Here is a 288,358-nt window from a genome sequence, read left to right as displayed (position 1 = left end):
ACTCGACTGCATACTGGTTTGAAGACTTGTGAGCCACAGCTGGGAAGATCCACACTCCCGCAGTAACACCACATTGCAAAACATAAGGAAAGCACAGACAAAAAAAACATACACAACTATATTGTTGTAGACTGCATTTCTTATTTTTCTTTCGACCTCATGTAAAAAGAGCAACGTGCAGCAGTGGATAGTTTAACGGGTCTTACAATAACAAATCTTATTTCTCGGTCAGTAATTTAAAAAGGAGCTCAGATTTAAGTTAAATCCATAACTGCTGGTATATTCTGGGTGAGAGTAGCTTTATAAAGTCACTATTCATTGTGTAATAATACACACTGCAGTTGAAAAGAAAGAAGGAGTAAGATGAGGTAGAGGGATCCGATAAGGATGATTTTCTACGTTCGAAAGGATTCCAGAGCAGGATTTTTGGCTGACGTGATTCACAGTATTTCACAGTTTTAATTCTCTCTTACCCCCATCATCAGCACCTGATCATAACAGAAGTGGGACTTTATGTTGCATCACATAACAGCACGATGTTACATCATTTATACATCATAAGTCCTTTGGTTGTGTCTGCTTTGGCTGAGCTCAAGCAAGTGCTGAAAAATAAATCAAGTGGGGGTTTTGGGTTTGGTGTTTGCTCATGCTGATGTTTCCAAGATGTGTTTTTTCCACTAAGTTAAATTTAAAAAATCCATACATTGATGTTTTTAAGTTTTTATTTTTTGATAATTTTCTGCTTACACTCGACGAAAAAAAATGTTAGTGAAGATTGGAATATTACAATGGAAACATTCTCACCACAGAAGTGTGTGTTTAAAGAGAATAATGTTTAAAACCCCCATAAAGGTTATTATTTTTGAAATGAACTTTTATTCTGACATATGAGCCTTATCAGAACATATATTCTAATTGATTGAATATGACTGTAGACACTGACTAATCAGTGCCTGGTGATCTTCAACTATTGGTTTATTGATGGTAAAATGCTCCAACAGTTGACTGACATCACTCCACTCCACTCATAGTGCCACCTCTGCAATCTGCTCTATTTTTTTCAAACCCCGAGCTGGTCATGATAGATGGCAGGTTCTGGTTCTGCTGGAGGTTTCTTAATATTAGTGGGAGCTTTTCCTCTCCACTGTCGCTACATGCATACTCTGTATGAAAGATCGCTGTAAAGTCAATGATTCAATGCAGCCAATTGTTACATTCTTGTCCAGTAGAAGTAAGTGATGCAAGTCAATGATTCAATATGCTGGGTTTCCTTACAGAAAACTATTATTCAAAACTACTTTGAATAATTAATTTAATATAATTTACTATTTGAGAACTTGGATTTATTGAGATATATTTATGATTGAATTAAACTGATTTTTCTACGAAGTGCCTCTAGACAACATTTATTGTGAATTGGTATTATAAAAATAAACTGAACTGAATTCATTGAATTGAATTGAATTGAACTGTTTAGCTGGGCCAAAAGCAATAATGGTTCTTAGAGTTGTAAAGGTTGTTGACCCTTGCTCTAGCATAATACGATGCAATGTCACTGATGCAGCAGCAGGTGGCAGCATTGCTTGAGTAAAGTGTTAAGTACTGTCTGAGTCAAATGGCTATAGAAAAACATCTGCTGAGAAACTTCACTTGGAGTCTGAAGGTAATGTTTAGCATTTTGTAAAAGTAACCAAGGTCTTCTAAGTAAAGTTAAATTTTCCTCTAGCGCTTGTCTTCCCCAGTTCTTGTGTAATAACAATAATAGAGGCCCACCGTAATGTTCTCTTTTTGTTTTTAGCCTCTATTTTCTCAGAATGGCTTAGATACAGGCATAAGCTTTATAATGTATACATACGCTATCTGCATGTTAGCATGCAAAAAGACAGCTGTGTTAATGTATTTGAATATTTAGTGTAAAACCAGAAAAAAATGTTTTTTGTGTTACACATGTCGTCTGCTGTCCCTGTTCACTAATTTCAGATTAGAACTATGAGCTGAGGATGTTAAAGTAGCTTACTACTTTACTAAAACCCTCCCTGTAACAATAGACATGGAAAAAAAATGACTATAAACAGTGAAAACTCAACATGTGTGCTAAATCTAACTGCAACCAACAAGTCTGAAAAAGGACAAAGAGAAACTCAACAAAATATCATACCAAAGTAAAAAACAAGTTTTAAATCAATCACAAAGCTTTAAAAATGAAGATAAGAATTTAAGAGGCAAACGGGGCAGATATACATCCGTCAATCACCACTGTCAATCAGTGATCACAAGGGCCGACATCAAAGCCATCTTCAAGCCTTTGAATCTTGGCAGGAGAGCAAATATTCTCCAAATAAACTCCCTCTGACTTAGTCAAGGGTCCAAGTTAAGCAATCAGGACCATCATGACTGTATGAAAAAAAAAACATCTTTCAGAATCAGGATGGTGCTTCCTTTCTGCTGGACTCCAGTAATAACTGATTCAAGAAAAAAATTGGTCAAAGCTCTATGACTTCTAGATAAGCAGTGAGATCAAAGCCATGACAATGCTTAGAATAGTTGGTTTTGATGAGTTTGATTTGGTCGAATTTCTTGGAGTGCAGTTAGCCATTTGGGTAACCTAAGCACAATACTTTGTGACCTTTCCCCCACTAGAAATTAACAATAATTTGGCATTTGTCACTACGTTTCTTCATTTTTTAGTGGTTTAAAATCAAGCCTCACAAAGACAACAGATTTGAAATGGGATTAAAAACAGAAAACAAACATCAGTATTCACAAAAGGTAACTCCAAGTTATTTGGGGAAAATTCACCTTTTTGCAGGTTTTCCGCTAAGCTTAATATCTAAAATATTTGAAAGAAAATGAAGCTTGGGGAGCTGAAATACCTGTGTGCAATGCTACTTAACACACTATTGGCTGATTGGCTAGACAGTCAGTCTAGGGTTGCTAATCATTTCCGTTGGCTTTGATTGGCTGTGTCCAAGACATCCATTGGTTGGGTTTATCTATGTGGTTTAAAATCCAATAGCAAATAACTTTTGTTTTGTAACTCCAAAAATATAATACATTTAGAGTACAGAAAACACCAAAGAAAAAATATCTGCCTGGATTGTCATGATGACATGTTTATGCTAGTATTGGATCTAATTACACCATTTAATCACAGCATACCTTCAATGTGATGAAATTGGTTTCTGTCCATTAACTAGATTTATAGCAGCTCTCTCTGTTGGAAATGTAACTCTGGTTGTGAGTCATATAATAACATAAGATTACACAATTGACCACTTACTGACCCCAGTTCTACATCCAGCTGTCTGTGAGTTCTGACTCTCACCATCTGCATTCCAGACAAAAAACTTGAAAGGAAGAAAAATGGACTTAATTAATTGGTTGACATATTTTCTAGACTATTTCCTGGACAATTTGGTGGGGGATGTCAATCAGACGGATTAGGCTTGTTTTTCTGTTAGTCCTCTGCTGACAGTAGAAAATGATTAAAAGGCTTATGTGACAGTAAATCCATGTTGATATTATTAAGCTTTCATCATGGGCAGGATTTAAAGATCTAAATTGCTTATTAACTTAGTTTTTATGGCTGTTCACCTATCAACACTTCAAATAAGTCAGATATCAGAGGCATATCCCCCCAGCCCACTGATTTAGATACCCTGATTCTGCTGGGGGAACATCCTTTCTACGATGGAGAAAAAGGCATCGACACAGACAGGATTACTGAGGAATGTGTCCAGGTCAAGGTAGACTCTCCCGTAATATGAACTTGGAATGTCCTTAAAAAGGACTTACAGGATTGTTAAAAGGACGCAGAGCCTAAAGTTTGCTGAGGGCTGGCTAAAGCTTCAGTTAGCAGACTAAAAACCTTTCGGGGTTTTTTTCCACAACTGTTCCTCACAACATCAATAAGGAGTTTCTGATTCTTATACTTGTTCTACCTGAATAGTGGACCATGTAATACTTAGAGAAGAAACAAAACAATCGAATTTTGTATGAACCAAATAACAAAATAAAAGACTTCTAGAACATTGTTTTTTAGATTTTTTTAGATCAAAGTGAAAATGTTTGGCTAAAATGTGCAGCAGGTTGTTAAAGACAACCAAACAATGTCCAAAGACTTCAAAACACCAGATAAAGGACAGATGTGGAATGTGGATGATTTGGTCTTACCTAATGGCCAAGACCTTGAGAAGTCTACCATAATGTCCTCCTTGTCCATCATCCATGATCACATTGGCGATGTTTGGATTTTGTATGAGGGTTAAGCTGAGGTTTGCTATGCAGGTTACTCTTCATTGCTTCATGGTTGCAACATACGCTTTCTAAAGGTCATTGTGTCTTTTAGTTTCTAACAGATTCACCTTTCTTTTAGCATTATGCTATAACTGTTTGGGGCATTTGTTAGTTATGTACTCTAAAATCCAATTAAAATCACTATTAGTCATTTCTTTACGGTCAAAACTGTCACATTTATGTCTGTTAACTGTACAGAAATATTTTTTTAGGAATGATTCTGTTCTTGTTAACATTGGGACTGATAAAAGCTTGCCCAGTGAGCACTTCATTCAAATCTCATCCATGAATGGTATTATACTGGTACAATGGATTGATGGATAGTTTGTTTTATTGCTCAGATACATGTGTAGTTTAAACTGATTTATTGCCTGCCTGTCATTGACATACTCATTTACTATTTCTGAATTACGTTGCAGAGTATATGAGTATATATCTTAGTAAATGATTAATTCATTAATTAATTTAGCTGCTGTGGCTCAGAGCTATTAAAATCCCAAGATTAGGGTGTCTGTCATCTAATCCACAGTCCCATGTCTGAGTTCATGCTGCAGTCGATGGGTTGCTGGTTCGATTCTCACTCTGTCCGCCCATGTTGTTGTGTTCTTGGGCAAAACAATTCATTGCTGGTTCGATGTCCACCTCTTGTCATTGCCTTGCCTCACATCTACATGTTAAGATTATTAAAGTAAATCAAGCATAAGTGACCTCCTTTCCTTTAAGATTTAGCATGTTATATTGCCAATTTGACAACTAAAACCAAAGGTAGTCATTGTCAGTGAGCAGCTTTTTGCCCTCCAGCAGGGAGATGTTGCTTCTGTGATGTCACACTGCAGGGGGTCGGTACAGTATTCCCCTTCTCTTAAAAGTCAATTCACTACACCATAAGCAACTAAATGTCAATTAACTGTCCATGTAAAATAAAAACAATGCCACAATCTACTAAAAGCTAAAGGTGATCAAACAATAATTAGTGCATCATTTCTTATTGGACAGGCAGTGGACATTCAACTGATTTATATAAATAAACCTTTTCAATAATAATCCAATTCATTGAGATGCAGACACTTGTTGAAATCCAGAGCATTCCTCCAATAAAAATTTGTGCCATCTATCAGAATTTTAATGGACATCTACATGTATAGAGCACTTCAAAAGATCCTACACTGGATTGTTAACCTGAACACACCATTACCTAAAAATAAAAACACGCCAACATAGTCATGCATGTATGTCTTTTGTCTCAACATATAAATTCTTCATGTAAAGTTCTTCGATCACATCATCTGCTGTGAGGAATGACAGCAGAGCTGGGACAAAGCTCCCATTTCTGCTAAGTTTGATGGCAGTTCAGTAATGTATGGATACAATGAAAAACCCCACTAAACTCTTCTCAACACATGCATGTGTGCCTTATGTCAGTGATCTTCAGATGAAAAGTGAGCAAGACTTTCCTGCGACAGACCTGCTGAAGGCACAAAATCTGCCAAACGTACCCAGTCTCATTTACATTCATGGATGGCATAGTATTAGCATAGTAATAGAAAAAAGTGCTAAGAACTAACAGGAGATATTTGGCAGCTGATACTCAGGGCCCAATTACAAGCGTTCGCCAGCATTCTCCTTTACTCAGGGGCTTTCTCATCTCACAGCCCTGTACTCTGCTCGGCGCTGCACAGTGGGCCAATCTTCAAACTGTCAGCCTGCTTATAGCTCCAAAATGCTCTGCGTGTGTGTGTGTGTGTGCATGCGCATTTAAAAACAGACCAGCTTTGCACTAATGAGGACAGGGACAGGGACAGAGACAGCTAGAATTGTGTGTGCTGCTTCTCCTCTGCCGCGCTGCTTGCAGGATGGAGAACGTAAATAAGCTCTCCATATTCTGACAAGGCAGTGGGCTGGAGGCTGCAGAGGAGCTGCAACGCAAACCTGACCTGGGATCAAAACCTGAAGTTACCCCGGGTCTTCTATTTAAACTGTTTCACAAACCGTATTCCTCACTGACCTGGAAGATGTTTGGAACACCAGTGCAGTGTGTTAATGGAAGAATGGCAGACCAATTAAAATACAATGATATGCAATGATAGATGCAAGAAGGAGCTGGGTTTAATCTGTAACATACAGTTTCCATGCATGTGTCGGATACTGTGGAGAAAGATGTATGTGAACCAGGTTTTTACATCCTTGTGGGGACAAATTTTTGCCTACAATATGGGGTTGTGGGGCCCAATCCTGGGCCCCATGAAGGGAAATTCTGTTTGTGGGATAAGGGTTAGGCTGTAGAAATGAATGGAAGTCAATGTAACGTCCCCACAAGATCCGAAAACACGGCTGTGTGTGTGTGCATGTGTGTGTGTGTGTGTGTGTATGTCATTTCTGTCTCTGTGATGGCCCTATAATGAACTGACACCAGTTAGGCTATTCCCTCCTGCTGCCCTATGGAAGCCTCCCCCATGTGAGCTTGGTGTAGAAAGTAGCTGGCTCAATGGTTTGCAACCATTTAAAGTGTGATAGTCTGAAAATAATATACTTTAAGCATTGAACTGTTTATTAGATGCTTATATAGGCGTTGTGCACTGTCTATGTATTAAATATTTAAAATGGGTCCACATCTAAACATAATTCAATCTATACACACATTTTCTTGCCAGACGTTTTGGGTCACCTCTCCAAATCTTTTAGTTCTGTTGTTCATCCGGTTTCACATTAGTCTGGTAAAAACTAGAGATGCACCTATATTATTAATATCTGTAGCAGCCCAGATCCTGAAAAAAATTCTAGATCAGATACTGGTGATGATGTGCCCGATCCATAAGGACAGATCTATTCAGTCAAATTCTATGTGCTCATGCTTTATACTTTATTTTACTTTGTATTTAGCATTTGTAATTGTATTTTCTGAACTAATGGAAAGAAGGTTTGTTGCCGTTTATTTCTACATGTTTGACCAAGGTAGTTAACCTATTTTTTTTGTCAGATTCAGTTCTTTTATTATTTATTTTGCACTGGCTGTTATACTCCTAATAGCACTGACTGAACAAATTGCCAGTTTTGTGTTGTTTTTACACGTTTGACCAAGCTTGTGAAGTTAAGTGAACTGCACTGGCACTGGGGCGGTTATCGAATAAATTTGTAATTCAGTACATTTATGTCTGTAAAAACAAATAAACAAATAAAAAAAAAGCAAACTTTTTTTTTTTATTCAATTCTTATCAGTCAAAGCTAAACCTCAGATATCGGTATTGGCATGAGAGTTTGGACCCTCTGCTATTGGCAAGCAATTATGTGGAGAGAAACAAACCAGAATTGTACCTCTAATGAAACAAACATCATGGATTTTTCAACACAAGTGTTTCCTGTACCAACCCAGCGCAGATGCATTAGCCAATTTGTTCTATAAATGAACTGATTTGGATTTCTACAAACAGAGTCTGTAGAAATCACAGTAAATGTTTGATGAGCCCACTGTTGTTCTCTGGATTTCTTTAGATGATTGAACTGAAGCGTATAACTTCTGCATAACTTCAAGAATCCCATCATCTATGGCCTGAAGACTGGGTCATCATAAGAATATTGCCAAGTATGAAAGCTCTGCCAGATAACAAGCCCTTACTGCACCAAAGGCAGCCTGCTTAAGAACTACTTTTGATATGAGACTGAAGCGCCCCAATTAGTAAGTTGAGAATTCCTCCTCCATTCATTGGTACCTGGCTTTAGATGGGGCTGTTGCTACATGAAGAAGTCAAAGGAGTGTGATGTCTTTTAACATATCACCTTGCTGTGGGGTAAGGTCCTCAGGGTAAGATCTTCTTCTTCTCCATCCCAATTTGGACAGCAAAAGGGGCCCTGCAGTCCTACTGAGGAGTGGGATGATAAGGTTCCCTGGGATAAAGGGAAAGAACAAAGAAAGAAACATCAATGGGCTGTAGGTTAATATCAGAACAGAGAACCAGTTGTTTTTACACACCATCACCTCAGGCTTTGGAACAAAAGATTGGTGAAATAAAGAAACAAAAAACTGCTTAAGCAACATTTAAAGATACATTCATGAAATGAAACTACCACTAAGGAGAAAAGTTTAGAATCCATTCAACTTCCACAGATTTTGATTGCCTTTAGCTCAAGTGTATCTCTGGATTAGGGTTCATCACTGGATCCACTTCACTCTGAAGGGATTGGTAGAGTTTCCTATGGCAAACTGAAAATGGAGTGATTGAGTGACTGGAACATTGCCCGAATTAACAATGTGACAACATCTTGGAGCCTCCTGAGTAGTAATTGTGAGCGTTTTAACTTTGACTTTCTTATTGGATGTTGTAAAGTGAGACCTCTAGGGGTTACTACCTTTACAAAATTTTATTGTTAGCCTAACAGCGCAAGCTAATCCAAATATAACAACATCCTTCATTTTAGTCTGAACACTAAACACTTCATACCCACATATTGTTGTATGAAGTAGGCCACACATTTTCCAACGTTCCTTCTTTGCTATGTCCAACAAGACAAAAAAAAACATTTGGTCTTCCCCTAGTCAGTAGAGATTGCTGGGGTGATTAGGAACAGATCATATTTTATGTAGCACCGGGCCTGAACCACGCATATGTTTATAATTAGCCGGGAGACGAAGGTCCGGCTGCGGTCAGCTTGTGGGGAAGGAAATCATGAGTTCATGATCTTTAAGGGATTAAAGCTATTCCTCCAGAGCAGTGTGTAAGTATGTGAGCTGGAGAGAGGGAGAGAAGGGACATCCCATCTGTTTTATGATCACAGGGCTGTCTGCTTTTCGAGAGGTTTTCCAGGCGATGTTGCACCTCATCACAGCAGGTATTCATTTATAATGTGGGCTACAACTGCAGATCTACTTTCTACTGCCGGGCTATTGTACTGATGACAAGAAGTTCTGATGATGTTTTGCCTTGTAAAAAATTACTGAAGTCCTACAAACTTTTAAATAGCACATGTGGAGACCTTTTTAATAATTTGGGGTCTTTGGTGTAGTCATTCATAGCTTTTTTTTTGCACTCTTTGCTTTCTCTAAATATCTCAGCTTGACAAGGCAATCATTTGAATGAAAAATGTTTTTTTGTTTTTTTTAACCAGTCTTCAACGTAGTGGTGTAGCCCGTAATTGCTTTTCTGGAAGGCTTTTCAAATGTTTTAATGTTTATTTGTGACTTTCACTGTTGCAAAAATTGGTGTACTTATATCAGAAACTGACAGAAGCAGCTCTGCCTGGTGAAAAACAGCCAATTGCTCCACACTTTGCTTCATCCAGAGGGTCTGGAACTTCAGGATTGTTTAATGGAGCTCCGGTCTGTTGAGGTAGTTCTGGTTAAGCAGTCTGACTGGGTTTGATTTTAACTGAAGCACTGGTTGAAAACAAACTAGTTATGTTCTCATTTAAAATGTCTTCCACTGTTTATAGAGAAGGGTCTTGTATGTTGTTTCTATATTGTTTCTGTCTGTTGGTTAATTATTTCTTGTATAAATGTTTTCTTTTTTTGATGTTATTTTTGATGCAGTCCAACATTTCCTCATCCAGTTTATCGTGAAGAAATGTGTGATACACAAGTTTTTGGAATATTTAAATCTCATTTGATTTTTTTTTTTTTTTTTGGCTGTGTTCTGTTAACATATCTTACCTGAACTGCACAGTTCATTCAGTAGAGTTTGCCGTGTTTTATTTACAGCATCTCTGTGTTATTTTAGTGCATCAGATGAACAGCGTAATTTATGGAAAATCCAGAGAGTAAAAATAGGTTTGCTGGAAGCTGGCTGAAACCGGGTAACCTAGAAATGCTGAGAGTAATATAAAACCCTAATTAATGCCAACTCTTAATGATGAGCCAAAATCACAGCTGCCTTTATATACCATGTTTTTTTGTGTGGATGTGACAAAAGCCTGGCCAAAGGCTTTCTTCTTTTACAGAATTTAAAGTCTTCCCAAATCCATCAAAGTTGAGATTAACTCAGATGATTAATTAATCCAATTACACTGAAAAATGGAATTCCTTTCGCGAGCACAGCACACACATGAAGGCACAAACATGGCTGCACTGCGCACAGCTCAGCTTACTGCTGGCTCTGAGGCTGCTGGTGGATTGGAGCCCCAATCCACCAGTTGTTTCCATTTTTCTTCCAGTACCCATGATGCATGTTGCAATTTCCACTTCAAACTGACCCAGTGGGTTGATTAATGGCAGCAAATGCGAACCAAACACGTAATAAAAACCATGCGTGTACAAATGATCCTTGCTCAGATTGCATTTTCTGCTGCTAAGGTCTGTGAGAACACTGCTGGACAAATAGATAATTGAATATCTTTGTTTTTCAGATTTAAAAACATGCAGTAACTATTTGGGGGGGGGAGGAGTCTCAAATTTCACTGAAACGAGTGCTGCCTGTGTTTGTGACATGGAGCTGCTTCGGCTGTGCACTGTTGAGCTAAAGCAGATGGAGAACAACACAGAGGCCCCAATGGCAAGCAAGGTCAGTTTGTGTTGCAGCCCTAAAGGTCTGAAAATACACAAAGCCTGAACTGAGAGAGACTCAGAATACAGAGATACACCCAGAGGAGAGGGGGAGGGGGGGGCAGACGATCATATTCCCATTTTCATATGTTTTCCTTTTTCCTGTTTCCAAAGGAGAGCTGCTTTAACTGGATGTGTTAGGCTTCCTGAGTCATATCTGTTTCACTGAAGTGAAAAGAGGATAAATTATCCTCTGAGAAAAAAGCCTCCAGTTCTGTTAATTATTGCTTTAGATTGATGCAAAACTGCTTAAGAAGGGCGACAATCTTGAGTGCGGGGGGTGAAAATAGGTCAGTTGATGTTGATTTTTACAAAAGTGAATATATTTGATTAATTCATGTTTTCAGTGAGTACAGTGCCTAAAAAAGTATTCATCCCAGAAGTTTCACCATTATTTTGCCTATACAAATCAAGATGATAAAATTTGGCTTTAAAAAACAAACTCATGTAATGTCAATGTGAAAACAGTTGCTTCAAAACAATCACAAATTATAAATTTTTTTTTACATAAAACACTAATGCATCTAAAAAAAATTTTTTTTTTAAATATTGCATGAAAATGCAATGTTTCTTGCCGGTCATTTCAGAAAGTGAAGCTCATGTAAATAGTGTAATACATTCCAAGCCTTGGTTTTTTGTAATGTTGATGAACATGATTTACAGATAATGAAAACCCCAAACATTCAGGGTGTCAGAAAATCAGAATACTGCGAAAAATGTAATTTAATTTTAAACAACTGCAAAGGTTTCCTGAGTCTTTAAACGCCTCTTACTCTGGGTCAGTCGGCTACACTATCATGAGGAAGACTGCTGACTGGACAGATGTCCAGGAGACAGTCTTGGCACCCTTCACCAGGAGGATAAGCCACAAAAGGCCACAGCTGAAGAAGCTGCTTATCCATAGAGTTCTGTAGAGATAATATGCTTTCCTGAAAGCATATTAACAGAAAAGTAAGTGGAAGGAAGAAGTGTGGTAGGAAAAGGTGCACCAGCAACAGAGAGAACCACTGGTCTCTTCTGAACAAGAGACAACACCAGAGGCATCTGACCCAGGCCAAGGAGAAAAAGAACTGGTCTGTTGCTCGGTGGTCCAGAGTCTTGTTTTCAGATGAAAATAAATTCTGCATTTCATTTGGTTCCAGGATCTGGAGCGAGAGGAAAGAGGATCAGAATTCACCTGGCTTGAAGTTTTGTTGTGTGAAGTTTCCACACAGTGATTATTTGGGTTGCCATGTGAAGTGCTGGTTTTAGTCCACTGGGTTTTCTGAAGCCTACAGTCAATGCAGCCATTCAGCAGGACGTTTTAGAACTCTTCATCCTTCTGGAGATGCCGGTTTTATTTTCTAGTAGATCCCGGTACTGGCCCACACTGGAAAAGGTACCAACAGCTGGCTCAGTGGCCATGGTAATCCTATTCTTGATTGGCCAGCAGACTACCTTGACCTTCAACCCCAAAAAGACAATCTGTGGGCTGTTGTCAAGGAAGATGAGAGACTCTAGACCCAACAAAGCAGATGACCTGAAGTGACCTGGGCTTCCATTGCAGCTACGCAGCACCACAGGCTGATGGCCTCTATGCCACACTGACTGAAACAGAACTCTGTGAACAAGCATCTTCTTCAGCTGTGGCCTTTTGTGGCTTATCCTCCTAGTGAAGAGTGTCCATGACTGTCTGCTGGACATTCATGGAATTCAGTTTTATGTTGTAAACTAGACTCCAGTGTAGCTCCTCAGTAATTACCAGGCAAGCACAGCGATGGTGGTGCTGCAGGATTAATGTGCCAAGTGCCTTGTGTGCAAAGCTCCCCACATCGTTGTCTTGTTTCTGCCTCTGTCTGAATGCAGTGTAGCACTCTGATGATTGCTGCTGTGTTCTGCAGTATGTGTGTGTGTGTGTGTGTGTGTGTGTGTGTGTGTGTGGGAGGGGGGGGGGGTTGCGTGTGTGTGCGTGCTTGAAAGAGACTGGGAGATATTCCAATGGTGAGAAAAAGGCAGAGCTCAGACTTCAAAGGTGTGTCAGGGCATGCAGCGCTCAGCCAGCCCGGTGTAGATGCCAGCTCCGTATGACCATGTAAATTACATGACAAGTATCCGAGTGCTGTGTTATCCACCTCTAATCTCTTTGCTTACACATTCACATTTTTCACTCCCGCACGTCTTTGGTCTTTCAGGTTTTTTCAAACAAAAACAGCCGCTCTAACTCATTAAAGTGCATTTTATTCCCTTCCCACGTCTCTTCCCCTCCGTGGCCGTCCCATTGGTGTATTGTGTTTCTCCCAGCTTGCCAGCTGTCAAATCCAAGCCAAAGCCTCACCCCACCTCTTACTTTACCCCTCCTCTCCAGCTCTTTCTCCTCATTGGCCGTCTGTCTTCCACACCTTTGTGGCGCTCGCCTCCTCAGCTCTCTGAAGCCAGATCCTCTCTCTGGGGCTGAGCTGTCAAGGTGAACTGAGCCCTGTAGCTGCTCTTCTTTCTGCCTCAGAAACATAGAAGTTCTCTTTACAACTGTAAAGTTCAGGAATTTGATTACTGAAATGGTATAATAGCTTTGCATTCAATGAGGAGGTCAGCTTAATGATTTTTTGTTGTTTTTTTTACATAATTTTATCTACTTACAAACTTTGACAAACTCATTGTGACTGTTACGTCTCGTATAAACAGTACATGACCAGATCAGGTCAAATGTATTCCCTGTCATCGTTTTTATCATGGTACATAATTTTTTGAAAGCTTTTAATCCTAAATGACTTTTAGCATGTTTTCACATCTGATAGTCCAGTGGACCCGGTCCAATTGAGTTGAGACATACCTGTCAAGATGTGGACTTGAGAATACGCAAAATATTTATCTGTCCGCTGTTGCTGTCGGAATGAGGGATGAGTGTTTTCAGTAAAGTTAAGCTGACTGTACAGGAATGGCTCAAGGGATTTAATATTTGCCACAGTTTCTACAGCCATTGAGTGAAACTACTTACAGGTCTTGATTAGGTCATTTAATTAGCTCTACATCCTTAAAAAATGAAAAAAGTATGGTGTTTTATTAGAGAATTTAGCTTTTTAAGTGCCAATAATGTCGGAATTAATTATAAATAATAAAGACTTTGTAGCATTCCGATTTAGTGATGTATTTAGTTGCAAAATTTCAACATAAATGCTTTACAGTTATTAGAAAAAGCAAACTACGATCCAAAAGAATGTGTATTTGTGCATTAAAAAGACAATGGACTATAAAAATAAAATCATAGCAAAAACTGTGGAACAGCATCAATGTGCAGATACCATCAGAAATGGTACTTAAAATGAACAAAGACTGTGCTAATACCAGCACCAGCGTAAACAAGTAGAGTTTCTTGCGAGCACCGATGGCTCTGAGTCTAACAGCTGCTGGGAGGAAGGATCTGCTGTAAAGCTCGTTTGTGCTCTGAGGATGCAGCAGTGTGTTGCTGGAGGAGCTCTGCAGTTCAGAAGCAGCTTCATGCATGGAGTGGCAGACATTGTCCATCAGTGATGTTGTTTTAGCCAGAGTCCTTCTGTCTCCCAAAAACTGTGGATCTGTAATGTTGAAACCTGTTAGTCACGACCCGGTGAACTCAGTACTGAGCCTCATTCCATCTTGTGATCTTGACGTCAGCGTCGGCCCTACATAGAGCTGGAGCTGGGTTTTACTTTGTCTTTATGTGTACAGAAACTCAGTGGTTTTTGCTGCGTGTGTTTGGAGCGCTGGGAAGCATCGATGATTTATATGGTTATAATACTTTTGGTTATGCTTTTACATTCCACATTCATCCTTGCTTCATATAGAGCATACAAACTGAAGGGAGACGGGAGCCGTGTGCCCAGTTATTATATCCGTGCTCTTGTGGTCTACATCTGCAGGGTGGTCTGGACAACAGTGCCCCAAAAGCTAAAGAAAGCATTGAAGAGAGAATTTCACTTCTACAGAGTGAATTAACAGAAAGATTTGTACTCTGATCAGGGATCATTTTGCTACAACTAACAGGTTGTGTAAAATTGTTTGAAGTTTAAGCAAAATGTATGCAGTGGAAAAAAAAATTCTGACAATCACATCAATTTTAAAATCAATGTTTCAGGAGACCAATATCAGTCAGTCCGTTCCTTACTCATTTATCAATGGAGATTATTTTTGACTATAAGGTTATCGTCTCCATATGTTTGACTATTGAGGATCCTCACTGTTGACCTGATTTAAAACAGCTGTTCTTGTTTTTCTGTCCTTCCCCCCTGGCAAATTCAAATATAAGTTTTCTACTTTGCTCAAAACTTTTGAATGACTCAATTTACTTGTGAACATATATTCAGTCAACTGTTTGTCCTGTCTGCCTCTGTGGTGCCCTGCGACACACTGGAGACCTGTCCAGGGTGTACGCTGCCTCTCACCCAAAACTTAGCTGGAGATAGGCACCAGCACCCTTCCTGACCCCACTAGGGACAAGGGTGTACAGAAAGTGGATGGATGGAAGTTTTCCATCGTAGCAAAAAGGGGAGGTCAAGTACTGTAGGTCAACTGTCCAAAGACCAAAGGAGCTCAGCATTCGATTTCAAACTTTTCAAAACTGACCTGATCAAATTTAACTTCAACTAGTTAAAGACAGAAACATGTGTTAGTGTTAGCGCCATCAGTTGAGTATCTTCCATCGTCTGTTGCACCACTGCGCCCGAGCTCAGGGTTTTTCACTGGAACGTAAAGAAATTAGTGTTTCTTCATCTATAAGACAAAAGATGCACATGGAATTTCTGTAATAAAAGAAAACAATTCTAAGGAATAAGGCATGTTACACATTAACCTAAATATTAACATCAGTCCCAAGCTGCTGAACAAAATGAAAGACTCAGAAGAGTAATGGAAGCTCACCTGGGGATTTGGCCAGCACAAGACTGCATAGACTTCAGAAAAACCCGTTGTTTTAGTAGCTGCCATATATTGAACCACTTTTGCTCAACTACTGCATCAGAATTACATCTAGCACATCCAACAGTGTTGAAATGACATACCCATAACTCTTGGAGGTATCAAGATATGTTTGAAGATGACTAACTCTGCACTCTGTTTTACTGCAGAAAGATCGTCCTCTCTGAATCATCGTTATCAATTTTTTAAACTGTTTTGTAAATAGCTTTTGCCAATTCACAGTATGGAGTTGAGCCAATGTACCAGTTAAATGCATCCTGTAGTTTATCAGTTTTTTCAATACGTGCCCACCTCTTTTACCACCACCAGTGAGAATCATTGCTTGAGACATGTGCTCCCCCCAGCACATCCCCTATTAAACCCCTATCTCACTCCTATCCATCAACCTCCACGTTTAGCCCCGGGGCTGGATATCTATAATTCATCTTTTATCTGGCGCTCACAGTCCTGCTCGCTGTTCCACACAGCCATTGCCCACTTCACAGGGAAAGGCCGCCTGCTGCCGCTCGCTTGAACGCAAATCTCATAGGGCACCCATATATTGATTGTAATCCAAAGTAAACAGCCTGGTTTGCATAATCAAGCATTTCACAGGCATGTACCGAGGCAAGTGAGGCAGCAGAGCTCAGGCTTTGGTTTCTTGGGGATATGGCACGCCAAACTGGCAGCAACAGAGCAACTTTACAGCGTACTAAAAGCAACAGGGGTCCTGACCACGAGAGATATCAAAGGAGTAAATGTTTGCGTAACAAAGTTAAAGGGGGAGCAGGTAGAAATCACAAAAAAATGACTTTCATGTGTTGAGCACTTACAGTAAAATCTTTTTCTAGCCAGAACCCATGAATATATCCATCAGAACTCTGGACTACCACAGGGCAACAGGTGGAGTACAACCTGGACAAGTTTCAAAACCAAAATATGGAAATATGAGTTATTTGGATAAATTAATCAATTTATTTAAAATGGGACAATATTGAACACACATAAATCACTGAATGAGAGATGTACTGTACCAGATACAAATTCAAATTTCCTAAACATATAGTAATATTCAAATTTAATATACAAAAAAAATAATGTACAAAACTTCAGGACATTTTAAAGCAATCACACCATTATAAGAGCAATATAAAGTCAAATAAAAGAGTCACATCTAAACACACAAGGACTGCAGGCTATATATTGACAGTTATTTTGAGCAAATATCATATGAACAAACTTGAATAGAAAGTCTGTGCATAGCAATACATTGGTGGGCAAAGTTCCAAAGCTGTAATGTCACACAACAAAATGCTGACTTCTTAAAGGAAGTTCTATGCTTAAAAACGTTACTCTCACCTAGGGGCAGATCGAGTGACCTGAGATGTTTTAGTAGAAATGAACGACATATTTGTTTTTCCAACAGAGGGGCAGTGGAACCATGAACAATCTTATAGGGCACACATAAATTTGTATACCGGATTAAATAAGCAAAAGTAAGAAAATTGTATTTTATGAAAATAATACAGTGATGGAACAGACTTGTTTTCTTATCAAGGATCTTAAGAGCTCGTGCATGTTAGAACTCCAAACTCCTACACCCGTGAGACCAGATTGTCTCACAGTAGAGAAATGTTGAAATATCATTCTGCCCTGGATTTTTATCAGTTGGCCAGGAAAAGGAAGCCATAATGGAAGAAATCTTCTGTGTTCACTTGTGGACATCCTGAGACAAACATTGTAATAGCATACTCTGGAAGGAACAAATGCATGGCAGAAGTCTTCATTATTACTGTATTATTAACTATTTTAGCCATGAGGATTTAAAAGAACCTACAAACTGGAATTAAAAGACACATTCTGGTTAGTGACACCACAAAGAGTTTCTACATTAGTACTGGAGGACATCTGGCTCAATTCAAAGGGTTAGGCTTAGGACTGGAATGGGTGTACAAGCTGGAAAATGGTTAAAAAGAGTCCCCAATTGTATCAAGTCCAAAAGTCTTAGATCTGGAGAGCCAGAGTTAAAGATCTGGACTATTTCAGCTATGTGTACTATATAACCTATAATGTTACATAAAATATTCAGTCTGTTCATTTGATATTTGAAAGAAAGCTGAAGTAGAGTTTCATGAAACAAGCAATCAAAAAAGTTCTGGAACTGTCTTTGTTCCAGCTGTCCACCAGCAGTGACCTTGGGTGAGTTTAATTGGTTTCCGCTGGTCTGCTTTGTAGCAGAGGCCGAGTCTCTCTGAACCGCAGCCAGATCTGTTTGGCACCCCAAACCCTTCACTGACTTCTGTTGCCTTGCAAAGGTCAGATGGATTAACACATACCTTTCAACTCCACAGCAGTGCAAGTCATGGCCTCTGTGCTATTTCCAGTGTCATACATTGCTCCCATTGTCACAAGGAGCCCTTTGAGCACACGCTGAGAACCTAACACCATAAATAACTGAGAACTTCATGTGTTTCTGTGTGAGAGGTGCATCACACGTAGACCGGTCCTGGATTTGCTTTATAAAATGTTTTCTTCAGCTCAAGTTCAGTAGTAAATTTCATAAATGAATATGGGCACACTGACCGGAGACATAAAGCATGCCCTACATAAACTGATGAGACACTTGTTTTTTTTTTTTGCTTAATTTGCATTGTTTAAGTCAAAGTTTTCTAATCATAACACAGTTTATATGTAGATTAAGTTTGATGAAGGAAGAACTGAAAAATGTGATATAAAAATGAGATGAACTATACTGGAAATCAAATTTTAGATATTATTTCTTACAAGTGGATTCACATCTGACAAGGATGCTTCACACAGCATGAAGACGAGGTTCTTTTGGGTGTATTGCTTTAAACATCCACAACACCTCCTCCACAGTAAGGATGCAGTGGTCTACTGTCCTGGTGGCTAACATCTGTTAGCGTTTCGCATAGAATGTTAGCAGCATCCTGGCAGATTGTCCACGGCACAGGCTCTTGGGAAACACCTTAGCTTCCTTTTTATGAATTTCAAAGACAGGACAGACGCACCACTTCATGCTGGTGTGACCTGATCTCCCTGCACTTGTATCTACATCTCAAATGGTCCAAGAAAGAATGCATGTGGGTTTTCCAGATGGTGCTGCTAGCATGTAGCGTAGACTGAGTGTGCAGGAAATGTACCTTGTAAATTACCAGGAAGAATCCATGTTGGCAAGAAAGACAACTAACATTCTTAAGACTAGAGTCACATAGAAAAAAATTTCCTTCTGAGCCCTTTAATAAATCCTGTAGGGAAATGGCTAAAGGGCGATTCCAATTTTCACTACATTGAGCATCTTTAATATGTTCTACTTTAAAAGTTAACATACTTAAAACCTGGACTAGATAATTAATCTCTGATACAATCAGAAGCTAACATCAGCTTCGTTCCAGACGGTCAGTTAGGAACTCTGCCACATCTAGAGGATCAGACTGCCGTTTCATTCTGTGCAGTCCCATTCTGCCTGGGATCCTGCTCAGAGTGTGGATACTCCTAATGAGTTCATTCACAGTGCCAAGCAGCATCAGTATCAGTATTTGACCTGCAGATAACAATTTTAGATTTATTCCAACTTCTGTTTCAGAACGATAATATAAGAATATATAAGTTCATCTGCCTTTTATACCACAGACCCTCTATACTGTTTTTGCCACAAAAGTCACACAAAATGTACAATCTCAACAGGATAAAACAAAGCACCTTTGCTGTTTAGGCTACCTGCTGAAAGTCTGGCTGTATCTTGATCTCTTGTGGCCTGATTGATCCTAGAAAATACAATTTCCATTAATATAGCTGTTGCTTGGAGTTTGCATTCATGTGTTTACAGATACACTGTGTTTATGGCTGCAGCCGCCACCAAATACATCTTGTGTTAATTAGTTACTGCATACTCTTCAGGGATGTTGTTGTACAATCATATAATATTTGTCTCTTTGGATTCTCAGTTCTGTTTTCTTTTCTGTCTTTTTGCAGGTTTAGAAGCAGATTTGTTGTTTTCTTGTATTTTCTCTACCTTTCGTTCTCTCCCTCTTCACCCTTTACATTTTTGCCACATTTCTTTCCTTTTATTGTTTTTTGTCTTGCTTTTCTGTCTCTGAATTTGAAATAAACCCAAAGCAATTTCAATAAAGTTTTTATGTACTGTATATATCAAATGGAGCATTGCAGTAAATTTGTTGAGCTTCTTCTTGCCACTCAAACAGATGTGAGTGTCCTGAGTGTTTTACATCTCTTGACAATGTGCTGAATTATTATACATTAGATTGAAAGACTTGTGCCTGCCTTTAAATACTGAGGCTCAGGGAATCTCTTCTATTGTTGCATCACAAGACCACAAAACTTTATTCAGCAACATGAGTCAATGTATTAATATCCTCTAACTTCTGTAATTCATATAAATCAGAAAGGATTGAAGACAAGAACTGATTTGTATCTCTTTTTTTAAACTTTTATTTTCTAAAGTTGGTCAAATAAATCCATATGATTCTGAGCTGCACAACACAGCACTTATTTTGCAATGTGTTTCTTTAACTATTCACCAGCATTATGTTAGTCTTTAAAATTGCATGCAGTCTGTGCTACAAAACACCAAATGAATCAATTCTTGAAAAGATTTTTTTTTGTAAGAGATGTTTATTTCTTCCAGTAGTTTCAGTACTGTCAGATAAAAAGCACTCTTGTACCTTAAATAAAATCTCTAATATTGAGGTGATTTTTGTTTCGTCTCTTGGTTTTTTTCCAGCCGCCCTTGTAGATATACTCACAGAGAATGGGAAAGGCGCAAAGGTGGAGAGGAAAACCAGCATGTACTGTAATCTATCCAAGTGAAGCAAGCAGCTGACTAATAGATCTGCTGCCAGATAGACAGGAAGACTGGATAAGTCATTCAGCAGCTAGGGGTGGGAAGAATGGTCTGGAACTCATGTATAAGAATAAATACTTCCTTTTGTATGTTTGTTTAAAGACAGCCTTTCATAAAAATCTGTACACACTCTACTTTGAGAGGTAAACAGTGATGGAGATCAAAGAACATTTAATTGATTAAAATTTGAGCTACTAATGAGCCTTGATTTAGCATTTTAACCTTTCAATAAGTTTGGGAATGGAATGTTAAAAGATACACTTCAGGAAATCCCACTTTTCCTTTTAGTTACAGTTAAAGTAGTTTGAGTTCCAGCAAATGCATCAGTAATTTCCAGATCAACAGAATATCTCTTCTGTTGCAATCTTAATGACAACAGTGTGGCATTAGCTGAAATCAATTAAATACAACAACTACACCTACACTGCACCTTCACTTCGAGTGACCTTTTAGTTTTTAGTTTTTAGGCAGGAGAAAGCGTGATTAAGATGTAATCTAACTTCAAAATAGGTAACCTCTTCAGGAGGGCTCGTGTGGTAACAATTCTCATTTATTTAGTACAAACTGTCACAACCTGTGTCTAATCTTGTTTTCATATAATTCAGTTGAATGTCAATGTTCAGTATTTCATATTTACATTTAGTTAGAGCTTTCAGTAACTCAGGACCCAGAGGTTTTGGGGCATCAAAGTACTTGGTTTTTGAATTTAAATAATGGATACTTTGTTTTGTGGATCCATTGAACACTTACAGCCCTGGCTACTGAAGTACTTTGTGGGGTTGCTGTTATTTTCCTGGGGTTAGCTTTAAGGACTATTCTTAAAGCTATCTACTTTGAGGATGCTCAGGTTCACTGGAACACTGTCAGATCCAACTCCTGTAAGTGTGACCATGCATCTTAACTGGAAAAAGATGGATTGCTTCTTCTAGATTTGGGGTTACTCTTTGCCTCAATGGAGGAGTTCAAGTCCTTGGTGTTTTGTTCACAAGTGACAGCACAATGTAAAAGCAGACAGATGTACAGTATATGCAATCTAAATGTCACTGCAATCTGTTGTTGTGAAGAAAGAACTAAGCTAACAAGCAAAGCCATAGTTGCAACAATGGTAAGAGTTTGTCCTGTAATTGGTGGGTTGCTGGTTTGAGATCCTGCTCCATCTGTCTATTGTTCTGCTCTTGGGCAAGACATTTCACCCACCTAACCTGCTGGTAGTGTTCAGAGAGCCTGTTGGTGCTGGTGCATGGCAGCCTCACTTCTGTCAAACTGCATCTACAATGTAGCTTGCCACCATCAGTGGGTGAACGTGTGTGTGAATGTAGCTCTTCATTCAGCTCTGGTCTTGATAAAGCACAACACAAGTACAAGTACAGGCCAAACTCTTGATCTACCATTTGGGTTACATTTCAACCGTCACCTATGGCAACAAGACATGGAAAGGATGAGCTTCTTCCACAGGGTGGTGGGACTGATCAGCCTTAGAGATGGGATGACAAGCTCAGTCAGTCTGTCCAGTGGAAACTTACAGAGGAGTTGCTACTGCTAAGCAATAAAAAAGTGAGTTGAAGTGGTTCCAACAATTCATTCTAGACTTTACTTGTGTGGACCCATCAGGACAAGCCTGCAGTTTTCACTGCAGGTTGTGCAAGCTATCCTTTGTTTCATCCACTTGTTTGCCCTATCCACCTCCATCCTGATCCTGCTGAAACTTTTGTAGTGAAAGTTGATACGTCTAACAGAGGTACTGGTACCATACTTCACCAACAAGAGCAGGATGGAAAGCTCCACTCAAGGAAGTTTTGTCTCACTCAGCAGGAATATTTTGAGGGGGACTGGGAATAGATGGTGTTCACAATCTGATGGAGCAGCGACAGTAGGCCATTGGAACAAAAGAAGCCTCCCTGTTCTGGACTGACCACAGGAACTGGATATACAGTATATTCAAACTGTAAAACAACTACATTCCAAGTAGGCTTGTTGAGCTCTTTTATTGAGTCTTACAACGTTCATCTAATGAATGCTAAAACAGATGCTCTCTCCAGACAGTTTTTCCATCACTCTGGACCCTAAGCCAATCCCTGGCTAGCAGCTCCTCTTTCTTGGCCTCTAAAGTTGTCCATCTGCGCTGCCCTGCCTGCCAGTATCTCATGAGACTCCTGCTCGTCATCTTTACATTCCTTCCCAGTGTGGTCTAAAGGTTTTGATCTGGGTCTTCTGGTCTGGTCAGGACCCACAAACTCCTCCAAAGGGCACTCTGATGATCCTCTATGGGTCAGGGCATCATTCAGGTTGTTTCTGTGCTTCCCATGTGAAGCTCAATTCACTTCCGCTGTATAAGTTCTCTCTCTTTCTCTTCTCTTTGCCATTCCCACTTCATGTCCAGTCCGTATGTAACACTAATTACTTTCTGACTCTGCCCAGGGTGTTATTTGAGCAAAGTGCTTTTTTTCTCCCTACCCACCGCCAGCTCGTTTGGGTCTAACCAACTTGGCACATCTTTCTCAGTAATCCATGAGTCTCACCACACACTGTCTGCCATATTCACAATGAAGTCATGAGACACTGCAAATAAGATGATCCAGCTGCAGAACCGAACCCAAGAAAAACTCAAAATAAAGAAGCTATAAATCTCTGCAGAACCATCTACCACAGTGTAAAGTAGTGTGGTCAAGGATCCGCAAGGTGAACAAATAACACCATTAGCAACCAGTTCCAGATTCTTCTGATGACTTTTATTTGTTTCTTTTGACTCTGACAACCATCTTTTCTTCCCCAAGTGTGCAAGAACTCACTGTTTTTATAGCACTTGAGTGGACCAAGCCACAAATAAACAGGTATAAAACAAAAAAAAAGTCTAAACAGAAACAAAAATAAAATTATTAATCTAATTTACAAACTCATCTACATAATGAAATCGTCTGCAAAATAAACCTTGTAACAGAAGATAACTCAAAAAGTTACTTTAAAGAAAAACAAACAGATCAATACTCAAAAGAAAATCCTCTAATTGGTAGAACCCAGCAAGGTAATCAGTGACATCATCCAGCCATTTAAGCAGGAAATACTGGGCCGGCCCCTCTTAGACTCCAGCCCTGCTGCAAATCTACAAGGGACAAACAATGGTGAGTAAAAAGGAACACAAATACCATAAATATACATTGAAACAAAATAAACAAGTTCAACCAGTAGTCCAGAGCTAGCAGCTTTAACCTAAACATATAAATAGTTGGAAATTGCAACATAATGCTAACACAAACCAACCCGGGATAGTAAGTGAAGCAAAGTTGCAAACTAATGTTTATAGTTAAGCATTTTGACCAGCTACAGAAAATAAATGAATCAGAAATAAGAATAAGGGACAAGTGGTGAACAGAAACTGAACCACTTTGTCACACACAGCACTGAGTCATGATCAAGCTCACCAATTAATGAATTCATACATTGATTAATTTAGGGCATTGCATGAATATAATCACTATGTGTTTGCTATAAGCTGTTAAAAATCTTACTTTTGATCATGTGAAAAGCAATTAATGAGAGCAGACAGTGCCTTTCAGTCCAGAGAATTGTTGGTTCGCAAAGACAAGCACAGCTTTCCAAGCCTCTGATCTGTTGACTGATCTGTTAGACTGGGAAATGTGTGCTGCCACAGCAACACGCACATGCTAGCTAAAAGAAAATCTGCACGTCAAAATGTTGAGGATTAGGCTATAAATTATAGATCAGAAGCACACTGCTCCAAAAGTGATTGATTTTTTTTTCTGCCATCATTATTCGGAGCCATGAGAATAAACTTGTGCACATAGTTACACATTTACACCACATCCATCCATGTTCAACAGTTTTGTGTGTACAAAGTAACACATGTACTGACTTTTCTCTGAGAGTGATTGTCGAGATTCCTGTTGTAATGCCCAAACTTCCAGTTCCAGTCGTAACACTCTTCAGCCATTAGAAGAGCAGAGAATCCCTTTGCATAGAATGAGGCCCCATGTGGCTCGACCCCAACATGATGGAGTCAGTTTTTAATTAGAAAAAACAACAAGATCCCAAATGTACAAGAGGAGCTGCTAACCAGAGTCAGGTAGTAACTAGTTGCATTTATTCAATTACGTTTACTTGAGTACACTTTTTGAACAAATGCACTTCTAGGAGTATGTTTACTCTGTACTTTTTACTTTTACTTGAGTAATTTTATTGTGCAGTATCTCTACTCTTACCTGAGTAAAATGTCTGGATTTTCTACCCACTAAATAAATGAAAAGCAAACATGTTTTAACCAAACATTTACCAGACAAAGACATACACCCTCAGTTTGTGCTAAAATGTCATATATTTTATATTGAAATAAACAGATTTTGAAAAATTTTATTTTTGCCTTATTCTGTTAATTTCTTGTTACTTATATGAATTATTGTAATTTTGGTCCTTAAAATATGAAAATTTCTACTTAATTTTAGATTTTGATGATAATTTTTTAATTTTAATTGATTGATAATTTCATGAGTTACTCAGTACTTGGGCAGTCTTTTTTTTTTTTATCAAAAAATGTTTAACTCTTTTTTGAGTAACTTCTTGGATGGCTACTTTTTGAAGTACTGCTACTGTTCATTGAGTACAATTTGTGGATACTCTACCAACCTCTGCCCATAACCAACTTTGTCAGAAAAGTAAAGAAATATTTTATTTCAGTATAAAATTGGACCTGCAATGTGAAAATACCACCCTGATATGACAATGTAAATCTTTGGTTTATAGATAATTGCTTTTTAGAAATGTTTTTCTTTAATAGTTACTTTCTTAGTTTTCTGCATGCTGCTTTCTAATGGTCTGTGAGAGGCTCTTATTAGGTTTATAGAGAATTATATTATGCCCAAAGATGACTCTGTCATAATGAAGCTGTCATTTGATATTCCACATTTGAAAGACTCAACCAAACCACCTTTATCGTACTTCTGCAGCTCTACACAGTTTTGTTTTTGTTTTCACAGCTCTAGTTTTTACTGCCAGCAGAAGCCATTGCTCACTTTAAACCAACCACCCACATATACACAAGGGCGACCTGTAATCACAGAAGACAGTGAAATGGCAGGGTTGCATTCTTCTTGCCCCGCTGAGCAGAGCAGCAGGAAGAAAAATGTCTTAGATCACTGTTCACTGACATGTTTAGCTGATCTGATAGGAATCCACTGATAAGAGAGAAAAAAATGCAGCTTGCAAACAGGCCCGGCTAACAGTGTGAAAAACAACAACAACAAAAACAAACAATCCAGGCAGGTTTATCATAAACAACAGAAGCAGGTCATGCCAGTCCTTTAATGGCTCTGCGTTTCTGGATGTTCTGATCTCACGTTCTGCGCTGTTCGCAACAGGAGAAACTTCCAACCTGTGTGAGATAAAGCCAAATGGCAGTCAGGGGATGGTGAATGATTGAGTGTGAGTATATGTAGGTACATGCAGAGTGTGTGTGTGTTGGTGAGGAGGTGGAGAGCAGGGCAGGGCTGGGAGTGGTGATGGGATCTGTCAGCGCAGTGAGACACAGACGGGGAGTCAGAAAGCTGCCAAATGAGACGTGGCTCCGCTCCGTCTCCACCGTCCAAATTCCAGCTAGCTTAGATTGTTATCAGATCTGTCACCATGATCCAGAAAGACGGACCAAAACTCACACAGAATGATGTAGTTTAACATTAAGATCACCTAAAACACCACAACTTGTAATGAAGTACTTATTAATTTGAAGAAAAAAAATATAGACATTATTCACATCATTGTTCTTCACCATATCAGACAATTTATTGCACCAGTGAATTACTGGTGCAATAATCTTCACCAGTGATTCACAATTTATACAAACTGTAGTGTTTTGGTGATGTTTATGTTACTAGGGTGTAGGGCTGTTGTAAACGAATATTTTAGTAATTGAGTAATCTATCTATTATTCTTATGATTAATCGAGTAATCAGATAAAAAAATTTGGGTCTAAGCTCACCGATAAATCAGAATGTGAACTGGGCGTCCATTTTGGAAACATAAACTATTTAATTATAAAATATCAATATCAGTCCAGTTTTTCATTTTTGAGCATCTCTAACAGCTACTTTTTTGCAGTTTAGTAACAATAATAGCTCACTTTCTAAGTTAACCTGAAGAAAGGCTATACAAAGATCTGAAATTCTATTCAATTTAATAATAAAGAGGCAGGCTCACAAATGCGCGTATAAAAAATGTCTATGATCCAGCTTTTAATCAGTTTAAAAGATGAACTTTCACCTTGCCCCATACCTGTCAAGCTTTGGGTTTGAGAATACGAAAGACGTCGCCTGGAGTGGGGGGGCTTGAGGTGGTGGGGGCGAACGAACGAACGAACGAAAGATGGTGGTGGAGAAGAGGAAATAGACCAGGGGACAGCCGAACTTAAGTCCAGGGACCGGTAGACCAGGGGACGAAAGTAAGAAAACAGGAGCAATATGAAATATTTACAGCACCTTTGTCCGTCACACTAAGACACTCATCTCCCAGCCATGTACCACCACGATGCACTCAGCCACCCGTTTGTTCAGACCGGGATGATATGAAATTTATTGTGTGGTTCTTCCGTAAAGCTATACTTACACTGTAACCATCAACTACTCAGCCGCCCAGTGTGTTCAGTCTAGCCGCTTACCTGTATAAATACTCCTGCAGCGCTCTTCCCGCCATTCGCTCTCGGAGGAGAAAGGCCGCCGTACTCAGGCATCGCGCCAGACATTTTAAGGATGTCTATTGGTCCCCCAAAGACGATGAAAACCCGGGCATTATCATCAATCAATAAAATCCCCACGGACCGAACTTGAAAATTGGACGTTATGCTGCTAATATTTGCATTCGTCAACGAACTCAGAGGGAAGTGAGAAATCCGCGCAACGCAAATAATGTTCCGGCTGGAACACGGTGCGCTAAATAATAAACATAAATTAACAAAGCTTCGAGGCAGGTAAATTTTCCTCGAGGAATTTTAATAATCGAGGTATTCGAATCATTCGAGGAATGTTTCAGCCCTGCTAGGGTGATTCACCAGGAAGGTTACCATGGTAACTTACTCTAACCTGCACTGAAACAGGTTATTTTCTAGATAAGTGATAAACACAGGTGAAAAATTCCACGCTTGTGATAAAGTAAACACATTTATTTAATGTCTACTTTTTGCCTTTCAATGCCAGGCATCCTAATGAATAATTTTATTGCTGTCTTGTATTTTTTATGTTTGTGTTGTTTGGTGTGGGTTTATTTCAAAGAGCATTTCTGATAACCAGGGGTGAATCTGAATGAAGGATGGCTTTCACAAACTGTGCAAGAAGAATACTAAATCACAGAAATGAAATCATAGCAAGAAACTTCTGGGTCAAAACCCACCCAGGGTCTGTCTGTGGGGCAGAGGTCATGACCCTTGGGGGTCAACTGACAGTACCTCTTGGTTGGAACATTAGGGCTGCCATGTTTACTCAAGTTTTAAGAACAGCCTGCTTTTGACCCCAAAAACATTAGTGACCAACCCCTCAACATGCAACCCTTCTGATAGATTAGCAGTTCAATTTTCATTGTACTGTCCAAAGTAATTAAATATACTGTAGAAAAGTAAATGTGTCTGAGTTGTGAAGCTCTGGTAAAGTGTGGTGGTGGTGGTATAGTGGTAAGGGAACATTTGACTCAAGTTGCAAGAAATTTGAGTATTAAAAAAATCCTTGAAGCAAAATGGGCCTGCATGTTTCACAGGGACAGTTATTGCAGCTGCACAGCATCCTGTTCAGTGAACACCATGTATCAGATTGTCTTCTCTTCTACTCGCTGTCAGACTAAACCAAAAACCTTTAACATGATGCAACTACAGCAAAGGTCAGAAAATCAGCCACTGTCCTATTTTCTGTGGGGTGAGAGAGAGGACTGATCGACCCGCCCGCCGGGTCACGGCTTGTGGTTAACAATAACTACCCCACTATTGCCAATTTAGACTTTATTGCTATATTTAGCAACTTTTCAAAAGAAAAAATTGTCATAGAGCAAAACTGGAATCGGGCAGAAAACTGCAACCGGTTCACTTCTAGTTATTAATGTAGATTTAAATAAAAGGCCTCAAGGATGCATGTCCATCTGTTTATTCCATAGAATATGTACTGATGTATAACAGAGGAGGAGGAGTTGTCATTGGTTATCTTGGATAAATGCTTTTGTTAAACTGCAGAAATCTAAAAGAAATATTTAATTAAAATCTGCTTTGATGATGTCCCATGGCTTCAACAGACTCTGGACCCAGACACTAATTCACCTCAAACCAAAATCCAACCAGAATGAACCAGAATGAACCATCTATTCTCCCGTATGTCAGGAAAAATGATGCCCACCTTTGGTAAAGGTCAGAGTTTCAGAGTTTTCTGTCCTTGTGTTTCAGATCTCCATTCACCCACCAATCAATCTTCATTTTTAAAGCACTTTTTTTTTCTTTAACAAAAGCTTTTCTGAAACCAAAGAAAATACAAGGTTCAAAACAAAAACACCTCATTCACCATCTGATCACCTTCATACATAAAAATAGACTTTGAAAGAGAATGTATGAACTGGTAGCTAGCAACCAAGAAAGCACTTAATTATAACTCATATGGACACACTTAAGAGAAAAGCAAAGCTCTTAGGAAAGGAACAATGAAAGTAAAAAAAAGAAAAAAGTAAAAGGTCATCTAAATGTATGAAATGTATGAAAGCAAGGGCAATGGATAACTAACCAATTTAAGGAGTTACAACTTTGCTGAAGAGATGTGTGTTTGGTCTGCCAGTTCATCCTCCATGTTTAATCTGAACCCTTTGAAACATTTAAAACACATTCTAATCTAATGTTTAGGTTATTATTTGACTCGCTTTTCATTTTCACTGAGGTGAAAAAGCTTTGCAGACCAATCTGATCTTTTACTCTTCACAGGGCACAGTGCAGCGCTTTAACAAAGTTCAACTCCTCTTCCTTTTCCCCTGCGACTCATTTAGTCCAACTAATTAAAGGACTGTGTTTGCAGCACAAGGTTAAGTAAAACACTCTAATTCTGGTCAGGCTTAATTTCCCCCTCTCTCACATCACATTTGCCACACACAAAGCAGCATTTAACCACTAGTGTGTGGACGGCCGCTACCCATACACATTCTCTGTGGTTAAGCCACTGCACACTATAGCTTCAGTCTGGTCTGGCTCAGCATCCAATCAGAGCTTTAGCTGCCCAGAGTTCATTTTTCCCTGCTAACAGAAGAAGTGCACACTCAAATACACAACGTGTTTGATAGTTATTTACAGAAAACTGTGTTACACAGTGATACCACAGTGAAGCAGAGTCATGGTGATGGTCAGGCTGGTCCTGACCATCACCATGACTTGTTCGTTTAAAATGAACTGAACCATTGTTCATTCAGTTTAAATTGAAACTGAACTGAAAAACATTTTAAATATAGAAATTGTATAAATCAGTATAATACATGAAATGAATCAACGTCTCATTCTCAATACGAAGATAAGGAAAAGTAACATCTTGCATTCACTAAACTATATATATACAGTTTTCATATACTGTATATATATATATATATATATATATATATATATATATATATACATATATATATAGAGAGAGAGAGTGTTTTGTGAATGTACAAAGCAGTCAGCAAGTGGACTAGCAAATGATGACGCAAACATGCAAACTTAAGCCTCAAGATTCTGGATCATTAAAATTTTCTCTGAAAATGAATCAAGGATTCCGTTATATAAAATTCCTTTCATACAGTTTGAATTTTATAATAAATCATCAGCTGTAGCTGGAGGCTAATTTTGCAGTAAAACACACAAAATCATAAAATAAGCTGCAGATCCTCCCAGTGACGGCTCTTACAAGCTTCCTGAGGGGAAAGCATGAACGAATCATGCAGGTGTTGTCACTCTGTCATCACATTAACATTCTTCTGGAAGACTTGTGTCAACAGGCGGAAATTCTTCACCAAAGAAGAGAAAGTTCTATAAACACAGCTCAGCTCAAAAATAAAGAATTGTAATAGAAATAAAAATACATGGTGCTAAAATACACAGGACACACTCATACTTATTTTCTTTATATTATGGACAAGTAAAATGTCAGAGAAAAAAAAAAATATTAAGAAGGAAACAACATGATATAACGTAGTAATAATAATTAAACAAAACTTACATATCCAGTTCTCTGTTGGTGGAGCTGAGAAAAGGCCTGGAGATCCAGTCCATTTCACACCACAAGACCAGGACCAAAATAATGTGTTGAATTTCTGATTAGGCTGTTTTCTGTGGTGAGAAGTTAATGGACTGAAACCTTCAGTCAGGTTTGTTGGACTTCAAATTGTACATGAGAACCTAAGAAAAGGCACTCAGGAGTTCTGCAGTTAGTATTTTAAACATTCAGCTCCTTCAGATGTTTCACAAAGACAACATCTTTAATGAGACTGATAAGATTTCAACACAGTCTTGGTTGCCTACAGTTTCTTGAGACTGCTTAGTGCTGCAGTCATTAGCAGTGCTGCCTTGTGGCCTGATATTCTGAGTTTGAATCCTGGTCAGCTTCTTTTCAGAGGGAAATCTCAGGTAAAAGACATGAAACACTTCTACATCCAGCAAAATCGTTTGGTAACAGTGTTAGTTTTAATGAGCTATTTCGAAAAGAACAGTCATCAATTATTCATTAGCAAAGATGACTTTTAACTAGGTGTGTTAATAACAGGCTTAGGAGCTTACTATTTAAATAAAACAAAGCCAAGAACAAGTAATGGGGACATTTTTTAAACAGGCTTTTAAAACTTTTTTTTCTGTGAGGTATTGTAGTGAAAGTGTCATGGCAGCATCAGCAGGCGGTTCATGTATCTTCTTGGTGGATTTTATTTTAAGTTCTCACCTGCTGAAATGTTCATTCTAGTTTTATACAGAATTAACAGCTCAACCTTAGTAGCCTGTGCTATGAGAAAATAGGTTCAAACAGCAAAATCTAAACCAATAAGAAGGAATAATAATTAATCTAATTTAAAAAGGTGTACTCAAAGGAAAACATGGCAAGCTTAGGATAATCTATTTTTTAATGAAATTATTAGCAAGTCCTACTGGCCACAAGCTTTTCATTTGAAACCTACAACTTGTTAGTTAGATACACGGCAGGAGGCCTAAGTTAAATGTGTTCTGGCTGCCTAATGCTTGGATCTACAGCTATAGCCTATTTCTATTTAAATACGTACATCAGAATTTTCAATCAGTTTATGTTTCCAAAATGGACGCCCAGTTCACATTCTGATTTATCGGTGAGCTTAGACCCAGAGCTCTGGCCTGCAAATGTTCAAAACCTATAAATGATTCTTTGTTAGGGAAAAGTCACTGATACTGACATAAAGTTGTGTTGAATCATATTCATCCCAAACTGTTTTTATGACAACTAATCCTATTTCGTTTTGTTCACTGTTATCCTGAGCTTTTATTAGAATCTTCAATTGATTTTTTTTCCCCATCTGATTTCAACTTCTGACAGCTCAGAAACTTAATTTTACATTTCAGAAATGTGGCATAGCCTCAGTGACTCTGTGCTGCTGGAGACTTACTTTGTCTTACTCACACTAGTGAAGTTAAATTTCAATTAAAATACTTTAAACTAACTCTTACAGTAACATTTCCCCTACAGAGCACCGTCAACCTCAGATTGCTCTGCTGGCCCTGAACAGTTTATGTAAATTAAGATCATATCATTTTCTCTGTGTGAGTCCTTTAAACTAACAAAGTGGAAGCTAAAGAAAACCTAAAATTATCCTGGTTCTGGTAAAAAGAAAAAAACAAAAAACATGTGCAGACAGGCACACAGAAATGATAGATTTCAAAACAAAAACCTCATAAGAAGAAACATGAGACATGATGGTGGCTGCATTCCTTTCTGGGCTCAGCACATCAGATTCTGTTCATGCAGTCGACTGAAAGCTTTGGATGTTACGTTAATGCAGGCAGATAAAATATTATCATGTCGTGAGAACTTCTTTTATTATTCAAAGTCAAATAAATGTTTTTATTTGTTAATCTCCAACTTTTTTGTTATTTTGCATTAACTGCAGTACTACTGATTTTTGTATTACAAAGGACTAATCCCTAGTGAGATAAAAGAACCAGTGGAACGGCTGCTGTTGTACTTTGTTTTTAAGACTTGAGGTGTTGCAACAGTTAAATCCTCCTATGAAAACATGAAGACAAAAGCACAAAGCATCACGGCTGTCAATAGAAGCATTTCTGTTTGCTTCATTGCTATTTTCTCTCTTCATCACAGGTGTTGTACATCTATGTCACTAGTATGTTTCAGTTGATTTAGGAATTAATGTTCCTACACAAGTGGCTCAATATGTTGACGTAGCCATGTTGGGTCCGAGGGTCGACTGTGGGGCGTCTGAGCCTTATGAAACAACAGTCACTTGATTGTTGGTATATTTATTACAAAAATGTAATGTTTCAATTGTTGATTTTTGTGTTTTTATGATGTAAAGCACTTTGAACTGCCTTCTTGCTGAAATGTGTTGGGGTTTTAAAAAAACCCTCCAACTTATGTAGCGGTCATATAAATTGGGACACAACGGTAAATTAGTGACCACAGGCTGTTAAGATTACTGCTGGTTTCTAAGCTAAACAGTGTGTGTGTGTGTGTGTGTGGGGGGGGGTGCATGTCCATGGGCGTGTGCAGGCGTGCGGGGGTGTGTGTGTGTGTGTTAAACTTGCATTAAACAACATCATAGAACCACACTGTGGCCCTGCACCCATGGATGAACTATCCCTTTAAATAATTACAGTTCACTGCTAATGACTTCCTGTATGCTGTCCAGTGGTAAGTGATATGTGTTTATGTAATGTTTATGTTTACTTGGTGGTAGCTGTTAGTACTAAATAAAAGGTCAAGTGTGGTTGGTGTGTCAGTTTGCACACAGAGACACTTCAGCATATGCAGTTATTCTGGCATAGTTTGAACCTCATTGCAGCCTGTTGGGGTGTGTGTGTGGGGGTGTGTGGGTGTGTGTGTATGTGTGTGTGGCGTGTTGATGAGGGTTCGGTGTGGCTTTGGGTGTGTAGAATGGGCTGTTAGGGTAGAGAGGGCCCTGCTGTGATAAGCATGCTACGCTAAAAACAGAACAGAATTTTTGCTTCTGAACTTATGACCTTTCAAATATTTCTGATATTTTCAAGTGAAAATTCAAATTTAATCACAATTATCATCTTAATATGATTTAAAATCATGGAACATATAAAAGTGATGGAGTCTAGCTTTAATGTTGGGTATGTTAAAAAAAAACAACAACTAACTGAACCGTTTCAGTTTGCAAAATCAAGTTATAAATATTTGCTGTATTTTGTAGGGTTTGTTAAAACTTACAGCAAATATAAAAAGCATTCACCCTCTTTGATGTTTTAGCCTTTTCATTGCTTTTAGAAATCAATGATGAGCAACAAATTTAGGCTGTTTGACAAAACAAATACTAAGCTCCCATAAAGCCTGGACTGTCTTTGCTTTGCCCTTTGTTTTGTCTGATTGTTGCCATTTGCCCTAATGTGTGCTTTTCTCTTTTTTATTTTATTTAGTTAGAAACTAAATACTGTGGAGTACTCACTTTTAACCCAGGAAAGGAATTAGAACAAACTTAGAATCCAGAAAAAATTCTCCCAGAACAGGAACATTTAGTTTTTATTATTACTTAGAAACTGTGGAGTTCTCATTACTTTTACAAATTTACAGCACACTTACAAAGATCAGAGAACACTTATACTTATCAAGTATCCCAGACGTCCAGAGGACACTTACTTACTTAAACTTATTTAGCAACCCAGAACAGGGATTAGAACTCAGAATCCAGAAAAACTGCCTTAGCAACTACTTTTTAGACTCCTATTCTCCCAACTCAGAAAAGGAATTAGACCAGAGGTCACTTTGGATCAGCATTATTAGGTTTTTCTTCTTTTGCTCTTTCGTTTGGTTTGTTATTTTGTCTGTATTTTCTTTTAATTCCCATAAAGTACTTTGTATTGCCTTGTTGCTGAAAATGCGCTATATAAATAAAATTACCTTTACCTTTTATCATATAGTTTTGCCTGGTGACGACACCAAGCAGCAGCTGGATGCAGAGACTCTCCATCTCAGCCAGTGAAGCTTGTAGTTCAGTGTTGTCATGGTGACCTGGTGTCCTCTCTCACTAGTCTACTTCTGGTAGGGTCACTCAGGTTGTGAGCATGGCCTGATCTAGACAGATTTACATTTGGGCCATATCCTTTCCATTTCTTGATGATGGGTTCTACTGAACATCAGGGGAATCAGAGCCTTATGGATTTTTTTGTATCCATCCCCTGACATCTACCTAGGTCAGTCACTTTAAAGGGGAGCAAATATTTATGCAGTCACCTATTTTGTGTTTCATATGTCTTATTTTATTATCAATATTTTATAGAACTCAGTTTTCACTTTGACATTAAAGATTTGTTCTTTTTGTAATTTTTTTACAAAAAGCCACGGCATGGTGACAGTTCTAACAAATATGTAAAAAAAAAACATTTTTAATGAAAGTTGTGTACTATGTGTAATAATAAATTATTAAAGGGCAGCATGTGGAGAGTAGGACATGGGGACCAGCCGAGCGTAACACAAGAATCAAGGTGTGTTTTGTTTCTGACCCCCAGTAAAAACAGTTCTAGATATTCCATCTTGTGCTGGAAGTGAAACCAGTGTGAACTTTCCTCTTTACCTGATTTTTTTTTATTTTCTGTCTACCTGGAACTCTTTGTGCTTCGTTTTTCCCTTGTGAGAACGCAGAGAGAGCAAAGAAGCAGAACAAGCAAACAACTGAAAACTCTGAGGTGTTCCTCAGATTTACTTGAGTCTTTTTTTAAGTGTGCATGTAGGCTTCAGTTGAGGTTTGTTGTTATGCTCCTGAGACTTTAAGCTCTTCATATTCTCTGTATATTTATCTGTGTTGTAAAATAATCATTTATCCACAAGAGTGCAGCAGGTGAGGAATGTGATTCAAAAGTGTTTTGTCTAGCTTTGAGGGCTCACGGCATGACTAATTCAGTGTATCATTCAGGGTACATTCTGCATTTTATCTGATTCAAGACCCTCGACTTTATCGTGATGTGCTGTTCCTCTTCCAAGTGGATTGTGGGTTTTCTCCTTTTCGTGGCCATCCAGAGACATGATGAGGCATACTGAACATGAATGAGGAATCTGTGTGTTTGCAGAAAAGTATGCTGGAGTTTACTCTAAATTACCTGAAAAGGTTTTAGACACATAAAGCACCAGCAATGCTGCAGCATTAACGGATCGTTCACAAAGGATCCTGGTTATTTCATCTGATTCCTGCTTTTCCAATTCTAAATTTTTGTGCCCAACATTTTTGGACTAAAAAATATTGCCTATCCTGAGAGGCTTCTGACCGGTCATGTGTCACTTCTTACAGCCTGTAGTGAACTACTCTACTGTAAAACAAAATAAACCTAAGTATTTGCACTGATGCAATTTCCTCTCAAGTTTATATATTTATACTTCATATCTGTATGCTGTGAATGTGTGAAACCAAATCCAAAGTCAAATTCCTTGTTTCTGTACATGTTTGGCCAATAAAACTTATTCTAATTCTGAATTGAATTTTGCTAAGTTGCTGAAATTGCATGGATTCATAAAGAGGTGAAATTTATCTGCTACTTCTCCCTTTTCATCAAAACAAAAAAGCTGGTGCTGCAGGTCGCCACCAAACTCCCAGCAAAAGAAAATGATGCAAGGCTGACATCAAATCCTGTCACATCTGCTTGATATGAAAATCTGACACTTGTTTTCTTAAATGAATGTTAATGTAACTCCTCAAGTTTAGGTGAAGCTAAAATATTATTCCCAGAGTATTTTGGGTGCATGATGCTACACACACTCCAATTCAGACACAAGCTGCTCCTTTTCTACATGATTCGGCTCCTGAGGTCCGCAGTGAGTTTGGAGAGGGCATAAACAACATCAAGTGAAACTAAATCCTGGGCAGAATCTAGGACAAGCCTCTTCCACAGGAGGCTACATTGAATAATATCACTTGAAAGAGGGAAACCACCATCTGACTGTACATCACTTATTTTTCCAGCTGCATCTGTACTGTGTTCCTTACTCCACGAGTCCTTAATAGCTATTTTCATGAAGTAATACCAGCTCTGAAACATCAAAGCCTTTCGACTGGATTTGCTTCTCGTGTTTCTCGAAAAACAAATAAAACAAACCAGATCTTTGTAATCCCTGGTGGTATAATTCAGAAACTTCCCTTTACCATGCTGCTCTAACAACAACCCTGGCATACTGACATACATACACCATCATCCATGATGACTCTTTGAAGATATCTTTTCAACTGAATTTGACTTGAATAAGTTTGCATTTTGTAGAGATGTATGTCTTTACATACATCTCTACAAATGTATGTAGAGAGGTTTCAGGTGTTAGGACCCTAACACCTGATGCCAGGTGTTAGGGTCATAATATCAATTCAATTTTTTGATTCAAACAGTTCAGAGATTCTGTTTAAATTATAAGACTGACAGAACATTTATATAAAACATTTCTGTAAGGATCTTTACTTTGGTTTCGTTTAGACCTGGCTTTTTCTTGAAAAAAAATCTGAGAATGATTGAAAATACACAGAGCAGCCTTCTACTGTGTGCGTAATGTAATGTGCAGCACTTGCAAATATGTACATTTTATGTACAATGCATTTTATAATAAATTCTTGCTAATTTTGAATGGATTCAGAATTCCCAGGACTTGTGATTGCTATTCTTTACAGAATAGATTTTTTTTTTCCTTATGTCTTATTTTGGCCCTGTCTCCAGTTTGACAAGAAAATTTATTGTTGCGCTGTGACATGGAGAGCTGGGCCCTGAGGGCTAACACCATGACAGACGTGCTCAGACCTTCACCAGCAATGAAGGATCACAGATACCACAGGTGCTGCTGATCTGCTTCTGCAGACAGAAGAACCTCCCAGCTTCCGGCACTCACTCAGGTCAGCAGCAGAGCTCAGCATGTAAACACAAGGAGAGGACAGAAAGTAATTATACATGCTAACACAGACACGGTGTAATTAAAATGCAGTTACAGTAGTGGAAGTCGGCCGTGATCAGCCTAGAGCTACAAGCTCTTAAAACAACATCCTGCCTGTGGGAAGATGCAGTCATGATGGTGGTGGGTAACATTCCTGCCTTTCCACACACACCGGGCCACAGAAGCCATTCCCTCTGTGTGCTGAAACATCCACCCTCTGCTATGTGATAGGGATACGTGTCAGTGTAGCGGCAGGATGAAAGATTACCACATAGTATCCACAACTCCCGGCATTACAGCCAGAGGCCTGATCAGGAGAAGGAGAGGCGTGGGAAAATGGGCTGCCGAGCTCAGCTACTGTTGGAGACAGGCAGCAGCTGCAACCCCAACCTTAACCCCAACTTTAACCCTAACCCAAGCAGGTCATTCACCTTTCCTAGACACAACTGCAAGGATTTAACTCTAAGACCCAAAACACACTGGATCCATTTTAGTGTCCAATCCGACAGAAAATCGAATCATGTACAGTTAATGGAGCTTTGCAGACCACTAGTGATTCCCTGTGACTGTGTCTCCAGACAGAGGTAGACCTGAGGTGTGCTTCGTTCACTGCAATTTAAAGGGAATATCCTGAGTGAGACAGGAAGTGAAACATGGTGGCAAAGTAAATACAACTAAAGTATTTTACTCACAAAACAAGCCTACTTACCTGGGGTAAAATGTCAGAAGAATAAAAACAAATGAGAGAGCGAAATGTAAATCTTGTTGGAGCAGCTTTCTGATGCGCCACTGGATGGAATCGTTCACTACGTCAGAAGTTGTTCATAAAATGTGTTTCCGTCTTCTCTTTTGCACATTAACTCTATTTCAGAAAAGCCAAAAACCAACCTTAAGCAAACGTTAAAACTGTTTTGTGAAAAATTAACCTTTTCTAATACCAAGCTTGAAGAAAACCTTAATGGAAGTATGAATCAACCTCATAAGTTCTTCTGTTTGATTTAAAATCTTATTAAAAGTGCTTTAATTTAATTGCAAAGAGTTATCCTAAATAGTAACCCACTCATTGTTTGGATGACACCATGTGCAACCTTTTTTTTCTTTTTGGTTTTTGCTTTTTTCTAACTTTTTTCACACTATAATTGCACTGGAAAAGACATCCTTAATGGCTGAGTTACTCTGTAGAACCAATCAGATGAGATCAATTTGGAATCTAGGTTACTGAATCTGTCTGTATTGGACTGAACTGACTTTTCTTTCCTGTCTTGATGCAAAGTGCCAAAGACAAGCTGTTGGGAAATGACACTATATCAATAAATTAAATTAAATTGAATTGATATTTTTTACAGTTCTAACTTTATTAGGTTACCTACCATCATGGACTTCAGGATGAAAAGGCAGTAAATTCAAAATGTTGTCCTTGTATAATGGACGATTCAACACCATGGCAAATCAATGCATGTGTCATTTGTGCAAACTCTGAAACCTGATTTCTTTTTTAGACATGTAGTTGAGCAACAGGCTAATACAACATTTTTAGATGCTGGTTTTTATCTCCAAGACAGTCAAAAATCAAGGTGAAAATGGGCTGTAAAGGAGCATAAAGCAGTATTATTACCTGGCAGTGTGCTTTTAAAACAATATTAGCCTGAGAACTCACAGATCTTCAACTGCCTGATAAACCTATTTTCACATCGTGATCAGAGAAAGTTGCAGGTGGTCACATGATCTGTTTCTGGTGTAGAAAATGTCTCGGTGAGCAGCTCTGGTGTCTGATCTCATTTCCACCCACGGCCCCCATTGTTCCACTCGTCATCATGAGAAAACAGCAGTTCTAAATGCAGAAATGTAACCTGAGTCAAAGCAACTGCAGTGTGTGCTCCACTATGAAATGGAGGTGTGTTTTGTGCTTAAATCTGAGAGGGTAATCCTTTCTGCCTTACTGTGGGACACATTCTACCTAAGGTTGGATAAAAAAAACAAAAAAAAACAATGCTATTCATGGAAGCGTTCAGTATTTTATATGTGACAAACTGTCACATATAAAATGTGACAGTTATAAAATGTGACAACAAACAGTTGTTGGAACAATATGCAAACAAGCAGAAAGTTCTTGTTGTAAATAGTTTTATAGTACTCAGAGGTTGTTTGTAAATGTTATGCCCTATACTCAATATAATTCCCAAGTGACCCAAAAATCAACCAGTAATTAGCATTTTTAGTCAGAAGTATAGGAGAATAATTTACAATCTACAAAACTGTTCAGTCGTGTGATTTTGATGAACAGTTGATGACATGGCACGATTTCAGATGGATGGAGGGAAGTAAAGTGTCAGTGAAGGTTGCACTGACACTTATTGTAGTGTCAGTGCAATGTATTGTACAGTGCAATGTATTGTACATTAGATCAATACAATACAAAAATACAAGAAAAGAAATTAACTATTATTTTGGTGTGATCCAGTCTGAGATACAGGTCAGGACGGGGTCCCGAGCTACATCGGTACCAAACGGCTCCAGGTTTGGTATTCACCATAGTGAGTGTTATTTCTATTTTATAAGTGGAGATGCTAGGTGATAGCAGTTGTGGCTATAATGTCAACAAACAAGGAACTCTCCATAACGGTGACGTTAGCCTCTTTTTTTTTTTGGAAAGCAGGTCCTCAGCTCTCCATCTGTATCTGCACGCTCATAGGACAGCCATGTGATGTCACATGAAAGGGACCTATTTAAGACACAGTAACAACATGGAGCCACCTGCCAGAGAACGCTTTAAATCGACCATGCATCAGTTCGCTCCCTCTGATGTGTGGGTTTACCCAACTATCAATTTACTTTATTTTGAATGAGTGAAAGAAACATGTGTGGGCAGGGCATTAAACCTGGCTCTAACCCAGGGGGCAACATCCTCCTAAATCCTGTCCTGGCTACATGGTCTTATTTATGTTACTAAAATAAATCATTTTATCTGTAATTTCACTTATGGATACAAAATCATGGCCCCATTATCAGTTCAATAAGTTGAGCTAAATGTACCAAAAATATCTTCACTGCATATGGTTGTGTCTTAAATAGGTTCCTTTCAGTAGTTACATGAATTATGCAGGTTGATACTGCACATTGGAAGGGTCAATGGTCAGTGTGTATGTTTGGGCTGGGGGGGGGCATGGCTGCCTGGGGTGAGAGGTGGACGCTGGGAGTCAGAATATCACATGACAGGAGTTTCTCCAGCAGGAGATAACCTGTCTCACAAACCACTCGTCTTTGTTTAGGCCCCTGCTCTTCAGGCTGCATCGGTAAAGACTCTTTCTGCCACTGACTGATTCCAACACCTGTTCACTCAGAGCAAACAACGGCAGACAGACAGACAGCAGTAAGCATGCACACACAAGCTCTTACTGCTATCAGGCTGAACCTTGTGACATAGGGAGTAATGTATATATCACAGAGGCATTTACAACCTCACTCCCATGTGACGCGACGGTCTCCAACTTGAATGTGGCTTCAGAAGTAAAACATTTTTACGTGGTTTGTTCAGTAAGCTCTGTCAGTAGTAGAGCTACTAGATAGAACTGCTCTCTGTGACAGGCCTGACCTTCATGTCATTTGAAACGGTAGAAAATAAAATGAAAACTAAAAGTCTGTCAACATTCAGGTAGACCTGATTTCTGCTCTGGTCCTTACCATTGTTACTCTGACAAACAGTACTCCTACATCATCAAACAACTGTCAATAGAATCGTTAATATTACCAAGTCATGCATGAAACACAGAGGTAGTGAATGGAAGCAGTTGAAAATATGTACATAATCAGTCTGTCTTTTACTGGTGATGGTTCGCCTGAATTATAATTGTAATTATAATTATAATTATAACTGACATAATGTTACTCTGAAGATAACATATTTTCAGCTCTGCAAGCCTGTCTGCAGCAGGGTTCTAATAGTTTTGGATTAAATTTGGGTTTACTTTAGTTTAATTTCGTTGTGACGTTTTGTTCATTTTTAGAATGTGTTTGCTAATTTTTATTAGTTATTATTGGTTAAATAATAACTCAATTAAAATATGGTAGTTTTGGTTATTATTACTTGTAGTTTGACCCTTTTCATACTTTGGTTAATTTTTAGAAGCTGAATTATACATGTCAAAGTATTGCATTGTGAATATTTACACATTGATTGGGTGATGAATATTCAATAGAAGATACAACTTCCAATTCCAAATTTCATTACTGTTGAACAACCAACTGACTGGAGTTTTCTTCCAAATTTAGCTGTTGACATTTTGTGGATGAGCGTACTCCATGGGAGTATGGAGCGCCGTGATTTGCCGACAGCTGACATAAGCTGCTTGTGTGGTAGAACTTTTTTTTAAAATTTCACATCAGTTTGAAGGGCTGATAAATAGAATCATAAACATAAAAATGAAGGATATTATATATATAATTTCAGTACATTTTAATTTATAAATGGACAACGTAGTTCCAGTCCATTTTTGTTTATTTCAGTTAACGGAAATGTTTCTCAATTATAGTTTTCATTATTTAATTAGATTTAGTTAAATGTAGTAACCTTAGTATGATCAGAACTTGACAAACTGCCATACCCAGTGAAATGGCAGGATGGTCAGAAAGGCTGTTTTTATAAAGTGGTAATGATTCCAGACCTCCGTGACAGGAAGTGACCTCATAAATTTTTGTTTGTTCACCATCCTGCAGAGCTAACTACATATCCATTAACCTCTGGCAGAAATAAACACCGTTCTGTGCTTTGTTCCCTGTTGCTGATTCACAAAGCAAACATGAGCTGGATGATTCTCTGCAGGCTTCCTGACTGTCCTGCATAGACCAGTTGCCTTCAGGGACACTACGGTTCTGACATGTACCATCTGCTGGGACCCAGCCATGAAGGACTGAACTACATACAAGGAACAAAGAGACCATTATAACAACTGTTGGTCTCAGAATGTACTGCATTAAACCACTTCTGGTTCTAGAAGGAGGAAGAGGAGGAGTTTCAGAAAAGGAAACTCCATGTTCTCTTCATTGGTAGAGAACTGGCACCAAGTTCAGAGGCTGTAGTCCTCCATACCGCTGTCTTGGGTTTGATTTCTGGTCTCGGGCCAAATGCTGCATCCCTTCCCCTTCTCTCTCTTCCTTATTTCCCATGTATGAACTGTTCAATAAAGGCCATTAGACCTTGAAAACCTTAAAAGAAAGGAAACTCTATGACATCACAGGAAGTATATAGCTGCCAGAGGAAGGAGTCCTGCCTTTTCTGTCCATAGTCATAGGTCCAATTTGAACACTTACAATGTTTTTTTTGAAGGTAAGTACAAACCGTGGCCTTTAACCAGACTGGACTGTGATATAACTATATCTCATTCATGGGTTAGTTCATGTTTTATTCTTTTGCTGCTGCTGTAGGTAGATCACAACATATTTTGCTGTAAACTAATCTTGACTATTGTTAATTAATTTAGACTCATTTCCAAATTTCTTTTAAATAAACTTGCTATTCATCACAATAAGACTAAACAATATTTGGCAGTTATTTCCTGATAATGAGGCGGTGTCCTGACTTGGTGACTTTGATCTAAATGACTCATTTTGTTGCTAATTGCTTTCAGCACTCATTCATAGTTATTCATATTCAAGCCTACCTATTGTTGTACATTTAGATACTTTAAAAAACTTCAGATTGATAAAATTAAAAACTCCTCTCCTCTTCATTGCTTCAAAAGGCTGTTTTCAAACTTAACGGGTCAAATCCCTAAAGTGTTCATCTTTTCACAGATCGTTTTACAAACCACCTCAGAGTTGAAAACAGGCTGCTGTCTGGACTTTGGCAAAGTCTTGTAACTTTTCTTTCTTTGGTACTGACTCTTGCTGTGTTTGGGACTATTTGTGATCTGTTAATGAGCTTGTTTGAACCATTTATCCATGCATCGTCTGGACCAGGTTTATTAAAAATAAACATTTTGTAAATGTCTTCACTTATTTTCACTTTTGGACAATGGAAAATGTCCTTATGGGGGGAATTATCATGTGTTTTCATTTGATAACACAATCAAGTAACTCTATAACTTGTAGTTGTTAGAAGATATTTGACTTCGCATGACTATCGTATCTGACCCCATAAAATTGGCCTCTGCCTCTTTAAGAACCGCTCATCCTCTCCATCACAACAATGCTTCTTCATGCTGCCAACTGAAGCCTTTTACAACAATTGTTAGGAGTGCTATAGTCTTTCTGAGAAGCTCAGCAGATTGCAGTTCCACCAGGTGTTTGCTAATTGCTGCTGCCACTAGTCTGTGGGAGCTGTGTGCGGAAGAGGTACAAGGGAGGGGTGAATTTTGAGGCAGACGTTTGACTGGGGTGAATAGGCGGCATGTTGTATAGGCTGGGCTATGTAACTCTTATTAAATACAGTATGGTATGAGACAGACAATCAGGGAAAAAAAATGTATCTCCTCTTCCTTCTTCCAGCGTGACTTACAGAAATACACCACTCGGTCAGAATTAACCTATCAGAGACAGGAGGAGGGTCTTAGTGTTGTCAATCACGCTCATGGACGCTGCTGCTCTCAGCCTCCCCCTCTCTCTACTATGCTACAGCAGGTTCACCACAGCTGACACTGTCACGAATGTTACACCTGGTTACAGCACTGTTACAGTTTCCTTGTAACAGTGAAATGTTTCCCCACTATGAGCACATTCACATAGTTGATTGACAGTGCTAAGCCCCTCCTCCTGGCCCTGATTTGTTTTTCACTGGTTTGCATGTCTGGAGGGGGAAATAATAGCACTGGGTGGAGGTAGAGGAAATTTTCACAGATCATCTGTGCCATGTTACACTGTCACCATGGTGACAATTTTAACCATTATGATTTTTTCTTTTTTTAAATAAAAGCTACATACTGCAGCTTTAAGGCTTCCCAAACCGTTGCCATGGGAAACTAAAGTTTTTCCTATAAACATTCATAAATCAGTCAAAGAAACACTCTGGGTGAGTGTTTGATGAAGGAATAACTTAGCTTTATGTGTAGAGAGTTGGGATTCAAATTAAAGTCATAAATCATCTGCATAAACTGAAACACAAAGACCTCTGATTGTTCTGTTGGTTATAGGCACCAGCTCCCTCACAACCCTTCAAGGATAAGAATGTTAGATAATGGGTGGATGGATTTATTTATTTTGGAACAGCTTCACTGCCCATGGGCCCCTTGAAACCCCCTGGACTAGAGGAAGCTCTTGTTTTGTGCCTTGTTTAATATGATTCAAGAAAAGATAAATACAAGTACTTAAATCTTGATATTAACAAAACTGTTGAAGTTAAATGGGGTTAAATGTGATGGAGAACTCACCAGGATTTTAGAACTGAAGACGGTCTCCACCTCTTCCTAAACTCAGTGCTGAAATCTTGTGTGGTGCTCTTTGGGAGGAGAACACAAGTCTGATGAATAATAACTCTTCTAACAGCACAATAAGTCTTCGTAACAACTGGTAATCCACTTAAACATAACTCGCAGTATATTATGGTCTGTGCTGATATCCAAATTAAGCTCTGGGATTTCCTCCTTGGTTTGGGAAAACAGATACCTTTCAGGGGTGTTAACCTGCCCTGGAATGAAAGAATGGGCTTTCTTTGTTGGTAGAGGGAAAGTGTAGGCAGCCACAATGCAACTTGAACATCCATTGTTCCCTTTCTGAACAACAGTTACTATTTTTTTTCCCTTCAGAATGGAGCGTGACATGAATATATGGATCTGGGTTTAGTCTGAAAGCAGTGCAGGTTCTGCTCCTGTGTGTCGCAGTGGAGGAGTTCAAGAAACTGAACTGAAAAAATACAGCTGTTAATTTACAGGTACGTCTGATTTTCAACCCATGGAATTTAAATATGGATCATGAGCTTAAGAACGTGACCATATCCCGTTCGACCAAAAAACTTCACCTAGCTCCTAAACTCCACTGGAGAGCGTGGATAAAGAGACATTTCTTAGTTTTCCTGCTTAACCTGTGATTTTCAAAACCAATTTCTAGTTTATTTCTTGATTTGCTTCTGATATTGATTGATTTTTTGTCTTTTACATTATGGAGTTTTTAAAAAAAAATTAACAAGAGACACCAGAGCTACTTTTAGAGTAGAAAAAAGTGAAATATAAATCCTAAAAAGCCAAAAGGTGGTGAGGTGAGAAATGAAACAGAGTTGTGTTTAAAATGGCCAGTGACAGACAGGTCTATGGTAAACAAAGTCATGCAGTTCCTTTCCTTAAGCAGAGTGAGATTTATCTGGGCAGAGTGAGAAAGAGAAGAACCACATCAGACTCACCACAGATGAATGAAGGTTGGCTACTGTGGCATGTCTCTTTGTTATGGCACAAAAAGCTAAAAGAGAAGAAAAGATGTCTTACAATCCTGCATTGTCACCACCGTTTGCATCTATTCTGACTCCGCTTGTATGTGAATATCCATTTAGGTTATAAACACACATTTAATGAACAAATATCCAATATCTTTTCAGTATATAATATTAATTTAACCAAAGTAATATTAGCAGTTGCCGCTAATCAATGTGTGTGTCCAGGATTAAGAGGCTCAATACATCACACACACCACCCCAGCATGTCATTCTCTGTTTCATCTTCTACATTTCTTTTTAATACTGTTTTCCTCAAGGAAACATTCTTAAAAACTGTTGGACTTCAGCAATGCTTATTGATGTGGAGTGGACACCTGCCTATTTGTGGATTCACGTATTCATAGATTTTTGTGTGGGACATAACTGCAGATTATTCTTGTAATAGTAGCCTATTTTTAAAATTCTAATTTGAATTTAAAAATACTTTGCTGATCCAACAGGAAAATTAAATAAAATAGAGAATACCTAAAATATATATTTAAAAATGCAGATTAGAAAGCTGAAATTCCAAGGTAAAATGCTGCTTTACATGCATTTAGTTGGGATTTGCAAAGCAGCCAATCCAGGAGCAGTTTTCATTTTACTTTCCTCTGATAACAACAGAAGAAGTAAGGAAGACTGTAGATATTAGCTTCTGCTGTAGTGCCAAAAACAGGCTCCATTGTGTGTAATAATGATTATAACTGTTTGTTTGATGTTTGAACTATTAAAATAAGCAGCTAAAAGTGTCTTTAGAGTGAATCTCAAGCATTTTTGGATTTCAGTTTTGCAGGCCGTAATTCTAGTAATTACCAAAGGTCCACCTCACATCGACACCTTCCTAAAATAATAGTGATTTTTTTTTTCCAAAATTTCATATTCAAGTGTGCAACCTTTTTATAGGTAAACAGTGATAAAGCCGTGATAAAACTTATTCGGCACCAATATGCCAAGTAAGTTTTGATGTAACAAACCTTTCCTTGCACAGGTGTGTCTGTGCCTAGTCAAAGTCTGAACCTCCAGTTCAGAGGGGAAGATGTAGCGCCAGCAAATTATGCTGATAAAAATGTTGGTTGATTTGCTCCAAAAACAATAGATGGAAACACACTTAATTCCCTTTTTTTATTGTTTTCTTGCAACATTTTAAAAGTTTGCTCAAAATTTGCAAAAACATTGGATGGAACACATGGTTGAGTTGGATGGAGTAGGCTTTTGCACTGGCAACCCGGTGGCCAGAGGATGAATCCCCTTCCTCCTCATCCACTACTGCTAGAATCCAGTACAACCTTTTCAGAGGAAAAGTTAAACAGAAGAAAACAGCTGAAGAATCAATCTGGTCCACATTAGGTAACAATGCTCAGAGTGAGTGATTTTATTAGTTTACCTCTCAGACTTTAGTCCACCAAGACCACAACAGTGTACATTCCTCCTCTGATGTCTCTCATCTCAGCAAACAAGAACTGAGCAGTAAAGTGCCCTTCAAACAGTGACATCACACTGGAGCTATCCATGGAAACATCATGAGGATCAAAGACGGTAAATAAACATAAAAAAAAACATAACATTGTTGATGTTTTTCTCAATTTTCACCTTGAATGTTAAAAAAAGAAATTTCATATTCAAGTCTGCAACCTTTTTATAGGTAAACAGTGATAAAGCTGATTGTAACCAAACAACCTGCCAGCGACTCTACAGGCAGGTTGAGCCTCACAAGCAACACAAACACACATAGAAAATATCAGTTAGCTTTGGGGAACTTGTGAGGGATTATCAACATCAAAGTCAATAGAAATGTCAGCCTGGCTATCTTTGGAAATGCCAGCAACCCTTTGCATATCCGCATCACACCGCTGATACCTCATCCACACACACACACACACACACCCACCTGCCCCCAGCAGAGGAGGTGATTAAAGCTGCTCTGGCGAGTGTGCCTTTTGATCTCCAAACATGCTGGAAAGCACTTAGAGGCAAAGCCCAGTTAAGCAGCAGATGACATCACACCCAGTCAGGGTCCCCTGAAGCCCTCGGGGCCCCTCCCTCGAGAACTATTAAACAGATTAAACGGATTAAGCAAATACAGCCAGCTACAGTTGGTGTTGGGGCTGAATGTATTAGTGGTATCCAAAGGTTTTCAGGTCATTTGGATGAGGTACATGGAGTCAAGAGTGTGTGCGTGCGTGTGTGTGGGTGGGTGTGTGCGTGCGTGGGTGTGTGTCTGTGTGTCTCAGCACCAGCTAACCCCTTAGCTGAATTTATCTGCAAAAAATCATTCACATTGTTCTTCCTAATGAAAGACCCTGGTGATGAATCACCATGGTTACATTGACAGTGTCCACAGCACTGCTCCAGTTTATCAAGCTATGCAGGTATTAGCTTTTTGCACAGATCTCTGAAGCTTCTGCCACAGCATTGGAGTCAGATGGAGGTATGGACTTTAACTGGACCGTTCTCCAGAACACACCCACTCCCTGCAAGAGCACTAACAAACATACAAGGGTTATCTTGTCTGTTTATCTCGCCACATGAAATACATGAAAGGAAAAAAATCATATTGAAAAAAATGACTTGTTTCCACACAAATCTATGGCTAAAGGAAATGCAGCTAGTGATGGTCAGATGACCCGTATCCCCTCTTTAAGCACCTCTACAAAGAGTCCTTTAATGTGGAGCCGAGCTTAGTGAGGGAGACATCTAGAGAACCCGAAACTGAAAATGTCTTCACAACATTACCACATATCCTCTCCTCAAACCAGGAGTAGCAAAGAACAAAGGATTTCTGTCAGCCTGCAGCTTCCTTAATCAGGGAAATGGATCAATATGAAATGGGTAAGACTAGAAATTCCAACAACTGAGAAAGCTTTGAAGTGAAGGACTGGAACCCTGGATTCCTGACACTGTTCATAAAACTGAAGCTGAAGCATTTTTTCTCGCCACACAGGGAGTCGGTGATGCCCTGATGTCTGACCCGTGCTGCTGCGGCTCCTCGGTTGGTACGGAAGCCCACAAGGCCTTCAGGAGGACAAAATTAACCTGAAACAGATCTGCTAGATCTCATCCTCTTCCGCCTTGTTTAGGCTACGCTGAGAAAGAAGCTTTGCTGACCTCTGACCCCACTTCACTCATCTTCATTCACAAAGCAGTAACAGGACACTGCTGACCCGCTGGGTCTTTTTTAGGGACCTGTGTCACCCCAGGGGTTACCAAACCCAACACAGCTTGCCTCTGCCTCCTGACCTTTTGACCCCCCTGCTCCCACAGTGGACCCCTAAGGCCAAAGAGGAAACAGAATTGATGATTTTGCTTGAACTTCCTGCCTCTGCCTAAAACCAAAACCTTGCCCTGTCTGAGACATCTGAACCCCAGAACCCAAACAGACTCTGATACGAAACATGTTGAGCTCAATTCTAACATTCACATCCTCCTTCTCATAAATACCTTCTCATTTCCCTCCAGCATCCAGGTGTGTGATAACACAATGCAAATACTGAAAGACATCAGCAATGATTCTGGTGAGGCAACAATCAGTCTTGGAAAGGCTAACAGGTTATTTCCAGAGCAGTTTAGATCCATCATTCTGCAATAAGAAAGAAAACATTGTCAGGCTTCTGCCTGCCTCCCAGCAGACCCAGCTCAGAGACAGAATGTGATGCTTTGACCTCAGTAGAGGTCAAAGGTTCCGACAGGACCATCGGAATAAGACCCATCAATATGACTGGTGTGGTAATTAAAGGAACATGTTAGCTGTTATAATCTATGAGCTTTGGGATGTTTGATGTTAACATTTAATGAGCTTTTTAGTAAATTTTGATTTTAAACTAATGATATGGTAACTGATTGTTTCATCATCTCTCTTTGTCCTGACTTTATTTCACCCAGTGGCAGCTGCTCCTACTTTCAGTGAATCAGACTCACCTGTTCCTTGTCCCAATTTTCACTTCCGTAAAGCGTTGCGTTACACGTTACATCCAAGTCACATCGCGCTTTATTGATTTGTTTATTAGTTTGAAAGTAATCAAATATTGTGGTGCCATCTTTGCCTCCCTGAAAACATAAACTTCTAGCTTTCAAAAATTTACAGTTGAATCTAAAACACCATATCGAGATAAGTTAAAGTTGCTAAAAGCTATCTGACTTCTGAGTGTGAAATTGATTTAGGATGGTGAAGTTTTACATAATCTCGCCAAGTTTGTTGAAATCGACTGTAATAAGTAAATACAGTTCAATTGTTAGAAGCTGGTGTGAACTGGCCAGTAACATAGATTACTGCAGTTGGGGCGCATGGAGTGCAGCATCTCCTGCCATGAATGTCCCAGGTAACATTAAACTGGTTATTGAATTAATATTAGGGCCATGTGAATTATCTCCATCTCATATTAACATTTACATTCATATTCAATAAATTAGAATAATGGTTTCGATGAAACTCGTGTCAGATTTTGAAAACAACCTAGTCAGGTATTAAACATATTTTTCATTAGACCCACAGTTCTGCATTAAGTTGTTTTCATTAGCTGTAAACAACACATCATCATCATTAACAAATAAAAGCTTTAAAACCGTTTGTGGATAATTAATGTGTACGATGTGTTTAATTGTGAGTTGAGTTACTGAAATACATGAACTTTTCATAAATATCCTAATTTATTGAAAATGACTTTAGTTAAGGACTGCTAGAGTGACGCAGGCTGTCCCTGTGTTAGAAAAATTATCCTCCTGTTCATTTACTCATGAGTTTATTTTACAAGTTATGTTTTCATATTATTCTTTTTATATTATTACTCTCATATTCTTCTTCTTTTTATATGTACTTAACTTCTCTTTCTTTTGTAGTATATTATTAACTTTGTTTAGGATGGTTGCTTGGAAGCTAAAAACGTTAAACATTCATGTGTTATTAGTTCCATATGTAACTGATTAGTTGTGGTCAGTCACATGCCCTTGTAAGGGCATGTCCATAGGAGGTTCCAGAATGTGAAGACGGTTGGTCAATTCTCTGTGTGAAGAAGCCCAACCTCCTTTTTCTATACAATAAAGAGAAATGCAAAGAAAGATCTAGCAGAATTGATTTCAGACAGTGTTTGACAGCGATTCGTCGCGTCTGTTCTCAATTCTCCTATTCTGCAGAAAAGAAAAGAAAATAAACCTAATCTCTGTCTCTGGCTGATTCTTTGCAGGTTATGACAAAATAAACCTATCACCCTGAAATTCTGATGCATCACAAATCTAAATCTAAACTCTCACAGAGAATAAACACAATAAAAACATGGCTGTCTGTGGTTGGGAGATAGTGCCAATAATAGTTCAAATTGCAAAAATTAAGTGATTAATATGATTCATGATTCATAGTCATGAAGCTTCCTCGGCTGAGGAGCTGTGAATAGATGCAGTACTGGGGTGAGCTTTAGATGAACTGGTTTAACTGGTTAAATCCAATCCGTTGACACCGAGCTGGTCTGTATATAAAGGTGTCTGCTTCAAAGTGAAAAATAAGATTTAAACTGAAGCAGACTGTCCTCCCTGACCTGCTCTTCATTCACGGTTGTAGTGATCTCTATCGTATCGAAGTTCAAAACATTGTAACATGTTTCTCTGCAAAATCTCAGGCAACTCAGAGTTCATAATTAAATCCAGGAAAATGGAAACTCGTAAACTGCCAGTGTGGTTTACAGTTCAAGTGACTCTGCCATGGCAGCGCAGCGAGTGTTGGCCCAACTCTGCCTAATTAAAATGGACTATAAGGAAGAGTGGCTGTGGGGAGTTCAAGTGCAGCCAGAATGATTTGAAATCTGCATGTGTTTTTTATATTGGCAGAGTGGGGTTTTTTCAAAAGGTCTTACCGACACTGAACATAGCTTCAGCGGAAGGAGAAAGAATAGGGACTGGGATTGTAAATTGTGAAATACATGAGGCACCATATAAAAACAGATCTGGCTTAAATTCTTTTGAAAGGAAAAAAAGGTGTAATCAGTGTTAATGCACTCATCAGTGTGTTACGTTTAATGGAATTTGTTCAAATCATATAATCTGTTCATGCGGAATCACACAACGTAACGAATGGGTCCTCTGCTTTATAGTATATTTGTAAATGACAAAGCTTTTGTACTAGACACGGCATCCATAACTGTATATGCTGATGACAAAACTATTTACGTATGTGTCTTCTGATAGTGTTGAACACGTAAATACTGTAATACAACATGAGTCACAGGCTATTTGAGAGTGGGACAACAAGTTAAACCTGAATGCTTCTAAAACAAAGTGTATGGTCAAAGGTTTGATTTTTTTCTGTACAAAAACAATTAATACACTAACTTAAAGAAGTTAAGTTATTGGGTGTCGTAATAGATGAAATTCAATCATGGTCTAAACAAATTAATAAGATGGTGACTAAAATAAGCAGAAATATCACAATAATCTGACATAAGACAGATTTTATGTTTCTGGAAATAAGAACATTTGTAATACAACCTTTGGTCCTGTGTCAACTTGAATGCTGTTCTGCTTTTTGGTCAAGTGCTTTGAACAAACATCTGGATAAACTACAAGTTTATCACTTAGCACTTGGATGTCATTTTAAAACTAATGTTAATTTTATGCATCAACACCTGTCCTGGATGAAAGTCCATGACAGACTACCATGTCTTCTTTTCTCTGTGCATAAAATTTGAACCGTTTGGTTCTTCTGACAGTAGATATCCACCTACAACAGACATTGTTTTAATGCAAGATGAACCTCCACCACAGGGCCAGCCCAAGCCTCCATGGGGCCCTAATCGAAATGTGGTTTTGGGGCCCTCTATTTCTGCTAACAATGTGAACTGGCTGCAATCAGCAGTCTGATCATTAGATCATTCACACACCAGCTATAAACCTATTGCCTCTCTGGCAGTGCTGTTTACATTATATACATGTATAATATAGGATACATTTATTGGCCAACTGATTTATTGACCAGTTGATTTCTGGGCACCGATTTCCTTAATTTTGGAGGAACATGATCTGCTGATACTTACATGTGAAGTCCATCTTATCCCCTGATCTTATCTTCATCAGCAAATGTTTAAAAATCAGTCTCTGTCCTCTTCTGCTCTACAGTGAGAGGTTTGACTGACAGAACGACCCACCAGGTCAGGTCTGAATTATAACAATTAATATATTAACAATAGTTAACAATATTCACCCCACTGTTGCCAACTCAGTGACTTCCTTGCTATATTTAGCGATGTTTCAGACAAAAGAAATTATATCAGCCAAAATCAAAATTGGCAGGTCAGGATTTTTAAAGATCAGTCCCCAGGGATCGGCCAGAAAACTGCATAACATGTACTGAGGCAATCGGTGCCTTGGGGCCTAAGCCGCTGCTTAGTTTGCTTTGCCTTGGGCCGGCCCTGCTCTACTATCACTTCCACATGACCTCTGCCTCGAACCAACGCTCTGAAAAAAAAAACTGAGGTGTACAGAGCTGTTTCCTGTGGACTATGTTGCCTTCTAAAATGACATCGATGGTTGATTATGTAAATTAAAAAAAATTCTTAGAAAACCTATATTGGAGAATGATTTAATATTGACCTGATAGAATGTTTAAATTTATATTTGTAGTTTGTTATTGTTGTACTTATCTTTCAGTATATTTTAAGTTCTGGTATGGTTGAAAAGGTTTGTGTGGTGAGGTATTTTCTCATGTCTTTCTGTAATGTTTGTAAATTATTTAAGTAGTTGATTTGAATTTTATGTTTAATTTAACTTTGTTTGTGTCTTCAGAAATACCTTTGTCTTTTTAAAAATGTTTAGAACAGACTTTTATAGTAAAGCTGACATGAACCCGAGAAAGTCTCTATTACAGTACAGACTAATGGGGTTCCTTAAATAAACAAATAAATAAAAAAAAATACAGTGTACACCCACCTATTCATTCATTACTGGTGCTTTTTTTCTGAGAAATGTAACTCCAAACTATTTGTGAAAAATTTGCCTTTTGGATTTTTTTGGAAAGCATTCCTTCAATATTCAAAAGAAAATGTAGCTTATCAAGTTAAAACACTTGGAGACAAAGTTACTTAGTTTGCAAAGCAGCCAGTCCAGGGATGTATTGTAACAATTTACCGTAACAATTTTCTTGATACATCCAGGAAAATACTGAAGGGGTACAATGATGTCATGTGAACAGGCTTACCTTACAGTTGGATAATGACACGCCACTGTTTTCTGTAAATGGTCTGATGTAGATATATGGATCATTGCCTGGTTGAGTGAATGCAGAGATGCGCGGCTGAGATATGGTCCCACTGGCCCCTGCATGTCTCAGGTTTCTGTAGGGGGGAGATGAGCGGCCTTCGTTTCATTGTCAGATTGTAAAGCCGATGTTCCAAACAAGTGCTGGGCCAAGAATGTCTTCATACTGTGTAAATTAGCACATAAATGGGAATATGTTGATGGCCATTTCTCTTGACGAATGTGAGCCAAACTGAAAATAAGAAGGAAGGTATTAGAAAAGAAGTCCTTGTTGATGGTGCCAGTCTGGCTCCTTCTCTGTTTTCTCTTTTCTCTCTCCAGGCTGTGGCACGCTTCTCCTCAAAACAGCTAATGATGGCCTCATTTCTGGCCGAGATTTGGAAGAAAAGGGAAGCTGTAAGGGCCTCTGCAGAGAGCTGGTTATATTACTGGGACACCGCTAATAAACGCTGGTTCCGGCCTGGGATTCCACTTCTTGCTCCCCCTCTCTGTTCCCCACAGCATGGAGATGGGCTCCAGAACAGGGCTAGAAAGAAAAAAATGTTCTCCAACAGTGATGGCAGGAACTGTAAAAAATAAAAAATAAATAATATGCCGCTGTTTGCTGAAATTCACTTCTCCTTATGTGTTATGATTCTACTCCCCTTGACAGCTGTTCTGTATAAATCAGAACAGTCACACTGCAGATTGTTCACTTCCCAAGTCTGTGATGAAGCTGCCAGCCACACTCTGGCACCGTCTCCTGCTCAGGCCTCACACTGTGTTAATACCCAAACAATCCATCTCCCGCCATCCAGCGTCTTCCTGCTCGGCCAAAAGTCATATCTGAGAGAGACAGCTTTTTGAAAAAAGCATCCGCTTTTCATTTCAGCCCTCCGTGTGGATCACTTCTGAGCGTCCGCCAGCATCCAGACCTGCAACACAAACCTGTCAGACATGTGGGAGATTTTGTGCACTGCTCCATTTTTCATTTTGATTGAAAATTTTGTTTGAAAATTATATTATTTGATTTAGCACAGAGCACAAAGTTGTTGTTTTTCTTAAATATGTAAGTAAGATTAAGGTGGATAGAGTTTTTCCCCCTATTATTATTATTATTATCCATCCATCCATCCATCCATTTTCTGTTCACCCTTGTCCCTAATGGGGTCGGGAGGGTTGCTGGTGCCCAACTCCAGCTACGTTCCGGGCGAGAGGCGGGGTACACCCTGGACAGGTCGCCAGTCTGTCGCAGGGCAACACAGAGACATACAGGACAAACAACCATTCACACACACACTCACACCCAGGGAGAATTTAGAGAAACCAATTGACCTGACAGTCATGTTTTTGGACTGTGGGAGGAAGCCGGAGTACCCGGAGAGAACCCACGCATGCACAGGGAGAACATGCAAACTCCATGCAGAAAGACCCCGGCCGGGAATCGAACCCAGGACCTTCTTGCTGCAAGGCAACAGTGCTACCAACTGCGCCACTGTGCAGCCCCTGTTATGACAGTGTCAACCAATATTTTAAATTCATCTTTTTTTGATTACTCAATTAATCATCAGAATAACTGATAGATTACTCAATTACTAACATAATCACTGACAACAGTCTTAAAAGCAATGCCATATTCAGATTTTTCATGAAACCTTTGTATTAACAATATGTACATATTGACATTGTGTCAATATGTATATTTTTTATATTACCTGAGTCAGACACAAATTCAAGTTCAAAAATAGTTTATTAATCCCAAAGGGAAATTAAATAAGTCCATGCCTACCAGGAGTGTAACCATGCACAAGGATCATAAAACATAATGGGTTCACAAAAGGCTGCACAGTGGCGCAGTTGGTAGCACTGTTGCCTTGCAGCAAGAAGGTCCTGGGTTCGATTCCCGGCCGGGGTCTTTCTGCATGGAGTTTGCATGTTCTCCCTGTGCATGCGTGGGTTCTCTCCGGGTACTCCGGCTTCCTCCCACAGTCCAAAAACATGACTGTCAGGTCAATTGGTTTCTCTAAATTCTCCCTAGGTGTGAGTGTGTGTGTGCATGGTTGTTTGTCCTGTATGTCTCTGTGTTGCCCTGCGACAGACTGGCGACCTGTCCAGGGTGTACCCCGCCTCTCGCCCGGAACGTAGCTGGAGATGGGCACCAGCAACCCTCCCGACCCCATTAGGGACAAGGGTGAACAGAAAATGGATGGATGGATGGATGGGTTCACAAAAATGAAAAAAAAAAAAAACTTTTTCAGAGACCCAACAATCCCTTTGTAGTTGTTTTATCACAACTTACAAACTGCATTTTAAATAACTCATCTTTGGTGTACGTTAATTATTTTCAGGCCTATATTCAGTCCTTGTTTGGGTTTCTATGTTTGTCTCAAAACAAGGTGGTCCTCAATCTCTGAAAATGCTCTTTATGTCTTCAAAAGTATAATATATTTACATTTATTCACCTGCATGCATCACTTATTGGTGTAGGATGATCCAGTTTTGGCTCTCAAATCGAAGGTTCTTTGATTTTAAAGTAAAGAGAAATTATTTAATTTCCCCTTTAATTAGTTTGTTTAATTTGTTAATAAGAGTGCTGTGCAAACACAAATGCAATCTAAGCTGATTGCATTTGTCAGCTTAGCTGAATAAACTGAATTAGTGTTAGTAGTAGAGGGAGTGGTTGGTCACATGTTCTCAATAACAAGAGGAGACACAAAGTCATACAAAAGCAAATTCCTCTGAGCTGTTGGGCTAAAGAATGATGGAGTACACATCACCTGTGGATTATCTTCCATTTTCTTATTTACATAATGACATGATGGGTGGTGTCATGTTTCTGGGTCTACATTTGGTTGTTTTAGGTAAGACAATGTTTACCCAGAACCTTATGGGTGAAAGAATGTAGAAAATTTAAATTTTTGCTTAGAGTGGAAAGAACAGAACATATGTTTTATTGAATGTGCTTATAGCTTACAGTGTGAAGATGGCTGCATACCGACAGCCTCCCTAGCTGCATTATCATTAACCAATTGTGCAAGCTGAAATTATGAAAATAAATTTGCTTAATTGTAACGTTTTCAATAAAAAGTTGTTGCGCTGGGAGGATGTGATTTTTAAGGCATATCAAAATAAATGTACTTTGTCAAACTCAAATGGTAGCACTTTTTTCGCTCACAGTCATGTGATCAACAGTACGACTGTCAGAATCTGTGAAGAAGACGACAGGAAGCAGTAGGAAGATGATGGTTTGATTTTGGGTTGATCTTTTTGGATAACTTGCAGCTGGCTCCACCAGAGCTCTCACAGCATCACACACGTTGTCATTCCAACATGGTGAAGCCATGTTGGAATGACAACAAGGCTTGTTTATGTGGCGAGACGACTTGTAGTTCCAGCGCCTGAAGAAGACGGCGACCTCTCCTCTGATTGGCTGAATTATGAATATACTTCATGTAACGTTTTACATTCATCGCTGCCATGATTTTTAAGGACTTACTGTATGATCAATCTTAGTCATGTGTAATTTTAATTTAATTATTTAAAGGGCACACCACAATTGCAAAATTGTGTTTTCTTGATCTTAGCCCAATGTTGACAAAGATTTGTGCACATTCATAATGAAACGCAGCTACTGTGAGCAATCACATGCACCTGCTTCCATGATTAACCAGTGATGTTTTATCACCTTGAAAAACCTAAAGAAAGTCACATCTAGTCAGAGAAATTGGGTGCACTTTACAGTATTGAGATGATTATTAAAACATGGGTTTCCTCTCTGGTGCTGTAGAAGGCGTGTTGTTGATGTGGGAGCTGTCTCAGGCGATGGAGACCAGAACTGAACTTCCTTCCATCAGCTCCATGTGCAGGAGAACAGGCTGAGCAATCCTAATGGGAAACACAGGCCTGGGTATAAATATCCACTCTGCAGTGTTCCTGGTAGCGTGTGTGCAGTGCTGAACGGGAGAAGCGAGGCGGCGAGAGCGCCAGCAGTCTGAAGGCTATGGTGAGTGTAATGAGAACCATGTTAGCAGGGGTTTGGCCTGGTTATATGACTCATCCCATAACAATGCTGCATAACCCAAAAATGAAGTGTGGAGCCATGCATTTGATTAGTTCTAGGTCAAGCTTTGTGTTTAACCTTGTACATTATGAGCAAATCGTCATAAAAATATAACACAAGAATATTTTACATGGATTAGTGCAATAAAAAACTGGAAGTATTTATTATGACTGGACTGACTTATTTTCATTTTAATAATTGGATTTATGCCAGGGTGGCACAGTGGTGCAGTTGGTAGCCCTGTTGCCTTGCAGCAAGAAGGTCCTGGGTTTGATTCCCAGCCTGGGGTCTTTCTGCATGGAGTTTGCATGTTCTCCCTGTGCATGGTGGGTTCTCTCTGGGTACTCCGGCTTCCTCCCACAGTCCAAAAACTTGACTGTCAAGTTAATTATTCTCTCTAAATTCTCCTTAGGTGTGGGTGCATGGTTGTTTTTCCCATCTGTCTCTGTGCTGCTCTGTGATGGACTGGTGATCTGTCCAGGGTGACCCCGCCTCTTGTCCGTTGACCGCTGGAGAAAGGAGACGCCCACTAGGGATAAGGGTGTTGGATGATTGATAGATAGATTTATGTCAAGCCCCAATCATTACTGGTATATTCCGACCCCTAACGTCAACCGAAACTAAATTCACACAATATCTCTATCTCATGATCTTCAAACAGGAGGTCTGTCACATTAGAATCAGGCTTTTGTTCCCATAGGGCCTACTGAACTTCAGAAACTACTAAATATACCTGGAGAAGTCTTAAAGGGGCATCATTGTGTGCCTTCCAGGCGTATAGTGCCGTTTTATAGCACTATTAAGCAACTAAGTTGCCTTCAGTTGTTATAAAAATAAAATAAAACTTAAAAGAAATCTGACTTTGTAGTTTAATGTCTTGAATTTGGGCTTCTGTCTCATTTAGGTGCTTCTGACTTTTCTGAAAGAATAACATTGTAACATGATGTGAAGCTCAAGAAGGTTGACTTTACCTAATATTGCCCCTTTAATTAGATAATATAAATGAGCACCCACACACGAATGCACCACATGCACACACACAAACTATATATTTTTCTATCATCACAAGAACTTTGCATTGACTTCCATTCATTTTTTTAGTCATTTCTAGAGCCTAATCCTAACCCAGTGGTTCCCAAAGATTTTGGGAACCCCTATGGATTACAATAAAATTCCCCCCAAAAAAGGAGAAAAAATCAACTGGGTACACACATCGTTCAACCAGACATAAACCTATACAGATATTTTGTTTTCAAACTTCACTGAAGTTTATTTCACACTTCAGGTTGCAACAAAACACACTATAAACCATCTTTACAGTGAAACACTTTTGTGTAACTGTTTTTGTTTTCACCCATTCTGCTTGTTTGGGAACCACTGACCTAAAGTCAATACTCACCTTAGTCCTAAATCTAACCCCTAATCCAAAAACAGCACTGCTTCTTAAGGGGCTATAAAATTCAACTGACTTGAATCGAATTAAGTTTACCACATGGAAATCTTTCTGACAAACATGACATGAACATTTTCAGTAATCTACCTTTAGCAGCAAACTAAGCTAAATAAGTGATTTTCTTGCTGAAGACATTCTGGCAGATACTTATTGCTCAATCTTTCCATCGGAGACTGAAAAATGCATCTTAAATATCTGCATTTTCAAGTGCAATGTAAAAATCTGAGTCGGTTCGTTCATAGGGAGTTACTGGGTGTCTGGCCATGAACAGCTTTATATTTCTGTTTTAAATCAGGCTTGAGGAGATTTTCCAGGGTGTAGTTTCCCTCGGTTTCCTCCTCCCATCTGTTGTAAACTCAGCAAAAAGACATAAAAAACATAATAATACAGGCTTTGAATGACATTAAAACCACACAGCACACACGTTACTTTGACAGGACGGGGATTTTTTTCCAGGAGAGTGGCCCTTACGTCAACCAGTATGGAGCTGAGATTCCAGCAAAGACTAAATTGCTCAGGAAATTTAGAACAGACACAATTCACCATGAAAAAGTATTTATTCCATTTGCTTTTTTTGGTCATCTTTAATTGTTCTCGATCATCAAGCTGATGGAAACATCTATTCAACCAGACTATAATTTCGCCTTAACCCGTATAACCGCCATCAAACCCCTGTTTGACTGCCAATCAGTCTTTTATAATGCGGTGGCTGAGTTTGGGCTCATTCTTTTTTACTACTTCACAGCACAAAAAAGTGCCTGTCTTAAAGAAAGTTTGGGCCTTCTGGGAAGTTTGAAAACTGATGTCAAAGTGACTGCATAAAGGCCATGAGCGGAGAAAATGAATTAATTGCAAAATGCAATTCTATAATTTGAGAAGTGACTCATGGAGAGAAACTGAGGAAACCGTGTTCCTAAAATAGAGGCTGTTACTTAACAACACTTTATAGGATTATCCTCTGCAAAACATTTAGTCTCTGTCTCACTTCTACCACAGAGTCCATAAGAACAGCAGCTCAGATAAAGCAGAGACAGGGACAGCAGCCCTACTGTCCTCATGCTGAACTTAAAGGCCATCCCTCTACTCTTGGCTCTTATCTGTTGCTGCCTCTGAAACAGTCAAGGTTGAAAATGGCCACCTTTCATTACCAAATTTCACGCTTGCATAGCTGCTTTCAGCTGGAGCCGCAAGACGCAGAGAAAAGGGAGTGGAAAAAAAGGAACGTGGAGCTCTTCAGCTTTCTTTTGCCCTCGTACTTTAAGAAGCAGTGATGATGTAGCTGCACTCAGCCTCCACCAGGCTGGAAACAACCAGACTTTTTCAGGTCAGCTCTGCGGGAGGAAAACTTCAGACTGCATCTAATGTTTTTTAGAGTTCTGTTTGCCTCGGAAAAGACTAAAACCGATGGAGTTCCGCATCCATGCTTTCATCTGTATTTTAAAATCATAGTAAAAAGAATGTGGTGTGCTTCAGAAGCTGTGTTTCCATTACTAATGTGCAAAAAATGTTGTCTACATTTGGCTAATGTCGAAAAAATATGACATGAACATTTTCAGTCATCTACCTTCAGCAACAAGATAAATTGTTGCTGAAGGTAGAAACAATCTACAAGAAAGTCATAAATATAAGTCTTTCTTCCTGAAGACATTCTGACAGATACTTATTGCTCAATCTTTCCATTGGAAAACACAATTGCAGTGTTTCCATTAAATAACGCGATTGAAGACACATAAATAAGTTGGTTCACGTGATTAGACATTAATAAACATGCAGAACAATCATCCTCTACCTACTTCCTGTTGTCTTCTTTGTGGTTTGCGCAATGAGGCAAACCATTGCGCAAACCGACAATCACCAACGTCTGATTTTTGATAATGTGACTCGTGTGATAACTAAAAAGTGTTTCCATTGCAGTTTTGCTAAATAAACCAATTTTGATGTGACCAAAAAAAACCAACCTTATCTTACGTCAAACTTGTAATATTTTTTTTCCTTTTGAAATTGTCATGTTTCCATTAAGCAAATGTATGTCCGAAATGTCAAATTGTAAATTATATGGTCAGTGGAAATTTACTGCATCTGGCTTCATGTCTCCTGTCATGATGTAAAAGTCGGATAAATGCGATGTGACTGTTCAGACTGTAGACGCTTTGAAAACAATCAGAATCATATAATAATAATAGTATTTTTCAAACAAGTACTACAAAGTGCTTCAAACAAAAAAAAAACATTAATTAAAACAACACAATGAATGAAACAAGAAACACAAAAAAATGTACCAAATCAATTAAGATATATATGACAAAGTGAAATATTAAAAATACGAAAGAAATTCAAATATTAAAAGCCTTAACATACAAGTCAATTTTAACTAATGATTTCTAAAAAAGACAATGGAGAAGACAAAAGGCCTTTATAATATTTATTTCTAGGATCTGATTCAGTTGCACATAACAGAGTTTGACGCAGATCAAAGTTTTTGGCGAGTAAAAAGATATTAGGACTTGGGACTCACTTTTTCTGCTTTGTGAATGTAGCCTTCAGTTTATTTGACATGCTGAGCATTAAGAGCCTTGTTGATCATACGGTTCTAATAGTTTTATGTATGCTACATTTTCGTGACATTCTCATTTTTAATTGGATAATTCAACAACACTTGGAAGTGGCCCGTTTGGACCAGAATGATGTCAGTTTTTTTTCTCCCAACAAATAAATAAATAAGTAGGAGTGAGTCGGTTCTGAATACATGTGCAGTGCTTTAAAATGTGTTTTATGAATTATGGATTTGATTCAGTGGTTTGATAAATATGACCCCCATTACTGCGCTGACCCTGTAACTGATCCTGCATTGAGAGCTGCTCTCTCTTCTGAAACAGAAGCTTAACCAGCGCGCTCTTTAACAGTCCTCATTACGATGCGTGCTGCAGAATTTACAAGTTCTCCTGAGGGACAGCTACAGAGCGTTCCTCTGCTCCAGATGTGTTGGAATCTGCTGACATTGGCACAGACACAGGACCATGTATCGACCCCGACAATCACCTAGCCTCACCTAAAGTGTAATGCAAATGAAATGAGAGAAAAACAAGCGTTCACATGGAACTGACAGAAGGAAACAGATGAAACAGAGGAGCATGTGAACGCTGCGGATGTGACTCCTGCAGCAGGCGGTGACACTGGTGGGCGTTTGAGTGAAAGACGACATAAGAAGTGTATGAAACAGCACATCAGTCATCCACAGGTGGAGCTGCGCGGGTGGTGCCAGCTCATTTGATGGGATGCTGCTGCTACTGAGCAGAGGGGAACTGACCTTCAGGCACTTTGAGATCCAACAAGGAGAGGTAAAATGGAAACCTCTCTTTGGGAGGAGGTCCTTTCTTCATAGAACATTCCACCAAATTACAGGAAAATTTACTTTTCATGTAACAGAACAGACATAAAACAGGATGGGACAGATTAATACTGAAAAAAACAAACAAACTAGTGAAGGTTGACTTACTTTGTAATATAACCCGCATTTACTTTATTTAGCTATACATTCAAAGTTTCCATTCGATGCGTCAAAGCAAAACAAAGGAATGTGTTCCTCTTTAAATAGCACAGCTCACCCAGTGTGATTCAAAGTGCTTTCTAGAAAAACAAAAAACAAAAAAACACACACACTGCTCCGAAATGCAAATGAAGCCCCAGCAAAAGGAAACATACCTACAGAAACCAGCATGAATACGGACACTGGGTTTAGAACAGGGGTGTCAGACTCATGTTTTATTTTTGGCCATATGAGGATCACAAATATTTTCAAAGGCAGAACGTGTCAGCCCAGACCCTCTGGATGAAGCAAAGCGTGAAACAAAGGTTTTCACCAGATTAGTGACTCGCCCTTATGCATCACATAGAATACAAACCCACCTCTTGTGCTGTCGGCTACTACTTTGATAAACATGGGAGTCTGTGAGAACAGAATTAGCCTCATGGTAAATCTCTAGAGATGGAAATCTTTAGACAATCTCTGTCTGTTTCTATTTCATTAGATTTCAGAAGGCTAAAATAAAATCAGTTATTCACATAACAGATTTGTTCATCAGTTCAACATTATTCATATGTTTTGGAAGAAACACCTCAACATGGTGGCTGCAGCAGGCTGGAGGCTGTTTTTAACCCCGAGGCTCTACTGTGGCAACATATAAGGTCTTCTACGGAGCACGTCGCATTCCAGTTCAGAGGGGAGGAGGAAATCAATCTTTTCACAGATCACTTGCCTCATGTTGTTCTGTCACACAGTTTTAACAAATACATAAAAAAACATATTCTGTATCAGGGTTACATACTACAGCTTTAAATGGTTTAAGGTCAAGAAACCAACAAAGTGAACTCCTATGTCTCCTTAAGATTTACTATTTCAATGGAAATGGAAACAAACTTTATAAGCCAGTTACATTCAATAAATAAATAAAAAGCTACTTCTGCATGTGTGAGATTGTTGGCTCACAACGGAAGCAAGCCGACCTTGTCATACATGTAGAAACAGAGCGGGAATGTTTCTGTTTCAGTTCTGGCTGTACACAAGGTAATGACAGACATGGAAATCTGTGTACACAGGGGCAGGCTCAGACATGGCGCTCTTCTTTCAGATGACAGAAGCCTCTTTCCTTTTCTTTTAGACTTCTACTCCTCTACTGGTGGCAAGGTTAGTTCAGGTGAAAACAGAAATTCATGGAGAGAGTCGTACTCTGTGCTGTAATTTTGTTTAGGTTGCTAAACTAGTTTAGCTTAGGAACTTTAATAAAGTGTAGCCTGAGGCGATTCTCACTGAAACAGGAAGAATGACATACATGTTGGGGAAAAAAACACTCTACACATGCTTTCCACAAGAAAAGGTTTGTTGTTTTCTGTCTCTGAGCTGTTTGTGTCCTGAAGATTCCCTGAAAATCTGATTTTGTCTTAATGTGCAAACTCCTTCCCTGATGACATTTTTCTATTGCAGGGGTCATGTGAATTCTATCTGGGTTTATAATGAGATCCAGATAGACAATCCAATCACTCATTGGATTGTATTTTGCTGAAGAATGTCACTAACACCACTTCATGTTTGATGATCAAACTCTAAAGTCCCTAATAAGATTATGCTCTGTCATGTAAATCACTGTACAAATGTAAAAGTAGAAGAAACAGAAAAACAGTGGTTTTCAGGGGCAACAGTCAGTCTATCACCATGATGAATCTTAGAAACATTTATCCGCTTGACCTTATAAAATTTAGGGGATTTATCAGATTGTGAGGACTGTCTTGCAAAAATAGGTTTGGCAATTTATGAAAAAATGCTAAAAGGCAAGTATTAACTAAATTAATTTAGATTAAAATGACCAAATCGAGGCGCAGCTTGATTATCAGGAAATAGTCAAATAATTCTCAGTCTCAGTTATTGTTTATGAATACCTGCCTGAGGAGGATTAGGTATTAAATACAGTAGATGAAGGATTAAGTTCAGATCTGACATTCTTGAACAGCATAAATATATAAATTCTCTCCAAAAAATTAAAAGTTTACTAACAAACGTAATTCACCCTCTACTTGAAATACTTCACTTAACAAACTCACTATGATAGTAACACTCAACTGAGCTACTAAGTTAAAATGAAATAAATAATGAATATTAATAATCTACCAAAAAATAAAACAGTAGAAGTGAACAATTAGAATAAAACCAATAAATAAATGATGCATTGATGTCACAGTTCAGTGTGAACTGTTTGGTTTGGGAACTTCAGCATCCAATCTTTGCTCTTCACAGATGATGTGGTTCTGTTGACTTCTTCAATCTATGACCTTCAGCATGTGGTAGGAGTCCACAGCTAAGAGGAAAGTGTGGACTCTTAGCTTTCCTCTAAAGCTAAGAGCCTGTGGTTCCTGATTGAATAAAACATGGATTGCTCCATCTTGGTTGGGCGTCAATCCCTCAAGGTGAGGAGTTCAAGTGTCTTGGTATCTTCTTTATGAATGATTTTAGGGTAGAATGGGGGACAGGCAGATGGATTAGGAGTTCATCTCCAGTAACGCGGGCGCTGTACCACTCTGCTGTTGATGAGCCAAAAATCAAGCTCCTCATTTATTGTCCTCATTAAAATAACTAATGTCTCCTGACAGTCATGGTGAAGGCACTCTTAGAAATATTCTGCCATATTTACACTGAGTGACATGAGATGTGATGTGGTTTCAGCATTAGTGCTGAGCTGTTTGTGTCAGCTACCTCCCATGTTATGTTAGAGTAGAATAAAGGGGAATTCCCACCATCTCCATTAAGTCTGCTTTAATTCAACTCCAGTTTGTTTGTCTACAAAGGCATATTGGAGGAGTGAATGCACAATTGAGCCCTGATGCAGACCAAGAAAGTGAACTGTGGTTCACCTACCAGCTTAGCTGTAGGTTTGGTTGAAGTGGACTTAGGTGCAGTTAGAATGCACATGTGAACGCCAAGCAGACCGAAGACCGCTCCAAAAGCAGAAAGTGGACTGCAGCGCGGTCGATTCCCTAAATGGTTCTTAGTGCAGCGCCCCTACAGGTGAGGGGGAAACAGGTTTTTCAAAAGGTTTGGTTCATTTCACACAGAGCAGTGTGAAAGAGAACCACACCAGCTGAAAATGTAACTAATGTTTTTTCCATAATCGAACCGAGTCTACTGAGTTCCTCTAAATCTAGACTAAAAACCCACCTGCTGAGTTGCTTTTGAAACAATCAGTGAAACATTAATCAACATTCTGATGAGTAAAGATGGCACCTAATAAAATATAATGCTTCAATTGCTGATTGTGTGTTATATGATTTTATATTTTTATGATGTAAAACACTTTGATCTGATCCTTGTTGTTGAAAAGTGCTATACAAATAAACTTGATTGATTGATTGATTGAGTCAATCAATCAATCAATCAATCTGATAGTAGTTGTGTCTGATAGTCTGGTAGTCTACCAGACTATCAGACATGTTAGTCTGATAGTCTATAATACTACATCAAAATAAGGTTTAAGATAATTATTTTACCAATATTCCAATTTCACTTCTGTAATGGTAAATGAAATTGGGTGTAAAAAGAGTTTTAATATAAAAAAATCTGACATTTTATTTGATCTTGAATAAGTTCTTGAAAATAAGTTAAATCTCTCACTTTGTTTCGTCAGATTGTGAAGTTTTCTACACAGAAGACAGACATATTTTTTTCAGCTGCATATAAAGCAGGACGTTTGTAAAACAACAGAACATGTTGTGACCAAATTCTGATCAAAGAGCAGAACCAGATGTAAGGATTCTGCTGCGATGAGCACGGGATTGTTGATCTGCTTCAGGGTTCAACATTTAACAACTATACTGTGTCACAATCACAGAGAAACAGTCTGTTCCAGATGGCCACATGTTAGCCTCACATTTCTATTTACAAAGCAATCGACTCAGTCAGTGTTGTTGTGTGAAACATATGTTCCACGTCCCAGCCCCCAAGGTCAGTCTTCACAGTTGTCAGATGTCTATGTATGTGACAGTCCAAGTCAGGAGTTGTTGGGGCAGTGCTGATGTAAAAGCTGTGAAACAGTTGAAGAGAGCAGGAACAATGGCTGTGGCAGCTGACGCCTCAACATGGTGGCTGCAGCAGGCTGGAGGCTGTTTTTAACCCCGAGGCTCTACTGTGGCAACATATAAGGTCTTCTACGGAGCACGTCGCATTCCAGTTCAGAGGGGAGGAGGAAATCAATCTTTTCACAGATCACTTGCCTCATGTTGTTCTGTCACACAGTTTTAACAAATACATAAAAAAACATATTCTGTATCAGGGTTACATACTACAGCTTTAAATGGTTTAAGGTCAAGAAACCAACAAAGTGAACTCCTATGTCTCCTTAAGATTTACTATTTCAATGGAAATGGAAACAAACTTTATAAGCCAGTTACATTCAATTAGTAGCTGCCTCAGTGTTTAAGTGATGTGTGTTCAAGCTGCAGTATGTAACTTTTAGTAAAAAAAAAAAAGAAGCTTTTTTACATATTTATTAAAATTATTTTTATTAGACTGATTATCTATGAAAAAAATCAATCTCCTCTGCCTTCTTAGCCTGTTGGTGTTTGAAGCAGCAAATATTGTTGATAGGGGAGCTTATGCTGTCATACAGTCTGTTACACAGATTGTATGACAATGTAGACAGAACAATGTCTACACCGTCGTACAATCTGTGTAACTCTAAGCCAGGCTGTTTCACTGCATGAAATGGAGCGCATTATTCACTAGACTTCCTCTCAAACCAACTTCTGGAAACAAAAAGGAATTTGGGTTAAAAAGCAAGCCCCCCTTAAAAATAATAAATTCCAATCTTTACTGTCTGCATAGTTGAAAGTTCAGCAGCACATCTTTCATGAGAAGAATTTCCTTTTCCTCGCTGTTCCTCTGCCGCTGCTCAGCGAGAAAACACCCAGAACGCTCACTGAGCTCGACTCGGCCAAGCCACATATTAGCTTCATCTGAAGGAATCTTCAGAGCCGAGCGGCCATCTCCTGCCTGTCTCCCCTCCTACAGTTTTAAAGTGAGCATACACACCAGAAATTTCCAAAGATCATGTGTTATTCTTTTTTTTTTATGTATAAAAACATCAGACATATAAAGAATGCTGTACTTTTTTGACACAAGAAAAAGACATTAGACAAATAGCTCCAAAGTTGCATTGGTGAGTTTGTTTTTTTATTTATAAAGAAATCAATGTCGTGTGTGCTTATATAAGATTTTTTTCTATAAATATAAAATGTCCTCTTCATAGCAAAGGTAACGAAAATTACTTCAAAGCCGTGACAACTGTAGGTACGTCAAGACAAAGAAAGAGTTCTTAGGAATCGGAAGCACCGTGTGGAAGAGAATCCGACAAGGATACGCAGTCTCTGCGTGCAGGGGTGTGTGTGTGTGTGTGTGAGTGGCCACTCTGCATTTCAATACAACGCTTCCTTTCTGCAGTGGAAGACATGCAAGCTGCTGGCTGCGCTTCAGTCCTGCATTGCAGCCATGTTCTCCACAATCTGCACCTCACCGACAGGCCTTTGAACACCAACTCAAACATTCAGCTTCCAAGTAAAAAACAAGGTTACATATTCATGGATCTCCCCCATCCCTCATCCCGACCCTGATCCCTCCATCACAGCACCCTGTTCAGCCTCGGAGACCCACTATCCTGTGGACAACACACATCTCCATAAACTGTCAGAATATTATTTTCCATGCTGGATTAATAAAAGTCCTGGCGTTTATGTCCCTCTAATGCATCATCATGAGGCGCCCACAGCCTTTCACTTTGACCCAGAACGTTTTCAGAGCCTCGTTACCCACAAAATAACGCAGATTACATCCTGCAAGGCCAGCTGCATCAATAATTCTGCTTGGATTTACCTCCTTATGAATTAAAATTGCATCTAGCACATCTAACATTTTTCTATCATTTTTAGCTAATTTTGTTCTTATGTCAAGTACTGTAAAGACCCAGAAAGACTTCACTAAAAGATCCAAAATACAGAAAATGCATGGTTTACTTTTTTCCCCCTCTAAAAATAGTTATTATGAAACCACTCCATATTAATTTTCTTTAGATGTTCTGCTAATTATTTGTACAACTGTCAAAAATCTCCAGAGTTTGACAGATATCTGATCATTTCACACCTGTGAGTAAAACCTGCTGCTTTTTCTCTTTAAATGAGTTTTGCAGATAAATTTAAAGCATCTGCTGCTTTTTGATTTAATTTTGTCAAAACATATTAATGCTCTAATTTTGAGCTGTGGAGGAACAGATGATCTACATCTGTAAATGATCAGGTTTAATTATATTAAATTGTTAACTAATTTGAGTCATTTCACACCATCACCAGTTTGAACCCTTATTTTGGACCAACACAATCCCACTTTTGTCCATCCAAATTCAGCTTCACACTTAATGCCATTTTGTACTTGATAACTGTTTGCATCATTTATGGTGATACATGGTCAAAAAACTCTCAAATCACACATGTACCTTCGTTGAATCGTATATCCTCCTCTGAAATCTTTACTTTAGGCCTGCAGCTAGGGGCTATTTTAGTAATTGATTATTCTATCAATTATTCAGCCAAATAATGGATTAATCAGATAAAAACTGGCACATTCTGCAGATTTTATCTTTTTAATACAATACGAAATGCAAGTAAAATATTTCAATTAATTTTAGAAATAAGGAAATAAATACTTACTGCATAAAATGCAGTAATAGCATTCCTTTAGTGAATACTTGATCATTTAGGGCAAAGGATGAATCGGCAGCTAAAGAAAATCCTTCAAACATTGACATGAGGAAAGCTCAGGCCTTTCAGCTGGATTGAACATCCATACAGTGCAGGCCTGACCTGATGTTATTTATTAAGATTAATAACTGGATAGCAAGAGTTGGTTGGAAATGTTTTTTTTTCTTTTTTTTTTAACCTGAAACTGCCACTTGATTTTTATGTTAAACATATTCAGACAGAAATAGTTTTAATTTTAAATTAAAAATGGCTATTTACTGCTCTGAATATGTTATTCATTTAGGAAATGGTCTACGAGTCTGTACATTCCACTTGAACGATTAATTGATAACTTAATTAGTTGATCATTATTTCAATAGTCGATTTAACCTGATTAATCCTATTAATCGCTTCCAGCCCTATGTTTCTTTATTCTCATTTATTTTGGTGGTTAACCCCATTTGAGCCAGTTGACTCAATAAAATGGGTCACATAATGACTAAATAACTTTTTGCATATCTTTTTTAATTAGAACAGCTCCACCACATTTCCTTTGATGGCCCGATTTATCACCAGTTGAAAAAGTTCCACAACAAAGGTTGCAAAAGTTGAAGTTATTAAATGACCAGCAGCTTACTACATTGATCAGTTACTAGCCTCTCGCAGTAAGAAATAAATCAATTGACCACATGATCACTTAAAATCAGCTGAATAATTTCCATTCTGATAATTAATGTAATAAAACAGAGCAATTTTCCTCATAATCCATTTCATTCATGGTCTCGGTGGTGTGTGGTTTTTATTTCCGTTTTGTTTCTTGGTTTTGGTCGGAAGCTTTTGGGGGAGAATATTTCAAATATCTTCCAGTTCCAGTATTAAGTGTTCTTTACTAAATTAAAGTTTATTGATCTTTGAGAGGACAACCTTGCATTATTTTGCCATCATGATTCTATTACATGAAAATAGTCTCAAAACAACTATATTATTGTTTATCATAATAATTCCTAGAGCAATTTATCATCGGCCGAAATTCGCCTTTTATTCTTTAACATTTTTTATAAGTTCCTTGTAGTGACATCTAAAATCCCAAGGTGTCCAAAAAGCTCTTTATTAGGAAAAAAATATTTTAAATGATTCTATTTTTACCTTAAATCTCCTAATCCTAAATCCCCTTGTTTTATTTGACTGTGCTCTGAAGATTATTTTGCTCAGGTTTTCTGTATTATTGTATGGAGGAAGGCATTTGGCACTAAGGACTCCCATATATGCAAAAAAAGAAAAGAAAAGAAAGAGTGAAAACTGTCCTGGTTCAGAGCCAGAGCTCTGCAGCAGAAGCCTTATTTTCCATTTGCATGGCAATAAGAACTTATTTTTTTTACTTTAACAGAGGAATGTTACATCTGCAAGGGCCCATAAAATACACCGTCCATAACCATCTGTCTCACTGACTCACATCCATACCAACACGAGGCCTCAGAAAGCGTAAGCTCGCTTCCTCAGACACAAAGTCCAGCTGGTTAATCAGGATAAGAGGAGGCCACGAGGAAGCACTTGGGTTTCATGGGACTCTGCTTAGAATAGACCCTGCACTCGCTCACAAGTGCTCCACCAACCTACAGACACAAACACTCCGTGTGAAGTACTCCCATGGGTGTCCACAGTAAATCGGGTCATGAGACAGACACCAGGATTCGCAACGGTTAGCTGGCTTTTTGTGATGTTTCTCCAACATATCCAAAGATGAAAAAAGATGGACTATTTTTTTTCAGCCTTTAAATACAAATATATAATTTTTTAAAAATCTCACAAATGTGTATGTACAGTAAAACAGAGCGAAGGTCTCTGGTGGGTCCAAAAACCAGGAGTGAGTTTGAGAAAAGCCCGTCACACTGTGGTTTCGCCCTGTTTGCTGTTGGCCAGTCTCGTGTAAAACCTCCGCCATGAGTTCAGGGTCTTCCCAGACCAGATCCAGAAGCCGGAAGTGATTCCCACTATGAGCGTCATGAGGTACTTGATCATGAAGACAGTGAAGTCCGGGCTCATGTTGGGGTGGTTCTGGATGGGGCACGGCACGGCGTACGTCTTACACGACTGGCTGACCCACGTCCTCTCCCACTGCTCACGGAAGGCCTGCTCATAGAAGTAGCAGGCGATGACGATGGTGGCCGGCACAGTGTAGAGCACGCTGAAGATCCCGATCCGCACCATCAGCTTCTCCAGCTTCTCCGTCTTGGTGCCGTCGTGTTTCATGATGGTCCGAATGCGGAAGAGGGACACGAATCCGGCCAGGAGGAAGGAAGTTCCGATGAACAGATAGACGAAGAGAGGAGCCAGGACGAAGCCTCGCAGGGCGTCCACGCTGTTGATGCCCACAAAGCAGACCCCGCTCAGCACGTCTCCGTCCACCTGGCCCACTGCCAGGATGGTGATGGTCTTTATGGCGGGAACGGCCCAGGCTGCTAGGTGGAAGTACTGGGAGTTAGCCTCGATAGCTTCGTGGCCCCACTTCATCCCGGCTGCCAGGAACCAGGTGAGGGCCAGGATGACCCACCAGATGGAGCTGGCCATGCTGAAGAAGTAGAGCATCATGAAGAGGATGGTGCAGCCCTCCTTCTTGGTGCCCTGCACCACAGTCCTCATCTCTTTCTCAAAGCGATCATTGCAAACCACCTTGTCTTCCAGTAAGAATCCAGCAATGTAGGCGATGGACACCATGGTGTAGCAGCCAGAGAGGAAGACTATGGGCCGCTCTGGGTAGCTGAAGCGCTTCATATCCACCAGGTAGGTCAGAACCGTGAACAGAGTGGAGGCGCAGCACAGGATCGACCAGATTCCGATCCAAATTCGAGCAAATTTCAGCTCCTCCTCGTTGAAGTACATCATCCCGTGAGACTTCTTCAGCTCGCACGGGGCGCCGCAGTTCTCCTGCCCCAGGAAGCGGTAGTTCAGGTAGGGGGGGACGACGAGGGGCCCCGGGCACCTAAACTGACCGTGCGTGGGCTCGGGCGGGGAGCGCGCGGTGGGGTAGTGCCCGGGCCCCTCCGGCTCCGCGCGGTCCGACATGTTCTGGCCCACGCACAGCTCGCCCGCGCCGTGCACCGGGAACTTCTCGCACGCGAGGCTGTCGGGCCACTGGAAGCCGAACTTGTTCATGAGCGCCTCGCAGCCCTGCCGCGCGCGCTCACACAGAGAGCGGCACGGGGGCAGCGCCTGCTCCAGCACCGTGCACACGGGCGCATACATGGAGCAGAGGAAGAACTTTAAATCCGGGGAGCACTGCACCTTCACCAGGGGGTAGAACTGGTGGACCTCCAGTCCCGCGTCTTCCTGGTTCGTGTGGCCCAGCAGGTTCGGCATGATGGTCTCGTTGTAGGCGATGTCCGTGCACAGCGGGATGGAGATCGGCTGGCAGAATCCGTGCTCCGGGATAGACATTCCTCGGTCTCCGTACTGAGCGTTGACCCTGAAGGAGGCGGGCAGGATGAAGGGCAGCAGAGAAACCGCCGTGCGGAGCAGTCCGTGGAGCAGCATGGCGAGGAAGGATCCGCGGCACGACTTTCTGTTTGTTGGGAATAACTTGACGTTCCCTCAGCCTCAGCAGCTTCCCTGAGCGCTTCTTTGTTGCCGAGCTGAACGCAGCGTCTCCCCGCGGTGCTCCTGTCCCCGTCCCTCAGCTTCTCATCCCGCGGCGGGGGAGATAAACGGAACAAAGATCCGCGATCCCCAGCAGCAAACCCGAAGCCTTCATTTAAAATCCTCCTTGGAGCCGAATGAAGAGGTTTCCCTTCCAACGCAGGAGTCTCAGTATTCCGTCTGCACAAGACAGAGTCAGGGCGCCGATCAAACTCTCTCTCTCTCTGTCTGTCTCTCTACCTCCGTCTAGTTGAAGCCAAACGCACGTCAATGCATGTGCAACATCCACCGAGCCCCTTCAAAATAAAAGCTGTTTCACACCCAAGTCCTGCTAGATTTGATGGTTCTCTTACTTATTAAGGATGTTCTCATCAGGAAGCAGTAACAGAAGTACTTATTTGAGCTTCATTTTAAAATACAACATATATAATTGAAAAATATACAGTTTCAAAAAATATTTTTTTTAATGTGGTCAATAATGAGTAAGTAGAAAATAACATTTTTGTGCAATTTTCTTTCCAAAAAGCACACACACAAAATAATAATAATAAAAAAATAGCAAATGTAATTGCATTCCAAAAGAAGCAGCTGACGCTTTGACCATCATGGCTGTTGATGGCACTGTTTCTTCTGTACAGCTCAAAATATTTTTTTTCCACTGCAAACAAGCCTGATTGCTCGATTCTCATCTCAGTCGGTTCTTCTTCTGGGATTTCTCTCATTGAACTCAATTTGTCCCAACAGGAGGCAGAGTTGTGAACCATGACATTGATTTTCTGCACTGTTTTAGAACGAAGCCGTTCAGTCTGTGTTGACTATTCTTCCAAATACTAAGCAATTAAAGTCAGACAAAGGAATGCTTTAGACATTTTATTCCTTGTTAAATTTTCATGGCCCTATAATCCCCATGACTTTGTTTATGGCGCATGCAGTGTTTGGTCAGCTTCACTGAGCCGATGCATTACATAAGTGACTGTTACATGTTAGCAATACATAACAAGACATATACAACTTAACTTATACAAGATGAGCATGAATAAATAAAAGGAAACATTTGGAGAAATAAGTGAAAGTTCCTGAAGTTGGTCAAAGTTAATGTACAAGAACAAGAGTGTAACAGAGAGATCACATGGAATAATGCTAGACGATACTTTCTATCAGTGAGTTCCATAGTAAGAACAATGTTCTGTAGAAACAGGACTGATACAGTAAATCAATTCAAATGTTCCTAAAGCCAATATTGTTATTAGTTTGATGCAGCCAATAGTATCAGTCAACACATAAAATTTTTGAATTATTAAATTAATTTGATGTTTTTTAATTATCATCCCCCACCCCTTATTAGATGTGTGCACAAAACTACACTCGTTAAGAGTCTCTGGAAACAAAAGCCATTCTCTTCACATCTATTTCCTGTTTACTGGTGTCTTACTTTCTCCAGCTTTACAGCTTCCTCTCTGACTCCCTCTCTCTTTTTGTGTGTATATGTCTTTTTTTACCATCTCTCATTTTGTATATTAAATCCATCCATCCATGTTTTATCTGACTGTATCCAGGATCTCATTCCTTTAGTCATGATCTGTGTCTCATGACTACAGCTAAAGGTTGGAATGTAGACAGACTGGTAGAGTGAGCTTCACTTTTTGGTTTTTTTTACCAGAACATTACTGGAGTCCAGGCTTCAATTGCTCTTATCAGTCTCTCCTGCCATCACTTGGGAACCAGGCAAGTTCAGTTTATTCATACAGCAACATTCACACACCAAGCAATCCAAAGTGCATTACGGAAATTAAAAATAAAGCATAAAAACTTTACATTAAAGATGAAAATCGTTAATCGGATGTTTTCCATCCTGATTTAAAGGAAGCAACGATTTCTGGTCCTTTCAGGTTTTCCACAGGTGAGGAGAAAAGAAACGTAACCTGGTGTGGCTCTGGTCCAGGAACCAAGTAAGAAAGGGTTCTACAGAGACCAATTTCTCATATTTTTCTGGTAACTCAGAAGTGTGTTCTGGATCAAAACCAATAGTGCTTTATAGATCAATACAAAGCCCGTCCTTTAAGAGCCAGAGCAGATATTTAAGGACTTTTGTAATTTGATCCACTTTCCTGGTGTTGGTCAGAACTCTAGCAGCAGTGCTTTGTATGCCTGATTAATTCTATACACACACCAGTAAAAGGCAGCACTGCCTTTTACCAGTTTCTTATTTTCTGTCAAGCAATGGATCAAGTAATCATAAGAACATGCTGAGCTGGTCATGTCAGATCTTCATAACTCTACTGAACTTTTTTTTCTAGTAATTTTATGACTTCCTTCTGGTAATATATTTCTTTATCTAACTAACATTATAACTTTATTTTCATAATGAAAAAAAATTCTCTTAGTTTTGCCTCTGCCACCGTTTTCTCCTCACTGTTACAGACTTCTCCAGCTCCGCCAGCTGTCTACTGTTTACACCAGTGTATAGCAGGCTCCTTCTTCTACTGAGTTTCACAGGCAGCCTGTTGGTTATTTTGAGCACTGCTGCCACCTAGTGACTGGAGCCTTGTTTAGTAGTCAAGCATGAAAACACGATAAACTCCTCCTTTGTCTCACGCCTCCTCTGGGTTCCTTCCAGAACCTTCTCAGTGTTTGCTAGAGTTCTGTCCCATTCTTCCTGACAGAACTGGCTTACCTCAGTCAGGTTTCTGGGTCGCCTCGCTGCCACATGACTTTACAGATCTACCTGCCAATGCTCTGGAGGACTGAGGTCAGAGCTTGGTGGCCTCACCAAACCGAGGACTTTACTGTCATTAGGCCACTTTACAATCACTTGGACTGTATGCTGAAGACCAATCTGATCCTGAGCTTTAACTCCTTGACTGATGTCTTAGATGTTGCTTCAATATTTTCACATGATGTTCTTTCCTCATGATGCCATCTATTTTATGAAGTGCTCCTGTAGCAAAAAAAAGCCCCACAGGATGATGCTGCCACTCCCATAATTTGAAGTTAGGATGACACAAGCATTCCCTTTTCCTCCAAATGTAACGACGGCCATGATGGCCAAACAGTTAAATTCTAGTTTCATCTACTCACAGGACATGTCTCCAAAAATCAAGATCTTTGTCCGTGTGTAAGTCTGCAAATTGTAAGTTGGCTTTTCAGGTTTTTCTTTTTTTTTTGTTGCAGTAAGCCTTCTTCCTGGCTAAATGACCTTTCAGTCCATGTCAGTACATATCACATTTGGATAATGACACTGTTGTCTTCACATCATCTTCGCAAAGTCTTTGGTTTTTTGTTCTGGGGTCAATCTGCACATTTTGGACCGAAAGACATTCATCTTTTGGTCTCCTTCCTGATTATATGGTTTTTGGACAACCCCATCAAGTCCATCCTGGTTGAACAGAAGAACGCAGCAACTGGAAGCATCTGCAACCTGTTACCAGGATCAACCAGGCTAGAGCTGCTCCATGATTCTGATCCTGATATTTTGTCTTAATTTCTTTTGAAACACACATCTGAAATACACCAGAAAGCAGTGTGTTTCAGGTGTGGCCTTAAAAATGTTCTTGCTACGTTTTCTGGCACTTAGCAAATAAGGATGATTTGGTAATTCTAACTGACCTAAAAAAGAGAAGCTTGATCTGATTTAACTTCAGATGGCGAAAGAACAACATGTCTGTCTTTATTTTGTGTATATAAATATTTGGTTTCAACTGTACATACAAACAGTGTGCACATTTAGAATGAGTTTAGTTACAGCTTAGTAACAAGCTCTATCAGAAATTACATTGTGATTTAAAACAAATATTATTGTGTTATTTTCAGAATAACAGTTTACATGAGAGATGTTAAAGGAGGAGAAGTGTTATAGGTTGCTCATAAACTTAACAGGGCGTTTCAACAGGCACCACTTGCCCTGGTACGCTTTGAAATTTTCCAGTTGGGAATTTTCCACTGAAGCAAGGAAGGCGTGCAGGACGGCTGCACTGCTCACAGCTCAACCCAGTGTGAGAGCTCCTGTCTCCTGTCACTTTAAGATCATGATGCCATTTCATGTAATGAGCCTTTGCACCAGGATGCTCAGAACCACACAGCAAAGAAAAATCAGACAAAAGATGGAGAATACATGAGTCTATTCATGCACAGAGAAGAGACGAACCACACCTTCATCTGTCTGCCAGAGACAGAGGAGATCTACATGCTAACAGAGGAATGCTAGTTTTTACTTGGACTCCACATGTAGAGGAGATGCAGCTTAACCTGCGTCATTGACACCAGCTGGGCTCTGTCAGAGGGATCATAGCTACATGACATAGCCTACATGTAAGGAGTGATGTGCAGATTTCAGAGAAATATTTGTACCTTTACTAATGTCTATAATGTACCTGTTATCAAATGTTTTACTCTCTTTGTTTTTCTTTCCTATAGAAAGTACTCCTGGTACTGTATTTTTGTTTCCTTTGGTTGTTCTGAACCAACAGTAACACATGGCTGGTCATTACGAGCCTGGTTCTGATGGAAGTTTCTTTATCTTAAAAAATGGTGTTCCTTTCCATTGTTGTCCCATGCTTGCTCAGACTGAGGGATTACTGAAGTGAACAACACGACGCAGTCAGCTGGACTTCCTTAGACATCTGGCTTAAGTCGTGCATGTTGGAAACGTCTTCATCAAGACGTCTTTTAATGTCCAAATGATACTGAAAAGGGAAATGTGGGAAAATGTCTTATTAAAAATATAGAAGAGACATCTGTGTCATATTTCAATGTGCAAAAGACGTCAGCATGAAAGAGTCTGTTGGTGTCTAAAAGGAATGATCTCTGAAGATAAACAGAAAAGACTGATTTTCTAGCCACTTAACCTATAGCCAAACAGATCGCTGATGGTTTTATAAAATGTCTCTTTGTTCAGTTTGATGACTTCACTTATAAATAAACGTGCAAGAAATAAAAAAAATAAAAATGATGTGTTGGAAAATTATAAATGGAGAAGTTTAAACAAATGTACCGTTTAGATGATACCGTCTTCATCTCATCGATTTGAACTTTTCTTTTTTTATGAGTGCCCAACATTCAACTTCAATGAGAAATCAGAACAAATGCTGATTTGTGTTAGTTTGTATTTATCAGCTGGGTTACACTGGAACCACATGGGGTTAACATTAACTATAAGGGTCCAAATACATTCTTGCTTCACAGAGCCAGACCACATTGAAATCCCAGTGATAAGTGAAGCTAGCAGATGCTCCTTGCTAACATGAAGAGAGTTTGTTTGAAAACATTTTCTGGACTGTCCAACAGTCAGAACAGAGACATAGAGAGACAAAAATCAAAACTGTAGATCCACACAAATTGTAAAAGTTTGTTTTTTGGAGCACTACTAAACAGCTGCAGATTTGAAAATCCTCAACTATACATGAGGACAGCTTATTTAAATATGATTACACTCTGTCAAGGTTTCATAATGTATTAGATGATGACCTGAATTTGAATGAGGTTGGAGTGGAGAACTGGCTATAACTGTTTGTCCTGTAAAGTACATTGTGCTGATAGTGTGCTGTGAGTCAAAGCTGTATAAATAAGCTGAAGTGGACTGAATCATTAAATACAGGGTTACTGTTAGAAATGCTGACTCAAAACATAGTGAACATGCTGCTTTTAGATAGGAAACCTGTCATTGCAGTCAGGCCCATGACATTAGGTTAATGAGCAGTAAAACGGGTTCAGTTTGTGCTGAAAACAGACCTCCTGGAAGTAACCCCACCCAGATTAATAATATTGTGCACTGCCAATAAACAGTTTCTTCCTTCTCATGAAACAGAGCAACATGGCCCCATGTATGTGTCTTTCTACACATAAAAGCCCCTTCAGTCAAGTTTCACATTCATTGTGCTTTGTTTTTCATTGCTCACTTTAAATAAGAAAAGCTTAAAAAATCGAATCATTTATAGCCCTGGCAGACTTTGACTATAAAGTTTATCAGTGGTGTGAAACGAGATGGGCAAATAAATCACGTGAATGGAGCACCAATTTTGGTGAAATAAGTTTTATTACAACAATCAAACCTTCTTCTTCTTGCTGAGCAGCTTTTTACATTTTGCTCTGGTATTCATACATTTAGCTCCTCACCTTTAGTTCCCACCACAGATTATTTTCCATTTTTGGAATTCCAAAAGACCAATATTACTCCCAGTCAACAAAAAACATGTTGGTCAAGTTCAGATGACTTTAAAAATGTCTCATCTAATCTCTTTGTGTAGAAACTTTAAATCTTTTCAAAATAAAAGTCTGAATTCATAAGACCCTTGAAGAATTTTATTTCAGGTAAACAACATTAAACATTTACAGAAGGACATTACATCTTCCATAATAACATTACATAGAGGTTGTAACAAATAATGCAACAGCTATCCTAAAGTATACAATATTATTTCACCCCATAAAGTGATTGGCGACTCCAAACCACTTGTGAAAAGGATGTTTTTGTTCGGTTTTTCAGTGCAGCGTAGAAAAGAAAAGCAAACTGCAAGAGAAGCTTCACATTAAAATCTTGCAAACACAGATTTATTGATGAGCACAGCCAGGATGCATGTCAGAGCCAACCTACATGTTTATTATAGTCAAACCACTTATGTCCACATGATAAATGCCAAAAATAGAGGCCTTTCATATATATATATTTATAGAAATATGCGTTATCATACATGACTTTTCATTAGCGCTAAGGAGACTCTTCCAACCCTGTTTACCACCATACGCTAAGCTTCCACCTTTCACGTTTCCGGTGATATTTCATTTTGCAGTCACAGTGTTAAATATGCAATACCACCCCTTTCACTGGACCTTCTACAAAATGTATGAAGAACATTCCTGTTTGAACAGAGTTTCAACTCTGCCCACGTGGGACTTGAAAAGTTTTACAGCAAACTGCAGGCTGCAGAAGCTCCGGGAAACAGTTGGGGGGTGTTACGAAGCAACGCGAGGCACACGGAGAGCGTGCTCACACAGGGAGCAACATAGCAAAAATAATTATTCTTGGCTAATATTGCCTGCAATCCCTAAAGCCACTCGAGGCTGGGCAATCTTAGCGCAGCTCGATGGTATTAACCCTCTTCTGTCACGCTGCTTTAGTGGCATTACCCACCGCCTCTCCTCCCCTTTTTCCTGCTGCACAATCACAGCCTGCGGGTGACACTGAAAAGCTGGAAGATAACTTCAAGTAGAGCAGTTCTACCAGCTCCCCTCTGTCCATGTAAGGGTTCACATCCAGGGATGAGATTTACATTTGTGAGGAAGCCGGCATGCTCTGCATCCAGCCGAGCGAGAGGGCATGAATATTTATGCGTTTATCGTTTAGGGAAAGCCAGAGAGTAAAGTGACCATAAAGGCAATTTTTATTTAAAGTGCATTTTTTAAAATGCTGCTGGGTAAGTTAAGCCCATCATCTTTTTAAAAATCTTTTTTAAACCTCAGAGGTTTGACTCTGTGGTTGGAAAAGCTGGATTGGAACAGAGTCACAATAAAATGTCTAAGTGCCTCATAACTCCATAGCTTCCCTGTTATTGGTTGGATATTCTCACCTGTACGCAGCACTTGGATGTCATTTACAGGAGAAACAGCAGAATCAACCTTACAAGTAACAGCCTCAGTCCCACCATTTATTCCCAACGGCTCCAGTTCAGCGCTACAAATGTACAACTAAAAGGAAAACAGGTACATTTATTAAGTGGAAAATGGCTTGTTTGGGTTTTTATTTCTGGTGTGAAAAGGTGAAAAATTTTTGGTTTCCCCATTTATTCTCTGTTTACCAGCTTGTTACTGGATCAATATTGAGTGGGTCTGAAAAACCCTCAATATGCAACATTTTTTCAAATCTGTGATACATTTGACTTAACTTCTATTTCTAAAAATCCTCTAGTTGAAGTCAGAAACAAACATGTTGTTACTGTAAGTGTATCTGAACCATAGGTTAGGACGAACTTTTCTAAATGATTATTTTTTGGTTGTTGCTATTATGAATTGTATTATTGCCATACAAGGGTACAGACGCTAGTAGGGATGGGTCATATAGGTATATTTCTATGGTATTTATATTGAATGCTACGTACCAATTATCAAACAGACTATACTTCACTATACTGACACTACCACCTACTTACTGTTTCCTCTAAGGTAGAGCCAAAAGGGAGGGTTTGTCAGACATTTTAGTCTGAGACCTTGACCTGATTACAGCAGGTAGACCAAAAAATAAGGCTCTTCTGTATCATTATAGACTTTTGTTTAGTTTATCCATCTCATGCTGCACCTTCCCATCACTCAGGAAGGAAGGAGACTGTGACATTTGGTTTAATACCAAAGCATGTCATTAGCTAGCTTTGGGATATCATTCCTAAAAATACAATAGTGGTTTGGATGGAGAGAACTTTTTACTGCAACAGTTGCATTAAGTAACCTTTTGGAAAAAAAGAAAACACTGTTTTAGCTGAACAGTGGCATTGAAAGTAAACTATACTGTAGCTGGAGCTGCAGACTCTGCAGAGCAGTTTCTCCTGTTAGGTAATACAGCTGTATTACCTGGAATTGTGTATGTGTGTACTTGTTTAGCTATCATATTTAGGACCATTTCCAGCATATTTACTAACCTTTTGAAGACCGAAGGGCCCCAGTCCTAATACGGAGGACCCCATTGTTTAGGGTTAGGCGTTAGAGGTATGATAGGAATTAGGTTTTGGTTTGGGAAAATGTCTGGGTTAGGCTTATATGCAGTTACTTAAATGAATGTAAATCAATACAAAGTCCTAATATGGGTTGAAATGCAAACTTGAGTGAAGGCATGTTAGTGTGTGGGCGTGTGTTTGTGTGTGTTAGAGAGGAATAGGAATAATATCTACAGTATCCATTTGTCCGTGGCTTTAGATTTGCAGCCTCATGTTCTCGGCTGTTCAACAGTGCAGGGCCGTTATTATTGTCTCACTTGTTTTGAAACAGACTAATAAAAAGGAAGCCATTAGTTTGATAGTACCTCACAATTATCACCAAACAACTACTCTGTAATATTCAAATATCTTTACACAAAAAGAAAACAAAAAAAGAAATCTTAGCAATAGAAAAACTCATTTTAAACATTTTTGCAAATTATGTTACTTTATATAGCTGAGCTTTGTTCAGTAGAAAGTTCCAAAACATCCAGGAAAATATGCAAGGTTTGGGGAGAAGACATCTCAGGGAACAGCCTCAGGAGAGAGTATGTTGGTGGTTTAGGGACGAGTCAAAGTTATGCACAACCTTCACAGCACAGGCTGCACATAGACCCATCTTCACACATTTACTTTGTCAAAGAAAACTCTGGTGTAGTCACAACTCTTGACTCAGGAACAAACTGATATAGGTAACAACATGGATCAATCAAATTTTTTGGCATGTCAGAAAACTTGGAAGATGGATTTTTCAGAACTGGATCAAAACATACAGTGAGGCTTTTCAGCCTATTGCCTTGCTGCTTTGTCTTTATGTACATTAGCTCGTATTCTCAGATGGAAGCACTGACACTTATATTGCCCATGTTTGTTACGCTCAAACCTATGTTTCCACCAGAGCCGTTGTGGTCCATTGGAGTATTGCGTCTAAAAGCACTTTACGCTGTCCCTTCATCATCAATATGTTCAACACAGATTGTTCAGGAAAAGCTTTCAGGTTGCAACAACAATATCTGGTTCCATCATGGAGGTCCACTGACGCTACCCAACCCAACAAAACAATGATAGTGTCTCATTTAGAAATATTAGACTGCTGGAGCCTCATGTTCAAAGGGTGCAGATGATTGTCCATAAATTAAATAGAGAAGCATCGATATTTGAGCAGGACAGTGGAAACGTCATGGCTGCTGTGAGATTTTCTGCAGATGATAGACTTTTGGTGAGAAAGCATGCTGTAGGAAGTACCTTGAACTCGACTGACTTTACTGTTATTATTATTATTAATATTTTTTAATTTTTTAAGGCTATTGTATACATCACAGTGTGAATATAATGCTGGGATATTTAATATTTTTACTTTAATATTATGCTCATTAAGCCTCTGTGCACCAAACATTTTGTATTCATTGCATCATCAGCGATTTGACTAAGTGACTACTTCATTTTTTAACAGTTAAACTGTAACATCAGAATATCCTAAAAACTCACAAAAACTGACCTGAAACATTATTATATATGTACAGATGTAAAAACTACTATCAACTGTTTAAAAAACACCCTCAGGTGACATTAGATTGAACTAAATCATCTTTTAATTCCATAGGCTGTCCTCCTGACATTGTCAAAAAGCAATAACTTTTAAATTGTTAGCATTAAAAGCTGAAAACACTCAAATTTAAATGAATGTCAAAAGGACAACCTGTTTTTCTTCTAAGAGTAGTTCAATCCAGTTTTACTTAAATCTTGTAGAAAGATTTTGGAGTTGCTTGTAGATCTGAATTCCAGGAGAGGAAAGAACCAAACATCCAACAACATGCCTGCTATCTGCTCAGAGAGTGAGCCGCTGATTGTCTCTTCCGGTCGACAGAGACAAGGCCAACGGAACCACAGCCAAAACCACAGCTGGTTCTGAGAAACTTAACAGCATTTGACCCAAAATGGAGGTACCCTGTCTTTTCTCAAGATAAGACTGTTTTCTGGCTCCCCATCATCAGGCTGACCCCTTTGGAGCCCTGACATGGATTCTTCTGAGCGTCCCTCAGTCTGCAGATACATACTTAGAAATCTAAATTATGTCATGAGTTTAACCTATCAGAGAGACAGAGCAAGGTTAGAATGATGATTTTTAAAATATACATCATATTTAAGCTTTAGCAGAGACATTTATCCAACCTAATCCTTGTCTTATTTCACATCCCTACATCTCCGAGTGCCTCTTGTGTTTACAGTAGTTGCGTCAGCTTCAACCTTTCCCTCCGCACACTCCTGCCTTCATTTACAGTAACAGTGTGTGATCCTGTTACAGTAACAGGTATTCAATATTAACAGGTTTTGCAAATCAACCTGTTAATCATTACTACCATGACTTGTTAAATCTGTGCTTTTTTGTGCATCTACCTTATTAAGGAGAATCTCCAAATACCATTTTTTCAATAAAGAAATGTTTTTTGATAATTCAGAGAGAAGAATTCCCCCTGCAGGGTAAATATTTAACTACAATGGACTCCCAGCTATTTGAGCTTGTGTATTCGCTAAATTCTGGATTTTTCTTTGGAAGTATTCACATATTTTTTCATAGAGATTATATAAGAAAATAAAAAAAAATAAATAAAAAAAAAATTAGGAAGTTAAAATAACTTGGTTCAATGCTACCTGACACACTATTGGCTAGAATTTGTAAACCGGCCAATCCAGAAGCGCCATTTATTTTTCCGATTATCCCAAAGAGTAAAGATAAGTAAGATTGTTGTTGATAGCTTCTGCCTTAGAACTAAAATGGTTTCCACTCTGTGTATAAATGCACGTTAAGATATATTTGGTGTTTGAATGATAAAATAAGCAGCTGTCAGGCTTTTCAGAGAAAGACTCTCAATTATTTGTGGATTCCATCTATTTGTGAGCAGGTTTGGTCCCTAACCCCTTCAAATACTGGGTCCTGTGTTTTTGGTTCAGCAGGAAATCCGTGCCACTCTTTGTACATGAGACCACGTGTTTTTTATGTTATTTTATTTGGAAGAGTTGGGCAGCTTTATCAGCTTCCTTAAAGAAACTAGAAAGGTCTTTTTTCATTTGATATTGACATGCATAATTAGAGCAAAAAAACAACAACAAAAAAACAGCAAAGCTAAATATTTTAGGATAATTGCCTTTTTCTTATAGCTGCTACTGTCTCTCTAACTCCCAGCAACCATTAAAAAAGAGCTTTTCTTTCAAAAATATTAACCACAAAGTCAAAAGTGATTCATAACATCACCAGGAAATAAGTACATTTTACAGCGACTGGTCTCGATCTGAAATATGAAGAATGAAGGACCTCCAACATGGCTGCCAGGGGACAAGTTGCATCACTTTAAAGCTCTCCTCATCATCATCTTGTTTATTGTTTTTTTCCCCTCTAAAAGTCCACAAATCAGAGCTGAACTGGACAGAAATGAATCAGAATCCTAAGGACTTCCTGTGGTCTTCAGCATGATTGGACTGAGCCTCCTGAATGTGTGTGTCTACAGGGAGAGCTTCCCTGGTGAGAGTCGTTCAGTGGTAACAAGCAATAATAAAACTGTCCTTTATATAGTTTCTAGATGATTACGTCATACATACAAATATACATTCTTAAATAGGAGGCTAGTTACAAACACAAAACACAATATGTAGCGATAGTAAAGTTCTTTTGCTTCTACTGTGACAATGATATATGAGTTATTGGAACCTTATAAAAAGTAAACAAAACTTGCAAATAATAGTCTGAAATCTTAAGTACCATTCAAAATGCACACCTTTTCACTCACCTTCTGATGCATGCATACATCACACACACACGCACACGCCCACACTCACGCATACATTTAGTGAAGGTAATAAATAAAGAGAGAGCTGGAGGCCTTCTCGATGTCACCATCTTTATCTTCACCTTTTCTTTTTTCACAGCAGCCACCTGGAAACAGACAAAGATACAACACAGTGTGTCAGTAACTCACTCCAAACCACTGACAGTGTGGAGAAAACACACACCACACATGCTGTAGTTTGTTCTCATGCTACTAGGTGTTACACACATGAGCTAACAGTGAACTTCTGCATATCATGAACATATCAAGAACTGCAGTCTGAAGAAATGCTCCGCTCCTGACCAAAAACAACCAATCAGAGCCAGGAGGAGGGTGTTAGTGCTGTCAATCAATGCTGCTCAATGTCCTAATGGCAGAGAGACAACTTATTGTCCAAGGAAAGCCATTGATCCGCAGTAGGTACCCATCCTAACTAGCCTTAGCATTGGTGGCAGGCTATGTTGTGGTGAACCAGTAGAGAGCAAGAGGAGGGGATAAGCATGAGAGTGATTGACAGGGATAAGACCCTCCTCCTGGCTCTGATTGGTTGTTTCTAACTCTGTAGGGTATTTCTGCAGTTAGTACTGGGAGAAGGCAAAGAACCTGAGTTTCTTTCCCAGACTATGTCTTATATATTATACTGTCATGTTTAAAAAACATGTTTTTTTTATTATAAAAGTAACATACTGAAGCTTAACTGTTTATCCTTCTACTGCTCCATTCTGCCAACACTTATGAACTGAAAACACAAATAGCCCAGCTGTCTGGGGACAACAATTAAATCAGGGAAACGGTCAGAAAACATAACAGCCTCCTGATCATAATGCTAATGCTATTTATAACCTTGCTAACATTTGACTGTTTTAGCCATTAGTGAAAAAATGCTCTTGTATTACTTTACCAACTTTACTTTACATATCACCCTGCATTACTGGACACTGCCAAAAGATATATTCATCAGTCACAAAAACATGCTAATTTCTAAAATAATGCATTTGCTGTTTGTTTTTACTGGAAGAAAAGAAAAGAACAGAGCAGCAAACCAAGAGCAGAGTTGTAGTGTGGCAAAGAGGAGCAGGAAGCTGTCCAAGAGGGATCAGAGGATGAAGAACAGAAGCAGGGAGTGTAAGCAGGAGAAGGAGTTAAGAATGTCAAGCTGGTGAGAGTGACGGATTGGGGGGTGGAGAGGATGAAGAGGATGAGCCAGAGAGGAACAAGAGAAGGAGTGATCAGAGGAAAAGGAGGAGGAGTAAGAGGTTGACGTAAAGGAGGGATCTGCAGATTAATAAATAATACCTTGCCTCTATCTGGTCTGTTTCCTCATCTCCTCCCTCCTCCCATCACCCCCTCATAGGCAGAATCCAATGTCTGGGGATTGGATTCTGCCAGTCTTTGGTAGTCAGCTCTCAGTGAAGCAGTCCATTCCACATCAGGAATCCCAAACATCTGGATGAGTGCTTCTGTAGTTTACCCACTCCAAACATGAGTGTGTGTTACATAGGTGCATGTGACCATGAGAGAATATGCTGCTGGTGCCCAGAGAACGTAGAGAGCAAACAACAAGCGGAAGATTTTTCATTCGGAACAGGAAGAATGTGAGAATCCTGGAGTCTGTTAACGAGAATCTAGTTCAGTCCAACAGCTGACCAGTTTAGAAACTAGAACTAAACCAAGTCAATTCATTTAAATGTATTTAAATTTGTAATTAAGTAAAATATTTAAAATACAAATATATTCCATCAGAAGATGTTCCTTTTGAAGGAAGTTGAATCGACCTCTGACCTGATTTGGTTGGGAAGGTTTAAATATGCAGACCAACTCTGGCACTAAAACAAAGCAAAGCAGCTAACTGTGGTTCATCAAAAAACATGTCTCTGTTTAAACGAACCAAATGTAGGGAATGCACTACAACACAAAGCATTGTGGGTAAACAGAACCAAAACAAACCCAGATGTAATAGGATAGATGGGGGAAAAATGCTCCAAGTCAGCGTAAGGATGTGGTATAAGTTCTGATATAAATATGGCCAGATGAAAACATGGCACAGTCTCTGCTATGAACTCATGAAGTTTTCCAAATTATTAGCAGGAAAATGGAGGCTGTGGGATTGACCTGTACAGGAGAGCAGGGAAAACACTCTGCTGAAGTTCAGAGTTCAAGAGAAGTAAAGGACAAGTTTGCTAGGCATGAAGAACTTAAACTTCCCTGAAAAATGGAAGGAATACATGAGTTTGTTTGAAGAACTGCATTCTGAATGCAAACTCAGACTGTGGAAAACCCAATCTGTATATGCAAAACATGATGGGTTTACCCAAACTCTACTCTAAAGAACCATCCATCCCTCCCTCCCTGTGTCTCTCTCTCCCTCCCTCCATCCATCCATCCATCATTTCCTCTAAAGTTAATGTCTAAATGCCTGAACTTCAATCCCCACATGGATGATGGAGATGATCATCTGTTCTCTAAGGCACAGTCTAGAGCCTCTCTAACAGAAACATCTGCACTCTCACCAATTCTCCCACACCCCCACTCCAACAGCAGCAGCGGATGGATAAATATTTCCTGTATTATCAAGTCCAAAACTTAACAGGTATGGACCAAAGGTTAACAAGCTGCTGTCAAAACCCAGGCCTCTACAAGGGTGAGGAGATACAGAAAGTGTGTGTGAGTAAATGAATGTCATCAGCCCCCTCTCCAAAATGTCACACACCTTGTAAAGCAACAAGGAGATCCTCGTTTCAAAAGGATCTGTCGGACGAAGCATAGATGAAGGCTTCCGCTTTCTCTAGTCAAAAAGCATTTATCGGGAGAACGCATGGTGGAGGGGGAGGGGGAGTTATGTAGCATGGAGTCTCACGTTTGGAAGCAGATGGAGTTGATGGGTGGGTTTTGGGGTTTTACTGATGGCTGACCTATAATAGAGATGGAGTTCCTCTCATCCACTTTAAGAAAATCTTTAAAAATCTCAGTGTCAAAGCACAACGATACAACAAATCACACTAAAATGAAGCAATAATCTCCATTTTAGAAATGTCCTGCCCAGCTGACTAACTCTCAGACAACACAGGTCTGTAAATGTTTGTCTCAGGGTTTAGTTATGGGATGGATCATGAGACACCCAGCATTTAATTATCGCTCTACCCAATTATAACTCAGGCTTTCTTCAGAGCTATCAGTCACTGCAATCAGGTTCTTTTACTTCAGAATCACATAAAGGTTAACTTGTTTTCCTTGTGATAATCATTTATATTATATTGAACTGAAAGAAAGAAGGAGCAAAGCAGAGGTCATAAACACTTTACATTCTTTGGTTGACACAAGTTTAAATTTAGGTAGTCCATTTACTCGAACCACTCGATGTCTCGTGGATAAGAGTTTAAATATGGATGGAAAGATGGAGCATTCCAAGTTTAAATATATGAGGGAAAAAAATCATCATCCAGGATTTAGAGAACATCACAGTCTGCCAAAATTCAGAAGTAGATTGTTTCAGTGGCTCATAAAAGCACCATTAGCAAAAAAAAGTCTGAAGTAATCTCCCAACATTTTGGATGGATTTAGTTATAGTTTTCTTTATCTGTTTGAAGTTTGCAGATACTTTGCACTAGTTTAAACTGTTCAACAACAGCATCTTAAGAAGATCAAGGTCTAGACTCATTCAGTAGCATTTACAGACTGCTTGTGCATTGTGGTTCCTTTTTAACAGCTAATGTAGCAACTGTGGCTCTGATTGTTGTGCAATCTGAAAGCTGTGGGTTTAGTTCTAGCTGCTTCCTGACAAATGTTGATGTGTCTATAGGCAAGGCATCTTACACCATGCTGCCAGATGTTAAGTGATTTGTGTATTGGTGTATGATTGTGGCTCTAGTGATTGTGGTTAGTAAGAACAGCAAATGTTCTATTTAAATTCAGACCATTTAATGTTCCATTCCTCACCTTCACCTTCACTCCAAACCCTAAACCTTTGATCCCTGACCCCTGACCCTGCATTCTACCCACATCATGTCTGATCTTGTCTAAAGAGTTTGTGTGAGGTGTAGGCTGTCCCTACCTTACACAGAATACCAGGAACTGTGAAAGTGTGCTGATGATGCCTTATGATAACCCTGTGTGTGCTATGAGTGAAGCTGCACTGCCAGGTCTCAGGCCTGAATAAACATATCTTATTTAGAGTTTACCAACATTCCTTTTTGTTCAGCTTTGTTCTTGGACATCTGTCCTTGGACTTGACTTCAAAGCTATGTTTAAGAGCAATGCACTCTGCCACATCTCCAACAAACTCTGCACTGTCTCTGTGGTATGTGCGGATGATGAAGGAGAGTTGGCACAAAGACACAGGAAATGCTCCAGTTAACTGAACTCCTTACATTTGTTTCAGCTCAATTATCAGCATTAAATAAAGCCAGCAGTCGATCATATTTGAGGATTTTTGCAGGAATAGAAACTGAAGTGCTAAAGTCCATCCAAAGAGAAAGACACAAAGTCCCACTAAGGTTTGATCATCAGTAACTGAATTTAGAGTTTGAAACATTAAACAATGCTCTATTAACACCCTAACAGTGAGCTAGTTAGCCGGCTGACCGGATGCTTCCATTGGGTTGTTGGTTGGCTGACTGATTGTAAAACGATAAAAACTTCTTTATTCAGTGGTTGGTTGTTTGGCTGCTTAACGGGTTGAATGTGTTAAACTTGATGACTTGTTGGCTGGTTAATTTATTTAGTTTACTGATTGATTTGTTGGGTGGTTGGTCCATAGCGGGTTGGTTGTTAAGATAGTTGATTGACTTGTTGGCTGGTTGTTGGTAAGCTGATTGGCTTGACTGTCCAGAGCAGATGTAGCTACTGTACAGTAGCTTGTCACCATCAGCATGTGAATGTGTGTGAATGGGTGAACGACTGAATGTAGCGTGAAGCGCTTCGGAGTCCTCCACACTTGATATAGCATGATACAAGTACAGGCCTTGTACCATTTGCTTTTCTGGTTGACTCATTTTCAAGTTGAATGATTGCCTGAGTTGAGTAGCTGGATGGGAAAACCTAGTTTCAAACCAGTTTACTAAAAGTGTAGCAGCTCATGCGATTATTGAGTATTTTTGTATATCTACTAAGCAATGTTGCTGCAGAAAAAAGAAATCCACATCAATTTCGTTGTAAAAAGGAAAATAAGCACTTGGCTCCACAGCTTGTGTGCTCACCAGCTCTCTGTACTCAAACACAAACTCTTTCTGCCTCAGTTGCCTCGGTCTGAGCACGAGCCTTTAAAGCGAGCGTAGACTCGATCAGAAGCAGTCAACGCTGTGCTGCATGTTCATGTGTTTCCTATTACCCTGCATACTGCCAACGTACCCCTTTTGCTAAGCTTCTCCAGAATTAGTATTAATTGCTAAAATCACAAAATCCACTAAGTCTACACACACACATACACCCCGACAAACACCTCCCACATTCCCTTTACCATTCCACATACAAACACTAACTCAGCAGCATTTGCAACTGTAAATCTAACATTCAAACACATTCCTGCCAATGCTGTCTTACACATTGACCCACTGAGACTTGGCTCTTCAAGTGCAGGTGCAAATTATGATATACACATTCCTGCGTGTGTTGAGGCTTCCGTGGATACATGTCTGCTTGAGAGGCCCCTAAAATCTGAACACTGCAATCATCATGCATAGCTGAGCAAAACTTCAGAGCTATGGCTGGATGGAAAAACTGTGCTAGTTTGAGTTAAATATCTGTGGCATGCAGTAATATAATTTTGGTTCTGCAGAATATGTGTTTCTAATCTTGACGGTTCTCTCTCTCTTCTCAGGAGAGAAGTTTAATGAAGTGTTAAAAATGGCTTTAAAATTACAAGATTTTCATTAACAAATCAAAACAAGATGAAATTATTAGGGGGAAAACAACATTCAGTCCATCCATTGTCATACCTGCTTATTCATTCACAGTTGCAATGAACCTGGTGATTGAGTGAGAGGTGAGGTACACTGTGGACAGGTCACCAGCTCTGATCAAATACGGTAAGAGATACGGTGGATGTTCGGAGAAAGTAACCTTTTCTTTGCGAGCCAAATGTAAAGAATAAATAAAAGTTTAGTCAGAGTTAATATGATCTTATAGAAGGTGCTGCTGTGGAACACAGGATGCATAGGAAAGCCGGTCTCTGTTGGTGAGGTATTCTGAACAGAGTGTAACTCTGCACAATTCAAGGCTTAATGTGAGTTATGGGTGTATTTTTTCAGGCCTGAGTCCAAGGAAGAGGTTGTGTTCATGGTGTGCTATATGGAGCACTGTCAGATACTCCTTCAGCTGGTGCTACTTTATTTTACCAGATGAGGTTGATCCACAGTACAGCGTTAGTCTTTCCTCCACGGTTTGGTGGAAAGACTACCAAACCATGAGTCTCACTTTGTTTCCTTCTGCTACAGCTGTTTTGCATCTCCTCTGATTAGTTTATGTGGTTCCTTTGTCATTTTCCACCTTTGCCTAAGTATTTATGCCTGGGTTGTTAATTGTTTCTTGCTGGATTCTTCTGGTACTCTGCCTGTGTTCCATGACGTGCTCTTCTAGCGATTCCACACACACACACACACACACACACCAATGCACACACTCTAAAGTTCTCCTTATTTCACTCCTAAAGAACTCTGTTTTACCACAGTCAGTCTCCGCACGTGAGTCCTTATTGCTACGATAAGATTCTTCTATATGGAAAAATCAGGTGAATGTATAGTGATATGAAAAGTACATCTTAACTCTTCTAAGTCCAACTTTTAAAGTGTCATTAAAAGCGGCATGTAGATCTGTGAGATAAGATAACACACATCAGAAAGCAGTTAAGTCAGAAACCTGCAAAAACACTCTGACCTGCATGTGGTGCCTCTTTAATCACAAATCGTTACAGCAACATCCTGGACTAGAGAGCTCTCAGAGATCATTAGTGATCTCTGTTGATTCTCTGCTTTCCTCCAAACATGACGGTTAGGTTTATTGATCTTCCTAAATCACATGTTTGTGTGGATAGTATGGAGCTAGGACCTTAAATATGTTGATTTTGATTAAGTATTTACTTATATTTTAACATTTAAAATCTTAGCACAATTAAGTACCTCTTTTTTTAATATACAAAAGTTCTTAGCCAGAACCTTTGCATTGAGTTTCTGCTACGTTTCTCCGTCGCACCAGCGACATCCATAAACAACAGCGATGGACTATAAAAATACTTCTCTCGTTTCATTTTTAATTAAAAATCAATCTGAATGGACGCTGCAAAAGACTACTGTTGTATTCCAGTTATACAACAGTATTTATAAAAGCAGCTAGCCTATCAGTCAATTTATTCAAGCCTAACCAAGCTCCATTCTTAAAGGATGATCCTTGTGACAGTAAAGAAAAATAAGCACATTTGATCTTGTGTTTCTGTGATATTTACATATAAATATGACATTTTCATCTTGGTGTCTTTCGATCTGTTGCTATATTATTTTATTAAGGGTATGTTTATTGACCATAAACAGAACACAACAGACTGATTCTCTCCCCCCCAGATCTGATTAAGTAAAACTTATCACTCAGAAGTAGCCGCCTGTTGCGTTCATGGAGTCCACAGTCAGCATCAGCTGCATTATCACACTTCAGATTAAGTTCCTCCACTATCGTGGTGTGTGTGTGTGCGTGTGCATGGGGGGGGGGGATGTTTGTGTGAGTGCAGCTGACACACAAACGGTCCTGCATCACCTTGTTAGAAAGCTGTGGCTCATGCGAACATTCCCTCAGGAATTCAGTTAGCAACTTTTCTTTCAAACACCACATCCACTTTGCAGATGAAGAAATTTGCCAATTCTGAAGGAAGGAAAATAAACATCATAAAATATTCATACCCAGTTGAAGATTTTACAAATCCTAATTTACACCGATTAATATTTAATAAGGCTTGATGTATCTGAATGGAAGAGGTTTCTGAAGATTTGCAGGCACGACTACATTGGGGGATTTATTTAGTAAATAATGGAAAAGTATTATTCCCAAACTAACAATAAGAAATTATGATGACCATCTAGATGGGATCACAAAAGGGAAATATTTTCAAAATATTTAATGTAGAAGCAAATTAAACAAACTGCCTGGTTTAAAGACATTTCAATCATGGGTGGAAATCGGAATCGGAGAGGGTCCACCCCCCTCTCCCCTCCTAATCTTGGAAAAGTTTAGAATTGCCCCCCAAACAAATCATAAAAAATCTTTTTATTCAAAGGACAAAATAAATCCATCATTCATCTAAGAAAAAAGTAAGGATAGATTTTGAAGTCCTCCCCTGTCATTGTTAGAACAATGGTTTAGTTCAATATGTAGGAGGAGCAACAACAGGCTCAGTCAGAGAGCAGCTAACTGTGGCTGCAGCACAAACAAAAACCCTCCAGTAAGTAAATACTTAAAACATCAATGTTTGGATTCCTAATACCAATGAACAGGCTGCCCCTGAATTTGAATGTTAGAAATTATACTCCCCTATTACTATGTAGTCCAGTTAGCAAAACTACTAGCTGTAAAAGCTGGTTTTATATGTTATATTAACAATAGCAATAAGGATGTAATGTTATACTTGATTCAGTTTGGGGGACACTGACTGGTAGAGCAGGATAAAAAGAAACACATGATACATTTTTTTGTCTTCTTTAATTTCATGAAGAAAATAATCCTTAGAGAAACAGAACCTGACTGGGAACTGTACTGGGACCTGCCTGGACAAGCTGCTGATTGACATCACAAACCCGTCGTTTTTTTAGGAAGGCTTAATGGTATTAAAATGGATACAGTCCAACCCTACTGAGCATTCACCAGTACTGAGGCATGAGGCTGCTTGAACCCCAGGGAGCAAATCCCCTCACTGCACTAGAAAATCAGTGTGATGAATAGATTTGCCTTGCAGCCAAACTGTGACATGGTTCTATCTCCAGATGAAGGGCTGAGAGCCCAGTGGGCTGATCTAGGCAACTTGGGGACAAACAGACTGCTCATATTAAGGTTAGTTGAAAACCAGCTTGAGCTTCTTGGTTACATTCAAAGCTCATTTGGAAATCATGTGGGTCGCCATGATAGTGACGGGACTTATGGCTCCTTATGGCTTCCTTGAAGGGAACCAAATCTTCAGGGTCTGTTCACTTCAAAGAGCCGTTCAAATTTGAAAATGTAAATCTTTCTTAGAACAAGCTATTTTACCTGTCATAATTATATTTGACTTGTTTTTGTTGGTGAAGTTCACAAAAAAGTTTAATCACCTCTATTTAATAAATGTTCTTGCAGAAAAAAAGTATATATTTTCACAAAATATACATTTAAAAACATAAATGTCAAATAAACGCAATAAAAGTTTTGTGAGTATTAGAAATTAATCTGTTTGTTTTTCCAGGGGCTCTTGACAGGCATAATTTTTCTCCAGCATTGTTTCTATTCGGATTCCAGCTTCGGCCAAGCTTGAACTGAGTAAACAATCAACGTCAATGAAAGCAGCTACATTTCCATGATCACCATTCATCAGCCTGAGCCGCTATGCTTTTTGAAATGGGCCATCTAAGCATGTTAGCCTCCCTTCATATCAGAGTGTTGGGGCTGCTGTTGGTGGCTGTGAAAGCGGTTTTATTGAGGCCTAAATGGCTGCATTTAGTGAGGAAATCAGCTTGAACACACTATTCTATTTCTGTACGTTCTCCTCTCTCTTTCTAATGGGATTATAGGCAAATAGAGACAGAGGGGGCATGGCACATAGAGCCAATTTAGCTATTTAGAATGGGGGAGAGAACATGAGTGAGAATCTGCATTTTCTTGAATTCTTTCTGTCTGTTACAGTACCACACATTCACACACACACCCCCACACACATCTTTTAGGAGGGGGTCTGATACCTATGAATACTCTTATATGTGCAGTTTACAGAGGATGGGCATGTATGGAATATCAGCTGGGCCTCAGAGGTTTAGTTAATTACGACCAGCTGGGTCAGACCGGATCGGACTTCAGCAGATAGGATTATCTGCCTCATACACCAGCAGGCACAGAGAGAAGACTGCATATTGTTCTTTACAATATCAAGGTAAGGTATATTGATAGTTAAACGTGGAAGTGAATTACCTATTTAAAGCAAACCTGAAGTATGACACACTACTGATTATGCTATCTATCAGTAGCTACGTTTCCATTGACAATATACTGTACTTGTGCGATTTGACATATCAAAAATAAATTTGCCTAATGGAAACATGCAAATTTCAAACTGTCTCATTTTTTTATACGTTTTGGTGCTAGGATAAGTTGTTGTTTTTGACCAAACTGAATTTGGTTAATTTCACAAAACTGTAATAAAAGCACTTTTTACACATCGTGCAAGTCACATAATGAACTACCAGATGTTACCACTGGTGCAAACCATGAAGAAGATGACAGGAAGTAGTCGGGGGATCATGGGATGGCATGTTTTTTTAATGACTTATTGCGTGGACAAACATATTCCTGTGTGATTTTAAATTCTTATTCAATGGAAACACCACCATTGTGAAATTGTGTTTTTTGGACATTGGAATATAGACAATCTATTGACTGAAAACATATAGTTAAAGTAAGATTTATCCAAACCTATCTCATCCATCACTGGCAACCGTAGTGTTTGAAAATTAGTATGGTGATTTTTTTTGTCTTTTTTTTGTGTGTATTTGGAATATGTCTATAATAATCTTCTGAGCTGAATATCTTATTTTCTTTTTATGATAATAAAGGGCAGATATTGTAAATTTATATTCTTTCTGCTCCTTTTCATTCATGATTTATTTTGGTTGTTACATGAATTATTCATATTTATTATTAAGTAAATGAAATAAAAACAAAAATGAAATGAAATGAAATGAATTAAATAATATAACAGAACTTGTTCTCACTGGTATGAATATTTGCTTTTTATTGTGTGGTCTAACTAGTCCATCCAACTTCCTCTTTGAAAATATAAGCACCCCCCCGACTCCCTCTGCATGTGGGCAAACCTGACAAGGACTCTCCCTTGGTGTAAACAAGAGGGTAAACCCCCCCAACTATTATGAATTTATTAATTTAAATTATGAATTTATGAATTTTATGAATTTCATCCATTATTTTCCACCAAAAAAAAAAAAAGCAGAGATTTCCTCTTATGCTCTCCTCATTAAGGATAGAGCTGTGCAAAATGAGGCGGGGACGGTCATTATAAGTCTGTATGTAATTAGGCAGTCTGACCCCCTCCTCCCCACCAGCTGTACATTCCATAATCCATATTCAAAGGCAGCCCTGGCACAGAAGCACACGGCTTCACTCAGTTCAGCCTTCAGCTTACAGCTGTAGAAGCCGGTTTTTGGACTTGGAGGAACTTGGATGGCAGTGCTGCCGTGTCAGTGCTGCACCTGGTTGACTTCCTGCGAGATCCAGTGGCAGCTAGGAGCCGTCATGAGCTCCACCCCCACTCAGAGAGCGCTCAGCGTGCCGCTGCTGTGCGGCCTCAGGTTTCCAATTCTGTGTGATGAAGATTTAGTTCAGCATCACCCCCTATTGTCAAGAGTATTAATTAGCCTATTTTGTGTAAGTATAACGATCTGCATAGTTTAGTTAATTTACAGGGCATGCATAAGAATGACGGAGGAGGACTGCAGAGGAGGATATCTGCTTGGGAAATTTGTTTCATATTTACATAATTATTTAGAAGCTCCTGTTGATGCTGAAGATGATTTTTTTTTCCTTTGGATTTAATTTATTCCAAAAAGCATGTGTTTGCTCAGGGATCGTGCACAGGGACTCAGCTGGTTAATCAAGCATATGTATAATTCACTTTCCAAGCATGAGGTCTGGCACTGAGGGAGCTGTGATGAGTATTTCTAAATGGAATATTTTCACTTTCTTCCTGTGAGTTAGAAGACAGAGACTCTATATCAATAGAGCCTAACTAAAGCAACATGCTGCAGCATTCAGCCACACCCCTTATGTCTCCCACCTCCATCACCACACTCCAGCAGAGACAACCTAAACAAAGTCTGAGACAGCTTTTACAAACAATTAGACGACTTTGACTTCTAAAGACAGCAATGTTGCTTTCTGTCAGAGCAGGAGTCTGCAGCACCAGCATATACAAATATAAACACAATGAATAAGAAACAGAAACCTGAATGATGTCTGAGAACCTGTACAACCCCCCCCCCCAAAAAAACAAAAACCCAATTGCTGTGCAGTGCAGCACCATAACCTGGGCTTTTAGTGATAAAAGCTAGTTGAGGCGCTGCTACACCTGCAGTTCAGCATCAGCCTGAAATTAAAGGCGGGTTTAAATTTGCACATCAGAGCCAGGTATAATAATATACTATATTATTTTATTATTGTAGTATGTGACTTATAAAAAATATATATTTTGTAATTGTCATCATGTTGTGATAGTATGAAACAGATAATCTGTGAAAAAATGAGCTCCTCTGCCTTCTGCTAGTGCTAAATAGAAACAACCAACCAGAAATAGGAAACGGATCTTAGTGCTGCCAATCACAATCTTGTGTGGCGTGTGTTGTAAATGCTAAGGCTAGCTAGCATAACCACTGATTCGTTGTATCGCTGTGATGTAATCTGATTTTTTCAATATGAGTGAGATGAAGTCAAAGTAATCATAGATAAGAAATTATTCAAAGGAAATCTGGAATGTTTTAAGACATGTCTGACCTTTCAGTAAACACCAGACAGACTGAATAAATTACTGGGGCTCAGTTTTAACCTTATGAACCTTCAACTTCTGTTTGGAACATTCTGGATCTGAATATGGTAATCTAAGATTTCATTTATCTAATCAGAATTTCAGCAGGGCAGCTGCAGGGATGGAAGAGAATTTAAAGCATCCCAATTAAAAGCACTAACATTAGCACTGAATTGGCATGGGGGGACGTAATTGGAAACCAAAACCTACGGTACATAAAACTCGTTTGAATTCCAGACAACCATGTTACTCCTCCATGGGCTGCCACCTTATCGTGGTGGAGGGGTTTGAGTGTCCCAATGATCCTAGGAGCTATGCTGTCTGGGGCTTCATGCCCCTGGTAGGGTCACCCAAGGCAGACAGGTCCTAGGTGAGGGACCAGACAAAGAGCAGCCCGAAGACCCCAATGATGAAGGAAAACCTTGGACTTGGTGTTCCCTCGCCCGGACGCGGGTCACCGGGGCCCCACTCTGGAGCCAGGCCTGGAGGGGGGGCACGATGGCGAGCGTCTGGTGGCCGGGCTTTTACCCATGGAGCCCGGCCGGGCTCAGCCCGAAGAGGAAACATGGGCCCCCCCTCCCATGGGCCCACCACCCGTGGGAGGGGCCAAAGGGGTCGGGTGCAGTGTGGGATGGGTGGCAGCAGAGGGAGTGGACCTTGGCGGTCCGATCCTCGGTTGCAGAAACTGGCTCTTGGGACGTGGAATGTCACCTCTCTGGTGGGGAAGGAGCCGGAGCTAGTGCGTGAGGTCGAGAGGTTCCGGCTAGAAATAGTCGGTCTCACCTCGACGCACGGCTCTGGTTCTGGAACCAGTCTCCTTGAGAGGGGCTGGACATACTTCCACTCTGGAGTTGCCCAAGGTGAGAGGCGTCGGGCAGGAGTGGGCATACTTGTTGCTCCCCATCTCGGCGCCTGTACGTTGGGGTTTACCCCGGTGAACGAGAGGGTAGCATCCCTCCGCCTACGGGTGGGGGGACGGGTTCTGACTGTCGTTTGTGCTTACGGGCCGAACGACAGTTCAGATTACCCACCCTTTTTGGAGTCCTTAGAGGGGGTACTGGAGAGTGCTCCTCCTGGGGACTGCCTTGTTCTGCTGGGGGACTTCAACGCTCACGTGGGCAGCGACAGTGAGACCTGGAGGGGCGTGGTTGGGAGGAACGGCCCGCCCGACCTGAACTCGAGCGGTGTTCTGTTGCTGGACTTCTGTGCTCGCCATGGATTGTCCATAACGAACACCATGTTCAAGCATAAGGGTGTCCATATGTGCACTTGGCACCAGGACACCCTAGGCCGCAGTTCGATGATCGACTTTGTCATCGTTTCATCGGATCTGCGGCCGTATGTCTTGGACACTCGGGTGAAAAGAGGTGCGGAGCTGTCCACTGACCACTACCTGGTGGTGAGTTGGCTCCGGTGGTGGGGGCGAAAGCCGGTCAGACCTGGCAGGCCCAAACGTGTTGTGAGGGTCTGCTGGGAACGTCTGGCGGAATCCCCTGTGAGACGGAGCTTTAACTCCCATCTCCGGCAAAACTTCGAACACGTCCCGGGGGAGGTGGGGGACATGGAGTCTGAGTGGACCATGTTCCGTGCCTCCATTGTCGAGGCAGCCGATCGGAGCTGTGGCCGCAAGGTTGTCGGTGCCTGTCGCGGCGGCAACCCTCGAACCCGTTGGTGGACACCTTCGGTGAGGGATGCCGTCAGGCTGAAGAAGGAGTCCTATCGGGCCTTTTTGGCCTGTGGGACTCCGGAAGCAGCTGATGGGTACCGGCGGGCGAAGCGGCATGCGGCTCAGGCGGTTGCTGAGGCAAAAACTCGGGCGTGGGAGGAGTTTGGAGAGGCCATGAAGAAAGACTTCCGTACGGCTTCGAGGCAATTCTGGTCCACCACCCGGCGTCTCAGGGGGGGGAAGCGGTGCAGCACCAACACTGTTTATAGTGGGGATGGTGTGCTGCTGACCTCGACTCGGGACGTTGTGGGCCGGTGGGCAGAGTACTTCGAAGACCTCCTCAATCCCACCAACATGCCTTCCACTGAGGAAGCGGAGCCTGGGGACTCTGGGTTGGGCTCTCCAATCTCTGGGGACGAGGTCGCCGAGGTGGTTAAAAAGCTCCTCAGTGGCAAGGCCCCGGGGGTGGATGAGATCCGCCCGGAGTTCCTTAAGGCTCTGGATGTTGTAGGGTTGTGTTGGTTGACGCGACTCTGCAATATCGCATGGACATCGGGGGCAGTTCCCCTGGATTGGCAGACTGGGGTGGTGGTCCCCCTGTTCAAAAAGGGGGACCGGAGGGTGTGCTCCAATTATAGAGGGGTCACACTCTTAAGCCTCCCTGGCAAGGTCTATTCAGGGGTCCTGGAGAGGAGGGTCCGTCGGATAGTCGAACCTCGGATTCAGGAAGAGCAGTGTGGTTTCCGTCCTGGTCGTGGAACACTGGACCAGCTCTACACCCTCGGCAGGGTCCTGGAGGGTGCATGGGAGTTCGCCCAACCAGTCTACATGTGTTTTGTGGACTTGGAGAAGGCGTTCGACCGTGTCCCTCGGGGAGCCCTGTGGGGGGTTCTCCGGGAGTATGGGGTACCGGGCCCTTTGATACGGGCTGTCAGGTCCCTGTATGACCGCTGTCAGAGTCTGGTCCGCATTGCCGGCAGTAAGTCGGGCTCGTTTCCTGTGAGAGTTGGACTCCGCCAGGGCTGCCCTTTGTCACCGATTCTGTTCATCACTTTCATGGACAGAATTTCTAGGCGGCAAGGTGTTGAGGGGATCCGATTTGGTGGTCTTAGGATCTCATCTCTGCTTTTCGCAGACGATGTGGTCCTTTTGGCTTCATCAGATCGTGATCTGCAGCTCTCGCTGGAGCGGTTCGCAGCCGAGTGTGAAGCGGCCGGGATGGGGATCAGTGCCTCCAAATCCGAGGCCATGGTCTTGGGCCGGAAAAGGGTAGAGTGCCTTCTCCGGGTCAGTGGGGGTGTCCTGCCCCAAGTGGAGGAGTTTAAGTATCTCGGGATCTTGTTCACGAATGGGGGAAGAAGGGAGCGGGAGATCGACAGGCAGATTGGCGCAGCGTCTGCTGTCAAGCGGGCGCTGTACCGGTCCGTCGTGGTGAAGAGAGAGCTGAGCCAAAAAGCGAAGCTCTCGATTTACCGGTCGATCTACGTTCCCACCCTCATCTATGGTCATGAGCTTTGGGTCATGACCGAAAGAACGAGATCGCGGATACAAGCGGCCGAAATGGGTTTTCTCCGTAGGGTGGCTGGGCTCTCCCTTAGAGATAGGGTGAGAAGCTCAGCCATCCGGGAGGGACTCAGAGTAGAGCCGCTGCTCCTTCACATCGAGAGGAGCCAGTTGAGGTGGCTTGGGCATCTGGTCAGGATGCCTCCTGGACGCCTCCCTGGTGAGGTGTTCCGGGCACGTCCCACCGGGAGGAGGCCCCGAGGAAGACCCAGGACACGCTGGAGAGACTATGTCTCTCGGCTGGCCTGGGAACGCCTCGGGATTCCCCTGGAAGAGCTAGAAGAAGTGGCCGGGGAGAGGGAAGTCTGGGCCTCCCTTCTGAAGCTGCTACCCCCGCGACCCGACCTCGGATAAGCGGAAGAAGATGGATGGATGGATGGATGGATGGACAACCATGTTAAAGTTCTGAAGATGAAATGACGATCAGATTTAAACAAGCAGCTGTCCTGCCTACCCACACCAACATGCTGCATCCCTCAAACTGCTTCCTACCCATCAGGACAAAAGTAGGTCAGAGCTGACTGGATCATATGACACCACTATGAATATTACAGTCATGTTGCTGATATGTTGGTTTGGGTGTTAGAAGCTGGTATCAGGAACGTTTAGGGGTTATTTGTGTCTGATGGACCAGGCAGAGGGAAAGTGACGGTGAGTCGGGTTTGAATCCTTCCCAAGATGTTACGATTTACATAAAAGAAAAATGGAGAATGTTTTCTCCCTGGGTGAGGAAGACAATGAAGCAAAGAAACAGAGAAAGAAGCTATTGATACTATTAGACCTTCCTAGATGGAAATGGAATAAAAATGCAGGGCTTTTTGGGGATAAGGGGCTGCTGGGCTTTATTCTGAACAAGAGGAAGACGCTCCATCCTGCTGAGAACAGAGGCATGGCTCCGACTGGGTAAACAGCGTAAAGGGTTAATAAGCCTCCAAACAGCCCCTGGTTTCCAGGAGTCCAGGCTGAGCCAGGCTGCTCCACCCCCTCCAAACCCCCCAAACAGCACTCCTTTCTGCCTCAGAGTGCTGGGGTTTAAGTCTGTCTCCCAGGTAACACACACAGTTGTTGACAGACAGGCAGACACACACACATTCCTAATAACAGGCCCCGCGGTGCAGAGAGCGATTCAGGGCCTTGTTAGCCAACAACCAGCCGTGAAATCACTGCACCGTACTCCCACCACGATGAGTCAATCTATACCTCCTGTTTCCCCTTTGTTCAGGCCTTCAAGTGTGTGTGCACGTGGGGGCGTGTGTGTGTGTGCGTGTGCTGAAGATGAGTGTGTTTGCTGGTTTTCCTCCAGGCCACGCAGAGCTCCATCTTTGACTAGGCTGGCTGCCTTTGTTTCCACACCTCTACTGCTCTGTTCTGACACACCTCATGCTGTGCATCCAAAGGACAATAACAGAGGATTAAGTTCACTTGCCTGACTTTAAATGAGAAGATCTTCATTGTATACGTTTCCATAAACCTCTACCTCAGCTTGGCTCAGGTCGATCTAAAAACAGCTGTCGACATGTATGACAAAAAGCTAATCACGTTCAGTCAACAAGGAAACATCCTGACTTTGGTCAACATGAGTTTAGCTGAATGTATTTACTTTGATTTCTTCAATATCTAATTGCTTTGGCTAAAGTAACTTGGTGTTATTTATTGTGTGAACCAACCTTGACACAGATTCACCATGGGGATGGAGAACGCATCCAATCTCTACAGAACCAGACATGAACCTTCCATAACCCAACACAAGAATTCTGTGATTTGGAACTTTTACATGAAGACTTGTTTCTGATCTTCTTAGCAAAGGTGTGACCACACAAGGTGGTGTCATGGTTCTCGCTTCGATTTGCTATCATTTTGTGGATCCAAATGGAAAATCGAAAAATTTGGCTTTAGAAAACCTTTTTTTTCCCTTTGGTGAAAACATGCAGAACAGTTTATATTTAGGCTAGAAAACACAAATAGAATTAGTTTTACGTTGTTGGAAGTGTCAGTGCAAAACGGTATGTCATGTTCCGTGTTTTTCCTGTGTATTTATTTCGAGTTTCTGTGTTTCTGAGTTTCCATGTTGTCCTGTCTTCCCCTTGATTGTCCCCAGGTGTTTCTCGTCCCCATAATTACCTCCTGTGTATTTAGTGTCACCTGTGTGTCTGTGCCTTTGTCGGGTCCTCGTCTCGTTTGGCGTCTTGTCTAATGTGCGCTCAGTTCTTCGTGTGTCCATTTGTAAAACCTGTTGCTACCGGCGTTGAGCCCTGGCTTCCGCTCAGTTGTGCTGCCTGTGTTTTTGGACTAGTTTTGGACTGTGTTGACTTTATTTTTCATGAAAACCATCATTTCTCATGGCATCCTGGGTCTGCTGCGTCTGCCTCACCACCTCTCACACCGTTACATGATACGGTATTAAATACACTAAACATTTTCACCATGAAAATATGGTAATTCATGGAATTATACTGGTTGTGCTTTTTGTCTTGACTCTATTCAAAACATACAGAAAAAGTTTTTTTACTCTGAAATAGATTTTTGATAGAGTTCCATTTGTCCTGATGACATTAAGTATTTGTTCTATGTGGCAGCACTACTTATAAATAGAGCTTTTAATATAACATTGGCTACTCAGTTGTTATTCATGCAGTAAATTATAATACAATTTTCCATATTCCAAACAAATAACACAGCAATAAAAATAAAATCAGACCTACATGTTGTATAGTTTAAGTAAATAAATTGGATATAAAAAGATTATTGATGCAGTCAGACTCAAACTAAAGAGCTATGTCTTAATAGTCAAGGAATTAACCACTTCCCTCATTATCGCAATATATGACGGTTGTGGCCTAGTAAAAGTACCAACAACAAATGACAAGATTAAAAGCAGCTTCTCTGCAGCAAAACAATTAAGTTCAACTGATGTTTTATGGATGTTTCCACTGCCAAACTATGAAAAACTTGTTCTCCTCCTCACCTGTGATGGCACTGCACCAAGAACCACTGAAAGACACAACATGGAAACCTGTGAAGAAGACACTGAGTGTAACTTCCTTTGTCAGGAAATGTGGTAGCGTCAGATTTTAGCGGGTGGTAGGATTTGTTATTAAAAGACAATGAGCCATTTTTCCTGCTAGTGCCATACCCAAGTGTTTGCTTTGATTGTATTTACCCAGAATACCCGTCACTGCTGTTAACTTCTTGCTTTTGGAGCGGTTTCCGGTCCGCTTGGCGTTCACATATCCATTCAAACCGCACCAGAGTTCACTTCAGAAGAAGTTTGGGTTTGGGTTTTAGGCGGACCAGATTTAGCTTCTTAGGTCCGCGTCAGAATTTGAATACACATTCTCACCCAAATGAAATTGACTTTCTAGGCAAAGGAACTAGCGTTCAATTAAAGTGGACTAAGCAGGGCTGGTGTGAATGCATGCTTAAACTTTGACTGTGAAAGTAAAACATGTTTGCTCTAGACCGGCGTTTCCCAATTCCGGTCCTCAGGCCTCCCTGCCCTGCATGTTTTAGGTGTTTCCCTTCTGCTACACACCTGGATTGAATATATGGGTGATCAACAGGTTTCTGCAGCACTTGATGGTCATGCAATCATTTGAATCAGCTGCTCTGGAATAGAGGCACATCTAAAACATGCAGAGCAGAGAGGCCTGAGGAGCGGAATTGGGAATCGCTGCTCTAGACTATCACAGAAATTGTTAAACAGCTGATTATCAATCTACCTAATAGTTCCGTATCAGTTTAACTAGACTACACTCTTCACATCATCCTAAATACTGAAATGAATGAAAATAGATGGCAAATGGTTAATAACAAGCTTTTTAATGCAGCTAACTGCTAGTTTGATGGTAGAATTAGTGGTTAGGATGTTCCTAATCCTCCCCCATTATTCAGTTTCCTCTCAGGTCTAGAATATTTGGCTCTATGCTGGCACCAGGTCTTTGTTGGGCCACAAGGAAAAACGTCTTTTCATCAAATGTTGAGGGTGGGCTAGCTCCAATTTAACCTGTGAACAAAAGGCCAACAAAATTAAAAAACACTAACAGCCCAGACACATGGTGTAATGTTTTGTTTTGAGTTTTAATATCTCCTGTTATGAAGTGAATAATGGTGAACTGTGCTTCCAGTTAATTTCAGCTGAATACTCTTTTGTTAAACCCTGCCAAGTCTCATCTCTACTGATCAAAGATCAGAAATAGTGAGTATTGTTTATAGATAATCTTCACAAAGTGCTTTTTGAGTCAGATTTATAGATTGGGAAGTTGACATTAGGCTGAATGCAGGGCAGAACCGGCTCTAAAAGGCTCTGGGTTTAAATGCTAACAGGATTCCTCTTCTGAATGAATTTGCATGTCCTCCCTGTTAATGAGTGGGTTCTGTCAGCGGACTCAGCGGTTTCCTCCAACAGTTCAATAACTTTACACATACTGGTCTCCCTAAATTGCACGAAGATCTGAGTTTGTGTGGTATTGCAAACGAGAACAAAGGCAGAACAAAACAATATAAAGCTACATGGAACGCTGAGATAAATGTTTGGAATCAAGAGTCAGAGAGGAGATCTGATAAAATTCCTCCACTTTAAATGTTCTTTGACAGGTTTATTGAGGGAAGAAATACAAAGAAACTCTGAAGTTCACACACTCTCTTCCAGTGTGATAATGCTGTACAGACACACAGGAGCAACATAAACACCTTGTGGGATCTTTTATCTGTTGGAATTCTTTACAGAATCCCAGTGAGTTCCAGCATTGCCTCAGTGAAGCTCTGCCTCTCCCCGTAACGCCAAAGTTCTCAGCTCTGGAATTATGCTAACATATGCCAGTGAAAGAGGAGGGGCGAAGGCCCGGCTTTGATAAGTCGAGCATGGCGAACGTGAATGAGGCAGCGACAGGCGAGGCAAAACACACATTCATTCCCCTCACAATGCCGAGCAGCACTTTTAATTAAACCTTATCCAACACGATGAATAATGCAACAGCTTCCGCGCAATCCTCCGTCTCTTTTCTGTTGCTCACCACTCTGTGTTCAACCAGCCTAACCAGTCACATGCATACATTAAGGCAGAAGAATGGTGCAGAAGGAAGCCTCTGCTCTCTGTGCTGTAACATAATGCGTAACAAAATGTTTTATAGTTTTGCCAACTGGGAGAAAGTGATGTGCTTATTTGTGCTGCAGGTTTGGGTTTTGTGATGTCAGAAGTGAGTAGGAACCTGTTCTGCTGTTCTGAAGAGAGACGCAGGAAGAGCTCAGATCACTGAGACAAAGTCCAGCATAATGTGTTCCCCATGGGCCTCATCAGATCAGACAATAAACACCAACTAACTCCACCCCCAACCTCCATCCATCCATCTACCTTAGTCTATAGTCATGGACACACTCATGAAGGAACAGAGACGAGGAGGCTGGGAGGAAGGGTGAGGGGCAGGGGGGAGAAAAAGGCAGCAAAAGAGATACTCAGAGCATTGAAGAGTGAAAGGATTGCATGGGAGAGTGAACCCATTACAGGACAGACTGGCCAGGGCATGGGAAGACACAGAGAGGGCTGTGGGGAGGTGCTGGCTTGTATTTAGCCCTGAGGGGATCAGGCGGAGCACGGCTCTGCCAGGGAAACCTCTGGCCTCAGAGTCTTCTCTGTGACAGGCGAGCAGGAGGCCCATGCAGAACAAAGCTGCAGTGTGTCTGCAGAGCTGATTAGAATCACATAAGACCTGATGAGGCTCTCATTTTCACCATTAATCTGTTCGGTCTGATCAGTCCCTCCAGACATGTCCAAAATCCCCAGATACTCTGAAATATATATATATAATCCTTTATTTATACTGGAAAATCTCTTGAGTCTCTCTTTTACAAGAGAGACCTGTTACATACATCACAACATATAACATCAAAACAATAACATAATCTACTAAACACCTCTAAAAATTAAATCAGGGGAAAAAGAAGCTACAACTCCCTATAAAATATGAGTTGTTTTGTCCATACAGTTTTGAGCTGAACTAGTCCCATTTTACTCAATGCATCCCTGACATGTAATACCAGTTTCTGTGCACTAAGAGGGCTCAGGGATTGGCTTGGATTTGAACTGGCACTACAGCTGTTTTCTCCCCTGATAGTCCACTAGACCCGATTTGATTGGGGACCAAAATTGTAACAATTGTTACATTTTCAGCTACTTTGGTTCACTTCCACACTGTAGTGCATCAAATGAACAAATGAACACTGTGCGCAATTTCCTTCTTCTCAAAAGCCAGATTTTAGTGGCTGTAGAATTTCTCTTTTATCTTAGACAAAAGACCATAAACCATTTTTCAAACTAGCACTAAGACTCTCATTGAATTTGGCTGTATTTACCCACAATGCCCGGCACTGAAGTCTGCTTTCTTACTTTAGAGCAGTCTCCGGTCTGCTTGGCATTCACATATGCATTCTAACTACACCAGAGTGCACTTCAACTGAACTAAGTCCAGGGTTTGGAGGCGGACCAGAGTCTGAATGTAATCTTGCGTTAGAGCCAGCCAGTCAGAGCTGAGGTCTGATGAAGACTGTGCTGCAGAGTCATACCTGCATGGCCCCCCAACACCGCCTGCCATGTTGGTGCACTAGGTGAGATTACTGGTTGTTGGACTGGATTTCCTCTGTGGGTGAAGAGGAATGAAAGGCAATGCCAGGGAGAAAAATTAATGTGGAAAATGTGGAAAAATCTCATTTTTACTCCACATCAGGCTCATAAGTATTTTATAGTTTGGCAAACAAGTTGGTGCATTACCTCCACCAGCTGGTATGATTTTAACCTCATAAAATGAAGGTTTATTTGTGTCTATTCTTCATTCTTGGCTTTTGTTTATTTTCCTCATGTTTTTGCTCGTTTGGCTCAGTAAATTGATAAAATGTTGCCAGACTCAACTGTTTTCTCCTTTCACACCGTTCCCACCTCCACCTACTGCTTAACCTGCTAACCACAGCAGCAGGATCTTTCCTCAGCAGATCCTCCTTGTTGGGATGATGGCTGTTGCCAACACGAGGAGGTTTTTTTATGGTACCGAAAACATTGATCTTTGGTAAAGTGATGGGACATAAATCTCTTAAAGGAGAGATTATGTGTTTTCCAGGAACATAGTCCACTTGTATAGTACAATCTCATAAACGGTGGTTCTTCATTTGTTGTGAAAATGCTGTATATATTTAAAACAACTTGAATTAAATTTGATTTTGTACCATAGCTGATGCCTTGAAACTGGGGCTCTGTCTTTTTTAAAACTCCTGCTGTTACAGACACTCCACCTTCAGCACATCATCATAGCCCCTCACCACAATTGTTAGTAGCGTTCGACTGAGAAGTAGTTGTTAGCAGGTGTTTGCTAATTGCTGCTGCTGCTAGTCTGAAGGAACTGAGTGAGGAAGGCAGGAGGGGAGAATGAGATTATAACATGACATATATTATCCCCACCTTTCTTAAAGATCTTTTGATCTCTGAAAGTTCAATAAGACATCCAGTGCCCCAAGATGGCTGTTGGCGGCTTGTGTTCATTAGCAGCTCAACAACAAGTTGGGAAGAGAGAGAAGTCCCGATTCGGGGAAGGGAATCGAACTCAGGACCGCTGCATCAATGACAGTAGTTTTTGCATATGGTGCGCCTGCTCTAACACCGAGCCACATGATGGTCTGTTTGGTGTTTTTGTTTAGTCTCAGTGAAGAACTAAGGTGAGCTGTACTCTGTGCGAATAACATGACTTCTACTGATACTACTTCTGAATATAAACGCACATGAACAGCTCCCCTGTCTGTCATGTGTGGAACAAACCTAAAATGATCTAAAGCAGTGTTTCTCAGCTCTGGTCCTTGTGGCACACGGTCCTGCCTGTTTTAGATGTCTCCCTGCTTTGCTACGCCTGATTCATCTGATTGCAGTTCAGTAAACACCTGTCAAGTGAAATCACCTGGACGGAAGCAAGAAAACAGCTAAAACATGCAGGGCAGTGTGCCACAAGGACCAGGATAGGGGAACACTGATCTAAAGGTATAGGAGTACAAATTAATGCAAATAAATAAACAAAGCAACACAGGGAAGAAGTGTCGATGTTTCTCACATAACTGCTGAGCTTCATGGGCCACAGTGTCTTATTGAAAAAGCCTGTTTACAGATCCTGCTTTTAGTATTCACCAAGTTGTCAGAGGGTGAAGGCCAATCTTTCCTGCTGGCAGTGTAAGTACACTTATCTCACTGCAGGGGCAAGTCTACTGAATACAACTTCAAAAGTGTATTAATAATCATAATATTTCCCTTCAATCGCTCTAAACTCCAGCGCTCTCCTGTAACACTCCTGCCTTTCATGTGATGACTTCCAGCCTGTTCTGCTCCTCTCCCCCTGCAGTGTGTGCTCACGTACACTGGGCCCTGTGTTTGCAGACCACTCACTCTCATACAGGCCTGCAGTGTGCCGTTAGCATGCACACGCCACTGCGGGAGAATAATTTGCGAGTCGTGTCCAATTCAAATTGAGTCAGTCTCCTGCTGACTTCCTGCCTCAGCTAGCTGATGAACTCTGGGATAATAGATGTGGTGCCGAGCCGCGGTCACAAGACATGTGCTTGGAGCCAGCAGCCAGTGTGAAGTACGTGACTTTGCTCTTATTGACTAAACCTGCAATTATTTCTCCTGAACCTGAGATCATCCATTAGAACTGAACAGTCATAGCATTATGCAAAAAAGCACACAGGAATATGGCAGAGCTGGTGGTGGGACTAGATTAAAATTTTAATAGAATTAATTGCAGGTCTGTAATTAATTAATTGCATTTTAATTGAAAAATAAATATTGACAAAACAATCAACATTTTTAGTTAAAAAACTCTTTGCTGCTTTATTGAAATTATTATATAAAAATTATTGAATAAATAGACATTTGAGCTTAAAAATAAAGATTTCTACTGTTTTTCATCTGTTATTTTGGTTCTTCCAGGCTCAGATTGGTTCAAAATTCCATAATATCCACTGAGCTTTCCAGTGTTTCAAGAACTCCTGAGCATTATTGGAACTTCGGTAGAAATGTGGATTGTGGACGCTGACGTTAGCGTTAGGGGCATCTGTGCTGGTGCTACATGTTCAGCACTGAGATGCTATTTCTAGACTTTTAGCACAACTTGAAGACAACAATAGTGTTTTCCAGCGCCAAACAATTTCTAGAAGCAACACTTAACCCCCAGTGGACCAAGAGAATCAGCTTTGTCGTCCTTCTTTGTCGACTGTGGGTGTCACTAGTGCATCAGATTTACGGGCGTACCTGAAACCTAGATACAGGTTCCGGCTCTGTACTTTTGTATGTTCAGATTAATGATTAATTGCATTCAAATTTTTAACATGTTAAAATCTATTTATTTAATTAAACAAAATTTATTGCATTAAAATCCAGTCCCTAATAAGAACTCATCCAAACTGCACTGAACTGTCCTCTTACCTCAGGTCACACATTCAACAAGCTGTCAGAAACATCCCTGAGAGATGCTAACCTGCTAGCATTACACAGATGATCATCCATGATGCAGATCTTCTGTTCGACCACATACCAAAGATGCCCAGCTGGACTGAAATCTGGTGACTGAGGAGGCCAGTGGAGAGAAGTGAACTCATTGTAATGTTCAACAAGCTACCTTTAGAATGTGTGAGCTTTGTGACATTATGCATCATCGTGCTGTGGTCGGTGGCATTCTGGGGACCTTAGAAAATATTTGCCATGCCTTTACACCAAATTCTGACCCAACCATCTGAAAGCTGGAAAGAATTTTCCAGTTGGTTATTTGTCCAGTTCTGGTGATCTTGAGTGAACTGTGGCCTCATTTTTCTGTTCTGCGATGGCAGGAGTAGTATCTGATCAGCTCTTGTGTCTCAACCTTGAGTACTTCAAAATAAATAGAGGGTTAGCTTTCTTCTAGGGATGCATGATTTTAGAAAATCTTGCAATGGCGATAATATTATCCCCATTATCTGGATGATGTTATCATCCAGAATAATAGATACTATCCTGTTTCCTCTCTATATCATCTGTTCTTCCTACACCCTGTGACCTTTAGCATTTTGGGCAACGTTAGTTAGGTCTGCCTGTGAGCATCTGCTGCTGTAAAATTCCGTCCAAATAGCTAAATATCACATTAGCATTAAAAATGTTCGAAACACTTGTCATATATCAGCCAAAAATGATCGCACTTCAAACAGTTGTTTGTGATACGAATATTGCGATAATGATTTACTGGTGGTACATTGTGCAGCCCTGCTTTCTATGATCCAGTTGCACATTTTTGGGGGGGTTTTATCATGTCAGGAACACTCTCCTGCTGTTTTTCTTGGAACTTGGCAGGTAGCTGAAGAAACTATCTGCCAACTACCAGCTCCTTCTAGTAAATCTTTCCCAGGTTGGCTGTGTCCTCGTAACACCCTGAACCGAGGCCATGCTGCAGAACTCAGAACTCTGTGGGTTCATCTGGTGCACATCTCCATTTCGTTTTGTGGCAGAGACTTATTTTGACTCTGGTTGCTTCTTCTGTTTGAAGCTAGATTTTTTTTTGCAAAAAAATGTAAACCAGTGTGTTGAACGTTTTCTTATTTGTATGCTTTGGCATGATGAACCCATTACATAATAAACCTCCTCTACATGAAAGAGTGTTAGTCAATTCCAGATCTTCTTTTCTTAAATACAATCCATGAGAATGTACAGTATTTGCTAATAGAATGTGTGAGCATCTGAACTAACGACCTGTTCGAAGGGTTTCAGTCACGGCACTGAAACATCATTGCTGAACGTTACTAATGATATTCACTTGGCTTCAGATAATGGATTGATGTCTGTTCAGGTTTAACTAGATCTCAGTGCTGCTATTCACACAGTTGCTATTAAATATTCCCTTAGAATGAAATGAACATAAAGGTATCAATGGAACAGCTCCAGACTGGTTTAAATCTTATCGGTCCAACAGATCAACTCCCCCCGCCCCCCCAAAAAAACAAAAAACAAAAACAAAAACAAAAAAACAATCCAGTTACTATACTGATTATTTATGGTTAAAAGTAATTAGCTGCTTTTCCAAAAAACATGGCACAACCATGAATCCACAATAGACAATATACCTTTCAGCCTAATTCTATCCATTCTACATGTTCCTGTTTTAACTTCTCTCCATTGGCTCCCTGACAAATCCAGAACAGAATTTAAGATTCTCCTTCTCACAAATAAAGGCCGTAATAACTTAATAATAAGCTCCATGACACATCAGAGCTCTGATTGGTCCATATGTGCCTCACAGAGAGCTTTGCTCTCAGACTGCAGGTTTACTGTTGGTTCCTAGAGATTCTAACAGTAGAACATGAGGCAGATCCTTTGAGGTAGAATCAGCTCCCAGTTTTAGGCAGACACCCTGCTTACTCATCAGGCTAGTCTTAAAATGTTCCTATTTGGTTAAGCTTGTAGTTACATAGAGGGGCTAATGTTTTCCTGTGGTATCTCTTTCGATAACACTTTATTTGACGGGATGTGAGTAAGACTGACATGACACTATCATAAACATGACATAACACCTGTCATGAACATGAGTGAGTCTTCATGAATATTTATGACTGTTGTTATAAAGAGTCATTCGGTAAATAATGACACTTTTAGTACAAAGTTGATATTATTCAAAATGTCTTTGTTATGACAACTTGACATTAACCAAGAAATCGTGAATTTGTTATAAAAGTATTACTGATTAAACTTTAAAAATTATATAGCTTTATCTGGTAATATTATACATATGAGTATGTGTCTTATTAACAAGGAGATGGCTGACACAATCAAATCAATTAAATGTTAGGACTGTTGAAAGAACTGTTGAAGTTGCATTATACTGACCAGAAGTTAAACCCTCTGTTTGAAGAACAAGTAATCCTTTGTTTGATTCCAATGTACAAATTGGAATAAAATTTGTTCTACAGCTATGATGGTAGTTATAAGTAGTCCAGTGTTTTCCACTTCACTTGAGGTAAGACGTAACATTAATGACTATGCTAGTATAGCATTTGACACTGTAATGACAATTAATGACATCTTTATAACTATTGCTACTTGTTTCACTTTACTTGAGGTAAGAGATAATATTAATGACACTGTAATAACACTTATTGGCACCTTTGTAACTGGTGCTACTTGTTCTACTTGATGTAAGAAGAATTATTAATGCCTGTTATTAAATCATTTGACAGTGTAATAAAGCTTAATGAAATCTTTATTGTTGGTCCTACTTGTTCCGCTTTATTTCAGGTAGGGGGAAATATTAATTACTGTGTTGTTAAAACTTTTGACGGTGTGATAACACTTAACATTATTATGACTCATGTTATAACATATTTATGACATATGATGATTCTTGGTTAATGTCAAGTTGTCATAACAAAGACATTTTGAATAATGTCAGCTTTGTATTAAAAGTGTCATGATTTACCGAATGACACTTTATGACAACAGTCATAAATATTCATGAAGACTTACTCATGTTCATGACAGGTGTAATGTCATGTTTATGACGGTGTCATGTCAGTCTTATTCACACCCCCTCAAATAAACTGTTACCCTCTATAGTTATGCTGCCAGAAGCTTTGAGCAATTTGAATAAAAAAACTGAACTTGACTGAAAATAACTAGGATCAAATTGACTTTGTATCTGTTTGTGTAATTAGTTGTGAACTGGAATATTATAAGTGAATTGAATTTAATTAAAATATTCTCATTCATAGTCAAAGAGAAAACAAAATAAAAACAGTGCATGTCTTTGCTCTTCTTGTCCTTGAAGCCTGAGCGCTGCCTGAAAAAACACGCCAACACCTCCAGCCCACACAAAAGCCCCTCAGTTTATTCAGACTACTTCAGCAGCTAAATGTTCACTGGACAAAAGCTCTGCTGTCCAACCACCACTTCCTGACTTGGATGGGAAGATACACACGGCTATGAGATGTTGAACAACAGAGGCAAGAGTCACATTCATGAAGTTCATGTGAAAAGACCAAATATGTCAGGACACAAAATAGTAACACAAGAATCATTGGAATGAAAAGGTGTTTGTGTTAATTAGGATACATCTTTCTTCCAGACTGCATGTGTCTGATTTGCATGTTAACCTTCAGGGGGAATAGACTAATTTGTAATATTGTTTTTAGATGTCTGAACAGATAATCAAGTTTTAAATTCAGAAGAAGAAAGTCTAAATCTACTTTAAAGTGAATAATTTCCAAAATCAGAGCTGCAGCCTTGAAAGATATTTTCTTTCGCTGTTTTGAACTTTTATGCTGAATCATTGAAGAAACTTTCCTTGATGTGGACAGTAAGACTGATTCTACGTACTGTAATTCAACTTTTAGAAGACGAGATTAACAAGTGAAACACTGACAGTCACGTGGCTTCCATTAAACTGCCATGGTCCATCACTGCAGTCGCTAGGAAACAAATATCAACTAAAATTTCTCAACATAATACAATCTTTCAGTTCAGAAAAATCTGGAGGTGGTCACAGTGACGGACAAAATGAAGCCACAAATAAAAAAAATAAACTACTGATGATCCCCCCATGTTGCCTGAGGCACAGTGACAATGTCAGTCTTATTAGCATGCTTCATTTGACACTGCTGGGCTGCTGCTGTTAGAGGAGCTGTTGGACGCATCACATAGGAAGGAACGGCTTTTCTTTTCTCCTTGGAGAAGCAAAAAAGGAAGGCGGGACGTGAGCAGCGCTCATTAGGAGAAGCCATATGGTAGAAGAAAGAAACAAAAAGGATGGCAAGATGGAAAAGATTGAGGAACAAAGAGATGGGACTTCTACATTTCTAGAAAACCTAAGTTCACACTCCAACTTTGTCAGATCATTAACTGACCGTTTTAGAGGGTTTTCTCCCTGGCTGACTTGATTGTCATGGCTGTGCTGTGTTGCATACAGGTTGAATACAATACCTGGGAATGTAGCCTCTCTTTTTAAGAGTGAACCACAGATTGTTTTCAAAGTAGACAAAGATTCTTGTTCTTAGCCTTGATGCTACTGGCTGTGTGACTGAGGTTGAATGTCAGGCTGAGGAAAAGTCTTGTCATTGGAAAACTTCACACCTGAGTCAAATAATGAGGTAATTGGCAGGACTCTGGAGAATCTGACTGCACTTAGGAGGTGATTCAGCTATTTGATTGAAGTGTGTTGGATCAGGGACACATCTAAAAGTTGCAGAACACTGGCCCTCAAGGACTGGGATTGCCCACCCCTTAAAGCCTCCTGCTAAGGTTCAAATGCCTGTTCAAGTAGAGGAAGAGCTTCTTTAAGATTCCAGAAGCAACATGTTCTTGTCTTTGAGGGTTGGAAACCCATATTAATCAGAACTCTACGAGTTCTGGTTGCTTTGGGCAGAAATTGACATACTAGCCACTGCCAGCTGTGAAAACGTGCTGAAATGCTGTAGTTTTGAATGTGCCATGACAATCTACATACAGTGTTTTTGTTACATCTGGGCTTTTCCTCATTGCATGCAATAATCAATCTGCCTGTAAACTTCTGATTTTGAATATACATTAATGAATAAATACCAGACATTTTCTTTCTCTCATTATTGTGTCATATCTCATCATGTCAAACAAGTAAACACACCTGGTCAGTCAGGTGTTTGTTTGTTTTAAGTCAGTTAGTGATTCCAACTTACTAAAAGAATGCTAATTAAAAAAAAAAATTTTGAACTGATTTAACTCCAGACGGCAAGGGAAAAAAAAAGGTTTATGCATCTTTTTATTCTGTGTATCTATACTTCTGGTTTAAACTGGGTGCCTAAAACTACAGTATATGCCTATGGATAGCTATACAGCACATCATCTAAAAGCATCACTTTCTACATGCAGAGATATCAAATACATGTGCTGGTGTGTATGGTTTATGTCAGGATGTAGCTGGATGTCAAATATTTTTCTCTTGCTCTTGCGTCAGTATCAGAGGAGCTACTGGGAGAGAGACTGTTAGTGCTCTGCCTCTCCTCTGACTGTGATGGAGTGTATTCATCACATGAGCTTCTCTGACTTGTCAATCAAAGCCGTCAGCAGAGAGGCAACGCACAGAAATGATTTGATTTATTTATCCTAAGTGCTTCCCTGCTAATCTTATGTGCTGGGGGCTTGAACAGACATAATTACTGTAATAAGAATGATTTGTGTAATCATAACTAGTAGCAGTATTTTGCCTGCAGCAAAACAACAGCAACACTTACCTGATCTGCTGCCCTGCTAAGAGCTTTGCAAATCAAAAAACAAACTTATGGAAAATCCACCCAGAGCTAATGTGCATGAAGCAGAATCCGAGTCTGAAATAGACTCCATTTTTCTGTGATGATGCAACGGCGAGTCAGAGCTGATGTTGAGAGAGTCCTGACAGTTTCCGTCATGCAGAGGAGAGGTTCGTTTTCACTGCAGCTTGATTTGAAAGTCACAAGTTTCAGGTCAGACACTCAGTCATGACTCCATCACGGTACTTCAGACACACTAAAGAGGCTCGGTTATTCCATCACCCCAGGATGTAACCGTGTCCCACAAAGTGTTTTCTATTACTTCAAACAGCAAATTCTATAAGTTCTTGCCACTGTCTGCAGCACCCAATAATCTAGTTATTGATGTTACCAAGTGGGCATATGGAAAACATATCACAATGTAAGGATTTCGTATCAGTTGCTATAGATAATTATTGATTTGGTTTTGTGTCAGATATCTGAAATAATGCCAAACTGGTAACTTTTCTTGTTTTCTCCAGTTTCCTCTCTAGATGTTTTACTCATTTTCTGTCATTCATACAGTTATGAGGCACAGTGGCAAATCCTGAAACTGCTGCTGTGCAAGTGTCTCAACAGGTTGTTGCTAGGTAACTGGAGCGTGTGAGTTAACTGCTTAGCTAGTCATGACAGGTTCAGCGGCTAAAGCATTTGTTCTGCCAACATCCTCCAGAATGTTCAGCAAAATCATTAAACATTGTATTGAACCTATTTTCTATTGATATTGATCACATGTCTATTGTAATATATGCTGTTATTGATTTATAGATCAGCTCTAATAGTGATGTATCATTGCACATATTGGTAGGTGGGGATGGGTGAACAAAAGTCAAGGTGTTAAAGTCTTTAAATGGGCTGTGTGAGTTCAGTCCATTCAACCTACTCTTCCTCACAGGAAGAAAGATTTTCTTCCTGAGAAGAAGAGCTGGAAAACTGTTCATACCAGATTACCACCGAAACTAAAGCCAGGCTGTAGATTCTTAGACTGCAAAGCCTCATTCAAACCAATAATGTCCAACAGCTTTAACATTCCAGTTTCTCTGTCTGCATCAGTTTGGGTTGCAGGCTAGAATCATGGTGTGCTTGAATACACACAGCGTAGGGTTGTAGCTGACATCCGAAGCCTTTGCAATGTTTCCCGTTGAAGACAGGATGAAATGGACGCCTGGGTTACTGACAGGCAATGAAAGTGTGTTTCTAAGCGGCAGTAGGAAAGTAAAACCAGCTGATTTTACAGAAGGCTCTCAGTTTCTCAAGGCAATGCCTCCGGTTATCTCCCCCACCTCACCTAACCCCCCCCCCCCCCCCCCCCCCCCCTCCCTTGCTTCCCACTTCCCTCCCTTAGGCTCACAGCAGGGAAATATTTTAAATCACTTTGTCCTCTACCTAGAAAAACTTCCTGACAGGCCGTTTGGTTGACTGCACAAATCTGTTTCTTCTAACTACAGAGTTGAAGTATATTCTGCTTCTGTCTTGTTGACTTTGGAAGTGCGGGGCAGTGACAGCTTTAGTAGGCAGACATCAGTGTAGAAACACCAGGGGACAAATAGTGCTTTTAGTATCAAGAGAAATGGTTCCAAAGCAATGAAGCTTTCCTGCTTTTTATCTTCCTTCCTGCCAAAACACTACCGTCACAGAGAGGATTCCTTGGGCTGTTGTGTGTGTGTGTGTGTGAGAGTATGTGGAGAGAGAAATAGCTGTCTCCTCTACATTCTGGACAGTACGGTCTCGTTTCGCCTGTAGCTGCTATCTTCAAAGTGACACAGTGATGCTTCAGGGCCGGAGTGTCCCGACAGCAACCTGTGATGGCTGACTGCACCGACTCTCTGTACAAAGGCTGCTGCTCTGTTTGAAGCGTGGCCAGGTGACCAGAACAACACACACACACACACACACACACACACACACACACACACACACAGGACATTGTCTTCAAGCCAATGTAAACCCAAGATGCAATGCAGGTGTGGAAATGTGCAATTTTGTTTGATAAGGAAAGTCAGGTGTCCTAAACAAGTCTTGAACGTGCTCTCAGTATCGCTGCATGAATGTTCTCCTTGCTTCATTTCCTGCTTCACTTCCTCTTTCTTCCATTTTCCAGGTACCAGCCAACAGCCATTTCATTTTAAAATAAATTTAAAGGAGTGAGAACTCACCAGAGCTAAGTCAGGAAATGTCTGGAATTTCTACAAGTCTATGGACCCTTGTGAACTGAAATATCAGTCACACATGAATTATGCTTTGAATGCATCCTTGAAGACTGCATTCAATGTTCTGCTTCACATAAACTTATTTTAAACATCACAATAGAATTGTTAAATACAGTATCTAGAAAAAGTGTTGACATAAGATGCTAAAGTCAGTTTAATTAAAACTGTCATTAGAACAGAGGGGTTCAGTCACATGAGTGTGACTGTTAAGGCATTAACATCACGCCCTGTCCCTGCTCACTGTCAGTAGTTGCGTTTCCACTGACCTTAAAATTGTGGAAATTGGAATTAAGAAAATAAACTTGTTTGATGGCAACACAACAATTTCAAGAAAAACATGTTTTTTGTTCAAACGTTTCCGTGCTAGGAGGAGATTGTTTTTCAGCTGTATCGATATTAATGTGTTTTGCAAAAGTGCACTTTTTCTGCATCACACGAGTCACATGATCATTAACAAGATGTTACAACTGCTGCAAAATATGAGGAGGGTGACAGGAAGTAAAGACACATTTCATGTTAATTGCAGTTTTGTTGTGTTTGTCCAGAAACTGTGACTCATCTATTTGGGCTCCTCCTCAGAGTTGCAGTTTCTAAGCTTTGGAGTTTCAGCCTCACAGAGCAGCCCTCCCCTGTCAGTCCCCCACTCAGCTCCTTCAAACTAGCCAGCAGCAATTAGCAACCACCAGGTGGAACTGAACATCTCCTGTTCAGTTCCTGTTCCTGGAACTGAACAGAAGTTTCTATCATAGCTCCTATGATGGGCTCATCATAGGAGCTACTTCTCAGTGTAACAGTGGTAAAAATAGAGCAGCCATGTTGTGATAACTTCCTGAAGGCAGAGTTTCAGAAAGAGCAGGAGTTTTTAAAGAGACAATACCAATTTCAATGTTTAATTAAAAAGTCAAATTTGTAATTTGAATTTGTATTTGATAGATATATAGTATTTTTATAACAACCTATGTTAACAGTTACTTGACTGTGCTATAGAATGGCACTGTGTGCCTGGAAATAATATTCCCTTTTTAATGACTTCTTGTGTAAACAAACCTATTCACTGTTTCATGTATTTCTTATTCAATAGAATCACAGCAATTGCAAAATTGTGTTTTTTCGACATTAGCAGAACATCAACAAAGTTTTGGACACATTTGTAATGGAAATGCAGCCATCACTGGACACAAATATTCATCTTTTCTAACAACTCTAATGAGGTTTATTGGCACATGTTGTTTGCTTTCAAAATAAAAGCTCCTAGCCTGCTGTTTGGGCTGGCAGACCTCTGGCTGTCTGAACGGGTTTCATGCTTTGTCATGCGTTCTTCCTGTGAATGCTGCATCCAGGCCCTCTGTGGTGAAGTGTGCTGGGGCTCAGTGACAGGGCGGCTGTCCCTGGCTATGTGGTCATGGAGTGGACTAATGGCGGGAGCTGTTGCGCACCCTGAAAGCCAAGTTGCATCAGCTAATCTTGTGAATAATGTAGAATCATGAATAAACATAAAAGAATGGAAATAATCACTGTAAAGAGACCTGTCTTTTCTTCGTTTCCTCCCTTCTCCTCTCCGCCCTGCCTCCCTTTTCTGTCCACTCCTATCTCTTTCTGCTCGTCTTTTTCTAAACCACAAAAACCTTCTTTCTTTCTTCCCTCCCTGCCAAAATCAAACACTCCCACTAGCCTTCCTCCCCCCATTCTCTTTCATACCACCTTCACTCTTTTCTCCTCCTCTCTGGCCACAGTGGTGACAGACATTGTGCTGCTGTAGTAGTGCCGTGTCTCAGTGAGGACGGGCCAGGTCCGGCCCTCGCTCTCAGCTCAATAGAAGCCCGGGTTTCCTCAAAGGCAGCCATCCAGCCAGCACAAAGCCTGCCCACTGGGAAAAGACCCACAAAAGAAAGGGGTGGAGGGATTTTCGCTGTCTTTGCTCCGTCTGAAGCGGCTTGCCTCCATCACCCCGTATAAATAATACAACACTGACGCAACAACAATAAAAAATACAAAAATTCTGCACTGCTCCCACAAACCTCTGCCTCCATTTTCTCCGTCTTCTCGCTGTTAGTACTTGGGATTTTATCTGACAAATTCCATGAACAGACGGCTGCCTTTTATACAACACATACTCCTAATATTTCATCCATGTATGGTTGCAGAAGCTCAGAAAGACACAGCTTTCAAAGCACAATTGCAAACACACAGCAGTTGGATATAATTCACTCTAAACCAAACCAGTTCAGCGCATTCAGTGGGATGAAGAGTTACCATTACAGTTCTTTGGGTTTGTAATGCGTGCTTTCTGATGTCCATCAAAAACACATTAAAAATCATTCGAATATATTACAGATGACAGATTTAAGAGACTTCTTTCAACCAATTGCTAAACATTTAGTCTTTAATGTAGTTAATATTAACTTATTATCTAAACCCAATTGCTCAACAATTTCTAAGTCAGTGTTTAAGGTAAAATTGTTAATTTAGCATATTATAAGAACTCAACAATCTGAAGAAGAGTACCATTTCTGTATGAGCTTTGGTCTGGTACAGCTGTGAGTTTGGGTAATCTGTCAGTGTGTTGATGAAAACGAGAGCGGAGGGATTAGGCGGCGGCTCTTGTGGCCTGCCGGCCCGTTAGCATGAGGCCGGGACAAAGAGGCTGATTTCAATGGAAATGCAGCAGCTGAGAGGACACAGCTTCCTCAGTGGGGTGACTTCCACCTTTCACACAAACACACAGAAACTCCATTACCCTCCACATCAGGGATCACACACTTAAGGATGCTCAGTGGAATAGAGGTATATTTTGCAGAAGCTGCAGTGAAGAGTTGACGTGGTTTTGCACCTGTCAGTGATTATATAGATAATCTTCTCCTCCGCCCAGTGCTGCTATTAGACCAATCATTATCCCCCGCATGCCTGACCTCCACGCCCCGCATTACATGCAAATAGCAGCTCTTTATCCAAGCTGTGAATGAAAGATCCATCTGAAAAGAATGGAGCTCCCTTCTCTCCCATCAGACACAAACCTCCATCTCTTCCTGCCTTCTCTTACAGATTCAGTGCAGAGAGCACAGATCTGATGACCCAGCTGAGGCCCAGAGGGGAGCAGAGGAGTGACTGAGCCCCACCAGCATCACTGTCTGCTTTAAAACACGTCAGATTTAATGGAGGTTACACTTTATTTCTTTTTGAAATGTCAAGTTAACTTTTTGAATCAATTACACATAATCAATCAACAGTTAATACAAGTAACAAACAACCGACAAAATGACAGTAGCTGCGTTTCCACAGACTACATAATTGTGCATAATTGGTAAGACGAAAAGAAATCTGCTTAATAGAAACATGGCGATTTCAAAAAACTTATGTTGTTCAATAAAAAACTTTTGGCATTAGGATGAAATTGTTGTATGGCTGTAACAAAATCAGCACATTTGGAAAAACTTTTTTTCACATCACGAGTCACATGACTAACAACCTGACTAGGAGTGGGGTTAGGGTTCTCCCTCACTGGAGTAGAACAGCCAAATAATAAATAATAAAGAAAGTGATTCTAATGAAAACAACATCTTGACTACTTTGGTCAGACATGTAAAAAACTGGTCTTTCAAATGGTTCAGAAAGTCCAATTAGGAATTCTAAATATAATGCAAATTAAATCATAAAGCATGATCTCACTCAGCGCACAAAGCATAGAATTAGACGGAATATATCTGTTCTTTTGGGTCAGGCATATTGTCACGATATCTGATCTAGAATTTCTTTTCAATATCCGGATGATGCAGATATTAATATCGGATCGATGCATCTGGACTAAAGATTTGATGTTATTCACTGTTACAGTTCTGCTGTGTCATTTACCAAGAAACTTACCTTCAAAATAAATAATAAAATCTAAACACAGCTGTGTGGGCCCTCTGAATGAGCAGTATTTCAATCTGTACAAACACTTTATTTGAGTTTTTCTAAGGTATTGTACAAAATACAGGTTTATCTCTGTATGTTGAAGTTAACGTTTGTGTGTTTTGCTGCAGTAGACCTCTGTAAGTGTGTGTGTGCGTGCGTCCATGCTAATGAGCACATACCCGTCAGGCAGTCATGTGCAGGATGCTGCCGCAGGTCAGTGCTTGCTGCCAGACGACGCCTTCCCGTGGCTGTTCTTCCGTGCGCACACCTGTATGCTGTCCCCGCTTTCTGTCTGCAGCTTGACATTTGGTACAGTGAAGATAGAAGACACTGCAGGGGGAACAAATGCATGAAGATTAGACACGAGCCGGCTGGAAGCGAAAAGCATTTTTTAAGCAAGCATTTGAAAAAAACATCCATCCATTGTTTACACATGCTTGTGTTTGTGGGAGGCTGCTGCATTTCACCAGCAATCATGGAGGTGAGAGGCAGGGAAGAGCCTGTAACCACTTAACCTAACAGTTGTGTTTAGACTGAAGAGAGAAGCTGGAGTACCCAGAGAGAACATGCAAACTCCAAGAACAAAGATCCCCGGCTGGGGTCTCAAACCTAGTATGACTTAAAAGAAACTTGACTTTGTAATTGAACACCTTGAAACTGGGACTGTCTCTTTAAAAAATAATATTTTTTCTAAAACGCCTGCTTCAGGAAGTCATCACCACATCAATCCTCTATTAACCCTTTAGCAACATTTTTACCAGTGTTTCACTGAGAAGAAACTCCTAGAATGAGCTCAGCAGATGCACAGTTCCATCAGGTGCTTGCTAATTACTGTTGTCTAGTCTGAAGGAGCTGAGTGAGGCTGAAGCTGCCACGCTGAGGAGAAGCTGTGCCTCGTAGACGGTGCTAGGTCCATCCAGGCGTTTCGCACAGCTGAATGGTTGCCATAGAGATTAAAGGATTTCTCAAACATGCAAGAAAGAATCAAGTCAACACTCCATGTATGTTTATGATGAGGGAATAACATAATGATGATGTTGTGAAGCTCAAAAAAGTCGATTTTGCAGAACAAAGATGCATTTACTCATTAAACCTCCCAGGGGTTTTGTGTGGCTGAGCTCCCAGGCCGAGCGGCCGCCTCATATACAAAGAATATTAGTCTTCGATGGAGCTGTCCAGAGTTCGATTTGCGACTCTAGGACTTTTACAGCTGAAAATACTAGAGCCATAAAAACTTCCAGGCACTCTTTTGGTGTCATTTCATGTCTGTGTATTATCCTCACAGAAACATGGCGCTCATAGGCCACCCGTCCTCTGTCCAATGCCTTCTGCTTATCTAAGTTGGGATCTCAGTAGTAAGAGGTCAAGGTAGGAAACCCAGACATCACTCTGCCTAGCAACACACTCTGACTAAATGTGAGGGATCCCAGGGCCTTGCCAGGGCAAAAGGAATATCTATTCCCTCCAGTGAGACCATTGACGGCCCCAGGCTCTCCTCCCACAGGTAGATGCTCACAAATCCTCCACAGAGAGGCCAGGAGATGCTTGAACTCCCCATTTGATTTCGTGTGATGTGGAGGAGAAGCAGGTCTTTATCAAGACTTGCTAGGAAGCTTTAAGCTCCTCTGCCTCTCTCAGGCAGAGTCCAGCCATCTTATTTCAGCTACTAGTGAGGAAGATTCATTATTCTGATCATGATTCATATCTCATGGATGTAGTTGATGACAGTGTTGTAGCTAGAAAGCTTTTCTGTTTCATTTAGCTCTCTTTTTAACCACAACAGACTGGAGCAACACCAGCTCTACTCCAAACAATGTTCCTCATCTACCTCCATTTAATGATTACGTCCATCTGATGCTGGATTTCAATTCAGCTGAAAGAAGAATTTTCTGGATGATAAAGTTTGAGAAGTTCAGCTGCTGAGAGGAAGGCTTCAGGGTGTCCAAGAGTGTCCAGGACTGTCTCCTACTGTCTCCAGAGTAGAGAGTGCTTCAAACAGACAACAGCATCACTGATACATCAAAGACGCCTGTCTATTTGCAGCATTGCTGAATCATTCCTTCCTGACTTCAGTTTTGGAATTTCCATTTGGGAGAAATCGATTCTCATCATTCACTGTGAAAAGAGCTGATGTTCTTCAAAAACTTAGGGCAGAGGGCCTGGAGGAGTTCTGCTCTCAGTCCACATCAGCTGATCCTCATCCAGTAGGAAACGGCTCTTCCTATTGTTATCCCAGGCTTAGCATTCTGCCCCTCCACACTCAGGCACCCACTCTGTCACACTCAGATCAAAATGAAAATGTCACAGTCCAATCCCCGGAGCCACAGGAGCTCAAAGACGTTTATGGTTTCAATAAAGCAGGCATTGTTTCTGATAATCACTCTGGGTTATATGATAACACATAGCGGGGCAGAGGAATGAGAATATTATATCTTTATGGAGAGCATGAGACATTTACTTGACTTTATATTGGCCTTGTTTAAACAATAAGTCGATACATCTGTCTGAAGCAGTCAGACAGCTTTGAATGTTTCTATTGGCTGCTGGGCTGTTCAGAGAAAAACAACTGATTCTTTTTCACTTCTCCACCAAGATGCTAACATCATGACTTGACATTGTGTCCAACATTCATCATAAGATGAATGCAGAAGCATGGTTAATAAATTAGAAATGATTTTGTTGTTCTTATAGGACAGACCTGATTCATTCCAGTATTGTGATCAGCGGCCGCAAAAAAATCATTCATTGGGCATCAAATAGCTCTCAAGCCACACTTTGGAAACCTCTTAAACACAGCAACCATCTCCAACATTGCCCAACACTGGATAGAAGGCAACGTGATCAACTAAAAGATTTTATAAAAAAAAACTAAAAACAAAAATGAACTTAAGATAAGATAGGATAAGATTTATTTGTCATTGTCATCAACAGATTACGAGATTGAGATTTGCTCGACTCGACTTACAGACTTGTTGTAATAATGCTGTATTTTTGTAACTATTATTGATTTGTCTTACATAGAAACTCCAACCAAGATTTAAACGCAAAACCTTATGACTGACAAATGATCGATTCAACTCAGTTGATCAGAAATCATCAGGGTTTTTTTCTGGAATTTTAGGTTTTTGTTTCTTTCCTCTGAATTAAACTCCATTTGGAACATCAAACTGGATGTTTTCAGGTGGAATAAATGGCTACCTACAAATAATCGCTTTTAGTGGCAATGCACATTTTATTCCTCTGTCCCACTGCTGCAGCCACTTCACCATTTAAGTAATTAACTAGTTTTTAATCTCACTCTGCCGTTTGCTTGAAACAATTCAACACATTCGTCCCCACAAAGAGGCAAAGGGAAAACAGAGGCGAGCGGTACTTTGGTTTGCTCCGTTCCCGTCCTGGTTTTGGGAACGGTTTTATTCCTCATTCTGCTCTGCTGCTCTGCCTGAAGAGAACACAGTGAGATGAAGGCAGAGCGGGGAAAACAGGAGCGAGTGAGCATGACAAAAATCTAAATGAGCCATCTCCTTCCTGCCTCTCTGTCAGTGACCGCTGCTTTCTGCTTCTTTTTCAACACGACAGCCTGCTGGGAGCTGATAACAGGATTAATAATGCAGAAAAATCTTAATCGGGGGGAATTAAAAATGAAATTCTCCAATTAAAATTACCACCCTGTCAGTGGTGGCACACTCAGGTCTGTTGAGCTGGCTTTTCTCCGTGCTAATGAATAACAGCTTAAGGGATTGCTAATGTGTGTGTGCAGCGTGTCAAAGAATATGGATAGGTAGTCATATCTGACATACTTTGATGCAACAACCCAATTCTGAAGGATTAATTGAAATAAAACCTGAAAGTGAAGCCGTGGCTAAAGCCTCTAACTCTGAGATTCAGAATGCATGAGGGAAATGTGCCTCCAAACCCCAGGCATGCTGAAAGCTATGAGTGGTAAAAGCTAAAAGCTGTGTGTTTCTGAAATTTCAGAGCCCTGGCTTATTTAAAGAGAGCCTCAGTGTACTTTTCTCTGGGCAAACAACCAGTCAAGAAGACAGAAAATCAAACCAAGAATACTTGCAGGAGCCAGCAGAGGACCGGCTGGGCTTACTGTCCCAACGGCATCCGCATGATAAGACCGGCTTTCTGTGCATGATCAAAACCAAGCCCAGGTTGCTCCTGGCTGTCTTCCTCACAGACAGACAGACCAGGACAGAGTGAAGACTCAACACAAAAGGAAAGGACTGTACCAAAGCACAAAGCAGGGAAGGGAAAGAAAAGAGGAACAGATAGAGAGCCATTGTGTCACTGTCGTCTCTTTACCTGCTAACCCTGGAGCCAAAAACGATGCTCAGACAGAAATACTAAGCGCCAAACAAAATGATCCACCAGGTGGTTACTGAGCTCTAAGATTTCAGTCAGTTGGCTCAAATTCATAATCTGCGTAGCTTTCTAGCAGTATTTTTTTTACTTTTTTTTTAATATAGTTTATGAGTTTAGTCATGGCTCCACAGTGGCGCAGTTGGTAGCGGTGTTATCTTGCTGCAAGAAGGTCCTTGGTTTGATTCCCTGCCCGGGGTCTTTCTGCATGGATTTTGCATGTTTTCCTTGTGCATGGGCAAACATGCACAAGAGGGTTAACAATACACGTAATTTTATATTTCAAGGATTATTTGTTTCCATTGATTTTTCTTACTGTTCCTAAATAAAACTAAATGTTGAGATTATGAAACTGACTGCGTTAAAAGCCTGAATTACCTAAATGTAGCTTTGTCTTCAACTACACCCTTCTACTCTGTGCTTCTTGTGCAGTGCAGTGCTTTACAGCTGCAGTGTGTAAAAGTGGTGAGACATTAGGAGTTACATACTGTCCTGCAGTTCCCAGAGCCGTGGAGGAAGGTTGCTGAAGTATTCATGGTTGAGGGCTGCCTGCGCTGACAGCCGGTTCTTTGGGAAGCACTGGAGGAACCTGGAGGCCAACTCCTCAGCGTGGTCCACGTAGCCCAACCTGACACATAAAACACACCTAATTAGTTCAACTGATCAAAGAAACAAACATCATACAGAGCGCGGCGCTCTGTTCCTCTTCACTCACAAGACTGACATCCTCCAACTCATAGCTGCTGACTGCTGCTCATTACTTTGAAGGTTTGCTGACTTGAGAGGAGAAACACACACATGCAAAGGCAAAGGAGAGCATGCCACAGACTTTCTCCTGCGAGCTCTCATGATGACTGGGTCACCATAAGATAAAAGTCCTTGCAGCAAGAGCCAAGAAAGAGAATGAGTGTGTGAGTGTGTGCTGACAGTAGTGAACTTGTGAACCAGCCGCAGCTCGCAACGCTGAGGGGGAGAGAAAATAAACAGAGGTACAGAGTAATTAGTCATCAGCTGCATTAAATAAACATGATGTTATTCAGTGGTACCGAGAACAACTGTAAAATCCTGAGGGTTCTGTTCCTCCACCTCCCAAACCCTCCACCCACTCTGACAGCTGCTCCCTTGCCTCCTAACAGGGATCTAAACCGGACTTATCAGCAGAAAAAAGATGTGTGAGGGAATAAATCTCTGCTCTGTAGCGCTCAGCACGGATGCAGAGATAAAGTTAATGAAGTCCATCAGGGCCTGTGCTGCTGGGTTCTTTCCCATACAACTAAAAAACTTCAGCACAGACTCTTTTTTTTCAAAGAGTCATCAGAGTTTAAACTGATGGATTCATAACTACGGATTGCTATTCATGTTAACGCGTGCTAAACCTGTCAGAGTGTCCTTAAGATACAGTTTGTTGGCAAAAGTGGTCACCCACCCCTGCAAATCATTCAGTTCTTCCAATCAGTTCCACACCCACAGGTGTAGAAAATGCAGCAGCCAGACATGCAGAATGCTTCTAAAAAGTTTGGAGAAGAACATGTAGCACTCAAGAGATCAATGAATTCCAGAATGATACATTGATAGAAGGTCACTTGTGACACTTGTAATTTCTTAACTTCTAAATAATTCACATTCAACTGTTGGTGGAATTGTGACAAAGTACTGTAGAAGTGATTGGAGATGACAGATACTCGGCCATGAAGTGGTAGACCCACAGAGCTGGGTCAGCAGATGCTGCAGAAAAAAGTGAGCAGAGGTTAACAATTTTCTTCAGAGGCTATGATTACAAACATCCAAATTTCATCTACCCTTTAGATTAGGTCAACAACCTCGTAGAACAGGTTTCTATGGCTGAGCAGTTGCATCCAAACCTAAATCATAACGTGCAACACAAAATATCAGATGGAGTTGTGTAAAGTATGCAGCCAGTGAAGCAGTGGAGACATCAGTCTGGGTTTGGTCGAGGGAACACTTAGGTATGACTCATTCCAGTCCCAACATGACTGCACCAGTCAGTGCTTAAACCTTACTTAAAACTTAAACCTGGGTGTTTGGTGGGGAAAAAATCTGACTGGCATGACCAGACTCCTCACCTCAGACCAATAGAACACCTTTGGGATGAATAAGGGCGGAAACTAAAACCAGGCCTTCCAGTTCCACATCAGTGTCTGACCTCACAAATGCACTTCTGGAATACTGGTCAGATATTTCTATAAACACTCTTAAACCTTCCTGCTTGGTTTTTGATGGCGAACGAATAAATATTTTTAGCTCTGTGTATAGTATGTACACCCGTATACACATGTAGCACCTTCCACACTATTTACACTCCTTTAACAGATGTGAGAAGGTGGGGAAGAAAGAAACTCAGTGAGTATTCTGAATAGCGAGTATGACTTAGATTCGGATTGGTTCTTGATGACATTTCTACCTAACCTACTCTAGAGTAGGTAGAAACCAGAATGTACTGGACCTGAGGTGACGATACATCATGACAAACGATAAATAGCTCTAATATTCAGCAGAGATCTGAAGCACACAGCCAAGTGGCTTCAGTTCCAGGCTGTGAACTAGTTAGTCCAGCCAAATTCCAGAGTTAAATCCAACTCAACATCTCCAGCAAGATCTAAAACAAGCTACAATCACAGCTCAACCAACCTGACCCTGAAAACATGTGAGCCAAGATCGGTGAGAAGAGGTTGGAATTGGTTAAAACTGCTCAACAAACATTGAGGAAACGCTGGGAATATTAGTGTACATAAAATCTTAAAATTTTAATCTTTTTTGTTTAGCAATTAAAATCCATCCAATATTTAGCTTTTTTGGGGAGAAATGAAGTTATTTAGGGGTAATTGCAAAGCAGCAGAAACAAGTTTTACTTTAATGTTTCTCTGCAGCCAGAGAGTTTCCATTCAGATATGAATCAGTGTGAAATCACCTGGCTCTCGTGATGGTCTTTGCAAGTCGATGTACTGTGTGCAAATTCCTTTCTGCTCTTGTTTCTATCCAGACCGAGTGATTAGGGAAAGTTTGATAACAGCCCGTTCAGTCTCATCCAGGTGATGAGGCATTGTCAGTGTGGTGAAGCCTGCCTTCTTCACTGGAGTGTTACTTCTCTGAGTTTTCCATCAAAATAACCACAGAAACAAAACAAAACTCAAACACCCCCACCTCTACTGTTCCCTCACTGCTGCTTTTGTGTTTCTGATTTATGGTATATGAAGAGCTTCCAAAGTGAGGTAGCCTTAACAATGCCTGTGCTGTTTAAAGACAAGTGTGCAATCACGAATAGCAGGTCAATACATGCAACTGTTCTGTGTACAGCAAATGATACATGGCTTAGGTTGCCTGTTGACATTCTACACAAGGGGAGGGACCTGTGTGCTCAGTGCTGGTGGTACAAGAGGGAAGGTGTAACAAAACCTCACACCAAGGAAGGGTGAAGGCCAAAAACAGCAAGAACAAGCAGGGTGTGGCTGGCCTCTGGACACAGACCCAAGTAATCCGGTGTGAAAAAGAGAGAACACAGGAAGTCAATATCAATGACTTTGGCTACGGACACACAGCAGATCTTGATGCTAAATTCAGATTTTTGTGCTGGAATCCAATTTTGTTTACATGGCTGTTCAAACTACTGATAGATGTGACAGCAGTCAGACTTTAGTGTGAGCAGTTTTACATCCCCAAAGTAACCTGCATGCACAGAAGAACATTGACGTTGCCCAGCAGCACTGTGTTTATAGAATAGAATAGAATTATTTTATTCATCCCAGCAGGGGAATTATTTCGGGGAGAAACAAAGGATGGCACAGACTCTTAAACTCGACTTTAAGAGTTTACTCAGCAATGGGATCCAACAGTATTGTCTCTAATTCATAAAAAGATGATGGAAGCTATTAAACATAAAGTATGACTAATAAAGATGCTGAAGCCTCTGTAGAGAAGTCTGTTTGTATGTTTAGTCAGAGCCAAGAGTGGTGGGATTGTGATGTGTTTCAGTGTCACACACACTTCTATCATAATTTCATAATTATAATTTCAGCCATTATTTACATCCAGATTTGCCACATCTGGCTTCTGCTGGTGCAGAATTATGAGGCATGTCTCATGTCAGTCAAGTAAAAACTGGATAAAAGGCGACATGACCGTTCAGACTACAGGTGCTTTGACAAGTAGGGATATAAAGCCAATTCATTACCATGTACGGAAGATATTTCCATTATGACTTTTTAATTCTGACCATTTAATTTTTGACTTTGGTTCAGCCCTGAATCTCATTCTGCATAACCACATATTACCATTGAAATACAGCAATGAAAGGAAAAAGGATCAAGTTGTGCTGCTGTTGTCGAGACAAAAGCTAAGTTCACCAGTGAATCCGACTCAAATCAGATTTTTTTTTTTGCCCATATGTGACCTATATCCAGCTTTTTCATGACTGTCCGAAGAGTCCAATTCCAATCTTTTCACCCCCAAAGAATTTAATTTTGCCGCTTGATTCCATGAGATAGAACTCAGATAATATTAGCTCTGATCAATCATTCAAACAGCTTCTGAGGTGAAAACCAAATTGGTGTAGGAGAACATTTTAAACCTTGTGTGTTTTTGTTTTGAACCCAGTTAACATTCAACCTATAGGAATAGATTTAGAGCCACATAAAGTTCTGCCATTTTCGAGTAATGAATTTATTGTAAATATACAAGAGAATAAAGAATAATAAACAACTTTACATGTGTGGACATTATGAAGCAGCTTTTGAGTTAAAGGACGGCAACCTTTATGGTCAAACTAAAATGTACTATGAGAAATGTCTGATCGTACGCTGCATAGGAAAAAAATAAAGATAAACGCCATGAACCCTGGAAGACCGGCTGCACAGATGTTATGGGCATTTTCACAGCTGGAGGAAGAAAGCGGCTGGAGAAATGGCTGATGGGGAAGAAACACGAGGGGTAAGATGGGGTGAGCCAGCGCTCAGGGCAGAGACAAAATGATTGTATATATGTTCATATCAAATTCAGCGTTTCCTGGCTGAAGATGAAAGGCGGCAGAGAGGAAGTGATTATCATTAACATTCCGCTTTGCTTTCTTTGTTCATATTTTGATTTCCTCTTGGACGGGAACCGGACTGGGGAGTGGAGCTGAAAACAAAACACCAAAACTCACTTTCCTCACAATGCAAGAGTTTTACTTCACTGTCTCTGGGAAGCAATTGTTTCTCAAGAGTCCAGACCCTCTGGATGAAGCAAAGTGTAAAATATGGGTCTGGTTTTTACCAGGTCAGTATACCCTAGAAGAGGTTGTACTTTCCTCATATCACTACTGTAGTGTCTGGGAATGTCTGTCAGACAATCTTTATCTTTGACTGTCTAACCTCTCCAGGTTTTATGAGCTTTGTTTTCTTGTCAATATTTTATAAGATAGCCACTCCTCTGGTAGATCTCAAATAGGAAACAAATATAGTTAATGTACAGATCTGTTTACATCACAGTTAGAAACCCTGGGATACATGTAGTAGTCACCAGATGTGTTTCTGTTACAAATGTGCACAAATCGATATTCTCCTAATGTCAAAAAAAACCCACAACTGCAGTGTTTCTATTAAATAACAAATACATGTTAAATCACACATGAATAGGTTTGCTCAAGCAAGTCATTAAAGATCACGGCAGCAATGAATGTAAACAGTAACATGGAATATATTCAGAATTCAGTAATGGCTCATCATCAGCCAATCAGAGGAGACGTCGGCATCTTGGAATCAATAAAAATAATGACTTGAGATTCTAATGTATATTGCGACAGAATGGCGACCTGTCCAGGGTGATCCCGCCTCTCGCCTGAAACGTTCACTGGAGATAGGCACCAGCACCCCTCCCAACCCCACTAGGGACAAAGGTGTAAAGGAAATGGATGGATGGATGGATTCTAATGTATATTTAAAAACTGGAATATTTGGTAGATGATAATCAGTGATTTGTGGGAATCTTTTTACTTTACTGATTGGAGACACAGAAGATCCCCAGAGGGATTCATGACACAAATGATCTCTTTAATTATCCAGAATCCCAGGAGGCACTATGTCGGAGCAGCCCTGTGTGATGAGGCCGTTAGCTTAGTGGGGATGTCCCTTTACTGTAGCAGTTCCACGGTGTGATCCCAGCTGATCAGACTGCTGCAGTTTTACATAAATCAGTTTCCCTGTGGAACACAGACACACTCCTCCTCTGCCCTCTGTGGTTTTGTGCTCCAGATGTTCGCCTGGAGGCAGACAGCAGCAGCCCAGACGGTGCCACCGTGCCCTTTTCCTGCCATATGGGCCTGCTGTCCCACAGCAGAAACTCTAGCTGTGGTTCAATTACAAATGTGCACAAATCTTAGGCAATACTCTGCTGATGCCGGAAAAACAAACACAAAAGAAAAACAATTGCGTTTTTTCCATTAGATAGGACATTCAATTAAAATCACACCTGAATAAGTTTGTTCATGTGCTAAGTCATTAAAAATTATGGCAGTGGCAAATTCACATCCAGCTGTTGGTCATGTGACTTATGTAATGAAAAAAAGTGTTTAAACTGCAGTTTAGCAAAATCCATCTATTTCAATACGGCTGAGAAACCACATAACCCTACCACAAAAATGTATTATCAAGAAACGTGAGTTTTTTTTTAATTAAAACCTTTCCATTAAGCAAGTTTATTTTTTAATTTCAATCTGCGCAATTATGTGGTTAATAGAAACACAGCTTTTGATGTAAAGACTGCAGGAAGGAAGGATGTGGAGGCTCCATTAGTGCCACTGATGTACATTGGAAACCAGAAGTTTACATACACCAAACAAAAAACAAACATGCATATAACTTTTTTCTTCAATGTCTGAAGTTAAATTAGACTAAACTTCTCTTGACATTGAAGAAAAAAGTTATATGCATGTTTGATAAACTCCACAATAATGGGAGAAAGAAATGAATACATCTGAGATTTATTTATTAATTTATATCTTCTTTTTTTTCCGTTTCGTCTCATTTAAATGTACTTCAGTAACACTAATGGAGCCTCCACCCTTCCTGAACTGACAATGTGTTTCCTCCAGTCTCTCTCTTTCATTCTCTCAAACACACGCACACACACCCCCGCCTGCAAACACACACACACACACACAGAACAGGTGATTTAAGTTAAGACTTACTTATTCCACGCTTGTCGAAGCTTCTTGGCGCTGTACACTGTAAAGCGTTCTGTAACGAAAAACAGAAAAAATAACCTGCTGTTAATATGAACAGAATAATTACTCTCACAACACAAAGTAGGGCTACGGATCTCAAGCAGTAACCCATCATGCCCAGATCTAAAGGAATTCAAGAACAGATGACAAACAAAGTAATTGACTTGTAGCCGTTTCAGTCTGGAAACGGTTACGAAGCTACTGTATTTCTAAGGCTGCAGGACTCTAGAGAACCACAGTGAGAACTGATATTGAATGGATAAAGCATGGAACAGTAGAGAACCTTCCCAGAAATGGCTGATCCACTAAAACTATTCCAGGAGTTTATCAACAACTCCTCCAGGAAGTCACAGCAGAACCCAAAACAGCATCACAGTCTCAGTTCAGGTCAAAGTTCACAATTCAATAATAGCAAAAAGAGATTTTATTCACATTTAAAAAATAAATAAATAAATAAAAATTAGATTTACAATCAGAAACATGTCAATACAAAGGTTCCGGCCAGAATCCTATTTTAAACAAGTTGGTTTTAAATATTTGTTTTAAAACCATAATACTGCGTAACCATGGTATCTTTACTGAAGATAATCATAAAATGAAAATCCCAGAGTTAGAACCAAGCAATATGTGAGGACCCAATGTTATGAAGGGCATAAGCCAGGGTCTTCTGGCTGTTAGGTTGAAGTCTAACTGTGTAAACAAACACAGTTTTTTAATGGCAGGTACTTATTAGCACTAAATACATGCCAATAAAGTACAATCTCATACAAGTGACAAAATGACAAGTTTCTGCAGCCACATCCAGATGGAAGAAAACACATGAAAACACATAAGAATGCAGTGTTTAGGTAGCAAGAAAATCCACATGTCCTAAAACATAAAATCCTATGAAAACCAGGCAGAACACTTTCTGCAGTTTCCTGGAAGAACAATTTTCATTTCAGGGTTGTTCTGAGTATAAATCTGCCAAACAGAAGAGTGTCTGATATCAGTTCAGATATGTTTTTAAATAATACCATCTGAGCTATGTGCTTCAGCTACGAGGCCAGACCACATGAAATTGTCATATTTTTGCAGAGTTTGGTTAGGCAGCCTCTTGATTTTTCCACAGCTATGTTTGCTATGCTGGGAGACCGGGAGGCTCAGCCCCGCTCTCTCAAGCTCAGCCAAAGCAGCCATGTGCACTCACAGTCCGCCTGCCAGCTGACCAGCCACCACACAGCCTTCGCCAACCACCCAGCAAGTCAGTCACACACTGACGCCCTAATCCTCCTCACCAAATACCCGGCCAGGGTCTGGCATCAGGGCCAACCTGCCAGTGCTGTGAGCCGACCGAATAGAACCCAACACCGGACATCGTCGTGTTTTCTGACTGCCCAAACAGCAGGCTGCTTATTTAACAATCCCCATGTGGATTAAAGAAAAGGCCTGTTCACAACCAAGATGGTACACTATGATAGTGAGTAAAGAAATGCCCTTTAAATAACCCCACAAATGCGTCAAGATCAGGCAGAAATAACTCCTCCAATCAGAAGTGAGGTTTAATAGTGTGGCTGCAGTGAATTCTGGGATCAAAAGAAAGGTAGGGAGTATTAATGAGCAGAAACAGGACTAATGATGAATAATGTGATGAATCATGAGCCGAATGTGTGTGTTTCTGTTCTAATGGGCACTGACTGGCGGCTCAGAGGAGCTAGCGATCCAAAGTGTAGCAAAGCTGCCATCTGCTGGTGATTACTGTCTCTGCAACGACTCCAGAAAGAAGATAACCATTGAAAGACAACTTTATACCTTCCAGCATAAGTCATATCAACATAGTAGAGTTTCAGTTGTTTCAACTACATGACCAACATAAGGATAAACTGGTCAAACTAACTGATAAAGTCTTCTGGATCCCCTGCTCCATGTAGCAGAACCATCTTGCTTTGTTGACTAAAAGATTTGTTTCTTTCCCCCCACTATCGTGGTCCTGTTCTTATCGTTCACATACAATCGCTGGCCGCATACAATTTGTTCAACAGCTTGTTATCACAGAAATAATACATATGTTTTTGTGTAAAACATTATTACAAATGTACTCACTTGTTTTTCACTTTTTAATTAACTGGTACGCCATCAAACAATTCCTCTGAAAGAATCGGTTTCATCTGCTTCAGAAAGCAATTCTTTTACTTACTTACTTTTGTAGGTAAGTAGATGCATAAAGTTAAACTCAAAGTGTACTGATCTTCTCAAACAGTTCTAACTTTACTTCACATACATATGTAGCAAGACAATTGTGCAGCATTTTTCACTGTTAAAGCCAAATCTTCAGTGAAATGTTCTGATGGTAATACAGTCAGATTCACTAATACAGATTCATTCGTATTAGTTTCAAAATAATCCCAGATGGTTGTTTTTTTTCCCTACACTGTAATTATCATAGACTTCCTGGAACTGCCAGCATGCTGGTGTTATCATGCCGAGGTATTAATCACACTCTGTGGCTTTCCAAACACCAACATGTGGTTGTGTTTCAGCAGAACATCTCAGATAGAATCTGCCTATATCTGCTGAAAGCAAAGTCACACAGAGTTTAGGCAGCGCCAGGCTGAGCAAAGTGTATCGATGTATGGTGACATGAGGCATTTGCTTCATTTATACAGTGCCTGGTCCAACTTCAATTTGCAGTCAAGTTCATTCCATTGCTCAGATCTGTAAAAAGTTTTCAACCTGAGGAATCCCAACAAAGTGTGGGTTTGACGGGGCAGAACAGATCAGGCTGGTCGAGAAAAACGTTCTATGTTAAATAAATAACAACATAATGTTACAATAAAAAGAAGTAGAAGCTCCTTTACTTGCTTCAGCTAGAACAGAAACACATAAACAAATCAGTATTATCACATGAAAGAGAGAGCATGTATAGCTAGTGGCAGCAAAGCTCTTCTAGTGGCTTTGTCTAAAAGAGAAACAGGTTAAGCATACAGTATAGAGTGTCATCATCTACAAAGACACCATGAAGTTATTAGTTTTTATCGGAAATGCAGATCTTTCAGTTTCTAGCAATTCAATTCAATTCCAATTTTTAGTGTTAAAATTAAATTCAGAAATGATTTTTCACAAAATCAGTTTCTTAATTCAAATCGTCTAGAGATTCTGTTTGAGACTGACAAAGGAAAAATGTACATCAAATTCTGTAACTTGAATTATCAGTGTTCAGTTAGCTTAGTTGCTTTGCTTTCTGTTAAATGAAAAAATATTCAAAATAGAGATGGCTTCTGCGGAGTAATGCGATACGTCACATTACACACCGCAAATACGAGTGGTAAACATGAACAATTTAGCCTTGAAGTTGATTTTTGAGAATTTTGAATCGATTCAGAATTCCCAAGACTAGAAACTGTGATTCTTTAAAGATTTTTTTTCTGCACCTCTATTTATTATAACTCACCTCCCTGCAGAAAGTAGTTCCAGACTAATAATGTTGTAAAGTTTATGTAGAGAAAATAAAACCCAGAAATATTCAGTTACTACAATAACTACAGACAGTCTTGAATGATTGGAAAGTAGTAGGAGAAAGCAGCAGAGTGAGTAAAAGTGGTCCGTTTGACTTCCAGCAGGGTGACCAAAATCTTTCCAAACAGTCCACAGATTATGCTACACAATATGTAAAAAACAAGTTTTTTTCTCACTTTTATTCACTATTCAATTTTTTGGACTCTTGTTCAGCATAAATGTTGCTTCATACCTGCTGATTTTAGCTGGTCTGAGTTCTGTGGTGCAACATTTTGTTATTAGGGTAATATATTATGACTTTGTTTATCTGATGTTCATGTCATAATAATTGTGATGACATTTTTCATCACAATCTCATCTTTTGATTATAGGAAAAATATGCACTATTTTATATTAATCACACATAAACTTTTATTTCATCTCCACAGTTCAGTCACAGTTCTGAGGGGTTTTGCAGCAATGTTTTCCGCAGCAGGGCTACTGGAGGGTCCCCTCCCTTTTTCTTGTGAACAGATTAAATGTATGGGATTGAATTTTTTTCATTTGTTTTCTCATCTTCCCCTCCAACTTTCTGAGGATTAACAGGAAGCCACTGAATGAGAAATATGAGTTTTGACTGATGGTAGCTTTGATGGTCTAACACACCTGTGGTCCACCTAACTGCTTCCAAGCCAACGCTGTCACCATAGAGACAGGAAGTGAGCTCACATTAGCATGGGCTGTGTGTGCATGTTGGTCCCTAATTGGCCACTGGAGATTGGAGTCTGGGTCACAGTGTACCTTGGGGATGGCTGCTTGCCCGCCACCCTCACCTCTTTTTATCTGTTCCTGTCTGCCTCTCCTCTCCTGGATCAGCTGACACTAATCTGCAATCGGCCCATAAAAAGTCCTAATGAGCTCCCAGAAGGCATGGCTACCAGCTGGAAGAGCCGGCCTGCTGCAGCTGCTGCTGCTACAATAAAGGAGAACAGTCAGTGTCCCATGGTGTTCTCTCATCCCTCTCTTTACTTTCAACACCTGCTTCATCCATGCGGGGTGGTGTAAGGGCTGCTCCCCGTCTCCGCCAATCAGTTGGGTGGATAGATCGTCAGTCCATCACAGGGTCGGCTTCTTTTTCAAATTCTTTCTTAAAGAATAGCAGCATTCAGGGTAATTCAAAGTGTTTCACAGGAAGAAGAAAGGAGCAGAGACAGGACATAAAACAGCTCGAGCATTATGGCGTACAGGAAAAAAAAGCTAAGATTTTATGTCTTTCAAATTTCAGCAAATAAAAAAACAGAGGACACATGAAGGCATTCTGTATTAATCTTTGGGCCTTGGTAGGTTAGCTGCAGAAAACAGTCCTGATGATGTTTTCAATCCTGATTTAAAGAAGTCAATAGTTTCTGCAGATGTCAAGTTTTCATGCAGCAAAAACACTAAACGATTCTTCATCTCAACAGGCAGGAGGTCTGATGAGCAGTGGGATGTACATGGTCTGCACCTGACCAGCAACTATTTTCTTCAAACAGGGTGACAGTGCAGTGATTAAAGAACTGGTGGAATAGAACGTTAACTCAGCAGGTCTTCATGCTTTTTGTTATTTTTTGCATGGTTGTTGAAATCGTTCAAATCAGCAATCAGACTTCTGTGAACGGTTTAACCTGGGATGTTACAGTCTGTTTACAGCGCTCTTTTTACACAAGAAAAGTCGGTTGCTATGATTAATCAATTAAAAGACTGGTTGACTATTATTTCAATAATTGATTCTTCATGATTAAACTGATTAATTGTTCTAGCCCTAGACTAACACACACTGGCCTCAAATAGCCAGAAGGAAAGTTTATTTATTTATTTAATTGTCATTTATTTGTCCTTCAATGTATGCCACTTTCATTCCTGACTCCAATGTTCTTTAAAATGATATTTTTAACTTTTTTAAATGTCTTTGGGTTTCCAGAATAAGATGGTGAGATTGTCTTAAGAGGTGCCAGGCTGGAGATTACCCCCAAAGATGCCAGACAGAGTGAAAACAGTGTGGACAGCGCCCTCATTCATTGGTCCTTATCTCTTATATATCGATGGCACCATGAAGGGCCCAGCTTCCTGGAGGTGATCCTAATAATGATGAACAGGTCTTTAGTAAGTTTGACAACTACCATAAAATATGTGCAGCTCTGAAGTGTGTTTACACATTGCCAGGGATGAATGACCTCATCAAAGTCTTCTTTTCTAAAACCAGGGAAAGTTTACAGCATCAGTTCCAAACTATTTAGAATCCAATGGAGAACATTCCAGACATTTTTGCAACTAAATATTCTAGAGTCTAATGTGAAGTCATCTGTCAGAAAGATGAAGATCGGCTTACATCGAATCTTCAATGTCGTCAACGTTGAGTGATAAAGGCCTGCTTCACTGCTCATCTGGATTAGATTAACTTTCTGTCTGGTTTCATCTAAAATGATGGATTGTATTTTGTTATGTTAAGTTTCTAAGTTTATTTAATGAAGGATAATTAGTGTTTTGTTTGAGATATAAACTGGAGTTTTAGAAGGACAGCTCCAGTTTACAGCCATGACCCATAACAGCTCCAGCACAGCTTCAAGAGAAGAAATGTCCCACCTGTTTTAAAGTGAGGCAGGGAGTTAACGCCAGGCCATGTTTCCTCAGACGGAGTTCCAAGAACCTGACAGAGACATGAACAGAGAAGAAGTCAGCACAAGAAAATAAAACATCTTCATCACTAAATACTTTCTAAGTGGTTTATATCCCTGAACTTGCTCACATTTTGTAATAAACTGCAGGAAAGTTATGCATAGAGTGGATGGAAAGGAAAATAATTAATGGTTTATACCGTTCTAACGTATCTCTGGCTGTTTGTACACAGACTCAGGTTTTGGATTTAATTCTATCCATTCAAAAACTGAAAATCACAGGTAAATGTTGTATGTGGCTTCTAAAGCCAGCTTGTTGCACTGGATTTTATTTAAGAGTGTCAGAATAAAGGAAGTTAAATACAAATGAAAGACACACTTTTCAGATTTTCATTTGAATTGGAAATTAAAATCCGTCAATCGTCTTCAGTCTTATTCACAATTACAAACTATTTTGTGTTGGTGAGTCATAAGTTTCAGTTAAGCACATTAAGCTTTGTGACAACATGTGAAAAAAGCTCTGACAGCAAGAGAATTCCTATAATATGTATTATGAAGAGTAAACAAAAACATACTGTATCTTTGCTTGTGAACTACAGTATCTATAACAGTTTTCATAAATCTCAGAGTGAAATTCTATGTTGCTGATAATATGTCATATGTACGTACAATGGATACAAAATGGGTTTTCTATCATAAAATGTATGTGGATGTTAATCCGTCTAATTTCAATGGTGGTAATCAATGACAAGATTTATAAAAAAGTGTTGTGTTGTTCGTAGAATAGTCCTGATTGCTGAAACTTTTATAGGCGACTCAGGCTGAGTTCTCACGCACACAGCCTGGGTTTATGATGAGAAAGCACAGAGCAGCGGACATGCCTTAGACATGATCCATCACAGCTTAGCAGCATAATAGTTTCCAGATTGCCTGCATGTCTCTGATCAGCAGCACACGCCACACAGCAGAGATTTAAGCAGCTTACTAAGAACACGACCTATGCAGAGATTGGATGAAAGTGTGTTTGTGGGAGCCATCTGTTTCAGGCGGGTGTGTAGGAACAGCTGAGAGACAAAAACAGGAGAAAAACCAAAAGAGGCAGTGTGAGATTTGTTCTATGCACAGAAAATATGGCTCTGCTTAGAGTCTGACCTGATTGGACTCATTTTCATTTTTTCATTTGTCAATGTATTATACATTAAGGGGTCAAAAATATTTTCTCTGAAAAGACACAACAAAAGGCAATGGTTTGATGCAACCTAGACGGTTGATGCAATAATAACAATCACCCACCAGAGGGCAGTGTGAACTCACAAAACACTTCCTAAAATATGGCCCAAGTCGTTTATGGTCAAAAGTGATGCAGGCAAAAAAAAAAAAAGAAGAAAAACCTGTTGTTTGCCTTTTGGCAAAAAATAACTTGCACCATTGTTTTAGGAAGGTGACGATATGAGATGAAGTCAGCATCGCCAAGAATAAAACTTTTAAGGAAGGTTTTTTTAAATTATTTTGTTTGTTTTATTTTGGTTTTTTTTTTATAGAAAACACACTAAGATGATCTCAGGGGAGGAAAGAGTGAGTGAATAAAACATCTTGAGGATGGATGGACGGATCTGTTAGACAGAATCGAAACAAGAAGCTTTGGATCCAACCCAGAACTTCAGCAGAGCTCTGGGTCTGTAAATGCAGGTCCACGGATGATGAGCCCAAAGTTGAAGCCCTAGCAGCATTATGTACTGTGTTCATTGAGCAAAGTTGAACTTGAACAAGTACAAAGGTTCTGCAAACAAATCAAGAACATTGTCAGAGTTTCAGAGTTGAAGAAGCTCCTGATTTGAGTCCACTGGTCACTCTGTTTCTGGGCAGACAGAGACAAAGTGACCATTCCATTCTGCCTGGAACAAGAACATGCCCCGGTGAAAACATGTGCAGAGCCGGTTTGGATGATTTCAAGGATCAATTTACAGTTTTTAATTTGTTTGGCTTTTTTGTTATTTGTATAGGTAGATTTTCTGAAACAGATGAAACTGCTAGAGTGAGTTGGGGGTTCAGTGTGGAATGTGAGTGGATCTTTGGTTGACAGAGCTCAGCCTCTTCTGCATTATTGATGCAGCACTTTGGTGACCTTTAAAGTGATGGGAGGGTGGTAGTGGGTGGAGGGCATGGCGGTGAATGTTCAAGATTTTATAATGATGGAGATGAGGAGCAGCATCAGCAGAGCTCAGGATCGGCTGAGTTACAGGGAGGAAAACAGACCTAAAGATCAGCCTTTTAACTGGCTCCCTTTCGGAGGAACCTGCACTGTGAATACTAGCTCAACTGAAACAAACACTGACAAATGTAACTTTATGTAACCTATACACTCACAATTACAAAGAGTATTCAAAGTTACATTTACAATTCCTATGATATGTTATAAACAACTCCTATGGAAGAGGATTAGGACCATCTGAAATATTAGAACATGTCAAAGAAAACAAGGTAGAACATATTTATAAATGGGGAAATAATATTTCTTAGCACTATACACTGGTTCCACTGGTGTTTTGAAAGTGACTTGTGTTTCTGGCTTAGGCAATCTTCCCTGTCTGCATCCTTGAAGGAAAGAAAATGTCAATGTTTCTCCAGGCCAGTGAGCTCCAGGCCAAGCACATTCAGGATAAAGGATGTAATGAAAGCCAATGATCAGGGAGCCGGGAGGAATGTACTCATCCAGGAACATGAGCCAGCATTGGGACAGGGCATGTCGAGATGGAGATGGCTTGTTTTACTGAGGAATTCATGTGAGGTCACAGGGCATGACCCTGAGCTCTACACACACATTCTGCTGCACACATACCAGCCCTCCACTTCCATCACACACCCAGGATAGGTTATAGACCACCCAGCCAGGCGTGTCTGACCTTCACTCTGGGACCCCCAATTATATTTCTGTTGGCAGAGAGGGAATGAAGACGTTGTAGCAGTGCGGCTGGCGACTGCGCTGAAAGCAGGTCAGAAGGACAGCTGACAAACTGATAGGAGGTGTGTGAATGTGTGGACTGAATCTGGCTCATGGACTGCGTCCTGCCTCCAGTTTTATGACCACAGGATTCATTTCCCATAACACCGAATCAAAAATCATTCTTTATGAGAATGCTTGGAAAGGTTTGAAATTCCATCAAACTGTATTCCCAACAGCAGGAAGCGTTCCTTCACATGAAGATCATCACATTCTCATCCTCGGCATCCATTACAAGGCTAGTTGAATATGTAATGGTAATAAACAATATGTGTGTTTAACAGCCACATTAACCACAGGAAATGCATTCTTTGCCTTCATTATTCCGGTAGAACATGTGGGTTTGTTTGGTAATTTAATCATGGATGTTGGAGAGTCACCATCTCTGACTCTGATGTGACGTTTTTAAATCAAATGATCCCCTCTGATAATTTGGATTGCTCATGTGCATTCATGTTGGCAGACAGAAGCTTCATGATGATCCAATGTGAAATCAATTGATCAGAAAATTCACTTTTATGCATTTATATAAATCATTTGATTTGTTGATTTGGTTAATCTAGAATTACTTATAAAATATTATAAGATCAAAGCTTGAGCTACTGTAGTTGGATAACATGGACATCTCTCTATTTCAAAGGAGATATATTTTTTATTTTATAAAAATTATTGATAATTTGATCATTATTTCCTCAGATTAGTGGCTGTTGTGTTTGTTTAGGTTAATACACTGATAACAGAAGTCTTGATTTTTATTTTTATTTTTTTAAGTTAACTTCTTCTTACTATTTCTACCAAACAAAAAAAGCTTTTAAAACATTATATATATATATATATATATATATATATATATATATATATATACTTTATATATACTGTATATAAATCTCTAAATCAGCAATTATTATGGAGGAGATTGTGATTGACCTGTTTAAGACCCAAAAATGAAACATTTAGCACTTGGACTGGACTCGGTCCCACCTGTACCACAAACATTGCTCTGAACTCTAACCACTGGCTCAGGAACAGCTTCCCTTTGATCCATAACAGCTTCTATGCCTCATGCTAACAGAAACTGGACCGCATCTCTGCAAACAGACTTCACTGTTATCAGAACTGTTGTAGTTTTTTGTTAATATCACCAGATCTACTCACACTAAGCAGCAGTTCTGTTTCTGTAGATACTGAACGTTTTCTGGGTTTTTCCGGTTGGAATCGAACCTTCCTCAGATATCAGCTCTTTAATCCCAACATAAGCCGACCCTCTGAGCCTGGCCCAGCTGCATCCCACTCCACCTTATCCATATTCTCTAACACTAAGTCCTATAGCTGACACCATGTCTCAGCTTCTCTGGTCCAAAAGTAATCTCCAACTCTCTTATTGGGGTCACCCCTGGGGGGTCGTGGGTCAAACCAATCAGAACCACAGCCAACTGGATCAGCTGTATCCCACTGTGACTGGGTGGAGTGTGTTCTGTAAGCCCTAATGCAGGAGACACAACCACAGTGGCTGACTGTTGGTGAAATGATGCTACACACATACACACACGCCTACACACACTTCTCTGTGGACAGCTATGGGCGCCATGCAGTGCCTTTATGAGCTGTGATGAAGTCCTTCATGGCTTTTCTGAACTGCATCTTGTAGAAAATATTCTACCTGAAGTATGTTCTCTCTCTCCAAGAAGCTCAGATATGGTTATGATTTATACTTTTTCATATTCCTTCACCACAACAGACTGGAACAAAGCTGAGCTGATTGATCTATATTTCTACCCTCATCTAGGGTCATGATCAAAAAAATGAGAACTGCTGATACAAGCAGCTGAAATCTGTTTTCTCTGCAGAGTGTCTGCCTCTCCCTTAGAGAAGGATCAGAAGCTTGATCATCTGGAGCGGCTCAGAGTAGAGCCACTGGTCCTTCATGAGGAGAGAAGCTGACTGAGGTAACTCAGGCCTCTGGTTATGATGCCTCCTGGATGCATCCCTGGTCAGGTATTCTGGGCTAGTCTAGTGCAAACCAGATCTCAGCTACTAAGAAACAATTGCTTCCTGGAGCCATGGATCTGATTTGCTATATCGCTGACGTTTGCTGTGTCATATGTAATGCGCCAGCTATGCTATGAAGCTAACCGGAAATTAAGTGCACTGCAAACAACCATCAGCCACTGTGAAGAGAGACATGCCGAACCAAATTACATGTTCGCCAGGAAAAACATGTCTTAGGCATTCCCCTTACTTCAACTTTACTTTCTCAATATTTAGAAGGTGGCCAACACAAACTGAAAGGCATCATTCACTTCTTATTGCCAAGCTACAACAGGCAGACTACAATTCTAAATCCAAATCCTCAGTGTCACAAATACAACAGTTTGATGTGAGCACTGTTTCCAGCCAAGCTGTTTACTGTGGGACACCAAATACACACCTATAAAAATGTACCTTTGTGCAGACATATCCGAGGTACATTTACTTTGAGATTGCATTAAGTCTGCCTTGAGAACAAGTGGACAGCTGCGGGATGAAGTGTGTGTGTTTGAGGGTTGGTGTGACTGTAGTTGTTCTTCTCAACATCAGGCCAGAGTTGGCCCAGGCCCTTGTTCTACGCCTTGCTCCATCCAGTGGGTCTGGCCCGCTGTTGGCAAACAATTGCTTCCTGAAGGTGTAGATTCTGTTGAAGTTTGAAATTTACCCGAAGGCTAACATCTGGCTGCAAGGTAAGCAATACGCCAGTTTGATAATACCATGGAAAGTATGGCCACAACATCTTTGCCAGCAGTCTTAAAGATTCTTCTTGGTCTGATTTTAACTGCTCAATATTAGGAAGCATGGCCAACAAGGACTGAATGACTTCCTTCACTTCTCCACTGTCATTACCAAAATTACAGGCAGATGCAATTCTAAAACAGAGCAGAAAATCTACATCAGTTGTTCACAACTAGTCCTTCTGTTCACTGATTGGTCCGGTTGAAACTGCACTGGAGAAATCCTAGTCAGAAAGTCCAGATGGAGGAGTGAAGGGAGATGAGAATTGAATGGAATAGCGTTGGAAGGCGATGGCCAGAATACCTCGACCTTAACGGGTCGCATGTTCCGAGATACTCTCCCTGCTGGCTGACTGAGCTTGATACCCCAAAACACCTGCAGATGACAGTTGCTTAAAAGGTTGAATTCAAACACAAATCAGTTTTAAAGCCTTACTTTCACAAGGCACTTAACAAATGTTATGGAGAATTGATATTTTAACATCTTATACTGTAGTTACTGAGAGTACAGGTTATATCTACTTCAGTCCAACAAAATATAATGTTTTCTATTATGGATTTTTAATGATCAAAACCATAACAGCACATATAATGATTGTAACCCTTATGTAGTGTGAATGAAGCTAGAGCTATTGGAATGCAGAGACAGTGTTTACACATTAATCATGGCACAGAAATAATAATAAAACTAAAGCGTTTTATAAATAACTTGAAAACAACTTAATTGCAGTAATGCCTCACTTTTATTAATTACCTTAAGTGGAATATTATGATCACACACAGTCAAAATCTCACAGTAAATCGATGTTATGGACAAACGTGAGCTATCACGCCGTCCACGGCTGTCAGCGCTCATACTTCACCAGAATCTGCTTCATCTAATACAAGGAGGCATGTTATTGTCTTTGCAGCACAAACACACACACACACCCCAACACCAACCACACACACTTCTCAACTTGACAGGTTATTTCCTGCAGATAGACCTGTCCATATTCATGTATACCTTCCACTGGGTGGAATCTTTAGTGTGCTGACAGCTGGTTAACCGACTCCAATCAGCCTGGCCTCATGCACCTATGCCTTAATTCACACAGACATGCGTGTTGTGTGGGGGCGTGGGCGTGTGTGTGAGAGGTAGAGGTATGGAGGGACACAAAGCCTTGATAACATCCATCCAAACACAGATTCTGCCATAAAGTGCAGCTATTCCATTACATACTGTAGGGTAGACTGAGACAGTGGGGATATATAAAAAGATGCCTATATGTCATGCTTCATATGACGCACACATGTGGTCATGAATGAATACTGATCAGCTCAGAAAATGGCTCCAACTCAACACTGTCAAGGTTAGGGACCCTGCAGAGATTTGGGATTACAGTGAAATAAGCATTTCTAAGGGAACACAGAAGCTATTTCTTCCTTTGTGTATCAGACTAAAGGAATCCTTTCAGGATTTATTAGTGGCCATTAAAACAGGTTTAATTGCTGTATGCAGCACTGGATGTTAGTGTAAATTCAGTTGACACTTTTATTTCACCAAGATCCTATTAAAAAGCTGAAAAACAAAATCAGCACATCTAAAATTCAGATGTCAAGCTAAAACTGCCAGACAGAGTTAATTAACCTGCAGCAACAGGAAGAAAGTGTAATGTTGCTGTAATTAACACATACAGCCAGAGAGTGAGAGGGGGGAAATGACTTTATCTGTAGGATCAGGACAAGACTGAAGAATCAGCAACAATTATAGCAAAAATATTAAATAATACTTTACAGCAATAATCTCTCTACTGGCTACCAGGATTACATTGACTTGCAAAGGTACTCACACACCTTCAACTTGTATTACAAGCACAAACCTTACCTTACTTTATTGCAAAGGTCATGTTCCAACACAAAGACGCACTGTGGCATTTTCCTTCAGTTGGTGATTATGCTGCTTTAGCTGGTCGGTCACATGAAGTTTGATGACATTTCACTTTTATGCACCTTTCAGTATTTCAAGGGACTATTCTTGCATGCCATTTCAAGTGTGTTTAGAAAAAGCATGGATATAACTCTAAACTCAGTCTCTAGCTGAGTTTCCATCAGTGTTTTTTCACATTGAAAAAGGTTTATGTAAATGGGAAGATTCAAAATACGGTAACTTACTCTTTCTTAAAGGTCTTTTTTTTAATCAAACCAAGTGTCAAGACAATGTACAATACTGAAAGTGTCATGAAACGGTGTGATGAAGGTGGTGAGGCAAACACTGTAGACCCAGGTTGAGATGATTGATGGTTGTTTTAATGATAAAGAAACATCAAACAGTCCAAAACAAGTCCAAAAACACAGGCAGCACGACTGAGCAGAAGCCAGGGCTCAACCCCGGTAACAACTGATTTTACGACTGGACAACACGAAGGACTGAGCGCACATTAGACAAGGACCCGACAAAGACACAGACACACAGGTGACACTAAATACACAGGAGGGTAATCAGGGAATGAGAAACACCTGGGAGCAATCAAAGGGAGGCCAGGACAACACGGAGACTCAGGGACACAGAAAACTCTAAATAAATACACAGAAAAACACAGAACATGACAGAAAGAATGAGAATTTTGACATTTAATTTTTTCCCTAAACATAAAGTAAATCACTGGCAGCCAGCTGCCTATTTAAACAGAGAACTACAAAATAAATAAATTAAATACAATCAAAACACACACACACGTACCCCCCCCCCCCCCCCCTCACACACACACACGCCCACCCCTGCACACACAAAGGGTCAAACAGTGGAGGGGCGTGGGGTGGATTTGTGGTGAAATAGTCAGTAGTAGGCAATAGTTTGCAAGCTCCACTTTCTGTTTATTACAGCCATACAGAACGTCAACCTCTGATGAAATTACGATTTGCCTTGTTGATTCGATTCCAGTAGATGGAAACACACTTAATTCCCATTTTCATTTTTATAAGTTAGCTGAAAATTTGCATGACAGCTGGATGGAAGCATAGCTTATGCCATGAAACACCTGCAGTGATAACTCACAAACACAAAGGTGAAGGTCAATTTAGTTTGAGGAAAACGCAAACACCACAGCACTATGACACACAGATGGAACTTTAAATTGCTCCATGTCCCTCATGGCCCATGGTACCCCTCCACTGAGCAGAGGCAAACACAACATCCCAAACCACTGAAGGTTTCGGCCACCTTTGACACTCCAGCTTCCTGTCCTGGGCATCCGGAGCAATGTGCCGACTCAGCTCCTGGCAGCATGCCTCTTAAACTCTGATTGAAACTGACCTTTCCCTCCCTCTTATCAAACAACGTGGCCTTTCCAATGCCTCTGCCTGACAGCCTGGCAGTCGACACGCTGAGCTGCAGAGAGCAGTGGGAAGGATGGATGTAAATGCCAACATTAGGACAACTGTGATGGCTAAGCAGCTTTTTCAGGGCCGGAGACCTCGGCTCCATCTTCAGCTTAACACTTGAAGCAAAGATGGTGATTTAGAAGAGAAGCAAAAAAGAGCCTGTCAAGTCAGAGGAATATAATGATTTGATGTACATTAGAATAGAGTGGTAGAAGAAAGCAGCAGCAATATCAAAGAGCTTTGCATTGATGTTTATTGGTTTTAGAAATACTCTTTAGTTTTCTTTTTTAGAGTTACAGACACTCGAAGTATCAGTAACATTTTCTAGACCTATTTTCCTTTTTTTTCTGTTGGAAACTAAATGCTTTTTGTTATACCACTTTCCACAAACATCAACTTCCAATAGAGGAAAATGGATCCATTCTTATATTTTTATTGCAAATGTTTTGTTTTTCTTTATTTTAAAACCTAAAATCAGAAGATTTTACCTGACCTTTTGAAAAAAAAGGTCAGATAACACTTTGGCTCTAATCAAGTCTTATTTAGCTGGTGCTGAGGGGAAAAAAAGGCTCTTTAGATTGTAAAGTTTGCAGAGCCCTAGGCTAGCCTGTAGGGGTCCCTTCCTGTGGCCCTTGAGGAGGCCCTTGGGAGGCTCGCTGCTCTTGTTGAGAAATATGGCCACACTACTGTAATCAGGGCCTAGAGATGCTCCATCCTCCATGAAGTGGAAGCAGATGTGTTGGAGCCAGCTGACTGCTGTCTGTTCACTGAAGGACTCTTCTTAACTTCAGCCTCCACTCTGCCAGATTCAAGATCCTTATGTTCTGTGAATCAACAGACCGTTAGATTGTAAATGAGCCTCTACTCGTTTACAATCAGCATGTTGAACATTGGCAGACTTGCATGGTTCACCATCTTTTCCATCATTACAGGGTGGAGTTCCAGCCAGCCTTGGATGCCACCCATCAGTCAAGCCTCCAGTTCTCTAGTCCTCTAGTCCTCCACCTGCCAGCTGGCCATGACCCCTGATCCCTGGCCACCAACATCCAGCTTTGTCTGTGGCCTTTTGTTGCTCACTGGCTTCTACTGACCAATGTCAGGAAGCTTTACATAAGAGGTACTAAAAACAGCTTTGGTGACTCATCAAAGAGATCTGTCTGTAAGATCAAGTAGGTTTGGTGACTACTTGTCAGCTCTTGAGACAAGTTTGTTTTAAAAGTCTAAATCTATACAGCAGCATCCTGTAGTTGGACCCAGAGACGTCTATGTTATCCTGGGATTAGGAAAAATCCTCCAGTTGAAGGCAAACAGCAGTTAGGAAGCCAGCAAGACAAAATCTTAGGAATGATCCTATAATTCTATACCTAGAAATTTCTATTGAAGGCCTTTTGGCTGCCATCTTAGCCATAAGCCTGGTGGTTAGATGGTTAAAACAGCAGCAGATAAAAAGTGAGGAGACAAAGATTTTCTTCTGCTTTGACTCATTTAGTCTCTGCTAAAACAACAAACTTTAATGTCATGGATATTTATATATAAATATATATATATATATATATATATATATATATATATATATATATATATATATATATATATATATATATTTAAAAATTGCTTACAGTCTATCCATCCATCCATTCTTCCATCCATCCATTGTCTGTGGCTACAGAAGATGGATGGATGTTTTTAACATGCAACATTACTTAATGTGTTTTCCTTGATGAAATAAATTGAAATTGAATTGAATTTTGGCCCCTCCTTATTTCTTGTAGTGAGATGTTTTCTGTCTGGCATGCTGTTAGGTTTACACCAACCTTTCCTGATAACCTTTCCTCAACCTTATCCACTGTTGAGGTTCTCTGGAGTCTCAAACCATTAGAAATGAGTCTACAACACTTTCCAGACTAATATAAGTCAGTGACTTTTTCTGGTCCTTAAGTGGACTTCATATTGTTGGAGACATTCCTATTAAATGTCTTATTGATTCAACAACCCTGGCAGCATTAAGACTTTGAAGTGGTTAGGGAAATTACATTGAGCTTTGGAAAAAAGACGGTTAATCAAACTTAATAAATGATTCACTATGCATGTGATTACGTTTTCACATAGAGCCAGGTTTGTTTGGATAGTGTTTTTCCCTTATTACAGTAAATGAAATCATCATTTGAAAGCATTGCTCTGTGTTTACTCTGATATCAGTCTGATGGTTTGAGAATCGGCCTTCAGCTTCTTTGCATGACAAACCTTAAAAACTGCTGAAACACTGAGTTACTTTAAATAAAGACTAAAAAGCTACTGGTTATTTATTATATTATTATTATTATTATTATTATTATTATTATTATTATTATTATTTAAAGCCCTTTGAACTGCTATGTTGCTGAAATTTATTATACAAATAAACTGAATAGGTTGAAAAATGTAACAGAGATAAAAAGGGAAAAATATGAGAATATAAGAAAGGGGATGAATATTTCTCCACACCAGTGCAGCAGGAAATGACCGTTTGTTTGGTTTGAGCCAGTTGTCTTTCAGCTGCCTCCTCCACTCCCCACTCCTCCATGCCCTCTGCCAGTGCCAAAAATGAAAAACCAAAGTAGAAAGCGGTGTGCAGCTGAGCCTCATCAGTCTGGCCAGCAACCATCCCCTCCCATCTCAGAGGGTCTTTGTGTCTAAGAGCCTGGTCGAACCGGGGGTTGGGGGTGTCTAGGGCCCCCTTTCCTCCCTCTGGCATAAAAAACAATCAATAAGAAGCATTTTTCTCCATCTCCCTCTGCCACCAGCTTTGGGAGAGACCCTGTCTTCCTTCACCTTCACCCCAGAGCCAACCAGTCTTCCATGCCTGTCTGTAGCCTTCAGCCCAGAGGCCAAACTGCAGCCAGCAGACTCTGTCTTGGCTCTAGACAATCTCCCTTGTTGAACCCATTTCATACTCTCATCTCTGTAATTTTTGACATTAATTATTCAGGCCCTTCCAGCCAACAGACATAAATCCATTATGTCTGCCGCAATTAAGAGGCTCGGGGTGAAATTAGAAGGGAGGATGGCAGATCTGCATGTTAAAAGGATTTATGAGAGCCCATGTCACTTTAAATATTCATACTATCTATCTTATGCAGAGAAAGACACAAGTTTTCTGTAAAGGCACATAAAGGTATGTATCTATTGTTTATGATATAAGTCCTGTATCAGTGTTCAGGCCAGTAGGGTCACTATTCTGGTTCCAGATTTTAATTTATTGCTGGTCTTGTGTTCACAGGAATGTGTTGCTCCTACCAGTGACACTATGAACTCCTTACCACTGGAGGCGCTAGACGAAAACAAGCTGGAGAAGCACAGATACACACACACAATATTTGGATGGAGGAAAACACAGATCAGTAGCTACTAGAACTCAAGATTTAAAAATTGCTGTTAGTAAACTTGACTGAGCAAAGAAGAGAGGGTAAAAATAGCAGTTAAGCTGTGCAGTGATGGTAGAGACAAAACAAACCAGCGGCTCTAGAAACTGTTACCTCAGCGGGATCAACACAAATGCATGCTACAGTTTACTAAGAAATATCTGAAAAACATCACATTCTTCTTCTACTTTGTGTTGCTATATGACAAAGTCTTCACTGTCCTAAACAACAAGCTGTTTGTCTCTAGTTACCATGTGAACATCTGTTGTCCAAAACTCACAAGAACTATTCATGTTTAGTAGTCAGCAGCTTTACAGTAAAATACAGGTGAACTTGATGATGAAGTTATTTGTCAAAGGTGAGGACTCATCTAATCACAAGAGGCTTCATATATGTGGGACTGCTAGCTGAAGCCACTTCCAGGACTCCTCATGCTGTGGTGAGTCCAGACAGAGCATTCACCTTTTCAGTGTCTCTGTAAGTTCCATGGCAGTGGCACCAGCCTGCCATACAAAGGGCTCTCTCTCTCTGGGTTGTAATTTGTAGAAATTCAGCCTAGTTCACATGATGAATGCTGATGTCAATTCAACATTTGGAAGTGAATGTCTTCAATCACTTCCTCAGACTACAATTCTAAACCAGTGCAGAAAATCAATGTCACCATTCACAACTTCTATTTCAGTTTACTAATTGGCCCTGTATTAGTTCTACCGGTGAAATCGAGTTCAATGGAACATTTAAGGGAGATGAAAATCGCATGGAATTCTGTATGTAAAAGCCACATATCTTCACGTAGTAAACAGAAAGGCAGGTGTAAGGATAAATTGTGTCATAAAGCTGCTTGAAATAAATGAACAGAGTCTGTATGAGATGTAGTGACAGGAGGCTGACCGAGGTTTTTGCAGTGGTTGAACAGAATCATTGTGACATACAATATGATGTTCATTAGGAACGTCTTATCTGTTCATCAACATCAGAAACTCACCAGGAATATCCTCTCCAGCTGGTCCTGGATGTCCTTCATTCCAGGAAAGGCAGCCACTCCCTGAATCATCTCGATGAAAATGCAGCCCACCCCCCTGAAACAGAGCAGGACTAGATCAGTGGAGCTCCGCTGAAGCCTTTACATTGTTCAACATAAACCTGGGCTCTTCGTTTCCTTAAAGCGCATTAAGTTTACATGATTTTAACTCCAACAGCCAGACAGAGGGGTGCTGATTTTCCTTCTCTATAACCTTTTGGTTGGAAATCCTGAGAAATCAAGCCAAGTGGAAGGAAGAAAGAACGACTCACTGTGTGCAGTCAGAGCTCATTTATCAAAGCGTTGTGGGTTTTTCTGACAGATTCACTTTCTGCATCAGTGAACAGCAGCCATCAGAGCAAAGAGACAGGAATATTACCAGTATTTCTTCCCTTCAAACTTTTCATTCAGACTGTTGAATGGAAGCAGACGGCTTCATCTCCATGCAGCTCTGACCCCCAGCATCCACTATTTCCGCTGGCTCAGGTGGAGAGAGGTCAGCTCAAGGACAAGGGCTTTTTTTCAGGCTCTGCCTTGTTCTATTATAAGGTTTTTGGGGCCATTATGAAGCATTATGGTTAAAACTGAAATGTTGTTTAGTAAATATGTTGACTACTGTGACGTGTTCTGATTGGTATCAATGACTGGAGTCAAGTCTCTTTTTGTTTTTTTCTCTTTCTACAGGTTTAGAGGCAGACTTCTAGAGTCTTGATTTCTCTTATTTTTCTTGCTTTCTTTTCCGTCTCTGTGTCCATTACTTTTGCAATAAGTCCTAACGTAATGAGCTTATTTACTGTAGCCCAAATCAATTTGTAATTGCTTTGGGCTTATTTCATAGCAAAGGCTGTAGCACTCCACTTGAAAAAGTCAATCTGTTTAGCCTCACCTTGACACACAACAACAATTGTGAGAGTCACCCTGCCAGACAGAATACGCTGGAAAAAAAAAAGTAAAGAAAAAGTCTTCTTTATCAAATGAACATCCTCAGAAGATTAGGTGCAGTAAATCCGGGGCTATTTGTTCACAGAGAGCTGATCCTGCCTGAAGTCTGTCAGAGTGATGTTGATCTCCACAGCAGAGTGAAGGGATTCAATCTGCTTAATTTCAGTCATTTAATCATGTTTTAAGCAAGACATGGATAACTTCACGTACAGTAAGATCAGACTGTTCCATCCAATCATCATGGATGTGACTGCCAGGTGGATTTTAGGCTTTTAAAGAATTATTTGAATTTAATAAGTGCTTTTGGAAACCACATGCTCTTTGGAGCCATGGATCATCATTATTCTGGATGAATATTCTAACAGTAATTCTAGGCACAGTTGGTGAAGTCCATTAAAGATATTACATGTGTCTCTTTTCCTCTACCTCTTCTCCTTACAGGGTCACAGAGGAGATGGTGACCAAAGATGGGAGATGGGCTACACCTGGACCAGTCTATCAAATGACACCTGGAACCTTCTGCCCTCCATTATGAAAAGATTTAGGCAAATGTACAGCTAAGCTCAAAAGAGTTTATACCCTGATTTTTATTCAATCAGGAAGTTTTTTCTTCCAGGTAGAGGGTGAAAAAGATCTCTCTGAAAATATTATATAACACAACAGATCTCTTTTAAAGCATCTGTTTTTGTTTAGATTTTAAGATTAAATGGCATGTAAAACATGATTTACACCCTTTCTAATAACAAATGGGAAAATATTTATTGGCATTGTAGCAATCAGATCCTTGATATAATTGTTGAGCAGCTTTTTTCACGGCTCTGATATTTTGGTGATTTATCTTCAATGATGAGCTCCAAGCCTTTCAGGTTAGAAGGCCTCTTTGTCATCAACCTAATCTTCAACCTTTAGCTCCTTCCACTGGTTCTCTATCAAATTCAAGTCAGGATGTTAGTATTACCTCCAGTCAGGATAAACATGATGGTTAAATAAAACAGTACTAAATATGCCAGGAGTGTTAATAATTTTGGGCTTGTGTATGGTTATGACTCCGTGTCACTTAAAAATCTGCAATAAATTCAAATTTGGAGACCCAAATCTTGTGTATAAAATACATTGTACTTATGGGTTGCATTATTATTGCATCTTACAAAACCAGTGATTAAAAATATCCTTAAAAATTAAAGTTAGTTTTTAAGGATTATGGATATGATGAGTTTCATACCACAACTTTGAGACAGAATCTTGCTAAACACAGTTTCCTTCACAGAGGAAACTCTGTGAAGGTGTTTTACAGCAATAAACCTGTGATTCTGTCAGACCAGACACAAGCATTAGTCTTTAGCTTAAAGATACTTAATGTGATGATCTTACAGCACACTGTACAGAAACAATGTTGGAAATAACTGAGGTAGATTATTTTTTATTATTATTCTTGCCGTTCACTTATTTACCAAAACTCGGAGATGTCCTCTGGTGCAAACCTGAGCCTTTAAATGTGCTCAACACATACCAGATCAAAGTGTTGACTCTGACTGGAAGTGAAATTTGCAGCTCAGTGAAGTGCTGATGAAGGCAAAAATAGAACAGTTCCTCAATCTTCCTCCTCCATCACATTTGTCTTCCTCACAGCCTGTAACCCTGCAGTCGAAAAGATGGATGCTTCTCACCACAGGAAGACAGATCTGTGTAACCTTTAGCAGTCCTGCAAAGGATGCTTCCTCATGGCAGCTGCTTTCTGAAGTGGCAGAACAGGGTGAGTGGAAGCGTGTCACAGGGTGATTCTGGGCGGACCGGAACGACACCCTGTGGAATCGGCCCATCCCTGAAGGAGACAAGGAGTCACTGCCCACCCAGTCCTACAGCTCTGCTCTGTAATGAGGAAGCATTCACTGAAGCCAGGTCTGCAGGGATTTCCCTCTGTCCTCACAAACTGTCACCAACGCTTCAGTAACCCAGACCAGGTTCACACCAGTGCAAATCATTTTCTGTGGTAGTTTAACTCTCAGATATGTTTTTTTTTTCATTCTTAAACTTTTCATAAAAGACTCCTACTAAAATCCTGGTTTAGTGTTGAAGCATCTGGGGAACTTTGAGACGACTTTGTAGAGGAAGTTTTTCCTTTTTACTTGAAGATAATTCACAGGGAAGACCAAAACACATCTCTTCGTTTACTCCCTTGTTGTTGTTGCAGCAGCTTGTAAAGACCTCAAGCTGGTGACAAACAGAACATCAGACCAAAGAACCAAACTGCCTACATTAGAAGGGCTCTGGGGCACAAATGATATTTACTTTTATTCAAGTAAAGAAAGCAAAACATCAACATAAAGACGGCCATTTTACCCATCATTCTGAAATCTAATCTATTTTTCCCTCTGGAGATGTGAGGGTCCGCCTGCAGCATGAAAGCAGCTGAGACCCCCACATGACCGCCGGCTGTATTTCTGTCATTAAACAGCAAACAGTCGCCTCTCAGTAAGCCCTTTGCTAATCTTCAGCTGCTTCTCATGTCTGAAGTGCTTTGCCTGTTTGTAAGTGTTCTGCGGTGAGCTGTGTCCCTGCTTCCTTTAGGACCCAATGTAGAAATCTGCTGAAGAAAGCAATCAAGTTCAAACAGCAGAGAGCCACAAAGAAAGAGACAATATGAGACATTCTCTTTCATCGGTGTCCAGAAATTGATTATTTCCCTCCTGTCTTAATAATAATAATAATAATAATAATAATAATAATAATAATAATAATAATAATAATAATACATTTTATTTCAAAGGCGCCTTTCTGGCACTCAAGGACACCGTACAAAGAGCAAAAGTAACAGAAAGTGCTTCAATGTGGGAAGAGTTTCTTTAAATTCAGGACATTTTAAGGCTTTTATATTAGATACATGAAGACTTTTAAGGATACGCAAACACCCTAAGATTCGACTGCATCTCATTCACATTGTAAGGCCATATTATCTTAAACATCACCACAAATTCTCCTGTTAACCTCGACTCATGCTTGGAAAAAATCTGCAGATCCCTCATCTGATCTGGTGTGGTTATCCTCCTTCTAACTGCATTTCAGTCCAACTTTTGTCTTTCTTCTAAACTCTAAATGGTTTCCAGTATCAAAAAGTTCTCTGTAAAATATCGGCGTTGGTTATCAGACATGTTGTATGGGCCTCATCCAGCTGAGTCACTGTTAACTCAGATCAATGAAGGTTTTAGTGTCTGTGATGTGTGTGTGTGTGTTATTCTGAAGCTGCTGAAAAAATCCCATAGTGATGCTGAAGGATCTACAAGAAAGGCAAAGTCAGCTGAATCCAGTCTAATGCTTTGTGTACCGATGGCATCTCATCTTTTACTGAACTTTTGTTCAGGAAGTCTAAAGAACATCAGCAAAAACAATTCAATTCTCTCAGGTATTGTGAAGGAAAAAAAAAAACCTCTAGTTCCTGTTAAAGTCCTGGCTGAAAAACTGCTCAGCTTCATTTCAACTCTTAGCTTCCCAACAAGGAAAATGTATAAACCATGATGAATTTATCTTCAATCCAAAATAATTTAGGCAAACTGAAGATAGGTTGAAACAAATGAAGGGCTGCTATGAGTTCTGCTGATGTACAGGTGTAACTGAGCAAACATTAACAATATAGGCAGTCAAGGAAAAACAAAAAGACATGCTACAAAAAATATGCAAAAAAATAAACCAAAAAGAAAAAAAAAAAATCTTTGCTGAACAATTACCTCCAGGCATAGAGTCTGCGCACATGTAGAAACAAAGGATCTGATCTGAGCTGCAGTCACAGCTCTGCTCTGCAGAACTCTGTCTCCTGTTTGTTCTGGCAGGATGGTCCACTCCTGTCCCCCAGTGCTTTGTGAGGCAGGCCAAGGGACTTTTATGTACTTTATGTATTGTTGTGGGAACTCATATGATCGGTATTTGGGTCCAATGAAAACTACCATGTACGAGAGCCAGGATCATAATTTACACATAATAACAATGCCAGATATGAACAGCTTGGATCACTTAGAAGATGTCAGAAAACATGAAATATACATCTTCACTTTAAACACATCTTAATCCTTAATCCTTCTCCATGATGTCATTCACAACTGTTCTTAAGACTGAGACATACTGTAGTTTTTATGTTGAGCTCAGCAGGAGATCACTTCCACCCGGTTTTTTGCTAATTGCTGCTGCCGCTAGTCTGGAGGAGCTGAGGGAGCTAGGGGAAGGGATCCTGGTGAAGTGTGTGTGTAGAGTAGTAGCCTTAACTACACTTACCTCAACTCTATTTGGCGTATATCCATAAATTTTCCACAAATTTTGAAAGTAAAAGATAGATTTTTTTTCAGAAACAGTTGAAACCTGTAATCCATGGGGTTGATTTCAGAAATCTACAAAAGGTTAAACTTATAGTCCTACAGTTGGTGTAGCGTTTACAGCACACATAAAGTAAAGAGCAGGTAGAGATAAATGGATTTCAGTTGTCTTATAATTAATTGTGTTTTTCAAGATCCCCAAAGAAAGTTATTCTAGCTCCATGTCTCTACTTCAATAAATCAAGACTAAATGAGATGAAAAAAGGCAGAAGGCAGCCAGTACCCACCACATGTCCAAGCAGGTGGAGTAGTCGGTGGATCCCAGCAGGACATCTGGAGGCCGGTACCACAGGGTCACCACCTCATTGGAGTAGGTGTGACTGGGGACTGACTTGGCCCTGGCAAGGCCTGAGAGGGGACAGGAAGCACAAACACAACAAAAACATTTCATTTAGTCTGAATCATTGGCATTTACAGTTTGCCTGGTACAGATTTTGAACCATTGTTTAGTCTGTGTAATTCTGAAACATTGAGCTCAGCACCTGATTGAAGTCTTACTACAAAGTCTTCTGAGAGACATGTCTTTAGACTGATTTTTGCATAATCAACTGAAACAAAACTAAAGTTACCGTTTCGGTGGAGATAGAGATTTAAGACCTCTGAAGTTCCAGTAAAACACAGAGAAACAAATAGCAGCCAGATAAACCCAAAGGACACATAAAACTCTTGTTTCCATGCAAATATGATGGTTACTAGGGATTTGTAGACCAACCCTACAGCAGGTGTAGAGTTTGTTCAATCTAAGGTTCGTCCATGGTGATTCCATGGCTAGCCCTGCTTGTCTTACGTGAATCTTTAATGTTTCTCAGGGGTTTTATTACATTCACCAGATTCCTACTCTTCTAGCATTTATCAGTTTGGTGACAGAAACCCAGTTAATGGTAGAGCAAAGTGCAAACGCAGTGAGCTTTAATGAGGCTGATGGCATTACCCCTTTGTCTCTTCCCAAGAGGTAGAAGGGCTTAATTAAAGCATTTAGCTTTGTAAAAAAAAGAAGAAAAAAAAAAACTTCCTGCCCTGCAGCAAGTCCCCTGTGAAAGGCAGGAAAAAGGGCAGAGGGGGAGAATAAATGATAGGGGGAAGAAGGTATTTAACATTTCCTTGTGTCAGAACACCCACAGGAGATGGGAGTTTCAGCCGACAGTCATTACCCACCACTGTAATTTCCACACACTGATCTAACAGAGAATGGAGGGCATCAGACCACTCATGGTGAGAGGCTATCATCTCCACCATGTGTGTATGCGTGTGGGGGGGTGTGCGCGCGTGTGTGTGACAACTTCATGAAGGCGGTTATAGTGGTTGGAGGTTGGCATGCTTTTGTAGCTTATGCAGCTGTTGTTTGGTGGAGAAACAAAGCGTGTGTGGAAAGTCAGGATGAAGGAACACCAAGCCATCCAGCTTCCCACTGTTCCCAGCACGCCTGTCAACACTTCCAGCAGAACTATATGCTGCTGGGGCCCAGTAGGTGCCACACACTGGTGCTGCTCCGAGGGCTTCAGGTTGAACACTGCGTTGGTCTCTGTATCTGTGTAATGACTCTCATCCATCGGCTGGCAGCAAAGCTTTGTTTTTAATTATCTAATATGTCTCTGTTTTATTTCTCAGAGATAATTTCCTCCACGACTTTGATTATATATCACATCTTTTAATCAGCTATTTTCCACATTCACTTTATTCTGCTCAGTGATGTTGGGATGATGGAAGCCAGTCCATCTTTATCTGTTTCCAAAGGTAACAGACACACATCAGGCAATAATCCAGGAGTTCCCCAACTGATAGCAAAGCCAGCTAGGTTGTATAGGATTAGCAATCAGTGACAGGTTGAAAACCAAGCTCATCGACCCTGTATTCTAAAACTTAAGCTGATAAGCTGAAGGTAATGAATAGATAGATGGATGGAATAGCTTAACTGTAAGCTGAAATGCTAATTTCCATCATATGAGTATGCTTTAGCTAATATATGGAGTCAGTAGAGACAAAGAGTCAGGCTCTTGGCTACAGCAAAGATTTGAAGGAAAAAGTGACTAAAATGCTTGTGGTGAACCAAATACAGCTAATGACACAACAAGCATCTGCAATCAGCAAGATTGAACATGAAATTAGTGACGGAGCTGGTTCTCTGCCATCGCTGACCAAAAGCAAGTTTGTTTTCCACCCACAGACACTTTAAATGCAGCCAAAATTTCTTAGATCACCGTGTTCAGCACTCACTGGAAAATATCTCATTTGCTCAAAAGCCTAACTCCCTGAGCACACACAAAACTGGCAACATAAGTTACCACTCTCTAGCATAAGAACATGTGGTTCACCTTGGGCACATCTAGGTGGGTATGTTACAGCAGATATAATGGCAACAGAAAAGACAAATGGATTCAACCTTCCCCCTCTAAGCCCCCTGTGTCCCATCACAAAGAGGACACTACTTCAAAGGTCTGACCTTTGGATTCAAACACACTCAGACCTTCAACCACCTTCACTCGGAGCGCTTCTCCAGCTAACCTCCTTCCTGTGCAGGTAGCAGTCCAAAGGAAGGTCACATGTTAATTATACATCACTATCTTACACTCTCTTACGGGTTCAACAAAAATACAGTGTCGAGGGTGGGAGGGAGGATGACAAGGTAGACAAGGTGAAGAAGGATAGTGTAGAAAAATAAAAAGGGCTGCTTCCCTCTTTGTTTCATCATTTTGATATGGTTAGGTTGTGAAGAAGTCCTGATAAAAAAGATTCCTGAAGATGTGCCCAATTTCATGTATTTCCAACAGATCATATTGTTGGAGAATTTGTAAAATACGTCTTATTAACAGACTGACCATTTTGTGTTTGACTGGACTGAGTGTCCAGTCGTAGCAAAATCATTGTGGCCCTTCACTTCCACTTTATTGATGTTTGCGGATGCGCATGTATGCACAGCTCTACAGGCTTCCTTTAGTCTCTGATTCTGTTACTTCTGCAATTTTATTATTTGTTTTAACACATCTAATCTAAAAACACTGAAATATGGCTGCTGTCAGCCACTGAAGAGAATTAGAATACACTAAAACCTTAAAATACATGCATTTATTTATTTATTTATTCTTTTCTAATTAAAGAACACATGTAAAACTGGGTTTCACCAAAGTGTTGAAATAAGTATGAATGAGTCCAATATGATAATGTTCTGGACTGAGCTCTTTTGGTCTGTTGGGTTTCAGCTCTTGAAGTGGTGAACTGGATGGAATGTATGTGTGATTGGACTGAATTGACGTTTTTTTAATAAAGTGCCTTGAGATGAGGTGTTGTGAACTGGAACTATGTAAATAAACTGAAATGTGCTGAATTAACCAAAAAAATGAGTAAAATTGAGTAGATCAACTTTATAATCAGTCTATTCAATTTTAATTGATTTTTTCATGGAATATTGATCACTATTTGTATGTGTATTTGCTTGATGATTGTGATGACGGCATTTGACAAAATGTAATGTTTATTGCTCGTTCCATAATTGGTAAAGTAAGTTTTATCTGAGATGTAAAGTACTTTGAACTGCTTTGTTACTGAAAATGTGCTTCACAAATAAACTTAAACTTGACTTAACATACAAGAGCTATTAAAGTAAGTAAGCCAGTGAAACCAGTATGAAGGTCATCAAAACAATTAAAAGAGTCTAAGTAACTAACTATGGTAGTCAACCAGGCAGAAGCCCTAATGTGACTTAAGAAGGTTTTCAACTTAGTAATCAAAATTTCATAGTTAAAGGAATCGTAGGCAGCAATGTTGCTGGGTGAATTAATGGTGGAAATATTATTATTCTATAAATCAGGGAGGGCACAAAAACAACATTTCTGGTCGATTTTCAGGTGGAAGGTTTGAGGTCACTCCTGCTCTGACCTGATGGGGGCAGTATACTCTTACTCTGATTTATAACAAAAACAACGTTTAAAGGTGACACCTTTTTTTGTTCCAGTGCTAATCTTTTTACACAGATCCCTTTGTTCAGTGAAGCAGTTTGATTAAAAACAACAGTTATTTGTGACATTTTTGATCTGACAAAGAAGCTTTTTAAATCAATTAGAAATTAGAATCCCAGTGTCTGTGTTTTGTGGCATCCCTGTCCTTAACATGCCGAGTATAAAGCAGCTCAAGTAACTGATCCAAAATAATGCACATATCTACATAAACATGTTAATAAATTGGGAATACACCACCTGCCATCGTCAAAGCTCATTTGCCAACATAAAGCAGACTGTAACCCTCTCTGCATGAGGATACAGTAGTCTGTAATGAGTCAGCTCAGTAATTACCAACCACGTACATCTCAGCTGCTCATTTCAGTTTATTTCCAAGTTTGGACCAAACCACACACAGATCAGCAGCATTTCTTAACCTAATGGACTTCAAAATGACCATCTGCATGTGTGTTCAGACCCAGTGGTGCTGCTGCTGGTGCAGTGAGGCACTGGGCCGAACGTCACACCGGGGAGATTCAAACAGTCCGACCCGGATGCCTGGGACATTCCTCCAGCTCCATTGTTACATTGCTTCCCTCCTCACACATCATTATCCCAGCAGCTGTTACGCCACAGAAACTCCCCACTATAACACACACACACACACACACACACACACACACACGCACACACACACATCAGTGTAGCTACAGTAGCTCTCCTACACAGGAGAAACTAGAGTTAAGCTTAGAGATTTTTGAATGTCAGCTGAGTGTGAAACAGCTGTGTATACCTGCTCTTCTGAAGAACAGAACGATGTGAATAAATTGGACATTAATCGATAATTTTGATGATGAAATAACGTTCAGTGACGGCTTTAACATTTCAACTTTAATTTATAGAAAACACAAATTAAACTGAACTATTCAGGTAATGTAAAATGTATACAACAAAGTAATATATTTAGGTTGTTAGTGCTTTTTTCAAACAAACACTGATGATTTTGGTGCTCATGTTGAATGACTTTTCAACAACTCCGCAAAAAAGAAAAATCTTAGTACACTTGAAATAAGACTAAACTCACAAGTAATTCTCAGCAAGATATAGGATCATGTTCTAAGTCATTAATTCCTCAATAATGATGAAAACAGTGTTAGTTCCAGTGGCAAATTATTTAACTTATAGCAGGACTTTCTCCATGTTTTAAGTGAAATGATAGTGAAATGAAATGCTGACTCAGGAATCTGTGGAGTTTCCTTTTGACTTGTGTTGGTGCTTCTGTTGGACCTGTAGCCATGTCCTACTGTGGAAAAGTCCTGAATGGCAAAGGCTTCCTTTCTACAGGAATAGTAAAATATTCTTCAGTCAGAGGCTTTTTCAGATTTATTGGAATACAGACAGCTGTAGGAGACCCTTCCTGCCCTCAGCCATCAGCATTTACACAACCTCTTTGAAGAAACTTGTTAGTTACAAAATTTAATTTCCCTCTGGATCAATAAAGTATTTGAATTGAATTTATGTCTTTATAACCCAAAGAAATGCAGGAAATGATCCACTGTATTATTTCTAATTCAGTCCAGGCTGATGTTTTTGTTCTCTCTGACTGTAGCCAACAAAAACCTACAGTACTGTCCCTAATATATCGCGGTCATTAAGAAAACAAATTTCAGTGTGAGATATTAAAGTAAGTTTTATCCGTAAATCAGTAAATTCCCCTGCTGCCTCTTACTTCACCCAGACCCTGAAGTAGCTAACACAGCTCAGGGGGAGAAACAAAAACAGGCCTGAAATAATCACCTGTAGGTGAGGAAGGTGTGTGAACTGAGAGAGAAAAGCAGCTCTAATAGTTCACACAGCTGCTTCTACACAAATAGTACACATCAGAAGGCTTAGCTGGCCTCAATTAGCTGTGTCCTTGATATGAAACGCGGGCTCCTTAAAGCCTCATTTACAACGCTGCTGCTTGTTTCTGCTCATTAAAAAGAGAGTAAATCCACAGTGGAGCAGAGAGGAGCATCTGGACCGACCCACATCCAGCAGCGGATACGGAACCCCGGCTTCTTTGGCTGATGAGAAACTGTTGCTCTGTGGTTAGGCTGAGCCTTCTGAGCCCGCTGCACATGCAGATAAGCATGGGATGATTCAATAATAATACCAGCAGGTTTAGCAGGAAATGTCCGGCCTCTCAACTTTCTGGATTAATATCAGGCTGCAGACCCTCAAAGCCACTTTCACAAATCTGAGCTCCAGAAGTCTAATAATGCCCTTCAGTTCACACAGGCTCAGAGGAAATCCAGACTGACTTCATTTCAGTTCTTACTTGCACTAGGGTTGAATAAATGCTATTATTTAAGCGCTGTCACATTGTTTCCTGTCTTCCTCTGTGTGCTAGGGTTCCAAACGGAACAGCTCTTGTGTTGGTCCAGGAAGAGATCAATGTGATGGAGTCACAGTGGACTACTGCAAAAAAACAGCAGAGCACCACAAACCGGAGAAAACCTGGGACAAGCTTTCCTGCAAAGATGAATCCAGGAGGCTACAAACGTGTTCTACTGCCAGAGCTTGGAAATAAACTCCATTTGAAATTAAATTCTTGTTAAAATTATTGTTTCACATGCAGTGAATCAGGGTGGGACTCGAACCCATCACTAAGCCCTCTGTACCTGGGTCACACACTATACCCCCTGTGCCACCTTAAAATAAAAAAAAGTTTGCTGTTATGAGACAGGTTTTATATATCATCATAACAAGAAGGTTTTTAGTTTAATGAGATATAAAAAATACTCTCCTCTGACAGATTACTACGTGTTAAAAATACATAAAACAGTTTGCTTTGACTGTCCTCAGCTTGATTCCTCTAGACGAGGAAGAGGTGCTGCTATTTTACCGTTACAATCTTTCTTATTTAAAAGAGAATATATTTTGGTTTCAATGATATACGGGTCTCATTATAGCAAGTTCTTAAAATCCTGCTAAAACAAGAAAACTTTCTTGTAATGTTTTTTGCATCTCATAACGGGAATGTTTTCCTGTTTTAACAAGATATTGTTCCTGAGTTTCTTTTCGAGCTCTGATAGTTAAACGCTTCTGCACAAAATAACCCAGAACAACATCTAAAGGCCTTGGTTTAGTTAAGGTCAGAGTTCATAGTTCAACAATATAGAAAAAGAGACAGAGGCAGAAACCACGGCTGACCCAAAAGAACAAAAAGACCCGTCTCCTCCAAAGCATATCTTGATCATGTTGTGGGAAAATGTTCTGTGGACTAAGATAAAAGTGGAGTTTTGTGTTTGTGTCCTGTTACAACAGGAACAGAGCTAACACAGAACCAGCTTCAGCCGTAATTCAGATGTCTGCAGCTCAACCAAGCAACTCTGCAGTAACACTGGAGGAGAATCAGTCTGGTCATCAGTTCTGGCAAAGCTTGTATTTTTCAGCATGATAATGATCTGATGCTCACCAGCAAGACAATCAAAAAAAAAAAAAACTAGACACACAGAAAGAATAAACAGTAGGGATCACGCTCCAGCTGTAGGGATTATTTTATATACTGCAGAGTAAATGTGGCGAAGCTGCAACGACTCAGACAGAGACTTCAGGAAGATGACAGCTAGAGCTGTCATAAGGATGAAAATGATTCACAAAGATGAAATTGAAAAACATAAGCAGAAGACTAAAATACAAGATTGATTTCTATAATTAAAGGAATTCAGGAAGGTTGTCTAGAAACTCCTCACATACTGTATGAAGTTTAAGGAACTTTGAGATTCAGGAGAGAAGAAGATGAAGAAAAGGAAATCCCAAGGGACGGCATTTTACAGATGATTTGTTGATGACAAACCCCATTCTAGTCAAAGTTTTTCATTATGCCCTACTATGTAATAATATCCCAGTTATGTGATTGGAGGTTTCATGTCAGTGACCTGCAGGGAGAAGAGATGAGATGCTAACCACTGTGGGTCAGGTTAGTCATGTTAAGAGTAACAACCCAACTTTTATCTTCACTCGCTGTCTGCTGCCTGTCACTGATGGATGCAGCGCTCTGCCGCCTCCCATCGCGAGCCTCAGCTTCCTCTCCATTTACGCCCCCCACCCATCCTTTATGCAGACCCCAGCCAGAGCCACAGGCCTCAGCTGTGGACTGTTAGTATTCTTGCTGCCAAGCAGAGACCCCCAGGGGCTCTGGAGGCACACACACCCCACCCTCTTCATCTGGCCCCCTTCTGGCCAGGCCTGACTGTGTGTGTGTGTGTGGACGTGTGGGGGGGTGCGTGGGTGTGGGTGGCCGTGTGTGGGCAGGCGTGTGCAGATGTGTAGGTGTGTGCTGATGAGCTTCCGCCACAGTGGGATTTTCATATTTGCTCATTTGGTATTTTGTCCATTATTTTTCTCTTCCTCATTTCCTTCTTAGTAATGTTTCTGCACTAATACAAGGTTTGCATTATTGATGAAGCACACACCCACACACACACCCACCCGCCCACACACACACACCCGCGCACCCCTACACACGCACGCACACACCCCAATCCTCCTCCCATCTGTCTTGGAATAGAGGGATAGAGGGGCGGAAGGGTGCAGAAGATGGATGGGCAGAGAGAAGGAGGAAATGGGTGGAGAGAACAAAACACGCCTGGATGGACGGATGGATGGACGGATGGATGGGCAGACAGATGGATGGACAGACAGATGGACAATGCTAAATGAGGCAGCCTGGCCAGTTTGTCCCACCAGGAAGTCACAAAGTAGACTTACTATACATGAATCCAAGCCATATGGTATTATGTGGGTAGGTTCAAAAACACACAGACCAGAGGCAGGGAACTGATTGACTCATACATTTACTTGAATCAAGCAACTTTTGCCATTTTTTGCGTGTGCTTGTAAGAAAAACATCAAATGTGTCTGTTTGGGAGGGTTAAGAAGGAAGCATCTTCTCTCTTAAAGCAACAGAGCATCATGGGTTGGGTTTGCAAAGCTGCATCTGAATGAAACGAAAGACGTCTGGAACAATGTCATGACCAAACAAGAAGAAAGTAGAAATGTTTGGCCATGATGCACAGCGCCACATTTGGAGAGAACCAAACACAGCATAGTAGCACAAATGCTATGTGCTAACTCTTGTACACAGAGACAAAGGGAGAAAATTAGCATCAACATCAGAGCATCAGTTTGCAGTCCACTCACCGAAGTCAGCGAGTTTTAGCTCTCCAGTGTCGCTGATGAGCAGGTTCTGTGGTTTCAGGTCGCGGTGGAGGATGTAGCTCTGGTGAATGTAGGACAGGCCTCTCAACAACTGGAACAAGAAAAGCTGGAGAAACAACAGAAAAACAAATTAACAAAGGGAAGTAAGTCTGTTTATAAAACACAACAAACAAGTCTGTTGTTTCATCTTCTTTCAGCAGTTGCATCCATCTGAATGCAACTGAACTTCCACGTCTCTGGAGGCTCAGGACTTTAGTCAGTGTTATCTGGACAGATTCCTTCATTTGTCAGAAGCATTAGCAACTGACACAGAGGCAGGACCACAATCACTAGCTGTGTTTCCTTTAACAGTGCATGGAATCGGCAAATTGAAATTCTGAAAATTAATTTGCTCAATGAAAACACACAAATTTAAAAAAATTCAGGTTTAGAGTGGTTTTTCAACCATACCGAAATAGATGCATTTCACAAAATTGCAATGGAAACACTTTTTTAGAATCATACCAGTCAAGTGATCAACAACCTGATGTTACTACTGGTAAAACCATGAAGAAGACGACAGGAAGTAGTAGGAAGATGATGGTTTGTTTTGGGGTTTTTTTGGACACCACCAGAGCTCTCTCAGCATCACACCTCATTAAAAGTTGCGTGTCATTGCAATGTGTTGAACCCATAGCTCTTCTGTAAAATGGCCGACTACAATTTCCCCAAAACACCACATACGTAGACACTCCAACACTCCTCTGATAGATGATGAACGCTAGTGTCATGGCTGAATATATCTCATGTAACTGTTTACATCAGTCACTGCCATTAGTTTTAATGACTTAAGCTTTCTCTATTGTGATTTAAATGTCATACCTTGTTTGATGGAAACACCGCAATTGCAGAATTGTGTTTTTTCAATATTAGGAGAATATAGACAAAGATTAAAATGGAAATGCATCGACTAACTCTTCCAGTTTACTTACTGCAGTGATTGGTCAGAGCAACGTTTTATTTCTTCATAATCACGGCCTCTACTCTATATTTACTCTGTATGTATTACACCTTTAGGAAAAAAACAGAGTGAAAAGTAGAACTGTGTCAGGATGTGATAGATGTTGCTGAAAGGTTGGCATGTCGGGTTTCTGAGATTCGTTACTGCAAAGGGAGGAAAATCGATGGAAGGGAGCATGAGAGGACTGCTGACAACACGGAGGAAACGGCTCACTGCTGGAAGACAATCTGACCTTTGAACCAGAAGGGAGATTTTATTCATTCCTCACTACATTGGGACATGTCTCTGTTTGCATCAGTCGCACTGCTGCATATTGGATTTTTTAATCAACTGAGCTGCATGCAAATAAAAACTGTAGCAAATGAATTTACTGTGGTGATGTGCTGAAAGCTTCTGCTTCCTTTTGAGCTTGCTTCTATCTTTCTGCTTCGAAGAGAATTTTTATTTGGTTTGCAATTCAAATCTGAGGATGTGTTGCTGAGTTTGGAATTAATGCGGTGTGGTATGACCCAGTCAGAACTGAGGTGACAGGAACTGTCATTTTTGTACTCTAGAATAAAGTCAGCTCTATTACTGCAAGCAGATTGGTTGTACTACAAGCCCATGTCATCACTCCTCCACTGCTGTGCTAACAAACTGCTTATTTGTCCCAAATTCCTGCCTGATTTTAGCCAAACAACTCTACTTTTGATATGACGCAGGACCAAAGAACAGAGAAGGAGGAAGTTCAAAGCATCTCTTCCATCATAAGACAGAGATTTAAAGAGAAGCAGCAAAAACAGATGAGGAGGATTAGCAGAGCTTGTGACTGCATCATCCAGGACATGTTAATGTGGAATATAATCTCTGCTGCCTGGATGCTGAGCTGTTAGCATATTACACAGCAACAGAAACACAGCTGCACCAGGTGTTTGCTAATTGCTGCTGCCACTAGTCTGGAGGAGCTGAGTCACAGGAAGGAGTGCACTATGAAGCAGAAGCTTGTTTTCTGGCCCACGGATGGTTGCCGTGGGAGATTAAAGAATTTCTCATCAGCAGCAGTAGCACTCCAGGTATGTTTTTAATGAGGGAATAGCATTATAACATGATGTAAAGCTCAAAAGATTGGATTTTACATATTACTGCCCCTTTTACAAACAACTGTCGCACCAATGAGACACATCACTCAGCTCCAGGAAGTGCATCATGAGGATTTTTCTTGTTTATAGTCATAATGTTTTGGCAGATTGGTCTATTTCAGATGATTTGTTTCCTGCATTTGCTAATTAAACACATACAATTAAAATGGGTCTTTTACTGTATTAAAATGCCCAGAAAAATTGTATCAAAATGTCTGAATTCACATCCACTGACATGCCAAGCAGGAAGATTGAATTACGGTACATTTAAATTTACATTTTTAATCCCAGTTAAAGCGCTGCACCGTTTCACAACGCTCCTCAAGCCGCCTTCAGCGATCTTCAACCCAACGCAAAGTGCCAACAAAAATGCTGTTTTTAACACGTTTCCTTCATAAAGTACCTGCTGCTGTCACTCTGACGTCTTCAAGAGGTAAACAAAGCCCTGAAACCAGAGTCAGAGCTTGTTTTCCATTTTGTGCCTCTGAGATCTGGCGGCACATCACCCCGCTTCTGTAGACACGTCAGTCAGCAAATAACGAGGCATGCGCCACACAGCTCTTCATTTTATTCCAATTTCAGCAATCCACTCTCGTCTCTCTCCTCTCACTGATACTCTAGTTGTGGCCAATTAAGCTGATTGAAGCACCATGGAGTCCAATCAGGGACGGGGGCCTTGTCTGGCATCTGGAGCCACCGGGTCAACAGCTTACTATTCCTCCACTCTGCGGGGCAGAGACGAGCCACGGTGAGGAAAATTAGCATAGAAGTGTGTGTGTTTGCTCATGTATATCAAAGACCCTGGTGAAAAACTCTCACCCTGTCATGGCTCGGATAAAAAGGAAAGAAAACTCTCTTTTCTTGCCCTCTCTTTTCAAACCGGGCCATGAAAGAGCGTGATTCTTTTTCTGCTGCAAACACCTGAGTTCTATTTGCATTTTAATATTATAGTGATGGAGGATGAAGGAGGCTGTTTATGCAGCTTTGACTGGAGTAACATGACTCTGCTCTTCCTCCGACATAAAGCAGGCTTCAAGGAAAATAACACACAAAGTCCTAATATGAGGCCTGAAGGTTGGGCTAGTGTGTATATGGAGCGTGTCTTGTTGCTGGCAACAGATTGGAAGATGAAGGAAGCAATTACAAGAGTGTGACGGCATAAATAAAACATGGAAACACACAGGTACATCCAATATGCCAAATTAATAGCCGAGGTAGAAAACTTTTTCTATGGAGAACAAGTTTAAAAGAACAGCAAAGAAAGAATATTTCAAAATAAAGTAGTCATAATATAAATGGTTCACAAGGGGAAATAGAAGATCTGCTCTCATATCACAGTTTATATATATATATATATATATATATATATATATATATATATATATATATATATATATATATATATATATATATATAAATCATTTGAGTCAGCTGTGTTTCCTGTGGGTCTGCAGGCAGCATTTGGACTCGTATAACTCGGGTTAATGGATAATTTGGACTGCTGGTTCCTGATTTTGATACAAATAGTTGTTTTATGGTATTTTCCATTCTTGGCCACATGTTTGAATTTCCAGTTCCAGAAAAATCATGAGTGCTCCCAGAAGTACATCTCGAAGAGTTGGGGTTTTCAAAGCAGCCCAAGCCTTAGATCCTGCCACCTTACAGTGAGTCTGTGTTTGGTGGCAGATGTGCCCGGGTAAAGCAGAAGAGTTAGTCTTAATGTTTTGGCTCATTAATCTAGCTCTTTGGTATTGATTGAAACAATATCCCCCAAGGACCTTCTTTTATGCTTCCATGTGTGAGTTTGTTTAATCATGATGCATTATTAGTTCCTTACTGTGGGAGAAATGAGCTGTCTGATTGGAGTTAAATCATCCATTAACATAATCCATCACCTGAAGAATGACCCCACTGCATGGAAAATAATCCATCATCAGCACACTGATAAACATGCTGCCATTTCTCTAATGATTAAATACTTATTGCAGTCATACCCAAGGCAATCAGAGCTCTGTGTCAAGATAAGCATTATGAAAAAGTGCGTTGCCTCTGAGTTATCCATGTATCAAATGTAGTGGAGTGTGTGTTTTGTCTGGTATTCAATGTGCAGCAAAGAATGAGGCTATGCATCAAAGTGACAGCAGTACACCGGGGTTCATAGTTAGTTGTGTACTTTCTCTAGAACAAAGTAAGGCAAAATGGAGTCAGGCAGTTCGGCAGCAGAAGTAACATGTCAGACACGAAGATGAAACATAGCAATCCAGCTCCCACATCTGGAGACAGCATCATCAGAACAGACTGCTAGATGCCTGGTAAAATGTGTCCACCTCTGGGAAGCAGTAGGTACTTACTGAGAGTATGTATGTCATTAGATGAAACATTTCTAAGCAGAGACTTCATGCACAGAGATTTCAAAGTTGAAAATATTTGAACTATGGTTACTGTTGTCGCTATCGCCTCCCGTGTTTTGTATTTGACTCTGGGAGGTGGAAACCTTTGCCTGTCTCTTGTCGTTCCCTGTGTGTCGAGTCCTTAAGGCTTCAGGAAGGTACTCCGGTTTATAGCCATTCCCAGATCAGTTATCCACACCACTGCTCTGGTATCGGCCCCGTGGTGATTCCAATGAGTCTCTGGAGAAAATTACAATGGACCTCTACAGACTCCAGAACAGAACATCAGACTAACATCTGATGTTGCAATAAAACAAATGTGCCTCACAAAATGATATTGAGCTGTTGTTAGCACTTCATCCATTGAGATAAGACTGAACTATTATTATAAGCAGGTGTAAATGTGATTGACAGCTTGTATCTATGCTTAAGACTCCATAGTAATTATTGAGTTGTTGACAGAATGTATTTTATTTTAGTGTTTGTGGGTTTTTTGCTAGAGCTGCTGTCGGCTTTGAGATTTCCATCTGGTGCTAAATGCATATCGTCATCTGACATAATGTGGTTTATTTTACTACTATAATTTTTCACTGCAGATTTGTTTGCTTAAATAATGCATTTGGCTATTAGAATGTGGTGCCTTTTTTTGATCAAAATCTTTTTTTTTACAAAAAATATCTTAAGCCATTGTCTTAGGAAAGTGGCCGCATTTGATTGAAAACTCCATTAGAGCTCATCAGATCCAGATCAGGATCCAGAAAAAACAACAAACAGGATGGTCTGGGAGACTTGGTTAGCTTTCACACTGTGTCTAACAATCCAAATTCTTTGAGGAACTTGCTCACCCACCTGGCCTGTGAGAGCGCTGCACCAAGAACTACTGAAGGAAACAACATGAAAGCCTCTGAAGAAGACATAAACCTAAGTCCTTCCTTATGACATGTAAAAAGAAAAAAATAAGTGGCATGAGAGTTTAACGGCTGTAAAATTTTTCTTTTGTTTTTGGCAAATGTGCCAAACAAACATTCCTCAACAACGGGCTGAGCACAACTAGTTAGCGGATGTTAAACACATGCATTTGTCTTGGTTGTATTTACCCAGAATGCCCTGCATTATAGTCTCTGGTCAGCTTGTTTTCAAACCACATCAGAATTCTCTTCAACCAAACTGAGATCTAAGTTTGTAGGCTACCAGAGGTCACTGTTTTCATCTGCATCAGAATTTGACTGCACATTCACAGTTCCCCAAGCAAACCAAACTTTCTAGGCAAACAAGCCAGAGTTTGATTAAAGCAGATTAAATATGGCTGTGAATGCTCCCTAAAATACATTTTTAGCTCACCTCAACAAGGTCCCTACACTGTTTTCTGAAAATCCAATTATATTGCTTAGGAAGTTTTTTTTGGAATTTGGGATATAAAATGGGACAAGTAGGAAAATCCCTCAGTCTGTGCATATCAAACTACAGTAGATCTCGATTAATAAGAATATGAATATAAACATTTACTGTAATCCCGGAAACAGGCTTAAAATATAATTGCCAATATTTAAGGTGTGATAACACCAACTCACAAATATTGTTTCAATCTGAAAAAAAGTCAAAAATTATACTTTTTCTGTTCCTGTAAACAGAGCCAGCAGGACACGCAAATTCAGACAGTAACAGCACAGAAGTTAGCATCATAAAAACAAATGTTCACAGTTACAATCCCCCCCCCAGCACCGGCTGGGGGTGGGGGGGTGAGTAAACACGATGAAATCAGTGAGGGAGAGCTCAAATGAAGGAGTGTTAAATGGAGTGAAAACATTCGACCATCTGCAAGCAGGCACAGAAAAGAGCCTCTATCTTTTCCACTAAGCATCAGTAAAGTGTCGTCTTTAATGGGCTGAATCAGCAACAGCGTCAATCTGCTCAACCTGAGAAGCTGCCAGCAAATGGCTGTAAAGGTCCACAAAGACCCAGAATCATTCTTGGCACATGTTTAAATGTTGGGCCGGGGCGTATCGCAGTCATCCGCTGTGTGATTGTACTCCTCCTGGAACACCTCAATTGTACAAACACAAGAAATCACTTGTTGAGTTCTGTGGAGATGTTCTGAACAGCACCATCAAACTGTCACACCAAACAGTGGGATGAAAACGCTGTACAGAAGGCAGAGAGATGAATGGAAGTAGTCAAACTATCAGAGAGTCAAATTTGGATCAGGAACTAGGTATATTTGATTTATCTCATCTGGAACATTTGGTTAAAGTTTATATTCAAAATCAGAGAATCTAGCAAGGCAAGAGATTGAAGCAGTACATTTTACAATCCCTCATTAGATTTGTGGAAAACGTTTTGCTCATAAAAAGCAGCTTCCACATTCATTATAAATGTAAATGTAAAAATTCATCTTATATGGCAGATCAAATTAATCTGCTATCACCCTGGTAAAGAAAAGTACAACCTTTAAAGTGAGGACATTTCCAGATTTTAATTAGGAAGGTATATATATATATATATATATATATATATATATATATCACTGGAGGTGGACTTATTGCCAGTGGGACAGAGCTCAGTTCTCTCTAACAGTCACAGAGTTACACAGAGAAGGATAACCAGCTCCTGATGGTATGGCAGCCTCGCTCCTGTCAGTCTGCCCCAAAGCAGACTGTCTGCCCCAAAGCAGACTGACAGTATGTGAATGGGTGAATGACTGACTATTATGTGAAGCACTTTGGGGTCCCCTGGACTTGATAAAGTAATATAGAAGTACAAGACAATTATCATTTATCATTTAGCTTCCTCCTTGCACATCTTTCTGAATCAGCCAGACTTCTCAGTCCTCTCTATCTCCCTCACAGATCTGTGAACGTGGCATTGAACTTAACTGCTCCAAGTAAAGTTAAAGTAAAGAGTTGCCTCAAGTTAAAAATGTGTTCCTTTTAAGTTAATTCAACACAAGTAAGTTGTCATCACTAACCCAAAAGAATTAATGTAAATAAGTCCATAGCATGAACTGTAGTTCAAATGCACTTTTTATAGTGCAGAGCCAGGAGACATGTCTTGTGCTGTCAATCAACTCATCCTTACTGTCGTCATCGGTGGACATGCAAACTAGCCTTAGCATTCAAAACATTGTCTGCTGACAGGGAGAAGCTGTAGTGTAGCAGAGAGCAGGGGTGGAGGGTCGAGGGAGCAGTTCACAGAAATGAGCATGATTGGCAGCGATTTTTTAATTTTTTTACAAGTTATCTTTCTAATACCATTCTGTAAGAACGTAGTGAATTTCAACAAATATGTCAAAAAATATTATTTTCATAAAAGTTACATACTGTAGCTTTAACATGCCTTCTGCTCACCAAAGCTCAACCTTGGAGCTTCAATCCCCAGCCAAGCTTCTACCTATAGAGCATCCGTCCACTGCTCCTCCAGACTAGCAGCAGCAGCAGCAGTTAGCAAACACCTGGCGGAGCTGCTGAGCTTATCATACAAGCTACAATACTCCTAATAATAGTTAGGTACTGTATGTCAGCATGGAGGCTGATTTTTCAGGAGGTTCTGTAACCAAAATCAGGCTTTAAAAGCAACTTAAGCTATGAAAATACTGCACATATTAAAACACTTAAAAGAAATTAGACATCACAGCCATATTTGACGGTTTGAAATTGACCTCTGTCTCTTCAAGAGCCTTCAAGTCTTTCCACATCATCACTACTATGATTCTCTATGCTGTTAATTGATGTCTGTGATAACTGTTCTTATGGGAATACATGAGCCAACATGTGTGTCAGCTGCATGTCTCTCTCAGTGAGATTTTTGTTCAACTTCCTTTCCATCCTCACTGAAGAATGGATCAGGGAAATATTGCTATGTGTTACATTCCTGTCTTCTGTACTTTACAAAAATTTGAATAATTAGTGGTGCAGATAAAATATGCCAACAGGGTTATTTTAAAAACTAGTGTTTCTTGGGAATAAAGGTGCTAATTACGCTCCCACAACACTAGATGAACTATTTCTTCCATATTTGTACCCGGTGTGCTAACAATGCTGACAGGAGCTTTCAGCTTTCGCTAAACTTAATTATGAGGGACAAACGCTCCCTGCTTCTGGGTTGTGGGCATCACTTTACCTCTGATATATGAGGATGTCAGTGAGTCAGGCTCCTTCATCCGACTGGGCCTAATGTAATATAAAGGAGCACTTCAGCAGCAGTCAGAGTGAGGTCATCCTGCCGGGCGTTGGATTACAGCCGTCCTGCTAACAAACTACAGTCAATGGGGCAGGAAGGGTTAATGGTGCTGTGCCGTTTCCACTGGGTTTCACCAGGACTAACCAGTTCAGGCGCAGACCTCAGGTCAGTTTGAGTGGAGCTGCAGTGACACTCGCATGCTCTCACCACTCTGCTGATGGCCGTTAATTACAGCAGCAGGGACTGTTACGGCTACGTCCCCGCATGTTAATTTGGTCAGGCAGCAGAGACACTAATAGCTTTTATGCAGCTGATTAGTAAACAACAGCACATCTGTGTGACATTAAAGCCCCTCATGGAGCTTCTGCTCAGGTTGGTGCTGGCCTGTGGCTGAACTGAACATCAGTCTGCCTCCTTTAGGCTCAGTCAGAGGCTGGAGGGGGAAGGTAAAGTGAAAGAGTTCAGTTAAAATGGGTGAAAAGGTTAAATAGGTTACATGCCATGTTTGTACATAGAATGCTTTTCAGTGTTTTATTAAAATGTTACCTTAGTGTTTTACTAAAATAGGAAATTCTACATGGTATTAGAGGGGGTCGTAAGTATTTGCAGATTTTAGCTAGCTGTAGGCGGCTATCACCAAGAGTACCAGAAGTCTACTTTCTATATTAATATTAAACAGGTCAGAAAATCACACCAAGTGCTCCTGGACCACTTTAGGATATAAAACCTTTGAAGAGTGCTGCCACCACCCAAACCCTGGTTATGCCCCTCCTGAAGTGATGGACAGTGGAAGCATCTAAATTTGAGGTTTATCCAACACCATGCTGCACAGAACAGCAGAGAGGAAGTGATGGACTACTGTAACCATCCTCATAATGATATGTGTGGTTCCAATTCACAACATGTCATGTCTACATAAAGTCACGAACCCTATCAACACGTTGGAAACTCCGTGGCAGGAGTCTCACTGTTAGGTAACAGAGTTGATGGGTGTGAACACCTCGCTCAGCTCTCCTGCAGTAATCTCACATCATCCATGTGACTCGCACAGCTGCTGGCAGCAGGAGAAACACACAGAGCTTCTGTAAATCTGTGGCGTTGAAACTTATGAGCTGCTGGATGACAGATGGAGCCTGAACTGTCACCTCCCTGCATGACAGAACTTCCTAACGCCCCCTCCACCACCAAGATGCCTGGTTTACCACATTATCGGTTCTTCCCACCTGTTAATTTATGTTAGCTGGGTCCTGCAGTCGTGCAAACACAGGCAGCATGAGTGACTCAGAGAGCTGCACGGTCATACAGGACAGGCTCGTAGCTTCACCAGCTCGGACTGCCATCCCTGTGTCGTCTAAAGGAGGTCAAAATTAACTAATGACTGTTTTAAGATGACAGAATAGTAACTTTCTACTTTCTAAACATTTGCTGCTGATGTATTCAAACAGTGGAGTTTGAATACAGTCTGAAGATTTTCACAGCTGCTAGAGACAAACCCCAAAAGGTGATTCCACAAAGGGTAAAACATGAAAGAGCTGAATGCATACGCACACCACACTTTTCAGATCTTAATTTGGAAAGCTTTGGAAAACCATTTAACATGACATTCCTGTAACCTTAAGTTAATGTGTACATTCCTGTTGGGACCAGCAGCCTTTGAGCTGTTTACTTCTCTCTCAGAGACTAAACACACTGTCCCAGTGGCTAAAGAACTCTGTCACAGGATCATCATCAAGATCAGCAGCACGAAACAAGAACCACTGAACTTCCAGAACTGCGAAGCTTCCAAGAACTAATCACATGGTAAAGTATTCCCACCCCGAAGAAAAAGTTGTAAAATTAAATGAATAATGAAAACAAAGGCAGATTCTAACCAATGTTGGTAGGGATTGGAGGTTGTGTTCACTAAACCCAAATTGATCACTGACTTAAAGAAACAAACTGTTCGGGGTCAACAATAAAAAATCCAGTCTGTAGAAGAGAAGCATTACCTTCACGTTGTCTGGGTGGAGACCGCCTGGGTGTTTGTCCATGTACTGACACAGGTCTGTGTGCTGCAACATGAAAGATGATTTTTATTTCAATCAATTTTACAAAATGCTTTGCTTACTACAGTTGACTTACAGTATTCTATACTATAGTTGAATACAGAGTTCACTAAAGCAGCAGGAATATCTGATTTATCAACAGATTGATCTATATGTTATTTTAACAGCAGCGATGAATGAATTGTAGTTTTTCTGTCTTTAATAGAGGCACTCAGATCAGAATTTGATTCCTGTTGATCTCTGAGCAAAGACACTTCATACAGTAATAATATCTTCATTTCTTCTTTTTTCAGGATACCACAAAACAGGAAGAATGTTTATATTTTATCAAAGTTGACCACATGAACTGACAGAGTCCTCACTGACGGTAAAGCGGACATGTTTAGCAGGCAGGCAGCGTTTTGGTGCTTTGTGAGCAGATTTATGGATGGAGGAGGCAGTGGTTCGGAAATCACAGAGATATTTACAATCTCCCACTGCTGCTCACACCAAAGGAGCCTGCTGAATAATTCACACGCAGACATGCCTGTCCATCTCCCACAAAGTCATGCACCACATCTCTGTTTTCATCTTTCCCCTTTTTATTTCCATTATCTCCATCTCTCTGTAATACTTGCCACTGATTTAACCCATCGGTTTTCTGTCCTCGCATTACGCCCTCCTGCCGTCACTCTCCATTAGCTTTTAGAAAAATCTATAATGTGTTTTTCTGCATCCTTATGAGCAACAGCACCGAACTTGACATTAACTTGAAGTTTCCACCAGCGATAAATAAACCCACCCCTAGCAGTCAGTCTGCTACATATAGGAAGGATTTACTGTTTTGAGCAGAAGGTAAGAGAAGATCCAGCAGGAACAATAACCTAATAAGCTGATCTTTTCCATCATGTTTAATTTAAACAGAATCTGCTGAGTTCTACTCTGCTGAGTTCTACTCATATCTCACAAGCAGAACCAGATTATAAACTGCATCAGACCACTCCATTTACCCCACCCTGGCTGAAAAGCTGAGTAAGACGGAGGAGGGATCCAGATCTGCTCATCCGCTCACAAGCTGAAGATCAAAGATTCATCTGAATAGAAATCCAGCCCTGCAATGGAGCGGTGACCTGCCCAGGGCAGACCGCACCTCACCTCCCACCCAGTGGTTGCTAAAGAGAGGCATATCCCCCCGCCCTCCACACCAACACACACACACCTTTATTACTTTAGTAAAAACTAAAAGAAATCCATGAGAGCTTTAACAGTTTTTAAAGGCCTGTGAACCATTAAAGAGCTTACCAGTTAAAATATTCACAGCTCGTGTTGCAGAGAGCTGGGTATGAAAAACTGAAAGGTCTCACAAAGCAAAAAATAAATATAGATACTCATCAGAACTATGGTTTCCCTGAAGTCATACTTTTAATCTACATTTGGAGCTCTGTGGTCCATCCATCACACAGCTGAGGTCAGAGTTCAAACTCACCACATACTCGAACACCAGAGTCAGGGTTTCCTTGGTGTGGATGATGTCATGGAGGAGCACGATGTTGGCATGCTTCAGTCCTTTCAGAAGAGACGCTGCAAACAGAGAACAGCAGAACCAGAGGCCCATTATGATGTGTTACAGTAGATGATGCAGCCAGATAACCAGCAGCTCTATGATCATTAGCTGGACTGTTGGAGCGCTTCAGTACCTGCAGGGATTAGGGAAGGATTACAACACACAGAAAACACAGGCTGGATTCAGCGTCAGAGGTTCTCACACTCACTTTTTAACACATTTATGATGTAAGAGGTGTCTGTAATCAGCAGTGAGGAGAGGCTCTGGAGGGATGCTTCATTTACCAACTGAATTTATGCTTCATACAAGTAAGTTGAACATGTTCAAATATTTGTAATGCCATAAAGTTGACATAAAACCCCAGTAATCCTCCTGCCAGCACATCATTAAACTGATGAAGGCAGAGATCATCTGGAACCAAAGTGACTTGGATCATACCAGTTCTACAGTGCAGTGGGTGGGACAGAACTTAGGAGTTAGTTTTAATGTTTAGTTTTTCTTTTGCTATTTAAATAAAATACAATGACAATAAACATATTTGTACATTTGTCTTACTGCCAAGAGTTATTACATTTCTTTGGGAGCAGCTGTTCTGTGTTTAGGTGAATTTAGACACAGTGTTCTAGTGGCAGCAACCACAGAACAGAAAACTGACAAAAACAAACATTCATAAGAAACATGGCCACCTAATTATCCACATTACCCTACTTAAGTACTGAATAAAGTTTATCTTCTTTTCCCTTCAACATTACTTTGTTCCACCCAAAGGATTTAGTTCAACTTTGTTTTTCACTCCCATGACCGCAGGTCTATAAAATGCACTTTCTTCAGTCATTATCTACAGACCTCCAAACTCAATGTATTTTAGCCTAGTTTCTAGAGTACATATCTTAGTTATAAATCTTACATATAGGAGCTTGTTTTAAGTCAATAATTCCTTACTATTGATTGAAAAGTACTGGTTCAATTGGCAGATTATGTCACTTATAGCATCTGAAAAATCTCTTATAGCATCTGAAAAGTCTTCTAAAATTGTCTGAAGATAATTTCACTTCAGATTAGTGAAATTATCTGCCAATGGAATAAATACTTTTTCATCAATATTAAGGATTTTTGAACTTACAGCAAGCTCTTGAAGAGTTACTTAGAAGTTTGTTTTCTTATTTCAAGTCTTCTAATATATTTGCACTACAAACTAGACTAAGAATACCTGTTAGGTTTTGCATTTCTGCAGTGAAAACTTACGAAAAGCAGCAATGATATTTGTTATAGTTGCAAGAACAAAACTTAATATCACTCAAACTTGTGTGAATAAAGGCAGACAAGGGAAAATTATAACGTCATATTTAATATGCAGATTTGATTCTGTCTGTTTCTGTTTGCTGATTTAAAGAGAAGCAGGAGAAGGATCTGTGTTGTGTTGTCACTACAGTCTTACTCTAACTGGTCTGAGGTCTGTGATTACTGATCTCTGATCATCTATTTGAACTGGCAAAGGATCAATGAAATGAGAAGTTTTCACTCGTTTCCTTGTTTACAAAACCTCTACTGTATTAACTGAACATCAGCAAAGGTCTCGAAGCCTCAATTACTGAGATAAAGTTCAGTCAAACAACAGTAACAGGAATCTGTTTTATTTGGACCAAATATTAGAGCAACATAAGCTTGGTTGTTATTCACAGGACCAAGTGGGTTTTCAGAAGGTTACCAACGGGATTAATGTTTAAGTTCTGTTTCAAAGGCACAGAGAGGATTTGATGGACAGATCGTTGGAAAGTTGCCCGGTGCCAGAGCCTCATGAATGCATTCATCCTGCAGGAGAAGCTAAAGGTTGTTCAAAATAATAGAAGCAGATCAAAGACAGGACTATGTGTGGATCTGCAGCCTGATACCTCCAGGATCCTGTCACCAGCTTGTGAAGACATGCACAACCTCCCTGGATACATGGACACACACTCACGCGCACACACACGCATACAACCCCCCCCCACACACACACACATGGATGGAGTAGTTTATAGAGGGGTAATGCTGGTCACATATCTGCGCTGTGCGCTTCTTACTCAGAAAGTGCTGAATTAGTCCAATTTCAAAGCACCCATCTGATCTGTTCTCGGGGAGAGTTGAGCCTCTGTATGATAGAAGCGTCTTCTCATCTCAGGTTCATTTCCATATGAGCGGGTTGTGTGGAGCAGAGGCTTTTACTTTCAGCAAAGTCAGGAAAGTCAGGAACTTCTGGAGCTTTTTTTTTTTTTTTACAGATCCTAATTACTGAGAACCTTCTGAACTAATCAGACCTTTTCTAGTGTGCATGTTCAGTCTGAGGGCTAAAACTGACCACTTGCATGGACTACACCGGCTGATGCTGAGAGGACCCTCCTTCTGCAGAACATCCACCGCTGTGGTAGAGTTCAGATTGTGAATTAAACAGAAGCTTCAAAGCAGTTATTGGCTTTAAAACCAAACGCTGTCACCCTGAAACGTGTGTGAATATGTAACTGGAGCAGTCTGGAAATAAAGATGACACTACTGAACACAAGTGTGACACATGAGGACATTGTTAGAGATTTTTTGGTATTATCATTTTATTTTCTTACTCTAGTTCACCTTAAGTCTATAGATCTTTGTGATTTTCTGTTTAAAGTGTTCTCTTCTTTAAATGACCTGGAGGTCACTACTGTCTGTTCAACTTTACGAGAAATAGATAACACTGAGTTTCTCAGACTTTAAACCCTTTTGCAAGAACACCTCCTAATTTAGTAACCACCTGTGAGCAGTCGTATTTTGTTTTCTTGACAGTATTGACCGAGATTTGAACCGGGCTCAGACCTTTGATCAGATATCACATCTGGACCTGGGTTGTTAGATGTTTGGGTTAGAAGCTTTACGACCTCTGCTGTTTTTCCTGACTGCCCCTTGCCTGTTCTTCTTTGACAATAAAAACAGGAGCTCATGTGAGAGCAGATCAGAATGCTCTGTGGATTCCTCGGAGGAAAGGTTCTCAGAGCCTTCTCCCAAGGGTTCTCAGAGCCTTCTCCTTTTGCAAAAGCTCTACATAAAATTCATATACGTTGTCTGTGGTTCTTTCTTTTATTTAGGTTCGAAAGGAAAATACCTATCAGACATATTTGTTACTAGAATAAAAAATAACCTAGTTAAATCTACTGTACTGAATTTTACTGTGCTGTACTGTGACATCTTAAATAATTACAACCCCATACAATCTATGCTTGTTGAGAATGAAAATCCAAACACTTCAAATTAAGCATTAAAGATTGTCATTAAAGATTGTAAACTAGTAAACTTTACATTTTTCAGACAGTTACCAGCTGTGGCCCTGAAGAGGGCTGGAGGAACATTCCCATTACCCTACTATGAACAGGAAGTGAACTGGGATTCAGATTTTTTTTTTTTCACTTACCCTCCCTTATGGCTGTGAAGGGTGTTCCTTCCTCCTCCTGCAGACGGATCACTTTCAGAGCCACCAGCTTCCCGTTCACCCTGATGACAGCACAAATAACAAAGTGCCATAATCTGCTGGACTTTCTTCATTATGTAGAAAAACGAGACAATTCAAAGTCAGCAAAGACTGAGAACAGAGAGAGGAGAGTTAAGTCAATGAAAAGTAATTTAGCAGCACTGGAGTGAGACTGGGGTACAAGGGCGCAGCACTACAGCTGAATGAAGCTCACCAATCAAAAGAGACACGAAATAACATCATCACGAAGAAGATTAGAGGCTGCAGAGGTTTGTGCATTTGCAGCCCCGGAACTTTTAATTTCTCACAATTTAATTAGAAAAACCTGGGAGAAAAGCACTGAACCATTAAGAGAGGGAAAAAAATCGTCCATTCTCTGGTAATTAAAATACAGGAATCTGCACTGTATGTGTGGAACTTTACATTAAAACCAGGATCTGCAACTGTCATAAGCTTTTCATCGACTTTTGATTCAGTTACAGCAGCGGCATGTAAAATTAAACACATCATTGAATGCATGGGTGAGGGAAAAACAATAGAAACATGTGAACACTGCTTACTTGCTCTTTCCTTTGTAAACTGTTGCATATGAGCCTTCTCCCAGCTTCTCCAGCTTCTCATATGAGTCTGCCTTTCCAAACTTGGGGCTTGTGGGCTGAGTGAAAAAGGGAGAGACAGAAAATATTATTTAAATGGGTGAATTCAGAAAAGAAGAGAAGAAACAATTCTGGGATTAAAGAAAAAGACATTGCAATTCTAAGAGAGTTATTATAATCCAAAGGTTCCACACTGCATCACCAGGAAGGCATCACTGGGAGGAACAGTCTACTTAGAGCCCTTTTTAAAGTTCCAATGAGCCTGTAACTTTCAGACACTTTTCATTGATTGCTGCTGAAACCTACAGCTGTACGGCAATAAGAACTTGAGATGAACAGCTTAAAATCTATCTGGTAAAAATCAGACGCAAGCAGAAACCAGTTAATCACCAGATGAGCTTCCAGAAGGAATGGTCTGACTTATGCATGAAGATCTACGGAACCCCTAGTGGATATGGGTGGTACTTTTTTTTTCTTTTTGAATTAGCTCGCAAAAGTGTTGCGTAAATACTGTTGTGCTCTCGCAATAAATCACATTTCAGCAATACAGCAGTTCAAAGTGCTTTACATCATGAAAATCATAAACACATCATATAGTCAACAGTTGTGAAAACCAGTGACAGACATTACATTTTGTCAACTGTCATATTCAAAATCATTAATGCTCATCAGATGTGTTGGTCACTGTTCCATTAATTATCTTTAAAAGTCTTGATTTAAAGGAACTTACAGCTGTTACAGCTGTTTTGCAGTTTTCTGGAAGTTTGTTACAGATTTGAGGTGCAAAGAAGCTGAATGCTGCTCAAATTACTTTTTAGTCATTTTACAGCTTTCTTTTAATGAACAATAATGTTTCAGGAACAATGCATGCTTTTTAGGTTTATTTACAATACTTCCACCTTGCATTATTAATGAGTCTTTAAGCAGTTTCCATATATGTGCTTATAAAAGCCCTAAACTGAGCTCAGCATAATGTCTCTTCCATCCAAATCCATAGCTGGGCTTCAGACGCCCCATCCTCAACAGATACCCTCCTCCACCTTATGCCCCTCCCGCCCCATCTTGTTATCTCTCTGCTTTCTGCAGAGCTAATAAGCTCAGCATTTCTCAGAGCTTTTCTAAACAAATTAAGTTTTCTCCAGGGATCAAGCAGGAAGTGAAACTCTGTCTGTACACTAAACTCAAAAAGTAGGATGTTCCCGACCAGCCAACCTCTCCTCTCCTTCAGACTAACTATAAAGCGTTCCCTTTTTTATTCCAAATTGTAGTGAAGACAGATCCTGAATTTGAAAAAGGCAAATCTGCTTTTCTAGCTCAAAACAAACCAAATATTACTGAAACAGAAAATGATACAGTGAATAATAATTCTTGCACAACGAAATTCCATATTATCCCACAGGTCAAACTAAGTAAAAGAACATTAGCTTATAATAGATTTTTCAAGGTTTTCAAGTTGATTGGAACAAAATGGTTGAAACCAAAAATCCAGCAAGAAACAATGAAAATTTCTCCTGTTTCGTTCAAGTACATTTGTTATTAATATTATGTTCTTTGCCATTTTTGATGAGTTTGTTGATAATTGTTTGCATTTCATGCTCTAGTTTTTAGAAAACACTTCTGTGTTAAACCTGGTTATGTTGGAAGTGCCCCATAAATACATTCTGATCAACTGATAACAATTTTACTGGGGTACGTAGTTATGAAATGTTGGTTGAAATTCAAGCATGTTGAACTTCCTGAACAGAGCACCTGTGAAGGGCACAATTTGCAGATTTTCATAATCTGGCTGAAACAACTCATTTGTGTTTTACAGCCACTCTGGCAGGAAATCAATCAACCTTCATGTCTGTCCTATTAAGTCTTGTTTGTGTTCATATTTATTAGGTTATTCATACTGTGAGCTAAATTAAAAAAGGAACACTATACAAAAGCAGAAAATCTTATTTGCATGATTAGGAAACGCATGTTTGTTTCAGTTAAGATCAGGGGAAAACAGCATGCTGTAAATTGGTTATAGATAAGAGAAAAACAGATCAGCTAAAGCTGAGAGAAATCAAAACTGGTGATCAGATTCAAATCAAAACCAACACAGATTCAGAATACATGCTTCAGATTGATGTTTGTAATTATATAAGGAAATGCACCTTTAAATAAAACAGTGATATTTTATGGATTCTTAAGATTGATCATATTTGACTAAAAAGGATTTGGCTTCTGGATTAAATAACATACATCTGTCTTAAGAATAGCTAATTATAGCATTATTTGCAGGTAAATGTGACCATTTTGTGACAGAGATGCACATTTTTTTGTCCGGTTTTCATAAAGCTATGACCACCAATACTGATTATAATTATAGTTGATTTCAATTTCTCTTCAAAAACGAAAAATTAACAAGAATAAGAGCTAATATCATGAAAATTATATCACCCAAGCTGTAATAGCTATTTAACTTGATATATTACAGACACTACACTCTTTGTGTATACCCCATATGATGTAACTGAATAACTTTGTTTCCCTCTGACTCCATTCAACCTCACTAGTAATGAAAACTTATACTCCTGTTCTCAGAACTGCACCAGCATCAAAAATAATAGTCAGATATTCAGATGTAAATGTAAATACTTAAAATTTATCAGTAAATATTTTTTTGTGTGTAATTTGTCAGACATTCCAGTGTAGTCCTGTTAGTGAAATAAGTGAACTTTAAAGTAACAAATGGTGAATGTAACAGAGAGAAATTCTGAAGAAGAAACAATTCAGGTGGAGCCAATATAACAAGCAAAATTGTCAGTCCACCTTTATCATGAAAAAGGTTGACTGACAAAACTTCAAAGTCTACAGTTAAACTCTAATTTCATTTTAAATAGAATACAACTGTCCAGCAGTCATAACCAACACATTCTTACAGTAGTTATTGCAGCATTTTGAGAAAACACCAACTTTCAGCTTTCACCAGATAGAAACATCGGCTTCCTGCTGCTCTTCAAAGCTGCGGTGAACTTCACCTTAAGGGCTGACAAGCCTGGAAAGCTCATATATTACAATTCTCTTTGACATGTTACAACTGTAGTTAAGAAAGAGCCTATTTGGATAAACCTTATCAAAACCTAGCACGTACTGTGGAGTCCAGGCGTTGCATGTCAGTGTACTTTGGGAGGAACATGTTTGCCTTTCTTCATTCATTAAACCACAAAACTGAAGGCATGTTCCCTAATCATCCAACTTGAAAGCCTGCACCTGCTGAGCCATCACCACACACTCCCCGCAGAGTAATAATCAAGGCAGAGCGTGTCCACATGTTGGCATACACCTGTTACACATGCAATCACAACATGTTGGCTTTGTCCTGCATAGGTGCAGAGCTCACAGAAAGGGTTTGAAAAACAAGGCAGCGTTAAGTAATAATAATTACGCCAAAACCAAGTCTTCATGGGCTGCTCTTCACTCAAGATTTCTGATTTTTTGTTCATATTTTAAATCTATTGTTTTATAATTGATGTGTTTTAAGGCAACGTCTCAAACACTCTAGAGCTATATGATGGAAAGTCTAAAGAAATCAGCCAAGATACTGAGAAGGGAATTGTTGACCTTCAAAACTCTAACATCTGAAATAGGGGGATGCAGGGCAACCTGGTTTTTTTTGCCATCCCATAATGAGCAGAGGATGATGCTGAAGCCACTGTACGTCTCTAGCCGACGGGAGGGAACACCGTCCGGAAAGATGGCATGGCAACATCAGGCAAGAAGTTAAAAATGGACACAAACTTGTCTTCCAAATGACAACGACCCTTTGAAAATCAAATCACCAAATTAGGTACAAAGTGTCTTAAAAACAACAAACTCAGTGTTCTGGAGTGGCCATCGGAAATTCTTGTTCTCAATTCCACAGAACATTTGCGAGCAAATGTGAAAAGCTGTGTATGTGAGCAAGGAGACCAACAAACCTGACCAGCTTACACCAGTTCTGTCAGGAGGAACAAATTTTCCACATAAACTGAGGAAATGGTTGGAAACCTCAGAGATTTCAAGAAAGTTAAAATGATTCTCTGAGATGTTTTGGGAGTTCTAACTGACATAAACAGGAAATGAACCCTTATGTGTCTTCTTTTGCTGTTTATGTAAACATCTGGCTTTAACAGTGCACAAATCATATATAAGTACTTGAGGGAATATGAAGGAGTTCATTGTAAGCTTTGCTTTGCTTGTTGTAGCCGTACAAGATGGGACTGAGAGTCCAGCAGAGTAGCACGGTGATAATTGTTCTATATTTAAATAGTTTGTTGAAGGGAAAATACAAAATGACTAATTGTGAACAAAAGAAAAAGCCTCCCAAAAGCAAAAAGCTGTGTTTCCATGGCAACACCTACATTACTGTTGACTGCTCTCTCGCCCATTGTTGATCAAACAGAAGTGACTGCTCATCGGCAGCTTTCCAGATGGTGTTCTCTCTTTCCTCTTGTTCCTGCTAGGACGGTGGGAGTTGTGGACCTGGCAGCAGAGTATGATCACTTCTTGTTTTAAATGCAGGGGAATATTCATCTCAAATATATCCTAATTAGACTAAATAGAGTCACTCTGCTACATTGCGAGTTTCTATTTGCACAGGTTGAATTGAAAGAAGATTAGTTTGGTGTTTCATTTTATTTAAGGAAGCATGGTGCAGACCGCTCACTTTGTAAAACTAATAGGGGGCAAAATAAATTATTCACCAAGGCTGAAAATAAGTTTCAATGCAGGTAAGACAGGAACAGTCTTTTGTTATATGGCCATTCAACCCTCTTCTATTGAGGTCCACATTCAACATAGATACAAAACTAAGTGCAACCTGGACTCGAGTGGTTCATTTTTTAGGAACAATAAAAATGAGTGGGTATTTATTGGGTTGTAGAGCTATTTAAACATGAACTAAAGTACAAAAGTAGAACACTATCAGATTCTACGGGTCTCAGTTAGTGTGGTAAATGGGAAAGTTTATGACAGGACAATTAGGAAAAACAAAACATGGATTGTTTGTTAGGAAGAGCTGACAGGAGAAAGCGTTCTTTCTAAAAACAGAGCAGCATGACTTATGGTGCATTCACACCAGCCCTCTTTAGTCCGTTTTAATCAAACTCTGGTTTGTTTGCCAGAGTTTGGGGAGGTGTGAATGCTCAATCAAACTCTGATGTGGAAAAAAAGCAAATTGTGGTCCACCAACAATCCTAATCTGGGTTCAGTTGAAGTAAACTCCAATTGCAACGCCAAATGGATCAGAGACCACTCCAAAAACAGGAAGCTGACTACATCGCATGGTATTCTGGGTAAATACAACCAAAACAAACATGCAAGTCAAGCAGCAGATGATTGAAATCCTCCATTTATCAGTCGCTCCATTTATATTTACATTTCAGTATCTTCTTCAGACAGGCAAGGGGGTAAACAGAGTTTTCAAAAGGTTTGGTTCAGTGTGAAAGAGAATCACAGCAGCTTGAAATGGAACAAATGTTTTGGTTCCAACTTGAACCAAGTCTACTTTACTATCAGTGGTGAAAATGTCCTTACAGAGGAGCGGCAACAGCAAAGGACCGGATTAGCAGAGCTTGCCAATGACTGATGGTGTCATCCAGGAAGTGATACTGTGGAATATTGCCTCTGCTGCCCAGATATTGAGCAACTTAACAGCAGCCCTTAGTCAGAGTCTTCTTCAGATGTATAACTGTACTACTCGGTACCACAGTCCCTTCCTGCCCACAGCATCACTATCCTCAACAACTCTTTGAAGATAATAGGAAAGTAAGAGGGATGATGTTCAATTTCCCTTTGGGATAAGTTAAGTATTTCTGAACTGAATATTACCTGTGAAGTTTCAAGGCAATAATAAAGCAGAAGTACACTTACAGAACTTGGGCTGGAGTGCCTGCGCAGTTTGGGCGATTCTTTCCCAGTAGATGAGCTCTTGGCGGTAATGCAGGCATTGTTTTCCGAGTGGACCCTCTTCACCTGGCTGGCAGGCTTCTCAAACGGGTCAAAGCCACTCTGCGTGCGCTGAACTCTCACCTTCTTGTCCTCAGGGATGGTGTCCAGGGGCTTGATGACCGAGTCTGTTCCCTGGCAGCCGCGTGTGGACATCTTTGTGACACATATCTGTCAAAATGGGGACGTGGAGAAGAAGACAAAAAGCAGGGCGAGGATGAACATAATCGACATCAACAAGATGAATGAGTAAATATTAACCTGACTGCAAGTCTGTCTTCCACATCCTGTGTCAGTCTGGGTCTGTCTCTCTGCTACCTTTCTATTAGAATGGGAGCCTTTTATCTGCATCTCTCCTGTTTCTGAACAAAACAGCTTCAGTCAGCCGTCAGCTCTGCGGAATAAGCGGCTGCTGCTGTTCCCAAACATTCACACATCTCCGCCTTATCACTGACACACATCTACAAACCCATGGCGTACCATCACACATTAATGCTGCAGAGAGCTTCCAACAAGGCAATCATGATCAGGAACTCACCGTCTGCACAATCCCAATCTGTTTTAATTACAAGGCATCTTACCAGTGGCTGTTGCACGGTGGACTCTGTGAATTGGACATAAAGGACTCAGGCAGCATGACATGTTTGCCACGGCTCCCTTAAGATTAAATATTTAAGCCTGGACTCCCCAGCAGGAACTTCTAATTACTCTAGCACACAAACAGGAGTCATCTTGCAGCTCACTGGTTTGTTCTTTAACATCACCCAGGATCTTTTGGACACAGTGAAGTGTTTCTCAAATAAATCTTCTCACTCTTAAATATGCCTGAAATCTACATAAACCAACAATAGGGCCAAATGTACATGCAGCAAAAACTGATGACAAGGTTCATTCATTGCTGACTCTTACTGTGTCATAGTCGCAGGTTCTCTCATACTGGTTGAAGGCACCACCAGATAGGACGAAAACAAGTCCAGAAGACAGCATAGCAATTGGAGGAGTATGTGTAGTTATCAGTTTTCTCATTAAGGTCTTAATCCTGATTATTTCATTATAATGAAATTTAAAAAGATGGCATGAATATGTGGTTTTGTCTAAGACAAATGCTCGTGTTTTTTCTGGTGTCAGTGGAGCTGACCAGGTGATTGCCAGAAAACTTCTTATAATCACACTGCAGAAGAGCAGAAGCAACTATTGCGTTGGTGAATCCACTGGGCTTAATCCACATATTAAGCCCAGTGGATTACTGGGAAATTTCGTTTAGGCAAATTTGTTGACAAAGTTAGAAGAAATTTAATTTTGCCAATACAGTGGATCCCACAACCAGCTGAACTCAGTTAGAATACTTGAGATTCCCTCAGAAAACACTTTTACCTCCTCCATTAAACCGTAGCAACACTGTCACAGAAGCTAACGTGCACTGTCTTTCTGATTTCCGGTATTGGGGGAATAGCCAATCATCTTCTAAGAAAATGAATAGGACTCCTGGATTGGCTGCTTTGTAAACACCAGCATCAAATAGCATTGCATCTAGCTTTTCAGCTTCCTCATATGCAGTTTTTTTAGAATATTTTTGATAAGCTCAATGATAAAAAGAACAATGGCAAATTTTATTTGTGTTCCTCAGCCTCCAACAGACATACGGAAAGTCTTTGTAGCTTTACAACAACGTTGCACTGACTTCCATTAATTTTTCACTAATTTCTATAACCTTACCCTAATCCTAATCATTATCAGTACATGCCTAACTCCAAACCAAACCTGGACTAAATTCACACCTTAGTCGTAACCCTAACACTAAAACAGCTCTTCTTCTTATGGAGCATGGGTATTGAGCCCTATAAGGAGCAGTGGGTCCTCACAATGTACTATTTATTTTAAAAAAGATGGGCTCTACAGCATATTAAATGCAATGCCACACACACACACATCTCAAAACAAATTATCTCCATTTTCCTAAGAATGTCTCATACGACACATATATTGGACAATTGGTATTAGTGTGACCAGAGTGTATGACAAGCTAGCATTTTTTTAACTGTGTTTTTTTTTTATTATTTACTCAAATGCGTAGAAAATTATTGGACACAAAATTACTATCCAACAATGAAAATTAATCTCCAGTTGAATATTTTAAATGAGATATAAAATGAAATGGAAACAGTATTTATAGCCAATAAGCGTGCAAATCAGGGGCAAGAGATACACAGAGAAACATGACAGGAGAACAGAACAGACTAACACTGTCACCACAGCTCTTGTCCACATCATGCATGACCTTAGTGACAGCAGCTGTCATCTGGAGCAGCACGTTAACCAACAAAAGCTAATGTCTTCATTTAGAACCTATCACACTACGAGCCATCAATACTTAATGAGAGTGTGAGAAGAAGACTCGTTCCAAGAAATTCAGAACAGAGGATCACCAGAACAAAAGCTCCACGACACTGAAAAACATCCCTGCCTTTCCTAAAACAAATTCTGATTAAACATAGACCAGCATCGTTCTTGTTGGAGACTAAACAAACAGCCAGAAGGAAGGGTCGACTGTCTTACCACAATTTAAATATTAACCAATGACACAGCTTCAGCCTGGCAGATTCTGTTTCAAACATCCACACAGAAACTGTAAAGTATTTCGGAAGGTGGGGGTTTAACTTTATTTATTGGCATTCTTTTATTCAACTTGATTACTACTATTGCACTGAATAATAAAATACAGTATGTGACTGTCATCCTGCACATTGGAATTTTCTGATTATTTTTTCGGTCCAACCTATTCTTTAATCACTTCCTATGCACTCATTCTGAATAGTTTGCATATTGGGAACAAGGGTGTGGAAATTGGTTTTCTGCTATTTTCATAATGGATGTGATGCTTCTGTGATGACATCGCCATCTAGATTTATTTTATAACAGTGGTCATGTAACTGTTAGCCAAATAATAAAAGAGCAGGTCTCCCTTTCATACTCTAGGATCCAGTATGTCAACTTTAGTGGATCCTTATCAGCACAGAGAGCACAGACTGAGATTAGGTAATATTATTGAGTCACAGCTCTGATAGCTGAATCACACTGGTACATGTGTGACATACACGGTGTGTGTAATAGAATGTGTAGACATCCATCTGGTGGCATCTATAGTGTTACATTTAGAGTTAGATGATGGTGAAGTGTTTACTATGACATCATGTCTTCCTAAGTCACTGAAACAAAAGGCAGATACACAGTAATGTGACCCGGGCCTAACTGAAAAAGTGGATCTATAAAACATAAACAAGAAACATTTAAATTGCTAATGTTTTTCAAGTTTTCCTTTTACTCTCCAGCAATAGAACATTTGTCTTTTACTGTTACAGTCATTGTGAAAGGCTAGTATATTATAAACAAAGTCATGTAGTATTTACAGTTCCTGTCAAAATTGCCAGAAGTGTGATTGTGTTTGACGTTTTTTGTTGAAATGGTCTACCAGTAGCTAGAACATGAGCAGGCTAATGTTACTGATCCCAGTTTGCGCTGTAAGCGTGCTTGGAAAGTTTTCTGTGTTGGATTTCCTAAAAAGTGTAAAAGTGTCCTCTAAAGTATCCCTTCCACATCACTCTTCCACTACATCTGTTGGCAAGTCAGCATTTGCAGAAATAAACCTGCTTTCTTTCTCCTACATGTGGCAGTGGATGATAATAACAGCACACACAGTAGCATTATGGTGACAGATTCAGCACAGGGACATGTCACATCCAAAGGAGCTGCGATAGATCCAAACACCGCAGAGATGTTATGCATGGCTGCCTTTTTCAGACTCAAGTCAGCCCTGAAAAGCAATGTCAGCCATCAAGGTCAAAAAACTATTTCTTCTTTAATCTAGAATCATTGTTTTGCTCTCTCCAAAAAACAAACAAACTATACTGTGACAGAGAAAAGGACAAAATAATGTGAAAGATAAATAAACTGGTTTATTTATATTCACAGGGTCAAAATTAAATATCAGAAATACACCAGCTAAAATGTTATTGATCGATACAGATTTTGGCTTTTCTTTCTGGTATGAAGAGATGATTCTGAATTTGGCCAATTCAGATACATTTTTATTTTATTTTTTTTTTTATTTACAGGTATTGTTAAAAACCTCACAATTCAATTCAATTTTGATTCTTTGGGTCACAATTTGATTTGATATTGTATACAAATAATTATTTGGATTATCTATTAATATTTTTAAGCATTACTTTTTTTATTTTTCTTGCCTAACATACATTACTTTAATAGGGTATCACAATTTTTGAGCCACAACATCTGAAAATAAAGAAGTAGACATGAAGTAGACACATGCTCAATGTGAAGTACAAAGTAAAAACGAAATACAGTGCTGTAACTGAAAATTGTAAATTGAAGTTACTCCTTTAATTACTCCTTACTTCTTTACTAGGATAATTCATAACATTTTTGAAGAATCATTTTCAAACATATTTGAAAAATATTGCCATTCTGACCCTCATCCCTCACCAGTTGGTGGTGGTAAAACACACCAAAGGTTTGCCAGTAAACTCAAGAAAAAAGAGAACTTCACATCAAAGGGTTTCAAATGTGACACAGAGCTGATATAGCCAGCAGCAAATTGCATCATGGCCGCTCTCTGCGCCGCCATTGGTGCAAAGAAATGGCGCTGGCTGAACAACTAGCTCATCAAACTCGCTTCTGTTGAGTTCCCTGACAAAAAGTGTAGGAAATGTAGGAAGCGGTACGCTCAAATATGAAAAGTCAAACGTTTCTCCAAAGTATTGCTCACCATGGCGCGAACCCGCTGACCAATGCAATATTGATTCACAGAATTTTCAGAATCTATATTATATTGGAAGAAAATTAACTGCAATGCATTGATGAATTTAAATTGTTGCCCACCCCAAAGGATTACAGAACAAAATCTATCCATATGGCAGCATGTGGATAAAGTGAGGATTCCCAGTTTCCACCATCAACAAGAAAGCTAAACTCCACCAAGGATGCAATTATCCCACATTGATTACCTATAAAGTACAACCTCTTTAATCTCTAATATCCCCCGTCATCACCACCATTAACAACATATGCATTTACAATCAGCCAGGAACTGTATTGTTTTCCTATTTATAATTCATTTTGTACTGCTGCACTGACCCCACGGCCCCACAGGGATCATTTAAATTCATCTTATCTTATAGCTGTCATGCAATAATGGAAAATGTGGGCAGTAACACGGCAGGCAGACCCAGGCTAATTCAACTATCTCCAGAGGAGTAGTTACTGATGGCATTAGCTTGAATGATGACAAGAACCATGGAGGCCATAAAAGAACAATCAGCCATAAAGCCTACTTGTGTGCCGTGTTAACTCAGGACTATCAGCAATGTTAAGTCGGCCATATTGTGAGCGTGAATGCATTTCCATTACACTGAGACAAAGCAGAGATATCTGCTTGCCTGGTCTCATCATTCCAGCCTCAAGATGATAGTGAGACGATACACCAGAGGAGAGAGCGGAAAAAACACCTCATCCTCCTTCAATTCACACAGTCTGCTGAGCACAGGCCTTTGTTACATTGTTGAGTGGCAGATAGAACACTGCATGAGTGCATGTTTGGGACTTTATATGTTGTATCTGTTCCGTGATAAACACGGCAGGATTTGCCTTTGTCAGGGCCTTCTGAGAAAAACCTGACTAGATGACAGAACCACAGGAAACAGTCAAATAATGACATGAGGAACTCATTGAAGGTTAGGCTGGCATATCAGTGTAGTGAAATGTAAGTAACAAACAAATCTAGTTTATCTCAAACCATCTGAATGTGCAAAGCGACAGGTCAGATGACACACAGGCAGCCACCATGTATATTTTATATTCTGATTTGTTAAGCGTAGATTATTCAGGTCTGGACTCCAACAGCTGCCCTTTCATTGTAGCACCTTCACACCGTATCAATGTGTGCTGTCAAATAACAAGCCTGCATTACAAAAATCAGATGAGCAACAGCAAAGTGAAGTGTTAGAGCTGCAAGATCCACTGGGCTCAGCTGATTCTCCTTTGTGGCTTACTCAGAGAATTAGCAGCTTGACCACTTATTCTGCCTATGAACCGAACAACCACTGAGACATTGGATGAAGTTACAACCATCTGAACAGGCTATGGTCTACAGATGGATCAGGATCTGCAGTTGTGATGTGGTCTTCAACCCAACATGACATAAAGCAGAGTAAGTCCATGTAAAAGAATAAAACTAATGGATAACATGGCAGAAATTACTTATTTTGGTCAGCTCTACATAGAGAAACTGAAAATGTACATAAAAAGTAGATGAAATTATTGCAACAGAAAGTTTTTGAATGTTTTTTCTCGCCAGTCAGTTCTCAACTGCAGCACAAATCTCTGAACATATCTTCTTCCATCCATACTCAGTCAATACTATTCAAATGACAAAGTGTGCCAATGATCCATATGTTATTCGCTTGTCTTAACACATGTCTGCATCAATGTCAGAGTGCCTCTCAAATCTGAGCTGTAATATATTCTGGAAGTGTTTTCTTGTAAAATACTGGTGTTTCCAATTTGGACTCAGTCCTGGTGTTCCATATCCTTGAGTTCCATTGGCCAGACATCAAACACAATGTGACTTTCCTCTCTGAGGGCACTTTCACTAAGTGCCTGGCAGGAAAAAAATTATATAAATTAATCCAAGGGATATTTTTCCATTTTTGCTGCAGTGACTTTTTATCATTTCTAGCACACCCCATAATAAAAAAGAAGAGGAATGTAGTCATTTTATGTGGTTGAAAAATGTTCTAACTGATGAACCAGATGAAATCACTATGGTAACAATTTACTGGTCTAAATTTTAACAAGATCTAACTGCATTGGGACAAGTGGGAAAAAGCAAAAAGAAAAAAAACAAATAAGATCTGACACATAAAGGCTGGTGCTGGAGACAGTAAATTACTAACCTTTAACACTGACATAATTAGAATCCACTTATAGAAACACCATGACAACAAGTGGCCGTTGTTAGTTGTTGTAGTGGCATTCTGAAGGCCTCAAAGTCATGTCATAGACTTCAGTCTAGTTCTGGTACAGCAGCCTTCTCAGAGTCATTTTCTGTTTAGAACACTTTAAACCCTAAAAACAACCTTCCATCCATCTATTGTTGCTTCCTTTTAGGGTTGCACAGGGATGGTGCCCAGTCCATTGGGTAAGAGTTAGGACAGTTCATCACAGGGCAACACAGAGACTCACAGGACATATAGTCATTCCCACACGCACTCATGCCTGAGGGCAGCTCAGAGTAAATCCAGTAAACTTACAGTAAATCAAATGGTCATGTTTCTGGGCTTAGAGGAAGCTCAGGCAGTTCAACCACTGGCCATCTCTGTAGTTCAAGAATCAACCTACTTTAGTAGGTATGCACAATATATCAACACTAACATTGGTTTATGATGATATTAACAGTTATTTACATGTCAGGAATGGTACCATGAATAAAAATGGGCCAATATACACCCGGTATTCATTTTCATGTTGTTGGTGTTTGCGTCTGGAGAGGAGAGAGAATGAGGCTGATCATGTGACAGTGACAGTGAAGCAGCAAAGGATTCTGGGAAGGTTAATTGAAGCAGAGAAGTCAGCGGTTGTGATTTTTTTGTTAAAGGTGCACTGTAACTTATAGATAGGGATGAGCAATTTGGACTTTTTATCACAACATTTTTATATTAATTATTATTTGTCATTTTATCAGCGTCACCTACTGTATAAAGATATAATGATTCAGTCTCCCACCAAACTGCTGGTCAAACTGTTGGTATGAAGGTCATAAATTAAGCCCAGGGTAAAGCATCTCTTTCTCTGTGTCAGGTCTTTATGAATTTTGTCTTCATTGCTAAACAATCAAGTAAAATTAATATTTTTTTAAAAAAGGAGCATACACATATCATTGAATTAAACCAATAAAAAGTGCAAGTCTGACAAAAAAAAACATCTTGAGATTTCTATGGTGCCTACCTCTGTCAGTCAACGGGCAAATGTTGGGATACCAGCCCAATACAGGGTCAACACAGAAATTAACAAACATTCATACATGCGCTGTCTGTGTCCACTTGTGTCACCAAATACAAATCACATGGATGCTCTAGGACTGTTCAGAGAAGCAGCACACTCAGGGAAACTCTCTCCAGGAAGAGGCCAGGGCCTATTTTACCTTGAGGAATGGTGGATTCTAACACCACTGCAAAACTGTGTTTGCAGTTTGAAACTAAAGGCAATACTTTTGCCTCCTGGAGCTGAAAGAGTGCAAACTAACCCAGCAGATTTTAGGAAGCATTCCTTGTGTTTTCATTGCTTTTCATAAATTGCTAATTGAACCCACAAGAGTATTAGCAAACAAACATACTCTGCAGGTGGTTTACACAGGCCAGATCTAAACAGTTGCTTCTGTTCGACTCATGAAGTTTTCTGACATCCAGCAAACGTCCTGGAAGGGTGTTTGTGATGGGCTTTCCAGCACCCAATTAACATCAGGCCATTAATTAGCATGGTGGAGAACAGAAAGCTCCGACATAAATGACTGATTTGGCCGGCTTCCCGGCAGTTTTAGCTTTAGGGAAGCACAGTCATGATTGATCACACAATGGCTCCTTACCTCATCGTCCTGCCCAGACCTTAGTAATCTCCTCAACAACAGCATCAACCCTCATTCATCCTCAAACACTGACAAATAAGGCTGTGAAGCGTAAAGCAGAACAGCAGCAGTCAAATCAAAGTACTGTCTGTCCAGAAATGAGGATGTGCTGCTGGCATTTTGTTCCCCTTTAAGATGAATGATGCCCCATAGATTCAGATCAGTCTCTGCATATCATTAAACCAGAAAAGGATTTCAACTGGTTCTCAAAATCAAAACCTCTCTTGACACCATGTCTGTCTGAAACTTGGAAGAAAAACACACTCATGCCAGTGTGCCAGTTTTGCTGTTCCTGTGAATCTCAGTCCTCTGAAGTTGTTTGTGAATAAGCTGTTGAAGACATGTCAGTCGTCCTACAGAGCACCTCTAAGGCATATTCTAAAATGCAAGCAGAAGAGTTTATAACTTTCTTCCAGCCATTCGTTCACAAACTTCAGATTTGTGAAGAGTACAACTCCTCACAAATCATCCGAGATTACATTATTTTGTCATCTCAAGCAAAATAATGTCTGAGATGACCTGCAGCTCCACAGTTCCTACAGAGTTACCATGAGCCTTCTGGCTGCTTCTCTGATTAATGATGTCCTTGCCCAGTTTAGGTGGACCTTCGTGTCTTTGTAGGTCTACAGCTGGTCCGTCCGCTCTCCATGTTCATATGATGGACTAAACAAAGCTCTAGGTATTGTTCTAGAACCTAACCATGCTTTAAACTTCTCCAAAACTTTCTCCCTCCCCTATCTGCTGGGTTCCACAAAATTAGACAATATCTTAACACTTTTTTGCTTGGTGACTGGAAAAAATAACAATTTCCCCCAATAATTTGAATAGGACTGTTGCTCTGTTGGAGCACAATCAAAACCAAATCCAATTAGTAGCTGAAACACAATAATCATAGTAGGGCAATGAGCCCTGGTGTAGGTATTCAGATGATCACATTGTAGTGTGTGTGATACATTTAAATAGAATTTCCCATCTGAACAACAGACCACCTGAGATTAGTCTAACAAAAGTCGTTTAACTGCGTACAGATTTCAGGTCTAATTGGGTGTTCATGGTGAACTCATTATCACAAGTACCTCTTACGCAAACACCTTTAGTCAATAGCCACTTGATATGAATCACACCAATGACTCTGTCTCTGAGGAGTTGCATCTGATTAAAGCCACTGTATCCGCTACTATTCTGGCATTGCTGTGCGATAGATCCAGTAAGGTGGAGGAAATTGCTATCTGTTTTCCCAGTTAATCTGATATAGGAAGCTCTATTTTGCAACTACATGGATAGCAGTTAAGTCAAACTGTTTTTGACTTTAATACTTGAATACTTGAATACTTGATATGTCTGGTAATTGTTGATAATTGTTTCATTGTCCACAGCTGCAAAAGGCAAAGCTTAACTTGAGATAAGTGTGTGTGCTGAATGTTTACAAAACTAATCCTGCAATTGGTGGTTCAGAATACTGCAGGGAACCAAATGTAACTTTTTGTCCATATCAGATTTTTTAGGACAGTTTGAACAGCCCAAATCAGATTGGATACAAATCTGATGTTTTTCACAGCAACTTAAATCTGAATGATTTTACGTCAATAATGTGTGACTGGCAATTTTGCACCAGCAGGTCAGACGCAAACAATAGTTGGAACTAGTAGGACTGGGACCGTCATAATGTGGTCTGACTGTACAGAACCTTCAGAACTGATACACATGGACTGCATGTGATGCTACATCTGCTCACCTCAGGGTTGCAGAGCGTTCACACTAGAGTTTAATGATGGTCAGAATTTAGATCAGAATGAGAGAACCAGGCGAACATTGAGTCTTAGAACCAGTGTGACCAATGTAATCTCAAACTACAACAAATGTTTGTTAAAAATAGTTAAAAAGCACAAATAATTAACTCTAAGCAGATGTTGCAGCATATAGAAAATCTGATTTATGTAACAGGTTTTCTGTCTTGTTGCCATTTAATACCAACATCGGCTGGAAAGATGTGAACAACTTCTTTTGGAGACAAGGTAGAACTGACAAATAGTTTGAGAATAAATGAAGATTATTTAGGCTAATTCCATATGGAAGAGCTTTTTTTTCCTAAAACAGGTTGTCAGTTTCAAACACACCCACCTCCCACAGGTCTGTTCCCAGAAATGTTTTTGTCCACACAGAAACACCTAGCATGGCCTAAAACCCTACTCTCTCTCTCTGTGCTATTCACATAAATACACAAGGAACCCGTTTTTTTCTTTAAAAAATTAAAAAAAAAACTCTTAAGCCATTTTTGAGGGGACACAAATGGTTAAAAACATTCCTGGTTTTGAACAACAACAACAAAAACTCCCATGTGAACACTTCATCACTGTTACAGTAACAGCTATTGCTTGAAGAGGTCTGGTTCTTTGACTACAGAACTCCATACACAGAACAAGAATTACATTTTACCTTCTGCAAACATTGTTGCTGGTGGCCATGTTGTTTACTTCCAAGTTGTCACCGCCTGAGGGGTCAGGTTGCCAGACAGAGACAAATTCAGGTTGTCTTTTCTTGATAAAAGAAAAGTTTTTTGTTGGTTTGGGTAGATTTTATTTACAGCATTTTAAGAAACACACTGAGTATCAGTAACAAAGTTCTGGTTTCTTCCTGCCTGGTTTATGGGGACCTGAAAGCAGACCACACTAAGTTTTTAAACACTGAAATGTAATCAATATACAGAGAGAAAAAAACAGCAGCAGTACTGCAGTGTTTTGTAGGTTTGCACTTCTCAGTTGGGGCAGAGACAGAACAAATTTCTGGATTTAGCCATGGATATTTTTCTTAGAAGAGTCGGTAGTTCTGTATGGACGGTTGGTGACAGGGCATCGCACGTCACAGCATCAATGTGGGCTATTCTCTAGAAAATTACAAGGGTGCATTTTTTGATGCAGGTCTCACACTGCATCATGTTGCCTTTAAGACTATTAGAGCTACCTTAAGAACATAATTGCTGCCAACAGATAATAGCTTAGGAAGGTTTTCATCCTGAGAGCCATGCTTTCTGCCTCTAAAAACATAGGCAGTTTTTTTTTTACATTTCAAACATGCATGTACGGTACTTGCAATTATGTTATTTTGAGGTCAACTGGATAATAGCACTAAGCTGTCGAGTATGAAGGCCTGCTTTGAGCTTTCAGATCCAAGTGACAGCATCTGCTTTTCTGGTATGAATGGTTGACACACTGGAAACAGTAAGAAAGAGCTGCGGAGTCATATTTCATTAATAATTCCAGCGCCTCTCTGCTTGTCTGGATCTCTTTTCTGTCCTCTAAACTTCCAGCTGATGTGGACACCCTGAACCTTGGTGTCCTGCAGATTTCCTCTTGTTGATTTACAGCCAGTGAACCTGGGCTTCTTGTAGTCACTGAGACCATAAACTCAATGATCTCATTATTCTAGAGTCAGATGGGAGGTCACTTGCCTCACTGCTACACCTTTGTGGAAATCAGTCATCCGACAGGAAAAAACTGCTCACTGTAACAACTTGAAGAATTCTTATCAATCCATATCCAAAGCTTTGGCATAGATATTGAACTTTATTTAACTGAAAGGTCACAAAACAGTCAAATAAAAACATCTGTAGTTGATGCTAAGTAAGCTAAACATTTTTCAAAGTTTGCAAAACCGCTAAAGCACTAAATCAAAAATTATCTCCACTATTAGCACATTAGCAGAAGTATGCCCACCACTGCATCATAGTCTACTCAAATATTACTGCTGATCATGTCAATCCCTTTATAGAGCACAGGGATTGTGCTCTAATCATCACATCATTTCATACCGCTTTCTTCAACATGACAATAGTGAATGGCCTCTACAGCCACCAGATCCTAAGTCCTGCAGAAACCCTTTGGCTGTAGTGGAATAAGAGACTCTTATTATTGATGTTCAGCTGACACTTTAACATGAAGGTGTCAGCTGAAGGATTTTGGTCCTTTTTTATAAGGACCAAAATCTCTGAGGAATGCTTCTGACATCTTCTGTGGCAGTAAACCTGATTCTAACAATTCGTACCTTAGAAACTGGCTTTGGTGTATATCCAATATAAATTTAAAATTTAAAACTTTAAAAACAGTGTCTTTCTGCCAATCTGAAAGAAATCAAATTTGTTTGTAGTCATTAAAAGGCTGTTAAAACTTCTGTAGGATCACGAGAGAATCAACTTCCAAGTAAACTTAGATCTTAGTGTCAAGTTGTTGCAGTTCACATATACGGCAGTCTCTTCACAACTAAACTAAGTTTGTACCATAACTACCCTCAGATGTCCAGTTCACAATTACAGTTGCTGCTTTCTTCCTTCCCCTTCTCTTATGTCTCAGCCTGCTGTCTTCCCAGGGAGCTGCATATGGCCCTGCAGAAAGTCACTACATGAGTCCAAGGCTCTCGCAGATAGCTTGTCCCTGTTTCTCTCCCTCATCTTTCCCCACAGTACCCAAAATTCCATTCCTGTGGGCTTGGAAAACAGAGGAGTGTGTTGCAAATTTGTTTGAAGCAAGATGACATATTGTAGAGTGAGCAGAAAAATGCTGCAACCAGGCATCCCGTCCATTAGCCTAGTCAACATCAGCACCCATTTCACCACCGTAACATAAAATGCTTCCTGTAAGTGCAGAAGAGATGGTGGCGGCAGGGAAGTGGGGCTGACAGAGCTGACGTTATTCCAGGCAAAAAGGGAACACTGACACTTTGCTGCATGAGCTGCAGAGACATACGCAAAGAGGCACAAACTACCGTCCCCTTTTTCTTGCAACTTCCTTCCTATCCACAGAGTGTCTCATCACATCCTCCTCAGGTGCTCCATCCACAACCAAGCTGGCAAGCTAGCATGACAACCCATCATCAACCTCTGGAAGACAAACCTCTACACACATGTATCATACATGTATGCAGAATCTGCTTGTATCTAAGCTACAAATGCACATTTGCCAACATGCTTGCACATCTGCGAATCGCCTCGTACAGTATGACGTGTGTGTGTGATGTGTCTGGGGAATACCATTCACACTCGTCCACACACACGCGCGCAGAAGGGTTGTATTCGTAGCAAGGAAAGAAATGGAACTGGGATCATGGATGTAGGACACAATCAGCACCAATCTCAGTCTCCCTCTTACCTTCCAGGAGAAAACAGCTCACCTGGATGCCTCTGAAGCACAGACAGATTGCATTCAGGCCAACCTCTCTCCCTGCAAACCAGCTCAAAACATCTCCCTCCCTCCCTTCTCTCTCATACACACACACACACTCTCTCCCTTCTCTCTCTTCCTCTCCCTTCGCAAGCTGGAAATGACAAGATTGTACTATAAGCAGAGGGGTGGGAGTAAAATCTAAGGCAGCTGAAGGAGACTGCGTTGTTTCTGGCTGACCGCCCCGGGTGACTGTGAGCTTGCGACTAATAAGGGATGGAGGTAAGGTGGCGGTGGGATGGGGATGAATTTCATGCAGCAGAGTGAGGAAAAAAGCTAAGCAGAGACAACGTTCTTGAAACCCAGAGAGCCCCTGCTCTGCTCTGAAATGGTACAGCCCAGAGGAGTTTAAGGAAGTAGACAGCATCAGCTATCAGTTTATAACACAATCCTCTGCGAATCTGAGATCAGCTACAGTAAGGGAAGGTGAGCCGTGTTGGGTAACTGGGTTACCTCTGATCAAATGTAAAAGCTCCAGATCTGGCCAGTCCACAGCTTTCACTGCTGTTAAATGATGCTTTAAACCAGCACAGACTGCATTTGTCCTGCAGTATATCATATCTTTGCAAAGCAGTTCTTGCCTCTACCGGCTGTTCTCTTATTTATAGCTATGGGTGATTGTTATTTCTTTATTATGACATACGTAACTATTCCAAAAGAATGCAATAAAAAGTGCAATGTATTTCTTGTCAATTATATATCTGCTACATACCTGGCTGTCCAGGCTCTGTCTGAATGTGACATTGGCTGCAGAAGTAGAAGAATTCCCATGCTCAACATGAAGAGGAGTTCCTTATGGCTGTTGTATCACCAGCTCACTCCCCATCATCCTTTCATTCTGTGATCAAAGTTCTTTACACCTCATGATCAACTGAAAGGTGCCAGCACACAATGGAGTGGGTTGAAGTTAAGTAACCAATATTACACTCTTGTTGCATGATCTATCCATCAATCCATCCATCCATCCATCCATCCATCCATCCATTTTCTAACTCCCTTGTCTAATGGGGTTGGGAGCGGTGCTGGTGCCTATCTCCAACTAACGTTCCGGGCGAGAGGCGGGTTACACCCTGGACAGGTTGCCAGTCTGTCGCAGGGCAACACAGAGACAGACTGGACAAACAACCATGCATACACACACACACCTAGGAAGAATTTAGAAAGACCAATTAGCCTGACAGTCATGTTTTTGGACTGTGGGAAGAAGCCGGAGTACCCGGAGAGAACCCACGCATGCACAGGGAGAACATGCAAGCTCCATGCAGAAAGACCCCAGGCCAGGAATCGAACCCAGGACCTTCTTGCTGTAAGGGAACAGTGCTACCAACTGCACCACTGTGCAGCCCCGATCTATCCATCCTAAAACAAATATGAATGATTACAGGTGATGGAGAACTGCAGACTAGGTGTGTTGTGATGCACAGCAAAGACAACAGCATCTGTTTAGTCCAAGACTGCCCATAGAATGGAGACATCCTTTCTGAGAAGTATGCTGAACATGTTCACGGTTATTTGGACAGCATGAATGAGGATCACAACTCAGAGCTCAGCTGAGAAATCACACAGGTGAAGCCTGCAAGTTGTTGGCCACGCCCCTTTGATTCCACAATCACAGCTACATGATATGAAAGCTCCCACAACCTACAGCGATGGTCCGATGTGAACATTTTGGCAGATATTGATATTTACTATTATTCCATATATTGTATATAGTATACATATTTCACTACCCTTTTGATACCTTGAAAGAAACAACCACATGATGATCTCACCACTGCTTCTCTGCTTCAGTTAGTCTTCCCACAGTCCTGTGCATCATGACTCACATCACTGTCACATGACCAAACAAACGTCACATAACTAACCTCCTTCCGGAACCCCTCCGGACAAAAACCAATAAATAAATATTGGTTGTTAATATCTGGCCATTTTTATTTATAGGAGCCATACTAATATGTCAAAAATTACCAGTATCGGTCAATACCAATATTACCGACAATATTTGCATCCTTAATTACTTTGTATGTTAAAGGACAAACATGTGTAATGAAGGGTATCTGTCTTCATGTTCATTGTAAAGCCATGATGTCTGTTTGAGGCTCCTATTTTAAAGAAAGAAAGGAATTATTTGTTGAGACATACTACTAAAGTTGATTAATATAAAACTGCTAGTTGTGTTGGTGGATGACAGTCAGACAAAAATGTAGTAACAAAAACCTGAACATCCAGATGCTGTAGAAGTAAACGTAAGTGATTAAATCTAATCACCTTAATTCCTTTGCTTCTTAGTCCACTTCCACTAAATGCTGAATCACATTTTCACTGAAGTGACATTTATTAGCAACATGTGAGCATCATCTCTCTTACCAGTCTGCAGCGATATACGTCCGTACAGGGACAGTTAAATATATACAGTAGCATTATTTGATTGTGTTGTGCAACACTCCTTTCAAGCCTCTGTGACATGAACTCAGTGTCATCAGTTGTAGTCACTGAAACATGTTTTTTAACGTTAGTTACAAGTTTGTTACTATTGAATTGTTGAAAAAGGAATCACTATGATTTATCCAATAAAACACCTTCTTCTTGTTTTCCGTATCATTAAAGCTTCAACCCTGTAGCTCTCTGCATAGGTTCAGCTCTAAAACAAATAGGAGGAATATGTTATTCAAAGCTCTTCATTAATAATTCATCCTGAAATAAACAGAAATGTCACATTCTGTTTGATCTAACCATTGAAGCTAAAACATCCTCCTTATTTTGGAGCTTTGTGTAGTACACAATTCATTCTTTACATCTTACATATACATTGATGTCAACATTTGCAACATTTTTACCAGCAGCACTGTAATACATTACATTACACAATTACATACAATGCCTAAGCCACTTTTACGGACTTAGGTACAATAATCAAACTTACAAACAAAATATCAAATTTTGGAGATGGCTGTTTGCAGTCCTTTTTCGTTGAAAATAATAAGTTCCCTCACATCAACATTTGATGAAATGACACTTTGTGTTGCCTGGTTGATTGATTAAAAAAGAAAGTTGTACAAATATCTTTCTCATTATTTAGACATTTGGCAGATAAATGTAGTGTTGTTAATCCTAACTGACCTGAACTCAACACATATCAGGACCCTTGCTGTTTGCCTGCTGTGAAGTTGGACTTGAAGACAACATCTGGTTCTGTTCTGGTGACCTCAGTGGAATGTCTGGAGATCATTGTGCAAAGATAAATTCTTCATTAAATAAAGAAAGTTATGGATAACCCAGAGCATCTTCTTCATCAGACACAACAGTGTGTCTCCAGTCTGAGGCTTTTCCAGAGCTACTGTAGCACTGACTGCTACAGGACATTCTTCCAGCCATCTACAACAACTCTGAAGAAAAGTGGACAGTTTGAGTTGCTGCAGTTATTAATTACTCTTTGGAATTAATATTATGCATATTTGAATTGAATCATATTTAATTGGTCTAATATATAATATATGTCATGTGATTTAATAAGAAAAACTGGTAATATGCCTTTCTATACACTGTAAATGTGTTTTCAGCTGTAATAGCAGGCATGTAAAATATAATTTGTTAGAGGACAAATGAAGGAGCAATGTGTCCCAAAATACATTAAGAGTTAAGCTGTTTTACCTTCTGCCACACAAACACAATACAGTAATCTATGATATCAGTGCCTGAAGGAGGAAAACCTGACTCCCACAGAATGTCACACTCTGTCACGCTCCACAAGAGAAATCTAGCACACACATTTCCTTTCATGTTTGTTTTTTTTCACACTAAATTACCAGTTTTCCTATTTTCCCATTGCTCCTGCTCTCTTTGAAATGGAGTGCCTTGATGGACAGGCCGGTTGCTACAGGAACCACACCATGCCTCTTGCATTAGAGTGAGGCATTAAGGTGTGAAATCCAAAATAAGATTGGATTTAGATTGGACCTAAACTGGAGTCAATTTCCAAGCCAGGGCAAACAGTAATCAGTTGAAACCATGACATGTGCAGTGGAGGCCATTTGCATTTTAACAAGATTAAAACTCCACAAACACACAGTGTGTGCATCCCCAGTCCTCAGCTGCAGTTTATGAATATATGGGTCAGCTGTAGTCAAGATGCTCAGTTGGAGATGGAGATCATATATTCCACATAATACACAAAGCAGTACACACACACTTTTTAATATGTAAATTGAACAAAAAAAGCCCATTCCCCACCTTTCCCGGCGGGAATTAAACCGAAGACTTTCTTGCTGCAAGGCAGCAGTGCTGCCTACTGCTTCACTGTGCAGACCAAATTCAGTTCAGTTGAATACATTCATAAAGCAGAAAGTAAAAGCAGAACTCATCCAAGGGCACTTGAAATAAAACAAAGCAGAAAATTGAAATCATATCATGTTTTATATTCACATTCATCCCAACTACTGCAATAAGTTCATGTTGATCCTGTTGAGAAGCAATTCCAAACAATCAGGTTCAGGCCAATCAATACACCGTAGTAAACCAAAATGTTCAGTCGACTGCAAGTTAATACAGAGCTCATATCACTACACAACAATACCAACACAACACCAATTATTTTTATTAAGTTTGATACATCATAAAACATGTAATCATCAGGTATTTTAGTGGTTTTTCCTATGATTTATTTTGTTAAGACATAGGATGGTATTTGTCCAAATTGTATAGGTGTCTACAAAATACTTTAATTAACATAATAAACCAGAATAATAAAAAAAACTAGTGTGTAAAAAAGCAAGTCAAAACAAAATCTCTTTGAGAAACTACCAGACAAACATAAAATAAAATTTCAAGAGGGAATCTGTAACCAAAGAATCAATCTTACCACCCTAACATCAATACATTACTGGGTATTAATAATCAATATTTTGGATCATTCTGCTCACCCCTACTTCACTCTGATCCAATCCCAAATCTAAGAATGAACCAAACTTTGCCACTTAATGTTCACAAGGAAAAAACCTGTTCCAACTATGAATCAATGTGTTCCACACCGTCATTAAACTGCAGCAACAGTGTGGATCCGTATTTGTTTGTTACTGTATGCTCTGATGGATTTACTGTATATCCAAAATAAGACATTTTTTATATATTTTTTTCTTCATCACAATATATCCCACAAAACATCATGGTGACCCTTCTTGTCTACATTTCTCCTCCTCCCCCTCTATCCTGAGAATGAACAGAGGGACAACTCTCCGTTCAACAGGAGTGCGCCTGCAGCAAGCCAGACCCAGGATGGACAGACATCTGAAAGGACAGACATCTGGAGATACTGATATTTGCTAATCATTTTTAGTGCATTTGATTCCCAACACTGCTGGCCCCCGACTGGGAGGACATCTCACACTGCTTCTGCATGACGGCTTGGTTTCTGCTAAATTTATAAAATAATGAATCAGTTTCTTTTTTTAGCTGCTGTTGCAAATATGCATTTATGGTTCAATTTATTTCTATCCAATTTATTAAATTAAATATGTATTACTGAATAGTTTTTACCAAATCTGGAATTTTATTTCACTCAGAAACTCTAATAGAAAATGGGGAAATAATACGCAAACAGCAACTTTGTTCATCAGAACTCCCTCTAATGATGCAGTCGGCACATAGAAAAATTGGTCTCGCTGCAGCTGCAGAGAAAGTCTGTACATAGGCAATAAACCGCACAGTCCAACCACTGAAATGTTGCCTCATTAAACAGAGGCCACACTGTGGGAGACCCATATTGATTCATCCATCAAAGACTAATTTCAGTGGTATTTGCTCCTTTATTTGGCAACCTGGTGCTCTGATGTGGACTTGGGTCAATTAAGTTCAGCCGAATATTTGCCCCCTCTGCCCTGCTGAACCTGACAGACCTCAGCTTGGTGTGTTTGAAATCTGATCCTGTTACAGGTGTTGGGTTCAATTCAACTCAACAGATGGGTCAACAGAAGGTCTGCTCTGGGGTCTCCCACAGGTCCTCTCACTGGGTTTTCTCTTTTATAACAAAACATTTGAGCTGAAAGACAATAGACTCACATTAGCAGAAGAAATGATTATTTCCCTTCATGCAGCGAAGGAAACCTTTTGTCTTTTGTGTGTCTTGATGAGCACAAGCAGGTTCACGTAATGTAGACATTCATCTCTGCATCCATCTCCTTTGCTGTGGCAGCATAAATTTTTTTTTTTAATTCTTCACATATTTTATATTTCATGGTGCATCTGCATAATGCAGTTTCCTTGTAAGGTTTTAAAGGGGAGTCTGTTTTCGTTGCTGTTTTCATTTAGTTCGTCTGCAGCCAAGATAAATCAGGGTCTTCGTGAACAAGAAAACACAGTTTATATTAAAGACTTAAATTATACCGTTTCAAACTGTGTTGCCCAGTTGAGAAATTAAAAGGTAACACTCAGGTAAAGTGTACTCTTCTTAAGAGGTACAAAAAGTGACTAAATTATGAAAAAAAAACTGTCTTTGTCACTGTTGTCAAATTGCATTTAATTATGTTTCTATATTCTGTATTTATTTTTTTTAATAAATTTTTTTAAACCATAAATTGATTTATTTCCACCTTTAATGTTTCCTGTTTCCATTTACCGTATTTTCTGCACTATAAGGCGCACCACATTATAAGGCGCACCTTCAATGAATGGCCTATTTTAAAACTTTTTTCATATAGAAGGCGCACCGCATTATAAGGCGCATAGAATATTTGCTAGTAGAGGCTGGGGTTACGTTATGCATCCATTAGATGGAACTGCGCTAAAGGGAATGTCAACAAAATAGTCAGATAGGTCAGTCAAACTTTATTAATAGATTACAAACCAGCATTCTGAAAACTCCGTTCATTCCCAAAATGAATAAACAGCTGTTTGATTATTTTCCCCGAGGTAAAGTAAGTGAGGTGGTATTTTCATGACACAGTTTATCTTTTAACAACAGCAAGGTATAACATATAGTGGAGGGGAACTTTTCCTCGATTCAACAAACACGTAAAAAACTGTCTGATACTGTTACGGTAAATCTAACGTTAGTGCAATCGCAATATATATCCACTTCTGCACCATTGACTCGTTCATGTTAAATTCTCCCGCTGCTGCTCTATTCCCGTGTTCTACTGCGTGACTGATCGCCTTGAGCTTAAACTCTGTGTCGTAAGCGTGTCTCTTAATAGGAGCCATTTTGGGGTCTTTACACAAAACCCAGCGTGCACCGCGAGCTTCTTCTTCTACGGGGGAAAATGAAGTCGGCGGCTGCTTACCGTAGTTGCGAGACCTGTTGTGACTCAATGTTGGTCCATATATAAGGCGCACCGGATTATAAGGGGCACTCTCGGCTTTTGAGAAAATTGAAGGTTTTTAGGTGCGCCTTATAGTGCGGAAAATATGGTACTCCCTCCAGCTTTCATTTGAGACTTGTGTAATGATATTTGTTACCATTATGTCCTTTTTATCATGTAAGTAGAGGAAGAAAAAGCAATTGACTTCAAGAATCATCCCCCCAAAAATTGGCAGCACATATCAGGGTTCAGTTAGGCTGATGTCAAAATAATCGGAATCGGCCTTAAATGCCAGAATCAGTCCATCTCTGGTTCTTAAATCAACTGCGCTGAGTGATGGCTTGTTAACATAACTAAGGTAGAGAGGGTGGTACCAAAGCCTAATTTCATAGTTTGAGCAAAAGTACTTTCCAGTTAAATTTAGAAAACTTAAATTATGCTGGAAAGCCTTGAGAATAATAATATATTTTCCTAATTCTTATTAAAACTGCAGCAGTAAATGGTTAAAACTGGTTCTCTTCTGAAGCTCTGCTTGTACAAGGGATATATTAGCCTAAAAAGGTCAACAGCACCATGAGTGATTTATGGATCTGTCACTCTAATGACTTTATCATGCAATAGATTGATAACTATATCACTGTGACAGGCCTTGTGCTGTATCATCCTGTCATTGTGGCCCACACATGAAGCTCCTGTCTGGGTGTTCAGACCTGCCGGTCCCCGGCGCCGCTCTGCCAGAAAACTTCCATATTATAACGAGAGTTCAACCTGATCGCAAAAAGTGAGATGAGAGCAGCCGTCTGCCTGGGGCAGCTGTTAAAATGCGTGCAGCGTGTTCACACTCCGAGGTGCGCTGCATCATACCCCATGCTGCCTCCGCTCATAATTGGCTGTCCACCCTGCATGAGCCCGGAAACTTGTGAAACACATTCAATCCCAGATTTTCATAGGGTGCAAAGCGAAGCGTGAGCTGATGCGACGCGGGATGTGTGTGTTTGTTCCAGTTGCTGTTATTGACCTTGACTCACCCCCCTCCCCACCTCAGGGTCCCCTGCCCACACTACAAACCCAGCTCAGAGCCAGCACCTACCTTTCTGAGAAAAGATCCAATCGACTGACAAGGACAGAAGCGAATAATGCCGCAGAAGCACCAGACCCACTTAATGCTGGCCATGGCGGAGAGCACAGTGACCCAGTGAGGATGCAGCTGCTGCTCTTAACACTCCAGCTGTTTAGGTGGCTTTCTGGGTCTGTGTCTGTTTGTGTGCGCATGTGTGCTTGTGCATGTTCAGTGATATTCACACCCCTTCCTGGCCTATATTCCCTCTGAGCTCAGAGTGTGTGTGTGTGTCTCTGCTTCAGGGGTCCAGACCCTGCAGATGGCCTCCCTCCATCGCCCTCACTGTTATTCTGCAGCTCATTTCACATCGGCTGCCGCATGGAGCCAAATGGATCAATAGATGAGCAAAATACATCACGATAACAAAACAGTGAGCAGGTGAAGGGATGGCGAAAAACAGCCTTGCTAATTGATAGAACAGCAGGTTGGGTCAGAGGGGCGCTAGCCTGTGGATGATTCTTCACAGCGGAGTTCTGAACCGTCTGTCATTTGCTCGCTGTCAGGGATAAACCGCCGCTTTGTGCAGCTGACCAGCTTCAGAATGCAAATCAACAGGATGACACGACACAAGCTCATGGGACAGACAGGGCTGCTGCAGAATTTAAAGAAGCACTATAATCCCTATTCATCTCTAAGCACATGCCTTCAGCTCCCCAGATTACTGTTCATATTATACCGCCGCAGACCTGCACAAAGTGCCAAAGTCTCAGAGGGTGTGCTGCTGCGCAAATGTGGCTTCTGAAGCTCCACTGACCTTGGCATGACTCTTATCTACACACAGTCTGGCAAGCTTTAGAAACTAAGCAGAAGGAGTCTAGAATAAAAGCTGTGGTGGCTAAGAGAAATGTTTCAGAGACGTGACCAGTAAGTCCCTCTGTGTTAAGGTGTGAGACAAAAATCCAGGCCATGTTGGAGCAGCAATGATGACAGCAGAGTGGGAAGACTGGAGCTTTCCACTCCACTGCCAGCAGATGGCAATGAGTCCACTATAGGCTGCTGTCACTATTGTCTTCAACAGCCATGCATATATATCTACCTTAACTCTAACGACCTGTCCAGGGTGTACCCCACCTCTCACCCGAAACATTCACTGGTCATTGGCACCAACACCCCCCTCCCCCAACTCCACTAGGGACAAGACTGTGCAGAAAATGGATGAATATATATATATATATATATATATACACACACACACATATACACACCGTGTTCCATTATTATGTAAGTTATATTTTCTTCCATTTTCTTAAATGGTCAATGCAAATGATGGTCAGTATAATTTTCAAGTCATGAACTATTACAGTGTAAATAAATTTTTACTAAACAAAGCTCCCCATGAGAACAGTATTTTTTTCAAAAATAAAGAACTCAAAATGCAAAATGTTCCAAATTATTATGCACAGCAGATTTATTAAATATTTTATGGATTATTAAGAACTGTAAACGGTCATTCTTTGAATGTGCAGAATTAAGTGTTCACATGTACTAAAATCAAAAGCTATTTCAATCAAAAACATCTTAACAGACTGAGTTACATGTTAACATTGGACCTTCTTTGATATCACAGCACAATTCTTGATCCATTGAACTTGTGAGTTTGTGGAAAATTTGTGCTTGAATTTCTTTGCAGGATGTCAGAATATCTTCCCAGAGCTGCTGGTTTGATATGAACTGCATTCCACCCTCAGATCTTCTGCTTGAGGAAACTCCAAAGATTCTCAATAGGGTTGAGGTCAGAGGAGGATGGTGACCACACCATGAGTTTCTGCCCTTTTATGCCCATAGCAGCCAATGACACAGTGGTATTTCTTGCAGCATGAGATGGTGTATTGTCATGCATGAAGATGATTTTGCTACTGAAGGTACGGCTCTTCTTTTTGAACCATGAAAGAAAGTGATCAGTCAGAAAGTCCATATACTTTGCTGAGATCATTTTCACACCTTTGGGGACTCTGAAGCACAACAAAAGATTTAATCTTTATGACACTTAAATCCAATTTCCATAATAATTTGGAACACGGTGTACATATACATACTGTATATATATTTAATGGATGTTAAGTCAAGCAGCAAGGAGTTTTTCACATGTTGAGTATTGTTTTACCTGCAAATGCATCCTTTGCTACAAATAATCAAACTTTCACTAAAGCAATGCTGATATAAAATTTTGGGCAATAAATTGCTTATTTTCTGCTTTAAAAAAGGAATTGAATTATTTGTTTATTTGTATTTTTATATGTTAATACAGTGTAAGACAAGCTTAAACAGTTATAAATCTGCAGAATGGTCCAATTTTTTTATCCGATTAGCTGATTATTGGTGGAATACTTGATTACAAAAATAATCATTAGTTGGAGCCTTACACAGAATATGTTACACATGACTGCACGGTTTCCTGGAATTGATATTAGTTATTTTGCACATTTTGTTATCACTAAAAGTACATTTAACATTAAACTTTCATTTTACATAAAATACGTATGAACGTAGATTCGTAGATAAATTAATGTATTTTATATATGTTCATTTTTAGGCAGGAGACAATGGACTGTTGGATGCGTACAGTATATAGTAATGAGGGTTACGAGTTAAAACAAAAAACTGAATGAACACACTTTACCATGGTAACTCATCCCAAATCATGACAGGTTTGAGCCGATGTCTGCATTTTAAACAGCTCTCCATTTAGACGAGAACGAGCCTTGGGTGGTGGTAATCTGTTGAATGACAAAGTGCTTTATCTAGAGTTAGATAAGGGATGGTTGGAACCTCACACAGTTAGCAATTCAGTCTCTGGGGATAAAATAAATCCTTTGTTGCCAACCCAGATTCAGCCAGGCAGCCTGTCAACAAAGCAACTCTTTCAAGCTCGCTGCAAAAGGAAAAGAAAAAGCAGAAACCAAAATAGTGATATGGGAGCCTCACTTGTCTATGGGCTCTAACTGCTCAGGTGTTTAGTGTGACAACATTCATTTCCATTTTGGTGGAACAGAAGAATGAAGCAATTTGCATTTTAAGTTAAAAAACACACCATCTCTGGAGTATAAAGTGAATGGTTCGATAAAAATCCCAGATTTAGAGTTCTGAATATGATTCCCCTAGAAGGTTAACTGGACATAACAAACAACTAGAAAGACCTGCACAAAAATTCTCTATAAGACTGAGATCAGGTCTTCGTGATGACTGTCTAACATTGGCTGGATGGGGCGAGTTACTGTCCATTAGGAAGACCAATCTGTGACAAAGCTTTTGCTTTCTGGCTGATTTCTTTTGACTTTTCCATCTAGTTTATACTCGTGTATAATTGCTCCCAAGGATGAACCGGACTGGTGCAGCTCCATGATCTTCTTCTTGACATTTTGTCTGATTTGTTTTGACTTTCCAATTGTGTCAAACAAGAAAGCACTGTGGCCTTAAAACACTCCCACAGCTGAGCCTGCAGTTAGCTGAAATCTGTCATCAGAAGTTTCCAAAGCAGAATCATCATCAGAAATTGTATATACATCATTGAACAAATCTCTGACATATTCTTTCTCTCATTACTGTGGCAGTTAGCAAATAATTGACCCAAAAACAAGTTTGGTCTGATTAAAATTCAGATGTTGAGAGAACATCTGAATGTCTTTTTATTCAGTATAGCAAAATTTCTGATTTCAACTGTATATAACACCCAACATGTGTAACCTTCTAAAAGTTGTTAAATTAGCAGTAAGTTTTCGAAAGCAGTCTCGAGAATTGCCAGCAGGTGTTCTATTACCTATAAAATATTCAGACTTTGACATTTTTCTGTCGTATCTGTTACATATTGTGCGACGCAGAGGTTCAGGAGCTGATTTTATTCTTGTTTCTTTGATTCGAATGTAGTTTGAATGAGGAGCCTGAGTGGGCAGCAGTTAGCTGCTTTAATACAGGAACCAGCTGCTGGTCATTTAATCACCGGCATCAACAGGAGCAAGAAGCGCCTCCAGCTCTGTGTAGCTACCTGCCACCTACACCTGCATCCATCTTACTCTGCATAAATTCCCTGCTCTTTCACAGCATCACATTAATGAAACAATACTGATATTGAAAAGAAACAAGTCAACAGAACAGACTTGGTGCCATGGCAGAAAGTTTATTCTGACTTCTAGTTCTGCAGTGTGTATTTCCATCTCAAAAAGATGAGTTAAGGCAGCACATCCACCCAACATTTACCCCAGTGGAATCAGGCCACACAGCAAATCTACATGAACTGTGAGGAACCTATGAAAATGAAAATCTAGCAAGACACACAACTACAAGATGTAACTCTGTGTATTTAGCTCCAGTGATAATTGCTGATTCAGAATTTGCAGATTTTCCTGTGGAACGTAACTACAAAATATCCACAGAAATTTTCCAATTAGATATTTTTGGTAGATCATATGAAAAATGTACAACATTTTATATGTCACTCATAGTTTTTATCACTTCACGTTAAACTGTGGAACAGACTGGTTTCCCCTACATGTGCAGAAGTTTGTGAATCTATATTTGTTTTATTCAGTGTGATAATTAATTTCAAAGAAATAGTGTTGAGGAAAAATATTTTGCAAAGCATGTTAACTTGTCTATTATTTAAGTTAATTATTGGAAATTATTTAGTTTAATCCCAGAGTGAAAGTAAAACCAATATTTAATTGCTGAAGTCCTTAAACATTACAGTTTAGTAAATTGTTTATATTGAGTCAGTCTGAGACTACTGTAATTTAGCATAGTAGTCTAATTTCTTATATAGTCATTTGAATATATAAGAAATATCATACCTTATATATGTATGATATTTATAATATATACCAATCAATCAAATATTTTTGAGTGATTTTAAAGCTTTGGAGAGAATGTGGTACAACATACTACAGATTTGGATGTTGGTTTATTTGAAATCTGCAACAAACTTCCAGAAAACTGTAAAACAGCTGAAACACTGACTTCCTTTAAATCTCAACTAAAGATCCAGCTGTTTAGAGTTGTATTTGAAACATAATCAATTACAAATTTAAAGATGGCACTTGACTTAATGTAATGTTTTGATTGTTGATTCTATGTTGCATGACTTTGTGTTTTGTGTTTGTTATGATGTAAAGCCTTGCTGCTGAAATGTGCTATGCAAATAAAATTTGATTGATTGATTGATTGATTGAAGACACTAGAATGTCTGGACATTTTATTGGAGACTGAAGTATAGGAATTGGAGCCCAGGTGGTCCGCCCAGGGAGCCAAACAGGCTAGGACCACCTCTGTAAGGGTCTTAGCCTGAGTGATGTCGCAATGACAGATAATCTGAGCAGCCTCTGAGCTTCAGCTTTAAGACAAACAGCAAATGGAGCTTTTGAAGCAGATCATTTCTTAGTAGATTGCAGAGAAGTTTGAGATAGAACAGATTCTGAACTTCTTCTGTAAGTGATGCTCACACAGAACACAGAGAACATCATAGGGCATCACCAGTGTGTTGTACTGTAGCTGTCTGTCAGGCAGGTTATGTATAATAATCTGTATGTGTATGTGTGGTTTAGCATATTGCTGGCTTTATTGGTGAATTCTGATTGGCCAGACTGCTAAGAGAGGAGATCATCGTTTGGTAATATGGAGAAATTTTTAAAAGAGATTATAAGATTAAACTTTTAACGACTCATAAAACTGCTTGACTCTGTAGTTTTTATGGCTTGCAATTACCTTATCACACATTTACAAAAGTTCATTTAAAAGCCCAGGATGAACACCGTAGCTTATCAGTAGAGTATTGTTTGTCTCCCTGTCAGTTACAGTCTGCAGTCAATAAATCCAACTCAATGTTCGCTTGAGTTCCAACTCAATTCCATTTTTCTCCATCTAAAACCGTCCTGCTTCCTCTAAAGACCTCCTTGGTCTATGGCTGGGGACAAACTGCTCAAGCAAATCTTTCACAAACACAAAAAGGTAGGCACAAACACTCACACACCATGACCAAACCATGAACCCTTTCTCTAATAGCTGTGGAAGCAGCATCAAATATTTCAGACAATATTCGGACAAGGAGACGAGTTATGTCTCTCCAAAGGTCAAAAGTGATCTTTTTATTCTTTTTTTTCTCTCACATAAGGACCTTTTATTAAAGATAATATTTAGCCTGGCATTTAACGCCAACATCAATTCTCATGGTCCAGCACAAGTCTGGCAATAATAGGAGTAGAACGGCCAAAGCTGACCCGAACTAATCAATACTGATCTTTTTATCTGTGTTCACTGTATGACGGGTTTTATTAGACAACAATCAATTATGGGGTGACGTCATATTCATCATAGTTTGAATTGGTGGAGAAACATGAAATTATGAACATAAATTGTAAAGAAAATCCTGTATTCTCTCAATTTGACGATAACGGCAGAAAACTGAAACCTTTAGAAGTCGGTTGCTCCCTGACAAGGAAAGACAAGTTTCCAGTTCAAAGGCATCATGAATCTGATGATGTCAGTAAGCTTTACAAGTCATCAAAAAAAAGTCACACATAGATATTTTAAACAACCACTGTGACCTCTTGTATCACTGTACGTGACTGAAACCAGTCAAGTACAGTGAGTTTCAGAGAGACCCATGTCTGCCTCCATGCTTCCTGTTCGAAATGATAAAACACAGACTAGACCTGAACTGGAGTAACTGCAGCAGCTTTAAATTGGACATGTTTAGTTTTTGCGACATAACTGTTCAAAAATATTTTATAATATTTTATTATAAGGAAATTAAATTAAATGTTGTCATAACTCATATCATCCAAATCATTGTGGATGGTGATGTAGGTAGGAATGATCTCTGGTACCACTTAGAATATGAAGAAACCTTTGACTAAATGCTGTTGCTGTATGTCTGTCATGACTGTCATGGCATGCTAACAGCTCAATTTCCAGCAGCAGACACGATATTCCATAGCAACATGTTCTGGATGACACCGTCCAGGGAAGCTCTGCTATTCAACCTCAGTTGCTTTTGTTGCTCCACTTTAAATCTCTGTTTTGGTTGTTTGAATTGAGAGGCAGACAGAGATGTTGGAGTAGGGGATATGATTTGTGCCTGTTAAAAGCAGTGGAAGAGATGGTTTGAACTTCCTTGTTCTCTCTCTGCTGAAACTGATGATATTTCTGAAAATACTGAACCAAACAGAAACTGCAGTTTTTGGAATGTACATATTTAAAGTTCAATCTTATCTCACAGAGCATACCTCCTACTAGGTATGTATGCCATTCTTCTACTACCCCCAAAGTGAAGTAACTTTTCCTTCACAGCAATTAGTGATATTAAGACTATGTCCCTCATATTCATCAAGAGGGACAACCTATAAGCCTGCATGAGAGCAGCTAATATATTCAACTGTAATTCTCCCTTTAATGCTAGAGACACCATTGATATAATTTATTCCCTTTGTGAAATGAAAAACACGTGCCTGAAGGAAAACAATAGGATTTTATGACTTATCAGGAGATACAGGCATGAATTTAAAGCCACAGGATTCTCCAACAAAAAAATCATTGTGTCAGTTTATCAAAGACTCTAGTATGAAAGCATAATAATACTGCACTTGCTTATTTAAAGCTGTCAGGTTCCTTGGGTGTGTAGAGCATTCCTCTATCTTCGCGCCAGCAGGAGTTTAGACGGTTAGTCTTACTTCACCTGAAATCTGCAAGGGTAATGAGCAATCTGCATGACTGCCAGCCGAGCCTCCAAAACCCACGACACAACTGGCAGGCTGCTTAACAGCTATATCCTGTTCCATTAACCATCACATGACTCGTCTCCAGAAATCATCTCCTGCCATCATTTTTTGTGTGCCGCCCAGTCAGGGTCCATTTCCTGCCTGCACACACCAACAACATTGAACCTGGGAGCATATGGAGGAGCACTACAGCCGTCACCATGATGGATGCCAGATCACGTCCATAGCCATCGTCCCTGCATGCTTTGCGACGGACGCCCACCAAGCTGGTTCCTCATCTTTATTTCCATTTTAATACCTCAGCAGTATTTAACCCATTAGGTTTCCTTCGGGGACGATTAGTGGAGGGTTAATTAAAGATGTGATTAGTTGTCTAGCAATGTATAATGGGAAGCTATCCCTGCTCCAGTGTTAACCCATGGCTCTTCACATTGACCATAAAGACTGAAAGAAGTGTTACTAATTTACACATATATGCCAATCCTCACATTGCAGGCAATGGGAAGATGAAACTAAAACCAAAATTAAATTAGTTGTCAATATGAACTCTACTCCATCGGAAAGGTGAGAGCCGAATGAGTGCATTTAAGGTTAAAGGTTGTCCAGCTTTGCCGTCGTCCTCAGACAGAGAAATCCTCTGAGCCAGCCCTCACAGGCCAGCGCTCACCGATAAGCCAGCAGCTGTCACAAATCAGACTGACGGAGCCAAAAAACACGGCCAACGGCAACAACTTGAACTGTGACAGTCAGTCAGGCTTAGCCACTATGGTGGGAGTCATATGGAGACGCACACATGTGCAGCACTCACAGTTAATGAGTTCACTGAAGCTAAAAGGCTTTTAGCTAAGTTTGGGTCCATGGCACAGATAGCAGTTTGTCATATTTATTCTAATCCCAGCATCCCGAAACATTCCAGCTTTCGGTGATTGGCTGTAGAAGAGCACGGTTTCTCAGTCAGAAATGGACGTCTCAAGGTTTTGATTTAACAGAAAATTTCATTCGGTTAAAAAAACCCCGACAAGACTCAAATTAGCTTAGATGGACGAAAGTCTGACACAAGATGTGAGGGGACAAAAAGGCCACAAACTCCATGACTTTGTGTAATATAAGATATGTCAAGCATGTAAACATGGTACCAAGAGAGGCACTCTAACCATAGCTGTCAAGCACTCTTGTCACTTCTAAACAGTATTTTTGTAGAAATGAACCCCAAAAAGCAGTGGTGTCCAATTATGCAGTGGTTCTTTTAGTGAAGCTCTGACTCTTGCACGTCTGGTTGAGAACATTTCTGCATATATGAATGCAGAAGTTAGACAAAACCATAGTGGGTACCAATGCAGTGATGAAAAAATACTGGAATTGGTGAATCTGATGTCATTTTTAATATAAAGGTTCAATAGTGGCCGGAAACAGTGCATGTGTGCAGAAACACACATGCACTGCAACATACTTATGTGTGATTATATAAGTATGTTGAAAATTCACACTGAGGAGAAAAATCACTACACTGACAGAAACCACAAACACCAGACGAAGTAAGAAACTCCTCTAGCAAGTTTTAAGCAATTTGAAATTGATTTTAGATAATCCAGAGATTATTTTGTTGATATAACAAAATATTTGAAAATTAAATTGAGTTTCATTTTTATCTGCTAATCTTTAAAAGGTTCAGACTTTAACTTTGCTCATTCTACATTGTCGTCTATCTTATTGCAATGTGACTTTCCAAAAGGTTACTAAGCAGGGCCCAACGCTACAGTGACTAACAACAAAGCTAAGATTGCTTGCTCAGTAAATTTATGAATTATATCTCAAATAGCCCATATGACACATGCTAAATCAGCAGTTTTATTACGAAACCTCATAACTTTAGGCCATTTGATCATTTCTACTGTGTGCACTGTGTGCACAAAATAACCTGAGTAAACATAAAAAGAGTTTTTAGATCACCACATTAATTAAACATTAAAAATCCTTTCCAAACCAGTCTGGCCACTAAGTTAAACTATTGTTTTCTCTTTCTCCAGCTATCCATCATCTACAGTCATTGCTAACATTAACTCTTTTTTTCTTGTCCTCACTTGGCCTGGCTGTGAGATCTTCCTGGGTAAGTCCAGTAACTTTATGTTATTTTCTATAGATAACCTAGGGTTATCTATAGAAAATAAGATAACTTTATCTTATTTTCCCGGCCCTGTCTTCAATGTTTGACCCTGTTTGACTCCCCCTCTCTCTAGACAAAGCGATGGAAGATGACATTGCTCTAACTGACAGTTTGTGCCATTTTTATCCTATACTTTCTCATGATTCAGCCATAAAAATAATTCATGGCAGTAATGGTCTCCTTATGGGAGTTCCAAGGCCAAAGCCACTGCTGACCAAACAGAACATGAACACCAGTCTCATATTTACCAAAAACACATGTTGATGATCCCCAAGACTTTTGGGAAAATATTCTGTAAACTGATGAGACAAAAGTGGAACATTTCGTGTTTCATTCTGTGCATCCTGTGATGCACAGAATGCATCACAGGATGCACACTGAACAGAATTTCAGAACAAGAGCATGATACCAACATCCTAATATGGTGGTGTAATAAATTATGAATACGATTCATTCCATCTGTCAGACACTGACACTTTCTCACCACGGGCCTGATAGAAGGCATCCAGCGCCTGACACAGGGTCAAACATACATCTTAGACAGTTGTTTATGGACAATAAGATGAAGACTGTAAAGCAAACCAGCAGAAAAAAATAAGTTTATTCCTGTTTTTAATCAAATTTGGGCATCACATGATGGCAATAGCTGACTTGTGTTATCATGGAAGCAGACAATGAAACGTGGTGTAAAGAAATTACACCCTGCTTGCTGTGATTATTGCCACACACTCCATGTTTGCTTGTAACCTATAAAACTTCCCAGGACTGTAATATGAACAGAAACGAGGAAACAGAGAAGCCAGACTCTATGGAGCTTCTTCTGATGGTTGGAGGTGTTGGCTAGCAGACTGACGTCAAACAGCCGACAGCAATGTCTCCACCTCAGAGCGACAGTCAAGTTTTGATAACAGAACAAACCTAAAGTGACACAGCAGACTGTAGAGGCTCCCTGTCATTCAGTACTGTGGGGACCCAACAATACCATCATATCAAAGGGCCAAGTCAGAGAGGTGTCCCTGAGCCATCGCTGTCAGCATGCAACCTAGATAAAATTAAAATAAAAAAAAAACAGGCCTATTTTCATTTCTTGAAGCTGCACAGTGGTGTAGTTGACAGAACTGTTGTCTTGCAGCAAGAAGGTCCTGGGTTCAAAACCCAGACCGGTTTCTTTCTTTGCATGGAGTTCTGCATGGGTTCATCCCCGGTTCCAAAAACATGAATGTTAGGTTGACAGGGATTTCGAAGCTGCGCATTAGTGTGTGTGTGAAAAGCTGATTATCATGTGTGTCTCTGTACCACTGCGATGCGATGCGATGGAAGTGCTGTACCCCGTATCTCATATTAAAATGCAAGTGTTTACAGTAGAGTGATCAGTGGTCATTTCAGTGAAGGGTGAGGTGATGATCAGCTATGAAAACTCTTGTTCTCATTCCTGCTGTCGCTGTTTGACTGTACTGCCTATCTAAATAAGAAAGATTGTGGATGTTCACTTCTGCTATAGTGGTAATGTGGATTCCACTGTGGGTAATAATGCAGAATAAGGTATATTTTTGACTGAACTATTTTAATTCACCATATTGGATGTTCTAAGTATTTCAGAGGGGTCTGAAGTATTTTGCAAATAGGCTCCACTGCAGTTACTTTATTTTTGAAATGGCTTCACATTGAGCTTTCTCGCCACATTCAGGCCCACAGAGTGGGACAAACTGACCTCCCTTTGTCTCAAAGTCATTGTTAAACTCTTCCCTTTCAATAGTAATCACAATCCTCTTAGCACATCTGATCTCTCACTATCATTCTAGATGACCTTAGAGCCCCGCATGATGAAACTCAAAAACCTGAGCTGCAGGGCTGATAAAAACCGGGCCCCAAATGTTTACAACAGGGCGAGTGGCACAGAACCGTAATGTTCCACAGCAAGGTGAGCGGCTCCTGGGTGGGGGTCACAAACACTCTTATCACGACTGAGGGGGAAGCTCTAATCAACACCACAAAGTGTTGAGCGCTGCAGGTTAAACTGCCTCCAAACCACCTCCACCCCTCTCACACTTTGATCAGAGCGCTTTTATCTCTGTTGATTCACGGGCCGATAAGTTGGAGAGCTGCTCTCTGTTGCTTTCCCCCCTCTCACTCAATACCTTATTGGATTCGTGTCAAGGTTTCCATCCATACAGCACATTAAAGCTTGTGGATCTTCTGAACATGAAGCAGATAATGCTTTAATCAACAGCTTTTTCCTTGTCATTTCAGAGGCCCCTACCAGCACTCTGCAATTATTGCTATTTTCAAAGCTGTCAAACTAAACATCTGAAGTTGATCCAGAAAGGAATAAATTAAAAGAAAGCTTTTGCTCTTCATTCCATCTATGTATGTTTATGCTCTGTTGGGAAATACTACAGGCAGGAATTTGCAGGAATTTCTAACATGTGGAGCCTCTTTCCTATTATATGAATATAAATGCAGCTTTTGTCAAACAACTTTATTGAATAAACATCGTCATAAAGACCTAAGCATTTCAGTTTCAGTGGAATGGTTTAGATTGCTGGATATACTGTTGTAGAATGTCCTAGTCAAGCTGAAGAGTCAAATCTTTTTATAAATCCATGGCAAGACTGAAAATCTACTTTTACAGATGCTCTCTGACTGAGGTTGAGCTGATTTACCACAGAAAATCAGAGATGTGCCATTTGTCTCCACATCATACAGTAGCAGCATCTCTGTTACTGAGTTGCCCAAAACACAGAGATTAAATCTCACCAAAAGTCAAGTTTGAAGACTAAACTTAAGTCTTGTGCTAATATACCATTGAAACGGTTGTCTAAATAATGTTTATCTACATTTGTATGAGAAATTATGAAAAAATCTGGTTTGATACAATCCTGCTGCAAATGCAGAAGGAACATTAGGATTAAAGACTCATGCAGGGACACAAACAAATGAGAGCAGCAAGAAGCTTGAAGCAGAAGAGCTGTTTTTTTGATGTTGTTTTGTTTTGCTTTGTTGGTTTTTTAAAGAAAATATTCTCCAGAATTCATAGGATCAGATGATACAATTTTGTTTCTAAAGGATTATCTGAGAACCTGAGGTAATTAAAGAACAAAAATTGCTACATCAATTTTTGATCATGACACAGTACACAAGAAATTATGCAGCTCCCTTTAGAATGAGAATCTAATTGGAGCGAGACAAAGGCAGATTGGAGAGGGACATCAGACTAACGGAGACACAAAGGAACAAATGTCCAAAGATGACTGGTGAGAAAATCATTTACCATAAAAGATTCTCTAAGCTAACAAGAAAACTGCCAATGGGAAATTATTTGGATACACTTAGTGACAGGTCATAAAAACAGACATCTAGAAGGGGAACCTGGCCCAGCACAGGGTTTGATATTTGTGTTTAAATGGAATGACTGAATGTTTAAGACTGTTGGAGTCAATAATAAATCGCTGCCAGCAGAGCAAGGCACAACGTATTAACGTGTCTGTTCCTCATCATTCACAGATCCACAGCGCATCCTGCCTGTGTGCCGGCCCAGATTCCCCCTAGGTCTGCGGCCGGTAACACATATAAAATGAGAAATGTATTTTTCACTTGTTCTACAAGGACATCTACTGAATAGAAATTGTAGTAGCTTGTGTTTGTTCTGTCTGCTAAATGTGGATGTCCTGCAGTCCGATCGAATGGTCATGAGTCCAGGAAGTGGAGGTGAGCCAGAGCTGCTTTCTGTCTGGCTCCCATGCAGTTAAATCCCAACATCTTCATGTATTGTGGCTGCGGTCTGTCATGTTGCAGAACAGGAAGACAGCTTTCCCCCCTCGGATTCTTCACATTCTTCTTCAGCAGTGAGTCCCATTTATAGCAAATGGTCAAGCTAATTCCCATGCTACCGACTTCTACAAAAGGTCTGTTTCACTGCAGAAGTCCTCTCATGAACAGCAACACAGACTACACAGTCCAAATCATTTCAGGGAATTGTCCAATGATATGTGAGTATTCATGGCTGTTTGCCAAGAAATATAAAGACATTGGTGGGAAGGGAAGAAATTAGAAAGCAGCATGGTCCAATCAGAAGTCCTGGAAAACATGCCGTATTTTTTACACGTTCCAGTTTGAGTTCATTTCACTCAAGTTTTTAATTCAACTTATCCCAAGTAATTCCACAGACACTTAAAGAATTGCATTCATATTTCAGCAATCCAGATTGGGAAAAAAAACAAAAAAACATCTGTTTGACCTTAATGTAAATGTAATAGTTACTGGTGATGACGAGGCTCAGCTGTGCTCCGCCACTTCCTGCCTATTAATTTTCCATCCATGCAGACATTTTGTATTCATACTATTAAGCCATGTTGTCAGGTTTTGTTAGAAGTTCAGCATGTTCATGAACTGTGGACATAAACTGTAATAACGATGCTGTTATCTTAAGTGTAAATCAATTAAATTGTATGTCATTGTCTAAAAACTTTGTGCTGCTCTCAGTCTGAGCTCACAGAGTGATGGTGAATTATGATGAGCAGATTATAACCTCTAATCCACCCCAAACGTTTCTGTCTTTCCATATTGGGAGATCATATTTAGTGGAGTTCCAAAGGAGCAATTCATTCCAGTTGACCAGGTCAGGCAGAAACGTCCCCCTGGTGGCCATAAGCTGATGCATCATCAGAACCAACGTGAACTTAATTATTTTGTGAAATTACCAAAAGTGTGAAGACACAAAAAGCAAGCCGACAATTTAACCAGCGTCTGGTGGAGTTTTTTGCATAGATGAGGTCTGTTTGTAGAACAAACACAACAAGAAAACAATATTAATTTGTCATTTGTAAATGCAGCCCAGCATGCATGTGTGTACAATGATATTCATGAAATCAGCTAATTATTAAAATATAAATATATATATTTATTCCAGTAACTCCATCACTTGGTAAAGCGTTATGTAGGTTAATTACAGATAGACTGATGTTTTCAAGTCTTTTATTTGTTGATTATGAGGATTTTCTGATTATGGCTAATAAAACCTGGAATATAAAAAAATAATATTACGGTATATCAAACCAAAAAAAAAAAAAAAACTATTTTATAGAGATATGTGAACTTAACTGAAAAATATGATTCGTGTCTGATTAAAGATTATTTTCAAAAAGATATTTTTAATCTGTCTCACCGTATGATCATGTTTATTTTAGGGGAAAAAAATATAATAACTCATGCAGATGTAATAACTGCCTCAAATTCAGATGAAACAAAATGCATCATCAGTCGAAGTCAGGAAAAGAGGAAAAACACAAAGGAAGGCAGAACTAGAACGTGTTCCTGAAGCAGTTCTGTGTCAGCTTGTTGCTCGATGGCTCCAGGTTTCAGCTGAACGGTTTTACATCTGCATCTGCCTAACAGAACAAATAAAGCAACCACACAGTAGCAACACATTGCATGCAACCTCAACACAAAGACTGCTGCCGTCTTATCACTTATTCATCAGGCAGCATCCCTGCTGACCATGAACTGGAAGAGTTCCAAACTGGAGAAGCCATGTGTCTGCTGAGGAGCAGGGGCAGCACTTCAGGAAGCCGTCTGCAGCAACCCAGCAATGCTGAGCTGCACCTAAACATAAGCCAGGCATGAATACCTTGGAAGGACAAACATGGCATCCCAGCAGTCTGAGAGCCACTGACTGCCTCATCAAGAAGCTGACTATCACACTGGAGATGAGGCAGAATGTGGGAGAAATCAATCCAGGCCTGCAATGTCAGACCAGCTCAGGCCTGCTGGCTCAGTAAGAATCAGGAAAAACTGAGACTGAAGCGATTTCCCTTATTTTCACACAAAACAGAAGAATTGAACTGTATTATTGTAAAACAACACACACACCAAGCAGCTTTTAGATTTGTTTTTTTTCCATCAGGAAAAATGAAAACGTAGCCAAAAAAAACAAAAAACCTTTTTATTTATAAAACGTTTCTCGCTAGGATGAGGTGATTTTTTTTGGCCATATCAATATTGGTTTGATCAACCAGATGTTCCCACTGGCGCAAACCATGAAAAGTAGTGGGAGGATTATGGCACAGCATGTTTGTTAATGACTCATAACATTAAATTTTTTTTTCATGTGTGATTTTAATTTCCATCTATCCATCCATTTTTTTGGGTCGGGTCGCGGGGGTAGCAGCTTCAGAAGGGAAGGGTTTCTTATAATGGAAACACCACAATTGCTAAATTGTGTTTTTGTTTTAGCTTAGCGGAATAATGACACAGTTTTGTGCAGATTTGTAATGGAAATACAGCTAATGTGAGCAGGGGAATATTCCAAAAAGATCCTGAGCTAATTGAATTGTTTGAAACAGAACAAGCAGGGAAAACTCAAGCGTTCCCATGAAGGAAACTAATACAATACATTTCCATCTGAGTCCTGAGAGCAGAGCCAGTCTGGTTTGGCGTCTCACTTGGCAGGCCAAAGCAGTCTTGTGATGGTGACTGACCCAGAGGGATGTCTCTGAGATGAGAGCTGAATATATTACACACCATATGCACCAAGTTCCCACAGGATCCACAGGGAACTGAGAAAAATCAACCGCACTGCAGTCCTTCATGACAACATCTGGCCAATGAGACCTTGAAAAATCATTTCAGGCAAACACATCGCTACAGCCCAGACCTGAAACGGGCCAGGGATGGCACTCGCTCCCCAAACCTCTACGATTTCAACCTACCTCATCAAAGCTGCTGTCTTCCTTCTTGAAAGCTGCAAGGAAAAACAGAGAAAACACAAATTAGATGCTAACTGGACTGACAGCAGAATCAGCTTAAAAAGCATAAAAAAGCATAAACACACATTAGTAAGACATCACATTCCAGAAAACAAAAGTGACTGCTATATCACACGTGTGTTATATCTGAAACCTGTTATTCAGCGTAAGAAATTACACAAAAGCTTTGTTCCCTCTAAGTGGCATTAAATCAGACAAAACATTTTCTGTCTTAGGTCAGTTAGAAATACTGAGATTGCTTCTATTTCTGACTGTTGGAATAATTATTTTTATGTAATGAACTAGTTAATTTTTTATTTTAGAAGTTTATATACATTTCCTTGTGTTGATTTGAGCGCGTTGTGAAGAGATTTTGATAAATGGAGACAATACCCGTATGCCAAACATATTCCACCTCTTTCATCCCGCCAGTTCAAGCCTGAATAAAGCCGACGTTCGCCGTCTCAGATCGCTGTTCTCTGACCAGACTAGCCTGACCCAACACTTCAACACAAGAGCATAAGATTTTTGTTTCTAGTTGCCTTTATTCGCTAGTCCTGGGTCTTCCGCGGGGCCTCCTCCCGGTGGAGCATGCCAGGAATATCTCACCAGGGAGGCGCCCAGGAGGCATCCTGACCAGATGCCCAAGCCACCTCAACTGGCTCCTTCCGATGAGAAGGAGCAGAGGCTCTACTCTGAGTCCCTCCCGGATGACCGAGCTTCTCAACCTATCTCTAAGCCCAGACACTCTACGGAGAAAACCCATTTTGGCCGCTTGTATCCATGATCTCGTTCTTTTGGTCATGACCCAAAGCTCATGACCATAGATGAGGGTGGGAACGTAGATCGACCAGTAAATCGAGAGCTTTGCTTTCTGACTCAGTTATAATTGTAATTTTTTACAATTAATCCTTCTGTATTTATTTACAACCATCCATATGTTTGTAAAAGCCAAAATGTTTTTTGACTTTGGATTACAGGCTAACCTTAAAATGTGAGTTATGTTGGAGTTATTATGGAGCTCCTACAGCCAATGGCCTTATTAACAGATACTGTTGGACTCCAGTGATCATTATGCAGAGAATCACTGAGGTGTTTTTTCTTCAGATCCCTAGTTTGCCAGTTTAGCAGAAGCAGGAGAGTTAGAACATCCTTAATCACATCTCAGCATCCTGGAGGTGGAGCCTCACTCAGATCCTGTAGTCACTGAACAGCTGCTGGGGTTAATAGCCTTGCTCAAGGGCACAATGCCGGCGGTAAAGGGAAGAAAAACTTCTGTTAAACCTTCAATACTCTGACTGATTACAGTGTATTGGTCTAATCTTCATCAAAGCTTTATTACTTATGTTTCCCAGGCAGATAGCTGAGTATCAGAATCCATTAAAAAAAGCCAGTGAATAAATGAGGTGTTGCTCTGAAACACAATCTGATTCAATCTGTGAGTTTGTTATCTGTGCTAACAGTATCAGGTAGGTCTGAATAGATTTTTTTTAAATAAATAAAATTTTCATTTAAAATTAATCTTTGACTTATAATAAAATCTGTTTGACTATCTGAATCACTTAAGACTAAGTAATGGTGCATTCACAGAGCTTTCATTGAACTTTCATTGAGTCCGTTTGCCTAGAAAATCCGGTTTGTTTGGAGAGAAGTGAATGTGGACCAATGAAAGTGAACTCTGGTCCACCTACCAACCTCGGTCTCGGCTCGGTTGAGGCAAACTCTGGTGAGGTTTGAATGCTTATGTGAATGCCAAGAAGACTGGAGACTGCTTCAAAAGCATGAAACAGACTACTGCCAAGGCATTCTGGGTAAATACAACTAAAACAAACTTGCAAGTCTATCACTAGCAGGAGAAGTGGCTTCTGGTTTTCTGAAGCCACTTTGAATTCCTGCAAACTCTAAAATCTGACTCCATTACATTTTTGTTTACATTTCCTGAAAAAAGAAGTTGTGTTCAGTGCCTTCTTCACAGATTTCTATGTTGTTTTCTTCAGCTTTTTCAAAGCATTTTGTTCATTTGACACGGTGAAGTGTGAAAAAGAACCACAGCAGCTGAATATGAACAAATGCTGTAAATTACATCCCCAATCGACCCGGGTCTGCCGGACTATCAGGGGTGAAAAAACACCCCGAAAATCAAAAACAGAAGAATCTGAAAATGCTTTTCCTCAACACTGCAACTCAAACACATGAACTCTGTAAACAACACCTCTCCTGGTGACCCAAAGCGACACAACCAGACACTCGGAGGACATTCAGCTGTTCCTGTGAGACCTGGGGCGACTGATGTTCCCTGCCGGGAGAACGAGTACCATCTGCACCGGAGAGAATCGGAGAAACTGGTTTTATTTATTAACTGAAGGTAAAGATGCAATAACACAGAAAAAACTGCACCATATGATATATTCTTCATATTAATGTGTGATATTTACTCTATTACTATAACAGATGGGCTGGACTGTTGCTGGCCCAGAACCTCCTCCAGCCAGGATTCCAGCTGACAGCTCAGAAAGTGAGAAAGTCATCTCCTTGTCAGGACACCTCCGAACATCCATGATGCTTAAAACAACATTCTCCTCTTTCCCTTCATTAAGTAGATGAAGGGAGGCTGCTGCAGTTAAAACATCCACCTTGCATTCTGCTGTACAGAGCTTCAGTTCAGTGATCGGTACCAGCCGGTCCACTGGGACCAGTCGGATCAGCCATGCAACAAAGACATAAACAATACGGCTCGCATTCTTTGTTAAAGCATCCGTGGAGAGGAGGAAGCGGCCGATCGATGCTCAGATGTGTTGATCTAGATGGGAGGAAAGATAGCCAATAAGAGCCGTGCATCAGCACACAGGAAAAGTCAATGCCAATCTTTCTTTCTCTCGCAACATTGACCCCGACTCACTCCTGTTCATTTTTGATCATAGAGGCTGTATACGTCCTCCAGGAAGAAACAGTCTTATCCTTGTAAGGAAATATCAGATCTGATGTTGCTTCTTTCAGGATCCTTCAGGCTGCATCGCTGATATTAAAGCAACCTCCACATTTGTCTTTGTCCTCACAGTTTAAGGAGAATGACTGCTGGCAGAGAGGAGAGACGGGTACGAGTGTGACTGCTTAAGAAAACACACAACAGACCAAGAACAAACAAATTAAGAGCAAACCTTCATAAATATTGCACAAGCTCCTCCGCCAACTCAGCAAAATCAAGGAGCGTAGAAAAATAAAAACTTTTGCTGCTCTTAATCTGCAGCATGTTCCGATTTATCCACAGAAACAACTTAAACAACTGCATTTAGTAAAAGCAATGGAACTCCTGAAAAGCAACTGGAGGTTGTAGAACACGAGATTCAACATATTTTTACTCTCTTAAAAAGATCTGATTTTAATAATTGTGTAGTTTTCTGATCATGCAAGGTATATTAAAGTAAATCAGAACACTGTTACATTACAATACACACAGCAGCTGTTTCTATTTGGATCTGTGAAAGAGAATGTCTTTGAGGAGACGTGGATCTCCACTAATGTGTGAGAAAATCATTGACCCATTTAAAAAAACAGGAGGTGGTTTAAAGAAGGATTGGAAGGGATTTGCATATTTCACCCCAAATTAAATCATTGAAGGAATTTCAAAGTGTCATTAGACAAACCCAACCTGGACCTTTGATGTCCACGTTCCCTCCATCTGTCCTGCAAGAAGAACCGCCTCCAATCAGTTCCCAGACAAGATCTACGGTAGTTTGAGTTCTTTTAGTCTTTCAGTTTCTTACACTAGTTTAAAATAAAATATGGCTGTCAGTGAAAAAAAGGGTACAGCAAAAACATGTAAACTACAGAAAAATCAGAAATACTAACTTGTTTACTTTCAGCTCCCTGATCCTAAGCAATACTTTTTAGGGCTGAGATGATTAAATGGGATGAATCAATTATTGAACTAATTTAGTACATCTGTTGAAAAAACATCACACTCAGGGCAGTATTCAAGTCAAAACTGTATTAATATATACATTTTAATCAAGATTTTTTTTTAAAAAAAATATTTATCTGTAAATCAAAACTCTTTAAATGGCAGTTTTAGCTTCTACTGGTTCAAATTCTGTAAAAAAAAAAAAAAAAAAAGAAAAAAAGTCCAATTAAACCCCTTCTGCTGTGCAATAATGAATCTGTTAATCCAAAGTCCTTTATTTCAAATGATCAATGAATAACACGTTATTACATTTTACCCAATAAAATGTTTATTTCATTATTTAAAACACATATTGAGTTATTTGTTTATTTTCATCTTTTAATTTAAGGTTTACCTGCAGAAGGAGCCCATTTTTTAAATTGATTAATTGAATAATCATCAGAATAATCCACAGAATAACTGATTAATAAAATAATCCTTAGTTTATTATATTATTACAATTGTGATGTTTTGACAAAACAAGCACTAAATACCAACAAATCAAAATTCTATCATTTTGAAAAGCAACAAATAAGGCAACCAGTTCATTAATAATATCAATAATAATAATTATTATAATAATAGAAGATTCAGACTGAATTGTTTTAATAACAAATATTTAAATATAGTTTTAAAAAACCAATGTACCAAATAAATAGCAAATAAATACATCAATTATTCCAAAACTTTCATCTCTAAGAGTGAATATGAGATTTTTATTCTCCAATTTAAAAAAAAAGAATATCATGGGTTCATGGTTCACTTTTCTGCTGTAATGTGGGCAAAACAATTATTAGAAATCTTGGAACTCTCTTTCATAAAGGACCCCAACTGAAACTGCCATTCTTTTGGGTTTGTCAACAGAATCTAAGTCCAACAACCTGAAGGATTTTATTTGCGTTTCCAGTGACAGAAAGAAACATATTCCTGTTGGAAAGAAGTTTTTGAACATTTTTTTCTGTTTCAATGTCTCTGGAAACACCGAACCTGCCACTATCTTTGTTACTTTTATTATTACTGATCAATGAAGTGATATTAAGCATGAGTAACTATCTGGGCTCAGACCTGCTGGTTTACAGCGGATCCAGACTGGACTCTCTGATGATCACTTTCTCACATGAGACAATGTGGCTTTTCTGTTCCCCAAAGCGACTCCCGGAAGTTGGTTAAACAGATTAGAGTAAAATGTAAAATGTGAAAAATGTCATGGGGATCTTTAGAGCGTTTCTAGGACTAGAAACCATGGAGGCTGTGTTAAAAGCTAAGCCGAGAGCAGAGATCCTCCCTGGTGTTGCTTCTGGAGGCATTTCACAACCAACTCTGGTTCTGGCCCAAAAGTGCTGATGGAAAAAACGGTGGAGGGAGGAAAAGTCCCGTTACTCACCGATACTTCTGAAACTCTCCGACAAAGTTCTCCTCAACTTTTTCATCTTGCCTATCTTCTCAGCGGGCTGGGAGGCCGGCATCAGGTCGCACATTTCGGGACCAAGGCAGCGGGGCGGCTGCGGTTTGGAGCGGGGAAACGGCTGCTGATGTTCGGCTGTGCAAAAGCAGATGCGGCGCGCTGCGGAGCTCTGCAAAACGGAGCCTTAGCGGCTCAGAACCTCTCTCATCAACTAGTGAGGCTGGGCTTTTCTTTTCTCAAATATACAACTACATTTCAAAGGAGAAGAAGAAAAAGAGACAAAGAAAAAAGTCTCCCGAGTCTGGTGGCTCCGAAGCGCTTGTTCTGGGTTGAGCTCCTGGAAAAGCCTCCTCTCCAGATTTCACTTCTTTCCCCTCTCTCTGGGTCCCAGTCGCTGCCAGCTTCGCTGCAATCTGGATGTCATATTTTGGGAGGGGGGGCTGTTGGGGGGGAGGGGGGAGGTTCTCTCTCTCCCTCTCTCTCTCTCCCTCTCTCCCTCTCTTTCTCTTTTCAGGACCCCGCCCTAGATGCGGGGATTGGAGGAGTCCCGCGAAGATGAGGGCTTCGGTTCGTCCCAGGGACAGTCCGTCAAAGAGCGGCGCCGCCCCGTAATGTGTTGCAGGAGGAGGACTGGTCCAGGTTACTGCCCTTTACTGGACCGGGTCATTTTACACACAATCTAACACATCCCTGTTTGTTTTTATTGCTTCTTAATATTATTCTGCATTTTCTCCTCTGTCCTCCGCTGCTAAAGTGGACCATGCCCACAATAACATCATGTTTCCCTGTCAGGACTTCCAGTGGAGTGGATGGATTAAAAAGAGCGGAGCGAGCAGTCCAGAGCCCGCATCAATAATATAAAGCTGCAGCCCAGAGCAGGAGCTTCTGTCATGTCTTTGTGTGTGAGCTCCCATCTCCAATCTGATGGGGTGTGCGTGTGGGTGTGTGGGTGTGTAGGTGTGTGGGGCTGTGTGTGTGTGCGTGGGTGTGGGTGTGTGTGTGTGTGTGTGTGTGTGTGTGTGTGTGTGTGCGTGTGTGTGTGTGCTGCAGTCACCACGGCAGCGGTGCAGCTCAGCTGGATGTGCATCCCAACATGTCTCAGTTGAAGCATGTGAGGAATGCAGGCGGCTTTTTAATGACTTCCACTGCAGCTCGGGAGAATGGAGACAAATGCGTCGCTTTATTAGTCTGAATTGCTCCTTTATTAGTTGTGTGGCTGTTAATGAGGCGACTACAGGATGTACAGTAACAGCACATCTGCATTCTGAAACATAATGGAGGCACAATCTATGCTTTTGTTGGTGTCTCTTTATCATACTTTAGCTTATTGTAGTTTGTGGTTAGTTGATTCAGTCTTAAGTAAATATATCGAGGAGGGTCATGGTCATGACCACAAGGTGCAGAGGTCCCAAGGCTGCAAAACCAGTCTGAATGATGAGTTCTTCACCACCGTGCTTTACAGTTGGTGAGTTGATGTTTGAGCCAATATGCAATTAGTTTTTCTTACAGACTTATTGCATTATGAACAAACATCTTTCTTTGGCCATATGTATTCGTGTTCCAGAAGCTTGCAAACCTCAGTGGTGCTGCTAGGTTTTGTTCTTAGGAAGACTTTGTCTCCTGGCAACCCTTCCAACTCACTTAAAATCAGTTCTGTTTACTTGTATAGCGCCTATTCACAGCAAATGTCATCTGGAGGCACTTTACAAGACAGTCAGCTCAATTCATTCACAGATACATTCCAATTAATCCTAGTTATCAAACAGTGCTGTAATGAGAACATTAGGCAGGGAATAGTGCACAAGAATCGTTCAACTTTATACAGAATATTTCTTTATTTATACTACTTAAAATCTTTTAAAGAGGAACCACAAAAAACAGACATCCAATTCTAACAGGAAAGAGAACACGCACATGCAGACCACTGCAACTCAAAGGGACCTCTGCACAGTCACCACCAGGCGACTGTGTACCAGTCACCATGGTAGCTCAATGTCTGTCCAGCAGGTTGGGAGTACCAGGGGGTCTGGATACAGGAAACCCCCTTGGTTGGATGGACACACCCCTGGCTTCAGGATGCTCTCTTAAAGACAGAAGCACTCCGTGGCACACTGTGGTTCTTACTGTGACTCCAACTGTATAACACATGGTCTCTCCCTTCTTGGTTCTTGGTTGGGGGTTTTAGTAGTCTGCTGAGGCCTGGGGGTTGATGCTTCTGTGTTCTACTGCAGACCTACCTCCATCCCAGGCTTTTAGCCATCCTGTGGGGATACATGCTATTTGTCTGCCAGGGGCTAAGGCCGAGTTTACAAAGTCACACAAACACACAATATAAATGGCTGAAGATCAAACAAATACAAGTTTCATTAATGCTGTCTGGATTTAAGGGGGCAGTATCATGTGTTTTCCAAGCACACATTGGCATTTTATAGAATAATTAAGTACCTATGTTAAGTTTAGTTGTTATAAAAATGTCATATCTTCCAAATATGACTTACAAGAAATATGACATGATAATTTAACACCTTGGAATTGGGCCTCTGTCTCTTTGAAAACTCCTCCTCTTTCTGAAACTGAACCAGGTATTAGTACCTTTGGCAGGTAGCAAATCCTGCTGGAAAATTCTCTCAAGGCTGCAGTCCTCCCTGTGAAACCGTCATTCTGTTGGGTTCCCCTTGATTATGTTTTTATGATATACATTACATAAGCCTAAAAATGTTTTTTTTTTAAAGAAATTTGTGTTAATATTCTAATTTTCCAAAGAATAATAGCTTAACATATTACGCCATATCTTATAAATCTATTTGATGAGTTTATATTTCTAAATGTAAATGACAAACAATATTGTACTTTTCCAAAATATTTAAATTCTCTGAGCTGTACCTCTAATCAACCATGATAACTGAAACGTGAATCAATGAGATTTTTCATATCTCACTGTAAGCTTTAGAATTAATGCCAACATTTTTCAGAAGCAGACTTGATCTGGATGATGCTAACGGATGTACTGAGAGGTGGCAGAAGGTTAGCAGTATCAGACTTCTACTGTGCTAACTAGTCACAAAAAAGAAAGAAAAACACTTTATTTTTACACAACCTTTCTTTATGTGAACACGTCAATGATGCAATCATAATTGTGTAATTTATAAATTTCCTCCATGTACAAAGTGCAAAAAGACTAACGTGAAAGTAGGATATCTAAAAAGAGAAAACATTTCTGAACACATGAAATTAGGAAAAAATTTAAAAACAGGCTTCACATTCACCCAAGACTAAACAGAGTCCTCCCAGACCAGTCAGTCAGTGAGTCAGTCAGTCAGTCAGTCAGTCAGGTTTGTGTTTGTTAAACAGGAGGAAGTGGAAGCTGGGCCTGGATCTGGGTGGGTGTGTCCAGCTGTGGTCTGCAGAGTTAGCATCAGGAGACAAAAAGGCAGAGATTCAAGCTAAAAGTGAAAACATGAGAGCAGCTCAGTCCTCCAGCTCAGCTGCTTCACTCGTTCTCAAACTTGCTGTATGGGTGGTCCGAGTCCCCCATCAGGCCTGCACAGAGACAGCAGAACAACATCAGAGGTCAAGTCAGGTCAATTTCTGATACATGTTCCTACCTCATCTCCGAGGAAGGCTTCGTCAGTATAGACACATGGAATGGAGTTTTACTGAAAACAGCTCTGCTGAACTACAGCCATAAATATACTATTATAATATTTAACTGTTTTATCAGGTGAAATTATTTCTACTAGAACTGATCCATTGGATCTCAGACATTTTAGAGTTCATATGGAACAGCAGTCATCAAAAAATGTATTTTTTAAGTGGATCAGTATTCAAGAGATTTTTCTCTGAATGCAACTCCAAATTATTTACAAAAAAATTAAATAAAATCATGACTTCAGGGATTTTTTTTAGGGAACATATCTAAAACATTCAAAAGAAAATTAAGCTTTGGAATATAAAATGCAGAATAAAGGCAAATATCAATGATGTATTCATTATTGTATTCAGCAAATGTATTCAGTAAACTGGAAACTTTTGAATTTGAGTAAAGCTACAAAAAAATCTAAAAAATGTTATCTTTAAGTTTTCTGGCATTTAACAAATAGAAAAGAGTTTGGTAATTTGAACTAAGCTAAAACAAGTAATGTTTGGTCTGATTTAACTTCAGACTTCATTATGAAAAATTGTGTTTGTGTCTCTATATTCAGTGTATGTAAATGTCTGGTTTCATCTGTGGCTACCATGAAAATGACAGAGCTCTCTGTTCTTTGTTAGTGGGGAAATGTCAAACATTAAAACATTAATACACACCATACTTTCTCCGGATCTCATCGTGTTTTGACTGTCTCTCCACCTTCCTGTAGGAGACAACCAGAAAAAACAGAATGGTCATCCTAATCGTCAGGCCAGACTCAACCAATCATGTCTGACTAAAATCTGAACCGGTCTCTACTGCATCTGGGTCAAAGCCTGGAAGTACAAACTGCTGCCACATCTGCACACTCAGTAAAGGATTGAAATAATGTTTTCTAGAAACTTGGTGCACTGACAGGCAGACAGATAGACCGACGTGTACAGAAGTGAGCCCTGGCACTTCTGCCACATAAACATGGCTTCCTTCTACAAGCTGGAAGTGAAAGCAGAGGTAGAGGGAAGAACACAATAAAAGTCTGATCCAGACTTCAGCTGCAGCTTGTGTAACTGAGAAGTTCCTTCCGTATGCTAAAGGCTGAGCGTCTTACAGGTTTGCAGTCTCAGGATGATCAATGGTTAACAGTTAACACAAATTCTCTAGAAAAATAGGTCAAAACAGCCCTGATTGTTGGAAGTATTTTCTATAAAATGAAGTTTATAAAAGTAAACTCTGTTTGGGATTCATTTCAATTCAGTTCAGAAATATTTTTTTATCCCAAAGGGAAACTAAATGCTCCCACCAAGAGCGGTTCAATTCTAGAGATTGCAATTTGCCTATAAATTGATTAAAGAAAGTCAAACCTGCCTGACATGTGCACCAGTCAGTTTTTAGTCCTGAGCCTACCATTTTCTCCTTAAAAGGTTTGCTCTTAGTTTGTTTGTAAAGTTGTCTGAACCCAACTGAAGCAGGTTCCTCTGAGGTCATCAATGTTTTTCTAACAGCTGCTGTGGTTTTAGAAAAGCTTCCTCAGTTTCTTCAGTCAGAGGCTTATTTGGTACAACTGTAATACAGGAGAGTCTTTCTGGCCACAGCCAGCAGCATGTAGGACTCTCTGAAGAAACTTGCCTGGGTTACAATAATATTTCATTTTCCTCTGGGATTAATAAAGTTTTTCTGAAGTGAAGTGAACTTAAACTTCAAACAGGCAGAGGAACAGACTGAAGCTGGGCCAGTCACACATCTGAGTGGTCTGGTGTTCCAGCCATTACTGGACTTTAGTTTTAGACTATTTTTTATTACAGAAACTGAATTTCAATGAGAACTTATCTGAAGGTTCTGCCACTTGTTTAGCTTTGAAGTAAAACTGACAGAAGGAAGTAATAGTGAGTTGATCAGCAGCATTAGAGCTCTGAATGGAAGTGGCTGCAGCATGAGGGAGTCCAGGAAGTAGCAGTGTGTTAGAAGTCCTGGTTCCTCCACAGCATGACCTCCATCTCCAGAGGTCATCCAGAGATGTGATCAGCTTATTAAAGCACTGTCTCTTTGAAGCCCAGGACCTGATCCACAACAGAGACATTGGTCTCCCAGGGCAACAAAACTCTGTTTAATAATTAGTTGCTGTGGACATATCTACTAAGACTTGAGTTGTTGTGAAGTATGATAGACTTTTGCAATTGTTCTTGCAGTCCAGAGTAGAACTAACTTCTCTGTTCCTCAGAGTGTCTGCTCTAACAGAGGACGGCCCTGGACAGGAAGTAGTCCTCTGGTCCTGAGCACATGACCACCAGCAGCTGCTGACACTAAACAATCCGACTGGAGGAGCACTGAACTCCTCTGGGGCTGGTCGGAGCCAGACACCAGCTGCTGGTTCCTGAACATAGAATATAGAACATAGAAGAGGCGGTTCTACTGGATGCTGCTGGGTCTACATGTGGTCCGAACAAGACTAAAGCTCCACATCATTTTTAAAGCTTAAATATGAAAAAACAAGTGTGGAGCTCTCAGTTTTACCTGTAGCTGGTTGAAATAATATTGTGCTGACAAAGACACTCTTATTGAGATTCATCAGCGCCGTAATAGACTCTCTGCTCTGCCACTAGAAACCTTTTAGTGATGTAAGGCAGCAGTGGTAACCCACATAATACTTCTACAATAACGTCTTTGTGTTTGAAGATATTCTTGGGAATTCAAAACTTATTCCATAAACAAAATGATTTAATCTCTTAATGTGTTTTATGAGGTTTTTGTGCTCCTCCCATGAAAAAAATATATCCTTTAATTTTCAGAATTCTCAGTTCCCTACCCTTAAATATTATGTTTAAAGAAGAACATGTTGGCGGGAGAGAAGAAATGAAGGAACGAAGGAAGAGAGGGAGGGACCACACTAAGCTTTCTATGAGTTCTGAACTGAGATATCATTAAAGTTTCTGATAAAAAGCACCGATCTGACCCAGCAACAGTTCTGACAGGACCAGGACAGCTGTCACATGACGCCTGTTCTGATGTGCTCTGGATGTTTCTACGGAGGCCTGGAGGGAAGTTCTTACCGTTCCTCAGCGCGCTGTCTGATCTCCTCTCTCCTCCTGGCAAATCTCTCCTCATCTCTGTCAGGCCTTCACATAAAGGAAACATGAGAATCACTGCACACCACAGCTCAGCAAATAACAAAAAGCCTTCAGTTTACTGAAGGTATATGGGCAGTTTCACTCGCTTTATTCTGATAAACCAGCAGCAGCAACAAGGAGGTTCCAAACTTCATTATTACACCGTTACTGATGCTGAACACATTGAAATATAAAAGTAAAATCTAAGTGAAGCAGAAGTGAGAAGTGAAGTGAGATAGTGAAGTTCCAGGAAGGTTTGATTCCTACTAACAGTTCTGTCTGTGACTGACAGGCCAGCAGATGGCTGACTGACTGATGGGATGGTTTTATTTTCACTTCAGCACAATGACTGAGCACCACACACACACACAAACTTAAAAGCCAAATTCAGTTCAGTTCCTGCAGATTTGTGAATGGCTCCTTGTGAGACTGAATGTAGGAGATTCTTTGTTGTCATGACACCAAAACGTTAATCTCATCCTGACTCCATGAGAAATACTTGATACTGTCTTTGATGCTCATTTTTGGGGAGTTGAGAGGATGGAGGGGCAGAAAGTTCTTTCTAGCAGAAATTGGAAAAAATATAGTTAATTACTGTATAATCATACTTCTGTTTCCTTAATTAAAGTAACAAGAAAGTAGCAAACAATCCAGCAGCGTCTGCAAAAAAACATGCAAACAGGAATGTTTAGCACAGGAGCAAAGAAGAAGATAGTAGTATTTGGGGCAAAGTGTTAGAAACTGACCCACAGCCACACATGGTTGACAGTAAAACTGCATCAATGAGCTGGTGTTGGTGAATCAACAATCAGAAACTTCAAAATCCAACCACACAGATATTCATCTTTATGAAATGACAAAACATTTAAATACCTACATGATCCTATTATAAGATCTTGCTTGTTCTGGTGTGATAATGTCTTCACTATCTTGGTATATCAAAACACACTGGCTTAAAATGATCATCTCTTTCTGTTGGAATAATTGTACAGATAATGTGTACTTGGGTTAGTTTATTGGTAATAAACTTTAATTATTTATTATATCTCCAGCTAAAATCTCAAGCTTGTTTTACGTGCTGAAAATAACAAGAAACGTCACAAGTTGGTCTTGTTGGAGTGACCAGTTTGCTTGTTCTGTTGATGTTTTGAGGCTTGAACCTTAACTTGTTGTGATGTTACAGTGTGATGCAGTCATGTGACCTCACCCTGGGCGTCGTCTCTTGCAGCAGCAGCAACAGCAGCAGCAGACGCTGATGCTGATCAGGATGGTTCCGGCTACCACTGCCAGGGCGATGATCAGCGCTTCAAAGTTCACTGAGACACACACACAAATAAGATAGCATCAAACATTTTCCTGTTCAAAAGCTCCTTAAGGTTCAGCAAGAAATTAAACATCCTGCAGAACACTCAACACGTTTGGCTGCAGCTCCACCTGCTGGTTTATCCATAATACTGCAGGTTTTTCCCACTAAAGTGAAACTCTTAAGTTTCAGTTTCCAGTGAAACACAGAGTTCAGAAGGGTCTCTTATCAGGTGGAGACTATAATTACTCCATATTGTCCCCTGACCCCGCAGCCTAACCAGTGGCTGAACACAAGACTACAGAAAACACAAAGTGAATGTTAAACTGAAATAAATTGTGCCATTGTGGAGCATCATGGTTCACATTAAGTCCTAAAAGTGAGTCAGAAATAAACAAGTTTAAATATGAAATGTTTTTGAAGTGTATAATAAAAGCTATGCTAATATTATTACTAGATAAGGAATAGTGATAAAATAATGAACAACTCTGACAGAGTCTAAAGTTAATTTCACAAAATATCAGTTGCTGTGTGACTGAAAACACACAGACATAGACCAAGTTGGTGGGGTGTGTCTCACACACGTCAGTTCTCGTCTACAACAGAAGTGTGAAGTCAGAACAGATCATTGGACTTCAGTAGCAGTCATGCTAGAATACAATTTAGCTACATAGTCCTCATGTAGCTAAATTGCACACACACCTGTATTTAATCTAACGTCTCTGTTTTGATGCTAGTCAGGAAAATGAATCTGCGGTAACCCAGGTTTAGCCTTATGGAAACACACTGATGGGATTTATTCCAGTCACAACTGACTTCCCACAATGACTCTGGAAAACTTTGACGAAAAATGATTTAAAAAAAACAACTGAAGTTTTATGAATAACAAATGGAGGGTTTATCTAGTTTTTAGGTTTTTTTGTGAAATAATTACATTTGATTTACACAACAGGATGACAATAAATTTATTTAGATCTCTTTTTCTCGCCAATAAGTTGGTTACCATGTCCAAAGATCAACATCCCATATAAGAAAATGTAGACATCTTTTTGAAAAAGTTTCATGTTTTTCTTTATACTAACATAAAAATCAGAATAAAATGGGTGCACTTTAAAAATGACAACAGATTTTCTGTAGTATACATTGATAAAAATTTAGGAGATGTCGTTTTTATCAAAAGCTCGGGTAATATTTGTGGCTGTAAATGTCTTACTTAGATGGACTGAGCGAAAAAATGTCTCTGTGTTGGAAAGGTTCTAAACACTTAACTGATAAAGTTTCTGTCTTCAGTTCAGTGAACACGGGGAACCCCCGATCTGCACCCAGTTTCAACTTACAACTATGAAGCAGACTTTTAAAAAGAAATAAAGAGGAAGCATGTAGACTGCAGTTAGGGAAAGATGTAGAGCCAACAGATATGTCAGAGACAGTGAAACAATTCACAGTTAGAGGAAGAGAAAGTTCTGACAAACATGTCACTCAACTGTTGAGGTCCGGAAATAAAAGCATAGAAGGGAAACCTTGAATTTGCCTGTTTTAAACAGGCATGTCTAGCATGAAAATAGGCATGAAAGCATTTAAGGTTCCATATGTCAGGGTGGGTTTTGTTTGGTTATATGTTTAAATCACGGCAGTAAGTAATTCCACCTTAAATTTAATCAAACTATAAGAGCAACTTCCTCTTCCCCGAGAAAGCAGTCTGAGTTTTCTGAAAGTCAAAAGTAAACAGAGAGAGCAACAAGACCAACTCACACCAGCACACCCCCCACCGGGCCTGAGACAGCGGGCACAGCGATGCTGGGGGCAACAGCCAGGTCACGGGGTAATCTGTGCAGTTGTTGGTGGTAAAACACCAGAGACACTGTAGAGACAACATGAAAACATCAGACCCAGAAGTTGCATTTATTACAGTTTACTCACTGTCTGCTGGGTTATGATAAAACAATAAGGACCTGTTAACCAGAGGGAGGTTATTCTGGGTTATTATGGTTTGATCAGAGCTCTTTATTTATGTCATTGAAGTCAAATACCCCCTCAAAAATAAAATTAGTAAAATAAAGTAAGAGAATTACGTTTTAAGTAAATACGAATCTCTCTAATCAATCAAACATAGAAGAAATAATCTTCTATGTTATCTTCTATAAACATAAGAGAAAAAGTCAGATACACCAGAGACGCCCAAGTGGGACATGACACACCAGAGTGGTGCAAACAAATATGCTGATAAAAGCTCTTTATAAGGAAATGTTACTATGACAACATGCTGATTATTTGACTAAGCAAAGACTAAGACATAAACAGAAAACTACATGTTTCATTGAAATATTGTAAGAAAAAAATTCAGCATCATTATTAGTGATGAAAACCCAAACTTTCAATAAATCCAGAAAACATATTTAAAATATTTCACGCTAACGAAACCATCAAAGATAAGATATTATTTTAAGAGAAAGGTCAAAGGACAGTAAAACCGTCATTTATGAAGTGGAGAAATTATGCGGGCAAAGGTCTGGATTTACAGCAGCTATAAAGTCTTTTCACCCACCTTAGCATGAGGAACACAGCTGTCACAGTTCTTGTTGATGGAACATGCTGAATGAAAAGAGATGAAAAATAAACTTGATGAGAAAAATATAATTTACAGCAAATATTCAGTGTGAATGCTCAAAACTGAAGGGATAATCTGAAATGAGCTAAAAAAGCCAAGAAGAAGAAATTAATTCAGGTTAAATCAATAAAAAGCAATAAAATTAAAATAGTAAATTGCAATTGTACTAAAACCTGCTAACAGTGTTAATCTAATCAAAATAAATAATTCAAACTGCAGTACAGAAGAATATTCCTGACAAAGACTTTGACCCAGTTGGTTCCATATGGACATGAGCTGGTTTTATTGTTCCAGTGTCAGAAAGGGCAATAACAAGGTTAATTATTATGATTCCTTTATCTTAATAAGCTGCGTTGATATTTTTCGACCTTCATAGCTTCAGAAGTGGAAGGAACGAGGAATGCATTATAAATACATAAACACAGTTATTGGAAAATCTCACAATGTTGGACAGAGAACAGATTTCGCCACATCTGGAGGCAGCATCAGTAAGAAAAATGCGTCAGAAAAACCCAGTATTTAATCAAAAAATGACTTTCAAAAAGAATTACAAAAATGTTTAACTAGTTAGTTACAACCCGCAGTGAAGAGTGTGAAGTAACCCTTCAAAGAGCACAATGTCGCTGAATCACCTGAAAGCTTCTGAAGGAAAAACAGCAAGTAATAGAGCTAAAACACCAAACGAAGTTTTAGACCAAAAAAAGAAAGTCTTTTTAAGGTCAGAAACAGACTCCCAATGTGCGCGCGCGCACGCACACACACACGCACGCAGGCACACACATACACACGCACACACGCCATTCAGCTGTGGCGTAGCTTCTAAATCCAGCTAACTATCTAAAGTTAATTTGCTCTGAAACGTCACCAAACTGAAGTTAAGCTTTCATAAACATGCAATAAAAATTCAGCACGTAAAAGCTAACTTTAGAAAGAAAATGTCGGAACTTACGGGGTGGTGGCGGTGCAGTTGTTTGGCATTTGCCCTGGCTAACAAAGCTAACAAGTAGCAGCCCAACAACAGACAACACATAAAAGGTCATAGTAGCTTTGCCCGGTAGAAACATGGACATAATGAACGGAATAACCAGACGACTGGACACGGGAGCCGCGTTTAAAACACTTGACTATCCGCTGGTTGACAGTAAACGACTGCTGTTCGTCTCTGCTGTTTCTGTTTACTTGGACTACGTCACTTCCTGAATTGACGATGCTGAAGTTAGCTTCCGATTCTGCGTGAGAACAAAGGACATTTCACCGCTTTTCAGCATTACGCCTAATCCATATATGTACAATACACTTATGCTACTTTCAACATAACCTCAGTTCATTTGATTTGGTAAACACCTTTGTATATAAAGACTGATTCTATTTTAGCTCCATCCTGAAAACTTGCAACTCTGACTAGTCGGTGCTAGATTTATTTAACACAACTTACACACTGTTCAGGTTTCTATGACCTTGTTTAATGTTGTTTGACACAAAATAAATAGAAATAACAATTATTGTGTTTCTAAAATAGCTGCTTTGGATTGGAAGTTGTGCTTTTAGAAAGTTCTGTAAAATAGTTCGTTCAGTGTTTGACCAGTCCAATAAATTTAACATTTTCAAGTAGAGAGTATTTAAAGAGGTCTAAATTCTCTTAAAGCTCAGAGAGTAATTCCTGAATAAGAAGAGTTGAATCAGAGTCCAACTTCAGCACCGTGAGGAGGGTTGTTGCCCAGCCTCCCTCTACCGGAGATACAGTATGTTTGATCGAGTATTCGAGTATCCGTCTTACTTTTTTTCTATAATTTTGACATTCAGGAATAACATTCAGGACTTCTCAGGAAATAATCTTAAAAATTTCTTGGTTGCTTGCATGGGTCAAAATATGTCACAATTTATAACATTGATATAATTAAATTTAAAAGTGTTTTATATAGTTGGACACGACCCCTTTCCCCCCATCTTGGAATATTATGGAAAAACATTGTTTTCAATATTTCTCTTTTGGAAACTTGGAAATAGAATTTACATAACCTGCTCAAATAGTCAATTATACAACAATATTTCAGTAAATAAATTAAAAGCACAATTTTTCTCTAAGAAATATGTGTCTGAGGATATTTTGTCAACTTTGTTGCCTTATGTTTTTTTCCCTTTAAATTTGTGGAATTACATTCCACAGCTATATAAGCTGCATGAAATGATGTCACTTTCTTTTGCTGAGAAGATCTCAAACATTAAGAGGTATGTCTACCCTTCTCTGAGAATTGATTTCAACATGAAAAGCATTAACATCAAAATTATTTTTTTTTCTATGTCAGTTTTGGCACAGGACACACTCAGCAACATACTCCACATAAAATATGGACTGAGGAGGCAAAGTTTGTGCTGCAAAGATTTTGTTCCAAGCAAGGAGATGCTTGAGCGCTTTAACAATCACATAGGAAACACGGAGACAGACTCAAACAAAAACAGTGACGGTGGATTGTAGCTCAGATATAAGCTACTTTTACATATTTTTCACCAATCTTTATGCAAATTTTTTTTTTCTACATGTGATTTCCGTGTTACAGATGAACAGACCTGATAGAGGCAAAAAGGTCAAGGACAGAAGAAGATGGTTTTACATTTGACCTGTTTGAGTTGACTCATGTGTGTCTTTTCCTTTACACAGAGTTTAAACAAAGTTTTTTTCTTGACAGTGTTTTCTGTCCGTTTGCTGTTACATAAGCAAAATGCATGTTTTTTGGAGCTCAAAAGTATGTTATTCAAAGAATTTTAGTGATTCAAAGACTTTATCAATGAATTTAAGTTATTCAACATTTTACTACTAAAAGTGTTTAGCATAATTTCACTGCTGCAGAAATTTGAAAAGTTTTGAAACACATTGAAATATTAAATAATGTAGTGGTTATAGGACTGAGAACAAACAGAAACCATACAGTTCCACTTGTACACTCACAGATTAATTAATAAGGACATGAAAATGAATATCATTCATAGATATTTATCTTAATATTAGTTGACATATATAATCACATTTACCTATCAAGCTGCAGCATAGGCACAAAACTATGCAGTTATTTTACACAGTTAAGATAAAAGTAATATCTCAAACTTACTGCAAAAATGCTCAGAGTATAATTAAATTCCAGTGGGCAGTCAGAAGCAAGTTGAAAACAAGCCAGCAGCAAACGGGCTGTGTAGTTGGGACATACCCAGAAGTAGAGAAAGTACTCAAACAATGTGGTAAAGTAAAAGTACAAATAAAGAGACAAAAAGGTGCTCTAAAAGTACCACATTAACATTGTTTCTTGAGTAAAAGCAAGAAAGTACTGGCTTTTAAAAGTACTTAAAATATTAAATGTAAAAGTACTTGCCAAATGCTAATACAATATCATTAAGTGCACCTATCATATATAATTTTAACATATCAGTAATGTGCCATTTTAATGAACAATGCTGCAGATAAAGCATGTTTTTTATTGTGTTTACTCTCTGTGACAGTTTAGATGTAGATTTCTGATTCTATGCATCAGAATTTCATTGACAACTTGTGTCAATTTAGCAGTCCATAACTACACTCATTTTTGATAAATTAGAATGTTTATAAAAAGATTGTGTATTTCAGTAACTCAGCTCACAAGTTAAATACATCATTCATATTAATTATGGGCCTGTGAAGTCCACAGACATGAAGAGAATCTTGTCTTATCTGTCCGCGGAGGTCATAGAGGAAATCGCAGACTTTGATATCCATGTGAACAATGAAAAGACTCATGATTTTAGTACAGACATCTACAGTGATCACAGTTTGGCTCCACTAGAGAGCTGTGGAAAACTGCAACATCACTAAATTGTTATCCTTTTCAGGATGCTATAGGGAAATATTTAAGAAGACACTTTCCCATATCACATACAATAAGTAGTAAAAAATATCTTTTCAGCTGTCACTATGGGTGATATTGCCAAAAAATGATATCACGATATATTCTTTAAATGCCTTAATAATGATAATATTCCACATTTTTATTTATCAGAGCTGTGGCTGCAAGGTTGTCAGTGCCTGCTGTGGCAGCAACCCTAGAACCCGCTGATGGACACCTTCGGTGAGGGATTCTGTCAGGTTGAAGAAGGATTTCTATCTGCTCTCTTTGGCCACTAGAAGCAGCTGATGCTGACGCAAAAACTCATGTGGCATATGAGAGGTGTTGGAGATAGGAACCAGGACCCCTGACAACCCCACTAGGGATGAGCTTGTAAGATAATGGGATGCACCTTCTTCCAGTCAGTAATGTTTGACTGTTGAATTTATTTTATTTGATATTTTGGAAATGTATGTAAAGATATATTTAATTTTAACATTTACAAACATTTAGTTATAAACTAGAATAACTGCTTTAAAAGTCATGCCTGATCAAGTTAGATGACATTTATCAGCTTTAACTGTGGACTGAAGTCAAAATACTAAAACCAAAATCAAGTGAAAACATTAATTGACCAGAAGGTGGCAGTGTTTATGCATCCACTATCAATCTGTCAGCAGGGAGTTTTTTTTAATTTTGTTATGTTTAAGCATGTAAAGACTTTTCCACATTTTCACAAGAAGATGGAGATACCTGTGCAGAGGAACAACTATACTGTAACTTATATGAGCAGTTACAGTATAGTATAGATGCCCAAAGATCTGAGGCAGTAAAATGCTTCTGATTTGAGCTCTGTTGAGATTTTAAAACTAAACTAGAGTAGAATAGAAATATCATTTGTCCCTTAGAGGGGACATTTATATGTTGCTGCAGCTGAATGACACACAAGTTGAAGCATGCAGATTTACACAAAGGTAAAGAAATATAAAAACAGAAAATGAAAAAAAAGAGACCGTACAGTGAGGAAAAATGTATAACAAAAAGATAAAAAGTACCTGTATTAAAAAATAGTATACTCTTTTCTAATAAATGTCCAACTGAGTAAGCACATGAATAAATAGTAAATGTACATACAAATCTGTGCATAAAAAACAGAATATTACAACAAATTAAAAAAACTATGCAAATAATAGCAGGCATGTGAACATTTACAGAGTTTCTTGGGAGCAGTGATGGTTCTAGAATGTGACAGCTGTTGAGAGGAAGGACCTGCTGTAACACTCCTTTGTGTGTCGCTGAAGGAGCTCTGCAGTTCATGCATGGGATGGGAGACATTGTCAATCTGTGATGTTGTTTTTGCTCATGAATAACTTTAGCTCAGAAAATGAACTAAACACTGAAGGGTGAAAGAGAAAGAGGATGAAGCTGCTGACTGATGTCTGATAAAGAAGCTTTGGTTTGCACAAATGTAGTCACTGACAATATAGAACGGTGGAAGGATTTGTAACTGAGGTTAGAGATTCATCATTATACAGGCCCCTTTATTAGAGCTAAGTATAATAGATGTTCATATTGAAAAACTTTGTAGAGATGCCCAAAGAAAAGTTGTCTTCTGATGTATTGCTCCAACTCTTGTACACAGAATCTCGATTTAGTTGTTTACTTTTATCTTCTCTTATTCTCATCTCTAGCAAAGGCAAAAAAAACACTGATCTAGTCAAATCCAAGCAAATGATTTAGCTGTCATAGCCTGTCTCTGTCCTGAACCTCAGTGTAAACACAGAAAGTTCTTATTTATTAGTTTGTAAGAAAGTCAAAATGTGCCCAACCCAGTTGAAAAACAATACTTAACAATGAACAGTGTCAGCAACTAGCTGACACAGTAAATGTAATACTAGTTAACATGCAATACGCTCTAAAATGTTAAAACACTTATGGGTATTTTATTGCTTTTATTTTATTTTAATTAATTTTATTTTATTTTTATACATTTTATTTTATTTTAAAATGTCTCATCTTAGATCCACAGAACCAGCTGATAGGAGTGGATCTTTTCCCCCACTTTGTGGAGAGAACGTGACATTAGCCTTATTAGTGCTGCTGTACAGGAGTTACCAAGATGAAAAAAACCCAGCAGAAACATATCATGAATCATCGTTTTCTGATAAGTTGTTTACTGCTGTCTACCAGCGTCAGGAAATGAGTGCATTCTTCAGAATTTCATAAAAGGTTCCATAATCTAATAAAAAGGGGCTCTTGTTAGATTCCAGCAGTGTATCGCTGCTGATACTGCTGATGCTGGGCGGCGGTGAAGTAAAGGGATAAAATGCCATTGGCCAAATCACATTTCATCCCTTGCCCCTACCACCTAATCCTGTCTCACTGTCCTGGGCGGTCATGCCATGGTCAGTGTGTTCTGACTCCACACTCATTCTGGGATGGAGGGAGAAGTTATGATTGTAAAACAGCCTTTAAAAGGGCTATTTTTCAAGGAACCATCACAACAAAATGAAAGAATTCAGAGCACTCATCTGTTTTCTGTATGTACTTGCTTGATGTTCTAATTGAAGGAGGGGGACAGACGGTGTTTGGGGTGGGGTGAGTAGTAAATGAGAATGAAGGATCTCAGGTAGCAGTCAGTCTTGCAGTGAATTTGAAGAAGCCTCTGACTGAGGACTATTGCTGCACGAACATTTCACAGCTGTCAGAAACAGCTCAGTTTACTTCTAAACATGCTGTGCAGTCTTATGTTTGCCATAGGTGCCATATACTGTCCCCTAGAGTTTAGCAGAGATGACCCGAGCAGAGAATAAACATTGTGTCAGCTTGATTCTGCTTTGAATGTACATGCGTCGGGCAGAAACCAAACTTAACCCAGCTTCCCTGCCGCAGAGAAGCTCCTGAGAGCCATTAGGATATTATATTCTCAGTATGCAGGTAGTTGAGATCATGAGCACCTTCTTCCAACAGAGCTATACAGTGTCAGTTCACCATAATGTGGCACCCGAGTGGAGTACCCAATATGAACTAGCAGGGATTGTGAACAGAGTTCCAACAACCAATAAAAGTTCCAATAATTTATTTTAAAACCAGGAAATCAAAAGAAAGAGGAGGCGCAGGCAGTCCTTGTCAAACAAGTCAAAACGAGTCTATAAAATAGATGCTTAGCTCCAGCCTCTGATGAACCTCAGCCGCACCCTGGTCCCGACGGCTCCTCCAGCCGGCCACACGCTTCTTAACGGCGACCAGTCGAGTAACCCGCGGCCTCCAACAGCAACCCGACGGATGGCGCTTCCTGGCAACCCGTCCTCTCGTCGCTAGTTCCTGAGCCTGCTCGTGCCGTCCTCCACAAAAACAGCCCAAGTCCGTCTGCCTCTTCTCTGTAGATGTCTCACCATCGATGCTTTTATCCCAGTCCCAGTCTGCACGCTGCTTAATCAGAATGCGGAACACCTGTGCTGATGCAGTGGGCGTCTCCGGGTGCGCGTGGCACGTGACCTCAAAAACATGCAACACAACAATAAACACTTCAAAACATAACAATCCTAAGCAACAAATGTAGAAAACATAACTTTAACTCAAAAGGAAAAACGAGGCCACATTACCACACCCCCCCATACTTTAACAAGGCCAGTCCCGGCCGATATTTACTCCCCATAGCGAGAAGGACACTGTCCTCTTGTAGAGCGTGTAGAGCGGCGCAGTACTTGTTCTTCATTAATTACAGGGTAATAGAGCATTAAAGGCGGTTCATGCTTTTCGACGGGAAGTTGCCCTATAAGCGCGTCGGTGGAAGGAGCAATACAAGTCTTCAGAGCATTTCTGTGTAAGGTTCGTTCCTTCCCACCCTTCTCTGGTCTAACACGATAAACCACACCTGTATCCCCAACAACACCCACAACTACAAATGGCTCTGGGTCCCACCAACTGTGTAATTTCCCCTGTCCTTGTCTGTTTCTATCACGGACCCACACACGCTCCCCAGGGAGAAGCACACTAGCTTTGGCTTTCTTATCATAACACCGTTTTTCATTGTTTGCTGCCCTAGTCATCTTATCCCGGGCTACCTCGTAAGCATGAGACAGCTTCTGATGATGTTCCAAGACCCACCCTTGTAAGTCTCGACGGGGTTGTGCATCTAACACACCCAAACTCAAATCGACTGGGAGTCTAAGATGACGACCAAACATGAGATACGATGGAGCAAACCCAGTAGCACTGTGAATAACATTGTTATAAGCATGCAACAACTCGGGTAAATGCTCTGGCCACCTACTCTGCTTTTCGACCTCAAGTGTACGAAGCATGCTTAACAATGTTTGATTCATCCTTTCTACTCTCCCATTACCTGCTGGGTGATATGGGGTAGTGCGACTTTTAGAAACGCCATACAAGCTACACAGCTCTTTCATAAGTTCTGATTCAAAATTTGGTCCCTGGTCAGAATGGAACCGCGTCAGACAACCAAACGGTTGGATGACATGAGACCAAATTGCACGAACAGTCGTTTGAGCAGTTTGATCACGTGTAGGAACGGCCCATGAATAACGGGTGAACATATCAGTCATTACTAAAATACTTTGATAAGTATCACTCGGCCGACGCAAAGAAAGGAAATCAAGAGCTACTACCTCTAAAGGGTAAGACACTGCTATCGGCTTGAGAGGTGCTCGTGGTTCTACACGGTCTTTTTGTAGACTGCATACGACACACCCATTCTGAAAACCCTGTACCCCTTTTTCCATGCTTGGCCAGAAGAAATGGCGCCTCAGATGAGCAAGGGTCTTCTCCACTCCTGCGTGGGCTGTAGCTTCATGACATTTCCTCCAGACCTCCTGACGCTTGGAATCTGGGCACACAATCTGGAAACGGGGCTCACATTCATAAGAGTCAAACACATGTCTGCAGAGGACCTTTTGATGTATGCAGAGTCTTCTCCACTGCTTAAGCAGTTTTTTCGCAGGTTCATTTAGAACTGCCTGCTCAGTCTTGTTTGGGGCTCTCCCCCTTTCCACATATATTCGTACCTGTTGTATGTCTGGATCCGCCCCCTGTAAGGTCTGCCAGTCCTCCCCCAGCTCCAGTGAAGCCACGTCTTCGGTAGCCATTACAGCTGCCACAGCGCAGCCATTGTTGGTTGTAGGCTTTGGGAATCTGGACAATGCATCTGCATTCACATTCTCTTTTCCTGCTCGGTACTTCACCTCGAAATCAAACGAGGCCAACTGAGCAACCCACCTTTGTTCCACAGCCCCAAGTTTGGCAGTTTGCAGGTGGGCAACTGGATTATTGTCAGTAAACACTGTAAACTGGGCACCCGTTAAATAGTCCTTAAATTTTTCAGTGATTGCCCATTTCAGTGCCAAGAGCTCTAACTTAAATGAGCTGTAGTTTGCGTCATTTCGCTCCGCAGGATGCAAACTGCGACTGGCGTAAGCGATTACTCGCTCTTCTCCCTCTTGGTTTTGTGCCAGTACTGCACCCAATCCATGATTACTAGCATCAGTGTACAGGCTAAAAGGCTGCGTGTAATCTGCATAGGCCAGTATTGGTGCTTGAGTTAACGCCTCTTTTAGTCTGTCAAACGCAGTTTGACACTCTGATGTCCAATCAATTAATTTGGTGCCATGTTTCTTATCAGTAGGAATGCCTGTTAACAGAGAATTAAGTGGGCGTGCAATTTTAGCAAACCCCTTAATAAAACGTCTGTAATAGCCAGCCAGGCCCAGGAACGCCCGCACTTCTTTAATGGACTTTGGGGCGGCCCACTCTAACTGCGGCCACCTTGTCTGGATCAGGCATAACTCCCCTCTGGTTGACCACATGGCCCAGGAATCTCACCTCTCTCTGAAACAATTTGCACTTGTCAGGTCTCAACTTCAGGCCGTGCTTCCACAGACACGTGAAGACATCTTCCAGATGCTGCAGGTGGGTGTCAAAATTAGGTGAGTAAACAATTATGTCATCCAAATATACAAGTAAAGACTCAGCAATCTGACCACTTAAACATTGTTGCATTAGTCTCTGAAAGGTCGCCGGTGCATTGCAGAGCCCGAATGGCATGCGCTGGAACTCAAAAAGGCCCAAAGGTGTAGTAAAGGCCGTCTTTTCTCTATCCTTTGGGTCAACTTCGACCTGCCAATATCCACTGGCCAGGTCTAAAGTAGAAAACCACTCTGCCTTGGAAAGGGAAGTTAGAGTCTCTTCAATCCTAGGGAGGGGGAAAGCATCCTTATGCGTAACAGAGTTCAGTTTTCTATAGTCGACACAGAACCTCCAGCTTCCATCTTTTTTCTTGACCATGACAATGGGTGCAGCCCAAGGGCTGGAACTTTCAGTTATCACCCCTTTGTCCAACATGTCTGCTAGCAATGACCTCATTTCTTTATACAAGAGTGGTGGCAGTGGTCTAAATCTCTCCCTTGTAGGGCATGCATCTCCTGTCGGGATGGTGTGCTTGACGGCATCCGTCCGACCAAAATCCTCATCGTGTTTAGAAAACACCTTCTCCCATTTCTGCAACAGGGTGGTCAGCTTACCGGCTTCGGCAGATGTTAAATCCGGTTGTTCCGCTAGCCTCTGTAGGCCGAAGCCTCGGCTCTCCTCTGGGGACTCCACAGCCTCCACCAGCCCGACTTGCACCACGCCACTGTCGTCAACAGCCAGGTCAACATCTCGACCCCTGTGGATAGCCACGTCGTCGACTTGATAGAGGCGGCCAATCTTTTGGTAGCGCCCTAGGGTAATTGAAAAATTATTTAAATTTTTCAGACGAACAGGGAGCCTACCATTTCTGATGACAGCGAGGGTACGGCCCACCGAGACAGTGTTAAGCTCCTCCAGGGGTTCCACTAGGCCGCAGTAGTCTCCCCCTGCTGGTCCTGCTCGGGCTCGTCCCCAGACCACCACCTCACTTCTTGCTGCGATCTTGACCCCTTGTCGCTGGGCTGGCCAAACGTATCCCATAAATTCATCCTCCGTGGTGACGGTTATTCTCCGACAAAGGGAGAAAGCCTCCCGCCATGCTCGCTGAGACCTCGGGTTCTGGCAGCAAAAGGACAAGGGCTGCCCAGGGTTACGAAACACCACATCCCAGCAGGGTCTAATTACATTCATGCCAATGATGAAGGGGTTGGTAGAGCATTCGTCAGTCACTATGAAAACACCTTTTTGGTTAATATCAACACCCCCGATCTTAAAGTCCATTAGAGCGTAGCCTATACAGGGGATCTTAAGGCTATTTGCCGCCTTAAGCTGGATGTAAGTGGGGACATTATTAACATTGCGATCAGGAAAATGTTCGAGGAACAGGCTCTGTTGCATAAGTGTCACTTGTGAGCCAGTGTCCAAAAGTCCCTCCAAATTAATCCCTCCCACAGACACATCCACATATGGGCAATTCCCCACTAAATTGGTAGTGGCCCTTTGGTCTTTTTGACCTAACCCCACTGCATGGGCCTCGACAGTAGGGTGTGCTAGTTTAAAGCTGGCTGATTCACAGAGGACTCTCTGCAAAATTGGGCTATGTGACCTGGTTGTTTGCACACCCTACAAATAGGCCTACCGTCCTCGTCCCATCGGTAGCTGGTGTGACGATCCTGGTGCCGTTTGCCCCGGGGGTGTGGAGAGCTGGTCCTGGGGCAAACTGATGTTTGTACGGAACCCATTGATCTCTGCTCTTGGGTTAACTCACGAGCAAGGTCCTTCATCTGGGCTTTCACCTCCTCCATGAGTTCCCTTTTCAGCTCCTGTTTCCACAAGTCACTCTGTTGATGAAATCGAACAGCATTAGGGTCCCTTACCGCAGCACATGTCACTTCAGGCCATTTTGGACTTTGTTCTTCTTCCAATAGAAGAGCCTCCTGCTGGACAGCACTGAAAGTCACATCAGGGTCCAGACGCACAACTCGCTTTAACATCTGCAGCATGGCACCATCCTCCAGGCCAAGCAGGAATTGATCCCTAAGGTGGGTATCAGTGGGTGCTTCCGTTTCGTCATGTTTCTGTAATTTTCGATACAGCTCTCTCAACCGGAGTCCATATGCCTGGACAGACTCACCCGGTTTCTGCACACAACCAAAAAATTGTGACCGTAAAGCAGAAACTGGAACCTTTTTTATATACAAGTCATCCAGTACTGCAAATACTTTTGTCACCTTATCACGTTCATTATCACAGAGCACATTAATTTGACGTCTGGGCAACCCAGACAAAGCACCAATCAAAATCTTTACTTTGTGTGATTCAGGTAAGTCATTTGCATCTAAAAGGCCTTGCATTTGCTCCTTCCACTCATTATATTTAGTATTGTCACCCTGCCCTTCAAATTTAGGGATCCAAGGGGCACCGGGATAAATAGGCATCATCATTTTTTTTTTTTTTTTTCTAGTTATTAAAACACCGTTCACAATCCTGCAATCCTGCCGACAACGCCAGATTCTGTGGCACCCGAGTGGAGTACCCAATATGAACTAGCAGGGATTGTGAACAGAGTTCCAACAACCAATAAAAGTTCCAATAATTTATTTTAAAACCAGGAAATCAAAAGAAAGAGGAGGCGCAGGCAGTCCTTGTCAAACAAGTCAAAACGAGTCTATAAAATAGATGCTTAGCTCCAGCCTCTGATGAACCTCAGCCGCACCCTGGTCCCGACGGCTCCTCCAGCCGGCCACACGCTTCTTAACGGCGACCAGTCGAGTAACCCGCGGCCTCCAACAGCAACCCGACGGATGGCGCTTCCTGGCAACCCGTCCTCTCGTCGCTAGTTCCTGAGCCTGCTCGTGCCGTCCTCCACAAAAACAGCCCAAGTCCGTCTGCCTCTTCTCTGTAGATGTCTCACCATCGATGCTTTTATCCCAGTCCCAGTCTGCACGCTGCTTAATCAGAATGCGGAACACCTGTGCTGATGCAGTGGGCGTCTCCGGGTGCGCGTGGCACGTGACCTCAAAAACATGCAACACAACAATAAACACTTCAAAACATAACAACAATCCTAAGCAACAAATGTAGAAAACATAACTTGAACTCAAAAGGAAAAACGAGGCCACATTACCACACCATGCTAGTTGTGATGCTAAAAGCTTCATATCATTACTAGGATAGCAAACCATCAGCTACTTTCTATGCTAAGTAAAATTTGTCCATGTACCTCCATATGGAAAATTTTTATTCTACTAACCTGGTGACTAATTAGAAACATCATAGCAGTGTTCATGGCAGTGAAAGATTTTACAATAAATTCTAAGCCAATCTTTGCTTAAACACTTGCTTGACGCACAAATTATCTTTTTACACCTCATATATATATATAATTTATATCATATATAATTTATATAATATATATATAATTTTTCAGTATATATAATTTATTATATAATTATTATATAAATGATTGAGCTCCAGCAGACATTTTTAAATCATCACAGTATGATGAATCTGCACATTTTAGTTTAAATCATAGACTTGTTTTTGTTTTTGCTGTTCCTCATTGTCAAACTCACAGCTGAAGGGTTTCTGTATCTTATGTTTTCTCCTACATATAATGTTGTTTTTAAGTTATTTAAGTGCCCAAAGGTCTGTATTATTATTATTATTATTATTATTATTATTATTATTATTATTATTATTATTATTGTTGTTGTTGTTGTTTTCATTATATATGAAAACAACAACAGTATATATAATTTTTCATTATCCAGTCCTTCTCCAGTAACTATCTTACAGAATGAGAGACCGGTCATTTATTTGTTAGAAAGCTGATTTTCTCTACTCGACATAAGAAGCATCAGCTTCCCTCCATGAATTCACACAACATTTTAACATTTTCACAGTTCTGTTGTCCAAACCTGGAGATTCATCTGGACTGGAACCCAGTTGGTTAATCCTCTTGTTAACTTCTAGGATGTGCAGTATTAGTCTTCCATATTTATGCAGCAGTGCATATTAAAATGTAATGTAAAACAGAGTTATGTTATTCCAGCATATGCAACTGTTCTGCATCTATCTGTCTTCGCAGGCATCAAAACATGGACATAATCTCAGAGAAGTCTTACTCAGGAACACTACGTCAACTTGAATCCATAACTGATTTGTTAATCCAGTTTTCTTGAGAATGGTTATCTTAAAAAAAAAAAAAAGAAAGAAAAAAAACAACAACATTCAGCCAAATTCATAAGAAACTAAAAAAAAATCTTTTCTTCCTTATACTGGTCACAAGGTGGCATAAGAATCCTGCAAAAGTAAAGCAGACTTTTGTAATCATGCAGAAAAATGATCATCTGGAAACAAAGGAGCCATGTTAGCACCAGTACAATAATTTAATGTCTTAAAATTCTGCTTTACTCTTTTTCTTTCTTTTCCTTTTTTTTTTTTCTTTTAGAAATCTTTGCTCAGGTTGACCTGTAAAACAATGCAGAGAGAAAAAAACCTACACTGAATACTGGGTTCATGTGGATATGATACACAGAGGTGATATAATTTCCCTTTGCAACCAAATTTACTAAGCTAATGGCACCCATAATTACAAGGAATGAAGATGTATCGCTATCCCTTTGCTGATCTTTGAATCACCGTTTTTAATAAACTGCCGTTTTCCTGCTTTTCTTTGTAATTTCCAGGCTACCAATGAGACATTTACAGTCATGGTGGGATTTTAAATAATAAAGTCTTTACTGTTATTTCTTCATCTGTTTAAAGTCAAAGTCCTGCTGTGTGCAGTTTCCTTGCAGTCTGCCTCTGGATTCTCCAGAGCTGCATCATACACCCTCTCTCCTAGTTCCCACTTTAATTAATTTTCCTTATTACAGCCCTCTGTAGGGTGCCTTGTCTCATTTTAAAGTCTGTTTAAACCCATTTTAATATCTTTCAGCTCTGCTAAAGTGTGCAGCATTCAGGAAGGACAGGCCTTCTTCACAGTGGGATAGAAACATGGAGAAAATCCCTTTCTGTTACCTTGAGGCAAAGACAAGAACTTCTTCTTCTTCAGTTTGAAGCCATACCAGAGGCATGAAGTCAAGCAGAGGAGAAGCAGGTGGGTACAGATTTGTTTGACTACATCCTGTCTGTTCTGTGCAAGATGAAGATTCAGACATTAGTCTGTCCCTCATTCAATGACAATGATCTTGTCTCGTCAGATCACAGAATATTTTCCTAGGAGTCTTCAGGGTAATAAAGATGATTTTTTTTGGTTGAAACTGAAGATGGGAATTTGCATCTCCGCGACCCTCCAAAGAAACATTATTTATTAGGATCCCCATTAATTTCCACTGAAGTGGTTACTAATCTTCCACGTAATAAAACACAAAAATATTTATACAACATATGAGACCATTTCCTCATTAACATAAAATATGCACAACATTAGTCAGACATCACATTTTACAAATTACACACATGGAAAAAAAAAAAGATTTAATAAAAATAAGAATTTTATGTGTTTAAGTTATTTATTCCACTCCTGTGTAGACAACAACTTTGTTTTTGGACAAATTAATTTTGTCTCACAAGAGTGTCTGGACAACGGATGGATGGATGGATGGATGGATGGATGAAATACAAAAAGTAGTTTGTATTTCCAGATGTCATCTTGATCTGACATATTAATTTGCTCATCTGGAACCTGACAAAAAAAAATCTGAAGGGGAGCAAACACTTTTCTACAGTGCAGCATCTTAACAACAGTGAACCTCTGCAGTAGAACAGGTCTGCATATGAAATGTTGCCTTGCAGAGGCTAATACACAGCCACATAAAGGCACACAGAGTTGATTATGGCTCATTTTAGACCTCAGGAGTCTGCAGCAAACTTTCATATTTCCAGTCATCAGCATGCTCACCACGTGACACCTCCCCCACCTTTTTCTCAATCTTTCTCCCTCTCCTCCGCCTCCTTCTTTTTTCCCCACTCTCCCGCTGTGTGTCTCCCTCTCTCCCCTTCTCCTCTGGCTCAGTGGTGTGTTTCCAAGAGATAAGACCCTTGCTCATTTCACACATGAGGAGAGTGCAGTTGGAAAAGGCTCTATATGTATGCGTGTGTGTGCACGGATATACCTGTGTTTGTGACCGTGTGCGGGTATGTGTGTGTGTATGACGTTGCACGCTTATGTATGTGTTGAAAGTTGGAGAAAAAGAGAGCAAGTACGGACTCACTCAAAGTTTTCTCCACTTGAAGCTGCCTCCTAACTCTCACTGATTCGTCTATCCTGCAGAGCAGTCTGACAGGAGCAGAAAGCAACAGCCTTTCCCTGTTAAAGTCCCTGTTTTCACTTCAGTGAGCTCTAAAAATAAAGACTAAAGCCCAGGCTACCATTTTTGTTGTGCTGCCGAATTCAAATAAAGTCAAGATTCAAAAGGTTTTGAAAAACCACTCTGTGTTTCTGGGTAACCCAGGACCAGAAACCTGGTGGAGAATCAACACCAGCCAGGAAGCAAAGTCGGCAAGGTTAAAAAACAGAAATAGATTAAAAGCATCAAGCTTTGCTTGAGGCTCAGCAAGGTCAGGTGAATGCACAAAGTTGCTAAATGCTGTCAAGTGCCAATAAGCCAAAAAAAAAAAAAAAGAAAAAAGAAAAACAGAAGCTAACATAATTGGATTCTGCTTAAATGAATCCCTCAGGTTGTTGCATGCCACCCACAAATATTGCCATGATGTTGCATATGTGTTGATATGCTGAGAGAAAATGAGAATCTGCTTTGGTTTCTACAGAGATAGTCAAGTTGGCAATAAACAGGGAGGTTAACTTGGTGACATTTGTTCTGGATGTTAGTGACGATATGCAGACCTGCAGCTTTTCATTCATGAGCGCCACAACATCCAAATGTATGAGGCTGTGCATATGTATGGACTTAAGCACAATTCCTTAATATACATTTCCATATGGAGATACATCTAATGCCTACATGACAAAGTGAAATACACAAAATGTGAAATAAAGGGACACCGCTATGTATTATTCAGGCACATAGTGCCATTTACCAGCACAGTCAAGTATCTGTGTTACTTTAATGATATACTTTATATCTTAAACATAATAATTTAATGCGTTGTTAAATTATTAACAAAGCGTTAATAACACAGGTCTGATTTGGAATTGGGTCTGTGTCTCTTTAAGAAGGTCCTGTTCCTGTTCGGAAAGTTGAAACCATCCATTATGGTGGTTTCAACTGTTCTGAGGAGTGTTGGACTGAGAAGGTGCTCCTATGATGAGTTCAGCAGACGCTCAGTCCCACCAGGTGTTTGCTGCTGCCGCTAGTCTGGAGGAGCTGAGAGAGGGAGGGCTGCTCTGTGGAGTGGAAGCTCAGCTGCAGACTGCAGCTCTGAACACGAACTTTGTGAGAGAAAGCGTTTAAGCATCCTCCGAATGGTTGCCGTTGGAGACTCAAGGATTGATCAAAAATAATCAAAGCAACACTCCAGGTATGTTTGTAACATTATGACATGATGTAAAGCTCAAAGGAGTCAATTTTATACAGTAACCTCCCACACCTCTCTAACTGAGGTGCATAAAAACAAAAAACTACCAAAGTAATGCAGAAATGCAGACATGCATGTAAGCATATTTGGCATCTCTTAATTAAAAACGGAATGTAAACAGGAAGCTACAGTGAGGTAGTATTTTATATGCTTCAGGTCTGTGAAGAACAAAGATAATTTTTCCTCATCACTTCCTGAGCTAAATGTTTCAGGAATAAGAACACCACTTCTCAACAATTATTTTCTACGACACAAAACTAAAAAATGAAAAGACAAACAAACACACAGCAAAATCTTGCTTGCAATAGGCGTGAGTGTAAGCCATTTGTCACATTTGTGTTTTTTGTTCTCAGGAGGAATTAGGGTTTTGACTCAGAACCACTCAGAGTGCTTCTGTGAAATAAAATGACCCAAATGATTTATCTTTTTAAGCTTTGTTTGTTTTCTCCGCTCTAGAAGAACAACATCTGCATGACGTAACATGTTTTAAACTCGGCCATTTACACTGCTTTTGTTAACCTCACTGTCTACTGCAGCAGAGTCTATGCAATGCAGGTGAGTAATAACTTCACAGTTTTCTTTGTCCCTGCTTCTGGCTTCTGTGGGTATAGTTTGGCAGGAGAACAGGTGTTCGTGATGGTGCTCATTTGCACAATCTGTTTGGCCCCTGAAGAGCAGAGAGGAGGCATCACTTCTAGGGAACTCTTGGACAGATTAAAGAAACCCACCTGGCTCGTTCAGCGGAGAGAACACTAAGGCCTGGGTCACACTCTGGTGTGTCGGGCATCAGACACTGACCTGGAGCTGTAGTCTTCAAAAACATTTGACCAGATCCAGAATATTATTATGAATGAGACAGTCCATTGTGTTGTAGTGCACACCAACACCTCCGTTTTGACCTTCTGAGTCATCAAAGTACTGCTTTTCCACAGGACACTTCAAAATGTCCTGCCAGACCAGATGTCCACCAACATGGCGTCCTGGGACGCCCCAAATATTAGAAAATGCAGTTTGACCTTGTATAGCATTAGCTTTCTCTGAGTGTGTACCGGAATAATTTCATTCTGCTAATTTAAGAATGTAAGAAGCTGTAACTAATTCATGATGTAAATGCCTTACTTGCCAATAATGTGTCAAAACTTTGGTGTGAGCCTGTTGTCTTTTTTTAATGAATAAATTGGTTGTTATTTACATAAATAATGATGTGAAAACAGCCTGGGTTATATATTAATATGGCTGACGTGATAGATTGGTAGATATTAAAGGTTCTAATTGAAGCCACAGTCCACAGATGTTCTGATATTTTGGTTCTGATTTTTTCTTTTTCATTAGTGATAGAGGCACAATTGGTTAACAGAGGTATCTGTTATTGTCCTAAACAAAACCAAAAAATCACAAATATTAAATAATTTCACATTCAGACAGTGAAGCAGCTACAATAATTCAGCAGGAAATATCTTGAAGGGCAATTCAATAATCAAGAATACTGTAAGGGTGATGAAATACTGAGTTCCTATAAAACAAGGCTAAAAGCAAATGTCTTCAGAGTTTCCTTTGATCTTGTCAAGATTGGGTTTTCTTTTGTGTTGATTTGACTTTCTATGTGTTTATTTTGGATTTCTGTGTCTTGAGTCTCCATGTTGTCCTGTCTACCCCTTGATTGTTCCCAGGTGTGTCTCTTTCTGTGATTACCCTCTGTGGATTTAATGCCCCCTGTGTTTCTGTGTCTTTGTCTGGTCCTTGTCTGTTCTGTTGCGTCGCATTCTATGTTGCCAGTTGCTACCAGTGTTGAGCCTTAGCTTTCTGCTCAGCTGTGCTGCCTGGTTTTTTGGACTTTGTACTTTGGACATCAATAAAGATGATCATTTTCGCACACCAACCTGGGTCCTCAGCGTCTGCCTCACCACCTCAAACCTCAAACCGCACTTCATTACAGATCCAATGTAACTGGAACATTGATCAAGATATTTGATGTATATTTGAAGATTAATGAATGATGGCATTTGATAAAATATAATTGCTTATTTCATAATTGGTTAATATATTCTGTTTCTATGGTGTAAAATAATATGAAGTGCTTTGTTACTGAAATGTGCAGTACAAGTAAATTTGACTTGACAGAAAACATATTTTGGGTCATTTGCAGATGATAATTCTCTGCATTGATGTGTCATTTGTCTAAATTAAATTCTGATAAGTCACACCAAACCACTTCACTACGCCTCACTCCCACTGGTGAACGAAATCATCAACCAGTAGACACTTGGAGTTAGGTGCCTTTGATCACAGAACTTTGACTCGTGACAGTGGAGAAAGCTGAAACTGAATTCACTAATTCCCATAGGAAGAAGGCTATTCCTGCTATTAAGCCAGAGCTGCTTTAAAAACCTTAAACATGCATGTCAGTTTGACATCCAGTGTTTGCAGGACAGGCCGACATGTTTAAATGTTGGATTTAAAATTTAGAAATCAACAGTACAGGAAACCAAGCAGAAAAACTTAGTTAAACCAATTAGATACTTAAACACTTAGAATATAAAACAAAGGGCAAACAACTTCAGCTTAATTCAGTGTATGAGTCAGACTTGAGGGACCCTTTCAGCAGGTAGAGCTGTCACTGGTGGGTGGACACTGGGTCTCACTAAAGATCTCACACTTAGTTAAAATGGTCTTCTTAATCATTGCCATGGCAAAATATAGCAATCCAATGCGGTGCTATTTTAGGAAGTGTCAACATAGGGCCTTCTCTCTCTGAGCTTTGGTATCTTAGCAATCAGACACCCACAGTGAGTTACATTCAAACTATACGTCTAATATCAAATAACACTTTTGTGCAGGTCAGTGCCAAATGTAAATGCCACTGTGTCTCCTCTGAGGATTCTGTCATTTATGGAACATATAAAAATGATATCCCAGACCTGCAGTAGGAGTAGGAGGCTTTATGTACATCCCACATATCTAATAATCATTGCAGCTTTAATCCTCACTGCTTTTCTAAAGCTTTTACTGCATTTTCTGAGATTTATTCCATTAATTTAACTGTTCTTGTTTAAACAATCCATTTGAAGTTCCAATATATATAAAGTGCTATAATCGGCATGCAGAAATTGTGTGAATTACTCAGAACTTAATATGTGTTGTTATATTTCATGTCTTTCAACTTGAAGGACCAGATCTTATGAAACTGCATCATTTTTGTTGGCATTTTATCATGTGACACTAACATATTTCTCATCAGAACTGTCTTTTTTGATAGTTATGTTAGTTTTACATGTGGTCTTCTCATGGAATATATTTTTCTAATAAAGTGAAGTTTGTGATAGGTGACTCAATCAAATATGGAGTTGTAAACTTAGCTGTATAATGGGTTTATTAATCAGAACAAAAGACATACATCAGTTTAACATCTATAGATTATTTATGTTGGTAAAAATCTATTGATGAGTTTTTGACTTGTTGGTTTTTTTAGTGGTTTTGTTTATTTTTACACTGAAAAAACTCCAATCAAGTAAAACACATGAGAGATCTCAGTCTGTTTATCTGACATATGAACCAAATATCAATACAGCAAGAAGGTGCTAAATTAATAATTTTCTGGCTACCATCTTAGTTTAAATTACCTGAGTTGTATATCGTGTGGATTTCACAAAGACGTCTTGATAGCTGTATACACAACTTTATGCTTCACAAAAATACTGCTGGTTAGTATTAAAAAGTCTTTAAGTAAAGGTAAATAGCAGTATGCTAACATTCACTATGTTAAACCAAAGACGTGTTTGCAATGTTCTTATGTTAACAGCCTTTGGGATTGTTATCATCATCAATTAGTATTTTTGTATCAACTGACATACTTCAGAATGAATAGGATTCACCTAAAATTTTTACTAATGAACCAAACAAGCTCTTTAGGCATGCATCTAGTAAGTTCCCTTTTTACTCTGATAATATTAACCAGTTTCTAGAAAACTTTAATGTCCCCAGAAACCAGAGCCTCAACTGCAGCAGAAATTGCTGCAGCTGGAAGAGGTTTAACTTTCAATAAAATCTTTATAATTTACTGGTTCTAATGAGTTTCCCCATGGCATTCATTAGAGGATCCATATTGTCCCCTTCCTGCCTGAGTCATTTTTTGCCAAAAGGGATTTAGGTAACAAATACATTAAAAAAATCACCTCTTTTTTGCCAAAAGATGAATTGGGTAAAAAAAAAAAATCACTATTGGTTAAAAAAAATGACTTGGGTCATTATCTTCGGAAGATGACAATGAGAAACTGGCTCTACTACTGTTTTTTAAGGAGTCATTGAAACATGACGCTGTCTCCCTTAGAAATTCAGTCAGTCTTCTATTTCATTACTGTTTAAAGAAGGAAACGATCCTGCCTGCTGTAGCTCCTATAGAGCTATAAATCTTTTTAATGTAGGTGTTAAGATTTTGTTTAAGTTGTTAGTGCCTCCCTTATTATTGTCAACCCTTCCTTTTTCTCTGTCACATATAGGGAACCATGTTGTAAAACCAGGGTTTGAAATCGTAAAAAAACATTTACTGTTTCTGCTTCCTCCAGCGGTATCCTAGCAATGTTAAATGTTGTCTATGGAGCACGTTTAGCTTTTTGTTAGTGAGGAATGTGAGCTGATGAAGTGTGGTGTATGATATCAGAATCTTCACATAAACCTTTTAGCTCCTCTGAATAGTACTGTGGACCTTTGTCTGTAAGCAGGATGGTTGGTATGCCCTGTCTGCTAAACTGGTCTGTCAGTGATAGTATGACTGCACTCGTCTTAACGTTCATCCACTTTAATAACTTTTGAGGCTTCATTGAAACTGCAGTTGCAGGAAGAAACCATTATCTCTAACTATTTGCATTTGTCTCTGAGACACTTAATACTCAGGAATTTCTATGGCTTTAGCAAGTGTCAGATCCTCACCTCTATAAAGGAGTCTATTTGTAAAAAGTGTAAATATTTGCAAAATATTTGTTAAAGCTGTCACCAAGTTGTGACAGCATGTTATGAGACAGATCATCTGTGAAAAGATTGAGCTATAAATTACAACATAGAAACCAAAACAAATTGCAATATGTAACTGAAAGTGGCAACTACAATATCACCAGTTGGGGGAACAGACGTCTTGTTTTGTGTCAACAGTGAAGCATCTATATCTGATGCATGAGGGAGGATTCTTCTTCAGTATCCTGGCCAACAATAATCACATATCAAGAATAAAGGTAGGGATCAAATTGACCAATAATCCAGGTACAATACAAAAATACTCTCTAATATCTCAAGGGAAACGCAAAGATATATGATTTAGCTTTATGTTCAAACAGATTAACAAAACAGCGACTCAGCAGAAGAAAAGCTGTGAAACACAAACACGTTAAGCAATAATTAATCAGTGGAGATGTATGGCCTCAAAACCTGTAATTTTCCACTCTTTACAAATGGAGGGGGCTGGACTCATTACAGTTGTCTCTGAGATAAGCTTCAGGCTGCTTGTATAAATGATATATTTTAGCATTTAATTAATTTCATGTCACAGAATGCATACATTATGAATTGTACAGAATATTTATAGCAACCTTCCAATTACATTCCTTCATCTCCAGGCTGATATTGAATTTGAGCTATTACAGACTTCTCACTGAAGACTTAAGAGATAAATGAGACTGTGATGGTATGTATGCAAGCTTCCGTCATTAGTTGACAACAATAAAGTTTTGCGGACAATACTGCCAAAATAATTGTGAATTATTATTATTTTAATCTTCTATATTTTGCAGTATGATTAAACTGCATAATAGTAGGTGCCTGCAGTTATCATGTTAGCAACTTGAAACACTTTGAGTCTCTTGAATGTTTAATTAGGGCTTCAAAAGCACTCATACACAGGACCTGTCTTAAGATAACCATCCCCAAGACAAAATGGGTAATATGAGATACCATTGATAGATTATAGGCAGATTGATCCAAATAAAAATTGCAGACAGGATTTCAACTGAGCATGGTAAGTCAAAGTAACTTTCATCTTTTCTTGTTAGCTGTGTTTGCTGTAGTCATTTTACCAAGACCTGCATGGCTCCTTGAACCTGTTGGCATTTCTCAATACTTGTCTTCATGATTTTTATGACTTTGCAATTCAGGACTTCTGACTTGGTCTGCTCCTTATTGGTAGATGAATAATACATTTGTGTGACACAGGTCAAATAAAAGAACCTAACAGAATGGTCTGTTTGGCGGAAACTGAGTAGTGATTACACGACTCGATGGTTGGCAGTGTGGCTGAGAAATCAGTTCACCACAGACCTGCTGCTAACTAAGTGGTTAATAACTTAAGGTTAAGAGCGCTGCCTTAGTGAGATCTTCAGAAAGATGCAGCTACACCAGTGACAATGACTTGGTTCATTTATTTATTTATCGATGGTGACATTGGGTGGGGGTTATTGGAACTTCTGTACTGGCTGGGTAGAAGCTTAAACTGTGAAAGTCAATACTCAAATTAGTAATTACCTCTGGTCCAGTACTTAATTGGTTTTAATCTTTCTCAAGAACCACAGTGCCGGTTTTGTTGGACCCCAACACAGCCATTGACACTGTTGACCATGACATGAAAAGACTAGAGAGTTGGGTAGGACCTTCTGGTCTAGTGTTTAATTTTTTCAAATCTTTCATAAAGAAGATGTCTTTGTTTCAGTAGGTAACTTCTCATCAAAGCACATCTCATCAAAGCAGAAGTCACATAGGGAGTCCTGGAATGATGTAAGAATGACTCTACATTACTCCAATGCTTGGATGTGCCTTAACTTTCTCCAGCTGAACAGAAAGAAAACCAAAGTAATTATTGTTGGTCCTAAAGAGGAACGACCTAGAGTCAACACACAGCTTCAGTTATTACAGCTAGAAACCAGCGACCAGGCCCGAAATCTTAGTGTAAAAGTGGACTCAGGCCTGAACCTTCAGAGCCTTCTATTACAAAGTTACAAAGTCGTCCTTCTATTACCCGAAGAACATTTCCAGGATTAGAGGACTAATGTCTTAGCAAGATCTAGAGAAACTCAACCATGCATTTATCTTTAGTCATTGTTTACTGCAAGTGTCTTCTCAGGTCTACTTAAAAGAAAATCTAATCTCCAACTGCAGCTGATCCAGAACGCTGCTGCTGGTGTTCTCACTAAAACCAGAAAGATAGAACAGATCATCCAGTTCAAAAGTCAATACACCGGCTCTCTGTAGCTCTCAGAGAATAGACTATTTTGGTTGTTAGTTTATAAATCACTTAACAGTTTAGCACCACAATACATCAAAGATTTGCTGTTATCAACCTTCCAGACTGCTTAGGTCTTTTGGTTCTGGTTCTGGTTCTGGTTCTGCTTTGCGCCCACAAAACCAACCATAGACAAGCAGCATTCAGCTTCTAAGCACCACAAATCTGGAAGAAACTTCCAGAAAACTGCAAAACGGCTGCAACACTGAGTTCCTTTAAACCAAGATGAAAAACCTAGTTGTTAGAACTTCCTGGAACTGGAACATTAATCAGTATACCTGATGTATATTTGCTTCATGATTGCGATGATGGCATTTGACTAAATGTAATGTTTATTGCTTGTTTAGTAACTGGTCACTGTATTATGGTTTTATGGTGCAAATCACTTTGAACTGCCTTGTTGTTGAAATATGCTAATGGACAAATAAACTTGACTTGACTTGACCTTTGGCAGAGTTGTAAATGTAATGATGTGGTGTTAATGCCTTTTACAAGCAGCAGAGCAGCACAAACTCCAGATCTTGTACGTTTACAGTGTGTCTTCTGTGGCTGACAGAAAATAATTAAAGAGAAAATGAATTACATTAAATGAAGTCCATAAATCATGTTGTTACTTTGTCAGTGATTTACAAAAGCAACACGCCAACAATCAATTGCCTAATTATCTGAAAATGACCTGGTTAATGACGCTTTCCCAGGGTTGATCAGTTGACCTGTTACTAAGATGTTGCTCACAATATATCTAATAATTAAACTGCTCAAACTGCTTTACATCACTCAGCATGGTGATGCTTCATAAAAAAAGGGGCACATGTAATTTGGTTGCTTAGAGTGCATCATATTACACACAAAAGATGTGCACAAGGTTAAGTCTTCTGGAAAAGCCAGAAGACTTGACCTTGTGCACAGAGGGCTTCTACCTCTCTCTCACAGTACTGCAACTGTTAAACATTTTTAGTGTTCGGTTGTTTTTGTTTTCACATTTGTGTGTTATAATGTGTTGTTTTGACGTAGCTGTTTTTTCATTGATTGTCTTGTCCTCCGTGTCTCTCCTCCTCGTTTTGTGCAGGTTAGCCTTTGTGTATGAATCCCTGTGTGTTCATTGTGAGTTCAGTTCTTGTTTGTTATCCTGAGGTTGGTTTGTCTTTGTTGTTATGTTATTTTGGTCCCATTTTTCTTGATTCTTGAGATTTGCTTTTGATGGCTCTTTGTTAATAATTTTTGCTTGAAAAATAATTAGAGAATATTTTTTATACCTTTGTCTTTGTACCCTACTGGTTGAACCATGACAAAGACCCCAAAAAACCCTACAAAATAAAATATATTGACCTAAATGTGTGTTTTTATTTCTTTTTTATTATTTACAATAGCATGAATTCCTGCAGTTTGCCACTTACAGGTACCCCCACAATAAACCTTAATTCTTAGACTGAAGGCAATTGAAAATCAAGTTACTTTCTGTAAGCATCTCTACATCATCTGCTGCTGCTGGCGTGTGTTGAAATGAATTGAATAGATTTATTGTGACTTGAAATGACATTTGTTGTGAATTGGGGCTATGTAAACGGAACTGAATTGAAATACTTAAGCATTCGGATTATGTGCTGGATGACTGAGAATCTACATCAGTGGACCCAAACAATACTATTCATAGAAATGAAAGTATTGAAATTCATTTCTGCTTCTGCTTCCACAGTGTGACTCATCTCTGCTACTGTGGCTTCTTATTGTGAGAGACTTTTCAATTATCTGTTATCTGTAATTTGGGTTTTAAACTGCATCGCTTCCTTTTTATTTATTTTTCTTGTTTCTTTAATCTAACAGTCATTGATTTTACTGAAGTAATTTCTCTTCAGCTGTCCAAAATGGTGACAAACAAGGAAAGCTACCTCTGATGGGCCAAAATGAGCTTTGTCATGAAAGTATTGAGTTTGATCATTTTGCCTTGTTATAGAGTCAAATTAAACTTTAAAAATTATGTAGCTTTATGTTATTAAAGCTAAAGTTTATAAAAGTAAAACTTTTATAAACTTATGTCAGATCATGATTTCTTGGTTAATGTTGTCATAACAAAGACATTTTGAATAATGTCTACTTTTGTATTGAAAGTGTCATGATTTACCAAATGGCACTTTATGGCATTCATGAAGACTTACTCATGTTCATAACAGGTGTTATGTCATGTTTATGATGGTGTCATGACAGTGTTATTCACAACCCGTCAATAAAGTGTTACCCATTATTTTCAATTAAAATGACAAAAGTAGCATAAAACACATCAATTGAACCCTGGGTCAAAAAAGACCTACTCACAGAAGACTGTATAGTCAGTCACTCACGCATCAGAGGATTAAAGCAAGGTAATGTCTAGAACAGTCAGGGCAGTGGACCTTGACGACCAGGGTTGGGAAACACTGCATTAGAGAATCTATTGTGGAAAATCTTTAAATGTTCATAACCACCAACCTGTTCATGATGAATTCTGTCTATTGGCAAATGATCACTGGAGGTAGGCACCAGCCCACCAAAAACATAGGGGATCAAACAAAATATGCAACAGCCTGGAGAAAACTTTAAAAAAATTCTGCTGCCTGGGGGTCAGTAAGACAGTGTCACACAGTTTTCATTCCTGAGATGCTCTCCTTATCTCAAATACCAGAGAAAGAATTTTCTACCACCACCAGACTTCTCATTTCACATCTTTTCCACCTTAATGGGATTGCTCTAGAAATAGTCTCAGACCGTGGTCATTGGAGCACAGTCTGAATTCTCATCTAGTTTTGTTAGCAACAGCAGTAGGACAGTTTGTCCTGTAACAAGTGGGAAGATGGTTGTATCCTTGAGCAAGACACTTCACTGCCCTTTCCTGCTGGTGGTGGTGAGAAGGACAGTGGGCCTCGCTTCTGTCAGACTGCTGTGGCTACAATCCTGAAGCTTGCTACGTTCAGCATGTGAATGTGTGTCAATCTGAATGACTGATTCCACTACAAAGTGTCTTTGAGTGTCCAGAAAAGTGTTTTATAAAATCTGATGTCATTTCATTTAATAGTTTTCAAACTTCATTCTAACATGCATTGTGAGAAGATTCAGCAGGTGGAGGATTCAAATACCTATGAAAGATAAAAGTTGCAATGTGAGCACAGTTCTACTACCAGTTTTATGGTTAAGCTCCATTGCATAGTTATAATTCAGTTCATTGTATAGTATTCCTAATGCTGTAAAATTATTATATTTTCATTACATCATTGCTGTAAGATAATTCTGTAAAACATCTGACAAAATGAGAATGCTCTATAGAAAAGAGAGGAATAGATGACTATTTCAGTAGTTGATGTATTTTAATAATTTAGATAAAGTTATGAATTCCCCTTAGAATTTAATAATGAGCCCTAAAGCATGCTTAAATGATACTGTCCTTTATATGCTCATCATGTTTCCTCTGTGTGAATATTGCCAATCACATCCCTGCCACATGCAAATCTTCCAATCCCAGTAAGGCAAAGGCCGGTGTGATCCCGCCCCTCAGGGGGCCCATATGCCCACAGGAAAAAAAAAAAATTAGCTGCCCGTTTATTAATTTGTTTTTTAATTGAATTTCTCCTGCTATTTCTTTGCTTAGTTAATCCCTGCGCTGGCCTCTAGGCAGATGATTGGCGTGTAATTACCGGCTGTTGCTGTGTGCTCTTCCTTGTGCTTCTCTTTTCTGAAGGCTAAGACAGTAAAATCTTTGGCCCATCTCTCCTCTCCATATCGGCCCCATTTTTCCCTCCTATCCACTGGCTCGTTCTGCCATCCCACAACTTTTGCCTTCCCTGAATCTAACCAACATCTAAAGAAACATCAGTCACATTTTTTTTTAAAGTGGAAGATTTTTTTATAGGATTAAAAGAAAAAGAAAGATAAGATATATATTTTTTTATTTTATAATCTTTTTTTGTGCTTACTGTCTTGAAATTGGCATCAGAGCAGCAGCTGAGTTAAACTCCTCTTTTCTTTGGCAACACATGTTAATAAAACAGCCAGCAGATAACAGTAATTACCTCTTAGTGGCTTCTGCTCCTCACTAGGGAACGCACGGCGAGACTGAGGTCTGCCTCTCCATGAGTCTGTACGTCCAAAAGATTAATTTGGTTTTTAATTAGAGCACACCCTGAGTGATGCACCAAATGTGCTCTTCCCTCCGTCTCCCCCCAACCCGTTCCTTTTTTCTTCTCTGTCATATTAGCATAAGTAATTAGAGACTTCTGTTTGCATGCGTGGTCCCGCAGTTTAAATTGAACATGTTGATCTCTTTTGATTCTTCCATAGTTTGAGGCTGCCTGACATGTACAATTAAGATAACATAGTAGAGGGTACGGGGGGGGGGTTGGTGAGTGTGGTGGTGAGGGGTGGAAAACCTCCAACAGCCACTCCAAAAGTATTATCTCTCATTATGTTGAACACTCTCCAAAGCTCTGCAGAGATTTAAGAGGTATAGAGTGGAGCTAATGCATGCTAAAGCTGGAGGGCTGGCTGCAGCACTTCAGCATCAAAGTCCTGCTGATGGTCGGCTCCAGGCCTTTGATTGACTTTGATTAAAAAAAAACAGAAAAATGGAGCATCTGTAAGATTATTTATCTGAATAAAGAGGAAGAGACCAGACAGCAGCTTTAGAAGTGCCTGAGTTGTTGCATAACTTTTTTTTAGTTATTGAATTTGTTCAGATACAGTAGATCAGCCTAATGGGCTAAAGGCATTACAACTGTTGTCCATTAGGTTTTGGTGAATTTCTTATTTTATTTATTCTTTCATAACCTTTATTTACACATGTCAGTCTCACTGAGACATTAGGTTTTAATTAAAGAGTGATTTGTTTAAAACATAATACAAAGTAAAATACAGTTTGATGCCAACTAACTTTATCTAGTAATAAAGTACATAATACTTCAGAAGTGACTAGGATGGGACATGTGTGTAAATAAGAGGAACAGTTTTAAAGAAGATTTCAATGTTGCTGTTACACCTGAATTTCCTCACTCTGGGATAATAAGGGATATTTCCATTATATTCTAAAGACTGTAAAATATCAGTTGAGTGTAAAGCCAGGAGGAGGTAATGAAGCACATCTGGCATAATCAGCAGCTAGCAGGTCAGAAGATTCAGTCAGTTCTTACAAATCATTTCATCTTATTTGTCACCATTTTGTTTTCCAAAGTTCTGCCACGTAAACAATAAAATAAAGGCTTCTTTATGTTGGAAACTTCAGATAAATTTGAGGTTTATTTAAATGTATTTATTGAAATCTGAATGTGGACAGTGTAGTGATAGGTGTTAGGATCCAGGGTTATTTGAGTTTGGTTTTTGGTTTTGTCATTTTCTGTGCCCATTAGTTTTTTTTTTGTTTGTTCTTTTTGTCAGTTTTGCCTTGTTTCATTTCCACTTCAGTTCTTTCTTAGTGATTGTAGTTTATTTCTTGTTGCTAGTTATTCTTTGTCACTCCAGTTCAATTATGTTTCTTTATTCTGGTTATTCTTTAGTGTTAGATTTATTTTCTGTTCCCCTGTGTATTCTCCCTCGCCCACTGTGCCACTTTCCCCCTTTCCCTTCAGTCTGTCTCCTGCTCCCTCTACTTATACCCTGAACCTGTTAGTTCATCTTGAACCCAGGTCTTTTGCTCAGCATTCAACCTCTAGTATTTAAGTACTTCATTCTTGCTCCCTACTCACTGGATCCTCTCTTCTTTTCCTCGTTTCTCCCTGTGTTCTCTTTGTGTCCTCTTGCTGGTTTCCTTCTTGTGTATTTTTGTTCTTTTGTTCTAGCTCCCTGTTTCGCCATTGATTTTTGTAAGTTTTTGCTCTTATTTGTTCATTAAATTCATCATCATCTACTCAACGCCTCCATCATCTGCATTTGGGCCCACCTACAAACACATCATGACAATAGGTTTATTTTTTATAAATATTCTGATTCATAGCCATAAGGAACCCACTATTCCAGAAATAGTGGGTTCAATTGCAGCTTTCCTCTACCATGTCAACATACCTCAGTGCTAAATATTGTCTACATGCCACATATTAGAGTATGAACGGGGAGGCTTTAGAGTAAAGTGGTCAGTGCTATTAGAAAAGGGCTGGAAAAATTCATTCTGTTTATCACTTGGAGAGTCCAAACGACGTACAAATCCTCCTAATACAGGCTGGTTTTTACAGACCACATATGTTATAAAGCAGCTGAATAAATAACAACGCCTCTGCAGTTTGAGACTGCAGTAGTAAGCCTGAAGAAAAGAAAAACCTTCTAAATCTTTTGCTAACCTGTTCAGACCAAACTCTTATGTTTCATTTGAATTAAACTTGTTCCCCATTAGTTTTTTTTTTTTTTTTAGAAGTAAGTAACACAACAGCAGCGCTTTATTTAGTGAAAGTGCCAGCTGAATGTGTTTGTGTGTGTGGGGGTGTGTGTGTGCACCCCACCTTTGCTGATCGCTGCTGATCGATCGAGGGCGGTGAGAGAAAGGACAGGACCGGTGGTGTATTGAGGCTCAGCCTTTTGTGAGCTTAGCAGCGGTAGGCGTTTGGTATAAAAGTGAAAAGGGGGGAGAGAGGCCATTAAACAGCGACCAGAGGAGTGTCTGCATGTAATGGCTATTGAACAGGCTCCCTCAAAACGAGAGGTAATCAAAGACGAGTGCAATTACACACTCCTCCGTGCTTTTCCAAAGCCAGGCCATTGTGCTCCAAGCTCTCCATATGTAATGACACAGGTAAAGAATCAAGTGGCGCTGAGGGCAAAAAGTGGCCAAGCAGGGATGTAATTATGCACCAATTACAGGGTGGCGCTTGCAGTTTAGCCTCACAACAAGAATGAATGCAAGGAAAAATAAAAACGTTAAATAAAAATGAAATCAAAAGTTAAATATGATGTTGAAGGATGATATAAAAGAATTCCATCATTGTCAGTCTTTAAACTATTATTACTATTACATATGCTCACATTCAACTGAAGCAGTCTCGATAATGACAAGGCCAAGAAATAAAAACAATTTCATCTCCTCACAAATCCCAGGCCAACATTCAGAAAGAGTAAACTCGCTGGATTAAAGTCCTGCTTCATGACTGCCTAGAAGAGCTGGTGAAAAAGATTTCCCATCACTTGGAAGTTTCTGTAATTGATCGCCCTGCAATCAGTAACTTTTAGCAGTTCAGTCGCAGCATGGAGTCGCGGGAAAGCTCATGTTTTCCTAACAGCCTTTAGACGTGTACAAAGTACGGGGGGCACCACCTCAGAACCAACCAGCTCACACAAGTCAGAAAATGTTTTAGAATGTTAATCAATCAAAACTGATTCAAATAAAAGTCACAAAATCAACATACATTCAACAGTTGAGAAACAAACATTACATTTTGTCGAGTGCCATCATCAAAATCATCATTGCACATCAAATATGTTGGTCAATGTTCCGTTTATTATGGTTCTAAAGTAACTGTAACCAGATGATTTTTAGTCTTGATTTAAAGGAACTCTGTGTTTCAGCTGTTTTGCAGTTTTCTGGACATTTCTTCCAGATTTGTGGGGAATAGAAACTGAATGCAGACCGACCTGGTAGTCCATGAGAAAAATAGATTCCATTATTTTGTTATTATGGTTTGTTTCCTTCTTCACAGCAGGGACAATAGCTCCTGCTCTGACTACTGGGGTCAGTAACTGGCTCTGTCTCTGGGCCAGGTTGGGCCAAAACCCTCAATATTCTTTGTGTACACGTTGCTCATATCCTCCTCCTTTCTCTTTGCTATGCTACAGTTCATTCACCACAACAGAGCCTATCATGAATGTTCAGGCTAGTCAGCATGGCCACTGATGATGGTGCATACACAGTAATGGTAAGTAGTTTATCCATTATAAGCACATCGAGCTGCATTGATTGACAGCGCTAAGACCCTCCTCCTGGCGGGATTGGTTGTTTTCAACCAGGAGGGGTGCATTTCTGCAGATGGCAAACATTACACACTGCAGTTTTAAATATAACATTTAAAATGAAACCTCCATGTCACATGTCCCTGAAGGCTTAATTACAATAACATTTTTTTTCCATAATTTCTTCTTCCATATGGTAGTGCCTGAAGATAAACAACTATTACCTGAGAAAAAAGGTTAGTGCAAACTGATTCCATCAGCAGGACTATGTGGCTGGATGGATCTTGTAGACACAAATGGGGCATTTATTAGTAACCCAGGTGATGATACTTTCTATACGCCCTTCACACCATTTGCTTTAATTTTGCTCTGGATTCACAAAGTGCTAAACTTTGTGAATCCAGTGTGAATCCATCTTTGTGTGTGTAAATTGTGCTAAAATAAATTATTTCTTAACATGGACTGCAATAAATGAGGAATTTAATCTAAAACTTTTTACTCATCCTTAACAGGGATGCCAATAAATATGATCAGAATCACATGCTCAGACAAGTATGTTGCTTCTTATTACACAAAGTATTAAAATAAATAAATGATTTTTAAACCTGGATCTTGATACAAAGAAGATGTGTGATGATTTGCTCACATTCAGTTTTTTTCTTCATCAACCAAGCCACGGTGACTACAGAGACCCATTAGACTCTAAAAACTAAAGACATGCAGAAACCCAGTCACAGAAAAGATTTCCCACAGATCTGTGCTGTAAATTCATAGCACTGACATCCAAGATGGCCAGAACTGAGTCAAAAAGTGTATGTTCTAAACTGAGGTTAGTTTTATTGTTTACAAGGATGTACACACTCTGAAAAGTGGAAAGTGACCTCTGGACAAAACTCATGTCAAATTTGAAAGATTAAAGGATCATTTGTTCTGCATCTCAACTAATCAGGAAGTACAAGATCAATGTTAACAAACCCATAAAGAATTTGCATTGCGGGTAACTGTTGTGTGATACTCTGAAAAAGTCACAACTCTCTTGACGGCATGATAAAGCTCCTCTACAGTCTGCAGTGGTAATCCTTTCCATAAAGAGTTAGCAGTGGGCACCAAGAGAAGAACAGAGTAGTCTTAGGCATGTAGAAAAAGGACATTTTCGTCAACTAGTGTGTTTCGGCAACGGCGAGTTTTCTTATCACAGAATGTCAGAGAGGAGCGCGAGGAGCTCAGCTAATCCAAAACAGCTCTTCTCAGCTAATCTCAAATGAGATGGAAATCCAGACGATTCACTGGGCCAAAAAAACATGCTGCCTCCATCATGTAAGCGCTCGCCTTCAGGGGGTGGGAACTCTAATCATTTGCAAATATACCAAACATACTAAGCAGCAAGGAAATAAAACAAAAACATAAAATATATACTCAAATAAGTCAACAACTGTAAGGCAGTAAGATATAATGGGAGTTACTACAATCAACTTCTATTGTAGAATTTTTGATGAAACATTTTCTCCAAGCATTTTTGTTTTTAGGAGAAAACTGTTGTTGTGCATTCAGACCATCCATGGACACTGAACTGAACACAATTAAACTTTAACTTGTAATGAGTGTATGGGGCATTACTAACGCTCTTTGAAAGCCATTGAAATTTTAGTTTGTAAAATTAATTCAAAATGTAAGGAAGCCAAAGCACTCTGGTCTTCACCTGTTTATTGGTTACCAAAAAACTACTGGTAGCCAATAGTTTTAACACAGTCTATGAACTGTGGCCATATGTTTATAGAGACCTTCTGCAGTAATGAACAGCAGAACAGAGTAACAGAGTATCACTGGATTACTATGGTGGTGTACATTTCTTTTCAGTACCTCTGACTTAGAGTGTTTTTACAATGGATAGTCCGGTAAACTCGGTTCGACTGAGGACCAAAGTTGCAACTTTCATCCATTTTCAGCTGCTGTGGTTCTCTTCCAATCTGCACTGTGTCAAACAAACCAAACCTTTGGAACAATGTCTTCACCCCTTCACTTGTGGGGGCACTGCGCCAAGAACTACTGAAGGAAACTGTCATTATGTGTTTGTTGGTGGACCCAAAATACAGACAAGAGCTTGGAGTGTAGACCATAGTGAATGTTATTTGAGGAAAACTTACAAAAATCACAGGGAATTCAGGGAGCCAGAGAAGAACAAAAACAGAAACAAAAAGCAAGAAGAATATTGATGGGGAAGTAACCAGAATATGATTGGATGGATTTTTCCACCTAGTGTAAGCAGGATAAGGGTTTAAACTCTGTAAAGGTATTAACACCCTCATAAAAGACCTTTTACAAAAGTAGCCCGGTTCTATATTAAGTAACAATAAACCTGGGCTGATTAGCTAACAGATTGCTGGTATGAGATGAGACCAGAAAGGTGGACTGAGGAGGAAGCGAGAGGAACCAATAGGGAACCTGACAACAGCTAGGAATGGTGTGAGTGAGGATTAATGAGGTAAAGACCAGCAGCTGGTAAAGGAGAGTAAATGGTAGACTGACACAAGGCAGCAAGGGAGGACTAACATGGGAACCAGGAAACTAATCTCACTGTAACTACTACAAAAAAAATAAAACAAAGAACAGACCAAGAACAAAACATGACAAAACTGATCAGATGGAAATAATATTAAACATTGATGAAGTAAGATAAGAAATCAATACAGTGAAATATCAGAAGCAAAGAGTCCAAATAACACAGGAGATGACAGAAACAACATGAAAACCTCTGAATAAGACATGAGGGGAACTTCCTCCTTCATGAAATATAAACAACAATAGAAAAGTGTGAGATTTTAGCGATTGTAGGATTTCTCTTTTGTGTTTGCCAAAAGACCACAATTCATTTCTCTCTACCACTAGACTCACTCGTTTGATTTGGCTGCATTTACCCATAATACTCCATGTTACGGTCCACGTCCTGCTATTGGACAGGTCTCTGGTCTGCTTGGTGTTTCCACATTGTCGCCTAAATCATTGGATTCAGCAGCTTTTCACATGGAGAGACTGACATTTTGCCCACTCCTATTTACAAAACACTTAAAACAATACGTGTCCACATCATTTGCTTCAGCCTAACGCCAATTTTAATTGGATTCATGTCTGGACTTTGATTTGGCCATACTGACACATGAATATGCTTTTATCTAAACCCTTTCCATAGTTGCTCTTGCTGCATGTTCTGCCGAGATGAAAGGTAAACATCCGCTCCAGTCCATGTCTTGCAGCCTCCAATGAGTTTTCTAGGATTATTCCATCCGACTCCGAGTCTTCGTTCCTGTGTTCTAACAACACAATATGTTTCTCAGATCACGTGGTTTCCAGCAAACTGCAAAGAGGATTTATTTTGATTTTTCTCATCATTAACATTCTTCTTTACACTTCTCCATAAAGGCCAGATTTGTAGAGTGCATGATAAACAGATTCATGTCAAAAGATTCTCTCAACTGCAGCTCCTCCAGAGTTATGGGTTTCTTGGCTGCTTCTGTTAAATGGTCTCCTTCCTTTGCCTGTTAGCTTAAGATGATGAAAATGTCTGCGTTATTGGCATTGGTGCCATAGTCTGTTTTTGCATAATGGATTAAAGAAGTACAAGGTAAGATATTAATATAACCTCAGCCTGCTTTAAACTTCTCCACAACTTTCTTCCTGACCTATCTGCTGTGACCCTTCATGATGCTGTTTGTTCACCTGCAAGATGTACTGTATGTGACAGTTCATGGATTTCATTAATAAAATATATTTAAACTAATGTTAAGCCACACAGTTTAGTGGAACCAGTTGTCATTACTGGCTTAAGTAACTGCAACATAACCTTTTTGTCACATTAGGTCAATTAAATAAATCTAACAAATTTAACTCTCAGCCTTGTTAAAAAGTACAATTTAAGAGCTGATGGCATTTTATAAAAACCAAATAAAAGTAGAAAACAATAAAAATATTTTTTTATATATATTATGCCTTTGTCCTTGTGCCTCCCTGGTCGGACCATAACAAACCTGCTAAAGCATTGACAATTCTGGATTTATAACAAATTCTTATAAACAAACACACAATATCTCTATTTCTATTAAGATAAATCTATTAAACGTGATTTCTTTTGAATATTTTCATCCAAATACAATATACAGTGCTGTATATCCAGGATATCTCCACTGAATATTCTGGAGATATTCAGTGCTTGAAAGAGATTCAGTTAACTCCCTTAAACAAAACAACTAATTTAAAATATAAACTTCATGTTTATATATACCACTTCATGCAGCCTTAAATCTTTTGAGTCCAAACTCGTGAGACATGATAGACTTCTGCAGATCTTCCATAAATCTAAAAATGTCTGCGCTCCGGCTGCAAGCTTTAAATTCTTGATTTAGCTTGAAGAGAAGGTACGAGGGTAAAGAATGGAACCTCTGAGGGGAATAGCAGAAGCAAAAGAAAAAACAATATAATTGATGTATTAGTGGCTTAAATAAGAGTGCCACCAACAAATGTGAATTGATTAACTCCTTGCTTACCCCATGGATTCTGTTTACGGTTAATGCTCTCCACTTCACTGTTCTTCTGTGCAGCACAGCTTCCAGTTGATGGTTTTCTTCAGGCGATACTTTCAAGGTCTGATCATCTGTCTTTTCTTCATTCCTGAAGTGTATTTCTCATCAAATGCACCTTTGTTGACAGTTTGTCCCCATGTAGTCCCATCAACACCTTTTGAATACATTCCAAAGTGTATTTTAGATGCTTGGGTGTGCTGTGGTGGTGCAGGGGTTAAGCACAACCCACATATGGAGGCCTTAGTCCTTGACACGGCCGTCGCAGGTTTGATTCCCGGCCTGATGACCTTTGCCACATGTCTTCTCCTTCTCTCATTACCCACTTTCCTGTCAAATAAAGGCTACTAGAGCCAATAAAACCTTTAAAAAAGTGTGTATTAGATGCTCTGTCACTAATCAAAAGGCAGTACATCACAGTAGAAGAACTGCAGGCCACTGGCAGCCTCTCATTTCCTGTTTCATAGTAAAACCTCCAGTGATGACTCCAACATGCTCAGCTGAGTCGGCAGTACCTGTACCTTCATGTCAGGCCATGTATACTCCCAGAATTTTGTTCTTCAATTTTTTTGTGTGCAGCAAAGCGTCCGTTAGAGCAAATAAATAAATAAATAAAAAGATGCCAGGATAATTTGCATTTGCAGTTTTTTCAGTTGTTAACCAGTGCAATCCATTTCTCAAACCAGGGTTTCCCCCAGTGTATTATAAGTTTGTCGGGCCACCAGGCTTTACTTGTGCTAATCATTGCTTATTTATTTAAGTTTTTCTTTTACATGTTTAAATTTTTTAAGACTTTATAGTTGGTGTTAAGATATTAGTCTTCTAGTCTTTCAATAACATAATTATCAAGTGATATTTTCAAACTTCCTGTCAACTTTAAACATTTAACTCAAAAACACAGCGGGCCGCTGGATGAATGACTGCCCTAGCACCAATCACCGGGCTTAACAAGTTTTCTGGGGGAAACCTTTTCAAACGTATCTTTTGATTTGCATTTGTATAGGAATCCATTTTTGGAAACCACATTTAATTTAAGCAGAATGTATTTTAAATAATGATTCTTTGTGAAGTTGATGATATCTGATTCTCAGGAGACAAAAATTCATGAGTGTAGTCAGACATTTCTCAGTCAAGCTAAAAAATCAGCCCTTTGCTCTATGCTTTGCTTTGTCCAGAGGGTTTGGACTCTCGGCTGTTGAGAAATGATTACTTCCTGGAGTAGTGGACTCTGTCGACATTTGAAATGTTAGCCAAATGCTAATGTTTGTCTGTGACGTATGTAATGCGCCAGTTCGATGCTATGAAGCTTATCAGAAACGGTGTGGACTGCAAGCAACCATTCTCCCCTGCCAAGAGAGAAGTCCATCCATCTATTATCATGCACGCTTATACCTGGTGGGGTCATGTGAGGGGCTGGTGCCTATCTCCAGTGGCCAACAGGCGAGATCACTCTGGACAGGTCGCCAGTACATCGCAATGCGAAGAGAGAAGTGCTGAGCTGAACAAGGCGCTTTTAATGTTAATTCAATATTTGGAAGAGTGGCCATCACGGACTGAACCACTCTGTTCACTTCGTCCACAGCTGTTGCTAAAATTACAGGCAGACTATAATTCTAAAACAGCAGAAAATCAATGTCATCTTCCACAACTTTTTCTGTTTGCTGATTGGCTAGATAGAAATTATACCAGAGGAATCCAAGTTAAGAGGAGAAAGCCCAGAATAAACTGTGAAGTTTGATTTGAATCAAACAAAATAGCGGAAGAAGGAAATGGCTAAGCTAATACAGATCAGTTTAGTAATGGTAAAATACAATTTTATATATATATATATATATATATATATATATATATATATATATATATATATATATATATATATATGGGTTTGGTTGAATAAAGGTAAAATAACATTTCCAATAATCATTTTAAGTGTTGGTAAGAAACATTTTCCCCTCCCAAAGTAATGAATCAATAAAGTTTTAAATGCTGTCTTTTGTGTCTTGCACAACTGGTGTTCATGAATCTATGTGAAAAATTGAGATACTTATGAATTAGGGGGAAGAAAACCAGAATTTTACGGAAAAATAGGATTTAAAACTATAATTGCTCTGAGTTGAAGACCAGCTGAAAAGCATCTGTGTTTCTAGTTGCAATCGGAATAAATGTCAAGTTTAAACTTTGCCTGAAGGTTTAGCAAATATGAATTAGACATGGTTGTCTGCTTAAACTATGCTCAGGGTCCAAACTGATCTTAAGTCCACAGCAGACAGGTCTGGAATTCAAAAGTCCAAAACTGCAGAGTACTGTATCTGACATGATGGATATAACCTCACTGTGCCTCAGGAAAATCCCAACTCATTTCATCCTCGTGACGCCTAAAAATAGAACCAACATACCACTGGTTTCACTGTTTTATGTTAACACTAATGCTTTAAGGGGCAACATTTAGTTTTAGTGTTGACAATAAGAATATTTACTCAAAATACATACCTCAAGGTAAATAAGTAATGTATCATGTGGGTCAGTTTGACAGTGTAAAATGAACATGTGACTATATCCTATTGAGTCTGGAAATGGCTCATCAAAAGACTTGGTACCTGCACACTCCTTACTGGAGATTTGTTCTGCTTTATGCTTCCATCCAGAATTATGTGTGAAGAGCAAACTTTTTGTCTCCTTGTAGGAACTTTTGAAGGGCAAGCTTTAAGGGTGTAATTGGTACCTTTTCAGGCTTTAATTACACATGCCTGTGAAAATTCAAGATTTTCACCTACATTTGAGAGAGAGTGTGTGTAATATGCAAGTGCGGAAAAGATGGCTGTACTGAAATAATGTTTCATCCTGTAATGCCTGGCAGCACAACCCCCTATCACTCTAATGGTGGTATTTATTATGCAGACACCATGCAGTCAAATTTTCTCATTTACAATACCATTCATTATGCATTTAAGGTAAACACAACCACTCACACCCCTCCACGCATGCACACTTCGCACTCTCACACACGCCCCCCCCCACACGTGTTTCTACTACTCTATGAGTTATGTGGGGACCTCAAATTTCTTAAATTTAAAGCATAATGTTTTTACATTTAATTTTCTTTTATCGTTTTTATGATTCAAATACATTACTGGTGAAGAGATTGCTATTTTGAAGTACCACAGATTGGCAGTAAGTGCTGCTGATACAAGTTAGTCTGTAAGCATTTTCACAATCTGAAGAAAATTTAGGCTTTGAAGCTCAGTTGTCTGACAAGTTTCTACATTATTTTCTCTCTTTTATTTATAATAGATTGGGAAGTTGCCTTTAGATGCACGCATCTATGTCCGTTATATCTGGCCCAACAAGGTCTGTATATAAGTTACCCCTTCCCTCTACAACTATGACCTTTGACTTTGGTTCCTCCGATGTCAAAAGAATCACTACTTGATGCTCCAACAGTTACTTCATCAGTGAAAGTGAGTGTTGAGCTGATTCTTAACATTTTCAGCCTCAAGAATAACATCTGTGGTCTTTCTTGGTCTTTTAGCTCTAACACATTCCTTATTCCTGTCCTTCTCAGCTATGACCACCAACCATATGCATATTTAAAATTTCTCCATCCAGCAATATAACATGTGATTCCTGATGTAATACGTTTCTTGGTTTACAGGTCCAATCTCATTTCCTCCTTTTTACTTTATCCTATTCGTACAGGTCCTTGGCTGTGCACTCTTGGTCAACTTCATTTTGGGAAAAGTCACATATGCTACAAACAAAGTTGGTTAGCTTGAGCAACTTGCATTGCCAATTAGGGGGAAAAAAAAGATCCCCTCACTGGACTCCACTGTGGATTTTGAGTGTGTCCCAATGATCCTAGGAACTATGTTGTCAGGGGCGTAAAATACAATCCCAAGGTGGCAGAGGGGGGCTTCAGAGGGAGGGCTAGTAAAAAATAAAGCAAAAGTAGAGTTACTAAGTTCCTAACAGACAGACATCACTAACAAACACTCAGAAACTTAATACAATAAACACTTTAATTTTGTACTGTAAGGAAATTTAGTTAAGCATACAAATACTAATCATTGTCCATCTTGTGTCTTGTTTGTTTTAATTTATTTTTCTTTTAATTGTGACCAACATTACTTAAGTTGTCTGAAAATCAACCTGCTGATTACTTCTTTAGCTTTTAACTGAAGTGTAAAGAAATTGTCTTATTTGTATATTTTTGTGTGTGCTTTTTTAAAAAAAACACTATAGTTGCTGTTAAAGTATGGTCACCAATGTCCTCCAATAACATAGTTAACTAGTATACTCATATTTCATTTTTAACACAAAAACGCAGTGGGCTGCCGGTGGACGGCCAAAGCTCCCGGACCACCGAGCTTAGCAGGTTATCTGGAGGGGAGTTCTGCTAGTATAGTCCTAAACCCTAAACCTAACTAAGAAAATGTCCTCACCTCCCATAAATTACCTCTTTTTATAGATCAAAATGGTGAAAGTGCTCCTCTCTATGTATATTATATACTGTACAAGTACACACACACATATAGCCTTCTATAATACATCATACTTTTCTGCTGTGCAGATATGATGGATCATCTGCTTAATTTTTTTATGTTAGCAAAAATATGTTAAAAACCTCATTAGATCCATAATGTTTCATTTCCATACAGTCAGACTGTACCTGACTTTATTGTTATGACCACCAGAGGGCACCAACGGTCTTTTCTTCCCTAGCGGAACTAGCCAGGCGT

The 288,358-nt window shown here is 39.8% G+C and overlaps 3 protein-coding genes and 1 long non-coding RNA gene across 8 annotated transcripts; all 4 read right to left on the bottom strand.

Moving 5' to 3' along the window:
• Positions 1-63,335: 63,335 nt before the first annotated feature.
• On the bottom strand, positions 63,336-64,282 carry LOC114144821 (uncharacterized). The gene is made up of 2 exons (XR_003595547.1): positions 63,755-64,282; positions 63,336-63,719 (listed from the first exon to the last, which is right to left on the bottom strand). It is a non-coding gene; the product is annotated as an uncharacterized LOC114144821 (long non-coding RNA).
• A 4,256-nt stretch (positions 64,283-68,538) lies between these two features.
• fzd1 (frizzled class receptor 1) lies at positions 68,539-74,055 on the bottom strand. The gene has a single exon (XM_028018017.1). It carries the CDS (start codon positions 73,649-73,651, stop codon positions 72,005-72,007), a length of 1,647 nt encoding a protein of 548 aa, XP_027873818.1. The 5' UTR covers positions 73,652-74,055; the 3' UTR covers positions 68,539-72,004.
• A 5,973-nt stretch (positions 74,056-80,028) lies between these two features.
• Positions 80,029-236,356, bottom strand: cdk14 (cyclin dependent kinase 14). 5 transcript variants are annotated; one of them, XM_028016631.1, is made up of 15 exons: positions 235,913-236,356; positions 230,553-230,584; positions 191,578-191,823; positions 185,659-185,753; positions 185,042-185,121; positions 181,543-181,637; positions 180,021-180,083; positions 169,331-169,454; positions 160,439-160,559; positions 154,873-154,966; positions 141,326-141,389; positions 135,194-135,242; positions 128,502-128,641; positions 123,825-123,975; positions 80,029-86,362 (listed from the first exon to the last, which is right to left on the bottom strand). In XM_028016631.1, the coding sequence occupies exons 1-14, from the start codon at positions 236,004-236,006 to the stop codon at positions 123,860-123,862; spliced, it is 1,413 nt and encodes a 470-aa protein (XP_027872432.1). In that variant the 5' UTR covers positions 236,007-236,356; the 3' UTR covers positions 80,029-86,362; positions 123,825-123,859. The 5 variants fall into 5 exon arrangements, with proteins under 5 accessions (XP_027872432.1, XP_027872430.1, XP_027872435.1 ...); XM_028016629.1 differs by lacking the exons at positions 230,553-230,584; positions 235,913-236,356 and adding an exon at positions 205,514-205,656; XM_028016634.1 differs by lacking the exons at positions 230,553-230,584; positions 235,913-236,356 and adding an exon at positions 205,492-205,622.
• Positions 236,357-239,018: 2,662 nt separating this feature from the next.
• LOC114144127 (pituitary tumor-transforming gene 1 protein-interacting protein) lies at positions 239,019-247,780 on the bottom strand. Its single transcript, XM_028016635.1, has 7 exons — positions 247,526-247,780; positions 246,514-246,560; positions 245,721-245,829; positions 243,873-243,981; positions 242,609-242,674; positions 240,239-240,285; positions 239,019-239,473 (listed from the first exon to the last, which is right to left on the bottom strand). The coding sequence occupies exons 1-7, from the start codon at positions 247,644-247,646 to the stop codon at positions 239,424-239,426; spliced, it is 549 nt and encodes a 182-aa protein (XP_027872436.1). The 5' UTR covers positions 247,647-247,780; the 3' UTR covers positions 239,019-239,423.
• Positions 247,781-288,358: the final 40,578 nt, after the last annotated feature.

Source organism: Xiphophorus couchianus, chromosome 5, assembly GCF_001444195.1.
Source record: "Xiphophorus couchianus chromosome 5, X_couchianus-1.0, whole genome shotgun sequence".
Classification (NCBI taxonomy): domain Eukaryota; kingdom Metazoa; phylum Chordata; class Actinopteri; order Cyprinodontiformes; family Poeciliidae; genus Xiphophorus; species Xiphophorus couchianus.
The sequence above is the reverse complement of the archived record's forward strand: the minus strand, read 5'-3'. Positions and strand labels throughout refer to the sequence as shown.

What these genes read in the sequence shown, in the direction of transcription:
- fzd1 (XM_028018017.1), bottom strand. Translation starts at nt 73,651, where the DNA reads ATGCTGCTCCACGGACTGCTCCGCACGGCGGTTTCTCTGCTGCCCTTC.
- cdk14 (XM_028016631.1), bottom strand. Translation starts at nt 236,006, where the DNA reads ATGTGCGACCTGATGCCGGCCTCCCAGCCCGCTGAGAAGATAGGCAAG. An exon ending in GCTAAAACTCGCTGACTTCG is followed by an intron (nt 160,560 to 169,330) that starts GTGAGTGGACTG and finishes GTCCCCTCTCAG; the next exon opens with GCCTTGCCAGGGCCAAGTCA. An exon ending in GCTCTGGGAACTGCAGGACA is followed by an intron (nt 123,976 to 128,501) that starts GTATGTAACTCC and finishes TTCCCCCTGCAG; the next exon opens with TGTCTTCTATCTTCACTGTA.
- LOC114144127 (XM_028016635.1), bottom strand. Translation starts at nt 247,646, where the DNA reads ATGTCCATGTTTCTACCGGGCAAAGCTACTATGACCTTTTATGTGTTG. An exon ending in GCTGTGTTCCTCATGCTAAG is followed by an intron (nt 245,830 to 246,513) that starts GTGGGTGAAAAG and finishes TTGTCTCTACAG; the next exon opens with TGTCTCTGGTGTTTTACCAC. An exon ending in CCGGTGGGGGGTGTGCTGGT is followed by an intron (nt 243,982 to 245,720) that starts GTGAGTTGGTCT and finishes TGTGTGTCTCAG; the next exon opens with TGAACTTTGAAGCGCTGATC.